The sequence below is a fragment of the Saccopteryx bilineata genome, chromosome 2 (genome assembly GCF_036850765.1).
Source record: "Saccopteryx bilineata isolate mSacBil1 chromosome 2, mSacBil1_pri_phased_curated, whole genome shotgun sequence".
In the NCBI taxonomy this organism is placed as follows: Eukaryota; Metazoa; Chordata; class Mammalia; order Chiroptera; family Emballonuridae; genus Saccopteryx; species Saccopteryx bilineata.
This window is the reverse complement of record NC_089491.1, coordinates 291,963,471-292,229,199: the sequence shown is the minus strand read 5'-3', so window position 1 is coordinate 292,229,199 and position 265,729 is coordinate 291,963,471. Positions and strand designations below refer to the sequence as shown.

General features: G+C 43.5%; 1 protein-coding gene and 1 pseudogene across 1 annotated transcript; one reads left to right on the top strand and one right to left on the bottom strand.

The window, feature by feature from the left end:
- The first annotated feature begins 36,501 nt into the window (after positions 1-36,501).
- LOC136322534 (serine/threonine-protein kinase PLK1 pseudogene) lies at positions 36,502-37,807 on the top strand (annotated as a pseudogene).
- An 11,578-nt stretch (positions 37,808-49,385) lies between these two features.
- Positions 49,386-251,507, bottom strand: C2H1orf21 (chromosome 2 C1orf21 homolog). Its single transcript, XM_066261327.1, has 6 exons — positions 251,196-251,507; positions 180,385-180,604; positions 147,171-147,265; positions 81,227-81,303; positions 74,059-74,119; positions 49,386-51,905 (listed from the first exon to the last, which is right to left on the bottom strand). The coding sequence occupies exons 2-6, from the start codon at positions 180,476-180,478 to the stop codon at positions 51,867-51,869; spliced, it is 366 nt and encodes a 121-aa protein (XP_066117424.1). The 5' UTR covers positions 180,479-180,604; positions 251,196-251,507; the 3' UTR covers positions 49,386-51,866.
- Positions 251,508-265,729: the final 14,222 nt, after the last annotated feature.

Here is a 265,729-nt window from a genome sequence, read left to right as displayed (position 1 = left end):
TCAGGGTACCTATTTTTTTTTTTTCTCTTTTGAAACTATAGTTTCTGGTTTCTCAAGTTGTATCTAAGGAGTGTGTCACTTTTTCTATTGAATCATGGTTTTTAAGTTTGCTTTTTTTTAAACAAATATTTCTTCTGACATGAACTTGAAAAATTAGTCTGGTAACCTGTGTAGAAAACACAGCAGCAACTAACATACAGCCATACAAGCTTTATAATTCCCTTTTTTTTTTTTGTTAGTGGCAGTCTGGTGCTGGCCACATTTAAGTTTTAGATTTTGTTGTTGGTATCTGTAGACAGCTCTGTAGTTGAAATCATGGTTTTATTCATTTTATTTATTTGTTAAAGCCTAACCTGAATCAGTTCTAAAGGAATATTCATGAGACTCGTGTATCTTTCTCTTTCCCGTGACGTCATATGCTCACCCTCCCCTAAGCAGTCGGAGGGCCTGGCACTGCACTGTCTTCAGTGGTGGAAGAACAGCGGTGCTAGGTGTGGCTGTGTATATTCATGTACAGTTTGTCTTAGAGCCAGGCTAACGTCTTCTGTTAGAAGCGGATAAATAGCTGCTTTCAAAAATTCCAGCTAAACTTAATTGGATCAGTCAGTAATAAATCTAATAGAGAATTCACTTTGGGGGGGGGGGATGTAGTATCACAAGACCTTTATTGGCCCTTAATTAAACCTGACACCAAAATGGATATTTTTAGTCACTGCATGTGAAATATGGTGTGAGAAGATAGAGCTGTAATACTTAGAGTACACGAAAGGATAGATGTAGTGCTTTGTCCACCCTAATTGCAAAGCTGCCAAAATAGCTGAGGCGTAATTACTTGACTTGCCTTGATTTATAGGACTGGGGCTTGGAGATGTCCCTCTAAGACTTTGATTACAGAAGCCTTATATTCAGTGATTTGATTGTGTTTGTAACTCAGAGCCATTGTTGTCCAAATCGCACTTTTCTAAGTTATCAAAACAATTTCTTTTCCAGCAAAGATTTTGTGACATTAAAGGAAAAGCCAGTTTACTGCCGCTCTACCTCCCTTTGGCCATTAGGGGGAGTTGTTGCCATTTATTGAGCTCTAGGAGCAAGTTGCTCACTTATTTAGAAAAGTGAATCCTTAAAAAATAAAAAAAAAAGACAGGAAAGAAAAAAACACATTATACTCAGCACCCAGAAGGAATTATACTTGGCTTTTCCCTGGTTAAGAAGAGAAGGTATGACGTTTGGCTTCAATACTCAAACATTGCAATTGATTCTGCATTTTTTATTTGAGATACTGCCATGAAGTTCTGAGTTCATTAAAAAATTCCAACAACATTGTTTTCTTTTTTAATGTTTTTTTTAATACCTTCTATATAGAGTTATTTACTTCCTAAAGATTCAGGGGATTCTATGAGACCCTGAATTTTAGAAACATCTGGTCTACCTCAGTTAAATATTGACTGCATAGAATTAGCGCTGAAGTGATCACCACAGCCACACAGTTGTTTGACTGAGAAGGATTTATACAATGTTTACAAACCTGGAATCAAATAAGGGTTTAACTGAAAGTTAAAAGTTTAGATTTTAGAGCAAGTATTTAATTCAGGTATTTACATGTTTTAAAAATTAACTTGTTTACCAACTAAAAATAGCTCTAGTTTTTCTGCTTATCAAAGTCTATTGAAGTGGTACAGTCTTATTTGCAATACTTTTCCCATAAAGTTTTAGGTGTGAAAGAATTGTCATTTACTAGGTATGTTTAGGGTGGGGTATGTTGTTGGGTAGGTTTTCTTTTCTTTTTAACTTTTAACAGGCTTCCAACAAGAAAACAGTTGTTTCAGAACAAATAATTTTTTTGACATTATACTTTCCACTTTTCTTCAGTATTAAAGAGTAAAATGAAAAATTGAGCACGCTATGATTCTAATTTCTCCAATAAAATTACTCTCTCAACAATTTGTTTTAATTTAAATTACCGTCCCACAGCCCTTTCATAGTAAAACCAGCATTTGTTCTCTCACCAAACCCCATGCCAAATTCATCATAAAGAAAGCTCAGCATAAGTAATTCAAATAGTGCTTATAATATAGTGGTGGTGGTTGGGGGGCGTTAGTAAATATTCCAACCAGTCGTCTTATGCACAAGGCTTCAGTCAGAACATAGAAAAAAAAACATTCTGTGAATGAAATATTGTATGTTCAGATTTTATAAAGACATTTTTAAAAGCCCAATTTACAGCCGTATATTTTCTTATGATGTAATTTATGAAAAAGATGTCTGTACTAATAGGTGCTGTAACACTACTGTTGTTGGATTTTACTGTTTGGTGATAAATGTATACAATATTTCTAAGGGAAACTATGTACTGTGATGTAAAAGTCTGGGCAAAATGTATATAATCCTTGTATATAATTGTGTATTTGATTATAATTACTGATTGTAAAGATTTAATAAAACATGTAAATATTCTGGTCTAGTTTTAATTTGAATTGTTAGCATCACTTTGCGTATGTTTAAACTTTGATATCTTTTAAAAATTTTTCACTACGTCTTCCCTTTAGTGTTCATTTTACCACAGGGGAATAAACTTGGGGCCCAGCTTAGGGCACAGAAACACAAACATACAGTCAACGGGTGTATAGCTCGGCTGGTGAGGGCCCCTCAGAGTAGAGTGGGTGGTTCTCTGGGCCAATACTGGTAGCGTGTTTATGTTTTGAGTTTACCTACATTTAATTAGATGAGTTGTCCTTTCAATATTGCCATAAAACATAACACCTTTTCTGTTGGTTCCAGTGAGGCTTGTCTTAGCAGCCACATTCTGATTCTGGGTCACCATGCTTTTCATTCGTGCTGTTCCCGGGTTTCTGAGCCCAGGTATCTTGAAAGACATAATAATAGTCATTACTATTCCTTGATAATTGCTTTCTTTAAAGATGAGCAAACAGACTCCAACAAGTTATCTTCCGCCCAGTCCCCCCTTTGGTGACCGAGCAACCGGATGGGAGCCCTTGTTCCTCCCACTGAGCCGCCCTTCCTCAGTCCTCGCCCCTCCCACCTTCATTTCAGCCTCTGCTCACCGTTTTTGCTCAGCCACCACCATCCCAGCGGGGACTGACTTTTAGAAAATGTAACATCCACTGTTAGGTTCTCTGGGCATGAATTCTGGGCAGTGTGCCTCCATGCCTCTAGTCTAGACGGAGCACCACTATTGCAGGAAGAGTTGGAGGACCCAGTAGAATCTCTTGGAAGTTTTCAAAGGGAGGTTGCTTTTCTAAGTTAAGGGAAACTTAGGTCTGTCTACTAAGACCAGGTAAGTAATTTAAGGGTTGATTGAGAAGAGCCTGTGTCAGCATGTGCCTGCTAGTAAGGCTTATACTTCTCAAAGCCTTCTAGTAAGCCCGGAGGTCTGTAGTTTTCATCTGCACTCTTCAGTGGCGCAAATGGGAGGCCACTGATAGACCCTTGGGCATTGTCTTAAGCCACAGAAGAATGCCCTGGCCATCCCAGGTGACGGGGAGAAATGCTTAAGTTGAAAGGCTTGTGGTGTGTTAAAGAATACATTTCTACCCTCGGTTCAGTGTTGGTAATACTAAGAAATAGCAGCAGGTAATTAAAAAAATACATGAGAGGGTTCTTAAAAAGAGTGAAAACCTCTCTCACATTGTTGAGAGAACCAGAGTCCCTAAAAAGTCTAGTCAAAGACAGGAACGTGATAATACTAAGGAACTGGCTGCTACCACCCCTGTCAACATCCCAACCATCCCAAGGCTGGAGTTTTGCAACACGAGATGCATATTACATAGGAATCCATACCTTGATCATTTCTGTACCTTTTCAGAAAAGCCATTGGCCTCAGGCCCAAGAGGCAGTCTGACAAACGCTTTCCGCATTCTCCCTCCTTCCATCTGTGGAGAAAAGGGAGGAAGTTCTCAAGTCAGTCCCAGACACAGCTGCCACCTTTAGAGGGGCTGGTCTGTTCATTCAGCCGCCCTCCTGCCTGGTCTGCATCGCTAACATAATATTTTTAAGGTCCTGTGATCTCAGTCTAATCACTACTTCCTATTCTTTCAACTCGTCCATTTGGATAATTCTCGGACCACCATCCAATCCACTGATCCTAGTTTCTCCAAAGCCCCATTTCCCAACTTACCCACCATTAACCTCTCTTCCTCTCTTGAACTAACTTGGCAAAATTTCAAATCTTATTTAAACTGAAGTATCTGTTGGAACTGAATGAAATCAAACCCTTACTGCTGACTGGCCTCACTTTAAATCATGACCACAGAGCTCAAGTGAGATTTAAAACTTCCCCAAGTTCCAACCACATTTCTCTTAATTTATTTTCCCACTCTGAGACAACTTCCCCACCGCCTTTCTTTTCCAATATCCTCCCGTCACTAGTCTGATGACCTCACCCTGTATTTCATTGAAAAAAACCGCAGATGAGAATGACTTCAACTACCAACCTATCAGCCTGCTGAATCCACATGACTTGTCTGCATTTCTCATAGTAGCGATTTCTCTGTACATCCTAAGACAATCCTCCACTTTTTCTATCTCGATATTGGAGAGCTGAACCCTCAATTTCTATCAGATCGACTGGAAAAATGGAAGAATTCAACTGCTAGACTCAAATCTGCCCCTACCTCAATGAACTACTTTCTCCAATGTGCACATGTTAACCCGAGAGAGAGCATCAAATTATCTCTATCCCTGGGAGTTGTGGCAATAAATACTGGGTACCATACATACACAGGCTACCTCATCCACAGTCCGGTAACCTGGGTCTTCACAGTGTAAGACACACTGACTCTTATGTTTTTCCTTTCAGAGAAATTGGGCAATAAAATATCCACCACATTCTGAATAACAAGTTTTTTTCCTCACACTTTTTGTCTTTGTTTCTTGTTTTATTTCTACTGTTAGAGATATAAATTGGTATGATGATATTTCTAGAAATCAATTCAGCAGTATACATCAAAACCTTAAAATGATTTCTTTCCTTTTAACTTGGTCTACTACTAGGAATTTAAGGAAATAGGGGGACAGACACAGATTTCCATCCTAATATTGTGAATAAAAGGAAAAATTTGGACAGAATCTGTGGAGTCATGGTTAGGAAGAGCATGGCACAGTAAAAAAAAAAAACCTGTGCATGCACTAAAAGGGTGTTTGTAAAAGTTTTTTAAAAAAAATAATATCTAAGAGCACGCTGTTTAATCCAGAGGAATTGAGCAAGCAAGACTGACTGCCTTTCCTGTCACCATGTACTCAAGCAAGCTCTGGGCTGCACCATGTTCCACACAGTCCTAGATTTTATTTCATAGGTTTTACAGTCATATCCAGAAGACAGATATTGGAAAAAAATCACATTTATCTTGAAAGACCCAGGTTTTGTAATCACTGAGAAATGTCAAAGAAATGATGGACCAGTTTTAAAAAACATTTGTATGAAGATAATCCTAAAAAGAGCTTTTGTTGTTGTTGAAAGTAGACACCAAAGAGAACACAACTTGTGTCGTAGTAGTGGTTTCAGAGTTTTGGAGCCAAAAGATTTTCTTGATCATCACATTGCTGATTCTTCTCAATGGATAGAAAAGAAAACGGAAACCCAGGTGGGAAGTGACTTGACCAAGGTCACACATCCGGGACTGGTTATGCCTTTAGGAAGCACGACGGTTCTGGTGCCTCTGCTTTCAGTCATCCCCCCACACACACACACACACTTTATATCCTCAGTACAACCATTTCTTTGCAAGTTAACATTCAGCCCGTGGGATTTCTAACCTCACAGCTGCCCCCGAGGTGTCTTTGCAAAACCCCAGGGCTCCACTGAACACGGTTTAAAAACTACTGATTTAGATAATTTATTGTTCCTTATTTAAACTTTTAGTACATTCAAGCAAAAATGTCTTTAATTCTCTGAAAACTGGTTGTTCCCACTGGCAGCATTTATTCTTCCCTTCCTTTCCTGATGAATAACCCCATTAATAGAAGAATACACTGTGTACTTTCTTTGTGCTGTTATTCATCTGAATTAACATGTGTGTGGGCACAGCTCAAGTGGTAAGACCAAGATACAGATCCTTTGCTGGGTGGTCCCTCTTGTGGGTCTCAAACCAAGGGTTTCCAAACCCTCTTAATTATTGTTTTTTCTTTTTTAAAGATTTTATTTATTGATTTCAGAGAGAGGAGAGAGAGAGAGAGCGAGAGAGCAGTGGGAAGCATCAACTCATAGTAGTTGCTTGTATGTGCCTTGACCAGGCAAGCCCAGGGTTTCGAACTGGCGACTTCAGTGTTCCAGGTCAATGCTCTATTCCAGGGGTCGGAAACCTATGGCTTGTGAGCCAGATGTGGCTCTTTTGATGGCTGCATCTGGCTCGCAGACAAATCTTTAATAAAAATAATAATGTTAAAAATATAAAACATTCTCATGTATTACAATCCATTTCTTACCCCTCATGTTCATGGTTGCGGGTGGCTGGAGCCAATCACAGCTGTCCTCTGGGACAACACCAAATTTTTATTGGATAATGCGTAACATACATGGGTCGTTGTATGGCTCTCATGGAATTACATTTTAAAATATGTGGTGTTCATGGCTCTCTCAGCCAAAAAGTTTCCCGACCCCTGCTCTATTCCCTTTGCCTCTGCAAGTTAGGCAGAAATGGCTCTCTTTAAATCTGAATCACTGAACCTGAACTTTCTATATCTAACATTCTATTGATAAGGTAGAGCGCTTCAATGATAAGCAACCTGTTTATCTCTGTATCGGTAAGGGAATAATGGAGAATTCTGGACTAATGAGGCCAGAGACACATTATTTTAAGACATTCTAAACCACTGTTAAATTCTCTCATAGCCTGTTATGATAATGTTTACGTATTGGGTGTTTATCTTATGCTTGGAACTTACAAAATCATTTAAGATAGGTACCATTATCATTCCAGTTTTACCCATGAAAACACTGAGGTTTAGCAGTTGGGGTTCTTAACTCAAACTCTCTAAGTAAAGCGGGGAAGAGGATGATACTAAAGAGACAGAGGTCTCTTGGAAGGTTCTAGTGGTGGCGCCAACGGGTGAGGGAGTATTTTCTCCAATCTTTTTCTTCATCAGTACAGACTCTGGAACCAGGCTGATAAGATTAGAATCCTGGCTCCACTCCTTACTCTACATGACCTTGAACTGGGTCCCTTAGGTTCCTTATCTGTAAAGTGGGAATAATACAGTGTGTCCGTAAAGTCATGGTGCACTTTTGACCGGTCACAGGAAAGCAATAAAAGACAATAGAAATGTGAAATCTGCACCAAATAAAAAGAAAACTCCCAGTTTCATACCTATTCAGTGCATTTCAATGTGGGCTCACACACAGATTTTTTAGGGCTCCTTAGGTAGCTATCCCGTATAGCCTCTACAGACTCATCACTGACTGATGGCCTACCAGAACGGGGTTTCTCCACCAAACTGCCAGTTTCCTTCAACTGCTCATCCCACCGAGTAATGTTATTCCTATGTGGTGGCACTTCATTATAAACGCGCCGATATTCACATTGCACTTTGGTCACGGATTCGAATTTAATGAGCCACAGAACACACTGAACTTTACTCTGCACCATCCACATCTCGACTGGCATGGCTGTGGGCTGCTCTGTTGTATACACGGTGTTACATCATCATCTGCATATGCGCACATGCTGCCACATCATCCTACAGAAACTGGGAGGGTTTTCCTTTTATTTGATGCCGATTTCACATTTCTATCATCTTTTGTTGCTTTCCTGTGACCGGTCAAAAGTGCACCATGACTTTATGGACTCACTGTATTAGGACTTGTCTCAAAAAAACGGCTATAGTCTAAGCAGTGTGCTCAGTGCCGCCACGCTCAGTATGGGAACTCAACGCAATAGCACTCATTAGCTAAAATGCTACCAAATGTACGTCAAGCCTCCTCGTCCTGTGCCCGCTCCCTAACAGACGGCTGTTCTTGAGCTCCATCTGGAAATTGTGTCAATAAGTTCTGATCACCTCTAGTGGCAGCTTTGGCTGAGTGGTCCCTCCTTCAACTTCTTACTGGTCTCTGTGTCTTTCAAACAGCTGGGTAAAATATTTTGTTCATAGTTTATAAGTGTTATCTGCAGGATATTTAATATAAGCTATTCTACCAATATTGGAACTGGCATTCAGTTTTAAGCTTTATAGTCATGGTAAGTATTCCAACCCATGTGCCAATTTCCTCATCTGCAAGTTGAAAGTAATGTGATAACACACACCTTAGAAGATTGTTTTCATGGAGTGCAAATGAGATAATGTACATGAAAACATTTTTTTAAAGAAAAACATGATATACAAATTATATTTATTCTCAATAATGCAACAAAAAGGAATCACTCCAATGGTGTGCATTTGTATTCCCACTAAGATACAATACAAAGTCAGGTAATTTTCCTAGTCTGGCTACTGAGGAGCACAGTCCATTATTCTCTGCCAAAATACTCACACCTTGTGATTTTATGCAGCTTTATATTCAACTGACCTTGATTAAATGCCTAGAGTGTGTATATTAGGCATGTTTATGTGCTCTATCTTATTCAGTTTATTTCTCACATAAACAATTTTTTTACACTTTGATTCCACTCTTAAAACTTCATCCCAAGGAAATCATCAGAGATGGCACCCAGCTATATGTGCAAAATGCGTACTGCAGCCTTATTCAGAATAACAAAAAGTTTGGACCAATCGAAACAAATGTGCATAAAGGATTTGTTAAAATAAACTGTGATACATACATATAATGCAACACTATTCAGCTGTTAAAAAACATTTTTTCAAAGATTATTTTATCACACGGAAATAATATATCAATACAACATATAATATTAAGTGTAAAGACTAAGATTACTGGGAACTCGGATGACATCAGAGAAATGGCAGCGTAGAGAGTCCCTTAATTTCTCTCCTTGGAATTTCAGAAAATTGAACAGCTATCTCAGCAAAGAAGCCCCAACTGGGCGGCAGGAAAGATCTACAGGTGAGAAGGATAAAATGCAGGGGCAGAGGAGAAGAAGCACTATAGTCGGGCTCCTCTGGAAAGGGGAAGGCCCCGACTGTGGAGCTGTCGCCCGCTCTGGCTCAGCAGAGGACATGAACCCAGAATAACACGGTCTCCTTCACTGGGAGGAGGGGAGACATTGGGGGAATTTGGTGTGATACTGAACCTAAGCAGCAGAGTGTGGGTCTCCACCTGTGTTCCCATGGGCAGGCCTGCAGCCCACACTCGGGACAGAGACACAAAAATATAAAGCATGGTTCCCCAGCCTCCCAGATCCTGCTTCTCTCCAGGCCTGGTATAAGTGGCAGAGACTCACCCACAGCTGAAGAATAGAGGTGCTCTGCATCTGGCTCCTGCTCCATTCAGACGCAGGGAGGAGTGCTGGAAGTCTGAGACCCGAGATTGCCATTGCTAAAGCTGTAAAGCCCTCACAAGCCCTACCCATCATCATAGCTGCAGCCCCTCCTCCACCCTTGCACAGCCACTTCTCCACAGAGTTCAGCCTGGGATTCTACCTAGCTAAAACTTGTAATACGGCACCACCTAGTGGAAAAATATAGAAAAACCTCTTGAAATTTTTTTTTCTAATTTCTTATTTCTCTTTAGTAGTTCTTCTGTTGTTTGTTTTTGAGTATTTTTGTTTTTTATAATTTTTTCTTTAATTTTCAATTTTACTTAATTTTAAATTTATTTTTCTTTTTTTTTTTTAACAATATACCACTCTCAAATGGCCTCAAGGCAGGAAAAAAGAAATACCATGACTACCCAAGAATAAGATACAATTCAGAAAGAAAATGAAAAATCTCCAGAAAGCAATCTTAATCACATAGAAACCTTGAAGTTAAACGATAAAGAATTCAAAATTAAAGTTCTGAAAGTTCTCAATGAGATGTGAGAAACACTGATAGACAATTTAATGAGCTCAGAAAACAAAATGAATATTTAGGAGATTGAAACTTTAAAAGCAGATATGAAGGATTCAATACGTGAACTGAAAAATGAGCTGGCAAGTTTAGCTAATAGAACAGTCCAGATAGAGGAGAGAATCAGTGACACTGAGGACAGGCAACTAGAGATGCTAGAGGGAAGAAGAAAGAGACTCAAGAACTTTAAAAAATGAGAGAGCTCTACAAAATTGTCTGATTCCATCAGAAAGAGCAATCAATATAAGACTAATGGGTATACCAAAAGAAGAAGAGAGAGAGAAGGAAATGGAGAGCCTAGTCAAACAAATAATTGATGAGAACTTCCCAAGCCTAGGGAAAGAAAAGGATCCTCGACTCAAACAAAACAGATCCAAGAAGCAAACAAAACATCCAGTTACCTCAACCCAAACAGACCTTCTGCAAGGCACATTATAATAAAAATATCAAAAATCAATGACAAAGAAAGACTCCTCAAGACCAAGTAGGGCAAAGAAGGATATAATACATAAAGGAGAGCCCATAGGTCATCATCAGTTTTCTCAGCATAAACTCTACAAGCCAGATGAGAGTGGCCACAAACATTTAAAGTATTGAAAGAGAATACTATATCCATCAAAGTTGTCCGTCAAATATGAAGGAGAATATAAACTTTCCCAGACATACAGAAGCTGAGGGGATTTATCACCAGAAAATGGCCACTGTAGGAAGTACTCAAAGGGATTATTCTACCAGATACAGAGAACAAAACAACACAAAACTACCAAGTAAAAGCTCTAATAAGGTTACAATACAAATGACCATCTGTGACAACAAAAGCAGACATGGGCCTGACCAGGTGGTGGCGCAGTGGATAGAGCATCGGACTGGAATGCGGAAGGACCCAGGTTCGAGACCCCGAGGTCGCCAGCTTGAGCGCGGGCTCATCTGGCTTGAGCAAAGAGCTCACCAGCTTGGACCCAAGGTCGCTAGCTCCAGCAGGGGGTTACTCGGTCCGCTGAAGGCCCGCGGTCAAGGCACATGTGAGAAAGCAATCAATGAACAACTAAGAAGTCGCAACGCGCAACAAGAAACTGATGATTGATGCTTCTCATCTCTCTCCGTTCCTGTCTGTCTGTCCCTGTCTATTTCTGCCTCTGTAAAAAAAAAAAAATAATAATAAAAAAAAAAAAAAGAAAGAAAAAAAAATAAAAAGCAGACATGGGAAGAGGTTCCAGGTCTGAAATAGCAAAGGAGGATGGAGTACAGAAGCACTCATAAGACAAAGGCCCCTTGTATATATGAAACTTTTTATTTCAACAACCTAATGGTAACCACCCATGAAAAAACCAAAACTGAAATACACAGCTTAAAAAAAGAATAGAGGAAAGAAGCACAGAATACCATCAAACAAAAACAAGTGACAAAACCACAAAGGAAAAGAACCGAAGGAAACACTGATTTACCAGAAAACAAAACATAAAGTGGCTATAGGCAATTCCAATAATTGCCCTATATGGAAGTGGACTGACCTCACCAATAAAGAGGCACAGAGTAGCAGATTGGGTCAAAAAGCAAAACCCAACCAGAAGCTGCCTTCTGGAGACACATCTAAGCCACAGTGACACAGTGACAAAAGTAGACTCAAAGTGAAAGTTTGGAAAATGATTTTCCAAGCAAATAATTCCCAAAGAAAAACAGGTGTAGCTATACTTATATCTGACAATACCGACTTCAAGACAGCAAGAATAACAAGAGACAAAGACGGACATTTCATAATGATAAAGGGGCACTGTATCAAGAAGATATAACAGTTCTTAATATATATGCACCGAATCAGGGAGCACCAAAATATATAAGGTATCTACTAACAAACCTAAAAATAGATTAAAATGCAATCATAGTTAAAGATCTCAACATACCATCGACGGCTTTAGATAGATTATCCAAACATAAAATTAATAAAGAAATATTGGCCTTAAACAACACACTATACCAAATGGACATAATAGACATTATGAAATTATGCTGCAGGTCTAAATTAGAAAACCCTCTTTCATATCCGCCCTCCATTCTCTCTCCTGAAATACAAACATTGGACCAGACACATCCTTTTTATTCTCTGCAATTTGTTTCTAAGACACTATCTTTGCAAATGTCAGAGGACTGACCTGCTTATCCAGTGTTCTCTTTATTCCTGATTGCAGAATTAGGACCTACCAGTTACACTAAGTGGAGTAAGGGCTTCCTTGCACAAACACCTCAATGCTTAAAAAATCACAACCATAAGAATTGAAAAGCCTATTTCAACAGTGGCACTCTGCTTGCCTCTCCTTTCAACATCGAATCCCAGTTTCTGTCACTTTGCAGGAGCCTGGGATGTAATACAGAGCACCAGATGGACATGGGGATGTGTGATTTTGCCCACTGATTCTGAGAAAGGTGGGCAGCCTGTTAAAAAAATGCTGAACAGAAAAACAACCGAGATAAACTCGAGGGCCAAATGCTTCTCAGCCTGGGATTAGGATTCGGGCTGGGGGAGGGGGGGGTGCCCAGAGGCAGAGCTCCCGGGCAGTTTCACAAAGTCAGTGGACCTGCCGTGGGATAGTGGTTTTCCAACCAAGGTCCAGAGAAAGTAGGAGAATCAGAGAGGCAGTCAACATCCCACTTTAATTTAGATACAAATAGAGTGGCTTCAGATTAGTCTAACGTATTTGGTTTCAAAATCAATTTTCTTATTAAAAAAGAAGTTTTAAAAATTTTATTTTAAAGAAAGTAGAAACCACTGATAGTGTTAGATCACAAATTCTCAGGGTAACAGAAGTGTAGTTCTGAAATATCCTTTGGGGCAGTAGAGCTGTGTGGAATGAAGCTAGATGTGGATTCTGTGTTGCTGAAAGCAGGTCTGCATCTTTTCAAAGCTAACCAAGTAGGAAATAAGGCTTGAATCTTTTGGTAAAAATTAAGGAGCCAGCCCTGGACGGCTGGTTCAATGGATAGTGTATGGATGTCCTGGGTTCAATTCCTGGTCAGGGCACACAGAAGAAGCAACCATTTGCTTCTCTCCTCATCCTTCTCTCCCTTCTCTCCTTCTTCTCCTCCTGCAGCCACTGGCTCGGTTGCTTTAATCATTGCCTGGGGCGCTGAGGATAGCTCAGTAGATTCGAGCATCGGGCCCCAGGCAGGGGTTGCCGGATAGATTCCAGTCTGGGTGCATGCAGGAGTCTGTCTTTCTATCTCCCCTCCTCTCACTTAAAAAAAAAAAGAAATTGAGGAATCAAACTCAGGACTCTTAACTCCAATATGAGACATATTAACAAGGAGAAGGAAACAGTGCTAGTTTTGTTCATTCTCATATTCCTGTGCCCAGTGCAGTCCCTGGGACATAATGGCTGTTAAAAATATTTCATAAAGGGCCCTGGCCAGTTGGCTCAGTGGTAGAGCATCAGCCTGGTGTGTGGAAGTCCTGGGTTCAATTCCTGGTCAGGGCACACAGGAGAAGCGCCCATCTGCCTCCCACCCCTCCCCCTCTTGCTTCTCCTTCTCTATCTCTCTGTCTCTTCCCCTTCTGCAGCCATGGCTTGATTGGAGCGAGTTGGCCCCAGGCTTGTTGGGTGGATCCCGGTCGGGGCACATGTCACTGGGTTCAAATTAGTTAGTTGCACTGAACCTTACCTACCTGTCAAAGCACACCCACAAAGAGTCCTTCAGGGAAAATGGTTTGATTAGATGATTAATTTTTGTTTGAGGTTTTAACATATACTGAACTCTATGAGAAGACATGATGCAAATCCAATCAGAGAGGAGCTGTGATCTCTGATGTTTAAGACATTTGTGCTGAGGTCGAAGAGCTAAAAGGAGAAAGGTGTCAGTCTGGATTTGGGCTTCAGTATTCACACACAGCCAGGTCATGCCTGGCTGCTTCTGTCCCCAAATCGTACCTCATTCCTGCTCATAACTGCCAAACTCTGGCCTCCCACGAAGACTTCAGTCTTTTGGATGTAGTAGTTAAGTTTATATAAGATTTGGAGCCAATAAATCCTAAAGTGACCTCTTCCAAATTCTGTTAATCCATGGTCTCAGCAGTTTAGCCAAAGGTTTTGTTATTGTTACTTTTCCTGCGTCAACCAACCAGGAACGTGACGGTGCAACCCGCCGCCACCCATGAAACCCCTCATTCACTCCACCCAGTTAGGGGTCCCTCCTCTGTGCCAGGCACTCTTCTGGGTCCCGAGAAAATAGCAATGAACAAAGTCAAGTCCATCTCCTGTGTGGCCCCTTCCTGGTTTTAGTTAACCGTTCACTGACGCAGATGAGGCTGAGCCAGAACCTCACTTAAGGAGACAGAGATGATGTTTTCCAAGACCTTCATGCAGCAAAAAGTCACCCGGAAGATTAGACATTCTCTTTCTGCATCTTATTCTTTCTAACCACTCTATCCCCTGGTCCAACTGGGGCACAATTAGGCCCTGCGGAGCTATAACAAGGGCAAAGCGGAGGCGGACATTATTTATCCCACCCGAAATCTTCATCCTAAGATAGATAAGTAGAGCTGCACTTATTATAATATGATGCAGATGCCAACTGTAGTGATCAAATGTCCCCCCAGAGAGTCCCCGTTTTCAGATTCTCTTTATGAATAGATTTTTCTTTGGAGAAGGAACTTTTATTTTTTTTCTGTACAAGTTGCAAGTAAGCAAGACATTTCCCAGGGAGAGTTTCAGATTAGAACTTGGCTGAAGATACGCCTTAAGAACACAGGACTTATTGATGGGCAGGTCACGAAAGGCCTGAATCAGAGCGTCAGCCTCCAGAGAAGTAGATGAAAACACAGTAAGAGGTTGTGTTTCAGAGAGATGTTGCCAGCTAGAGTCAGCGGCTAACTGTGCACATGCAATAGAGCGGTCTGATAAGCTAAAGCTTAGAGAGTGTGTTTTGGGCTATGGCCATCCTCATGACATAGGAAAGAATAGCTTCAGCTAAGAGTTGGAGGAAAAGCCGGATGCCACGGGTGGAGGAGGACATTAATGATGGGGTGGCGAGGGCAGGGAGAGGAGGCTTCATGAAGAATGATTGTACTTACCTCCCAACTGGCTCTCTTGCCTCTACTCCATCCTGCACACTGCTTGCTTTTGGAATATACACTCCCAGGCCCATAGTGCCATTGTCACCTGCACAATAAATGCCAACCTTAGTACAAACACCCGATCTTAGACAAAGTCTGTGTCACAGTTATTTGTATCCCTGCCAGTCTTTGCCAATGGATTATTTCCAAACAGAAATAAAATCATTTTAAAAGTGATCAGATTCCCTCTGTTACATCCGTCTAAGACTCACTCTTGATGCTTGTCTCGGTCACGTGATACCTTTATCCGTGATACATATCCCTTAAAGGAATGCACCATTTCTTATTTGGCATCTTATGTCACCCCAGCTCTATCCACTATGGTGCAGCACTCAGCTCATGTGGTGGAATGTATGGAAAATAAGAGATGTAGAGCAGATGAATGAGTGAGTGATACTCTGTGACAATGGATATCTCAGTCCTGATACTGTGAAATGTCAAGTTGAAAGAAAAGCTTTATATAAATCTACTATCCTGTTGTTGCTCAGTCATTGTCAAAGTATTTTATTTTGGTAGTTTGAGTTACCTTGATGTTTCCTGATTCTAACGAGACAAATTCAACTGATGGGAAGATCTCAGATTGGCATTGCGTTCTCCCGGTAATATGACAAGTGTGGCTGGGAGCAGTACCATTTAGAATGACATGAAGATGCAACACATGCTCCATCCTGTCAGACCTGTGCGTCGTGTGTGTGGAATCCACGGAATCACCAGGCTGATCTATAATGGACTCTGTGACTCCTCCGTGGGCACATTTATTGTAGCTGCCCCGGCTGGGCTGGAGACTTGCTCTACTAATTCACAAGGATGCTGTTTTCTAATTAGGTGTCTTGGTGCAGCGGGCATCCTGGGCTGGAACATTTTTTTTGTTTCCTTAATGTGCTAGCAAGCTGTCTCACTTTTAAGAGCCTGAATGTCCAGAAATGTTACAGCATGTAAAATGAGATCAACCATTGAGGCACCTGGCCCAGCCCGTGGTGCCTGGGGGTGTCTTTGGGAGATGTTCATCACACCCCCCACACCCTTCGTCTTTGCCTTCTGACCTCCTGGTGCTCTAGGTCAGTGGTCCCCAACCCCCAGGCCACAGACCGGTACCGGTCCGTGGGCCATTTGGTACTGGTCCGCAGAGAAAGAATAAATAACTTACATTATTTCCGTTTTGTTTATATTTAAGTCTGAATGATGTTTTATTTTTTAAAAATGATCAGATTCCCTCTGTTACATCCGTCTAAGACTCACTCTTGACGCTTGTCTCGGTCACATGATACATTTATCCGTCCCACCCTAAAGGCCGGTCCATAAAAATATTTTCTGACATTAAACCGGTCCGTGACCCAAAAAATGTTGGGGACCACTGCTCTAGGTAACCTCTGAGATGAGATGCTACCTTCATCAGACTTACGGTTTTCCCTATCCCAGAAGCGTGTCCAGTAATTCTACAACAGTCTAATAAGTGTGTTCTGTGAAGAATAATACCTAAAATGTATTGAGTACTTTCTGTGTGCCAAGTGTTTTCGCATTTCATTTCCTTTATCCTTGCAGGAACCCTGAGGTAGATACGTTTGTTCTGTGTTTCAGAGAAAGAATCCCTGAGGAGTCAAGTGGCTGAAGTTAATGGAGTGGTATCTAAGGGAAGTGAGACAAGGACCCACGGTGACTTTTCTCAAAAAAATCGCCATCCCCAACCACGGCACCATACTGCCCACTCCCGACCCCCTCCACAACCCTGCTTTGAGTGGCTGGCTCTGTAAGCAGAATGATGCAGGACACAGACCTGCAGAGGCCCTGCCCTGCCCTGTGGGCTTTCTTCCTGTCTTCTTGACCTCAGGGGTAAGCGCCAGCACTCTCTGGACCTTGGAGATTCTGGTCCTGGATCTGCCCTTCCTAGGGCTGCCCTGAGCCCCATCTGGAATGATGAGGAACTTCCTGCGGCAAGTACACAGCCCTGCCCCTCCCTGCAAGCCCTCCCTCTCCGGCTCCGTCCCCCATTTCAGCCCAGATGGGAGAGAACAGCAGGTGCTCCTGCCCCCTCTGTGTTCTGGGAGCCCATTGTCTAATTTTGTAGGCCTGGCCTGCTTCCCTCAAACCCGGGGCACGTGGGCAGAGTACAAGCTAATTGGCAGGGCTGCTTCCAACACAAAAGAACACCGTGCTGCTGGTTCACCGGTTCACCGGCAGGAGGGCCGCGTTCCCAGCTGCTCTGATGCTCCCTGGGGGACCAGCGGAGGTGAAACTGGGAAAGGGGAGGGGGGGAGAGCCGGACCCTCGCGGCTCAGCAGAGAGAACGCCCAGAGGAAGGGGTGCAGCTGAAATCCAGCTGCTCCAGGTGTGGGGCAGCCAGGGGAGACTCACCTGGGACAGAGATTGTCCTGTCCTCTCTGTACCTGCCCTGCCTTGGAGCCCAATCTATGGGTTCCCGGGAGACACACCTCAGGAGGAGGTTGCCCCCAGCAACCAGCTCCCAATCAAGAGCACCTCATCAAGGAGACAGTAACGTAAACGGGGCTCCGGGACTGCTGGGGGCACTGTGCTGCCACTGAAGACAGAACCCCTCCACCTGGACGGAGAGAGGAGCCCCGGTGGGGGAAGGATGCTTGCAGGTGCAGACAGTGTGGACTCTGTCGCTCACGGTCACCCGTACGTGTTCAAACCGCGGCTCTGCGGCTGGCAGCAGCTAACGTCACTGTGCCTTGTGCTAAGGTCCTCGGAATACTGCGTCACTGAATGTTCACAACAACTCTTTAAGGGAAATTACCCTTCGCTCTTTATTTTATAATTAATGGAAGCTTAGTTCAACTCCTTGCCCACGGAGACGTGCCCAGAGAGCGCCAGCGCCAGGCCTAGAACCTGATTCTGTCCAGCAGAAGTCCATGCCCTTGGCCATTAGGCCTCCCATAAAAGGACGCTTTGTGTGGGGACGGTACCTATCCTCATAGATATATATTTTCTTAGTTTCGTCTTCTCTGATAATGTGCATCTTGCAGGGTTTCTGTGAAAATGAGATAACATGAAAGGCCCAGGGGAGAGGTTCTTGAGGGTTGGGGTACAGGGGCCCCTCATCCCTCATCAGTTAGAAGCCTGCAGGGTCCACACTTATCGCTGCTCTTTCAAATTAAATCTCCTTCAAAAATATTGCCTTACACCAGAACGAAACAACTGTAAAGTCTGAAGGGTGAGGCCATTGGTTTTGCATTCATTTTTATATTTTCCAAGTTAAAATCATATGCATTGTAGTTTTTCTCATTATAGTTGTAATACACATGGAACCACTATTTATGGAAAACACAGAAACTGTAAAACAGAAATTAAGAAAAATCTTTACTTATCCTTGTTCCCAGAAGGCTACTGTTAAACATTTATTCTTATTTCCAGTGTTTCATTAGTATATTTGCTTTCTTTTTTTACAGAATTGGTGACATCGTGCATGCTACTATAGTATAAGCCCATTTATAAAATGAAATGTACCATGAACATTTTACCATGACTTCAAATAGTTCTTAAATCATATAAGAATGAATGGTTGCTTTCCAAAAAAAAATTTTTTTTTGCAAAGTGGCTTATTACTCTTATAATGGACAAAGATTATGCTTAAAAGAACTCCATTGCGTTAAAGACACATTTGTGAGAGGGGTGCACTGCTTTGTCTAACAGGTCCAGTGTTTTAGGTCTTCCTCAGGCCAAGTGCAGCATGATAATCCCAATCAGAGACAGTTGATTTTGTGAGGGTTAAATGAGATCAGGTATGCTATGTTCCAAAGAGAGTGTGGGCCATAGTGAGGGCTCAGTAATGACAAAATTAGGTCAGTCAATGACAATGCAAGGAGAACAAGATGGATGTTGGTTGGGGGTCCCTGGAGAATTGGAGGACAGTCCTGTGTGGTGCTAGGGCCAGCTCCTATGGGCGCTCAAAAGCCAAATGTGAAAATACTAAAAAACTTTGCAAACTGCTTTTTTTTTTTTTAATTGAGAGGCAGGGAGGCAGAGAGACAGGATTCCCGCATGCACCCCAACCAGGATTCACCCAGTAAGCCTCCTACTGGGTGATGCTCTGCCCATCTGGGACCGCTGCTCTGTTGCTCAGCAACAGAGCCATTTTAGGGCCCGAGGCAAGGCCATGGAATCATTCTCAGCACCCAGGGCCAACTTTGCTCAAACCGTTTGAGCCATGGTTGTGGGAGGAGAAGGGGGAGAGGGAGAGAAAAAGAGACAGAAGAGGGAGGGTTGGAGAAACAGATGGGCACTTCTCCTGTGTGCCCTGACCGGGAATTGAACCTAGGACTTCCATACACTGGGCTGATGCTCTACCGCTGAGCCAAATGGCCAGGGCACAAGCTGGTTGTTATACATGAAATTGGTAGCTTGAAATTGATCATAGTGGGTATATTTATATTACAGAAACAGAAAATCAGCAAATGCTACAATCAGGGCTATTTATTTATTTTGATATGTTTGTTTGCATTCTTTACCAATGCCCTACTTGGTAGAGACAATCCAAAGACAGGCTTTGTTGCTTCTCACAGTGGCAGAGCCCTGTGGAAATGCTTCTGAAGGTTTGTGTAGCATTTGCAGATTTTGTAAAGATGGTAGGTGATAAGCATGAGCTGAAATGCCGGTCGGATTGCTCCCACTTTCACTGGAGGAGAACAGGGAAGCATCAGCACTGGGGAGCCTAAAAGGGCCAACCAGAGGAGTTTATGTTCCTAGAACAGTAATAACTGGATTAAAGGATGAGATTGCAAGAAGAGGGGAGACTTGTCACCTGGGCTGTCCAGGACGTATCAGTGTAAATGAATGAGAAGTTTCTTGTCCAAGAAGAGGCTGTGGGAAGGGGCTGAACGGATGCCTACAGAAGGCTCTCTTCTAAGAGCACGAGGAGCCAGGTGCTGCAGATCAAAGATAGAGAGTCTGTGTGCTGGAAGGGCTCAAAGATCCCCTTTAGACCTTCATCTGATAGGTAAGGGACGGCCAAAGCCGGTAAGGAACCTCCCCAAGTCCAGAACCGAGGGCACTGAACTCCCTGCTCAAGGTTCTCTCCTGAGTGGCCCACTGCCTGAATTTTTGTGGATAATATACCTGTGGTCACATAATTATGAGTGAAGTTTAAGGGACTTCAAGCGGAAAAACAAAAACATCAAGACTCTATTTGTCTTTGTTTGGCTTCTTTAACAGAACCACATTGACTGAGTGGCTCATAAACAACAGAAATTCATTTCCAACAGTTCTGGATGCTGGTAGTCCAAGATTAATGCGCCAGCTTATTCGGTCTTTGGTAAAGGGGCCACAGCCAGGTTCATAGATGGCCATGATTTTTGCTATGTCTTTACATAGTGAAAGGGATGGGTGATTTCTCTACAGCCTTCTTTAAAAGGGCACAAATCAGCCCTGGTTGGTTGTCTCAGTGGTAGAGCGTTGGCCCGGCTTGTGAATGTCCCAGGTTTGATTCCTGGACAGGGCACACAGGAGAAGCTCCCATCTGCTTCTCCATCCTTCTCCCTCTCCTTTCTATCTCTCTATCTCTCTCTTCCTTTACACAGCCAAGGCTCCATTGGAGCAAAGTTGGCCCCGGGCACTGAGGATGGGTCCATGACCTCCCCCTCAGGCACTAGAATGGCTCCGGTTGCAATGGAGCAACGCCCCAGATGAGCAGAGCATCGCCCCTGGTGGGCATGCCGGGTAGATCCTAGTTGGGCGCTTGCGGGAGTTTGTCTCTCTGCCTCCCCACTTCTCACTTCAGAAAAATACAAAAAAAAAATTAAAAAGGGCACAAATCTTATTCATGAGGGTTCTACCCTCATGACCCAATCACTTCCCCAAAGCCCCACCTACAAATAGCATCACCCTGGGGGTTAGGGTTACAACATACAAATTTGGGCAAGGGACACATAAGCACTCTCTGTGGTACTGTGGAAATGGAGTACGGGGAGGAACTAGTGACAGGTATACCACGAAAGGAAGGAAGAAACCAGAGAAGGAAAAAGGAGAATTTGATTTTTTTTTTTAGATATTAACAAGAAATCAGTTTGTGACTGGATATGGACACTGGGCCCAGCTTTCCCAAGTAGTATCTTATTTATATTAATACTCAAACTGAGAATACCTTCAGCTCCATCCTGCCTCGCTGCAGGAACTTGCCCCTGTGATTATTTCTAAGAGCCCCTGTACCCAGGAGAGAGGTCCAGGTTGTATTCTTCCTCTCCCATGTGTTTGCCCTCCCAGAACACCACTGTCCATGCAGTCCGGGTTGTCCGGTGGAAGCCAGGACAGAGTTTGGGCTTCAAGATGTTTATCAGAAAGCAACACCTGTGCAAGGAAGGGAGGGCACAGGAATAGGGTAGGGCACGGGAAGAACTTCCACCCACTCCCAGTTAGGGCTCTGCCAACCTGGTGGAAATCTCTGCAGGGAGTTTTGGTGTCTCGGTGTCACCCAGGCCCCAGAGGAGAGTTACCCAGGAAGGGAAAGGCCTGGTTAGAAGGACCATTGCAGCCGAGGGGACCCTGCAGGGACTGCGTCCTGGACACAGAGGCTAATGCACTCCCACAGTGAGGAAACCACAGCTCTCCTGTTTTCTGCAGCATACGTCCCCATGAGAAAGCAACCTCCCTAATTCCCCATTCGTCTTACTGCTCTTAGGAGAGGCTTTCTAAAGGCCCAGGGACACTAAAGGGAAGTAGGACCCAGTGGAGATTATGTCATAACCCATGTGAGACATGACCACCCTCGGAGCACAAGGGTCCAGACTACTTCATGCTGGCTCCTAATGTAGTCACATCATACTTTTCCATGAAGTGTGGAAGGGAAAAGGTGACAGCATACCAATGTCATTTTCCTCCATAGTAACATGCATAGTTAATAGAATTCTAATTAGAATCTCAGTAGAGATTTTACTTAATTGGATATATAATCTTAAAATTCACATAGAAGATTGAATATCCCAAAATAGCCATTAAATAATGAGGAAAGGATAGTGAAGGAAGATTTTCCTACCAAAAAAATAAATGATTCACAAATGCTACTGTAACAAATAAAAAACTGTGGCATGAGAATTAAAAAAAAATCAATAAAATCCCTGGAACAACATAAAGAACCCAGATATAGATCTTAAAATTCTATAGCTGGTCCCACATATCCATTGGGAAGAAAGTCAGGTTGGATCCCTGTCTTACACCATATTCAGAAATCAAGTTTTGATTGTTTAAAGCCCCAAAAGCATAAAAAGAAATTTAGGCATGTCTATGATTACCTGCATGTTGAAGGGAATATTTTTATTAAGACAGGAAAAGCAGAAGCACTGTACTATAAAAGCATTTTTGAATAAACAAGTAAAAATAATGGACTCAACGTCATTTCCAAAGGGATGCTTTGTCACCTTCAGGTGGAACACTTTAAAAACAGGATGTGAAATTGAACGAGGCAAAAGCAGCGCGTGATGAACCAACAGAATGTCTTTGTGGGTTTTTTTTTTTCCTTCAGAGAGTTCATTTCTGAACAGTTTACTGATGGAACTTTTCTATCTTGGAAAAACTTTTTCATGTCTATCCGAACAGGTGCTACTGAAGAAAACCTTGGATATTAGCAAAATGCAGCGAGGTCACGTTTTCTGCCCTCTGCTAAGGTGTCACATTATCCGTAAAATTGAAAGGAAAAGAAAGTTGTGAGTGGAATTTCATCCACCAGGACATGTAAGAAATGCAGAACCCCAGCTTTTGATTTTATGCCATAAATTGAATAAAATGCAGGAAACCATCTTTTCTGACTCATTTAGGACCTGCAGGGCCACTTCATTTAACAATTATAGGCCCTGGCCGGTTGGCTCAGTGGTAGAGCGTCGGCCTGGTGTGCAGGAGTCCCGGGTTCGATTCCTGGCCAGGGCACACAGGAGAAGCACCCATCTGCTCTCCACCCCTCCCCCTCTCCTTCCTTTCTGTCTCTCTCTTCCCCTCTCGCAGCCAAGGCTCCATTGGAGCAAAGTTGGCCCAGGCTCTGAGGATGGCTCTGTGGCCTCTGCCTCAGGTGCTAGAATGGCTCTGGTTGCAACAGAGCAATGCCCCAGATGGGCAGAGCATCGCCCCCTGGTGGGCATGCCAGGTGGATCCTGGTCGGGCGCATGCGGGAGTCTATCTGACTGCCTCCCTGTTTCCAGCTTCAGAAAAATACAAGAATAAAAAATAAAAAAATAAAAAAATATATATATATTTAAATAAAACGTTTTTTTCTGGGGCATCCTAGTCACTGCAGAGAATGAGCCTGGCCAAGAGCATTCTTCAATGTTAAATCAGTGCTTCCATCACAATTTGAAACAGTCTTATAGAAACAATTAGGAGGAAGTCCATCATACCGACTCTACTCCGTATTGGACCTTCAGCTTCATTGTATCATGAAAGATACAATTCTTGAAAAACTAAACACACTCAACAAATATAAAGTATTATTCTGAACCGGCTGGGAGTCACAGTTTGGTCAAAGACCAAGGAGGAACATATATACAGACAGCGTGGAAGAATTTGAGATGTGATTTTCTTTTTCATGGCGTAAGCTTATTTTATTTATTATGTGTGGAAGACCAGAAAGTATTTCTGGGCTGAGATGACTGTCTCACCAGGTCCCAGAGCAAGGTGTGAAAAAGCAATTCTTTGTACCCAGCAAGAATGCTACCCTAAGCGAGCCAGGGCAATTTCTTTCTCCCCCTGAAGGATCCTGTCTTAGCATCTTAGCCTGCCTGCGATCTGCCATTGTGGAATTCGTCTTTGTCCAGTGGACTTCTTCTAAGGGTCTTCTTCTGTGCCTTGCTTTTAATTCACCCCCCAGACTTTGGCATTGAATGAAAAGCCCCAAACCCATTCAACCAGAGGGTGTTTGCAGAGAACAAATTATTTGTTTGTTTTTAAAGTATTCCCCTTCCTGATCCATATACCAAATCGAAACGATACTGTAAGTATCAATCTAAAAAGAAGAAAAATTCAAGGGATTTGCTCCATTTAAAAAAATGTGTCATTACCCTGAAGTATTATGAGCAGGCAGGGCCATGGGAATCCAATGATAAAATTGTTCAGGTTTGACTTCTATTTTATTTTTGTTTCATTTTTACTTTTTAACTGTAATAGCTAATTCAAGGATGCCATGCCGACTTTACAACTTGTTTTAATGCACATTTATTCATTCGATCCTCAGAGCAGCAGCAAAATAAGATACCAGCATTGTCCTCATTTTACAAATGAGAATATTGAGGCTTGACGGATTGATGTTACCCAGTTTTACCAATAACAAGAAGCAGAATTTGGAATGACACTTAGGTATTCTGACTTCGAATTCCTTCTTCCCACTGTTGCCTTTTAAAAGATGATTGGACAGTAGGGAATCCGTGAGCCCAGAGGGCCCTTCGTGAGCTGCTGGGCCAGCACGTGCCTCGTTCTGCATGACGTGAACACGCTTCAACAAGATAAAATTGGGGAAGTGCCAGATTAAAGGACATCAAGTGGATTTCTTGACCACAGAATGTCCCAGAACCCAGGGATCTTGATGCTTTTTCTCATCCTATTTGGCGGTGGATTTATTTTAGGGGTATGCCTAACTAAGAGCACATCCATGGCCCCAGGCTACTGGGGCTCCTTTGTAATGTTTTGTGTGAGTCCCAGAGAAAGAAAGACCAGGGCAACACCATGGTGTCAGATGAAACTGTGCAGGGCAGTGGCTTCCGCTGGCTCTTGAGCTACCTCCTTGTTAATGTTGCTTGTCACCCTAGGCCAGGCATGGCCAACATACAGCCCGGATTCGGCCTCACGTAATGAGTTTATGCGGCCCGCAATTAAATTTTTAATATTCTCCACTACTTTAAAATCTCAGCTACTCAGAAGTGGAAGCGTCTTTGATTATTGGAAATCGAGATATTTAAGAAGATAGTGATATGCGGAAAAGAATTCTGCGTGTAACTAATCTAGGGTTAACTTCCAATAATTGGTCGAATAGATTTGTGATACTTATTTTTTTAAAAAATTCCATTATAAAGATTTACAACTTTTGTACTCGTCTGTACTCGATATGAACTGTTTGATGGTTAGTGGCGATGTGAAACCCACATTCTTTTAGGTGGAGTTTGCCAGTGCGCACCCAAAGTCAAACAATTTGTTATTTTTGTGATCAAGTGTGCTGAATCAAGTGGCATTGTAGCTTAGACAAGAGCTGCAGTTGATAATTGAAAATGTGTCCAGGCTGTTTGTAAAACGAAATAATTGTTTTATTTGTGATATAACCCCTTCAAGCTCATTCTATTAAATATTGTTTCAATTGATTGTGATACAGTTTGGATATTTATACAGTATGTAATATTTTTATTAAAATAATATTGTATATTAAAATTTTTTTCACTCACATTTATTCATAAACAAATTACATAATAAAATTTTGTTTACTTAAACAAATTGTTTTTGTATTTAACATTTTTTACTTTCTTTTTTTTTTTTTTTACAGAGACAGAGAGAGAGTCAGAGAGAGGGATAGACAGGGACAGACAGGAAAGGAGAGAGATGAGAAGCATCAATCATTAGTTTTTCATTGCGACACCTTAGTTCATTGATTGCTTTCTCCTATGTGCCTTGACCGTGGGCCGTCAGCAGACCGAGTAACCCCTTGCTGGAGCCAGTGACCTTGGGTCCAAGCTGGTGAGCTTTGCTCAAACCAGATGAGCCCACGCTCAAGCTGGCAACCTTGCGGTCTCGAACCTGGGTCCTCCACATCCCAGTCCAACGCTCTATCCACTGTGCCACCGCCTGGTCAGGCCTGTATTTAACATTTTTTAATTTTAATATTTCATCCAGCCAGTATAAAAAGTTTTCTTTCTAATCTGGCCCAGGGGCAAAAACTGTTGGCCACGCCTGGTCGAGGCCCTTGTCACTCTAGGCCCTCCCATCAATAGTACATGAGCTGGAGTCCAGAGGCCACCACGAGGCGGTCCCCACTGGAGGGCTGCACCCCTGCCTTCCAGGCTTCCTTACCCACATCTGCTCTCATCTCAGTCCCCAGGACTCCGGGCACCTTGGGGGGCCAGCTCTGGGTTGCCCAGGCTTAGATCCTGGCTCTCCTGTTCACTATCTGTGTCATCCATTGTCCCTGTGTGTTGGTTTTCTCATCTCCAAAATGGAGCTAAGAGTAGGATCTATTTTACACAGGGGCTTGTAAAGATGAACTTAGGTTATATTCGTATCATATAACATTCAGCTTACTGCCTGGTCCCTAGTAAGTAGTCAAAAAACTCATACTATGAGTATCATCAACTTAATTTGGGCACTGGGAAATATCGCCAGGAGGCAGATGCAGGCCGTCTTCCTCTATTTCCTTCAAGCAGTGTCGGCCCTGCAGAGCTGCCATTACCGGTGGTGCTACGGGGCCAGGCTGTTGTGCCTCCATGGATTGCTGAAGGCTTCATAAAGTAGTTCTGAGCCTCCCACAAGGACGGCCTCACAGCCCCACATGCTCGATCGTGACTTCCTCATGACACACTCCATTCAGAATCGAGTCCTGGGAAAAGTGTTTTATCTCCCTGTGATCCTGATCATGACTCTCTGGTCCTTTTAGCTTAGAGCCAAATCTTGCCTCCACTTATTTACATTCTGTGCACCTCAGTTTAAGCCTTTTTCCTCTTCTGATTTGTGCTTTGTGTATTCCTAGATTTGTTTGCTTCTTTTTATGGTTAAAAAAATTTTAATGTCTTTATTTTGTTATTGATATTTTTGTAAGTCTTTGTAGAATTAGGCAGGGAACACACACACACACACACACGCACACGCATGCACCACAAGGACAAGCTGAATATCAAACCAAAACACTATATTGGATAAACATTTATTACCATTTACGTGGAGCATCTTAAATAATCCTTTGTAAGCAGTCTAACCATTTTTCTACTCTACAGTATGCCAATTTATACATCTTCAAAAATTAAGTATTCACAGAAGTGTCTTAGAATAGGTTAGTTACACCTGCCGTTTCTTGCGTACTCACTCATTTCTTGCACACTTACTGGTGCCCAGAGGGGCATTTTCTCCATTTTTCACACCATGTCAGCAAGTTGGGTAATGCTGTCTCCAGTTTAAACAAAGGAAAACTGAAGCCCAGAGAAAATGACTGCCTTTCTCAGAGACTCCAGCTGTTGCGTGATGGGTTTGAGTCCTGGAATCTAATTTTTTTTTGGGGGGGGGGTATTTTTCTGAAGTTGGAAACAGGGAGGCAGTCAGACAGACTCCTGCATGCGCCTGACCGGGATCCACCTGGCATGCCTACTAGGGGGCGATGCTCTGCCCATCTGGGGCATCGCTCTGCTGCAACCAGAGCCATTCTAGCGCCTGAGGCAGAGGCCACAGAGCCATCCTCAGTGCCCAGGCAAACTTTGCTCCAATGGAGCCTCGGCTGCGGAAGGGGAATAGAGAGACAGAGAGGAAGGAGAGGGGGGAGAGGTAGGGAAGCAGATGGGCGCCTCTTCTATGTGCCCTGGCTGAGAATCAAACCCGGGACTCCGGCATGCCAGGCTGACGCTCTACCACTGAGCCAACCGGCCAGGGCTTGGAATCTACTTTTTCAGTCCTTTTCAGTACATTGTGCCGCATTTCACACAATTAAGAACTTCTCTGACTGGTAACGGCTGCTGCACACATTCCTCCTGCAGAGGCTGTTTTCTCCTCACTGGATGGTGTAGTGCCAGTGGTCAGCAAACTCATTAGTCAACAGAGCCAAATATCAACAGTACAACGATTGAAATTTCTTTTAAGAGACAATTTTTTTAAACTTAAACTATAGAGGTGGGTACATTCCTTATAGAGGTAGCACCCGCACATGGTGTTTTGTGGAAGAGCCACACTCAAGGGGCCAAAGAGCCGCATGTGGCTCGTGAGCCGCAGTTTGCCGACCAGGGGTGTAGTGTTTTTAAAATACGTCTACAGATACCTGAATTCTCCTTCCTTTAAGAGATAGAACTTAGTTCCCCCTCACTTGAGTATGGCCTGACCTTATGGACTCACCTCCAACAAATAGAATCAGGTGGAAGCAACCGTCTGTGGCTGAGATCAGACATAAAAGGTACGAGAGCTTCTTCTTTGTTCTCCCTCTTGAATCATTTCCTCTGGGGGCAGCCAGCTACCATGTCATAAAGACCCTCAAGCAGCCCTCTGGAGACACGTGGTGGAAGGGATGAGGCCTCCTGCCAATAGCCGGTGTCAATGGTCATGTGAGTGAGCCACCAGAAGCCTATGGGGTTTCTGCACCAAATTTGGTATCAGTATGGTGAATTCCCAGAGGTGGGGGTCACCAGGTTGTCTGAGGAGGAGTGAATCAGCCTAGTTAAAGCTCCCATGCTAAGGAGGGCAGGGACGCTGCCTGGGAAGAGCCATTGCCGTCCAGCTTGGGAAACACAAGAAGAGAGTGAGACCCTACCTCTAAGTACAGTGTGTTCGTAAAGTCATGGTGCACTTTTGACTGGTCACAGGAAAGCAACAAAAGATGATAGAAATATGAAATCTGCACCAAATAAAAGGAAAACTCTCCTAGTTTCATACCTATTCAGTGCAGTTCGATGTGGGCTCACGCACAGATTTTTTAGGGCTCCTTAGGTAGCTATCCTGTATAGCCTCTACAGAATCATCACTGACTGATGGCCTACCAGAACGGGGTTTCTCCACCAAACTACCGGTTTCCTTCAACTGCTTATCCCACCGAGTAATGTTATTCCTATGTGGTGGCGCTTCATTATAAACGCGCCGATATTCACATTGCACTTTGGTCACGGGTTCGAATTTAATGAGCCACAGAACACACTGAACTTTACTCTGCACCATCCACATCTTGACTGGCATAGCCATGGGCTGCTCTGCTGTATACACAGTGTTATGTCATCATCTGCGCATGCGCACATGCTGCCACATCATATTACAGAAACTGGGAGAGTTTTCCTTTTATTTGGTGCAGATTTCACATTTCTATCATCTTTTGATGCTTTTCTGTGACTGGTCAAAAGTGCACCATGACTTTACGGACACACTGTATATATGAAAGAAAAAAAGACAAGCAACAAACAAGCATGGTAGATGATTAAGGAGGGGTCAGTGGTGCGGGCAGGGGACAGGCCTGGGAGAAGAGGCAGGGATGGCTCTCAGAGTGGAATGCTTGAGCAGGGAGGTGCGTGTTCAGAGCTCTGTGGAGCGTTCTAAGCACAGGGACAAGTCCTGTGGCAGCAGCGAGTGTGGCTTATTTGAAGAAGAGTAAAATAACACTTTAGGATTTCTATGTCAGAATCACAGAACAAATACTCCTTGGGTTGCAGCGTTTCAGGATACGGTTTTCTCTGCCAACCAATCTATGTTTGTTTCAGTGAGGAAACAAAAACCACGTGAACCTATGCAACGTCTCACCTTTTAGCCTCAGCTTCCAGAAAGCTCAGGGCCAGGTTTCTTACCTTCCGATGGTGGGTAATCAGTTCCCACCCCAGGGGTCTGGGGGTGGCTGGCCCACTCTGCTTCTTTATAGAGATACATTCTTGTCGGGGCTGGACTTTCTCAGAGTATGTCACGTTGTCCCCCATGAGCCGCCTCAAGTTGGCTGGGAAGAGGGTAGAAGAATTAGGTTTTTAGTTGTCATTTGACAGCTTTACCATTGCAGATAAAGAAGGCAGTCACAGAGCAGCAGTTCGTTGCCTTGTTGATTTATTCCACACACTTGATTATCAGGTGGGCTTTGGGTTCCAGGCATGGGGTGGGGATCTCTGTGGAAAGGGGAAGGAGATGGTGCCTGTCCTCACTGTGCCCTCTCACATTCTAGGACTCAGTACAAACCAGGAAAACCGAGTGACAGAGTGTCTGAGGACAGCTGGCACCGACTGGAAGCCTAAAGAGGGCAGCAGCAATTCCTGGGAAGACTTTAATGGAGGGCAGGGGGCGGGGACCCTGTGCTGGTCAGCCCCCACCCCCGGTGGCAGAAGGCATGGCCATCTTCCAGCGTCAACCCCAGCCTCAGTGCACTGGGGTCGAGCCACATGGCAAGAGCTTTCCTGACAGAAAGGAAAAATAGATCAAACACGTCTCAGCTCCCTGTGCCCTATGTTTAACTGATTTGCGCACAAACTCTTCAATCATGGTGTTAATATTTAATTGTCTTGTCAGGTCTGATCCTTCCTGGTCAGACAGTTAAAAATGGCTTGAGACGAAGGGGAAATGAGGCGGCCAGAGGGCATGACATGAGGCACAGGGCGTGTGTGCTCAGAGAGAATCAGGGGCTGAGGGCCGAGGGAGCAGACCTGGGCCCTAGTGTCACTTCTCTGCCTCGGTCCCCACGTCATCTACATCTGTAAGCACAGCAGCACTTCTCCAAAGGCCATTTAGGGAGCCACATAAGAGTTTAGACAACACCAAGGCCTGTGAAGAAAAGGGGGGGTTTCTTCAATGGGGAGAAGCCAGGAGGCTGGTCTCAGGGGCAGGTCCGGGAAGTGACACACTCATGCCCCCCGGTATTTCTAAGCCTGTGAGGGGCCTATTGGTAGTGTGACTCCATGCTCCACTCCAGCCCAGGTGACACCTGATTTACGGGCATGTTTCTGTGAGAAGCGGTGTTGGTCTTGGCTGTCCAGCATCCCAGCAGCAAAGAAAAATGGCTCGAGGACTATTTCAGGTTAATGCACTCTCTGAGGCAGTGCATAAATGTCTCCAGGTGACTCATTTGAAGAGGCTATTAATAGGCAGGAGAGGAGAGGGATGGGAGAAGGGAATTTCATTCAATTTCAGACACTCACTTTATTTATACCCCCTTTTCCAAAACAAACACCAACAGATAAATCTTGACCATGGCCAATCCCTTTCCTGAACGAAAAGCCTTACATGTCTGGGTAGTCACAGAAAATCAAGCTGAGGGGATGCTTCATTTTTAGCAAGCTATGAAGCAAAACGTAGAGCCATATTCAGAAAAAACATGGGGGTTGGGGGGGGACAGGACAATTCAGAATAGAAGAGGAAGAAGGAAGGGGACAAGCATCTGAGCTGGTGGGTGGGAGGAATACTCGGAGCATGCGCTCTTAGGGGGGGACATCTTGGAGGACAGAGGGCCATAGACCTTGAATGCGGTCGAGGGAGTTTTGATTCAGGTTACCTGTCCCACCTCCAGGAAATCTCTCCTGACAAATTCCCCCCGGGCCGGCTTGGGGGCTCCTGTTCCCCACTCCTGGCGCCGTGAGCATCCCCCATGTTGTTTTCCCCGTGTGGTTTCGTCTCCCCATCTAGACTGCAATTATGTTCTGCTCCCTGCTGCCTCCTCAGCGGCTTGTGGAGTAATTGGTATACAGTAGGTGCTCCACAAGGACGTGATGAATGGCTGAAAAAAAAATCTATGAACAGTAGAAGATGAACGCGTGTTTCTGAGTCAGTGCAAGGGTGATCGCAGTGCTTTGTTGGGAAGATTCATCTGGTTATTGTGCTCGGAAGGCCAGAGTGAGCAGGGGACGGCAGACCGGGCTGCTTGTGCAGTGCCCCGCTAGAGAGGGCGATGTCCCGCGGGAAGAGGTGGGTTTAGACTGGCTGATGGATTGGGAGGTCTGCCTGGAAAGCGGAGACTAAGAAACTGTGATTCCGAGTGTTCGGTCCAAGACTAGTCCAGTGCTAACAGCTGCAGTACCAGACGCGAGGCCGAGGGAAGGCTGGCAAGGGGGAGACTGCAGGGAGCAACGAACCCTTGAGGGCTGTGTGTGCTACTGCTCTGAATTGAAATAGAAATTCTAAAAGAGGCTGTTTGCATGAATGAGCACTTACAATGGGCTTTGAGACACAGAAAATGAATATTCTAGGAAAGCATGTCAGCCTCATTAATTTGCTAGGAATATAGTAAGAGTCCAATATTTTTAAGAGTGAAAGAATAAATTAAGCATGGAATGCATGGGCGGTTATGGTTTGGACTAGACTTTTTGGAACAGCGACTGGGAGAACTATCAGTTCTTCTTTTGGTTCTATCAGGCCTTGTACTCAAGCCCATTGAAGAAAGCTATGAGCTCTGAGGAAGAAGATTCTTTTTTTTTTCTTTTTTTTCTTTTTTTTTCTTTTTGTCTTTATTCATTTTTAGAGAGAAGAGAGAGAGGGAGAGGGAGAGAGACAGAGAGAGAGAAGGGGGGAGGAGCTGGAAGCATCAACTCCCATATGTGCCTTGACCAGGCAAGCCCAGGGTTTCGAACCGGCGACCTCAGCATTTCCAGGTCGACACATTATCCACTGTGCCACCACAGGTCAGGCCTGGAAGAAGATTCTTATTGGATGTGAATCATCAGGCCATCCCTCACCTGAGCCAGGGATCTAGGAAACAAGTTGGTGGCAGTCCCTGTGGCCCAAGATCAACGCAACTGCCGACCTTGCTGGTTACACCAGCCAGTCTGGGAAGACTTCCATGGCCCAGGGGCTGGAGGGCAGCCCCAGCATCTGCTGTAACATCCTTACAGTTGTGAAAGGGAGACACAGGTCTCCCCTTGTGGGCAGGAGAGTGGCAGTTCTTGCAGGGGGATGGGGGCTCAGAGCTGAGGGGAGGCAGATCCCACAGTCACACAAAGGCTTGGCTGTGGTCAAGGATCTCTCAGGGAGTCAATATGCAGATTATTAGGCTTGGGTCAAGGAAAGGCCTCCTCTGCAAATAGAACAGGTGCCCGGAAGTCTCAGTGCCAACACATGATGCTTGTGGGAGGCAAGATTAACAGGCTCAGCGTGGCTGGTGGTCAGGGTCATAGGGCTACCAAGCAGATCTTGGGAGCTGGGGAGGAAGGAAGGTTGGGCTTGCTTTTAGGTCTTAGAGAAGGAGGTTCTGAATGTGGCTGGAGGTGAAGAGGAGACAGAGGATCAAGCTGAAGGAGAGCTAGATGGCTTTTAAATTCAAGTTTTACCAACTAGCAGTTGACTGAGTATGTCATGTTCCTCCTTTGTGCCCTCTTCTCTGTACCTGTTCTGTGCTGGCCCAGGATTGATGGGGAGGGAGAAGGGCAGGTAGATGTGCTTTGAAGAGGCGTGGAGTTCCCGCTGCTGGGAAGGGCTAATGCATCAGCAACTGTGATTTCTCTGTACTTCATGATCACATCATAGATGCTCACTCAGCAAATATAAAACAGCAACAGTACCCCAACCTGGAACATTCTGTCAAGGTCAAGTGGGCCCCAGATAACCTAAGGATCAATTAGAAATAATAAAAGGTTTGGGCCCAAAAATGAAAAATTGGGATTGATCTAAAATAAAATACTTCACTCCCAAATATCTCATTCTTCCAAAGATGCTGTTCCCAATAATCTAGATTCTGAGCGAGACTGAAAAATGTGCTCTGGGTAGAAGATTAGAATCCTTTGCTGAACAATAGATGAAATGTTTTTGAAATAGCTGAGAACAACAAAGATAAAATATCCAAGCCTACTTACACCTAATGAATTAATCAACCTAGGAAATAGACATTTCTGTTATTCAGACATTAGCAAGACTTTAAATGTAAACATCTCAGAAATGAAACATCAGAATGTCAAATATGGAAGACACTTTTAAAGATAAATTCAGCCCAAGATACTCACTTTATAGATAAAGAAATTGAGGCCCAAAGAAGAGATTACAGTAAGACATGAAAAATGCATGTATTTGAAGTTTTACCTTCTCTTGTGCTGAGTGAGAATCTGACTACAATGTGTCCACACACAGCACTTAGCTGCCTGGGACGCCTGTGAGGCTGACGTGGGGTGATATGTGGTTTGATATTATCTAGTGTCTTTTTCTTCTTTTGGGTTCTCCGTTATGGTGTTGTCTGTCATGGGAGGGTACTTTATACAGGCTGGCCAACAGTCAAAGGGATTATTGGTATATGATCCAAGCAGAACTCATTACAATCTTTTCTTGAGATTGTTATATGGATGATTCCAAAGCTGTTGGGGTCATGTAAGCACGCTTCTTCCCTGACTACAAAGAAGAAGCTATTTGAAGCTAGAATTAGGCTACTCTAGAAGGAAGAAAACCCAAGATTAGGTAGATAGTTATTAGGTGGATACATACATGCATACACACAGAAACAGAAAGAACCAGCTCCCACACTTGCTACTTCTTTTACTTGAGCTAGTTTGAAAAGTATCTGTCACTTGCAAACAGCAACGAAAAAATGGAAACACAAGAGCCGTATAACTTTTTTCATGATCAAAAGCTGGTAAATTGGTCATAAGAGGGGAAAGAAATGAGAAAAACTCAGTTGTCTTCAGTTCCTTTCCTGCAAAATTTTAGTTAAACTCATTTTTGGGTAAAATGTCAGGCTATTTCCAAAAAGTTGCTCTTCTCTGAAAGCTCCACATTTACATTTGCTTTTGCAAATGTCATCCTTTCTGCTCAAGGGTCACTTGCTCCTTTTCTTTCATGTCCCTGTTTGCTCACCCTTGAAAGCCCTGCCCTGCCCCTCCCTCATTCATTTTTTCTTCTTTTAGCAAGAATTGACTGAACCAAGCGCTATACTAGGAGTTGGGGGTATGGCAAGGAACATGACATTCATTCATTCAACCAACAGATACTTCTTGAATGTATTATATATAATGTGCCCGCCACAGCATTAGGTGCAGGGAAGTTAGAGGTGAGTGAGCAAGGCAAGGTCCCTGTTTATAGTCTATTGGGAGAAAAAGATAGAACTCATTTAGGAATGGGATGTGTAGTCCTGTCATTTATCTCCATCCTCTCTGTGAGCAATTTCTTGTGTTCTATCCCTTATTTGGATGAGAAAACTGAGATCCAGAGAGATTACGCAGCCTGACAAAGATCAAACAGCAAGGCAATGGCCAAGCCAGCATCTAGCTCTAAGTTCTGCCTTTGCAGCAAGCTAAGCCCCCTCAGTAGGACATGAGAACCTTGACCAATCCTGTGGCATAGGGAGACAGGTTTTTTTAATTGATTTTAATTTATTGTGTTTACATAGATTCTAGTGTTGCCTCGAATGCATCCCCCTCCCCCATATTCCCCTCAACATCTCCCTTGCCCCCCTCCCCACCGCGCCCTCCCCCCTTCCCTTTAGCTTTATGGAGACAGTTTTCAAGATTAGTATCTGGCTGTCTGTCCATTAATCTATCTGTTTACATCTGTGTGCGTACCATGTGTGTGTCCGAGACCACATTACCTTTCCGTTCGTAGCTTTGTAGTATGTCTTTAAATCAGGTAGTGTTAGTCTTCCAATTTTGTTCTTCTTTTTTTAAACAAAATTTTTTTTGCTATTCTAGGTCCCTTGTATTTCTATGTAAATTTTTAGAACCAGAACATAAACATATCAGGATTTTGTTCCTTTTGACAAATTAGATGAACACCATTCCTAATTGTGGTTAACCTTTGAAGCCAGCTTTGGTTTTTTCAGTGAACTGATTGGTTTTCAGTTAGGTTGAGTGTTTAGAAGCCTAATTTTCTCTTTCTCTCCTGGTCCTAGGATGCAGTGACACAGAGCATCACTCTGGTGACAGAGAGAGCCCGGAGTGTGTCCAAGGCCCCAGAGGCTGCCGTTTTGGCCTGAGAGGAAAGCCAGCTTCCTCCGTCAGGTGAGCTCTGCGGCGGCCATGGTGAGGTCAAACCTCACCACTCAGACACAGATGAAGCTATTTCAGACATTCCCAAGCAGCCACCCTTCCCTCCCTTGTCCAAAGCAAAGCTCATCTGGTTTAGGGACAGTGGTCTCATCACAGCCCAAGACCACCCCAGGCTCCAGGAGCAAAAAGCGTTCTGGGAAGGGGTTGCGGAGAGGCCCAGAAAAGCCAGGGCAGACGCACCGTCTTCTGGAAGCACTGTGGTCAGCGGGGGGTGGGAGGGGTCTTCCCGGTGGACGCCCAGAGCAGTGCCCATGGCTACCGCATGGCCAGCTCCCCAGGGGCTGCCCTCGGAGAGCCGGCATTTCAGCAGCAGAATTATTGCTTGTTCCCCATACTGTGAATTGTTAGCAGGTTCTAAATACACCATTCATTTTCTCTTTGAGCACCTTCCTTTGAGGGACCTTTGAGAAGGGTCCCTCAGCTCCAAATACCACCAGGGGCCTAAGGGTTTCAAGTCAAAACATTCCCCAAACCACAGCCCTCGGGTGAGATGCCAGGCTGGCCAAGAGTTTGGAGGATAAACAACCACCCACTGGCTAGAAACCACCAAGTCCACAGGAGGGGACTGCCTGGCTCACAGAGGCTGGGAACCAGCATTTTTAGCCAAGTTCATTTAATGAAGCCACCTTCCCTTCCATAGATTATGCCAACTTCTCTCTGCCTTAGAAAATAAACCCAGTCCCACGGCTGGGGCTCAGAAGTGCAGGGTGCAGGCATCTGTAGGACCAGAGCTACTCCCCTGTACCCTTCACCCACTCCCCAATTGTACAAAAAAAAAAAAAAAAAAGAGGCTTTTGTAATGTTTCCGAGGTACCTACCTAGATTCTACCAGTTTCGCTGAGCAACTCCAGGAACATGAGTGCAGCTCTCAGGGCCTGGGCAGCCAACTTCACAGATGAAAGAGATCTGGGAGGTCCCAGTGGACCTGTGCAGCCAGCAGCGCTGTGGAGCCGCTTTCTGGGAAAGGGTGGCTTAACTGAGTGCTTCAAGATCTCGAAAGCAAACAGACACCAAGGGGGTATTTGCAAACAAGAGTGCACCTACATAGCAGCTGCTCAAGCTGCAGCTCCTGAAGGAGCAGATTCGATGGAGACAGCCATTCACTGCGGCCTCTCCCACCAGCACGTCGTAGGCTTCCATGGCTTTTCCGAGGACAAGGGCTTTGTGTTTGTGGTGTTGGAGTTCAGCTGGCGGAGATCTCTCCTGGAGCTGCACCAGCCCAGGAAAGCACCGGAGGCTCGCTACGACCTGCGTCAGATAGTCTTTGGCTGCCCGTGCCGGCCTCAAAACTGGGTCATTTACCAGGACCTCAAGCTGGGTAAACTCTTCTTGAGGGAAAGTCTGGAACTGAAAACATGGGGTTTGGACTGGCGACCAAAGCAGACTATGAGCAGAAGAAGACCCTAGGTGCTGAGCAAGAAGGGGCATAGTTTCCAGGTGGGCATGTAACTGAGCCATTGGATGCATCACGTGTACCTTGTTAGTGGGCAAACTACCTTTTGAAACTTCTTGCCTCCTCCCGATCAAGAAGAATGAATACAATGTTCTTAAGCACATCAACCTGGGGCCGCCGCCCTCATCCAGGAGAAGGTGCTTCAGGTGGGTCCCACTGTCCTCCACCCATTCCATTCACGAGCTGCCCCAGGTGAGTGCCCTGATTGTCGCTGTACCCTACCTGTCTCCCTGTCACACACCTGTCTCATCATCACACCCACATTTTCAGTCACTCCCAGCAGCCTGAACCCCAGCAGCTGGAAGCTTCTCACTGTCCTCAATAAAGGCAAGGTGACCCCCATGCCAAAGCATCTCTGGGGAAAAGAGTAGCCCCTGGTCCCAGAGATGAGTGAGACAGTCAGATGCCACCTTGGTGACAGGCTGCAGCAGCTACACAGCATCAGTGCCTCCAAGCACTCAGAGAGGGGGCTCGTGAGGAAAGAAGAGGCTGAGAAGCCCACTGGCCTCCCGATCTTCTGGTCAGCAAGTGGGGGCACTACGCAGGCAAGCATGGCCTCAGGCGTCAGCCATGTGACAGCAGTGCGAGGGTGTGTGCTTCAGTGACTCAACCTGTCTTATCCTCCACGGAGACAGAAGCAGCCTGCAGGTCATGGAGTGTGATGGCGGAGTCCTACTCACCCAGAGTTCCCATCCCCACTCCGAATGACGTGAGAACACTTGCAGAAGGCGATGCCAGTATCACGGCCCAGGACGGCAGTGACCCGGCTTGACTACCTGACTGTGTACCTGGTTTCACACCTGCAGGGCCATCGTCCTACTCCTCAGTAATGGCCGCATGCAGATCACCTTCTTCTGGGACCAGAGTCACCCCATGCCCACTGACGGTAGCTGTTGAGTCGAGAAGAAGTGGGACTCAGCAGGCACAGCCCGCGCGGCCTGGAGCTGACCAGGTGGCTCCCCGCACCCTCACCATGGCGGACAAGCTGCTGAGCGCATGCTCAGCCACAACCGCCTCGGAGCGTCCCCTCGGGCCCCGGGTCCCTTCTCACCCATATGGTTAGCTCCCACAGTGCTGTGTGTTTTGAAATGTGTCCCCGGCTCCGGACGCTGGGGACAGAGCTCCGTCTGCCTTGCAGGCTGGGGCTGCTATGTAATTTTGGGTGTGGGCTGTATGACCCTATGACCTTTTCCCCTTTCCTCTGGACTCAACCCGATGAATTGTACAGAATGCTGATACTGAATGCAGGACTGTCCTTTCCTTGGCCTGGCTTACATTAAAAATACATGAATCTATCTAAAGAAAAAAAAGGTGTCGGGAGTAATGATTGGCTACTGGTTGTCATGGGCTCTCAGTGGCTGCCTGTCTCAGCCAATCAGCAGCATGCAATAAACGCTCCTGAGTCAGAGGACAGAGATGGCTCTCTGGGAACATGGGATGCCACCTTCACTGTCCATTAGTTCAATATGACCTGTAGGACATCTAACCAAATTCAGTGTAGACACATTAACAAGTCCACCGTGAACAAAGTTCTTTGACAAAAGGTGGTGTGTGGAGAGGTGTGGGAGGCCGGGGCTGGTAAGAGCCCGGGGATGCTCCAGTGTCCCCGTCGTGGGAGAGATCTCTCGGTGGGGGGAGGGGAGGGCAGAGCTTATGAGACCTTCTATACATGACGAGTGCAGGCTCCAGGCCATCGAGCTGGTGAGTAGAGAAAGTGGAAAAGCAAACTGGAAGCTTGGGGAGGCAGCGAGGGAGAAAGGAAATAAAAAGGAAGGAAAGCCAGGAACCCCCACAGAGCAGTGCTGGGAGGGACGGCTGCCTGGATGCACTCACATGCCCGCCAGAGGTGTATGTCCACTAGTGAGGGATACTAAGTGGCTCACCATCCAGGAGGGACAGACTTAGGGCAGCTGTTTCAGCTGGAGGAAAGGAAGGCTGGGACATGCTGGAAGACAGCTGGAGCAGGTGGCTCCCTGCTAGGCCAGACACAGCATGGAACCAAACTGAGATGGCCACGGCACACGGGCAAGTATCAATGTAACCGGATGGTTCCGAGCCAGGCCTCTGGGACACATCACCTGGTCCTGGCTCTGCCACTTACCGCTGAGTGGCTTGGGGCAAGTTACTCAATTGCTCTGAGGTTCGGTTTCCCCAACTATAAAATGTGGATTGAGCCTCACTGTAGAGGGGTTATGGGGAGGATTTCGTGAAGGACGTTTAGTCCCGCCCTGCTCGGTAAGTGGCAGCAACTGTGGTAAGGATGGTTCAGCTGGGAACCAAATGATGGCTCTGATGTCACCCCCCCCCCGAGAGATGGGGACTCTGCCAGTGTTTGGCTGACAGACACAGCTTCTGCTGAGAAAGCTCGTCTCACCGGGGACTCAGCAGGACCTCGGGTTCCAATGTGTGAGGAAGCGTCAGTTTGCCCCCGGGTCTTCCTACTTATCCTGATGACCCAGGTTACTTAGATTTTTGGAGGATCCTCAAGCCTTTTCCTTCCAGGGGTCTGTGTGTCTTTGTTGCGGGGGGGGGGGGGTGAAGTGGGAGCAGAGGGGTGTTTGAAGTCACCTCTGGGGCCTGTGTAGGAGCTCAGAGGACCCGGGGCACCAGAATCCCAGAGACACAAACACCGGATTATCTCACGGATAAAAGAGGATTTAGGGTGACTTGATTTAAAGCTTCCCTTCTTCCCTTTTTTTTTAGGCAAAGTCCTGGGAGTAGCTGGTGGGAATGGAAAACAGACAGAGCCTTGTTAGGAACTTGCATTTTCACTTGCAGAATGAAGGCGCTTTGGTAAAAAGGGGTCTCTCCTTCATGTGCCCCTCCCATCATGTGCCATTGAACTCGATCTTTACATTCAAATACATACCCATTTGTATTCCGGTCTAATCATGGGAGACTCATATCTCTGTGGACCCCAGCCTCGGCTTGTAGCTGACATGAAATGTTCAGGGGGGCCTTCAGCTGATACAAAGAAGGACTGTGGGGAAGCCAGCCAGCCAGTGCCCCCCTCCCTCCTAGCACCTTCACCCCACAGCTGGACCCTGGGGCTCGGGGTGCTGGCAGCCCTTCCTCACAATGCATTTTACTGGGTCGTCTCTGTGCTGCTTGTAATCAAGGCTCTCAGTTCCCGATAGGACAGAAAACCATGAGAACCCAGTCAGGTCAATGACCAAGTGCCCAGCATACCAATGACCAGGCCTCTCGGGACAATCAGAGCAAGTGCTTGAAATTCCAGCCGGGAGCCTGGCTGCTCCTGGAGGGGAAACACATGTGCCTGGGGTGACATCCCACCTGGCAATTCCCAAACTGCCCACGAATACCAGCTCCGTAGCCTCAGTTATAAATGGTAACACCGCACCGCCACCGAAGGGGTGTGGGGTGTACAAGCCTGCCTTTGTTTAATTAACAGAGGGATTCCACAGAGAAGAGAAGCGACCCCTGCCCCCAGTCCCTGGAATCCAGGGACACCTCCTACACACCACGGCTTTCGTGGGGCACGGGATCCACCTTCCCGCAGCGGGGCAAGGAGCTCGCTCCCTGCAGCATGGGTTCCAGACTGAATGCACCCCGACACCTCGGGCTGTCCTGAGGGGGAGGTCGCGGGGCTCAGGCAGCACCAGGCTCAGGGGTGTCTCTGAGGGTAACTCCCATCCAGGAGGGGCAGAGCGGCCAACGGAGGTAGCAGGTTTCCTTCCCGCCAGGGTGTCCCACAAAGTTCTCTTTCTTTGGAGAGTCCCGAGGAGAACTGTGCCTGGAAACCAAATGGACCCCTTGAGGCCGTTCCCTCAAGAAGCGGAGTTCTCAGCTTTCTAGAGGTTGATTCATTCCCTTGTCCCACGTCCAGAGTGACGCCGCTTTAAGTGTCACTGCTCCTTCCTCATTTCAGTTCCTGTTCATTCTCGCCATGGGGCACGAGGGCAGAGCTAAGGTTTGCTGTTCTGGGCTCCCTTGTTGTGGGCACTGACCTGCACCCCGCTGTTCAGCGGCTCTGTTCGGCTTTGTGGGCTGGTGTCCACCTCAGTGGCATGCAGGGTAACAAGTGGGTCTGGGACCCCCAACCCCCGGGGCCTGGGGAGAGACTTTAAAAATGCCCAGCCCCCACTCCTGAGATCCTGACTTAACTGGCCTGCACTGGTAGTCTGAACCGGCCCCAGGTGACTCTAACGTGCAGCCACGGTGGAGACTCCGCCCCTCCCCCAGAGCAGGCAGACCCTCAATATCCCTTGTCTCACCTGCACCAGTGAGGTGAGCTTTGCCCAAGTGACACCTCTTTTGTGTTGCGGCTTCTTAAACCCTACATGTTCCAGACCCTTTGCCCACTGCTGATAGTATTTGTCTAAGCCACAAAACTCTTGGGGGGACCAGGTTCTGGCAGGAGAGCCCCTGGCAGGCATGTCTCCTCTGATGTTTGGAACTGACTGAATAACTAAGCCTTAGGAAGTCCCCGTCCCAGGCACACAGGAAAAGGGGTCTTGCCTTGTCCTCCAGGTCCCCTCCACCCCTGACAAACATCTTCCTCCACATCTTCTAGACTGCAGACCAGTTTCTGAGCCCTAGTGGGAAGCAGGCTTGGGCACGTAAAGGACTGTGTGAGGTCCCAGGTGGGCTGAGCAGCCTGGCGGCAGTGTTGTTTTTACTGAGACTAGGATCAGGAAGGTTGAGTAACTTGTCCAAGGGCTCACAGCTAGGATTGTGTGCATGAGTGTGTGTGTGTGTGTGGGGGCATTGGGGGTGCACAAGAGATAGAAAAAGCTCCCACATCATTTTTTTGTCATTGCTCACTCTTGCGATTTCATCAAATCCATGAATTCATGGCTTTGCACAAGCTGATGGATGAAGTGCATTGTCTCTGAAAGTTGGTGAAAACAATGTTGGGGGCTTTCCAAGTGGTGCTGCATGCAGTACACATCTGGTAAAAACAGAGCTCAGGGGAACGGAGAGGAGAAGCCCTTATGTACACAGACTGGAGAGGAAGAGAGAAGACCAGGGGTAAAGACACCAGATCCTTCCCAGACGTTGATCACTGCCCCTCCCTGAGGTCCAGGAAGGAAGAAAGGCACGAAGAAGAACCAAGCCAGGTCAACTGTTAAAAATTATTTAATAGAAAGTCCAATGTCAAAATGTAACAATAAACAAAAATACACGTGTATAAATATGTATATATAATTAGACCTGTACACTTTCTCAGACCCTTTTCAAAATGGAACAGAATCACCATTACATCTTGGTGGTCAAATCAAAAATAATATTCAAGCGATGTAGACCCACAGAGGCTGTGGGCACAGTGCTGCCGATGGACGCACTTTGAGGGTTCAAACAATTCCGCTCCCAAGAGGGCGGGCGATATTGCCAAATGCCTTTTTCCGGAGACCCCTAGGGGGAAAGAGGAGCCACCCCACAGCTCTGCACGCTGTCCCTGATCTTTCCTTAGCACCTGCAGCCACTACTGTCCAGGGACAGCTCTCCTGTTGGGGTGGGGGGCTAGCTTTTTTTAAATTTATGTTGTTCGGGAGTTTGCTTGCTTTGTCTCCCAGATTAGAAGCCCTGGGGGATTCTGTCTGAAGACCTCCCTCTTCTTTGGGCTGAGCGCCAGCTCAGAGTTTGGGGCAGATGCCATCAAAAGGGCTGATCAGCTCTTAACACAGTGGTGTCCACAGTGGGTGTGCCCATCCCAGGGGGCCCGCAAGGTCACTCTCAGGGGTTCAGAGAGGAAGTATCAGAACCTCTGATGATAATATTTTGTATCTTATTCTTTCAAAATTTTTATGTTGTGTACTTTTTAAAAAAATGTGCCTAATATATTCGTACAGAAGTATGTGAATATAGGCTTTAAATAAATTAATGAACACGAAGAAGGGGTACATCTCACCAGCTTTTGCTGATAGGTGTGTGTGGTAGAGACAGATGGCACCCAGTGCTTTACAGGCTACAAGCGCCCATGGCTGGCCAGGGAGGCCACCCTGCAGGGCTCCCGTGCCCGCGGAGGAAGCCTACGCAGGTGCCTCTAAGATGCTACTCAGCCCTTCCGGGAGTGGACGCCTCTGGTCCTGCTCCTGGAGTCCCCTTGAACCAAGGCCTTGTTCCTAATAAAACACAAAGGCCCTTGGGAAGGGCAAACATGCAGCCATCGCCAAGGGGCCAGCTGGCAGTTTTGGTTTTTTCCTGGTTATGGAATGGGAATTGGACCAGGGCAGACAATGGGAGAGGGTACAAACCCGACTGACTGGTCGTATTCTATGACACCCACCCCTGCCACCCCCCCAGGGACTTCCAGGGCCTTAATTTTAAAATAGGTGTGTGTGAGGCCAAATGTTCTCAGTCCAGCGCCCTGATCACCATGGGTCAAATTCTAATCACAACGCCTAGGCTTCAGGGATATTCGAGTGGGAGCCACAAGACACAGAATTAGAAATTCCTCAGCGAGGAGCCAAAAGCGTGCCTGTGAGAAGAGTGGGTGTTGGAGCCAAAATCGTCCCCAGGGCCCGGAGGCTGCCCATTGTCCTTGAGGACGCCAGGCGCACCCAGGAGGGCTAGTGCGGAGCTCTCGCACAGAGGGCAGCTCCCACAGGTACCCAGGGCCCTGGGGGAGCCCACGCAGGTAGGAAAACTGCCTTCAGCTCCCGTCCCTCCAACCTCTCAGGGACACTGTCACTTGTTTGCGCCTTATCTTGAGTTTCTAGAAAGCATGATGTCTCACAGCTAGTGTTTTAATTTAACGCGTCCTTCTCCTTAGAAAGTTTCTAATTATTTGCTTGGGGAGGGGTGTGAGTGAATAGGTCTAGGAAAACCTAAAAGGCACTGCGAGGTGTCCCACAGAGAGATTCCGCCTGTCTCTGAGCCTTCCCTGCCTCGTATCCTAAGAACGCAGAGCTCCAAGCTGCAGTGACCTCCCTGTCCTCACAAGGTCCACAGCAGTTGTCTAGGCTTGTGGGTGTTTCCATGTGCATACAATCCATCTGTGCTTTAATTTTTTTTTTTAATGTCCTCTCTCTTTGGTGGGTGGGACTCAGGTGCACACTCCAGATGTAGCAGAGGCTGGGCCACCAGATGTGACCGACCCCAGGGAAAGGCTGTCCACGTGTCCAAGGGCAGCTGCCCCTGGGTGAAATGAATGAAGGCGTCACACACCAGGTCGGGAAGCCCTCCACTGCTTCCCGTGCGTTCACCCTAGGGTGCACCCTCATCCTGGCGTCCAGGCCAGCTTTTCTTAGCTTTGGTGGCTCTAGAGACTGGTCAGGAGACCCAGAGTTGTCCCTTGTGCCTCTAACTCAGACCCAGTCCAGATGAAAGCCCTTGAATTCGAACAGCTTTTGGAGAGAAGACAAGTAGTTGGGGTGGGGACTATATGGGAGTAGCTCAACTTCAGCAAGAAATGTGTGTTTCTGCAGCGAGGAGGGAAGAAGACCGGGCCCTGATGCTGACCACGCTTACCGCCTGGGGTGACCTCGGCAGCGACCTCTGCTTCAGAGGGCAGAGCATCTCCAGAATCCTTAGCAAAGTGCCCAGGCACCCCCCGGAGCGTGTGGCTGACTGCCCTGGCCTCATCCCCCTCTCTCCCTCAACTCCCAGCTCTACCTGCTTTGACTGCCCGCAGGCCCTGAGGCCCACACTGTCCCTCCTTTGGGTGTGTCCCATCCTGTCCCTCAGCCTGGAAGGCCATTTGCAATACTCTCTGAAAGTCCTCGGACAAACTTGGGCTTTGGTGCCGCCTCCCTTGGGAAGCCGCCTGATTCCCAGAGCTGGGCGGCTGCCACGTAAGCTGCTCCTACACAGCACCTGTAGGGACACTTCCCACACCGTGTTGGGGACTATGACAAGCTGCTCCAGGACAGGAGCTGTGTTGGGGTCAAAACTGTACTGCTGTTGATCAGCGCAGTTCCTGGGGTATACCAGGTCCCCTATGAGCACAGCACTCAATGAGTGAGTCCCCAACACTGGGGAAGGCAACGCTAACCCTGCTACATCTGGGACCACCTGGACGATGGGGCCCTAACTGCACATGGTGTCAGAGCGTCCTGGTGGAACTGGTAAAATGCCACAGCAGAGGCCACACAGGATGAGCGAGAGAGCGTGAGACGCGCTGTGGTCCTATAGAGCCGGACCTGGCATGTACCCTGAAGGATGCATCCTTTATGTGCCTGGGGCGGGGCAAGGATGCCAGCCACAGCATTTGGGCGAGAGGCCCAGGAGAGGCAAACACACCCATGGCGAGGCAGCCTGGTACGGATGGGACATGAGGCAAGATGACCAGCAGACCTCCACCCTCCTATGCTAGTCTGACTCAAACTTTTGCAGGAGTGACCACTAGCATTTCCCATTTTGGTATTATTACAGTTAACCAATATTTTCTAAGACAAAACTTTAAGAGATTAGAAAAAGGCAAAAATACAGCTCTTCCTTGAACTATTTCAACGATAAAGTAGTTACATTTTCTTTCTCCATGTATCTGTGTGTGTGTGTGTGTGTGTGTGTGTGTATGTTAAGGAAATAGATCCAAATTTAGAGTCCTAATAAGACAGCTGCCTGGTTCTGCTCCAGAAAATTAGATAGCAATTTTAAAAGATGAATTTGCATCTTGCTTTGAACAGAAAAGCTGGCATGAAATCTATTGCAAAATTTCCCTTGCTCATTGGCCTGTCAAGAGAGAACAGTCCCCGAAGGCCTGGATTGAAATGGCAGGGAACCAGGGGCTGTTCTGTCACTTCTGGGGCTGGGCCAAGTGGCCCCCAAGGCTCTGCAGCTATTTTTAACCCTAGGGACCCTAAAGCAGTTCTGGCAGAATTTATGGTGTTCTTTTTACTGCCTCTAAGTCTTACTCAATCAAGTTCAAAGCCTTGAGCTAAAAATAAACCCTGGAAAAGGAAGAAGGGAGAATTCAGGTTTAGAGAGGAAAGACAGTATTAGAATGAGGACTTTGGTTTAGGGGTGAGTCTTGCTGAATTAAAGCCATTTCTCTGGCTTCGAAGAGACAAGACCATTTCCTACATTATGTTGAATAAATCTGACAGCTACCAGGTTAGAAGCAGAATCCTGGGGACAGTTTTTATACGAAAACTGGTCATAGGACCCCATCTAACAAGGAAATTCTTTTGATTCCTTTAAGCAAAATAAGTGAGGACGGGGGCGGGTCCCCTCCAGGCAGCACCATTACCAGTTGCTATGGAGATGTGAGTCATCTTCTGGAGAGGATGTGCCTTCAGGAGCAAGGAGTGAAACTCTGGGGAATTCTTGGGCTCTTCTGACCTTGGAGCAAGTTATTTAAATGACATCCAAGTCCCTAGAGGACTATCCCAAACATTTAAGATTCTAGTCTAGTTTTAGTGCTTAAACTAGCCTGGAATATACAGACACCACCCCCTCCACCTCCCTGACACACACACACACACACACACACACACACACACACACACACACCCAAGACCAAAGAGAGACATCAAACCCTAGCCCACAAGAATTTCAAGTCAATGGTCCAGGCCTCTCCTCCATCTTTGGAATCAGATTCTCCCAAACTTATCTACAAGGTTAAGCCTTTTCACCTTAAAAAGATGCAGCCGGTGAGAAAACAAGCCTTGGGCCCAGGGAAAGAAGTCACAGACTCAAATGTCTGTCTTGGCTGCATCTGGTATCTAACCACAGAAGTACCAGGTTCCTTTCCCAGATGCAGAAGAAGTTCCAGGGGAGAGACATGTGCCTAAATTACTTTAAGGCCGGTGGCTGTGGCCGTGCAGATTCGCATTGAATTTGGGCCGATGGTAAAGGAAGTGTGGAACGGGAGGATGGTGGGCCATTCTGTTTATTAGAGTCTCCTACTGGACAGGCAAGCAGGCAGGGCAAACTGCTTCTCTCTCTCTTTCAGGACATCACAAGCTAAACAGGTGTGTGTATGGGGGGGACCCCTTCTCCAGCAAACAATGGCCCTTCCCAATGGTGGCAGGCAATCTGCAATTTACAATCTGCCACCTTGAGGGTATGTACCTATCAGGCAAAATACAATGCTAACAAGCCTAACACACTTGTTTGCCCAACAATTCCCAAAGCCTTTTCCTTCTGGGTACTAATGTCCTACTAGCTAGTGGTCTCTTCTGGTTTGTGTGTAGCTCATCAGACGTGGGAAGGCCGGGTAAAACACTCCACGTGAGGAAACCAAGTTGATGATGAGCTTATGGGAAATTCTAGAAGGTAGATGCCCCAAAAGGTTGTTTTCACAGTGTTGCGAAGGGCATAGTGATATGAAAGAAATTGGGAAAACACTAGAATGACATCTTTCCTTCTTTCAACATGGGCATTTATGTTGGATAGATGTATTCAACACATAAGATACACTACTTAGAACACAGTGGGGATAGATTCACTGCACAGGGTGAATTGTGAAGGTTACACAAGACAGTTATAAAAATGCCTAGCACAGTATCTGGCACAAAGTGAACATAAATACTGAATCTTAGTTCCTTTTCTTCTTTCCCCAAGATTAGATTAGATCCCAGATAAGGTACAAGAGTCTCCTGAAACACACAGTCTGGCTAGCGAGTCCTAAGGTTTGTCACAAAAGGAAACATCCTCGCCTACAACCCTCATTTCCTGCCATAGCCTTCTAGCCCTTTCCCAGAGACATACAAAAAGGTGACTGAAGTCAAGGACATTTTTTTTCCTTGGAAAAACACGTCCATTCATTGGCATGAGGCCGTTCATAGACCTCATTCATAAAGCGGCAAAGGTTTGTTGCAGGAGCAGCAAGAAAGCCAACTGCCTCACTCAACTTTATGGGGGGTGGGGAGCGCCAATCCACCTGTGACACTGAGAAGCCACATTCCTGCTTCAGGTCACATTTTTATTATGCCTTTAAATACATATCTGCCCCCCCCACCCCTATGCCTTATTTTATCCTGGGGTTTAAGTAACTTAACAAAAGGTTTAATTTCTGAGAGGTATAAAGAAATAAAGCTCCGGGAATGCCTTCCAGGGGCAAAAGCATGGAAGGCAGGTCTTATGTAAAACTATACAGTGCAATCTACCTTTTTTTTTTTAAATGAGGGAGTTGGGAGGAAGAAAGAGAGAGCCTTAGAAACCAATTGTTTTTGTCTTTCATAATGAACATGTCCTGGATTTCAAGGCTCAGAGTCAGCCTTTTCCTGGATTAAGAATTTAATAGTTTTTCTTCTTATAAAACTGACATTTTAAACTTAGTTTCTTTTCTAAGACGAGTAGAGATGAAACCGCTCTTTTCAGCCTTTGCCCACAGTCTAAGCAGGACTTGGAATCACCATGCTGACCTGCATCTCAGGCTCCTGAGCTAAAGCTCGTACGAGGTATGCTTTTGCTGCTTTTAGCAGGCTTACGGGGGAGTCTGGTCCTAGCAACGAAAATCGTCTCACCGAAGTTGGAAGGACAAGGTTGTAACACAAAGCGGATGGCATCACATGGGACTGAGAGGTGGGGGCCGGCATTCCCGGGCCTGCTCCTGGGGGCGGTCAGCTGGCAGGCCCGGCCACTCCTGACCCTGGGGAAGCCCCTGACAGTGGGGCCTCCTGGCCTTCCAGGGCGAGGACCCAAATAACTAAGCATAGCTGCCCCTCAGCCAGGTCATCTCGTACTCGACCATCAAAGCCCACGGGTCCCACAGACGGGGAGAGGCCGGCCTCCCCGCAGGCCCGTGGGTGGCCGCTGCTGTTTCTCAGGGCTGTCCCAGTTGTCTCATCTCCGGACTCCATACCTTCTTTGTCCCTAAATAGACCATAACGCTGCTCTGTGCCCCAGCCCGGGCCGAGGAGGCATCCCTGAGGTAAAAGCCTCTTTCAAGGCCCTCTGCCAGCCATAAACACGGATTCAGTTGTGACAGCAGCACTCCGTGATCCTGAACCCCCGCCAACCAAAAGAGGGCCACGCACACACGGCTGAACTTTTACAACTCCACGACTCAGAGCACACAGGGCCTGTGTGATCGGCTGTAACTCCCGCTGACAGTCCGCCCGCCCACTGGCCGCCAGGCACCTGGCACACAGCCCCTCCGTCCACCTCCGCCGAGCGCTCCTCGGCCCACTTCTCCTCCTTTCCCGACCTCCATCCACCAGGCCGTCTCCCTCCCCGTCTCCCTCTCCTTCCAGCTCCCTGAGCCTCGGAGGCCACAGCCAGCACAGGCTTCTGGATTATTCTTTCCACTGCACCCGAGACAGTCTGCTTCATGTTTACATATGCAGGGGAAGAAAAAGGCAAAAATATGTTTGCTTTAGACCCTCTCGGAAGGCATAAAAAAACAACAACAGTAAGAATAACGCACAAGCACAAATCACTTGACAATTTTATGATTAAAAACCAACAAATGGAACACAATTTTTGAGGGTTGCTAACATAATCCGTCCGGCATTTCATGCCAACCCACTCAACCACCCGATTCCTCAGATCTATTTCTAGATGTGCCAATTGTGTCTGTAGATAAAATCACTTTTATGCTTCAAAGAGGTCTCCTAGCTGACAGGACTCCAGGTGAAAAGTCACTGTTTCACGGGAACCAGTGTCCTGTTTTACGAAACACTCAAAAGTCAGGTTCCTGAGAAACACTTGGTGCCGGGCACACGCGTGTCACGTCCAGATGTTAAACATGACGGTCAGAAAAATGATATGAGCAATGTGTCATCTTTGGGCAGAAAGTAGCGGTTTTCTGGGAAGCCACTCCCCGGGACCCCAAGTGGAGTCCACGGAGGACAGGTAGTGTTTGCTTCTGAGACCAAGAAACTCGCACAGCAGTGAACACAGTCCTCGGGGCACAGTCTGAGGTGGGGCCGTGCACTCCGTTTACAGCTGAGGAAAACTATTTTAGTTACTTGGCCAAAACCCTACAAAGGGAGGGAACTTAAAACCCTAGGCGACTTGACTCTCCCAGCGTTTTTCTGCTTGAAGCAGGATAAAAAGCCTTAAATTTTGGCGGCTGCTCTATTATTTATGTAACCACCACAGCTGCTCTCCAAAATAGTGCTGCCCGCTGCGAGAAGGAAGGGCTTTGGTTGCGAGTGTTTGAGCCCATTTTCTACAGCGCCTGGCGGGGTTTCCTTCCCTTCACCTTTGTGCCCTGGGTCTACCAGGAGTTGAGGAATCTCACTGCTAGCCATCAAGTGTGCCCTTGGTGACATGGATGGCATTTAAAGTCAAGGCCCATCATCTCAGCAAGAACAAATTTAGCTTCTTCTTCTATTCTGTGGCAGGTGATCTCTGGGCTACTCAGGGCATGGTAACTACCCACTGTCAGGTGGGCTGTGAGGCCCACAGCGAGGCCCTCCGCATTCACAACTGCCTGAGATAGACACAGACAGCCCTCCCCACCCCCGCACCCCGCGTCTGTGCCCGACTCCAACCCAGCTGCCGGCAGGGCATGGTCCAGGGCGCCCTTCCCCGAAAGTAACAAAGACAACCCTTGGCGAAGCTATCAAATGCGTTAAAAAAATACAAAAGGTATTTTCTCCTTTTGATGGCTATTTACTTGTGACAACATTTGTTAAAAATATTACTTCTGTCTTTGGGAAGAAGAGCATTCTCTTCATATAATATGGAAAAATAAACTCTACCAGACCCACAGTTAAGATCCCCCCCACCAGTGCCCTGGGCCTCCGACTCTCGCATCTCCCAATGTCACCACCACTGTCAACGTGCTGTGCTCCCAGGTAGGCGGGCGCTTCTCACTGTGTTATGCGGGGCTGCGAGGGAGAGGGCGGAAAGGGACGAGGCTCCTGTCTCAACTGCGGGGAGAGAACTGGGACATAGGACGGTGGATTCGCTAACAAAATGAAGGGAACAGGGTGGTTACGGGTGCTCCCACCAAGGCGTGGGATATCCGCTCATCTCTTCTGATCATTTGCTGCCCAGCTAACGCTTGGTAGATTATTAATGGGAAGGTTGGCAGCCATTAAGGTCAATTATCGGTGACATTGCAAAGGAGGGCTCGTCTTCCACACCCAGGATCATTGTAAAACACTGAACTGGATGAATGGGAGAAGACAAGGATACATAAAAACAGTAAAATGTTTATTTTCTTAGAAAAAAAAAAGAGTGAGGAAGAGGGGTTGGAAATGATTGCGATCACACTTCCGTCTGCATCTGAGCAAAGCCAATGTTGCAAGCTTAATCCTTGATTAAGATACCTAGTAAATGAAACAACCTGCTCCTCGCTCCTGGGCCACTTCCAGGAGTCAGGTCACAACATGCTTTTAATCGATAAGAGCTTCTCTACTTCTTTTTAGCAGAGAAACAAGGCTTGCCATAGCAACCACCCCATCTCCAAAGCGCAACATTGCCAGTGAGAAGCCAGGCTCTGGACCGCTCTGGGCGAGACAGGGAGGAAGGAGAGAGAGAGAGAAGGAGACACTTAGAAGCGGACCAGTCTAGAACAGAACTTTGATATCTGAGTTCACCACTACCTCATCTTATAGAAAATAGGTTGGAGAGCCCCTGTAAAACCAACAGTATCTTTAAGATGAAATCGCAAATTTTGCTGCATACCTGGACACAAGAGAAGTGGAAGTTGCAACAAGTGTTAACTAGCAGCAACAAAGAGAGTTCGAGAACGGGTTTTGTTTTTTGTTTTTTTGTTTGTTTTTAGCAATATTCCTTTGCAAGTTCATTAGGAAACACTGTAATTTAATGGGGCATACGATATGGAGCAATCTTCTCTTGCTCGAGCGCTGTTCCTTGAAGAGGACCGATCTTTGCAAAGATTTCAACGGGGGTGTAACCTATTTACACAGTAGTAACTCCAGGTTTGAGTGTTAGATTGGTGCTATGTGACATCCTCCTCTTCCGAACAGTAATCTCGACCCTGGAGGGAAAAAGAAAAGAAAAATGTGTGAGTGAGCCTGAGACAGTTACTCCTATCCATTTTCTCTCAGCATATGTCTCCTTGCACCAAAACCCAGGCTTTATCAGTGGCTACTGGGCACAAGAGAGATATGTCATCAATACGTGTTTTATAAACTGTATATGCCGATTTATAAACTGTACATACCTCAAAGCATGGAAGTTTTACCAAGCCTCAAATGAGCCCTTACTTTATGTTGGTAAGAACTTATACTAGGCACATACAAGACCAAGCCTTCAACCAACAGATTACCAAATGGGCAATCCACACAGGAGACCAACCTCTCATGAACAAGAGAAACGGAAATGAACAATGAATACATCATATCGGCTGGGGCCAGGGCTGCTCACATTTTATAGCTACGGTTCCATGCTTGGAATTTAGTTTGACAGAGGGGAATGGAATAATCCAGGGGTGTCTTAGTTTTAATCTACTCTAAATTAAAACACGATTAAAAAACAAACAAATCAAGCAGACAAGGACTCACTGAAAATACCATGTTTTATGACTATGTTTGGTATGTGTGGGATGCACAGGACAGGCATAGATGCTTCTGATTCATTTGCTAACAAAACAGGTTATAGAAAGCTTAAGGACTCTATAATCATTACTTTTGAACACATTCTATCTTCTCTCCAGTAGGACATATGCTTTATGTAGTCACCAGTCAGGACTGGAATTAGAATTTCATATCTGACCGGCTGGGTTGCCTCAGTCAAAGCACATGGCTTTTCTGGTCTGTAACCCATCACAGACAGCACAGGAACAAAACACTCGCCTGCGTCACACTGGCACAGATAAGGGCTTTTGTAAAAATCATGGGTTAATGCTGTTTGCTAACTTTGACCCTTTTCTTTTAAAATACACACCATATGTTTCAATTTCTTGGGGGGGGGATATTTCTTTGAAAATAGAATTTTCTAAATAACTAGAATTTATTCATAAAACTAGCCAAAATGTAAAGAACAATCATTTTGCATAAAACTATTTATCAGATGTATTACATATTGGAAACATTGCACATTCTCCTAATATGTGTCATCATCGTGACTTCTTGTACCATCTGGCTGAGGAGTAATCCTGGCTCTGTGACTTACTGGCTTTGGGATCTCAATTAAGTTACCACTCTGTATCTGTCACCCCACCTGTAAAATGACAATAATAGTACCCACTTCAAATATTTGTTGAAGACTGAATGAGTTAATAGTAGAAAAGTGATTAGCGCCTGGTATACAATTTATCCATGTTGTACATATGTGTGCATACATATACACACATATTTGATAAATTCAAAAATACCACCACACAATGAAGTTGTCAGGGACCGCCTGTTCCCAAGTTAAACGGACTGATCACTTGTTCTCTGGGAATGCGATTCACTCACCAGCGTGTTGTCATTCCTGTGCTATTAGATTGCCAACTCTGCCCCCTGCTCCTTGCACAGTGTCTGACCCCAGGGTTGTTTCCAGGCCTGTCTTACTTGCTGCCTAAAAACGCCTCCTGGGCAGAGAAACTGGGCAACCAATCTTCCGGAGCAGAGAAGTGTACCCTGAGCAGTCACCCCCTCGACGACAGCCTCCCTGGTGACAACTCTCAAACTAACGGTGACCCATCCCTAGCCTTGGCCCAGACCACTCAGAAGACACTCAATGGGCCACATGCTGAAGAGTTAGAAAGGAGAACCTCCAGGACCCTGACTGTTGGGAGTTTATTCTCCAGTGCGGGAAACAGGGGACATCTGAACACATCAGTACAGTGCCGGAAACCGGCCAGTTGCCGTTCTCCATGTCCTCATCGCAAGTCCCAGGGCCAGCCTTGCCAATGGACGTGGGTGCCCAGCTGCAGGGCAAAGGCTGGCCTCATGGAGTTTTCATTAAGAAAGGACAGAGGGAGTTTCAGTGTATATGGATACACACACTGTTGTGTGGCATCAGGCAAATTCCTGGGCTTTGGTTCCCTGGGGATAAGCATGGTCTCTGCTTCGTAGGATTATGATCAGGAGTAAGTGGAAAAAATCCAGTGTCTGGCAGGTAGTTAATAAATATTAACTGCTGCCATTATTACTGTGACAAGCCTCATGCTTGTTCAGTCCACTGGCAGAGGAATAGGGCTGACAGCTGAGGACTGTGGTCACACACTGTGATCTGACAGGTGTCAGAGAGTCCTTCCTCCCACCTGAGCCTTGCCCCCAAGACATGTTGGGACTTCATGTTCTAGAATAAAGTTTGTATGGCAGACACGTAGGTCCCTTCCCTTCCTATATGCAATGAGGCCTCAAATCAAAGTCAGGGTCCAGCTGGCCAGTATGAGGTTCAGAAGGAGGCCACTTCATCCAGAAGGAAGACTTTGACCCAATGGTGACAGACAGACAGACACACACACATGAACTGGTGACTCATCGATAAAACAGTGTCTCCAACTCTTAAATGAGTTACAGGGTCATGCAGCAGAATGAACATTTCAGACCCTCCAAGTTTATATAAGAAAGTGCCCCCTTTTGAGGAACAAATCTATATAAACCTCTGTGTAAGCTCAAGACAGCAACTTTCATTTCTCAAGCATCTGCCCCTCTGAAATTGCTATAATTACTAGGAGCCAGGGAAGGAAAACTGCGTGTGCTGCTCTGCAGACGTTATTTCATTGGTATTCCCACCCAACCCTGCGAAGAGGGAGTGGTGTCCTGTGACTTGTGGGCAAACCTCAGACAAGCCCCAGAGCCCAGGATCATCCCTGCCTTTTTTGTTAGACTGGAGTAAGTTGGTAACTACATTTAAATTCACATCAGTTTTATTTTGTTGTTATCACCTATCAGCAGCTCTGAGAAGCAATATTGTATAAACAGAAAACGTGGAAATCAAAGACCTTGAGAGCACGAGCTCCCAGATGGCTGGTGTCGTTCTAAGACAGGGGAATCTGAGAGAGCTGTGACTTGAGTTGGCTTCACGTCAACATCACCTGCAGTCCGCCTGCACCCCAGCCCTACCGCCGGGCAGGACAGAGAGCTCGCTTCTATAACATGACTTCACGTCTCATTTACATTTTTAAAGAGGTGTGCTTTAAAGAGGAGCTTAAAACCTTCAGCTGTCAGGAGCCAGGAAGCGGGAGTAGCTGAGTTTGGGAGATGGACAGCAGTCCTGTGAGCTGAAGCATGCCCTTTCCCCTAAAAGGGACTGCAAAATGGAAGTCTTTGTAAAGACGCTTTGGCGCAGTTGGAATTAGGGACTATTGGACACAATTCGAGCCTTGTGCAAAGGCCACACTGAAAGCTACAGAAAGCAAGATCCTTACTAGGGCCCCACGGGCTGGAGGACCGGAAACACACGGTCTTTGCTGACAAGGGAGGGTTGTTGGAAGAACCACGGGGGCATTTTCGTGCAGACACAATAAATCGCAGCTTTTGCTTACTGGAACTCCCTGACTGTGCTCTCATGCTGTATGGGAACAGCCCACATCCCCCTCACTTGTCTGCGTGACTTTCTTGGAAACTTAAAGAAGTTTATGTCAACTCTGAACATACTTTTTCGAGGTTCTAGGGTAAAAGTTTTTGTTTTATTGAAATGTCTAGGCTGAGAATTAGGGATACCAAGGGGTAGCAAAAGAAAGGTCACTATCCTAATTTTAAATTCTGCAAGTTTAAAGAGAAACGCTCAAAGAGTGACTTCAAAAAAAGAAATTATTCTTTTTTTTTAAAAAAAAATTTTTTTTAAATTCATTTTAGAGAGAGAGAGACAGAGACAGAGAGAGAGAGAAGGGGGGAGGAGCAGGAAGTATCAACTCCCATATGTGCCTTGACCAAGCAAACCCAGGGTTTCGAACCAGCGACCTCAGCATTTCCAGGTCAAGAAATTATTCTTGCAAGTAGGCTAGGGCTGGCTCTCCTGTTTCCGGTGTGATTTTATCTTATGAGTCTTCAGTGCATTTTTGTAGATGAGTCTGCATTGGGCCTAATATATACACCTCAGGCTAACAACAATCAACCGTGAACTGCATATTTCCCCAATGGAGTAGATTAAAGCAAGATGAAAATTACTGAGAGAAAATATTGAGCTTCAGTTTCCTCATCTTTAAAATGGGCATGGTAAGACTTAACTTGCAGTGTTGTTGTGGGAATTAGATGTTAAAATACATCAGGTGTTTAGCAAAGCTTGGCACATGGTAGGTAGGTACTTAAATCATGGCTCTAAAAAATGAGATCCATAGATCCAACAGTTAATAGACTATTTAGGTGAGAAATTAGACCCCTAGCTGGATCAAGTAGTTACATTCAGGTCCTTGGTCAAGCCGTGTACCTCAGGGCTTGGGTGCTCGTCCCTCCCTCCTTCTTGGCTGGCTGCCCATGTCCCCAGCCCTCACCTATCCATTACTTCTCATTTTCTAAATCTTTGCTCAAATGCCACCCTATTATCTTCCCTGAACACCCTTTAGCCAATGACATTTCTTATTCTGCTCCATTTTTATTGATATTATTTATCATTACCTGACATTATTAATATATTTATTTCTTTTATTTTTTAATTTATTCATTTTAGAGAGGAGGGAGGGAGGGAGGGAGGGAGGGAGAGAGAGAGAGAGAGAGAGAGAGAGAAAGGGGGGAGGAGCAGGAAGCATCAACTCCCATATATGCCTTGACCAGACATGTGCAGGGTTTTTGTTTTTTGTTTTTTTTTTTCATTTTTCTGAAGCTGGAAACAGGGAGAGACAGTCAGACAGACTCCCGCATGCGCCCGACCGGGATCCACCCAGCACGCCCACCAGGGGCGACGCTCTGCCCACCAGGGGGCGATGCTCTTGCCCATCCTGGGCGTCGCCATGTTGCGACCAGAGCCACTCTAGCGCCTGGGGCAGAGGCCACAGAGCCATCCCCAGCGCCCGGGCCATCTTTGCTCCAATGGAGCCTTGGCTGCGGGAGGGGAAGAGAGAGACAGAGAGGAAAGCGTGGCGGAGGGGTGGAGAAGCAAATGGGCGCTTCTCCTGTGTGCCCTGGCCGGGAATCGAACCCGGGTCCTCCGCACGCTAGGCCGACGCTCTACTGCTGAGCCAACCGGCCAGGGCAATGTGCAGGGTTTTGAACCGGCAACCTCAGTGTTCCCAGGTTGACGCTTTATCCACTGCGCCACCAGAGGTCAGGCTATTCATTTATTTCTTTTTGTATTTTTTTGTATTTTTCTGAAGCTGGAAACGGGGAGAGACAGTCAGACAGACTCCCGCATGCGCCCGACCGGGATCCACCTGGCACGCCCACCAGGGGCTACGCTCTGCCGCGACCAGAGCCACTCTAGCTCCTGGGGCAGAGGCCAAGGAGCCATCCCCAGCGCCCGGGACATCTTTGCTCCAATGGAGCCTTGACTGCGGGAGGGGAAGAGAGAGACAGAGAGGAAGGAGAGGGGGAGGGGTGGAGAAGCAAATGGGCGCTTCTCCTATGTGCCCTGGCCGGGAATCGAACCCGGGTCCCCCGCACGCCAGGCCGACGCTCTACCGCTGAGCCAACCGGCCAGGGCCAATTCATTTATTTCTTAACTGGCTGTCTTCCCACTTGCACAGAAGTAGGGAGTGGGCAGAAACCATTTTACACCCCGTTGCATCCTTAGACTAGTGTCAGCAACATGTTAGATGCTCCATGAGTATTTGCTGAATAAATGAAAGTATGAAAAATATCTAGAGTTCCAGACTGACCTATGCTGGTGCAGTGGATCTAGCGTCAACCTGGAAAGTTGAGGTTGCCGGTTCGAAACCCTGGACTTGCCTGGTCAAGGTACATATGGAAATTGATGCTTCCTGCTCCCCTCCCCCCCGTCTCTCCTCTCTAAAAATGAGTAAATAAATAAAAAAATCTAAAAAAAAAAAATCTGGAGTTCTAAAATCTTGGAGGTGGAAGGGGACCTAGAGGTTCTCCTTTCTAATTTTTCATCTAACGGAGGACGGGCCTCCATGGACCACATTCCAGGCCCGTCACTTTTCCAAGCTGCCTGTGAAACTGTCCAGCAGCGGAGCCCAAACCCTGCCTTTTGCCCGCAGAACAGCACAGTCTGGACCTCCAGACCAGAGGACAGGTCTTCTCAGATCAAGAGCATCCCATAGCCCCTTACTTGAGAATAACGTCGTTTCCATTGAGGTCCGTCTTCTTTGTATGTGGGTCAGTTTTTCCATGTTTTTTTTTTTAAATGGACCCCTCCTCAATTACCAATACAGAATAAAAGATCCCAGAAATACAGCATATAATATGTAAAAATTAAGTATCTGATGAAGGGGGTCACCAGTGTCCATAGGTTCCAAAAGAATCGATGTGCTAAATCTTAGCAGTCACAGAGCAGAATATAAACGGAACTTCTCTGTCAGTGCTCTGGGGAGGGAGGTAATGCTTAGCCTCAAAGAAATGGAAAAAGATCACGAGGGAAAAAAAGAAATGAGCATGTTTGATCACGTAAAAGTGAAACTTTGCATGCCAAAAAATAATACAACAAAATTAAAAGGCTAACCTCATCATGGGAAAAATGCCTATAGCGTACACTGGGTAAATGATAAAAGTTCATGAGAAGCTCAGACCAATAGAAAAAGGAACAGGGAGAAGATCTCAGCCACAGGGAGGGAAACAAGAAAACTCACTCAAAACAAAATAAAAGCAGTAAACACACAAATGAAAAACGGTCTGCTCCTGCCATCAAAGGTACAAATGAAAATAATGAGATGTTACTTAAAAAGAGCCACGCCCCCAATTTTTGAGAGTGCAGTGAAATGTGACACTCCTCCATTGCTGGCCTCGGTGTTAAATGGTATAGCTGCTTGCAAGAGTAATTGGGTAAATCTGTATTGTGAGCATAAAACTGTTCACACCCTTTATTATAGAAATCAATATCAAAGATAAACTCCCAAATGCATCTTTTTAAAACTATCTGCTTTGGTTCCCTGAGGTTGGAGGTGGGAACGGGGACTGATGACCAGCAGGTAGCTAGGATTGTACTCAGGGGATGGGATGCTCTGAGGCCGGAGAAATGGTGATGGTTGTGCAGTTTAATAAATTCACTGAAATTCATTGACTTGTGCATGTCAAATGAGTAAATCTGATGGTATGTAAAGTATACCTCCATAAAGTTGTTTAAAGTATATGTACAAATACCTTCATTGCAGCATTTTTTTGTGTGTGTGTGACAGAGACAGACAGAGAGAGGGACAGATAGGGACAGACCGACAGGACGGGAAAGAGATGAGAAGCATCAATTCTTCGTTGTGGCACCTGAGTTGTTCATTGATTGCTTTCTCATATGTGCCTTGACTGGGGTGCTACAGCAGAGTGAATGACCCCATGCTCAAGCCAGGGACCTTGGGTTCAAGCTGGTGAGCCTTGCTCAAACCAGATGAGCCTGTGCTCAAGCCGGAGACCTCGGGGATTCAAACCTGGGTCATCCATGTGCCAGTCTGATGCGCTATCCACTGTGCCACTGCCTGGTCAGGCTCAGTGCAATATTTTTATTAGGCATAAAAAAATCAATCAAATAATCCACCCCCCCCACCCCACCCCCATCCACCAATATAAAAGATTACTAAGGTATGGGGTCTTGTACTCTCTGCTACCAACAAACAACACCAACAGGACAATCACCCACATGTCCCAACCAGGCAAGTCCTTCTTGTGCACCACGGTGCCTTCACATGTACTGTTCTCTCCTCTCTTACTCCCTCCAGCCTTCTCTGTGTGCCCACTGTATCTGTATAATCTCATCCCAACAGCCTATCTTTAAGCGACACTTCCCTAGGTTGTTTGAGGGTGAACTGGTCTCTTCCTCTCCCAGGGGTTTTTGTACCCCACCACCACGTTTGATAGCAATTTTAGCCACAATGTCTTTTTGATACCTAATGAAATCATGGTGCAGCCCCTATCACAATGGTCATGAACACTCGGGTGTCTGGAGGGAGGCGGTGCTGTGTGTGTGTGTGTGTGTGTGTGTGTGTGTGTAGGGATGGAGGCTGTGGGAAGATGTGATACAGGAGGTGTCCTGAACTTTCATAAGTGAAGTAGATTGTCAACATGTAGCAGATCGCAGATCATGCTGGGAAAAGCAGCCCTCTTAATGCAACTGATATAAAGAATAAGTTTTGAGTAAAAGTATCAGCAGAGACTGGGACACAGACCAGTTACAAGGATGGCCTGGAACTTTGAAGAGGCAGACTCCAAGAAGGGAGCACTAAAGTTGATAATAAAACCTCACTGTCCATTATTCATTTTCTTTTTCTTTTTTTAGAGAGAGGCAGGGAGACAGGAACTTTGAGCTGTCCCGTATGTGCCCTGACCGGGGATCGAACTAGCAACCTCTGTGCTTCAGGATAACACTCCAAACAACCATGCTATTGGGCCAGGGCTTCATTACTCACCTTTTCTATTTATATAAATAACACCTATGTAGACAACATATGGAACCACGTCTAGTTTCCTTTCCACAACATTAAGTCAGGCATCTTAAACTCAGGCTTTTGCTGTTGTCACGAAGTTCTGCCTTAAGGAACCTCAGATGTACTGCAGTGGGGTCAGATAACTAAATACTCCAGGCGAGATTTTCATGGTTGGTGAAAGCAAACAGAAGTTTTTGTAATGAAGGCTCATTTTAGAAGTTTGTTTAAGTGAGCCTTATTTCTATCTGGAAGTGTGAGTTGTTATTCTTGTCACAAAGTTGGCTCTTGTTTGTTGACTGACCGACTGAAGAATTCATCCTCCTCTCCTTTACCTCCCAGGGTGATGCCGGGGACCTCTGTTTGTTTCTGGCCTGTGCATTATTTTGATTCTCCTACCTAGGGTCTGCCTCCTTCCCATGATTCATTTTCCTCCTCTCTCTTCTTAACTGTGGGCTTCCCGAGCCTGTGTGTCTCCACTCAGTTGTGCCTCCTGCACTGACCAGCCTTCCAGGCACCAAACCGTATCTTGAGTAATGAAACATGATTGCTGCATCTGTATTTTGGTGCAGAAATTGAATGGACTGCCTTCCATCTCTACCCCTCTAACACCTCCCCACCAGCCTCTTCCGCCACTCAGCAGCATCTGGAGAAAAACCTCAGGTCCAAGGGTCTACGAGGGTCTGGACAGTTAAGCTCTGTCCCTGCACCTGGCACACAGGGCAGGAGAGCCGCATCCCACCACTGGAGCATCCAGGAACAAAGAGCTAGAATCCAGAACAAACGTGATGAGCAGGAGGCGGGAAGGGTGGCAAAGAGGGATAAAGCCCCCGCCTCCCCTGGGGGGCTGCTGCTCAATCCCCCTCCTGCATGGCTGTGGCCGGAAGCGAGTGCTGTCCCCTTCCCCTCCAGCCAGGGAGTGTGTCAGCAGCAGGTTCACGTACAGTCCAACAACAATTCCAACAAATGCCAAAGAAAAGCAAAGGTAATCAGCCGTGCTGTTCAAGTCTCTTCCCCCGACTCCATTAGAAAAATCAATCGAGCCATTAATGGCTGTCTCTGTTTCTAATAGGCTTTATTCTAATTAGACTCACACGCTATTATTTCAGTTGGGAAAAGGTCTGGTTTGTAATGAGCAGTGGGAGTGTGACAGCCTCCAACTGTTCCTTTGACCAAATATAGGAAGGACCACCAGGGTAACAACAGCAGTGACAACAATTCCAGGATACTGGGCTGTTCATTTCCAAGGGAGAATGAGTATTAACTAAACAGCTTTAAACACCCCACGAAGTGTTTAGTAAACCCAAATCCTCGACGGACAAAAAGGGGGATGTTTTAGAAGCTTTAAGGCACACATTTCTCACGCTTGATCTGACTTTGGCACTCAGATGACTTCCAAGACGCTTTTTCCCCACAAGGAGGTGAATAGGGGTGAAGGTGGGACGGGAGAATGTGGAATGTCCATGTTTCCAGGCTACACTGAATGATGTCTTAGAGCAGGGGTTGACAACTTTCTGTGTCAACTGAAGTTCTAATAAACACTTTAAGCTTTGCTCTCCATAAGGACTATGTTGCAACTCAGCTCTGGCGATGTAAGGGTGAAGGCAGCCACAGATAAAAGCAAACAATATTGGCCCTGGCTGGTTGGCTCAGTGGTAGAGCGTCAGCCTGGTGTGCAGGAGTCCCAGGTTCGATTCCCAGCCAGGGCACACAGAAGAAACGCCCATCTGCTTCTCCACTCCTCCCCCTCTCCTTCCTCTCTGTCTCTCTCGTCCCCTCCTGCAGCCAGGGCTCCATTGGAACAAGGTTGGCCCGGGCGCTGGGGGTGTCTCTATGGCCTCTGCCTCAGGTGCTGGAATGGCTCTGGTTGCAACAGAGCAGCGTCCCAGATGGACAGAGCATCGCCTCCTGGTGGGTGTGCAGGGTGGATCCCGGTCAGACACATGCGGGAGTCTGTCTGACTGCCTCCCCGTTACCAACTTTAGAAAAATACAAAAAAAAAAAAAAAAAAGCAAACAATAAAAATAAAGAACGTGCACTGTGTTCCAATAAAACTTTATTTGTGGACACTGATTTTGGCCCACAGGCCATTGCAGAGACTAGGACCACCAGCAGTGGGGTCAGAGGCTAACACAGTCAAGTTGTTCTGTTTTTGTTTTGCTATTGAATACAGAATGCTTCCGTAAACTTGACTGTATTATTGAAGAGAATTTCAATAATACAGACCAATACGTTTAATTGATGGTTTTTATTGGTTTGTATTAATATATTCTTCATATATTCTGCCTATAGATTTTTTTGATCCTTTCTAAGTGTTGCAAACATATCCCGAACTAGTTTACTGGGAACTCTGCATTTGGGAATCATGAGGCTCAATACTAAGGTGAATACTGACCCACGATCCTCACCTGGCTCCATGTGTCTATTTTCAATATGTTCAGAACCCAGAAGGGAGGCAGGGTGTGATCAAACCTCTAAACCACCACCAACCAATTTTGAGCATTTTGGTTCTCCTCTTTTGAATCTATTTAGCAAAGTGGGATTAAAATAAGGGCAGCCTTAAAGTGTCTACTTCATGAAAGCCTTCTGTAGGGATGGAGCAGAATACGTCCCCACTCAACAGAATTTCAAAGTGAGGAAAAAGCGTCCCACAAATGACAAGATATTACAGAACAGATTTACTTCTAGAAATGTACCAAACATGGTATGCTTCAGAATTCCTCCCCAGCTGATAGAAATGGGCATGTCTCATTCATTGCTACCGAGGGTCAGTTTAGTGGGAGTCTAAAAAGTTGGGGGTAACTTGAATAAGATACTCTTCAAGGTTCCTCCCAACTCAAAATCTCCCTAAAGGCAATAATAACCCAACTTCCTACTTCCTTATTAAATCCTCATTCCTCATTTCTGGGTCCAAAGAACACATTTCAGTTATGCTTGTTAAATGAATCAAAGAAATCAGTCCTATCATTTTATTGATTTTTGGGAGGGGGATGATTCCTAACTTTTTGTGGTTGTGACAAACATTCTGAAATTAATGTTAATGAATATTTCTAAAAGCAGGTTTTAAAAAACCTCCAAGAATTAAAAAAGGAATGAACCTTTTAAACAGAGAAAAAAATATATAGGGACCCAGTTGTACGCAGGGTGCCAGAACTGAGTCACTGACTTGGTTCTGTAACCATAGCTCCAAAGTGAGCACAGGTTCTTTGATGGCTCTGTAAACGTTCACACGAATCTAATTCCTTAACATCTTTACACCACAGAGGAGGAGGTGGGTCAATGCGCTGGAAAGGATTCTAATCTAATCATCCGCCTACAAGGAGACATCTGCACCACAGGAAAGCATTTGCTCAAGTGAGACTCACGCTGTTAAGTTCTGCACTTTTGGTTTCAATCTTAGCACCTCCTCTAAACAATTTCCCCAAATTTTTATAAATGCCCTTGAATATGGATACAGGCCACGTTCACCAAAATAAAACCACCAATTACAGAATACTGCAACACTCAAACGCTCTGCTAGAATGATTTTTCTCTAATTTTTCAGACAGTTAGTATTACTATCCACATTTTATTTATTTACTTACTTACTTATTTAGGTGAGCAAACTGAGGACCAGAAAGGTGAAGCACCTAGCCTGGGTCACACAGCTGAATCTGGTCCTTGGATTTGGGCCCAGATTTGACTGGAGCTGGTTCTTGGATGCAGCGCCAGTTTGAGGCATGGGCTCTCTCTCCTGCGTAGGGCTGCCTCTCTCCCTGACTCTCTCAATTCAGTCTCTTGGCTCTGCACTTGCTCTATGTCTGCTGTGCTGCTCTTCGCCAGGAGTGGCTCGTGTCATACTGAGGGCCCTTTAGTATAGGAGTCTGCCGGCCACGTGCCCTTCCTCTGTGAGCTTTTGCTGCTGCTAAACCCAGTGGTCTTATTTGAATCACACACTCATTCAACAGGTGTATTAAGCAGCTGTTCTATCCCAGACCCTGTGCTAGGTTCTGGGGCAACAAAGACAAATGAGATTTGGTTCTGATCCTTATAGACTTGCCTAATTAATGGTTCCAGTCCTTTTAGAGGTTCTTAAATAATAAAGCAGCCATTAGAGATGGCGGCCCCTTCCTTGTCCCCAAGTCCCCTCTGTAAGGGCTGACACAATGGGCCCATGGCCGCCAAATGCCACAGCTACGGGAGGACAGGAGAAGGAAGGCCCAGGACGGGGTGGGGATGAAGAAGCCGGCCAGGAACCAGCCAGAGGAAGGACACATGTTAGCAGTGCCGTGTCTCTGCTCTGGGGGGGGGTGCCTAGGCTTGCGTGGCAAAAGGACACCGGTGACTGATGTTGCCCACATTGCTATGGCATTCAGAGCACTGCTGGCCACACCTCATTCATAAAAAATGGCATGGTTCTTATTTGCATGCAAGTACTACCTTGTTCCAGAACCTGAGCTCTTCTGGTCTACTGTTCCCTGAAAAGCCAGACTGACAGATGCTCAAGAATTCCCTGAAAGTCAAGGCCTCCAGAAAAGAAAGTGAGCAGAGACTGAGCGTGTTGTGTTTCTTTTAGGCTCGTGGTCTGCTTTATTTTCCCTGGCTTCATTGCCTATTACCATTAATTACATGGGAATGCCAAGATCCTTAAAGCCCAGAGCGTACACACACCTCTCCAGCAGTTCCTGCACCAGGGTGACCATCACGGCTATTAAGAAGTCACCACGTGAAGCTATGCTGTGCAGCAGGGAGGAAAACAAAACACCTCCCTCCCCTTGTCCAGACAGCTTTAATTTGTCTGATGGGTGAGAAAAGGTACACACACGAGAGGAAAAAGGCAAGGCAGGGGGTGACGGGAAAGAAGGCGCAGAGCAGGTCTGGTTGTTAGCAAACGCAATAACCATAGAGCAGGCAAGCATTTCATGGGATGATGCTGGCAGGCAAGCCCACTCCCACATGCATGTCAGGAAGAGCAGCTCTCCGCTGTGTTGAGGGTCTCGGTCTGTTACTGAAAGTGACAAGCTGGGTGGAGGGATATGCTATGCCTTCCTGTACATATGAGGCAGGCCATGTGACATTCTTTAGGACCTGATACAACAGTGACAGGTTTTCTTGTCGCTAGCATGCATTGAGGAGGCCTTTAAACCCACCACCAGAAAGTAAAACATCATCAGCTACGTCTTCTAAACATTATTTATTACACTGGGGAACAGATTTTTTTTTTTCATTTTCTGTTGCATGAGGTTTTAGAACTGTTTCTATATATTTCTGCATAGCTGATTCCAAATCTAAAATCCATTTTTTGGTGCATGCTCTAGTTTTTATGCAATTTTAATTTCTTTTTGTTATAGTTAATGGCATGCATTGGTATTTATTTATTTATTTATTTAGTATTTTTCCGAAGCCGGAAACGGGGAGAGACAGCCAGACAGACTCCCGCATGCGCTCGACCGGGATCCACCCAGCACGCCCACCAGGGGCAACGCTCTGTCCACCAGGGGGCGACGCTCTGCCCCTCCGGGGCGTCGCCCCGCCGCGACCAGAGCCACTCTAGCGCCTGGGGCAGAGGCCAAGGAGCCATCCCCAGCGCCCAGGCCATCTTTGCTCCAATGGAGCCTCGGCTGCGGGAGGGGAAGAGAGAGACAGAGAGGAAGGAGGGGGTGGGGGTGGAGAAGCAAATGGGCGCTTCTCCTATGTGCCCTGGCCGGGAATCGAACCCAGGTCCCCCGCACGCCAGGCCGACGCTCCACCGCTGAGCCAACCGGCCAGGGCCATGCATTGGTTTTTAAATTAGAGTTAAAGGGCAACGACTCTTGGATTGAACATAACCACAAGGCAATTAATGTTTTACAAATATCACTTTTACATAATTGCAGTTGTTTTTAAATGTAAAAAATTATTATCTGATAAAAACACCCTCTTATTTTTTTTAATTTTTTTATTTTTTTGTATTTTTTCGAAGCCAGAAACGGGGAGGCAGTCAGACAGACTCTCGCATACACCTGACCGGGATCCACCCGGCAGGCCCACCAGGGGGCGATGTTCTGCCCATCTGGGGTGTCGCTCTGTTGTGACCAGAGCCACTCTAGCGCCTGAGGCAGAGGCCACAGAGCCATCCCCAGGGCCCAGGCAAACTTTGCTCCAATGGAGCCTTGGTTGCAGGAGGGGAAGAGAGAGACAGAGAGGAAGGAGAGGGGGAGGGGTAGAGAAGTAGATAGGCACTTCTCCTGTGTGCGCTGGCCGGGAATCGAACCCAGGACTCCTGCACGCCAGGTCGACGCTCTACCACTGAGCCAACTGGCCAGGGCCTAACACCTCTTATTTTGTTTTAAGATTGAATCATGGCTTCTTCGAGTAGGCACACATGTAATAGTCCTGATACCTTCTGTTAGATATGTGGCTGTTACACACTTCAATGTCAAAGGTGCAATATTTCATCATTTGTGACACGTCCATATATTGCCTATTTTCAAGTTTCCCTTGGCGATCAAGACAAGAATTAAGCTCCTCATATTGTGTGTCATAATTGTGAGGAAATGCTTTTTGACTGGACAAAAGGAAAACGCAAAGGAATGCCTTTTGGTATTCTCATGGTTTGGCGTGAACCTAAGGACCACAGCAGTGACTGTTATTTCTGTCTGATCCATACAAAGGGCATCGGCAAGAAAAAATAGCATATGATCGTATATCCTAATATTCCTTCAGCAATACGACCCATCCCACACTCTAGACACCCCCGGTTCTAGTTTTCAATGGTTTTGTTTCTTCTAAGGATGAAGAAAGTGAACACAGTGATCAAGTGTATTTTGATAAGATGCATGAGGAAGGGTCTTCTTCTGATGCCAAGCAGTCATTAACCCCTCAGCAGTTTAGCCAACCCCAATTGAAGGACTTAGTAAGAGATTTGGGCCTATCAAAGAAAGCAGCTGAGTTATTAGCCTCCAGGCTTCAAGAAAAGAATGTACTTCACCAGTCAGCTAAAGTATCCCATTTCAGGAAGCGTAAACAAATTTTTATGGGCTTTTTCCCCCCAAAGACAAACACTTTGTTTACTGTCATGATATCAGTAGTCCTCTCAGCCAGCTAGGTGTTACCATTTACAGTTGAACAGAATGGTGGCTATTTCTTGGCAGCTCTAAACGGAGTCTAAAATGCATTCTCCTACACAATGGTGACATTTATGCAGCAGTTCCAATTGATTATTCAACTCATCTGCGAGATTATAATGATATAAAAATTGTCCTCGACTTTCTGAAGTATGAGGAGCATAACTGGATCATTTGTGTGGATCTTAAAATGGTAAATTTCCTGCTAGGACAACAGAAAGGTTTCACAAAGTATCTTTGCTTTCTGTGTTTGTGGGACAGCCGAGCTCGGGAGAAACACTGGACACAGAAGGAGTGGCCGAAACGTGAAGCTCTGGAAGTAGGGATGCAAAAATATTGTGAATAAATCTGTAGTTAATCAAGACAGGATCATTTTTCCCCCACTTCACATCAAACTTGGCTTAATGAAGCAGTTTGTTCAGGCTTTGAATAGAGAAAGTGAATGCTTTCAACATATTATTTCTGCTTTTCCTGCCTTGTATTTTGAGAAGATAAAAGCAGGTGTATTCGATGGACATCAAATTCAAACCCTCATACATGACGAAGAATTTTCCAGGAAGATGAATAAGGAGGAGAAAGCAGCATGGCAGTCTTTTGTGGCAGTTACAAAGAACTTCCTTGGCCACAAAATAGCAGAAAACTATGAACTTCTGGTTCAAAGGATGCTGTTGGCTTTCTGCGACATTGGATGTAACATGAGCGTTAAGATTCACTTCCTAAACAGTCACCTTGATAAGTTTCCCAAAAATCTTGGAGCTGTTAGTGATGAGCAGATTACTGCTGGAGCATCAAACGAGATTGTCCTCAGCAGGTACACAAACGCAAGAGCTATAAACACAAATTTTTGCCTGAATAGAATTTAAATAAGTTTTGCACAAATTTTATAATTAAAATAAGTGTTTTAATGTGTTCTGTTTCGAAATTGTAGACAAATTCTGATGCAATCATATCTTTTAGTGTATTAGTGTATTTACTGCATTATATACACTATTATATTTTCACAAAGATGATACCCAAGAAGACATTCTACTTCATTATGTTAAACTAAATGTTGAAAATTTAGCCTGACCTGTGGTGGCGCAGTGGATAAAGCATTGACCTGGAAATGCTGAGGTCGTAGGTTCGAAACCCTGGGCTTGCCTGGTCAAGGCACATATGGGAGTTGATGCTTCCAGCTCCTCCTTCCTTCTCTCTCTCTCTGTCTCTCTCTCCTCTCTCTCCCTCTCTGTCTCTCTCTCTCCCTCTTTCTGTCCTCTCTAAAAATGAATAAATAAAAAATAAAAATAAAAAAAGAAAATTTTACAATAAGATGAAAACCTAAAATCTTGAATTGCAAAAAAACTGTAGCTTACAGAGAAAAACTAATGTCAGATTTGAGATCAGCACACTCGAATTAGGTAAAAACAAGTGTGGATGCAACAAAAATTTTGTTCCTCAGTGATTCTATAGCAGCACTGAGGTTAAACAGCCTACACAGGAATAGTTTCTATACAGAACCAAACATCATAGTCCATGATTTCATGCAAGTCACTCTCTTCAGATGAAACGCAAACACCTGCTGCTCTCTGACACCCAGATTCAAAAGGTGGTGCGGACCCATCTGATGTAATGCTAAGAGAAGGAGCCTCTGAAATAAGTTCACAAATGCAGGCGTACCATGATCTTTCTCACCAACCAGGTGAATTCTGAAGCCAAGGCAATCAGGCCACGACAGAAACTCAAACATTTTCTAAGTGTAGGCGGTTTTTCAATAGACGTAGAGGTCTACAGATAAACATCTTTCAAAAACCCAGCTGATTTTAAATCCACGCACTGCTCTTTCTCAGTTGTTACCTCAAAATGTCATGTTGAATAAATAGATCCTGTCGACAGTGGCGGAGTCTCAGATCCTACAGGAATAGGGGAGATGAGACATACAGTAGGTAGGTTGGTGGGCCACCCGCTGGGGCGAAGGACCCTGAATTATTTTGAGAGGAAAGGGAAGTAAGAAAGGAAGGAGAATGGGTTTGCAAGGAATCGCTGCCCTTCGTTTCCTCACCTCTTTAAAGTCAGAATTATATATGGATAAGGTTGCTGGGGCTCACAGCTCAGTCGGGCCCTAGATCCGAGGGAAGCTCATGAATGAAATGCATCCTAAAGAAATCCGTAAGTTCTGTGCCCGGGGCCCGCAGACAGGCTCCAGGGGATTATAAAACCCTGGCATTTCACTTAAGAATTGTGTGTATATGGTATCATGTGCACTTTTTCTAGGAAGTCTTTATAACTTGTACAACATTCCAAAACGATGCCCATGGCCCAACAAAGCTTAGGAAGTCTTGCACGAGGAATACTAACCAGATGCAAATGGCACTGTGCTGAGATATTCTTCATTTAGTATTCAGGGTTTTTTCTGAGGCTCCTTGGTCATCAGTAGTTCTCACATCCCCGTGAAGCAAGATATAAATCCCTGGTTTTGCCAGGGGAAGATACTAATAATGCAGGTACTTAATTAAAAAACTCCTCTATGGAGCCAAGTTTTAATAATCCCAATATCTTCTTTCTCCTCTAAATACAGAATTTAAATCATTATCTCATTCTGCAGTAAACTCATTTTGTTTAAGCTGCAAAATTAGTCAAATGTCACCACTTCAGATAAAGTTCAGGAGCCTGTGAACTGGCCGGCACAACTCTAGATCCCAATGAAATAAAGGCGGGATAGTCGAATAAAAAACAATGAGGGAAAAGTAAAGGAGACACTTTCAGTGTTTCATAGGATTTTTACTCTCCAAAAGAAAGAGCGAAAGTAAATCAAACAGAGGTTAGAAAGCTCTTTTGAACTCTCATTGATTTCCTGACAAAATCTCCTCCTTGGTCATTTCCAAGTGCAGCTCAGCGACCTGGCCTTCCACACGCCAGCACCATGAAAATGGTACCGTGTGTCCAAGGAGCTGTCTCGACTGCCCGGTTAATGAACCTCAAGTTTCATACCTGCCCCAACAAACACACGTGTTCAATACAAAAGGACATGACTCAGTGTCAACGGTGGGCTGGGGGAGATGGATAAAGACAATAAAAGAATAAAAGAATGTAAAGAAATCCACTTTTAAAATTGAGCTCCTCAGACAAAGGGCTATTTTCTACTTACTTTGTATCCCATATTTTCTATTTATTTTTCTATTGAGTCAATAGCACACTGTCTCCTACTCAATAAGTGCTAAATAATTTTTTAATGCATTTTAGCAACTTGCTTTATTTTTTGCCTACATTAACGTCTTTCAAACCCACTGATCCACCTGTGATACAAAGGTCAACTGTAGCAAAGCACTGTGATAGTCTCTGAATCAGAATACTATATTCTAAATTAAGGTTCCCTATAAATATGAAACCATCTAATTATGCTGGTTTCTTTTCTTTTTTTTTTTTTTTTTTTTTTTTTGCATTTTTCTGAAGCTGGAAACAGGGAGAGACAGTCAGACAGACTCCCGCATGCGCCCGACCGGGATCCACCCGGCACGCCCACCATGGGGCGATGCTCTGCCCACCAGGGGGCGATGCTCTGCCCATCCTGGGCGTCGCCATGTTGCGACCAGAGCCACTCTAGCGCCTGGGGCAGAGGCCACAGAGCCATCCCCAGCGCCCAGGCCATCTTTGCTCCAATGGAGCCTTGGCTGCGGGAGGGGAAGAGAGAGACAGAGAGGAAGGCGCGGCGGAGGGGTGGAGAAGCAAATGGGCGCTTCTCCTGTGTGCCCTGGCCGGGAATCGAACCCGGGTCCTCCGCACGCTAGGCCGACGCTCTACTGCTGAGCCAACCGGCCAGGGCTTATGCTGGTTTCTTTATACTCCTGGTACTTCTACATCTACTTTTTTTTAAGTGAGAGGAGGGGAGATAGTGAGGCAGACTTCTGCATGCGCCCTAATGGGGATCTAGCCAGCAATCCCATCTGTGGCCAATGCTCGAGTACCGAGCTATTTTTAGTGCCTGAAGCTGACATGCTCAGACCAACTGAGCTATCCTCAGTGCCCAGGGCCACACTCAAACCAATTGAGCCATTGACTGTGGAAAGAAAGGAGGGAGAAAAGGGGGAGAGTGAGTGGGGAGAAGCAGATGGTCGCTTCTCCTGTGTGCTCTGACTGGAAATCAATCCTAAGACGTCCATATGCTGATTGATGCTCTATCCACTAAGTCAGCTGGCCAGGACCACATCTATTTTTTTAAAAATTATTTTATCATATTTATCTTGAGAGAGAACAAGCAGAGATTTCTTTTGGTCTCAAGAGCTGAGAGGTAAACTCAAACCATGCTCTATAGACATTCAATAAATACAAAGGATAAATCAAGAAAGGGCAGGTGTAAATCTCCAGGGGTTCCATCAGTCTTGCTTCTCATCAATTTAAGGAAGAAAAAATGAATTGCTCGGCATTTTGGGGGCAGATTAAATCTCAAAATTTGAGGCCTTTCATAATGACTGTAATTTTTGGCATGCCACTCTAAGTTTAATTATTTCTTAAAATCAACCCTGTAAAACCTGAAGAATGATTTGAGTTACATTTAGAGTCATCCTCTTGCTAGCCTGGACCAAGGAAATATTTAGCAATGGTTAAAAAGTTAGAAAAATAATTTTTAAGAATCCATTTTCCAACTTTGATTTTTATATAAACAGTAGTGAAGATGACATTAAGCCAAACACATATATATATTAAGAAGAAAACTTTTAATTTTTGGAGGCTTAATGTTTAACTCATACATGGGACACATATTCACAATATCCAGAAGGATGACCTTGCAGATTAGAGAGGAGAAACAGAAAAGCTTGGATCAGAGAGACAGACTATCCCTCTAGAAATCTGTAATTGGTTACATCTCACAGATTAAACAACAGCTCTTTGTTGAACAGAAATGTATTCAATAGTGGGAGCATTTGTTTATGTTGAATCCACAAATGCTTCTTTGTCCAGGGAAGTTGCAGTCTAAGAAAACGATCAAGTTATAAACTTCGCTTTTGTTGTGCTAAACACATCGTGCTCTACATCCCCATGCAAAAGGAAAAGAAGAAAGTCGAAATTCAGATGGGAGCGATGAATTTATTTCTGTTTTGAGTAAAAAGAGGCAAAATTTCAATAACGGAAACACATCGGAAAAGAATCAGGTCATCTTAAATGTCTTATCAGATTTGTAGATGTTTAAAACAAATTACAATTTGGGTGTCAGTTTTTGCAGACTACCTCTGAGTACTACGCAAATCTCTACTGCCAGAAAGCTAGCAGAAGAAAAAAAAAATCCAAACAAACTGAGAAAGAAAAGATATTCATCAAAACAGTGGGAACAGACACTTCCTTTTCTGCTTCTCTTTATTGAAACAAAATGTTATCAGCAAGTCGAACAGCTTTTGAACTAGTCTGTGAAACTTGCTAATTAGTCTGGATGAAAATTTTCATCTAAAAACTCATGCATAAGCCAACATTAAACTAAAATTAGAAAGAAAATATTATAATCCTGAATGAGTATTTATGCATAGTCAGGGAGCAATATACACTAAACTACCATTTAAATTCACTCTCCACCCCTATTTTCACATTGGTGATATTTGCTGGCCTTTTAGTAGTGCATTAGAAGATGTACAATTATTCTTAGAGTGGAGTCCGCTGCTGAACTACTGATGAATTTATGACCTTCATTATCTTCCACTGAGTGATACATCTCACAACTTAGGGACTCGTGAAGAAATGCTCAGATAAAAGGACCACACAAAGTAAAAAAGAAATAAAAATTAAAACAAAACTTTTCAAAAGTAAAATTGGCCAGTGGTGCCTTAGCTCTAGTACTGATATGTTCTGAATTTAGAATTTTACTCTTCTTCAGAATATAGCTTTCAAATGATAGTATTCCAATTTAATAGTTAAATTCACCCATTTGCAGTGATGAATTTAAAGTCTATAAGCATGTCAGCCTGTAGTTATTGCCATAGTCCATATTTTATTCAGTTGATTGGCATATGGCACCCTGAGATCGTAAGTGTGGGTTCAATTTCTACACGGATCAACTTCGCATCTTCTTGTCAATGTAAATGAACCACACATTCCTAGAGGAGCAACCTGGAGGTTCTCCCCCGGAGCCACAGGGAAGTGGGATAATAATAATAGTTATTATTATTGTTAGCTTTGCAAACCAGGGTAAGTTCCCTAGGCATTCTGAGCCTCAGTTTCCTTGCCTGTACGATGCAGATAATACGTGTCTCACGGCCATTACCCTGAGGTAGGTATTGATTGCAGCACATGCTCGATGTTTGTAAAGCACTTAGCATGGTGTCGGGCATTAGGTAAGTTTTGGCAGGTACCTTCTTGCTGGCAGTCTGAGGTCAGAGAGGGCTTCAAGTGAAGACAGTAACACAGTGATAGGAACGCTGTCCTTAGACAAAGGTGCTTACAAGTCTCTATCTAGCGTTATGCATGTAAATGAATAACCAAGGGAAGCCCAGGATCCTGGGAAGCTCCATTTTGCATGAAACATCCTCATAGCCACATTTTTTGGTGTAGGGTGGGTACTTTGGTTTTAACTCTCTATCTAGCCCCTTATAAGAATAACTGTGACATGGAAATCAGAATATTGTCACCCTAACTCAAAAGACAATTGGCCTTGAAACATGGACTTAATTTATTTCACTTCTTACCTTTTCGATTTTTTCGTCCAGCATTCTGAAGAATTCTTGTTGGCTCTCAGAGATGTGCATGCTAAAAAATAAAGAGTATTTAAGTACATATTTCCATGTTTTCTTAAACCCGCCTCCCTCGAGAAAAATGTTAAGTCCCTAAACTTTGAGGGAGACATTTCCACTGAGATACTCTGAACTTATAGTGAGAATAAATGTTATTACAGTAATCCTACACAATTCCATACTGGTAATTCCATAACAGTCTATCAGTGCCTATGATTTAAGAAATACAATTTCTTTTCAATATACCTGTTATTTATAGTGATGTTACTGGGAGGTGCAGCCCAAATATTTCCTTCAGATACAAATTTGTGGTTTAAAAAGGACAGGCAGGCTGACCAGGTGGTGGCGCAGTAGGTAGAGCCTCAGACTGGGATGCAGAGGAGCCAGGTTCGAGACCCCGAGGTCGCCAGTTTGAGCGTGGGCTCATCTGGTTTGAGCAAAAGCCCACCAGCTTGAACCCAAGGTCGCTGGCTCGAGCAAGGGGTTACTCGGTCTGCTGAAGGCCCGAGGTCAAGGCACATATGAGAAAGCAATCAATGAACAACTAAGGTGTTGCAACGCGCAATGAAAAACTAATGATTGATGCTTCTCATCTCTCTCTGTTCCTGTCTGTCTGTCCCTGTCTATCCCTCTCTCTGACTCACTCTCTGTCTCTGTAAAAAGAAAATAAAAAAAATAAAAAGGACAGGCAAGCAGCGCATGGTACAGTTCCACGCCATGTGTAACAGTAAAGAGAAAGTATGTCCTAATTACTGTACAGAAATGTGTATTTGACAAAGGTTGCGGCATCAACATGAGATTCAGCTGACCGTGCAGGTGCGGGCCGGCAGCAATGCCACTGGGAACTTGACATTGGCCCCGCCCGCCTTCTGCACTGGCGAAAGCGCATGGACCTCTCTGGGACACCGGAGTTCCACTGGAATAAACGGGCAGGTCGGGAGGCAGGTCTGGGCGCACCTGTCTGTGTGGTTGCTAGTTCTACATGGTTTAACAGCATGCTTAGTGAGGCGCACGTGGTAACACAGGTAAGGAGAGCAGAGAAGAGCACAGAAGGGAAGGGCTGCGGGAGGCAGGGGCCTTTTAATGGCTGTTGTTACTACCTAACAGTTAGTTGTGGGTCCCAAGGAGGTTCAGGATGCTGGGTTGGGAGACACATGACACACTGTTTCTTTCACTTACAGCCAGAGTCTATTGGTTGTTGTGCCTGGGAAGAGAGGAGGGGGCGGGAGGGGGAGGGGCCCTGGAATAGCTTCTTCTCTTGAAGTCTAGGTGAAGTGAGCAGCCCACCTGACACAGCCCTTAGCAACATGCCTTCTCCTTTACGGGCCACAGAGAGTGACACCAGTGACCCCAAACCTTTCAGCTCTCCCATGACAGATAATGGGGCTCCAAGGTGGCTTTCCCTGTGTGTAAAACCAAGATTGAAAAGCCAGGAGCACAATGACATCAGCTCTGATATCAAAGGAAAATGGTGACAATATCTGAGCCATAACCACCTTGCATGGACATAAAGCATGTTCACTTGCGCCCTGCGCAGTGATCCTCCTTTGTAGGATCACTGCAATAAGGTGAGTGCCCCGTTTCAGAAATAGGCCATCTTCCTGCAGGTCAGAGAGAGAGGGCAGAACCTGGGATGGTGAGACCTCAGACAGTCCTCTCTCTCTCTGGCTGCACAGAAAAGCCATCATGCATCCCCGAGTTTTCCCAGACTCCTCCTGGTTTTACTTCCTTCAGTCCCAAACGGTTTTATTGGAGCCACTTGGGATGGAAGTCCCCTAAACGGTACACAGTACACTCTTTCATTGCGGCTCCATCACAAACGTGACTTAACTTTCTGCTCAACGACCAGCCGCCACTCCCTCAACCTTCAATCATAGCACCCTTCCGGGAAACCCTCAGAGCCTTCTTTAAGCAAGACAGCCCTAAACTGCAGGCTTCTGTGCTTCACCTGCTTCTGAGCTTCTTCTCCTGTTCCTTCTTGTCAGAGGGGGTATCAGTCCTCTCTCGGCTGTCTGCCTGGTTGCTGCTTCCACTCCGCTCGTGGAAACAGCACAGCCAGGCTGTCAGAGTTGTGTCTCCAGTTGGGAAAACAGGCCCCAAAGGGGGCCCTGCGGGGTTACTTGTGAGCTGGTCCTTGAATATTCTGGCCCCCATTGTGGCTGCTCAGACACTTTTTGGGCATCCCTCCTGTTCTCGGCCAAGCTCTCTGCAGATAAGGCTGCTGGACGGCTCTGGGTCCCAGATATATTTCTTAATATAGATAACTCTATTATCTATATTAATATTAGTTTCCCTTGGAAATTCCTACATACCACATAAAGACTGCATTTTTAGGATTTGATGCTCATTGCTGAAGCTTTTGTGTTAAACTTTTTAGCCTATATCTCTCTGCATATAACAGGAAGGCAATAAATAAGACATTCATTGACTGTGTGATCTCTATGTAAATGTACGTGATTCAGGTCCTCACCAAGGCTGCACACTTTGTTGGCAGGGTGTGAGGTGCAGACTTCTGATTCCTCAACTACACAACCAGCAGCCTGGTATCAACGACTCCTGCTTAGATAAGTGCGGATGGCCTCTTTTCACGTGGAAACTCCTTCGACATAGTAGCGTTAATACTAGTTTTTACATTCCAAAGTATACACTGCACGGTGAGAAACAGTCCCCAGGTAATGACTCCTGCATGCTTTGTGATGCTCAATGTGATGAGTAGCAGAAAATGTACCCTGGCTTTCTATCTGTCCTCAAGATATGAGAAAGAAATAATTGGATTCTTTACGACTTAGTTCATAAATACTTGTATAAATACTAATTCTATAAATGCTAGAATAAATACTTGATTAGATCTAAACATCTTTCACAGAAGCCTGTATATGTTGGTGCCGATTTCACCAATAAAGCTTAACAATTCCAGGAGTTCCTGTTCCTAATAGCTACAGCTCAGCCCAGGGGAACCTGGCGCTCCAACGAAGGACTTCTTGTGGCCCCAGGTGACAGTGGCAAAGCTATGTCAGTCAACCCTGAGCCATCTAGGGCTCTTCCTGCTGTGACTTCTCAGCTTCTTGAGACTAGGATGACATGGTGGAACCTTCCTGGCGAGTCAGCAAAGGAACAGAGGGTGGGCAAAACGAGCTTTCGAGCTGAGAGATATGTGTCTTTCATGTTCAAGGACTTACAAAATATTTTTTTCAAATGAAAAAGGAAAACAAAACTTAAGCCAGAAAAGTATGAGAAGGCAATGTTCTAATTCCCTAATATGTCACCTGCAAAAATGAAATTCAATTTACTCAGTGGCTTCCCGGCAAATCTTGGCTGGAACATTATTATTTCTTCATGATCATCATTATTACTTTTCAACTGGACCTCGGGGAGGTGGGGTTAATCCTAATCCTCACGTCATGACACACCTTTGCTTGTAGTTCATGCATGGCGTAGGCTCACTTTTTTTTTTTACAGACAGAGAGAAAGAGTCAGAGAGAGGGATAGACAGAAACAGACAGACAGGAACAGAGAGATGAGAAGCATCAATCATCAGTTTTTTGTTGCGACACCTTAGTCTTAGTTGTTAATTGACTGCTTTCTCATATGTGCCTTGACCACAGGCCTTCAGCAGACCAAGTGACCCCTTGCTCGAGCCAGCGACCTTGGGCTCAAGCTGGTGAGCTTTGCTCAAACCAGATGAGCCCGTGCTCAAGCTGATGACCTCGGGGTCTCAAATCTGGGTCCTCTGCATCCTAGTCCGATGCTCTATCCACTGTGCCACCACCTGGTCAGGCCGTAGGCTCACTTTTAATTAATGATTTTGTTTTTTAAAAGTAGTATACAAGGCACCCATGAAACCCAAACAAAAACCAAAAACTAGGACCCTGACAACAACCTAGAGCTAATTTACCTCCCACCTGATTTATTTTAGTTGTTTTAACTTTGCATAGCGTGCCTCACGCTCTATGCAATCTATGCAATCATTCTGTTCATTACTCATTTCTCCTATTGTTACATCTGCTAGGTCCATCCAGACTTGTGCATTGCTATAGTACATCCACTTTAACGAATTTAAATATTAACTTAAAGTGAACTACTTTAATATTAACATGAATATTCCACTGTGTGACTTCAGTGTCACTTATTTTTCTCAATTCCTTGTTAAAGGGTATTAGGATGGTTTCTGATTATTAAAGCAGTCTTTCCAAGTCATTATGATAGTCTGGGGCATACATTATGTCTTTTACTCCCTAATAGTAATCTAACCCTATAAGACCGGACTGCTCACCTCCATTTTTCTCCGAGAACACTTGAGGCTCAGAGACATGAGGTCACTTCCCTGGGATCATAAAGCCCGTAAGAATATGGCTCTGGCCAGTTGGCTCAGTAATAGAGCGTCGGCCTAGCGTGCAGGAGTCCTGGGTTCGATTTCTGGCCAGGGCACACAGGAGAGGCGCCCATCTGCTTCTCCACCCCTCCCCCTCTCCTTCGTCTCTGTCTCTCTCTTCCCCTCCCACAGACAAGGCTCCATTGGAGCAAAGTTGGCCTGGGTGCTGAGGACAGCTCCATGGCCTCTGCCTCAGGCGCTAGAATGGCTCTGGTTGCAGCAGAGCGACTGACCCAGATGGGCAGAGCATCGCCCCTGGTGGGCATGCCAGGTGATCCTGGTCGGGTGCATGCGGGAGTCTGTCTGACTGCCTCCCCTTTTCCAGCTTTGGAAAAATACAAAAAAAAAAAAAAAAAAGAATGTGTCCCACATGTTGTATCCAATGAAGATGTAAGAATTATCTGCCTTTGTTATTAATAAATCTGCCACTGTCTGGTATGAGATGGTCCTCCCATTCATGAGAAAAAACACTCATCACCTTAATTTATACAATTGCATAATAAATAAGTTTCTTTGATTTTGTCAATCAGCAAGTAGGAAAAGTAAAACTTTTCTCTTGGCCCCAGAAGGATTTCTTAGTTGAATTCCAGGAACCCAATGTTCTGACTCACAGTTTACAACATGTGCGCACACGCGGGAACCGCATTGTGCGGAAAACAGCGAATTTTCCTCATAATTCTGATATAAACACATGAGCCAATTTCATCGCATTCTCTGAGAGCTTCCCCCATGCCAGTCTGCAGAGCGCGCTGTCTCAGTGCGTCCAAGTTCAATTAGCACTCGCTCTAAAGGAAAAAGAAATTCTCCTTAATCCAGTCTCCACTTAGAACTCAGAGATAAGGGGAGCATTTAAAAATAGCATATATCAAATGGTTTGGATGAAAAGATAATTAGGTTCTGTCATTGGATATCTGATGTTCCCAAAGGCAGATAAAGTTATTGTGGATAAAAGTGATTACCAGGGAAGCGAACTAGGGCGGTTGTGATTGTAGCATCACAGTCACCTAAAGGTGGCAAAATTCGGTTCTACCATTATAATGACATTGTAAATGATCAGTGGATTTTAACATGTCTAGTTTTCTTGGAAAGTATAAAATGGAATCCCTGACCTTATTCACCACCCTCTGAAGGGTCCTAAATGCTGTATCACAGTGGCCACAGCTGAAGTAATCCTACGGACACTGAGCCGGGTGAATGTGGTCACGAACTAGGTTATTTTTGTCTCAATTTCCTCGGAGGAATCAGGGAGAACACAACTTCTTCTATTTATGATTTTGATTTGCGGGGCTACTATTATGTAATGGTCAAATTTATTCTGGAGTGAGATGACTGTGTCAAATGTACTAATGTGTGACTCAGCGCCCCAGGGCATGTGTTAATATTTAAGGGAAACCACAAAAGAGATCCGTACTCTCTGCGAAGCCAGAGCATCTCTGAAGAAAGGGGAGGGAGCGTGAATGTCACACAAAGTCCATTTTATCCCCAAGGTAGACTCAGTTCTAGAACAACCTAGAGAACTACTCATTTTTCTCTCTAACTTTTTAATCATAAAATACATAATACAGAGTAAAAAGATCCATAATGTTATTGACCCATTTTTAAAGAATAATCAAAGGGCACCCATGTAATCACCACTCAGATTAAGAAATAAAACCCCTGGTCCCACTGTCTTCCCCAGTCAGAGAGAACCACTATTCTTAATTTAATGCCTTTTCATTTCCTCACTTGTCTTTATTGTTTCACCATATATACATATATATTATACTGCTTAGTTTCACCTGTTGCTGAACTCTGTACGAATGAAACTGCATGTGGGTAGTAGGTACTACTACTTACTTTCCTGCTGTAACCTCACATTCATAAGATTCCTTCATCTTGATACGTGTAGCTACAGGTTGTTCATTTCCATTGGTGTGTAGTATTCCCATCATAAGACTATGCCACATTTTTTCTGCCATTGCACTTTAGATGGACATTTGGGTTTTGTCTTCAAGGGCTTTGGGAACTCACAAAAGCAATACGGCCCCAGCTACTTCGGCTGGCACACGTGTACACGAGCTTATGTGCCTGAGAGTGAGGTTGCCGGGGAAGGTGCGTGCTGGTACCATTTTGTTCGATAGTACAAATTGCTCTCTAAAGCAGTTGTATCAGTTTAGATTCCCACCAGCAGGCATTAAGAGTGCCCATGTTCCACATCCTGGTCGACGTATTTTATATTGTCAGACTTAAAAATTTTTTGCTAATTTCCATATTGTTAGCCATTTATGTTTCCTCTTAGGTGAAATGGTTGCTCCTATCTTTAGCCTGTTTTTCTAGGCATTCTCTTTGTAGAAATGCTTTATATACTCTGTAAATCCCACTAATGTATTTTAAACTATTCCATCATTTTGTGGCCTTTTACTTTCTTTCAGTATATTTTGATAAACAGAAGTTCTTAATTTTAATGTGACCATAATAATTTAACATTTTCTTTAGGATCTGCATCCTTTGTGACTTGCTTAACATTTTTTTCCTACCCCACAGTCAGAAAGATAGTCCCCTTTATTTTCTAACTGCTCATTGAAATGTCTGCTCTGTCACAATGTTGGACTGTTTTTGGACACTCTCTTCTGTTCCATTAACCCACACTACACTGGCCATAATTACTAAAGCTTCATAGTAAGTCTTGTTTATCTGGTAGGCAAAGTGGAACTCACTCTGAAAATATTTTCAGCTTTGAAAACAATATAAAAAATAAGAACTACAACTTACTTTGCTCTGGGCTGATGAACTAATCCCGGAATCTCTTTATTTGTTTTAAGTCTTGCATTAGAACTGGCACTTTTTTCCTGAAACACATAAAAGATACACAATAAAAGATAAGGTGAGAATCAGCAAATAGCATGAATTTGCATCACAGAAATGCTAGATATGTGTGGGACCCTCCATGGTCGGTCACTTCACAAGGACAAGAGTCCTTGCACAGATGTTACACAGCCCAGGTAGGACTACCAACCATGTTAACAAGGAATATTGTCATGAAGAGAGAAATTAGCTTTATAACAACTAAGACTCTGTTTAGAAAGTGATGTGCAACTAATATTTGATTTTTTGGTTGAGTTACTGACAATAGTAAGATTCAAAGAACAAAAGATTCTAGTGTCAAAAAGAGCAGAGTACAATCACAGCTATTGTTGACTAACTTTGGTGCATTTTATTTGTATTTGTAGAGACAACAATAGTTGCTGAGACATAAAGTTTGTATAAGGCTCTAGAAGTGACAGACAAGAACATGACTAAAAATAATGGCTATTTTCCACTCATAACAAGCACTGTGATTGATAACTGAATTAATAAAATTCAATACCAGCCTGTGTTCAAGAGGCATTTTTTGGCTGTTAGCTTAATTTGATTTCTTATTCCCAGTAAACCAGCCAGATGGAAAAGAAATGCTCTCAAATCTTAAAAGAATAAACTGATATATCACTAAGCATACTATCTCAATAATACTATTATTTTATATCTTTACAGACATTACTATTTTTTAAATATCCAGGGTACTTTATTCTTTGCTTGCAAAACATACCTCTACAATAAAAAGAATGACTGTTTTAGATCAATTTAAGAGGTGACTATCTACATTCAGGGAACCAGAGGTGTGGCAATAATTAAAGACCCAGGCTAAGGGGAGGAGTAATAATTAAAGACCCAGGCTAAGGGGAAGAGTAAACACAGGTGGGCCAACCCTCCCTTTTCACCACCTGCAAAGCAGTGTGGAAAGGCACATAAAACAGACGGTCCCCAAAATGAACTCTTTTTATTCATATTTCTCCTAGGATCACAAAAGCTGCTTACATCAGTGAAATTTCAATGACATGTGTTTTGGTGATGGTTTGTTATTGACCATCAAACATGAGCTTATCATCTGTATAACACTGGTATTCCAAAGCATAGGGGAACTCTGTGATTTTCCTACTCCAAGGAAGAACCATTACAATTCCTTTGCAGTCTAGCTCACCTTTCTTACCTCACACTAAACTTAAGAATGTTTTTATGAACATTTAACAAGTATAAAATATATATAGTTTCCCCTGTGGATGTAGTCAGGGAACAACAGATGAGCTCCCTAATTTCTTGCAGAGCATCTGGGAGAACAAGTGGAAAGCTCTAATGCACTAACCCCAGGAGGGCAGGGTCCATGTCTTCTCTTTACGTTGAGATCACAGTGCCTGGCTTAGGGGCCGGGCTCTGTCTAGTCATAATTTACTAAATTACACAGTTTAGTAAATTTATAGAGCTGTGCGATTATGACCCCAAGCCTGCTTTAGAAAAGTTCTATCATTCCCCCAAAGTTTCCTCCAATCCATTTGCTGTTATTTCTTGCTCTCAGCTGTAGTTCTGGAGAAACCACAATGTGCCGTCTGTCTCTACAAAATCGCCTTTTCTAGACTCCTGTAAATGGCATCTTATAATAGACAGCCTGGCATTTTTCACTTAGTATAATGTTTTTGAGGTTTTTCTATATAGTAGTATATTTCAGTATTCCACTTATTTTAGTTGCATACTCTAATGTATGGATGTACCAAGTTTGTAGCCATTATGAATAATGCTGCTATGACCATTCGCATACAAGTTTTTGTGAGGACGTATATTTGCATTGTTCTTGGGTAGGTTCCTAGGAGTGGAATAGATAGACTGTATGATAAGTTTATAGTAGACTACTTAAGATGTCACCAACCTATTCTCCAAAGTGGTTGCACCATTTTACATTCCCACCAGCAGTGCGTGATGGTCCCAGCTTCTCCACATCCCTGCCAACACTTGGTATTGTTTTCAATTATTGCCATTCAAGTGGGTGTCTCATTGCGGGCTGTCTTTATTTAAAAATATAAAACTTATTTGGATTGGTTCTTATATTTCCTTGTATCCCTCAGAGCACCTAGCATCTTGCTACATAGAGCATTCATCTGCTTACTCGTTAGCTGTATTTGTATCAATAAGTCGGTTTTGTATTTGCTTACAGACATCATTTAACTTCTACTCTGAGTGTTTACTGGGGGAAGGGGAGGTTTAAAGAGATGTCTTAAAAAACAACAACAAAGAAACAAGCAAACAAACAACACCTAGAAGGGTGATGGGAGCCTCAGGTGGAGCTGACCCGACAGAGAGGTCCGCGCCAGGTCACATCTGGGACGCACCAGGTACGGGAACAGAGATTCAAACTGTGAGGTGACGGAAGGGGTAAGGAAGATAGTGTTTCCCTTGGCAGCAAAACACTCTCTTAATGGTATTTGACACTTGCAAGCTAAATACCTAAAATAAACTAGAACCAAGTAAGACTGAGTTGAAGCCACTGAAAGGGCTCTCGCAGGCAGTTTGTAGAGCAGTGCTTTTTGTTCTTTTCTTGAAATGTCAGCATCTCATTTATTATTTATATATTTATATACGTGTTAATAATATATTATTACATACATTTAAACTTTTATTTTTCAATTTCAGTGGGCATTCAGCATTGGGTTAGTGTCAGGTGCACGGCACAGCGGTTACAGGGAGCAGTGTTTCCAGGATCCGTGCGTACTGGTGTCGGAACCACCAGGACGTGTGTTAAAATGCAGACCCTCAGGCTCCATTCAAACTTCCTGAGTGCGAGTCTCTGGGGTCGAGGCCCAGGAACCTGCATCTCAAACACGAGGCCCAAGCGACCTCAACACAAAAATGTTTGAGGACTTCTACTCAGAGAAAAGATACTCTCACGCTTAGGATCCTCCCAGTGGGTGTTCTATGTGACAGTTTCAAATAAGCCCAGGGGGTTCTGTAGAGCTGCCTTGGGGGTTGATGGAGAGGCCCAGTGGTGCAGAAACTCCTTGAACTGTTTCATATTTAGGGGTTTCAACTGTTGAAAAAGAGCCTGCACTTGTCCAAAGTTTCTGCAAACGAGTGTCAGGTAGTGACAGGTGTATCTAACCTTTAAGTAGTATAAATGTTCATGTACGTCCTCATGCCTCCTGACCACCCAGAGTATGATCATAACAAAAATTTTTATTTAAAATGTGTAAGGCAACATTAAAAAAAAGGCAAATGTGTGTTCTTCCTGTTTCCATAAATTGGTTATCAAAGAAACATGATTTTAAGTTAATAAAACTATAACTGGAACTAATTTCATCTTTTGAAAAAAAACTCACTCCCAGTGGTCAGCGAGCATGAAAAAACACCTCATTACTCAAAGGGTTAAACAGCAAATCAAACAGCTTTTCTCCTTTGCTTGGCATCATTTTCCTCCTTTAGGAACGGAACACACGTGTCAGTGTCTACAGTAAACCTGCCTTTCCCTCCTTCGTCTCTCTGGTGCTGGGGACAGTCACCCCTCTTCATGCTGCTGCTCCCCAAGCCCTGGGGTGTGTGTCCCGAGGGGAAAGTCAGGATACCAAGAGGAACTGGCAGCTGCTTTAAAACTTTCCCTCAAACCCCACCGCCCTGTTGGCGAGAGATGAAACCTCCGTTTCCCTGTCACTTGGTCTGTGCTGTACCACTGAGTCTGAAAGGACTTAGGCGGCAGCTGTCCTGAGCGGTTCCCTGAGTTGGTTCTGGGTTGGCTGTGGGGGAGAAATCTCATTTTCTTTCCCTGGGCCCAGCATTATAAAGAAATCCCAGGGGCCAGATGGATGCAGGAAGCTGGAGGCCTGGAGGAAAGAAGTGGGGGAGTAACAGCCCCCAAGACTGCTAATGAGGGAGCTACACAAAGAGCCACCAAAGCACTAACTATGAACTCTCCAAGCATCCGCCCTGCACACAGACTGTATTTGTGTACATTCGAACGACTGCATTTCAGAAAGTACAAGGAAATGAGAAATGGTTATTTATTAACTAGAATCAGGAGATTTGGGGGGGGCATGCACATACTTAAAAAACAGAACATTCAGTTATAAAAGAAGTGAGTAATCATTGCAACTTTTGGGGAGTAGCCTGTAGAATGCACTCTGTAAGGAAACAATCTCATCTGATGTTTTATGTGTGACTTCTCAAATGGTGTTAACATGAGATAGGACACTGCCTTCAAATATAAAGGAATTTTATCTTCTGTCTTTTGAATGATGCCGAGTAGCTGAGCCTTGTTCACTATGTGAGAATTTTTGAATTCTAACAAATGGCAAGGCCCAAGCTTCCAGATGCAACTGTTGACTTGGACCCACCAGAATCGTTGTAATTACATGAAGTCAACACTCCCATTATAACTACCTGCCCAAAGAGATTGTTAGAATTGGTAGTATTTTGTTATGAAGTTGGTATGAAAAGTCTTTGCTTTATGGAAAATCTTTTTCTAAGATACATCCATGTACTTCATTTTATGTCAAGCAAATGTCAAATGGGGCAAATCAGTTTTAAAGCAGCAAATATTTTTCACATAGTTGCTTCTCAAGGTAGATTAGAAACATTTAAAATAACCTAAAAAAAGTAGAGGGCGTTGTAAGAAATTGCTCAGAACTGATTTAACTGTCTGCCAACCAATCTAGAACAAAGTCATTAAGGACCACGGCATTAATTAAAAGGAGGAAGTTATAATGATGTTATAAATTACACTGTTATAAATTACACTGAGTTAAGGATATTTTCAACAAGATGATGTATCGCTAAGTTTTTCAAAGAAGTAATATATACACACCCAGACAATTAACTAATTTGGGAGAACCATACTAAATTTTTGCCCAAAATATTTGTATCAGTTAGAACAGGGTCGGTTATGTTGCAATAAGAAAAGCAACCCCCAGTATCAGCCATTCAGTAATCTACAAGTGTATCTCTTCTTTCACATGCCCTGTGTCCAGGTTGGCAGGAGGGCTCTGCTCATCCTAATCACAGTGGAAAACCACAAGAGAGAAACCCACCAGCCCACTCACCACTGAATCACTCTTTAGTGGTACTTGGGTGCTGGACTGTGCTAAAAAAGATAAGCTCTAATCTCCATCCACTAAAAAACAAATAGGAAAGTGAACAAATGTTTTCCAAATGATGGAAGTACGTGTGGTGGAAGTGTTTGGGATGACACATCACTCAGAGGAGGAGACCAGAGAGGCTTCCTGGAGGAGGAAAGGGCCGGGGCGGGGCCTCAGGGAGGAATGGTACCCTGGCAGGAAAGAGAGGACACAGCATTTACTGAGAACCAGGAAGAGCCTGGTATAGTCAGAGAGAGCCTCAGGTGCCAGGAGGGCGGCTGTGAGATGCAGGGGTGAGGTGGGCAGGGTCTGGGGCAGCGAGGGCTCATGCGTGGGCATTTGGATTTTCCCTTGAAACAAGGGGAACCACTGAAGGCATTTATGAGGCTTCTGGTAAGATGCCAGCACTGTCTTTCCGAGGTGGAAGCAGACAGGCAGTCAGGGAGCTGTGTCAGTAAATCAGAAGAGTCGATGGAAGGCCGACTAAGACCCAGCAGAACGCGAGGGTCTGGGCTCTGGGCTCAGGCTGCCTCCCTGCCTCCTCGTGGGAGACCCTGAGCGGGTGACACAGCCTTTGTGGGGCAGCTCCCCACCTGGGGAATGGGAAGAAAAGCAGTGCCTCTTTCTCGGGGTGACCTGCTGTGCAGGGAGCATGTAAAAAACGAGAGCTCGTAGTGATAAGACAGCTGTTCAGGGACCAGAGACGAGAACTGAGCATTGAGAAAATTACTGAGGGCCCACTCCGTGCCAGGCACCTTGCGAGACTGTGGGAGGACCACAAGGGAAAAGACAACAAAAGACACAGTTTTGAGAGAAACAAGGAAAAAAAGAGACAATATGAAAAAAATTGCAAATATCAAAGAAAAAACTCAAACGCTAAATGATAATATGAGAATCGATAAGATTTGAGGTCAACTGAACGTATGGGGGAGAGACTAAAGGCATAGGAGAGCAAAACAGCCGGATTTCTGGCTGACCTGCCCATCTTTTTCTTCCTTGCTATGATGCATAATGGGTGGGTTGATGTTCTAAGTACAGGTATCCTTCTGGGCAAGCAAAGCAAAGGAGCCATGGCTATTAAGGCAAAAACAGGGCTGGGCGGAAGTGCATTTTTCTGGAAGAGGGTGAAACGTCAGCTTCAGGGCGGAGAAGCAATGCAGATGGAGAGAACATCTGTGGAAGGCGGGGAGTTGGCTGGCTGACCTCACAGATGTGGCTCTGAGCTCAGGCCAGACTGGATCCCAGGGCTCCAGCAATGGTTCCTCTCTCTCCCAGCTTCTCATCGCAGTCTGTCACCTTGGCTGCATTTTTCATGACCCTGTGGCAACCCTAGATTCAATCCTGCCAACTCTGTGACCCAACAGGCAAGAGGGCCTTCCTTGTTAGCCCCAGTTATACAAACCGCCCGCCTTTTGTTTGAGGCGACCACTGTGGTGGGTAGAGGTGGGGGTCCCTCAGCAGGAGTGAGGAGGTTGCTGGGAGAAAGGAAGCCATAGTGACCACAACATCTTTATTCTTCTGCCTGTGAACTCTCGGTATGGAGTTTTTTGTTTTTTTGTTTTTCTTTTATGTATATAAAAAATATACAAACTGTCACATGGATTATGATTTACAAAAAGTGTTTTTATTTTTTAATCATTTTATGTTTTCGCATATAGGAGTCTTGAGTTTCTGACTGGTGGAAAAGAACTGATTCTTTATTTTATTCTATTTCTTCCATCCCTTCTGTGCTTCGTCCTGGCTAACTCTAAATTTAGCTCCCTGCCTAAGCCCTCTCTTCTGCACCCTCTGCAACCTCTCCCACCAGAAGTCAGAGTAAACAGGGGACTGGATGTTTCAATAGCACCCCCAGGCTTTCTAGCCAACACCAGCTCAATTCTGTCTCCAGGATGATTATTTTAGAATGTGGATGGATGGAGTCGATCACTCGATTTCTAGACCCAGTCTTGACAGGCAGTAATCCAATCTGGCTTTGTTCCATTATTGACGGACTTTTAGCCCAAGGGTAGGAAAAGACTGGTTGGTTGTAGCTAGCATTTGATGAAAAAGCTCTTTAAAATGGAAATAGGGTACTTAGGCGATTAAGAGTAAAAGATCATTCTTGTGGGTTTTTTTTTTCCAATTCTCCTTTCCAGAGAAACTGTGCTGCTAGAAATAGCTTCATTTTAAACTTTGCAAACAGAATTGATCCCGAAATGCTGAAGGGGTGTGTTTAACCTCGGATGTCTCTCTTTGCTTCTCAGTTTTATAGAAGCTTTCTAGAAAAGCTCCCACACTTTGCCATGTTTCTTTCTCCACGGGTCCCCTCAAAGTTGGGCACATTCCCAGGAGACATCTGAGCTGAGCACTTACTGTTGATGTGGGACCATGACGGGACAGGGGTCCCTTGGGCAGCCTGACACCAGGCTGGGGAGAAAAGGAGAGACCCAATCGTCTGTCATTTCTAATCTCTGAGCTTGTTTAGTAGAAGGCTTTCAAACCAGGGGTTTAGGAACGACACACTAAGCCTTCGTTTACTGAGTCTACTGTTCTGTAATGTGGTTTATGGATGTCTGATCTCATGTTCTTGTTGTAGTAATATGATGTTATAGTAATTAAATATAGAGAAATATAAAAAATATGGAAGATATATAAAAGTAATTAAGATATATTAAAATTAATTAATGAAATTAAATAAAGTTATAACATATGGATAGGAATTAATATAGTGTATACAGATGTGATAAATAGACTCTGACTTTTGAGCAGGGCCCCGTTAGTGTGTGTGGGAAGTTATGCAGAGCTAAGAAGTGGCTTGATGTCATAACTCTGTAAATTAACATAAACAAGAAGCTTCCCTAGGAACATCTTAAAAGAGGCTTGATGTAACATTTCAGTAGATTAACATAAAAAGGCTCCCTGCGAGGAACTCCCAAAAAGGTGGTTTGAGGTGATAATCCTGTAGACTGACACCTGTTAGAAGGTAGGTTGAGGTGATAATCCTGTAGATTGACACCTGTTAGAAGGCGTTGTCTAGAAAAGGTACTAAAGCTGAGGGCCCCCTCTGCTGCAGTAGTCGCCCAGACTCCAGCGTGAATGTGGACTGTCTCCATGCTCTGAGCTCTGACCAAAGACAGCCTAGAGAGCAGTGGTCCCCAACCTTTTTTGGGCCACGGACCGGTTTAATGTCAGAAAATATTTTCACTGACCAGCCTTTAGAGTGGGACGGATAAATGTATCATGTGACCGAGACAAGCGACAAGAGTGAGTCTTAGATGGATGTAACAGAGGGAATCTGGTCATTTTTAAAAAATAAAACATCGTTGAGACTTAAATATAAATAAAATGGAAATAATGTAAATTATTTATTCTTTCCCTGCAGACTAGTACCAAATGGCCCATGGACTGGTACTGGTCCGCGGCCTGGGGGTTGGGGACCACTGGCCTAGAGGATAATGCCGACGGGGCCCCCTTAAGCTGTACCCAGGCATGCCAAAAGGATTTGTGAGTAATAAATTGCCTGTGTGATTCTCGCAACTAACTTGAGTGTCAGTTGTGTTTTTCCTCCGGTGGCAGTTGGTGTCGGCACTAATAAGTAGAATCCTCATAGCTGCCTCAAGAGTAGTCTTGAAGAGGCTGCCAGCCCTGCTGATAAGCAAGAGTGTCCCACTGCACGGGGACGAATCAGGGACTTCTGATCGACGTAGAGCTTGGGCTCTACTGGGACAGTTCTCCACCCTTCTCTCTCTGGATCTTACTATGCAATAAGTCTTTAGAAAGAGTTTGCTTTTTCCCTCATTCTTTGCCTCTCAACTTAAGTGAAAAAATTTTTCCTGAGTAAAAGGCAAAAAAAAAAAAAAAAAAAAAGAGAGAGAGAGAGAGAGAGACAAGAAAACAATGTAGAACGGGCAATGAGATAAAGATATACTAAAGTACATGTTTAAGGGCTTGAATGAACTATTCAGGCCTGATCCATGTTCTTCCAAAGACGAGATCCTGAGAAACGTGTCCTGGCAAGCTTAAATATATAATCCTTTAGGGATGTGGTTGAAACCGTTAGGTGACTAGTTATACAGTTCATTAATTCAGCAACACGTATTTAAAGCCACACAGTGTGTGAAAAATCATATTAATTTGGAAATATTACTCTCTCCACACTCGTATTTCATGAAACAATTTCAACTTTCAGGTGCCTCTGCTCTTCGAGACTTCTGGTATTTCCAAGGCATGTTATCGTCACTAATACTTCTGAAATAAAATGCGGTTTGATTTGTTGTATGTTTGCTGTCTTGGAAATTTGATTCCAAATCAGAAATACCTATTTAGTAGTGGTGATCTCCACACCCTTCGCCGTTTACTGTATTATTATTTCAGAGTAACTTTTCAAAGGCTTGTATAATGACTCACAGAAATAATAACAAAATTAGAGGGTTTTTTTTTTTCATTCAGAAACAAAACTGGTTTTGTCAGAAGGTCTCTATAAGTATCTAAACTGGTCACCGAGTATAGTCAGTATTTTAGGATAATATATTCCCCCCAAACTTTGTCTTCAAGTTAACAAGGGCATCCTATACCCTGTGACTCAAGTACAAGGTTGCATCCCCTTTTCTGAAGGATGATTAAACAAAAAAATCCCTGTTCATATTCCAGCATCTATATAATGTCATAGGAATATTTGCCATGTGAAGATGACAGAAAGGGTATCTTTTACCAAAATCCAAGTTTTCTTGATAAAACTTAATAGAACCAGTAAGGACTTTATCCTATCTTTTAAATGGGATACTGAAGTAAACTTTCACAAATGTGAACGCTACATCTGCCGTGCAAATGTCATTTGGTAGAAAACATGCTCAGGGCAAAAAACCAAAACCAAAACCGAAAACAAAACATTTCAAAACAAAAACATGTATTTATGCTGGTACATTTGCCTACATGCATGTACGTACATGTTCTCTCTCTCCCCTCCCCACCTCTTCCTCACAGCTATAGTTACAGAAGATAAACCCCTAGAGTACAGATATAATCATATTTATTTTGTTTCTTATGTGAGAACACCTATGTATTTCACTCTTGTGATAATCTGACACTATAGAAACAGAGCTTTTGATTACTTGTCACTTACAGTCTCTTGTGATTACAAAAACAATTCCAATGATAAAAATAATAGCTGTCATTGACGGTACCCTTCCAGGTGGCAGACCCCACACCTGGGCTGCTGGTCTTGCGCTAGCTCAGACCAAACACTAAGCACAGCCCCTGCCACGTGGGAAGAGCCCAGTAGCTGTTGCCAATTATTACTGCTGTTGTTGATAACTTTGTATCATATCCTTCCAGGACAGCTATATGAGGCAAGCGTTCACAGAGGAGAATGCTAAGGAAAACTGCAAGGACACAGAGGCTCTGAGATCTTTTGCAAGTTGCCTAAGGACAGAGAGCTACTGGCCAAAAGGAAATAGAAACTCGGCATTCGTACCAGCTTCAGTAACTGCTTTGCATTCTTTAAAGGGCCAAGTCTATATGGATTAAAGAAGGTGGAAGTAAGAGCAGTCCAGGCAATTTTAAACTATTCCTTTATGTGTCAATACCTAAAACGAGATAAAGGCCTGGGAAGAACACACAGTTTTAAAGACACAGACGTAACCCTGGAAACTCCCCTCCTCATGGCCAATTGCTAAAAAGCAGTGTCTGTCCCTCCCAGACCGAAGCAAGTCAAGGCCGAACAAGTAACATGAAGGGATAAAGATTCTTGAGTAAACAATAGGGAACAGAGGGACTAGGTATAGTTGGCAAGAACAGTCATCCGTGAAGGCCTCTCCAAAGGCATTCAAACTAAACATTTTTTGGCATATAGCATTACATTAGTTTCAGGTATACAATATAATGATTCAGTGTTTATATACATTGTGAAATAGTCACCACAATAAGTCTAGTTGATATCTGTCACCATACATAGTTATAAAATTATTTTTCTTATGATGTGAACTTACAAGATTTGCTCTCTTAGCAACTTTCAAATGTGCAACATAGCATTATTGACTACTGTCATCATACTGTGCATTACAGCCCCCGGCTGGAGGTTTTAGAAGTGGAAGTTTGTGCCTTTTGACCTCCTCCTGTCATCACTACATCTTGTACAAAGCTCTATCCCACCCTCCTTCCCCAAATCAGGCAGTTGTCTTGCTAGGCATTTTCTTTGAAAGAATCATTATAACCTGGAAATGAATTAGTGTTTCACTGTTTAACCTTCCAAAGAAGAGAAAAGTTCAGCCTTCCACCCCATGTGAGGCAAATAACAGAATTTAGCTGATGTACAAGAGGACTTTCAACCCTGCTCTAGAATATTCCCATACTTCCTTTTTTATTTTTTTAAATAATTTTATTTTTTTAATGGGGTGACATCAATAAATCAGGATACATATATTCAAAGCTAACATGTCCAGGTTATCTTGTTGTTCAATTATGTTGCATACCCATCACCCAAAGTCAGATTGTCCTCTGTCACCTTCTATCTAGTTTTCTTTGTGCCCCTCCCCCTCCACCCTCCCCCCGTAACCACCACACTCTTATCAATGTCTTTTAGTCTCACTTTTATGTCCCACCTACGTATGGAATAATGTAGTTCCTGGTTTTTTCTGATTTACTTATTTCACTTCATATAATGTTATCAAGATCCCACCATTTTGCTGTAAATGATCCGATGTCATCATTTCTTATGGCTGAGTAGTATTCCATAGTGTATATGTGCCACATCTTCTGTGTCTAGTCATCTATTGATGGGCTTTTTGGTTGTTTCCATGTCCTGGCCACTGTGAACAATGCTGCAATGAACATGGGGCTGCATGTGTCTTTACTTATCAATGTTTCTGAGTTTTTGGGGTATATACACCCCATACTTCCTTTTAACGATGGCTGAGGATGGAAATGAGAGAGAAGTGGCAACAATAACTACTGCTTCCTTGTTCAAATCCATGAACCCCCACCCGCTCCACCGCTTCGGGATCATCTGAACAACTCGCTATCCACCGGAGTACGAACCAAGCTGCAGAAGCAAGTCTAGGAAGCAGGGTCCACTTCATCAGCCTAGTGAGAGGCAAGAGAAAAGGCCATGTGACGCCCTCCCCCCTCCCGGGAGAACCACTTCTCCCTCCCGTTCCTGGCGGTCTTGTCATGGTGCCTAGGCTTATCTGTTCACACGTCTTTCTGTCTTTTTTCACTACAGGTTGTCTGAAGTGTTTCAATCTAATAGAATGTAAGCAGGCCCCTTAAAGACACCGAAAGTGTCCAATCCATCTTTGCATGCAGTTGGTGACAATGGCAGGTACTCAATAAAGATTTAAGGAATGAATGAATGGACATCTGTTATCCTTTGCTTGGGTGCTATACTAGTTGACATTAATCTCACCCGGAATACGAGGCTGGGCACTAAATGGGCAGGAGGACTTTAGAAATGAACTTCCGAGCTGGGGAGCAAGGAGCGGGGGGGGGGGCGGGCAAGGGAAGAAGAAATGGTGCGTTTATTGTAGCCTTCACTAACACTTGTCAACTGTTCCTCTCTTAAATGATAGTACTGATCATGACATATCGGACCTTCCACATGACACACAGCAACCTACAGCAGTTGAATTCAGAGAGACGGAGAGTCGAATAGTTGTTGCCAGGAGAGGGGGGAGGGAAGAATGTTCAATGGGTACAGTTTCAGTTTTGCAAGATGAATAAAGTTCTGGAAATGGGCGGTGATGATGGGTGCACCACAATGAGAATGTACTCGATAACACAAAACTGTCCGCTCTAAAAAATGGTTAAAATGGTAAATTTTATGTTATGTGTATTTTACCCAATTGAAAAAGAATGCACCCCTGGCTGGGTGTCTCAGTGGATAAAGTGTCAACCTATTATGCCAGAGGTTGCTGGTACCAGAAGGCATGTACCAGAAGCAATCAGTGAGTACACAACTAAATGGAACAACTAAGTGAAACAATGAGTTGATGCTTTCCTCTCTCTCTCTTTTTCTTTCTCTCTCTCTCCCTTTAGTACCCCCATTGTCCTCCCCCCCCCCTTCAAATCAATGGAAAGAAATTTAAAAAGCATGCATAGCAAGGGCTGGAGAGAGTTCTCACTTCCAGCCTCCCCCCAAGCTTCATTTAAAAGACTTTCTTGTTTGCTTCATCTAATCTATTTTATGTTCTCTCCTTATTTCTATATACTCCCAAATCAACAGAAGACAGGTTTATGTATAAGGATCTGTTAAAATACTTACTTGTAAGGTTATATAGTCTGCAGTCTTAAGGGACAATTGGCATGTCACACAATCCATTGGATAACCATAATCTGCAGTCTGACATGCTGGGAGAAAATACACATCCCATCAAGGTTGAGATACGCAAGAACTGTAACAATATGTCATCTCAGCCATGCAGAACCTTTTAAATGCTGTTGGACTTTGAGAACTCAAGGCAAACTCACTTTGTGAAAGGAACACATGGGTCTTGGTTTGTTTACAACTCCCATGCCAACCCGCTTGATAAGAGGAAAATATAATTTTCCAGTGAGAGGCAAAAAAGCCCAATAAAAAAATCCAGAGTAACCAGGGGAAGTAGAATGAGCGTAATGACCTGACTGGGGAGACATCAGAGTTCCGAGAGGAGGTACGTGGTGAGGGCTAGAGGACTGGGTCTCTGGAGGTGGCCAGACCTTCAGACCCTGCCCTTTCACGTCTGTAAATCTTGCAGTAACTTGAAATCTCAGAGTTTCGGTTACCTTCTCTGCCAAACAGGGACAACAGGATATCTCTCATCAAACATTAATATCCCATTAAATGAGAGTAAATAAAATAATGCAGCATCTGGAAGAAGGAAGACATCCAGTAATTCTTAGATATTATTATTACTTATCTCCATGATGTCTGGAGAGATTACCAGAGTTGATGAAGACCCCAGCGAGCAGCAGAATTAAGAACCTGTTCTTTAATCCAGGCCTCCTCTCTCTGTCCTGTGGGACTTCTGTAAGTGGTCGAGTTCTCAAAGCAACTGAATGTTCAGGCCTCGCCTTCTAATTCTGAACTGTGCACCAGAAGGGGGTGACCTGCCCTGTCCTGTGACGGCTGAATAAATAACCACATCAGCTAACAGTTACCAAGTACTAGTTCTGTGCTAGATACACCTGGAGAAATCCAGGTGTGTTTGTGGAACGTGCTGGGGGGGAAGCAATGAGCGAATCCTAAAACATAAACAAACATAGCTAGGAGGCCTTACAGCATGATCAGATAAAATGCCTCCCTGTACAAACCCCTAGGACAGGGGCCCCCAAACTTTTACACAGGGGGCCAGTTCACTGTCCCTCAGACCGTTGGAGGGCCGGACTATAAAAAAAACTATGAGTAAAGCCCTACGCACACTGCACATATCTTATTTTAAAGTAAAAAAAAATGGGAACAAATACAATATTTAAAATAAAGAACAAGTAAATTTAAATCAAGAAACTGACCAGTATTTCAATGGGAACTATGGGCCTGCTTTTGGCTAATGAGATGGTCAATGTCCGGTTCCATATTTGTCACTGCTAGCCGTAACAGGTGATATGACGCGCTTCCGGAGCATGCATCCCACGTCACCAGAAGTAGTACTGTACGTGAGCCATGCTGCGCTTTGTGGCGCCGCCACATACAGTACTCCCGGAGCACAGGATGAGGATGGATCCTGTGCTCCTCTCACTGACCACCAATGAAAGAGGTGCCCCTATCGGAGGTGCAGCGGGGGCCGGATAAATGGCCTCAGGGGGCCGCATGTGGCCCGCGGGCCGTAGTTTGGGGACCCCTGCCCTAGGATCTGTTCTCGGGAGATCAGATAGTCGGGTCTGGGGCTCCCTGGCTATCTGTCCTAGTGAAGTATGGGACACTCCGACTGGAAGCTCTAGGCACACAGGCCGGGTGTGTTGACGGTGGGCCATAGGGATGTGACAGGGCTTTTTAGTTATGTAGCCTCCAAGGGCAGTGTGCTTGGGTTTATTCTCTTGCACTGGTAGGGATCCCAGGGAAGGTGCATCTCATCTCGTCTTGGAGAGCCTAAACCTCCTTGCCAGCATCCTGGGAGGCTGATGAGGGAAGACAACCAGGATCTTGGCCTTCAGAATGCAGACTTTCCCTTAAAGGCCCTGATTTTGGTGTGGCATCCCTGCCCTTAGTAGCACGTGCCCGAAGGGGTGGACACAAGGCCCCGGGAGTCTGCCCTGTATACTGACTTACAAAACCCTTGTGTGTAGCCCACTTTCACCTCCACTTCCAGAGATATCTGGTGCCAGCAATTTCTGAACCTTGCGTTCATTCTACAGTGTAATTGGCTTTCTTGGGTTTAAGTAAATTCCCTCTCTCTCTGATTTCCATCTTGCAGAATGTTAGGTTGTATTCTGTTCTCTTAGTCTTAGATGATTATTATTATTTGTAGAGACCTTCAACTATTGTTTTCCTGGCATCTCAGAAGGAAGTAGATAGTTACATTTATTATGTTATATCTGTTGTAACTAATCTAATCTAACCTAGGCACTCTGTGCACATTGCCTAATTCTACAACTGCATGCAGTAGTTGTATTATTACCCTCATTTGGCACTGAGGAAACTGAGTTTCAGCAACTTGCCCACAGTCTCCCAGAGGTTTTGAACTCATGTCTTTCTGATATCAGAGCCAAGCTGTGGGTCATGACCACATGCAGGCATCCATGGTGAAATAATGGTAACAATGACTGTTGATAGTCATAGAACATTCACTGTATGGTCTGTGTGTATTCAATGCAATAGCTTTGTGAGACAGTTACTATTACTATTAACCCATTTTGCAGAAGAGAAAATCAAGTCACAGAGTGGTTTAGGAGCTTTCCCAAGATCACAGAGCCCAGAAAGCTTGGTTCTAGAGGCTGTGAATTCTTAACACTCACCAAGGACAGGTCAGTATACATCTACCTTGTAGATTTCCACAATCTACTTGAGGGACCTCCCCCAGCTCTGCTCTATTCTCTTTCCTAGATGACTGCCAACCAAAGCAGAGACAGAACAGAAGAATAGAAGACAGCCAGAGAAGTAATATTTGCACAAGAAATTATTATACTATATCATGCTGTCCTCCGTTTATAGTTACCTTCAGATATTTCAATTCAAGAATAACGTGAAGAATGTGCCAATATAACTCGACATGTTTAAAAAATCCCATACTTCTTTAGAGAGGACATGACAACTAGAATTTGCTTCCAAGTCTGATAGCCTAAAACTATGCAGGCTAGGGGGTGCTATTGAACAATTTTAGGGGTTTTGTTGATTTGATGCTCTATAGATTTACGCGCAGTTGTGCTATGGGGTAGGGTGAGCTGGTAATTTTTCATTAAAACTCATTTAACCTCAGCCTGGTAACTGTTAGTCAACATAATATTTTACTGCGGAAGAGATTATATTTATTATCTATACAGTTAGTTCTTCTTCCTGTAGAGGCATTAATCACCCATTATTTTCCTTTCCACTTGCATGTCCAAGAACTCAATGAACAGATAATGAAATGGAGGTGTTAAACCCCAAGAAGGTGTCACTGTCTTTAAAGCATTATTAATGGTGTAAAGGCTTGTGTTTCAGAGCAGTTCACGGAAGCTGTGAAGCTAAAGGAAGCACAAAACCAAATTAGTGGAACCAAACCATTAGCAATCAGGAAATCTTAGTTCTCACTCCATTGCTCCACAATTAAGCTAAATTAGCTAAGTACATGTTAATAAAGCATGACATAGTAAATACATAGTATTGGAAGGTTAGGAAGTACAGCATTGCTAATGCTGAATTTGGCCACACAAACTCAATCCCAAATAGAAAACAGGATGTCGTTAACACATAAAAGGCCAAATGACATGTAGACCCATCTCCAAAGGCCATATGACTAGGAATTAATATACAGCTTTCTATAAATCTACTAAATATAAATCCCTCTCTGAACTTTCAAGAGTAGTCTAAAAAATTATTTGTTTTACAAACTGATGGGAGGGGGTTGGGCCAGTTGGAAGGGGGTTGGGAGACTGGATGAAAGAAGTCAAGAGATTAAGAAGTACAAGTTAGCAATTATAAGACAGTCTCGGTGGTGTACAGTACAGCACAGGGTAGACAGTCAATAATACTGTAATAATTATGTATGGGGCCAGGTGGGTTCTAGACTTATCTGGCGATCACTTCGTAAGGTATACAGATGTCTCTCCACTATGCTGTGCACCTGAAACTAACAGAATATTGACTGTCAACTGTAATTGAAAAATAAAAAGAATTAAAAAAATTGTTTGTTCTCGAGTTGTGCCTGCTACACAAAATAATTTTCATAGTAGCTGTTCACAATTTTTTTGAATGAAGATTATCTACTGAGTGCAGCACTGCACATGCTTTTAGGACTTTAATACTTGCTTTCTTAAAAGGAAAGGAAGAAGACTTGTCTATGTATGTTGGAAGGCACTGTGTGGAGAATGACAACCGACCCAGGTATCACTGTGTTACCCTGACAATTCCCTCATGGCTCAGACATCGCTTGTCCCTGAGGGTGAGTGACTGGAAGTGGAAGACAATGTGTGATAGGCACTGCTCTGATACTTTCTGCAGCTGCTCCAGCAGTCTGGGCAAGAGAAACTCAGTGAACACCTGTTGATTGATAAACTGGACAGACAGAAAAGCGAGCTAATAAATTAGACCATGATGCTTGTCCGAGTCCAGGGGTGGTTCAGGGAGAGCTAGGATTCTCCTGACTGCGGCTTAAAGGTGGAGGTAAATAGCTGAACACCATTTTGCTAAAAGAACCATTTATCTTCTTGCAAATGACTAAGTCAAACATCACTTTTCCCTCCCAGTGCTCAAGTCCAAGATCATGATTGCTTATGATGAGAAGACCCGACAGCTTTTGGAGGGCTGAGGTGAAGTGCTTTTTCCTGCTATGCACGCCACCACGTGTGTTACTCCACGCACTCGTTTTTAAAAACCACTTCGCTTGTGCTTGGAAGTGGCTTTCAGCGGACACTCAGCACACAAGTCCTTTCCCAGCTGGTCACTTGGAAACTATTCTAGGAGACAGACTAAAAAAAGAAAAACCCTAAAGCCTTTTGGTGGGTGTATATGGGATGATTTCAAAAAAAAAAACAAAAAAAAAAAAACAAAACAAAACCAAACAAACTAGGGGAAAAACTCAAAGTGTTGTATTTAAAGGAATCCTAAAAATATATCCATTCATTCAGTAAGCAATGTCAGACTTTTAAACTAAAAGTTACTTTTCAGGGTCCAATTTCAAGGATTTAGGAGAGAAGACACTTTGAGTGTGGTACTGGGGTTAAGGTAGATGAACTAATTATGCCAGGGGTCCCCAAACTACGGCCCGCGGGCCACATGCGGCCCCCTGAGGCCATTTATCCGGCCCCCACTGCACTTCTGGAAGGGGCACCTCTTTCATTGGTGGTCAGTGAGAGGAGCATAGTTCCCATTGAAATACTGGTCAGTTTGTTGATTTAAATTTACTTGTTCTTTATTTTAAATGTTATATTTGTTCCCGTTTTGTTTTTTTACTTTAAAATAAGATATGTGCAGTGTGCATAGGGATTTGTTCATAGTTTTTTAAATAGTCCGGCCCTCCAATGGTCTGAGGGACAGTGAACTGGCCCCCTGTGTAAAAGGTTTGGGGACCCCTGGATTATGCCCTTTAATTCACATTTGTTGATCCTAAAATGCCAAGTTTGGGCTTCAGCTTGTCACTCAATGTATGCTGTCACCTAGGTGACATTATTTAATTATAGCAGGTGGGGAGCCTGTAGCCCTGCTCACGGTGGTTTGGCAAGGTTAGCAAGTATCCTCTCCTCTCTCCATCCCTGCAGCCCTGGATACTGGGTGGGGGGGGCATGTTTCTGTGTCTTTGAGGGGGCAGACGGTTGAGTGATGGAGTCAGCCCTGAAATATACAAGAATACTGAGAGGCTCACCTTAGGCTAGGCAAAACCTCTGTCATGCCAATTTATTCTAAATAGTATAAATAACCTTGTCAAGATGATCTCCACTAAAACTGGATTATCCCACCAGGGCTGGAAATGATACTTCCTCAGCAAAACATCTCAAACTGAGAACACAAATAGCATCACACATGACGGTGCTTAGGCAATGCTTAACAGATAAACAGTTTTCAAAAGGCCCTTAAGCACATCAGAGAGCGTCGTCTACATATAAACAACTGACAGACTAATTAAAAAAGAATTCCTATGTGTTCATGAAAACAGGCCCAAATTTAAGAGCTGTCAGTCACCAATTCATTCATCTAAGAATCATTCAAGGTGAAGGAAAGAATTAATTGCATAGGAACACCTTTGCCAGGGACCAGTTTCTTTGAGAGATGGTGAGTGAGGGATCATGCCTGTTAAGTTGGAAGGTTCTGGAGAGCTTGCTTCTGGGGAGTGATGGCTTGCTGGTCTGGAGTTGATGGAAAGGAGAAGTTAACCCACCTAGGAGATCCTTTATTTACAGAAATGATACCTACTCTTTCAGGTAATTACAGTGTTTCCAGGAAAGGGGGTACTACTATACTTGAAAGGAACAAGTCTGAATTTCCATGAAAATATTCTGATTTGCCTTTTCTTTTGGCTCATATGAACCAGTAGAGTGTTGCTGTCAATTCAGAGAAGCATTACTAGGAATTCTGACTTTGTACGCATCCGAGAATCTTACACACTCTGGTAGGTTACTGTAAAAGGTTTTTGCAAAAATCTTTCATGTCCTTTCTTTGGTTCTTAGACGTCCCAAACATGAATTACTCTTCAATTTCTTCCCTTACTCTCCTCTGAGTAGAATAACCCACTATCGGCTAAGCACTAATGTTACAGGCACAGTGCTGTATCGTCTCTTAAGGCAAAGTAAATATAACCTTCTTGTTTTGGCCTCTTCAACTGAGCAGAAAGTGTGGCTAATCCTGATTGCTGAATGCATGTCTGCTCTATCGGGCATCTTACATGCATTCTTGCTGACCCTTTAAATCACGCATTTTCCCGCCTGCCTGCCACAGTGAGCGCAATGGGCGACTCCTTATCCATACATCACAGATAAGGAAATTCAACCTTAGATAATATCAGGCAACTTAATTTTCATGTTCACCTGGGTAGATGCTGGCAGAGTTTGAACTTGAACCAGTCAGCCTGACTCACATGGTTTTGCCTGCGAGGCGGCATTACCAACTCGTGGGGTTTGGGCTCCTAGCTCTTGCCAAACATTGTCTAAGGTTTTATACATATTAACTGATTTAATCTCCCAACACTCTACGAGGAAGTACTATTATTATCATCACAGTCACCATTTCAGATGAAGAAACAGAGCTTATAGACTCAACCCCAGTTCACATAAAGCATCTATTTCATCAGCCAGAGGGGGCAGCCTGGTGACGGGGAGTTCCTTACTCTCACCCCTTACTCTCAGGGGTGGCGCTGGCCTCCAAAGGACTCTGTGTCAGGGATGCTGACAGAGGTCCTTGCACCAGGTAGATAGATGGTTGTACATGACCTCCGACCTTCTTCCAGCTAGATGCTTGTGTTCGCAACCAAATGATTTATGTATATTTTGATTTCAAAATTTCTGGCACATAAAATGAGCATTTTCAGAGAGAGAGAGAGAGAAAGAGAGAGAGAGAGAGAGAGAAAACTCCTAGCAACTACCCTAGGAAATAAAAGAATGCACACCTTGTCACTTTGCCATCATCAAATGATCTGAGGGCCCAAGTGGCACCAGCAGTCAACACTCACACATATCTGGGCTACAGAAATCATAAGGGCAAGTCATCGATGGACATTCAAGATTGTATATTCTGGGACACACATGCTGATGAGGAAACAGAAGGCTAAAGTAACAACAGTAAGCTAAGCTTCCACTTTAAGGGTCGCTAATCAATTAGTGAGAAGAAGGAAGGAAGGGGAGACAGGACATTGACTCAGTCTTTTAAGAGCTGGCCATGCCACTGCACTCCACGGCCCTTTGCTCTTATCATTTCAAACACCAAGCAGGTAAAGCAGGACATATGCTACATCAGGGGTCGGGAATCTTTTTGGCTGAGAGAGCCATGAATGCCACGTATTTTAAAATGTAATTCCATGAGAGCCATACAATGACCCGTGTACGCATTATCCAATAAAAATTTGGTGTTGTCCCGGAGGACAGCTGTGATTGGCTCCAGCCACCCACAACCATGAATGGTAGGAAATGAATGGATTGTAATACATGAGAATGTTTTATATTTTTAACATTATTTTTTTTTTTACTAAAGATTTGTCTGCGAGCCAGATGCAGCCATCAAAAGCCACATCTGGCTCGCGAGCAAATAGGTTCCCGACCCCTGTGCTAGATTTTATATCAAGACCTGTACCTGAATTCACATGAAAAAGGGTTTATTCCAATGTCTTTTAAGGACAACTGCATGCTGGTGAGGTCCCTCTGAAATGTTCCACTTTATAGTTGAATAGCTGTGCTCAGATCCCAGGGGTGCCATCTAGAATTCAAGGCCCCATCAGCCACATTCTGTGGTAACATTACAAAGCTATGGGGTGGTGGGTTATTTTTAAAAGTAAAAACAAAATTACTTAAAAAAGAAAACCAAACTACTATATGATTAAAGAGCACCCAAATCAACCTGAATACTTCCTAAGTGGAAAATAAAACTCAAAGGGAAGAAGGTTTGAAATTGAGCCTCTCAGGCTAACTCCACACTGGAAGAACAGTAATAGATCAATTCACTACCCCGACATGGAGATTTGTGAGATTCAAGAGAGGAAGGCATGCTGTGGAGAATGCCAACTGGATTGGCAAACGTGGGGAGTCTAGGGCGGCTCCCAGGCCTGCGAGTAAATCAGCGGACGTTCATGAGTGGATGTGATGTTTGCCAATGAGGAGAAGTTCTTTACCGTTCAAAGCAAGATAAAAACTGATAGAAAAAAAGAAACCACAACGAGCATTTCGGGAACAGAGTGGGAGGGGAAATGACAGAAAGGTTAGTTAGTCTTGTGATGCCCGGGGCCACCTTTATCACAGGGTGACTCAGTTGGACAAAAAATAGAAGTGATTGTCTGAGCCAAGACAATCTTCCATTCATCTATCCTTTTCTAAAATTATAGTCATCGTTCTGAACAGTAAGATCATATTTTTTTTACAAAGAGTGGAGTATAGTGCCTACCCTCGGACTGGTCCTCCTCGGCCCTGTCACGGTGCAGGTATCACCTTTGTAAGGGTGGCTCTACCTTCCTTTCCTTCACTCTTGTTCCAAAATAAGACGTAACAGCTTTTTTTCTGGTTAAAAGTGTGTAAGTACGCAAACCTTAAACAATAGTGAGTCGTGGTCACAAATGGTAGTGATGGTGGAAGGTCCCTTCCTTCCTGTTTTGATTTTAAAGAAATCAGTGCCACTACACTTCCTTCTGTGAGCTGGCCTTGCCCCTGGCGGTGGCCGGGTCCCCCTCGTCGGCCCTGGCCCATGAGAGGCACTGGCCTTCTCTGAACAAAGCCTCCTTTCACCGCAGGGGCTCTAGGTCTCAATGCTCTGGACACAGGACAGGTGTTTGGACAGGTTTTGTAGACATGAAAAGCCCTGTTGTCAACAGGCCCTGCAGGTTCCTTGTCTCAGGTTGGCAGGCTCCGATACTGCCCCGGCTGCGGCCAACTCTCACCAGCCTGGTTTATTTGTCCAAGAAGCCAGATAAAAGTCTGTGAGAGTACAGACTGTGGGTGGACAGTGCGACTGCCTCTCAGTGTAAGAGTGTGAGAGAGAGAGTGTGTGTGTGTGTGTGTGTGTGTGTGTGTGTCTGGGAGTGAGGGACAGGCGTGAGCAATTACTAATTAGGATAATATTTCTTCCATATCTTTCTAGAACGCAGTACAAAACAAAGCAGAGAGGAAGTAGCGAAGCTTTATCTCCCTCCAGCAGCCATCCCAGCCTGGGGCTGGAGCGAGTTCGCCTCAGGGGTCCATTGTGTCCAGATGGCCTGGGGGGCCAGTGGGCTGCTCCAGTGACAATTTGTACCAGGCACACGTTGCCTCTAGGGAAATTGTTTTTCTTGCCAGAGGCTTGTTAGCTAAGTCAGAAGAGAGCCTCCCCCACCCCCAAGGAGGGAGCTGGGAGGAGTTCTCTCTCATTAGGAACTTCTGATTCAGTCCAGCCCCCCACCTGGTCCACAGCAGGCGACCTCTGACCACACCCCTGACCTGGGACTGAAGGACTTGGAAACACAAGGTAGTTCTGGTCCAGAACTCTGGGATAAGAAGGTAACAAGTGTCTTTGCATGTGTGCGCGCATGCGAGTGTTTGCATGTGTGTGCCTGTAACTGTGTATAGGCATATGAGTGTGTGCGTGTATGCGTGTACATGCGTGTGCACACTCTCCCACGTCGGCAGAGAAGACTGGTAATGCAGTTCCACAGAATGATAGACAAGGGGAGGATGCTTCCATGAGGAAAGAAGCAGCACGTGTTCGTGGGCTGCATCGGCGCAGGGATCAGCAGCAGCTCAGAGACTCTTCCGGGCACTGATGGCTTTTTGGGTCTGGGGGTCCCGCAGAAGATCCTGCAGGAAGCTAGACAGAGTGGGTGAGGGTTAGGGAGGATGACGGTGCCATCTGGTAGTGTTGGGACTCTGTTCAAAGTCACCCATCAGATATCTCCTGGAAATCCCAGGAATAGCTCAGGAATCTCAACAAGGAGGGGAGGGGTCTGCTCCAATATGCAGATAGAGCAAGAGAGATTCACTCATTCATCCATTTGTTCATTCCACATAAAGGGACCTGAGGACTAGCTCCCTGCCAGGCACTGTTTTAGGGGTTGAGCAGGGAGGAAGAAGACAAAAGCTCCTACCCTAACAGAGCTCTCATTCTCGTGAAGGCCAAAGGCAATAAAAATGAGCAAACATGGTAATATCAAGTCAAGTAGTGGGAAGTAGTAAGAAAATACAGCAGGATTATATAGCGGGGGTTGGTGGACAGGACTACTGTTTAGTTAAGAAGGTCAAGGTCTCTGGAATTAAGAGAAATGTTTACAGTGTTGTTAGACACACACGGGCACACACTACACTTTTGAACTTTATATAGTGAACAATAAAAAGTTTCAACTTTTTTCCATTTGCAAGAATCTACCAATCATTGAATTCATAGACTCCTATTACAGACTAATTTAAGTTACGAAGGAATTTTATTTTATTTTTTTTTAACTTTTTTAAAAATTATTTTTATTTATTCATTTTAGAGAAGAGAGAGAGAGAGAGAGAGAGAGAGAGGGGGGAGGAGCAGGAAGCATCAACTCCCATATGTGTCTTGACCAGGCAAGCCCAGGGTTTCGAACCGGCGACCTCAGCATTTCCAGGTCGACGCTTTATCCACTGCGCCACCACAGGGGTCAGGCCGTTACAAGGAATTTTAAACGAACTGTTCATAATTTTTATTGTATTTAAATTTTATTTTATAAATGATGAATCAAAGGAAGTGGGCTATAAACTAAAGTTTACAAATCTTTGCTGTATATAGACTTCCTCGCATTGATGTTTGTTTTATTCATTGAATGGATGGACGGATGAATGAATGAATGAGGCGCTGTAACTCAGTTAAGAGATGGGTTCAAAGCCATCACTTTTTAAACTTGACTTTGAGCTTCTATTTGTGCAAAATGGGAGTAAAAACCATAACTATATGATTGTGAAGATATAGTGCAATTAAAGTGTGGAGCACAGAACTGGGCAAACAGTAAGCAGACACTGACATTTTTTTATTTAATAATAAATAGTAGGATGTGATTCATGTGAATTCTAAACCAGTTTTTAAAAATAAAAATTAAAGACAGCCTGTGAAGTAACTTCTGAGCCTAGAATTATTAATAGAAAACCAGCAGTCATTCTCAAGAAAAAAATGGAATTAGTTTGTTTCCCTTGGACTTTATTAATAGAGTTTAAAACTATATTTTTCCTAACAAAACAATAGAATACATACTGGTGTCTGTGAAATGCTGTACTAAGTTGCATTAAGAATTAAGGAGATATACTCAGCAGGCCTTGGGGTTCCCCAGACATGTACAGAGATTGGAGATTTGAATGTACAATGGACATTTACTGAGCACCTATTATGAGTACTGGGCACAGACCAAGACCTGTAGAGATGCATTCTCTAATTTATTTATTTTTAAACTAATATGCCAGGAATATATGGAAACAACTCATCTCCTGGGCAGATATCATTTCTGTAAGTCAAATGATAAAACTGATTTTCCTTTGATATAAATACCAAATACACGTTGCTGTTGTTTTTCTGATAACTTAAATAATAACTTAATAGTATACAATTAACATGGTGCCCTGGCCAGATAGCTCAGTTGGTTAGAGCATTCTTCTGATACGCCAGCATTGCAGGCTTGATCCCTGATTAGGGCACATATAGGAATCAACCAATGAATGCATAAATAAGTGGAACAACAAATTGATACTGTTCCCTCTCTCTCTCTCTCTCTCTCTCTCTCCCTCCCTCCCTCCCTCCTTCTCTCTATAAACTAAATAAATTTAAAAATAAAATAAAATAAATTACTTGTTATCCTACTGAGTGCTATTTTTCACTTGAAATATTTCCTTTATGAATTTTACATCTCTTTGTTTCTTTGTTTTCTTTCTCTCTGCTGTTTATCTACACAATCGGAATTAAACATTCTTTGAATAAATGATTTTAATGACTTACACTATTTCAGGCTACTATTGGGGATTTAAGTTATTTCCAGATTCCCAACATAACAAATAATGCTGCAGTAACAACTACTTTTATACACATCTTTGACTTCATTCATCTTAGAATAATAACTATTTGATCAGTCTGAACAGGAGCTCCTTCATAGCTTGAAATATTTTCATCCAGAAAGGCTGTAACAATTTACACCTCTAGCAGAAACGTATCTGAACGACTCCACCTTTGCCAGAATGACAGCATGACTTTAAAAGCAAACAAAAAAACGGCACAAAAATGTTGTCAATTTCCTAGACAAAAAAAATGTTATCTTAGTGTTTTCTTATATCTTCTTTTCGTTTTTGCTACTAACAAGGTTCATCCCCCCCCCCCCCCCCCCGCACAGTTTATTTTTTGTAAATTGTCTATTTCATACCGTTGGCCTGTTTAAAAAACTAGCTTGTTAGGAATATCCTTATCACCTGACAAAAACATTTTCTATGTTAAAGATGTTAAATCTTTTTTCTCTGTAATAGTTGTTGCAAATACTTTTTTACTGGATGGTATTTACTTTTAAATGTTTACTGTAGTTTTTTGACCTAAGGAGTTTCAGATTTGCACACATTAGGCGTGAGTCACTTCTGTCCAATGCACAGCTTTTTAGAGAATTTGCTCCTGCCCAGAGTCCGCAGTGGGTCTTCTGTCCTGCCCAGACAGACTGGTCCAGGGTGGGACAGCTAACCAGAAGGAAGCAGACACCGGTTGTGTAAGTGAGCTCAGATCTAGAGCTCGGGTTCCTGGTTCTTCCAGAATCGAGGGCCACTTGTTTACGCCAGCCCAGGGAAGGCCCAGTGCGTTCACAGTCCCTGCCCTTGGATTAGTCTGGATCCCTCCCCAGTAAGCCCTCTGTTTACATGTGGTATTTTGACGTGGTTTGTTCTTACACTTATAACCATCTCTGTTGAAACATGATGAAATAAAGTAATTCTTTCCCTTGTGGTTTCTTCCACTGTTTTTATATTTCAAAATCCTCCCAGATCCCAGTATTGGTTAAATATTCACCTATTTTTGCTTCTAGATTAAAAAAAAAAACCATATAATTCTCTAGTTCTTTGGAATTTATTTTGGTATGTGGTATGCTGAAAAAATTCTTTTCTTCCCCCATTGTTTTGTTGTATTCCAGTGATTGTAAATGTGTGTGTTTGTGTGTGTGTGAGTGTGCGTGTGTGTGTATATTTCAGGGTATTTATTCTATTCCATTGATTCCTATGCCTAGACTTTACTTTTTTTTTTTTTAATTTTATTTTTTTAATGGGGTGACATCAATAATTCAGGATACATATATTCAAAGATAACAAGTCCAGGTTATCTTGTCGTTCAATTATGTTGCATACCCACCACCCAAAGTCAGATTGTCCTCTGTCACCTTCTATCTACTTTTCTTTGTGCCCCTCCCCACCCCCTTTCCCTCTCCCATTCCTCCCTCCCCCCCGTAACCACCACACTCTTATCAATGTCTCTTAGTTTCACTATTATGTCCCACCTACGTATGGAATAATACAGTTCCTGTTTTTTTCTGATTTACTTATTTCGCTTCATATCATGTTATCAAGATCCCACCATTTTGCTGTAAATGTTCCGATGTCATCATTTCTTATGGCTGAGTAGTATTCCATAGTGTATATGTGCCACATCTTCTTTATCCAGTCATCTATTGATGGGCTTTTTGGTTGTTTCCATGTCCTGGCCACTGTGAACAATGCTGCAATAAACATGGGGCTGCATGTGTCTTTACGTATCAATGTTTCTGAGTTTTTGGGATATATACCCAGTAGAGGGATTGCTGGGTCATAAGGTAGTTCTATTTTCAGTTTTTTGAGGAACCACCATACTTTCTTCCATAATGGTTGTACTACTTTACATTCCCACCAACAGTGTATGAGGGTTCCTTTTTCTCCACAGCCTCTCCAACATTTGCTATTACCTGACTTGCTAATAACAGCTAATCAAACAGGTGTGAGGTGGTATCTCATTGCCGTTTTGATTTGCATTTCTCTAATAGCTAAAGAAGATGAGCATCTTTTCATATATCTGTTGGCCATTTGTATTTCTTCCTGGGAGAAGTTAGACTTTACTTTTAATGATCATAGTTTTATTATATATTTTAAAATTGAAGATAGCAAGTTCCTTTTCACCGCTCTTTTAAAATTTTTCATAGCTACCCTGTTCCAAATTATTTTGTGATCAGAAGATAGGTTTTGGGGGATGGGGGAGGGATGGAAAAAATGGATGTTGGTTAAGGAGTACAAACTTTCTGTTATAAGGTGAGTCAGTTCTGGGGACCTAATGTACAACATGGTGACTATATTTATAGTACTGTATTGTGTACTTGAAATTCACTAAGAGAAGAGCTCTTAAGTTTTCTCACTATAAATAAAAAAGGTAACCATTTGAGGGAACGGATGTTAACTAACTTGATGTTAAATACATACAATTTTGTCAATTATACCTTAATAAAGTTGGAAAAACTATATAAACATCAATTTTTGTTATCATGTCATGTCACTAACTCGACTCTTTCAAGCTCTTGACAGCCAGTTACGTTTTAGTTAAGTCCAGAAAGTCCACAGTTACAAAACTAGAAGAGACCTAACTACTTCTGAATGCCAGATCTTCTGCCACAACTCCTGATTGGCAGCCTTTTCAGATTAAATTAAGAAGATAGCTAAGAGAAATTTAGTAAATTAAAAAAAATAAAGGCAGCATTATAATTTGCCTTTAAAAAAACTGTATGAAAAAATTGAGTAGTCCACAAAATTAAAACAAATTAATCTACTTTCCTTCCAAAAGGTCTTTAAAATGGACATTAACAGACATTACAATCAGATCTGGAACAATATGCTTTCTTTGCCATTTAATTAAAGTTTAGATTTTTTTTATACTATTTGTTTTTCTATAACAACATATAATAGTTACTGGCGCCTTAAGGAAAGACATCCATTAACCTCTCCAATCAACTACTACATTTTGTCTTTTAACCATAGTTAGGAAGACGCTTTCTATATATGATTAGGTATTTTAGTGATATATAAAATTACATTATATGAGTTCATAAAAATAAATAGGAAATTCAGTTATTTGAGGACTTTACTGATACATTTTTTTCATCGAAAAGAAAGGTGACAGGTTAGGAGAGAAACACCTGGCAGGTACATCCCCAAGCCGCCTGGTGGGCAGTACCTCCTCTGCTGCTCCACACCTGAACTTTCACACGCGTTACAAAAGTAATCAGACACAAGGGGAAAAGCCCACAGAGAGATCTCACAGTCAGAGACTAGGTGGGGAATGCAATGTTATAGACAGAAACTTAAAATTAGAGAAAATATTTAAAATTCAACAACTAAAAAGGTCAAAATGTTAGCGTATATGATACCTTCCCTTACTTTATGTATTTAATACACACAGTTAAATATACATTCTGATGCCCTGCCTAGGCTAACATTTCGGATTGTGATGAATGTCAAACAATCCTTCCCGAGAAGCCTGTCTGACATTCACCCCCGCTATTTTCCTACAGAGCAGTATATTCATTTGGATTGTTGTCATGAATAATAGTATATGTTCTGTTAACCTATGCAAGTTTTTAACTTAATAAGAGCTTAGCTGAAATTTTAAATACCTGAAATTCTGCCAAAGTAAAATAGAAAAACACATTTGGTTTTATTTTTTGGACTTTGCATGTGGGAGGACATTCCTGTGTGTGTGCGTGTGTATGTGCTTGCGTGTGTATATGCGTGCGTGCGTGTGTGCGCTGGTTGTGGGGAAGGGAATAGAGTTCCCTTAGGAATTTCTAGATTTCCCCTTGTGGTTCTCAAAAACCATGTTCCCAACAGCAAGCCCAAGGGCTTCCCCAGAGTATGCATTCCACTTGCAGTTTTTTTTAATTTAGAAATTAAATTTAATGAAGTGACATTGATCAACAAGAGTACACAGGTTTTAGGTGAACATCTCTATAGCATTTGAACTGCTGATTGTGTTGTGTGCCGATCACCCAAAGTCAAATCATTTTCCATCACCGTATATTTGTCCCTCTTTATTTCATTTGCCTTTTTTTTTAAGAAAGAAGAAAAATAAGTTTGTAGGTATCTTAAATTGGAAAGGAAACAGGATCATAAACACAAACTTAAAGATTAATTACTGCCTCCTTTTTTTGTGCATTTGTAGACAAAAAAAGGAGGCAGCCCTGGCAGGTTGGCTCAGTGGTAGAGTGTTGCCCTGGCGTGCAGGAGTCTCAGGTTCGATTCCCAGCCAGGGCACACAGGAGAAGCACCCATCTGCTTCTCCACCCCTCCCCCTCTCCTTCCTCTCTGTCTCTCTCTTCCCCTCCCACAGACAAGGCTCCATTGGAGCAAAGTTGGCCCGGGTGCTGAGGATGGCTCCATGGCTTCTGCCTCAGGCAGTAGAATGGCTCTGGTTGCAACAAAGCAACGCCCCAGATGGGCAGAGCATCGCCTCCTGGTGGGCATGCCAGGTGGATCCCGGTCGGGCGCATGCGGGAGTCTGTCTGACGGCCTCATTTCCAACTTCAGAAAAATAAAAAAAATAATAATAAAAAAAGGAGGCAGAATAATTCAGACCTTGTATAAATAAAAGATTGACATTCTAGTTGAAATTTCTTAGCTTGGCATCTCCTTCTCTAGTGTCAGTTCCTGGAGTATCCTAGGCCCCCTCTTACTTTGGGGACTCCGAGAAGCGGTTTTTCTCTGTCTGGAAGACTCTTGACAGTCTTCCCCATCACCTCTCCTCCATCGTCTAATTAACAAGACCTCATCCTTCAGGTCTCGTCCCAGCCTTCACTGATCCTTCCTATCAGCCAGGCTCCCCGGGCCCTGCATCTGATTGGGCAGACGGTGCTCTCAGTAAGGGCTCCTGGTCCAGGTCAAGGAGGGAAAGGCTGTTCTACTGGCCAAGTCACGAGCCCTGGTACTAGGCTGTATCTGCCTGGAACAAGATTCCTTTGTGCGAACCAGAAACAGGCTCCATCAGCTTGCCAAACGGTGTTCCCACGTGTTTGTACATACCTGGAGGGGCTGCCTTTTAATCTAGATGGGGGTGGCTTTTTTTTTCTAATTTGCAAAAAGGCACTGTATTACTGGCCTTGCAAATTTCCCTGTCTTACATACGCCACTGGGGTTTTCATTCATAGCATTTATTGGGGTTTGCAGTCATTAATCCATTTGCTTAATCGTGTAGTATCAGTCTCTTACACTAGCTAGTAAAATCTACATATTATGAGCAACAGGTTTTTGCTCACGATGCTATTTCCAGTCCCTACCACAGTGTTTGGCATACAGTAGGAACTAAATGCATATGTGTAGAATGAATTAATAAAAAAGAGAGCCATGGAGATGCTGTAATGGAAGAAGTAAGCAGACTTGGGACACAACGCAGGCATCAAGCCCATTGACTTTCCCTTACGGTAGTAAAAAAAAAAAAATGATTCGATAAATAGTAAGAAGAGGAAGCTGGCAGACCCAAAGATACACCTCATAACTTCATAAACCAAAGCAGAATTTCCACTGGAGTATTCCCCCCTAGGGCTAGAAGGAGACACGCTGCTTCTGGAAGAAAGCAGAGTTGGGCCGCAGAGCCTCAAGCACCCGCAGGAGCACAGGAGAAGTTTTAGACAGGCTAGTGAGCTGGGAGGAAACCTCCGGGAGACAAAAACCTCCTGACTCATAAGATTCCAGGTAAGCTGGGCATCTCAGAACTTGCAAAACTTGTTGAAACAAAAATTCTTGCCCAGTTGGCTGAAGATACCGAGGCAGGAAGCCTCCACGTGTCACTCAGCCAGCGCACTGCACAACAGGAAGGCGGCTGCAAGTGAAATGCTGAGACCCGTGTAGGAACAGTCACAGCCCGGTCACAGCCCAGCAACGCCTGCAGCCCCGGGCACTCGGGAAAGAATGACCTGTGCTGTGCAGCTGGGGGGAAGGAGGGGGCGGCAGGGCAGTAGGAGTGTTAGTGAAGGCTTCAGTGCCCTGATTCTAAAATTTAAAAAATTACAGCGCAAGGAATAAAGTCAGTAACATCGTAATAACTATTTAGTATGGGGCCAGGTGGGTGCTGGAAATATCAGGGGGACCGCTCTGTAAGGTACACCATTGACCGCTATGCTGTACCTCTGAAACTGACACAGAATAATATTGACTGTAAACTGTAATTGAAAAAAATTTAAAATGACTCATTAAGGAAATGAAGGAAGGAAAAAAGATGAAAGGTAAGCACTGCTAACAGTTTTTCACTCTAGAAAAATAAATGTATGCAATGCCAGATTACATCTATAGGTATATATATATATTTAAAAATATATATAAAATGTACTATAAGTCCTCTCTACCACAATTCTTTCTTTAATAGTATGTTTTAAAGATATTTTTATGTCTGCAGTATAAGTCTGACTCTTTTTTGGACAGCTGCAACACAGCCCACAGTATGATGTATCAGAATTTATTTAGCATAGAGAAGGCCATGCAGGTTGGTTTTTGTTTGTTTTGAAGTAGCCACATAAGATTGGCAGCTTCCAAGAAGGTCCCCAAGAATCTCTGCCTTCTGGTTTTCACACCCGTGTAGTCCCCTTCACACCATACCAGGGTTGGTCTATGAGAACAGAGTAGGGCAGAAATGATAGTGTGTCACTTTCAAGATTAGTTTATAAATGATTGTGGCATCCCTCTTGGGTGTTCTCTCGTATTCACACTGTCTCTCTTGATTCATACATTCTGGGGGAAGCCAACAACCTTGTTATGAAGATCTTCGGCAGCCAATGGGAAGGCCCATGCGGTGAGGAATGGAGGCCTCCCAAAACCCACAAGAGTGAACTTTGAAATGAACTCTCCGGCCCCAGGTGAGCCTTGAGATGGCTGGAGCCCTTGTTGACAGTTTGACAGGAAACTCATGAGAAACCCTGAGCCAGAACCAACCACGTAAACTGCTCCCAATTTCTGAATTCAGAGCTGTGAGATAGTAAAATATTTATTGGTTTAAGCTGCTGAGTTTGGCACTAATTTGTTATGCAGTAACAGATGACTAATATAGCACTTTATGGTAAAGTCCTAGCAGTGAACTACCCAGATCAAAGAAATATACATTAAATATTTGGGTAGATATTGCCAAATTGTTTACCAAAGAGTAGCAGCAATTTATAATCACACCAACAAAGCATGAGTGTTGGTTTCTCCAAACCCCACCAACATCAGACATCATCAAACTTAAGCAATTTTGCTAAACTAATGGGTGAAAAGTGGCATCTGGTTGCTTTGATTTTTTTTTCTTTTTCACTTAAAGGTGTGTGTGGGGGGGGCAGAGAGACAGACTTCCACATGTGCCCCAACCAGGATCCACCCGGCAGGTCCCCTACAGGGCGATGTTCTGCCCATCTGGGGCCACTGCTCTGTTGCTCAGCAACCAAGCTATTTCAGCACCTGAGGTGAGGCCATGAAGCCATCCTCAGTGCCTGGGGCCAACTTGCTTGAATGGAGCCATGGCTGTGGGAGGAGAAGAAAAAGAGAGAGAGAGAAAGGGAGGGGTGTGTGCCCTGGCCAGGAAGCAAACCTGAGACTTCCACATGCTGAGCAAATGCTCTACCTCTGAGCCAACCAGCCAGGGTGCTTTGATTTGTGTTTCTTTCATTTCAAAGGGTCTTTTGGCCACATCCCATGCATCATCTGAAATGCAGAGGAAAAGATACACTGCAAGGTCCCAAATAATTTATTATAAAATGAGAGACGGGGCCACCTTGTCTCAACCTTTAAAGCTACTATTTTACCTTTTAAAAATTCTACAACATGGTGAATTTTAAAAAAGTAATAACCACTGAAGTTGAGTTTGGATGTAGAAGTAATCATCTCATTTTGATTACTTTCTCAAAAATGCATAGAACTTTTAAGTGATTTTAATAAGAGACATGACCTTGAACCTCAAGCTATGAACCCTAAATCAGAAGTGATATAAATCCAAATTTAATTCCCTTTAATATTGCCAAACCAGAAGTTTAAAAACAGAAACAGAGTAAGTGATTGGGATCAAGTGGGAACTTAAATGTCTGCATTTTCTCGAACTACTTAAATGAAACATTGCTATGGTTTCAAATTGAATAGGAGCTCAACTGAGTGTTTATCTGGTTTCAAATCCTTGTGAGTATACATGGTGCTGGAAAATATCTTTTTAAAAAAGCTATAAAGAAGATTGGGATTCAGTGATATTTGAGAGAAACAAAAATAATACTTCTCACTAGGGAAAAGCATCTGAAATCATTATAGGTCTCCTACCGCCAGCACCCTCAACTTCCATGATAATGAAGACAAATGGATATTCAGTTATTTTTAAAAATAAACATTATTCTTGATGACATTTCACTAAATTATTAAATACATGTTTCTACTACCAGAAGTCATAAAAAAAAGATTTTGAGAGAAACAAATCTACAACACACCAGAGAAGTTGTAGGAAGCCTTACCCTAAACATCCAGGTGTCTAGAGCAAAACACCAAGACCAGCTGTTCGCAGGTGATATGAAACTATCAGGTTAGTCACATAATAGAATGACTCAGGAGGCCCTGCATGGTTATTAAGCTAACTAGCTGACTTCTCACTTAGCATATAATAACATGATTTCATTGTGGCTTCCTCAGGCTACACTGGTCTGAGAAAGAATTCAAGGGTGTAGGAGAAAACATGGCCACTGCTCAGGGGGCTCATTGGGACCCCCATGCCTTCCCCCTGCTCCCCTTCCCGCTTCCTGGCTGGGAACCCAGGGTGCATATTAGGGTACTAAAAGCTTTCTTGCCGTTCTACTATGCTCCAGGGACCTCTGATGGGCAGCCTCCCCCCACCTGGCCCTCACCCAGGTTGGCTTAGCTGTTCCTGCCATTGTTGTGGGCCTTTGTGAGGGGTGGGCTCTAGCCACACCTCCCCTTACACCACCTGTCTCCTTAGCACACAGGGATGTTCTTCTGGGGGTGAGGGCGGGCTCTCACCCCAGCTGTGGTGCATCTGGGCCACTGACCAATGTGACCTTGCTCTTTCAAGGGCCCTCAGCCTTTTTTTTAGGCTCCCACAGTGGATGCCATGCTTTCATTTTCTAAGGTTTGAGTGGAAAGGCATTTGGTCACACGACAGTGTCATCCCCAAAAGGATTCCTCCTTGTTCACAAAGAGAGTTTCAGACCAGGCCATGGAACTGAACATTTTCCTTCCTCCCTCGGGACGAGTGGCCACGGGAGGCAGGCATGTGAGCTCCGGCAAGAGCTGTGGGCCATTCCGGTGAACCTCGCACGCTTTCTCCCCACGGGTCTGCGGGGTCGTCAGGCAAACACGAACACAGTCACTCTTTCTTGTCATTGCTACATGCTCCACACGACTTGCCTCCACAGAGATTCTTTAATGACCTCTCTAGGCCGAAACACTGTCGGTTACTTTATCACAAACTCTGCTAATTCTCCACATGGAGGGGATAATGGATTTTCCCACATGGAGTGCCCCACCCAGTAGCAGCTCCAAACTCTGACCTGTTTGTCAGGAACTCATCTATAACCTTCCCACAATAAAAAATAATAATATGATTTTTTAAAAATACACATTTCCATCCTCTGCATCATATTATTGGTCCTATCTATAATTTCCCATCCTTGAGTGGACACCAGTGTGAACTGTGATTGGGTCACTCCAGTCACTGGAGCCGGACTGCCTGGCTTTGAGTCCAGCTCCATTTTTACTGAGTGCTCACACCTTCCGTATTTGTAAAGTAACCATAGTAAAAACATCTCCATAGGTTGTTCTTAATCAGTATTAAATGAGCGAAAGCCTGTAAAATACTCAGAATGCTGCCGGGCACCCAGAGTTCGCTATTAGTAGTATTACATGAGCCATCCTGTCCTATGCGTCAGTGTCCCCATACCTGGTGAGATAGATCTCCATCCAGGTGAGAAAGATCTCCAGGTGAGAGCTATGAACGGGCTGGGGACTTTGCTCAATTAATTACCCAGCTGTAAGTGGCTAAGCTGCTGAGCCTCCCAACGTGTTGTGACAATAACATGCTGACAAGCTCAAGATGACTGCGCCCTGCATGGAGGAGGAATTTGCCCGAAAGCAAAAACAAAAGCACAGTTCAGGCAATTAATCACCCTCGTCCCTCCTTCCCCAGAACATTCGACTTCAGCAAATTCAGGAATTTCTGCACTTGAGAAATTGTAAAAGGAGAGCTGGCCATGCTGCTGATGTGCCACACCTGCTAGAAGCCACCTGGAATGCTGTCACCTTCCCACTCAAGTTCAGATGGCTCTGAGTGAGCAACTTTGCACACTGTCCTGTGTCAGCCCCTGGCTTCCGGAATATCCGTTGAAGACGCATTCCTGGCCACCCCTTTCTCAGAAAGCCAATTAGGACGGTAGGCCTCCTGTCTGGACTGCCATCCACTCTGCTTATCACGTGGAAGAAGAAAGCCAGGCCACTGCTTTTAGTTTTAACTGGAGAACATAATAAACAATTTAGGCTATCTGGGCCCTCACCATTATCAGGTGACCATGATGTGACTTCTCAGTGACTATGTAAGGATCTGCTATTTTCTTCCTGTCATTTCTGCTGGGGTCTGAAGACAGGATTTATATCCTTATTCTGTCACCTGAAGATATCCAGACAGGCCACCTATGAAAAGTCCTAGCCCAGGACATACGGAAGTGAAGTCATGATTGTGTCTGCTGGGTGGAGAGGAGCCCGCCAGACACACAGCTCTCAATAGGTCAAGGCTGTTTCTTCTAATCACAAGAGGAAGCAAATCCACTTGGGGTGATGTTCCAAGTTAATCTTTTTTGGAATCTGTGCTTTAAAGAAACAAACAAATAAAACTACATTTCCCGGGGTGGGGAAATTATACACTAGTTGTAATCAGAAAATGAGGAAAGAAGTGTAATCTGTATTTCATTGATTTTAAAACCAGAAAGGATCTCAGATGCTGACAGGAGACTACTAGTTGTCCTCAGAACACCAGTCCCTTCCTCCTTCTATACGGTGCAGTGTACATGACATGACACATATGTGACAGGACAGCCATCTCCTACCTCTCTCGTAGCTGGTGTGACCATGTGACTATGTTCTGGCCAAGAGGGTATGAGTGGAAGTTGTATGTCCCTTTTAAATCTCACCTTTGAAGGAATGGGTGTGCCTTCTCCTTGGCCCTTTCTCTCTTCTCATTGGCTGGATGTGGACATGATGGCAGGTGCTGGAGCAGCATTTTTAACCATAAGAGGAAAGTGGTGTGTTGAGTATGGCAGAGCAATAAGACAGAAGGAGTATGAAACTCTGAAGCCTCTAAAATAGCCTCAGAGTGTGGATGGTAGGACTGTACGTAAGAGCAACATATGTTTTAATAACGCGTTAACTAGTCTCATGTCAGCTGGTTAAACGCTCTTGTTTTCAGATGAAGAAACTGAGGCCAGAGAGACTAAAGGATGTGTCCATGGTCACAGAACTCTGCCCTCTGTAGACTGTACATTAAAAAGATGGAAAGTTACTGATCTCTCATGTTAATGTAATAGCTACAAGAATGAAGTTTCTTACCATTTCTTTTTTATTGATTTACTGTCATAATCAGAAGGGGAAACAACAGAATTTAATGCTAAGAACTACAAGATTTCAAGTTTCTTAGGATAATCAACACAGCCTATTCATAGAAATTACTTAATTCAATGCAGATTGCCAGGCAGGGTTCAAAGCTAATGGAAAATTCTGAGGGTTTTTGATTGAGGAAATAGCCAAACTGTTGGGAGATATTTTCGAAATATATTTCCCAAAGCCCACAGGAAGATGATCAGGGCTGTAATGAGTTTGGATGTTTTTCTGAGAAGGATCAGTAAGACTGCAGACGTGATTGGAATTTGGCTCTGATGATGTAAGCACCCAGCTTGAAGTACACGTACAAGATACCACAGGCTTAATGCACGAAAATGAAGTCCACCCATAGAGCCCATTCACTTTTAATTAACTATCATAGAAAAAAAAAAAGAAAGAAAAAAGGTTCACAATCCACCATTTCCTTGGTATCCTCCTTTGCTATTATAAAATGACATTAAACAGGAATTATGCCGTTTGACACGGTTCTTGCATCTGATGCTATGAGGAGTTGCGAAATGACTGGGAAGAGTTTCAGAGAGAAAAAACATCTGACCTTGATGGCTTAAGCTTTGGATACGGTTTATGGAAAACAAGAATTCTTTCTCTCCTTTGGCATAGACCTTGGAAGCATTTGTTTTAGGTTTAATTTGGTATCCTCGTGTTTAGAGTGCTGAAATGAGTCCCAACATCACAGAACCAGGGACAATGACATCATCAGCTAACCAGCTATCAGAATGCAAAGCCATTTGGTTCAGTTTCATCCACCCCGCTCTCCAAGTTCCCACACAACTGTCCTGAGTCACTGTCACTATACTCGCAGAAATGACAGCTAGTATGAATGGGGCTCACTTTCCCACACACACACACAAAAATTGTGTCCTCTTCACTTCACTTCTAGCTTGCATAATCTTCCATTTGAAACTCAAAATTGTTAGAAAAGAACACATTTGTGGCAATTATTTTTAAAATCTGATGTCACAAACCTTCTTGAATAAATATCAAGGACTCCCTGCTGCCTAGAGAATGCCTGAGCTATGTTTAAGCTCAGATGTTAACTGCAGACCTTCAAGCAGGGGTCCCCAAACTACGGCCTGCGGGCCCGCATGCGGCCCCCTGAGGCCATTTATCTGGCCCCCGCCACACTTCTGGAAGGGGCACCTCTTTCATTGGTGGTCAGTGAGAGGAGCATAGTTCCCATTGAAATACTGGTCAGTTTGTTGACTTAAATTTACTTGTTCTTTATTTTAAATATTGTATTTGTTCCTGTTTTATTTTTTTTACTTTAAAATAAGATATGTGCAGTGTGCATAAGGATTTGTTCATAGTTTTTTTTATAGTCCGGCCTCCAACGGTCTGAGGGACAGTGAACTGGCCCCCTGTGTAAAAAGTTTGGGGACCCCTGCCTTCAAGTCTACCCAATCTGCCTATCAAGACCTACCTTCCTCCATTGGTTCCTCTATGACACAACTAACTACCTTGGGCTAGTCTCCATTCCAGAGACTTTCTTACGCCATCCTTCTGTACTCTCTGCCTGGAGTGACCCTCTGCCCCTTCTCTGTTTCTTCTCCAGTGCATGTTCTCGTGGTTTGCTCTCTGTCACCTACTGCCCTATAGAAATGACCAGCCCCCCTAGACCTTCCTACCTCTGTAGTATCATCGGTTTAACTGTGCGGTAGCTATTTGTGTATCCATTCCCCCCTGCTACATTGTGAGTACTTCAAAGAGAGAAACCATATTCTAATTTTATTCCAAACATCTGGGACAGCTCTTGGCACACAGAGGACGTTCAATATATGCTTGCTGAGTCACTAGGGGAATAACAGAAAAAGGATCCTAAATTATACAGTCTAAATCATTAAAATAAAATAAAAACCCAGCTAGATGTGTAAAAAAATAATAATTTATAATTTATAACAGTGTCTTTTTGTTCCATCTTTTGTACTGAGATGGAAAGAGGCAAAAAAAAAAAAAAAAAAAAGAAATAAAAGTGATGGTGCAGAGAAGCTGGTTGACAGGCAACTGATGTCCTCAACTAGCAATCTGAGTCTCTGGTCTGAGCTTCCTGCCTCCTTAACTCTGGGCAATTTACATTTAAAAAATTAAAATCTAAATCCCACCACATTACAAGGTAAATCTCAGGTGACAGTTGGCAAGGACTACCCCCTTGAGATTTTCTTTTCCTTTTTAAGATGAGTTTAAAATGGTCATGACAATAGCTGCCGTTCCTTCCTCACAGAGTGTGAGGTTCCAATGAGCTCGCGGCCATGAAAACACTCTACAAACTACTGAATGACATTTGATGAAAGACATCGTTATCACAGAAGGGAAAGGAAAGGAAACAAGTACCATTCATTCACTCAACAATCCTCTGCAGCGTGATGATGGTGGGCCAGGCAAGGCAGCAGGTGTTGGGGAGTCAGAGAAAACCCAGAAACTCCCTTGCCCTTGTAAGTGCTCCCCTAGACAGAGCCCATGTACTTTCAGGCAGACTCACGCTGCACCCATCTTCAGTCCCCAAGGGTCTGAGTTTCATGACCTGAGGGCAAGTCTGGATACAGCAACAGAATAGGTGCACCTGCAAGGCCAAAACATTCCTGAAATGCAGACGGGCCTTGCCATGCACCACAACGAAGCCCGGCCCCACCCTGATCACACGGGGTACAGCAGAGCGGGTCACGTGACTGCTACGGGGACCGCAATATAACTTAATTTCACTCTTCTCTTACACAAAAGGACCAATAGCTGCAAATATCATGTTAGAACATTTATTTTTGAAGTTGTTCACGAAATGTTCATTACTCTTTAGTATCCAACCTGGCTAAGTCTTGGATCTACAGGACGTATTAAAAATCAAAGACTATGCCTCCGTTAGCACTATGTTGAAGATTACATTAATCCGTTTATTCATTCATTTACCCTACAAATATTTATTTAGCACTATGATATGCTAGGCAGTACGTGAGGTACTGGGAAGATAGCCATTAACAAGCAGAGGCGGCCTAAAGCAAATAGTTACACAAGTAACTTTAATTACAATGGTGATAAGGGTGATAAGGAAGAAATGCAGGGTTCTGGCCAAAATAAAATTTGTGGGGCGCAAGGAGGGACGGTGAAGAGGCGAGAGGAAACCTTCTTGAGGCATTAGGGCTGAGACAAGGGTCGGTGGACTGGCCCCAGGGGAGGAGGATAGAGAAGGCAGCCCTGGGTGGGAACTGGAGGGTGGGGGGTGCGGGCTGTAGGTGGGGAGGAGCTTGGCCAGAGCATGATCAAGGAGGGGGAGGGGCAAGGGGAGCCCAGAGGGGCCATGCGGGGTCATCCAGTGCAGGTTAAAACTCCACAGCAACAGGTAGTCACGACAGGAAGGGCTTTAAACAGGAGTAACAAGATCACACACGCAGGAAAAAGCAAAAACAAAACGGGACTTTAATACCCAGGACAGTGGTAAAACACATAGAGAACTGGACAGGGTTGAGGGTGGGGACCCCTTCATTTTATAGCTGAAGACACTGAGCCTCAGAAATGAAGCCACTTGATCAAGGACACAAAGAGAGATACTGGCAGAACCTCCTTTTTTGGACTCTTGGTCCAGTGTTTTTATTATTATTTTTCCTACAATAGCATTCCGTAGAACTGTGATTTTAGAGTCATAGCTTCCCCACTCTTTGACTTATGGACAATGAACTACACACTCATGGAACTGACTTTGAACTTGATACTAAAAATAACAGCAATCATTTCTCAGGAACCTGCCACATGCCCGGCAACTTCTTAGGTGCTTTCCACACTGAATCTGCTCAACAATCTTGTAGAGTAGGTATTATTTTTACTGTTTCAAAGTTGAAAATATGGAGGCTCAGAAATATTTTTAAATTGCCCAAGGTCACACAAGTATGTGAATGTGATCAGGGTTCACAGCCACTTCCTTCTGGCTCTAGACCGTGTCACCAAATTCTGGCCTTCTGGGAAAAATCAGAATGGAAAGGGAAAGCTTTGTCTTCCTAAACTAAAAAAACAAAAAAAACAAAAAAAACAAAAACACATAAAATTTTCTATAAGTTTACTAAATAACTAAATACATAAATAAGTCAAATATATACAGCCACAAGGAGTAACAAGAATTGAGAAAATCCAGGAGAATTTTTTTTTAGTTTTAATCTATCAAACAAGTGGCACAAAGTTTTAAAACTGTACCACCAACGTTTCAGGAATAGGTATGGGCCGTGCGTGGACCACATGGCTGGGACAAGATGAAGTGTCACCTCAACATGGTCTGCCCTGGAAGCTCTACTGAAGGAACCACACTGCTTATGACTAATGGGTGGAGCAATGGAGAATAAAGGGACTGTCACTGAGAGACTTGTCCCCCCCCCCCAACCAGATGGAAATGAAATGAAGTCAGTTTCTACATAGTAAAGCTCCAAAAATTGGAGAGGTAGTATAAAATAATAGAAAAAATAAACCTGACTCTAAATCTCTATTACATTTGAAGTAATCACAATAATTACAGCAGCTCCTGTACGCAGAGGACCTACCTGTAAGTGCCAGGCACTGCATTAAGTGTTGTACCGACATCAGCTCAGGAAATACTAAAAGCCCTGTAAGATACTATCAAAGCAAACCGTTTACTTTTCCCGTAAAGGTAAAGGTGTTGTAAAGATCATGACGGTATTAAGATTCTCTCCCAAAGTCACCTTGCTAGTAAGTTGCAATTCCATGATTTGAACCAGGGATCCTGAAGCCCAGGTTTCTTCTCCAGCATGCTACATCCCCTATCGCGGCAGGATGTTAACATTCGGAATGGCATTAAAAGGGAAAAGGATATCAGGCCGACCTTATTTTTAAAAAGGCTCAGTGACTACTTCGTCAAGGGCACCAATGATCTCTGAATAGCTCAGTTCAACAGAGGCCCCCCCTGTCAATCATCTGGCTGTGGTCCTCCCCTCATTGAATTCCCTGCTCCCCTGCTGCCCTTTCCTTTTCATTCCCCTTTACTTGGCCACTCTGTCTCCACCCATCTCTTTTCTCATCAGTGCTCCTAGCTTGGATCAAGTGTTCCTCCTGCCCTCCTATGATAACGGTGAGCAAACATTCTACATCTCCTATGATAACGGTGAGCAAACATTCTACATCTCCAGATTTTTGTCCAGGTACCTGCACGCACAGTCGTGTGTATCTGTATCTACCTGCTAAGTATACTCACACACACACACACACACACACACACACACACACACACACACATATATGTATGTGTAGTATCTGTCGCTCTTTCAAAATAGCTCAGCAACCATTTTAGTTGAGAGTTCTGTCTGCTCTTCCCTGTCCTCCACGTGTCTATGCTCTTACTGTGTGTGGATATCTTTTATAGTCCTTATCACATAAAGCTGAAATTATTTAATTGCTCATGTAGCTCACCCACCAACTATAAAATCCCTTATCTTTCACTTCTGTTTCCAAAACAAGGAGTAAAGGTCTGGAACAGACACTCAGAAATGTTTATTAATCGAAAAATAAAGACAAGAGTGGAAAGAAAAGCATAAAAAAGGGTACTGCACTAGGTGACACTCTTTTTTAAAGGATGGATTATATAAATAATCATCAAAACTGCAAAAAATAAAATGGCCTTGGCTACCATTTTTATTCTTAAATTAGCAAGAGTTTAAAAAATTAAAACACTCATTGCTGGAGACCCTGCCTCTTTAGCTTGGGGTTGAAATCGGTGGGCTCCATACACCGCTGGGGGAAGGCACTAGGCAATGCTGGTCAAAACCAATAAAACTATTCATAACTATCAACCTGGTGAACTCGCTCCTAGAAATAAATCAACGGAAGAAAATGGCTGTATTTGAGGATATGCCTACAGAAGCATTCTGTACTATATAATAATCAAAAATAGGAAATAGAACAATACCCAATAGCAGGATAAAAGCTAAGGCAAATCAATTTTAAGTACTTTTACATATCCATTAAAATTTAATGTGACGACTATAAAAGGATAATGGAAAATGATATAATGCTAAGAAAAAAGTGGAACGCAAAATTACAGGCTGGCGAGGACTGCCACTCTATAAAAACTATTACTTGCATCTGAGCAAGGGCAGAAAGCAAATGACAAGAATGAGCAAAAACGGAAAATGTGTTGTGAGGATTGGACTTTGCATATACTTCTAAATCGCATTTTAACATGCAGCTGTCATGATATGGAATGAAACACAGGTTGACTACAGGTGAGCTGTACTGCCTTAGGCAAGAAGCTTAACGTCTCTGAACCTAGCTTATCCATCTATAAAATGAGAATACTATATTCCTATCCCTTAGCAAATTAAGTTAAATCAACTTATATCATAAATACTTAGATGGCACTTACTATGTACCCGCCACCGTTCTAAGCACTTTATAAATATTGCCTTAATAGTCAAAACAACATTTTAAGATGTTGCACAAAGAGGGTCAAGTAATCTCTAGTGATAACAGCAAGATAATAACTTTCAATAGCTTTCCATTGTCCATAGGATCAAATCTAGCGATAAACAGCTACTGCTAACATTTAAGGAATGCCTGCTAATGTGCAAGCATGTGCTAAGGGCTTCCCTTGCATTAATGTATGTAGCCTTGCCAATAATCCGTTAGGTAGGTACAACAATTGTGTCCTTAGGATATTCAGGCTCAGAGAGGTTATGTTAACATGCTAGTGAGTGAGAGAGCCAAGATTTGAATATAGGTCTGATTTCAGAGCCAGGTGCTGCATCACTACGGGATGGTGCATCCAATTTTGTTAGGATGGTATACACAGTCCTTCTGAACCTGAGCCTTGCTTGCCCTCATGCTCCTCTCCCCAGATCTGGGAGAGTCCTGAGTTGACAGTGCAACCTTTTAAGCCCCAGGCCGCTGCTCCTGCTGGTCCATACCTGCTCTTCCTCAAAACCCCTACTCACACTTCAAGGCTCCACCTTCTGAAACCTTGAGAAACAAAACTAATTGTCCCTTCATCTAATACTCTTTTTAAATTTTTTTCTTGATCTCGGAGAAAGGAAGGGAGAAAGAGGAAGAGAGAGAGAGAGAGAGAGACATTGATTTGTTGTTCCACTTATTTATGCATTTATCGGTCGATTCTTGTATGTGCCCGACTAGGAAATTGAACCTGCAACTTTGGCACATGGGGACAATGCTCTGACTAACTGAATTCCCTGTCCAGGGCCGATCTACAGTGCTTTTAAATAGAAATTTGTGCTTCTAAGTCACCATGTACCATATTGTTTCTATGTTTCTTACCAGCCTGTGTCTTCCAAACTATGAGTTTCACAAAGGCAAAGACCGTGTTTTACTCAGTTTTGTGTACTTTTGTTGGCTCTATGCACAGTTCCCAGCATATGATCAGGACCCAACAACTACTTGCCTAATGAACAAACACTTCCAGCCCAGAGGGTGTTTGCAAGAATCACTGGTCAACATCAGAGCATCGTTTGCTACATAGAAAAGATGGTGCCTCAGGAGTCTGTACTTCTCTATACTGTTTTTCACAGATCTTTGATGTTGAAGGTAGTTTAGCTAAACATCCCCTCCACCAAGAAGACTTCCTTGATGTACTAAATTTAGATTAAGTGCATTAGCATCTTAAGTGTTTACTTATTAGGCCTGTTTACATAATGCATAAAAATTGCCTGCTCACTGGCTTGCCTTCCCCTTCTAGAAAGAAGACTGTAGGTATTCCTCATAATCCCCCAAACCAAGGACAGTAACTGGAATGTAACCAGTAATTAAGGAACATTTACTAAATGACTAATTAAATGAAATAAATGAGTGGGGTTGAGACATTTTCTTTCCCTTGGTCATCGATAACTTGCTTCAACTTGTAGTATGCTCTACCATACCAGGGTCAAACTTAAAAAACCTTTCAAATTCCTGATGCTCCTGTAACTGTGTGTAAAACAATTAAATGAACAGCTTCAAAAGATTAAAACTACTGGTCCATCTATGTTGGACCTTTCAGTACACTCTCCAATGACGGGGAAACCACTGGGAGCTCCCCCATCCAGGACTCATTTCTCCTCTAAAAACAGAATAGAACCTTTTGAGAAAGTAAAAACGTTTTCCACTAACACCTTCTTTTAAAACACACAAAAATAAAAAGATTCATTTGGTGGACATGTTCTCTCTCTTTCTACTGAGATCAGTTCAGCGCAGAGGAACCATTATTAGACAGCTCAGTGGAAGAGGACACTTTTCAGAAGGAAGATAAAATGCACGATGCTGTGTTCAAAGCTAATTTTAATTATATAGGCTACTAGGGTTACTGAGATATGCCAAACAGTGAGCTAATTAGTAGGCTCTCGAGACAAGAGGACTGTCTAGAGACAGACACAATTTTTCCTCATTAATGAGCGATGACAAATTCTAGTTAACACGCATCTTCGCTTGTATTGAAAATTCAGTTTTCTTTCTTAAATTCCAATAACATGGACTAACTTACACTTGAAAATTAGACATTAAGACTAAAATGGAGATCTTCTGCTTTAAACGCGATGATCCAACCTCAACCACCATATTGGTAAACTTTTTTAGCAAAGTTAAAAAAAAATCATTACTATTGATTATGATACTATACTTATAAGTTTAAAGACCTGACATTGAAATTAATCAAAAAATTCCATTTAAAGATTCTGTGGACGATGCCCAACAAAAGAGTAAAAAACCTAAGTTAACAAGGACCACCGTGCCTGAAACCCTTTAGTAACTGGTAGGTTTTCAAGGCATATGGTACAGATAGAAATCAGAAAACAGACAAAAGAAGAAACCAGCTATCTTTTCTTAAGTATTTACTAGGTGCTGCAGTATACTAGGTGTTTTACAAGAATGACCATATTTAATCTTCAAAACAAAATAGAAAGGTAGAAACCATGATTCCTATTTTATCGATGAGAGGCCAAGCCTCACGGAGTCTGAGTGAGGTCATCTGTTAGAAAGTAGCTGGGCAAAGTCTGATGCCGAAGACTACTGCTCCTAGGCTTATGACCAACGTCAGCCTACATCTGAGAAGCCTTTCTGGACATAACTGGTTCTGTTTCCCTGGATTAATACATTTAGCCATTTGGGTATCTGGTCCCTTTAAAGGTGTTTTCCTCAAGTATGAGGTAGATTTATTTTTCTGTCACCTTTTCTTTTAAATGGAAATTGGAACCAAGGACATAATCCAGGTTTCTGAAGTGAACCGGATTTCCCACAATGCTTTTCAAATGAAGCAGTCTCTACTCACCTTGACATGTGAACAGGCAGATGGCTCTAGCTGACTGTAGTCCTCAAAGATGGCTGCTACAGTATCTCCCATCTGTGCCCCTTTGCAACGCAGACCTGTCCCCCACCCTATCTCCCCCACACTAAGAAGTAGAGCCTATTTTCCCAGTCCCTTGAATCTGGGTGGTCTCTGAGTCTGCTGTGACAAACAGAACTGGAGGAAGTGTTGCTGCCTCTAGGAAGCTGGTTGTCAGGTCAGAAGCATGACTGCCCTCAGACCATCCTGCTGTGAGAAGCCCAAGCCACATGGGAAAGTCCTCTGTAGGTGCTTGTCCATAGCCCCAGTTGAGGACACGGACATCAATTCCCAGCCCTGTGAAGAAGCCATCCAGAACATCCAGTCCACTGGAACCTTTAGCACGACTACAACTCTAGCCAATATCCAAGTACAGGCGCGTGAGCAGCCCTAAGCAGTAGCTGCCTCGCTGAACTCAGACCATCCACAAAAACATGAGACAATAATTTGTTATTTTAAGGTGCTACACTTTGTAGTGGTTTGTTAGGCAATCACAGATAATTAGCATGGTGGTGTTGCTGGTTTTCTTCTAGAATGAATCAACTATTTCTCTTAAGCAACTAGGAGTAGATTTTGCGGGAAATATATTAAAATATCATACCTAAAGTGGTGGCTGATCAAATTCTCTAATAAAAGGTCATTTTTTTTAAAGAATTGAGAGATGATAAAAAGGTACCTATGTCAGCATTCTTACATTTTGGGCTATTTCTCAATGGATAGGCTCTACAGAGGTGTTCTGTTTCAAAGTTGATGCTTTTTACTTTTACCCTGCAAGCAGACTGGGTTTTCAACAAAATGACTAGATATATTTGCAGTTAGTTTACTATAAGGCTGTCAAACAATTCACTTCTTACAGCAATAACCAAACACAATTTAGTCCTGGAAGAGTTTCAGAATGCCGATAACCTCATTCCTGTTTGTATTACCTGCCACATGCCACCTGAGCTGATGGGAGGATTCAGCACTAATGATCCCAAGTGAAAGAACACAATGCCGGGCATGAGGATGGAAGAATGCGGCAACAACACGCAGAGGTTACAGATAAAAGAAAGGCACGTGTATGCAGACATTGAAGTCATTTCTAGGGGATATCTGAAGGCTAGCACAGATGTAACCAAATCTCCTCAACTTCTGGGTTTATTGTTCAGTTTTTGGTGTTTTTAACAATGACCCTAAGGCCAGACAAGACACTGCATCGTGAAAGAAAAATGTACTAATCCTCAAAATCCTGTACTTGTTAACAAAGAGGAGGCAAATGTATTTGAAAAAAATGTTCAATAACCAGGCAAGAAAGGAGGAACTGGAGTGCTTCATGAGCACACTCCTCTGGGCAGTTTGGTTAACTCAACTTTTCTGTCATTAACTCGAATAATAAAATTGAAAAATGAGTGCCATTTTGCTAAATAAGGGGAACAGTTTTCACAACAGTACTTACAATGGCTCTTTGTAAAGAACAACTAGAAAGCCAAAACAATGAGTCCATATGTGAGTGTATTTACCTTCCGAGTTTCTAAAATCCTGAAAAGTTATATGGCAACATCCGTTTGTTTCCCACGCCACCCAAGGCAGAATGGAGTTTCCTGGTTCTCTGCTGAGATGGAAGTTGGGTGAAAGGCCCTTTCCTCTCTTCTCATGAAGATGTCCATTATGGGGGGGTGGGGGCAACTAACATTTGAAGTGGTGTGAATGCTGCTGGTCTGCTCTGCTGTGGATCCTTCTGTTTGAAATGCTCTTTGTGTAATTTCATTTTCCTGAGGTTTAAAAGTAGTAAACATTCACTAGGGAGGGAAACATTTTAAATGCAGAAAAGAATTTAAAAAAATAATAAAAGGAATGACCTGACCAGGTGGTGGCGCAGTGGACAGAGCGTCAGACTGGGATGCAGAGGACCCAAGTTCAAGACCCCGAGGTCGCTTGAGCACGGCCTCATCTGGTTTGAGCAAGGCTCACCAGCTTGAGTTCAAGGTCACTGGCTTGAGCAAGGGGTCACTCGGTCTGCTGTAACCCCCCAGTCAAGGCACATATGAGAAAGCAATCAATGAACAACTAAGGAGCCACAACTAAGAATTGATGCTTCTCATCTCTCTCCCTTCCTGTTTGTCTGTCCCTATCTATCTCTCTGTTTCTCTCTTTGTCTCTATCACACACAAAAAATAAAATACATAAATAAGAGAAATGTTCCATAACTCTGTTCCCCAGAGATAACTCCCCGATGCTCTTTTGGTCAGTTAACACAAACAAACTTTGTTTGGAGTTTAGTCTCTGGATGCATTTCATAATCCGATCACAAAATCCCTGTGTATATCACAACACTGATATGGCATCTGCTTTCACAATATTCGAGCCCTAAGCCAATATTTCTTAATGCTAATATGATTTCTTGGTTTAAAATAAAAAAATACTAGCGTGCGGAGGACCCGGGTTCGATTCCCGGCCAGGGCACATAGGAGAAGCGCCCATTTGCTTCTCCACCCCTCCGCCGCGCCTTCCTCTCTGTCTCTCTCTTCCCCTCCCGCAGCCAAGGCTCCATTGGAGCAAGGATGGCCCGGGCGCTGGGGATGGCTCTGTGGCCTCTGCCCCAGGTGCTAGAGTGGCTCTGGTCGCAACATGGTGACACCCAGGAGGGTCGCAACATGGCGACGCCCAGGATGGGCAGAGCATCGCCCCCTGGTGGGCAGAGCGTCGCCCCCTGGTGGGCGTGCCGGGTGGATCCCGGTCGGGCGCATGCGGGAGTCTGTCTGACTGTCTCTCCCTGTTTCCAGCTTCAGAAAAATGCAAAAAAAATAAAAAAAATAAAAAAAATAAAATAAAAAATAAAAAATAAAAAAATACTCAAAAACCAAATGATAGAAAAGAAAGGTCATGAAACAAAAAGCTAAAATTAAGGCAGGTAAAAACTAGAAGCTTGTGATCCAATCACACTGAAATATATAGGAAGAGGACACTGTGTCAACTTTATAATTTTATGACAAATGAAGATGCTACCGATGAAAGTAAATATGGTTGTAATTATAAAACAATGATAGGAAAATAATTACAGTAGTTAAAATTTATGTAAAAACAAAAGAGCTTTTAAGAGCTAATATTAAGTTTAAAAGAGAAGCTAATTTTTTTCCATGTACCCCTCCAAGTATGTTTATCTTTGCCTTAAAAAGCAAAATATCACTATTGCAAAAACGGAGAACAGTCTTGTTTAAGGAGTAAAAGAAAAAAAAAATCATCATTACTTCAATTCAGAAAATATTGTCATTGTTAGTGGGTAATCTCAGTGTACTCCCCAAACTGATGGATACTTAAAGCAGTAATTTTTGAGAGTATATTCTACAAAGAACAAGCTCTGTAATATCCAGTTCAAAGAGTTTCAGCTTAGTTCAAGGATCTCATCATTTACATGACTCCGAGGTTGAAGCAGGAGCCTTATAAGCTTCCGTGCTCTCGGTCCACAATATTGAGTCAGGGTGTTCTTCTTCAGGAATCTGGAGTCTGTTGAATGACCCAAATCTTCCAGCAGCCAGTGAAGTGATTGTGTCCAATTGAACTGATATGCTTAATTCAACACTGTTGGAATAACTGATGAATATTTCAAATGTTTAAAAAAATACTATCTCAGTTTTGTATTCTAATTGAATGGATGTACCCTTGAATAAGTGGGTGACTGACGTTCAAAGACTACGTAATCTGGGATAACTTCAGCTAATGTTATGATTCACTAAATATAACAGTTCCTCCCATCTTGTGCAATGTTCTTATGGGGCAATATCTTGGGTCAAATTCAAAGGCAGCATCCTAAAGAATGGGCCAATTTGTATGAATAAAGTTCAAGGAGGCCACTGCTTAGGAATTCCTCATGAAGCTATCCAGTTTTATATTCATGTGTAAGGAAAGAGTTAACCAATTCTTTCGTCTTGCTTTTTTTTCTAGATTCCAATAGAAAAATATCAGATTCCAGCAAAAGTGAAACATAAGAAATACAATTTATTCATTAAATATTTATTAGTACCTGCCTTATGTCAGAGTCAGATCCCAAATAAAACAGACAAGAATCTCACCCAGGTGGACCTTACATTATAAGTTATAAACACATTTTAAGAGGTGAAACTCATTAGTAATCAAAGAAATGCAAATCAAAACAAAAAAGATATAGGTAGCAACAGCTAAAAGTTGCAAAATTCCCCATGTGGTAAAGAAGAGAAATGGGCATTCTCATCCTTTGGTGGTAGAGAGGTAAGTTGGCTTAAGATTTCTTTCTTGAAGAAAGGCTATTAAGCGTATATATTTGTCTCAATATCATATGTATAGGGATTTATTTTAAAGGAATGACTGGAGACAAAAAGTATTATGAAAAATTGTTCACTAAAGTGTTAGTTAAATTATATATGTTCAAATGATATATTCATAGTATATATGGTCCAGGTCCATTTTTTATACTTAAATAAATTTTAAACTTATAAATAATTTTACACTGTCTATAAATAGACAAGTTCCATATAGCACCCTATACCCACTTTCTCTATTATTAGTATCTTTCATTCGGATGATACATTTGTCCCAATTAATGAGCCAACATTGATATGACATTCACACTTCCTTATCTTTTACCTACTGGTGTCCTTTTTCTGTTCCAGGATCCCACAATACATTTAGCTGCCATGACTCCTTAGGCTCCTCTTGGCTGTGACAGTTTCTCAGACTCCCCTTGTTTTTGATGACCCTGACAATTGTCAGGAGTACTGGTATAGTACTCTGCAGAATGTCCCTCGACGGGGATTTGTCTGAAGTTTTTCTGAGGAGTAGGCTGAGCTTATGGGTTTTGAGTAGGAAGACCACAGACATAAAATGCCACTCTCATCGTATCATATTGAGGGGACATGCTATCAACATAGCTCATCACTATTGACATTCATTTTGATCACCTGGCTGGGTTAGTGCTTGCTAGGTTTCTCCACTGGAAAGGGATCCTTTGTCCTCATTTCCATAATGTATCATACTTTCTCTGAGGAAGTCACTATACACGGTCCAAATTTGCAAAGTAGGAAGTTATGCCCCACCTTCTTGAAGGTAAAAAGTAATACATAAATGATTTGAAATTCTTCAGGAGATATTTATCATCTCTGCTTCATTTATGGATATTTATTTTATACTTTGTATTCAGTAAATGCACTGTATACTAAAGTAGATGTTCAGTATGACCTAATGCCAAATTGTCCACTTTGTTGTTAAAATTGTTTTAGCACTTTCTAATTATCTGGCACTGCAAAATGCCCAGGATCATCTTATATATTCCTTACCATTATAATCAGTTATTTATCCAAAGAGTCCTGGTTCCTTCTTTTTAGAGACAAGATCTGGTTCTTTCTTTTGAGAGATAAGATCTGCTGGGCATGTTCGCTGCTACTGGGATGACATTGCTTGTAGGTCCTCTCAGCTAACAGAGCAAGAAAATATGTGTTTGTGTGTGTGTACATGTAGCTGCATACAGGTCTACAAATAGATGCATGCCCATATATCAATATGTGAATGTATATGTTCACACTTGTATGTATATTTATCTATCAGTATTTCTACATGTATCCATCTGTTTCTATATTGGGATGAACATCAATTCACACTGATGCCTCCAACTCTAGTCCATTACCATAGGGTATTTCTAGGCATCTCCCATTGTGTGTCTGTAACCTCGCACTCCAACAGTGGGAACCTGGCTTCACCATCCAGCATCCACTAATTAATTCTAGTCTTTTCAATATTAACTCTAAGCTCTATAGTAAAGGAAAAAGAAAGACTATAGTTCTTATGTAGTTTTTTTTTTTTTTACTTACAGTCTCAATTCATTTCCATAGTGACTTTGGTCAGCACATCCTCCTCCCCCTCTTCAGTGAGGTTATTTCATATATTTGTAATGCTGTCAGATTCTCTGGCAGTCTACATTCTATCCTGGGATCCTCTGATCTCCTAGGTGTTATTTCAATTTGTAAACATTCTATGAGTTTTGACAAATGCATAATGTCATGTTATCTACCATTACAGTATCATATAAAATAGTTTCACTACACTAAAAAAAAATCCTATATTTCAGCTATTCAGCTCTCTTTTTCTCACAAATCCCTGGAAATCACTGATCTATTTACCATTTCTACAGTTTTGATATTTTAAGAATGTCATATAAGTTGAATCATACTGTATTACATCCTTCCACTGGACTCGTTCACTTAGCAATATACACTTAAGATTCATCCATGTTTTTCATGGAAGCTCCTTCTTTGTATGACTGAACAATATTCCATTGTATGGATGGACCACAGTTTGTTCATTCACCCGATCTTGGTTCCCTCCTATTTTCTGGTGACTATGAATAAATCTACTATGAACATTTACATGAAGGTTTATGTGTGACCTCAGTTTCTCAAATCATTTGAGAAAACATCCCAGGAGCATGATTTCTGGATGTAAGGTAGGACTCTGCTTAGCTCTGTAGGAAACTCAAGTCCAATTTATTTTTCAGAAAAAAAATTCTACTCCTATGTATATTAAGAATAAAAACATAGCCTGACCAGGCGGTGGCGCAGTGGATAGAGCATCACACTGGGATGCGGAAGGACCCAGGTTCGAGACCCTGAGGTCTCAGGCTTGAGCGTGGGCTCATCTGGTTTGAGCAAAAAAAAAAAAGCTCGCCAGCTTGGACTCAAGGTCGCTGGCTCGAGCAAGGGGTTGCTCGGTCTACTGAAGGCCCGCGGTCAAGGCACATATGAGAAAGCAATCAACGAACAACTAAGGTGTCGCAGCAAAGAACTGATGATTGATGCTTCTCATCTCTCCGATTCTGTCAGTCTGTCCCTATCTATCCCTCCCTCTGACTCTCTCTCTCTGTCCCTGTAAAATAAATAAATAAATAAATAAATAAAACCCAAAAAAACTAAAAAATAAAATAAAACATAAACAATTTTTATGAGATTTATGACTGATTTTATCTCTTTTTACTCACTTCTCTATTTCCCAAGGATTTTAAAAGTAATTCAAGCAAATAGCAACATGTATAATCAGTGAAAAGTTGACTTAAAAGAAGTGTTACATAGAGAATAACAGGAGTAAACCAAATCCAATAGTTACGGTTGTTTACCACCAGCTCCTGGCCAGCACATTCTCTGATTCTTGTGGGTGCTGAGATATCACATGTACCATTGCACTACAACGAGATTCTCTGTCCTTGCCCTAGCGCTGTCATTCCCCGACATTCTTTGCTAGCTCTGCAAGTCTCAGACTACTCAGGAGAAGTAAAGGGGCCCTAGCGAGCATCTGGGAGACCCAGGTTCATGTCACTGCAGCTGCACCCCACTTCCAATAGTGACCCTTCTGCTTTGTTTCTGAGATCCAACTTCTACCTCATCTTCTAGGTCCAGTCACCCGATTCCTGTCTTGTTTCTGGTCTAAGTGCCCTCGACTGTGCAAATCCATCAAGTATTTTTTTAAAAGGTCAGCCTCCAATTAAGCACGCCCTCAAATGACCTGGTTAGGAGAAGTCTGCCAGAAGACAGAAATCTGCACTGCACCACCATACTCGGAGATGAACAAGACAATGGAGACAGCTCATTAAGTTTGGGAAAATAACATTGTCATTATCAATTGTTTTAATTTTCTAAGAAGGAGGAAATTTGGCATCTAATATTATATGAATGAAGCACCCAGGAAATAAATTAAATTAGACCGAATATGAATGGAGGTCAGTGACAACAGCAGCTTCATACCTTTATTGTGATGTTGACAAGCTAAACAGTACATCCTCCTGCCTTTAAAGAAAATGTATGAATATTTTATGCCTGGTTATTTCTTTCTTTCTTTTGGGAATGACAGGTATAGAATCTGTTGTCAGTGTTGCCAAGAATCTTTTAAAAACAAATAGGGCTGCTGAATACTTATCTCTGTTAATACCGGGGATTATTTGCTCACCAATAAAATCCACGAGAAGAGACATGTCTTACAGCCCAGACTCTTGGAAACATTATGGTTTCTTTTGATATCCTCACCTCCAGGGCATAAATTATTGATTTCGGGTGAAGCTACCTCATGGAGTTTGCCAACTGATGAGTAAAGCTTAGCTGCTTTGGTTTTATTTTTAGCATCATGTAGGAGATAAGAGAGAAATATGAACAACCCGTAGAAAAGGCAATCGCTTCGTTATTGTTTGAGATAACCTAATAATGATGGTTGAGTCTTAGGTGGCCTTCTCAGTTGACACTCATTTCTCCCCACTCTGCTGTTTTTTTACTGGGCCCTTTGGGTATGAAATGCCCATGTCTTAGATAAATAAACCCAATATCTAAAATGACCAACTGGATCAAATCGCATCAAGCTTTCAGGAAGGGCATCTTTCCACTCTCTAATTAAATAGCAGGGCATTGCTCTTGGCGAAGAGTCTAAAAGCTAAGGAATTGTTTGTGCTTGCAGTACTTCCTCTTAAACAGGGAACGTTTCAGAGGACAGATGGGAAGCTAGCCTTTACTGAGCAGGAGAGGGTCGGGAGTAACTATGTACAACAACTTCTAGGCAGCACCTTGCATCCAAGGAAAGCATATTTAAAAGCCATCCTTATTTGCAACAATGCTGGGAAAAGGGAAGTCATTATCAACACCCTCAATCTTTAAATGAGATGAGCAGAGGTCTGTTCTAATTATTCTGTAGTGACAAACACTGCAAACTGGTTAAAGAATGTGTTATCTATACACCAGAAATTAAGGTGCTGACAAACAGATAAACAAAAACAGTGAGAGCACACCAACTGAGCAAATAAACACAACATTCTCCATCGGCCTCCCAATCCACTCATTATTCATGCCACATCTCCACGCTTGGCTTGCACGACTCCTTCGGCTTGAAATCCATTTCCAGACTTTATCTGTCAATGAACACTTGCTTTAGTTCAAGGCCCTGCCGCAACGCCAGCTCTCCGCGACTCTCTCCAGATCTCTCCCAGTCCGGGTTCGCCATTGCATTCTTGTTCTCCCCGAAGACTTCATTAGGGCCACTGTTAGGGACTTACTGCATATGTATCTGCCTCTCCTTCAGTTTCCTGAATTACAGCTGTGCTTTGTCAAGCCTTACATTCCTTCAGTGCCCAGACAATGCCAGCTAACACTGAGAACCGAGCACATTGAAACAGGGATTTATTCAAGAGGTACGTTGTACCAGAACCCTAAGAGTGTGCTTCCTGTCACGCAGTCAGTTCAGTGCACTAGTATGGAACAGGGAAAAGAAAAGCCACTTGAAATGGGATTTCAATCCTGTTCTGCTATGCCTCTCTTTTTGGATTATTATAGTAGTTGCTCCGAAAACCACCTTCAATTCATTGATTTCTGTATCTGTGGAGTCTACACTTTAATCCTGCTCTTTCTTTTTTGGAAGAATGAAGTGTACTATGATGATATATCTTTGTTCAAGGGGACTAGGTTTTAACTCTGACTTAAAACCAAAAGAATGCTGTGCCTTAACCTTGCTTCCACCCTAAAATAGCAACTAATCTCAGAAACAAACCCAGGTGTCCTTTAGCAACAACAGTAATCACCGTAATTTGTGTCGGGCTTTGTGTTTACAAAGCACTTTTGTGGGTATGCTTTTGTTCTCATAACATTCCGTCCCTGAATCAGGAACTTTGCTTCTATTCAACATCTGAAACTTAGAAGGCTGATTCTACAATACCCCATCCTTAGAGAATTAAACTCAACTCCTGTGCGACTCTCAAACAAATTACCACAGCGCCAGAAGAATCAGTAAGACCTTGAATGTGCCTGGCTCATGTAACACAAAAATGCTAGCTGGACAGAGGACGTCTCCCAAGATCAATGAGGTGGTAGCATCCTTCCGTCCCATTCCTTCTGTGCCACAACCAACAGAATAAAAGAGAATGACACCACCAAAACCCCTACTCACATGAGCTGTTATTCCCTTGAGAAACTAAAAGATTCAGGTGGATTGTGTCTGGGATCCTGGTGCTATTCCTCTAACTATCTGGAAGAACCCAAGGCTGCTGTCCACATCATATGCACGAGAGAGTAGGAAGTGAGAACGAGAACACTGAGTTAGATGCAGAAGACCTTTGGGGATGAGTTGTGTGCTAAGTGATGTCTACGAAGATGCTCTGGGAAGAGGCTTCTCTTGTCCATATCAGATATTCTCAGGACCACTCTCTCTTCAGTTTGGTTTGGGAACCCTCCGTCCTCTAGATTTTCCCCAACTGGGAATTATGTCCTGCATATCCAGACCTCCCCCTACAGCCCACTGCAGCCCCAGCCTGGGCTCAAGTCCAACATGCACCTGAAGGGAAGGAGGAGAGGGAAGAGGTGCTTGGCAAAGCTGGTCTCTTTGTAACGTCAGCTTGTATATTTTACCTTACTCTCAACAGAACAAGAAATGTTTAAATGACTTGGGAAATTGGGACAACTCAAAGTCACAGACTTTTGCCTTATTTGGTTTCTAAAAATAATTACCCGACCTTCCATTTGAGGACAAACACTCAAAGATAAACAGTCATTCCTAAGATCACAAGGAACAACCTTTAAACAGAAAAGTCAGTTTGCTGGTATATTAGCTGCTCTAGAGAGTCGGTGAATAGGTAAACATGGTCATGTTTGTTCAAGAGAAGAGTTTCAACTGACTCTTACAGGGTTCTTAATTATGAGAACATCTTTATGGGAATGTATACATCTTGGTATAATGAACTTACAGTGTTCATTCATATGCATTTTATTCCTCACAGACTCTAATAATGAGTGTGATATGGTGATTGTGGTCTTGAGCACTTAAGTTTTCCCTATGACCTACAGTGACGAACGGAATTGCAGACTATTCTCTGGTTTAAGGCTGTCAATCAATCCAGCGCTTTGGAGAACACTAGCCCCCTACCCAGGACTGCTTCAACCATATGTATTCTGTGGCTCAGAGACATGTCCCAGTTTTCACCAGCTGGACACCACTGCTCCAAGGAGAACTCTCATAGTTTCTGCAGCATTTCCTCTTATCAAACATATCTCCTAATCTCCAAGTCTCCATTTCTGCAGCTAGATGTTCTGGCTGGATTTTATTGGAAATGTAACGCACTGGAAATAGGTATGGAAGCTCTTACAAACTCGACAGGCGGGCCCTGGCCGGTTGGCTCAGCGGTAGAGCGTTGGCCTGGCGTGCGGGGGACCTGGGTTCGATTCCCAGCCAGGGCACATAGGAGAAGCGCCCATTTGCTTCTCCACCCCCGCCCCCTCCTTACTCTCTGTCTCTTTCTTCCCCTCCCGCAGCCGAGGCTCCATTGGAGCAAAGATGGCCCGGGCGCTGGGGATGGCTCCTTGGCTCTGCCCCAGGCGCTAGAGTGGCTCTGGTCGCGGCAGAGCGACCCCCCGGAGGGGCAGAGCATTGCCCCCTGGTGGGCAGAGCGTCACCCCTGGTGGGCGTGCCGGGTGGATCCCTGTCGGGCGCATGCGGGAGTCTGTCTGACTGTCTCTCCTAGTTTCCAGCTTCAGAAAAATACAAAAAAAAAAAAAAAAAAAGCAAACTCGACAGGCAAAAGGGGGGTGTAGTCATAACTATAGCTTCATACTACTCTCCTTTCCCACCAAAGCACATTAGACCACTTTTTATTTTGCCATTTGATTGTACTCAGGAGCTGGTGACTGATACCAGGATGTTTCAAATTAGTCTCCACTTCTGTGCATAAGTATAAAATCAAAAGTGCAGCTGCCCATATGTGTCATCTGATAGAAAAGAATCTTCTCACTTATACAAATATGTCTGGAAATAGTGAATCAAAAACCATTGCAGCCTGACCAGGAGGTGGCACAGTGGATAAAGCGTCGGACTGGGATGTGGAAGACCCAGGTTCGAGACCCTGAGCTCACCAGCTTGAGTGAGGGCTCATCTGGTGTGAGAGAAAAAAAAAAAAAAAGCTCACCAGCTTGGATCCAAGGTCGCTGGCTTGAGCAAGGGGTCACTCAGTTTGCTGAAGGCCCATGGTCAGGGCACATATGAGAAAGCAATCAATGAACAACTAAGGTGTTGCAACGAAAAACTGATGATTGATGCTTCTCATCTCTCTCCGTTCCTGTCTGTCCCTGTCTATCCCTCTCTCTGTCTCTCGCTTTGTCTCTGAAAAAACCCCCCCAAAAACAAAAAAACCAAAAACCAAACCATTGCAATACATGTAAATCTAGGAAATACCAACAACAACAACAAAAAACCCAAAACAAATACACAGACAAAAACCCCACCATGAAATGATTTATTAACTCCTGTGGGAGGTCAGCCCAAGAATGACAAACGTTTATCAAAGAAAACAAGATAATGTTTTAAGTGCAGAGGAAGGGAGAATACTTCAAAACTGAAGCCGGAATGTCTTTATTTGTCAAGATACTTACTTTGGAGAAACCAAGGGGGCTGGACACTGCCAAGACTGGAGTAATTTACCTGTAAATTATTCATATGTAGAGGCATTAACCTGCATGAAGTGAAGCTAATGACTCTTCAGCTTCCTCTTAACTGCTTTCTGTTAAGTTTTGAACTGAAGATATTTAAGAAAAAATTGAGGATATTTAAAATAATGAGAAAATGACATCATCCTATTTACATTATTGATTTCCAAATAATCAAAATTGGCGTTTTGTTATTATTATCTTCATTTAAAAAATTTTAAATTATACAAACAACATTTTCTTTATACAGTTAATGACATTAAAATAATTAAAAATTCCCTTTTACCACCACATCCAATTCTGTCTCATCCTTCTTGATGCCAGAAACTGTGCTAAGAGTTTGCAGGCACATCTTATTTAATTTTCACAATTTCCTGCTAAAGTGGGTTCAATTACTATCCCCATTTTGCAAGGAATCAGCCTTGGCATGCTTATATCCCCCATCAACACAGGTACCCACCCTTAGCAGCTCTGGACACGTTCATCCAGGTTTTTGTTTTGAGTCTATGTATAGACTTGGAGCACAATTTAGCAGAATCGCAGAATTTCTCTCTCTCTCTTTCTCTTTCCATATGTTCTGTTTTATTTAAAAAATCCTTAAATGGTATCATACTATACATAGCCATGCTACAACTTGCATTTCTCCATAACAACTCACAGAACTCGAAGTCATTCTATAGAATTGCTGTCTACCATGCTACAGCTAGACCACTTTCCCATTGACGAACACTAAGGTTCTTTTCAGTTTTTCACTGATAGAAACAGCACTGCAGGGAGGCGTCTTGGCCAAGCTTCCTCAAGCACACAGGCAGCTGCTTGGGTGAGTACCAAGATGTGGAAGTGCTGGGTCATGGGTGAACGTGTTTAAATTTTAATAGATTCTGACAAATTGTCCTCCGAGCTGTTTACCACTAGTATGTGAATACATATTTTCCCACAACCATGCCAAAATACGATATTATCAAACTTGAAATTTTTGCCAGTCTAAAGGATCATGTTTTAATTTGCATTTCCCTGACTCCAATAAAAGATGTGTTAGGCAATACCATCCAGATTGGTCACTAAACAGTCAAGTCAGAAGTAAAAGTAGGACAACATAAAGATGTATATGTTATTTTACTTTAAAAACATAGACGTGCATTTCCTCTCCTTTATTTTGACGTAGAAACAATGTGCCCTTAAGTAAGGAAACATTGACTGGAGCTCCGTACACCCCCGGCATTAACCACAACCTTATTAACGCACATCTACGTTCTCAGGTGACTACAGAGACCTTGTGAAATAATCTGAGTGCAAAGTTGAACTTAATGGTGAGCTTTCTGTATGTACTGTGCCTTCATCAAGACTTCCTAAAGCATTAACTTCATTTTTATAGAAACAGTTCCCTTTCTACAATTGTGTTTCATTGGTGTATATATTACTTAACTAAATCGCGTAATTACAATGACATCCAACCAGTATAAACAGGTTTGGGAACCATCACACTGGTGCTTGGAAAACATACAATTAACGGAGGGAGCAAAAGCGCAGAGGTGTTCCAGAGAGGAGCCCACCAGCCACTGAGGAGCACGCCTTTGGCTGCAGTCAGCATCTTTCGGAGAGAAATTTCTGGGTCTTCTAATGCAGCGAGTTGGGTAGGAGAGCATCCTCTGTACTAGGGACGTGGGACATCTTTTCATGTGCTTCTTGCCCAATACCCTCTGCCGTGAACCATCTGTTCATTTCATTTACCTATTTTCCTAATGGATTATCTTTCCTTTGGCATTTTATGTCATAAATATTTTCTCCCAGGCTGTTGCCTATTTATTAACTACTTTTCTTTTTTTTTTGGTACTTATTGTTTTACAGAGGTACTTAATTTTGATCTAATGAAATAAGCCACTTTTGTTACTCCAGAGCTTTGGCTTTCTATGTCTTATTTGAGAAGCCTCTCTTTGCTAAGATTCTAAACATATCCTGTGTTTTCTTCTAACACTTCAATAAGTTCTGTTATTGCCAGGTTCCAAAGGAAGAACTTGAAGTTTGGAAGCTTTAAACATTTAAAATTAGAAGCCTAGAAATGATGAAGCCAGGACTCACATTTCTGTTTGTCCATGTTTATCTCCAACTCACACCATGTTCCTTAAGAAGGAATTCAAGTCTGAAATAAACGCACATCTCTGTATTGAGAGTATGTAAATGGCTGACATAGATGATTCATCGTCAGCCTCAGAAAACCAGCATGAATCTCCTCCACCCACAGAAACTATGGCCAAAGGGCCCAAGTGACAGGAGATCTAAAAATCCCACTCATAAAATAAGTCATGGGGATAAGGAATATATTGATAACATCGTAACAACTATGCATAGTGATGGATGGGTATTAGACCTATCGTGGTGACCACTTTGAAAGGTATGTAAATGTAGAATCACTATGTTGCACAACTGAAACTAATGTAATACCATATGTCAATTATAAATAAAAATAAATTAATAAAAAATCTAACCCCTTTAGTAGTGAGTGTTTTGTTAACCCTTTGAGTGAGGATGTACACAAATGTTCGTACTACTCAAAGGGCTAAAAAAAATACTACCGAGACAACTACTAGGTCTAGCTACTCTTACTCATTCCTGCACCCATCCATTCAAGCACACAAACATATAGTGAACACCTACTATATCCCAGGCAACGCTCCTGAGCTCCACGCCCTCATTCTCGCCCTTTGCTAGACTTCTCCACGTAGAAATTCTGCAAGTTCCTAAAGCTTTGCTGGCTCAAAACCAACCTCTCCATTCACAATGTTCCTTGATTTGTGGTCGTTTAGATCACGCACCTTCTAACTGCTACCAGAAAGTGACCTCCCTAGGGTGGGATTTATGTCTGAAGTCCCTCTGTGTCCTCCTCCACAACACAGACCCCAAGACCCTGGTAGTACTGGTGTCCTGTTACTGCACCTATAACACTGTGTGCACTTGATGGCTTAACTTTCTTTTTTGTGGACTACCACACTGTGATCTTTTTAAGGGTGGGCAAGAGTGAATAAGGAGTAATGAAGGATGGAAGGAAGGAAGGAACACTTTGTATTTTCGGCAAACACAATCTTCCAAGTGATTCCATCATTTCCTTGAAGTTGCTATTTATTCTAACTACCACCAGTCACCTTTCCAGAGGGGTCACAATCTTGGTGTCACCATTATATCCCAATTCTTCTGTTTTTTGTTAATATCTATAATAAGCTTCCTCTATTGCAGCCCAGCCCACAGCTTTACTATCCTCCCTGCTACCACCTCAGTTCAGGCTCATTGTTCCTTGCAGAAACTATTACAAACGCTCTGCTACCTGGGCACCCCACACCAGTTCATATACACCTGCTGCTGCCTCGTAATCCCTGCTGAATCATAATCACATTATGACAAGCTCCTGCTGAGAAACTTCAAAGGCTCCCCTTTAATCCATGGAATTAATTGCAGACCACTCAGCTGGACCCCGAGGCTTTCTATATATTACCTCGTCCACATTTTGATTTAATTTCCCGCTGCCATCCTGCTGACATGTTCTCTTCTTCCCTCTTATTCCCCAATCAAACAGGACTATGGGCTTTTCATTACACCTGTTTCGCGTTTTCCAGTTCCGTTACCTCTGCCTGGGACACTCATCCTCATGCTATCCTTCGGGGCCCACTGGAAATACCAGCTCTTTCCTGAAGTGGGGTCTGACATCACAGCAGACAGATCACTGCCTCCTGTGACATCAGTAGCACTTGGTAAAGCCTCCTTGGTTGGAATCCATCCTATCCTGTTTTATTTACAGTCACTTGGTGCTTACCTCCACAGCCACACAAGTATCTGCAGGTGAGGGTCAGCGGTGTCCCTATTTTCCCAGGCTTCTGCAGTCCAGTACAGAGCCTTGTACACAGAGGCAGTCAATAAAATATCTGTTCGACTGAACTCTTCTCTCAATGTTTCTGTAAGCTCCTCGAGGACAGTGCTTCAAGTACAAGTACCCTATGTCTCCCAACCAATGAGGGCCTTATACAGAAGAGCCACTCGAAACATACTTGTTTAAATAATTTTACAGTTCCAGTGCAAGATTTTTAAAAAAGCCATAACACTGGCACGAACCTAAAGTATTCATTTAGAAATCTCCCACCGATTAAAGGAAAAAGGAAAGAAACACTGACTCTAGCATCCTTTATCCTTCTGTTTTATACAATAAAGCCTATCCCTTATTAGGTGATTATCACATACCAGACATTGCACGCAGAGTCGTACAATGCACATCCCCTGTAATCATCTCACCAGCAACAAGTGAGTGGCAGAGTAGGGACTTGAACCCAGGCAGTTTCTCCCTCCCAACCCCACGGTCATCACCATCACTTCATCCTGCCTTGGTTATGTTTGCTGAGCCCCTTAATTTCAACAGTTTGAGTAAAAAGAAAGAAGAAATTTTATAAATACTTCGACTTACATCTTAAAGTCATTCTTTGAAACCTAAAAACTTCTTGACTCTTAAATTGTTTGAATGCATGTAAAAATCAAGAACTGTAAAATCTATTTCATCCATCTTCCAATGTAAGCTTCCAATTTATGAGGCCAGTAGTTTTCTCAAGCAACATGCATGGTCAATACCTGATTACGCATCCCAAAGGACAGAGTAAGTGACAAGGATGACATACTCCCAGATGGCTGAAAATCACTTAATTTTGGAAAGCAGGCTCGGAGTCTCAGGATCAAAGAGACCCATTGACTCTCCATTCTCCATAGAAGTCTTTACAGACTTGAAAACCCCTACTGGGGGCCGGGACTCTGATTGGTGGACAGAGCAAAGGGCTGTGTGTTTGTCACAGACAATCCACAAATACCTAAGACCAGACACGTCTCTCTCTTTGAATCTTTGAATTCCCAGTCAGGCTGCAGAGTAAAGCACTAAGGAAGACTGGCCACAGCGCTGCAGAAGGACACACTAGTGCCGAGCAGGAGATAGACGATGGAACTAAAAGAAAAGGGGAAATGTTGAATTGGCCTAAATGGATGAGAGCACATTGAGGGAAAATTCACAAGCTGAAAGACAAAGGCCATTCGTTCCCTGAGGTTTCAGAAACACAAGCATGGGAGACAGGGATGGACACGGGTCATCAGATCCAAGAAACACCACTCTCTGACGGGTCACCAGTGGCTTTAGCCTCTAATGGAACTATTATTTTTAAAATATTATTATTAAAGATGAGATTCACAAATCAAGCCGAAATTATAGCAAACAAGGAGAAACTGATTTTCAGTAAAATAAAGTAGAAAAATGACTACCAATACATCAATTACTCATGTCTTCTATTTATCTATTTAGGGTAAAAAAAAAATAATGTGTAAAGTCTGATACTACTAATATCCACTATTAAAGGCAGAGCTACCTTTTTCCAGATTTAAGTGTTAAAGTTAAAATACTCCACAGGCATGATGAATCTCTGTGACTTAAGTGATACTTTAAAATCCAAATCCCATTTTTGAAGCAAAATTTTATTATAAAGTATTTTCACTCCTTTAAAGTGAACTAAAATACTCGGTTGTTGGTACGTCAGTATGTTGAATTGTAGGTTAGGTGTTCTGAAAGGAATAGAGAAAAAAGAAGTAGCCCATTATGCTCATTAGGGTATCGTGAAAAATGACAGCTTTAAATGGTCACGAGCACTGGGGAATGATCTGTCAACTCCCTCTGCTAGAGCAGAAATCCTAAAAACAAAGCACGTAGCAGAACAAAGAGATTAAGTTGCAAATTTAGTATATGTGCCACTGAAGTGAGCACAGGAGTTTAAGTTGAGTGAAAATATTTTATGACATTGCTTCTTAAAATACATTCATTCAAATGTGCAAAAAAGGACATAATTAATCCCAAAATAAAACATAAAATCAATTTTGCTCACAACTGAGTAAATGAATATTCTTAACAATTTGTAAGCTCTTCTAAGAAATCAGCTAACATGACAATTAATTAAACGTTTTTTATAGAGATGGAATATTAAATTGGAACACATATATTGGTTCATATTAAAGAAAATGGTTCCTAACATTTTAAAAATTATATTTATAAAATTAGATTTAATGGGGTGACATTGACCAATATGAGTACATAGGTTTCAGGTAAACATTTCTGTAGCATTTGAACTGTTGATTATGTCGTCTGTTCATCACCTACTACAATTCTCACATTAACCCAAAACCCACAGTCCCTTTAATATTACAAATGTGAAATACCATTTTGATAGAGACCTACATTAAAAGTACATTATTTTCCTTTGAAAGGCCACTTCCCCAATATACTACATGCCCAGAATAATGAAACTTAGCCATTCACCCTGACCCAGGTAAGAGTTAAAGGAGGTGGAGAAAAAGAAAAGAAAAGAATGGTCCTTTCCCATAAATCTCAACCCTACTTCATGCTTTTTCCTTTCAATTTAACCATTTTACAACACTAATAATTTGGCTATTGTTTCCCCTGGAGCATTCTCTATCAAGATTAAAGAAGGGCTTATTCAGGAACAAACAGGATACAGGAATCATGGTGAGACTTCCAGGCAAGCTATAAATAGCGACAGCATTCTCAAGAAACCTTGTGCCCAGTGTTCAAGTTGCCATTTAAACGTGCAGTACAGATCGTATTACAATGGTGTCACCAAAACGCGTTGTTAGATGAGAAAGTCAATTCTTACCAAGTTTTCTTGATTCCTGGCTGCTATTTTCTGCTCCTCTTCTGCCCCATTTTTCATGTATTTGACCTCTTCCACCGGTTTGATCCTATACTCATCTGAGTACCAAAAAAAGAAAAGACATTTTATAACTTTTGTACAGTGGTAGGAAAGTGTCAGTGAGAAATACGGCTGATAGTGTATGGTGTTAGAACCTCTCCCTGCCCCCTTTTGATGGGGTTCATTTGAAACCGTCTGGATTAAGCTTCGCCAGCCTCTTTTTTTTTTTTGCATTTTTCTGAAGCTGGAAACAGGGAGAGACAGTCAGACAGACTCCCGCATGCGCCCGACCGGGATCCACCCGGCACGCCCACCAGGGGCGACGTTCTGTCCACCAGGGGGCGATGCTCTGCCCATCCTGGGCGTCGCCATGTTGCGACCAGAGCCACTCTAGCGCCTGGGGCAGAGGCCACAGAGCCATCCCCAGCGCCCGGGCCATCTTTGCTCCAATGGAGTCTTGGCTGCGGGAGGGGAAGAGAGAGACAGAGAGGAAGGCGCGGCGGAGGGGTGGAGAAGCAAATGGGCGCTTCTCCTATGTGCCCTGGCCAGGAACCGAACCCGGGTCCTCCGCACGCTAGGCCGACGCTCTACCGCTGAGCCAACCGGCCAGGGCGCCAGCCTCTTTTTATGAGGCGCTTTCCTCTGTCTACTGGGGAAAGCTCAGCACCATGAAGACAGCTAAGGCCAGGGGCACTGCCTGGCCCCTTCACAGACAGCAAGTGGTGGCAGAGGACACAGGTTGTCCCATCTCTACAAGTATTTGGAATCCGCACACAGTAGGACATAGCTCACCATGGTCTAAGGAAGATGCTTTCTCCTTAGGAATTAATATTTCCCTTCTAAGAAGATGAATGAGTTCAAACTGCTGATGAGTTTTCAGCAGTTCATTCACACCTTAATTTCTCTCTTTTGGAAAAACAAAGTGCTGTTTACAACTAAAGAGTTTAACTGATCAACAAATAGATATAAACAATGGGAAATGAATTTTTCCTTTAAAATTTTATATTTATTAATTTTAGAGAGAGAGGAAAAGGGAGAGAAAGAGAGAGAGAAAAAATGATTTCTTGTTCCACTTATTTATGTATTCAATGGCTGATTCTTGTATGTGTCCTGACTGAGGATCAAACCCACAACCTTAGTATAATATATATCGGGATGATGCTCTAACCGAGTTACCTAGCCAAGAATATTGTCCTTCCTTCCTTCCTTCCTTCCTTCCTTCCTTCCTTCCTTCCTTCCTTCCTTCCTTCCTTCCTCCCTCCCTCCCTCCCTCCCTCCCTCCCTCCCTCCCTCCCTCCCTCCCTCCCTCCCTCCTTCCCTCCCCCCCTTTCTTTCTTCCTTCCTTCCAGAGCAGAGCAAGAATCAGAGAGAGGGATAGATAGGGACAGACAGGAACGCAGAGAGATGAGAAGCATCAATCATCAGTTTTTCATTGTGGCACTTAGTTGTTCATTGATTGTTTTCTCATATGTACCTTGACCGTGGGGCTACAGCAGACTGAGTAACCCCTTGCTCAAGCCAACGACCTTGGGTTCTAGCTGGTGAGCTTTGCTCAAACCAGATGAACCCACGCTCAAGCTGGCAATCTTGGAGTCTCGAACCTGGGTCCTCCGCATCTGATGCTCTATCCACTGTGCCACCACCTAGTCAGGCATAACCAAGGATATTTTTCTTATTGGTAATCCCCATATTAAATATGTACAGCAATCTGCAATTATTTTATCTCTCTCTCTCTCTCTCTCTCTCACACACACACACACACACACACACACACGAATCTCTAGGTAAAGTCACATGTGTGAAGAGCCAGAGTACCCAATGAGTCTAATAGATGGGTATACCAATCAAAGCTGGAGAACATAGTGGGCCATAGTGAGACCTAGACTTCACAACAGCCAGAGAGAGACTATAATTAATCCCAATATTGATGAGCATCATGAGACAAACTCTGGACAACTTGCAGCTAAAGTTCTTTCCCAAGGTAGAGGTTTGGTGATGACGATGATGACATTTTCATCAGATTCCTGTCAACAGGATAGGACTTGGGCACTTTAGGTCAAAAACAGGTGTGAGTCTGAGTCATCTTTAGTCTGATTTATCAGAAAAGAAAATTGTAGAAATTATGGAATTAAAAAATTTTATCAACCAACAAACCAATGAATACCTATCACATGGCATGAAATAACATCAAAATAGGCTACCTGAAAGATGACAATCACTGAGACAGTTTGTATATCAGTTGAGGAAGTTGTGATATATTTTCTTGTTGCCTATGGTTAAGTTGAGACAATGGCTATAGTCTTATATTTCTTGCCTTATTATTTGCACCATTTTCTTTATAGTTTCAGGCTCCTTATACTATCCCTTAACACACTGCCCCCAAAGACATTTGTTATAGTAACATTTCTCCAATAATTATGCTGTTCAAATGTTTCTCAAAATTATCATCCTCATGAAAGTAATACATTTGCATATATTTGAATAAAGATTCCATGTTCATGGCTAAGCCAGTTGTTTCTTCCATCTGAATTCAGGAGTTATTGTTTCTGCTTCTTTCTAAGGAAATTAGAAAGACTGGTGTGAGGTTACATTAATGAGCCCTTTAGGAATACCAAGTCCTAAATGTGCTAACAAGTTAATCAATGAGTTCTGATCCACAATTACAATACACAAGAATTTCACATTCCATTTTGGTATTCAGAAGAGAAAAATAATGAAAGTGAATTAATAAACTTTGCACATTTAATTAAGGATTATTTACTCAGAATTTGGAAAAGCAGTGTTAATAATAATAAAAACGACACTGACAAACTATGCCTCCGATACAATTACAGAGATAAAAATAAAGGAAGAAATAATAGTTAAAGATGGGCCCCCTTAACTTCAGTTTGGGACATTAATATTTATAAAGCAGGGTTCACTGGGATAATTACGAACATTTAACTGATCTAAATTGTGAGACCTTAATTATGGTGAGCCTCTAATTATTGAAATATAAATTATACACACACACATGCACACACTCACACAGACACATACTTAGTATATATTTTAACACAATTCCAGTGGATCATATGATTTTGTCTGTAGGAGCCAAACACTCACACAACTGCCTGGAAAAAGCACCATCGTTTAGGACCTAAGCAGAACCTTCCGAAAGATGGCCCTTTTGCCGGCTGCACAGCAAGAGGTCCCTTCTAGAGAGGAGCCACTCTCCCTTGCTCTGTCTCCTCCCATCCGCCAAGCCACAGCCCACTGCTCTCTGAGTCCCAAGGATACTCAGTCTCCAGTCTTTTTTTTATCTCTCCAGGGTACACAACTGAATTGAAAGAAGCAGATGCACTATTAATATTTTTTTTCTAATATTTTTCTTCAATGAAATGGGACATCTGCTGGCTACGTGACTCTCAAAGCAGCACCCAGCCCAACTACAGACTTTCTTTTAACATCAAGACCAGAAGCATCACTAATTTAGAAAGAGGATAGGTTTGAGCGTGTCATTAACAACCACGGCTAGCAAGCCAATGCTGTGTCAGAGGAACGCACGATGACTAGATATGAAGACAGGGAAAAGAAACAGCCACAATGACCAAGGCAGACCTATTATTTACTTACACAGCACACTGCAAAAAAGTCACCTTGGAAGAAAACAGAAAAGCCAGCAAGACCCTCGGATGAGCCACCATGTTCACAAAGCAAATACGTAAAAATGGTCTTGTCAAATCTCTCAGAGGTACGAAGAGGCCATCTGGAAATAGACAACTCATCACAAATGTGTCACACGTTTCCACGGCAACGGAGCCATCAGGATGGGTTCTTGCCAATGGGCTGCTGTGCGGACGAATGAAGAAGCACTTAGGGTGGTGACAGTGAAGCCACCGACACAGAAATCAGTTTTCCTTTTGTTTAAGGCACAAGGGGATCAATGTGGGGCTTCAGGCCCCCTTTATCAGATCCCACACTGGAGGCAATTAGCATGGCCACCATCCCCAGCCCGAGGGTCCTGGCAGCAAAACATTGTGCCAACTTGATTAAGAGGAGGGAGGAGCAGGACCCATCTTCCTCTGGCTCTCACATACCTATTCACAATTTTCCTTTTCTTCCTGTTGGGCTTGTCAGGTGGCTTATTCAAATGCACAGCAGAAACTGTCAGCTGACACCCCATTCCAAACCCGCTCCACTCCGTCCTCTCTATGTAAACAGTTGCAAGCTGTGCACGTCACAATAGATCCGGAGTAAAAGCAACCCTGGTGATCTTTCTAGCATTTCATTCCTCAGATTACATCAGAGAGGGGCCAGGCTGTGTGGCAGCTGAAAACATTCTTTCCCACCAAATCCCTGTACCTCACTTTTGGTATAAAGTACATTCTATGTGTGTGCACATATGTATATTATATTAATGCTTTTAGAGCTAGGAGGGGATCCGCCGGCTGGACTGGCTTTAGGTGAATATGGAATTGTTTCTCGGTTTCTGTATCCTATCAATTCTTCCATATGGACCACTTCCTGGCCCTATCCCAGATCTCCCAAGCTTTGCTGATAGATCTGTTACAAGGTTATTTTTATAACCAACAGGATTGACTTCAAAAAGTCAGTCAGATGGAGATGAGTGCTGGATGAGTTTATAATACCAGAACTATAAAAAAAAGGTTAACAGTTTTCCTAAGTGTACATATTAGACCGGGAAGACGGAAGAAAACAAGAATCCTATACACGCTGCTCTGCAGGGTAAGAAGGAATCTTAGTTATTTTCTAAACTGGTGACATCTGCACCTACTTTCATACCTTCTCCCTCAGTCTTTTTTGATCAGTGATACGTCTATAACAATAAATTCCATCTTTTCCAAGACTCTTCCAATTTCAAAAATTCCATGCCAATGTCCTTCTATCAGAATAGCCCAATATCTGGGCATCTTAATGGAATGCTCTGTCTTGCTTCTTCATCCAGAAACTGCGTGAACAGTCTCTGGTAGACTGGTTAGTGTTCTATGCTCAGGAAAATAGGAGGGCTTGGGAAAGGAGGTACGAGAAGCATTTACAAAAATAAACAAACCAATTAAAAGAAACAAACTATTCTGCTTTATAGCATAGAATGATTCTCTTTGGGCTTTTCCCAGTGAACATTCTGTCTCCTGAGCTAACTAAATTTGAGTCCCCAAATCCTGGTACAACTCCCAATTCTTGCTTAGGATTTTTCTTCCCTTACTTGGTAGGATTTTTCAACAGACGAGCATTTAGAGTGGCTAAGAGCTAGTCTCTGAAGCCAGAATACCTAGCATTGTGGCCTTGGAAGTTACTCATCCTTGGAGTTACTGTCCATAATAAGCCTTTAGTTGTTTTTTTTTTTTTTTTTTTTTTTTTTTACACTATATGCCTATATTACTTTAGTGAAAAAAGAAAATCATTTAAAAAGAATAATAAATAATGTTTACGTTCGAGAAAAGTGATCATTATTTAACACCAGGCGTACAACAAAATAATGCCCTCTGTCTCCCTATATATCTTCACAGAATTATTGCCATCGGCTCACAGCCTGCCTTGAGGACACAGGAGTAAACAGGTGAAGCGACAATTTAGAATGGACAGAATGACTGCTTCAGAGCCTAGGGGTGAAGGCTGCTCTAAAGAAAGTAACCATAGAAGGAAAACCCTTTCCCAGAAGGACAAGAGGCAAGACTCCGGCACTACAAAGCAAAAAAGGATATGAGGCCATTGCATTCAGAAAAAGCAGTCTTACTTTAGAGTTCTCCATCTACCTCATCAGCTATTCATATCTGCATTAGTTTATTCATTCAACAAACAAGCATACGACATCTGCTGGATACCGAGCCCTGGTCTTTCTCAGGGGTTCATCAGATGCAGTCCATACGCTTGGTTTCCGTGTGCCTGTGTTTTCACTCAAAGTGTCTGGCACACAGAAGGTGTTAAATAAAGCTTTAAAAATATACAAAAATCAGAAAGCTGACTTTAGTTCACAGATAAATAAATATTTCCTCTAATAAGTGCTTCAGTTCCTTTTTATCTCATGGGTCCATTTTTTTCCCCTGCTGGGTTCTCCAAAAAAAGAAAAAAATATCTCTAAGAAAAAAGAATAGCAATATCATTCTTTGCATTTTCGCATACAAGTACAGAGGCTGTGAAACTGCCCATTCGCAGCCCACATCTGGTTTGTGGATGTCTTCACTGTGGAACTGTTGGCTGAACTACACTCAGGATTAGAACTAAAATTGATATTCTTCCCCTATCTGGAGTTTACTTCCCATCTCTCAGTTGACTCAAAGACTATTCTAGCTGAAGACTCACTTTCTTTATGAAATCTTTTTAATCTTTCTGGGCTACAAGGATCTCTTCTGCGTCCAAATTTCTAAAGTTCTCACTTTTTACACTTGCCAAAAACTCCAAGTTATTTCCTTCACATAGGAGGTGATTTAGACTAATTGTAAACTGTTCCAAGCTTCATATAGAACCAAGCCTTCCAAGAAATGTCTCATATTTTTGGACCCTGATACGGAACACCGTTGGACCATTCTTGAGTTCAGAGATGGCTGAGCCATAGGAAGTATGTCCACATGTTAGCTGAAGACTCCAGTTAAGCAGCATTAGAAAGTTTTTATAACTAGTTAAGAGTTCCTTTAACCATATGCTGGGCTCTAGTGAACGTTCTGCATAACGCAAGTTTCCTAGTAAATATAAAACGAATTACAATCATACTTACGTAATGACTGGGACTAGTATGGATAATATACGACACAAATGTAAAACAGTGTCTGGGGCTCGGTTCAAGATTTAGCCTCTAAATCACGGAATATCACTCTGACTTTGTGAGGCCAGCTGCTTTGTACTTTGAGAAGGAACATCTTCATCTTCAGTGGGGAAAGAGGTTCTGTGACTCCACCACACCTCCTCTCCTTACCTGCCCGTCTCTGGCCCTCCCCCAACCCTCAGCACTTACACACTCAAGAGTCCTTATTGAAGAGATGCTGAGATGGCCCAGAGGGCCAGTCCCTTCATGTCCCGCTAATGACTCTCAATCAGTTGGAATTGGGAGTCTGGAAAAGCCCAAGGTCTGCTTGGGAATTCTAACAATGAGAGCACTTGATGGTTACAAAGCAAAACAGTAAAAACCGAAAAAACCAATAAAACCCAATATTTGAAAGGTTTGCATGTCAAAGTGTATTTCTGCACAGAAACTACATAAGGAGGTATGGTTTCATTTCCAGGTTACTCCATGGAAGCCCATTTAATTTAATGGAGCTGGACCATTCATTAAGAGCATGGATCTTGGTAGTAGGTCTTAGGGGCAGGTGGTTCTGTGGTCCAGGGAGGCAGTGAAGGAGAAAGGAAACACTTCCTTCTCTTTCTCTCACCGAAGGCTTGAACTTGGCTGATATTCTAAATAGGTGAAGTTTGTGTTTGATGTCAAAGAATCTCCACTTTTAAAGTCACCTTAGACTTCTGTGTGAGCTTCTCTCCAAGTCCCCAATGCATTCTGCCACTTTCCCAGCCTCCCCCCACCCCACCCGCACTGTAGCATTCCACTAAGGCGTGTCTCAAGCCCTTTTCCAAACTTACATCTGCTCACCCTCTCTTGGGCGCCCGATCAAAAGACGACTCGTGTTAAACTCGGAATTTCTTCCTTGGCGCCCTTCTAAGCAATGCAACATAAAGGAAAAGAAAATTCAGGTAGGGTGTGTGACTGGCAGTGGAACGAGGGAGTCACAGTTACGTTGTAGGGCAGGAAAGTCACTGTCTGGCATGCCACTGTCACCCAGTTTTTGTCTTTTGGGGGACATCTGAGCTTCCTACATCTGTGGGCTGCGGATGTTGACCAAACCTGAAAACTTTTCAGCTAATGTTCCTCCCTCCCTTCCTCTCGCAGCCCGTAAACGGTGAGACTGTTGGACTTCACAGCCCACAACCACTGTATCATTGTGCTATGATTTTGAACTTGATCACTTCTCCTCCTCTCTTCCTCATCTCCAACACACAGTTTTGTGTTTCTTATTTTTGCAGCAGTAGGTCACTGCCTGGTATCTGCTGGACTGAACAGAGTTCCGTGGCGGGGACATTAAAGTACGCAGAATAGCCAAGGTTTTGATAACTCCATCATCTCTAACCCTGGTTCACTTCTACACTCTTCTCATCTGGAGGACATGTGTTCAGTAGGGGCGGAGAACCTACTATGTGCTGGGCTCTGTGGCAAGCAACGGGACATGGAGGGGAGAGGAGAGGAGGCAGGAAAAGGTACCCGTGGAGGCGAAGGTCTCCTGTCTGAGCACAGGGTCCTGCTCTGAGAACCCTCTGCTGCCTGGGGCTCAGCCCTTGGCGTGCACGGACTGCCCACATTCCCCTCTGCCACGGGTCACCAGGACGGGCTCTAAATCTGGAACAACCTTCTGCACGAAGCAGAGACCAGTAGAAGGACCTCCTACACCAGGAGTTGGGAACCTTTTTGGCTGAGAGAGCCATGAATGCCACATATTTTAAAATGTAATTCTGTGAGAGCCATACAACGACCCGTGTATGTTATGCATTATCCAATAAAAATTTGGTGTTGTCCCGGAGGACAGCTGTGATTGGCTCCAGCCACCCGCAACCATGAACATGAGCGGTAGGAAATGAATGGATTGTAATACATGAGAATGTTTTATATTTTTAACATTATTATTTTTTTAATTAAAGATTTGTCTGCGAGCCAGGTGCAGCCATCAAAAGAGCCGCATCTGGCTCACGAGCCATAGGTTCCCGACCCTTGTCCTACACCATTAACAATTCTCTGAGTCAGACAGTCCCTTCAGGATAACTACTGTAGCCTCACCTGTAGAAAGTGGCTTCGTTCTTTCCAATGTGATAATTATTAAACAATTTCTAGGGTCATCAGCTGCCCATTTTAGATGGTTTGAACATTTCTAAAACAAGGCTTTGGTGTACTTAATATCAAATACTCTCAGTTCTTTTCAGGGTTCATCTCAAAATCAGAACAAAATTCAAAATAAGATCGTTTAATACATGAAGTGCTAATGGTGTAAAAACATAAGTTGTTTAAAAATAAGCAGGAAAACGATGGTTTTAGACTTGGTATTTATGGGGAGTAGACACGGAGGTGTCTAGCCACTGGGTTTGTACTGGGGGAAGGATGGAGATTCTACATATTTGTCGATATCCCCCTTTATGATTTCTCATAATCCAAAAATGTTGCTGTCACCAGACGGCAGTCCTCAGAGGCCTGCTGTATCCTTATTCACGGTTTGTATCTGAACCCCAGGAACAGGCGGGCTTGTGCCGGTGCTGGCCCCACTTCTTGCTTCCCTGGTGTGACACCCATCTCAGCACACCCTCACTAATAAAAGCTATTATGAACTGCGGTGTGAAATGATGTTTGATTTTTATATCGGTGTGCTGTTTCTATATTTACTAGTGAGACTGAATACTCTTTCCATGTGTTGATCATTCATTCATACTTCCTTCTTTGTGAAGTATCTTTTCATATCCTTGGCTCTTTTCTTCTTATTGGAGTTGTAGCATTTTTCTTATTGACTGCTATGTCAATTAGATGTATTGACTGTAAACACACTCTTGGCCCGAAAAACTCTGGGGAAAACAGGTCTTGGTTTTAGTTCAGACGAGAGAAAGAGGAGGGAGCTACTTGTTCTCTGTCCTTGAGTCAAGTGCCTGGCTATACTCTACTGTCCTTTCTGTGTTTCCTTTTTTCCTTCAGCAATATTTATTGAGCACCTACTATGTGCCAGGGAACGTAGTAGTCAGTCCTGGGGTTATGTCTAGAAAAAGGAAGCCGACCCTGTCCTGAGGGAGCTCAACCCCAGAGGGGAAAGAGATAGGAACAGAAGCAAGCAGCGGGTAGAGCGTTTCCAACTGCGAGAAGCACATGCGTAGGGTGCTTGTGGTGAAATGGCAAGGAGGTACCCTGTAAGCAAGGCTGGGGAGAGCCTTGCAGGAGGTGAGGTATCCCGCTGGACTTCGGAGGGACACTCATGTGTGTGGGGAAGGACAGGTTCAGGCAAGGGAACAGCCAGTTCAAAGGTTAGAGAGAGCATGTCAAGCAGCGGGTCCTGCAAGTCGCTCAATGTGGCTGACAGGTGGAATTCCAGGGAGCAGAGAGAGCTGTGAAAAGACGAGGCCAAAGGGCCAGCCCAGGAAGACCTGGCATGCAAGTCCCACTAGGGGGCGGCTGCATTCTGAGGGGATAAGGACTCCCCCACCAATGCCCAGGCATGGAAGCTACCATTACAGGCAAACGTCGGTCCTCTGGGCTGTCCCCAGCCACCATCTCTGGACAGACCCCAACCGTCTTAATCCAAGGCTTTCTGCCTCTCTGAAATGAGGCTCAGCAAAGGTGGAATGCACCTCTGGAGATGGACCAGATGTTTGAGGAAGGTGAGGAAAACCACATGAATAAGACAGGAAAGGGCCAGAGAGAGCACACAGAGAATCTTCAGAGGGTGAAGTCATTACCTTGGAGTCGGCTGGTGGGGATGGGGAGGAGCTAGAGATGCAATATCTGCCCAAACCTATTTCCTGCCTCCCCCCACAGGTGCGCCTTTAGTGGGGGTCTGGTGAGGTGTGGGAGCACTCAGACTAGGGGGTGGCTGAGATGGGGTGGCGTCTAGGTTAGGGGCAGAGGAAATGCCACTGAGTCAGAGCCCAGCGCCTTCCCCTCAGTGGGACAGCAGCGAAGCACTACGGGTGGAATGCTGGCTTTCAAGGGGCTTTCTGTTCCCACCTGGCTTGGTGACTTGTCAGCTGTGTGCCCTGGAGGTAGGGGACAGCGCTCCCGGAGTGAACTCAATGAGTTGAGGTGCCTGTACACAGGTTGCTATGGTCTCTTAGCATTCTGGGGTCTTGTCCCTGTGTCTGGAGAGGATAAGAGAGAGGTGCTCTCAGCTGCAAGGATGAGCGGGTGATAAAGTTCCCCTCACTATGCACTTTTAATAATTAAGACTGGATCCCTGCAGGCCCCATCCTTGAATCATCTAATCATTGCAGAGAACAGAGAACACATTTCCTTCATTCATATGGGGTTCATTATTCAGTGACCAGGGGACTATTATCCAGTCATTAAGGGCCCCCAACATTCATCTCTGACAAGCTCTGACAAAAAGACATACAACCAGATCCAAATCAAGCCTAGAATCCTGTAGGAACACATAAGAAAAACCGGGGCCTTCTTTGGGAGGGGGTTTAACTTCCACGCCGTTCAGTGCTAATTCCCAACCAAGAAACAGAACGGGGGCCGAGGAGGAGGCAGAGCCGCACACAGAGAGCGATGGCCCGCTTGGTTATTCTGATAGCGGTTTGTCACGTGTCTCAGGAGCCCTGCTCTGCCCGTCCGTTCGTCCGGTGCTTGCTCTCTACCAACTGCTGGGACTCCTGAAAAGCTGCAGATGCGCTAAGTCCTCTCTGCTTCTTAGTGGGCTCCTTTCTCCTCGACAGCCACTCAAGGTAAAAGCCCGCCCAGGCGGCTAGCCTCTCCCTGCTTTGACTTAATCCTCATGTTAGCCCAATGCACCTGGTTTTACAAGCTCCCTTCTACAGTTGCAGACATTAGTGCCTCATTGGCTGGTCAGGAGATGGGTTCAGACCCAGGCTGGTCCAAGTCCAGGGAAGAAATGTCTTTGTGAGATGATGTAGGTTTAAAGTATGAATGGGTTCCAAAAGGAGTTGGACTAATCTGTAAATCACAGAGATATGAATAAATGTTTCAAAGACATCCAACCTTCATGGGTAACATCAGAGAAAGTATCAGGCCCTCCATGGCCAGGTCTCTGGAACTTCTTACCAGTGGAAGATCCTGTCTCCGAGCTCCTTAAATTAGGAAATAACGTGACATCCGAGTGAGCGCTGTGAGCCTCTCCTCCCAATGGCGAGCTGACCACCACTGCCTCTAATGAGACAACTGGCTTCTCTCCAGGATGCAGTCAGGTAGTTGCTGCAAAGTCTTTATACAAACTTGTGATTTTGAAAGATAACTTCATCTTAAGGCCTTTGCTATTACTACTACAACTTTGATTTATGATCTTATCATTAAGACCAAGCAATAAATCAAGCATCGCATCCTTCACTGAACTGAGGAGGAGGAGGAAGAGGAGGAGGAAGAGGAGGAGGAGGAAGTACAGGATGAAGATGAGGAGGAAGAGGAGGAGGATGAGGAAGGATAGGTATCACTTATAGAGCCCTCTAATGTCACAGATCCAGTTCTAAGAGCTTGACGTACAGCAACCCATTTAATACAACAACTCTATGACATAGAACCACTTATGTCTCCATCATAGAGAGAGGAAACCGAGGCACAGAGCATTCACTCATGTAGCTGTAGCATCTAGGGACTGGGACTGGGGCCAGGCTTTAGCTCAGGCAGTGTGACTCAGACTTCAGGCTCTTAGTCGAGTGTCCCACACCTGTGTAATAAAGGGAATTTCTGATAAAAAATTATCTTTGTATATAGATTTCCATTGCAGAACTAGTACAACTTGTTAACAAACATGTAGTCTCTCCCTGAATAAATGTCAGCCTTAAGGTAAACCTTTTCAGGGCAAGCATTAAAAAAGATATTATAGCCTGACCAGGCGGTGGCGCAGTGGATAGAGCGTTGGACTGGGATGCGGAAGGACCCAGGTTCAAGACCCCGGAGTTGCCAGCTTGAGTGTGGGCTCATCTGGCTTGAGCAAAAAGCTCACTAGCATGGACCCAAGGTCACTGGCTCGAGCAGGGGGTTGCTCAGTCTGCTGAAGGCCCACGGTCATGGCACATATGAGAAAGCAATCAATGAACAACTACGGTGTCGCAACGAAAAACTGATGATTGATGCTTCTCATCTCTCTCCGTTCCTGTCTGTCTCTCCCTATCTATCCCTCTATCTGACTCTCTCTCTCTGTCCCTGTAAATAAATAAATAAATAAATAGATTAAAAAAAAAAAAAGATATTATAAAATCGAATCTAAAAAGAAACACACACAGTGATAGTCCTTTTTTTTTTTTTTTTTTGTATTTTTCCAAACTTAGAAGTGGGGAGGCAGTCAGATTCCTGCATGTGCCCAACCGGGATCTACCTGGCATGCCCACCAGGGGGCAATGCTCTGCCCATCTGGGGCGTTGCTCCGTTGTGACCGGAGCCATTCTAGCACCTGAGGTGGAGGCCATGGAGCCATCCTCAGTGCCTGGACCAACTTTGCTCCAATGGAGCCTTGGCTGTGGTAGGGGAAGAGAGAGACAGAGAGGAAGGAGAGGGAGAAGGGTGGAGAAGCAGGTGGGAGCTTCTCCTGTGTGCCCTGGTCAGGAATTGAACCCGGGACTTACACACACTGGGCCAATGCTCTACCGCTGAGCCAACCGGCCAGGGCCCACAGTGATATTCTTTTCAGGGTAAACTAGAATGCAGTAACAGCAAATAGGAAAAGAGACTAACAGTATCTCACACACCCTTCTTTGTATATGAAATTAATGAAATTCCACCATCATCAAGAGGGCCTAAAATGTGAGTTCTTTTTCTGGAACTGGCAATAAATTACTGCTGATTCATTTGTAGTTAGTTCTTCACTTCCATCCAAGATCAATAGTCGTGAATTTGCAGGATGGGCAGACAGGAATAGGAAAACATGTGACCATTCCAAGAACTCTTCCCCATTTAACAGGGCTGCCATTGAGTCATCACCGACACCGAACAAAATCTGGCCAATGGTGTGTGTGTGTGTGTGTGTATGTGCGCGCGCGCGCACGCACACACACGCACGCGCCCGCCCACACGCAAAGTATAATACATTTTAATGTCCATCTGATTTAATTCCTTTAATTGGGTTCTGACTTAAGTGGATGCCTGTGAAGGAAAAGATTCTCAAATAACCAGGACAGAGAAAAGCATTAGCACTTGAGCATCCCAGCAACACCCACCCCTCCAAGACACCTCACCCCCAGGCCAAATGGGCTTATATGCTTTTTGGAAAGAGCAGAGCTAATGAGAGAAGAGATATGGCTGAAAGCAGAAAGTCCCAAGGGGGCTAGAGCGGAAGGGAACGTTTTGTAGAAGATTAGAGAAAGGGGGAGATTTCTGAGGTATTCAAAAGACAGACAGAAGGTCACCAGACTGGCGGAGAGCTGGGGATTCATGGGAGTCAATTTCAGTACATTGTGGAGCAGTTTATGAATGAATGGGATGTCTCTTTGGAGTTCTTTGATATTACTCAGTAAAAAATGTAAACTGCTTTTCAATGATCTTAAGTTAGTGTTTCTTATTAACGTGTTTCTGGAGCGGGGCTGGCTTCCAGGTACCTGACTTGATCCAGGATTTATACAACCATTAGAAATTAATCAGTGGCACTAAAACCATCCACAAGGCTAGTAAGAAACTGGATAGAGTCATTTTCAGTTAAAGTAACCCCCAAGTTCATAAGCATCATCACTGAATTTTGAAAAGGAAAAACACAGCTAACATACAATTTGTCATCAACTAAGCACAGCTTCTCTACTTATGAAAAATAATTCATGACTTGATTTTCCCTGCTGATCTCATGAAAGAAACACTCGTGTTCATGAAGGAAGGTTCTGGAATGCTAGGTGCCAGCTCACTCAAGTCAGTACCTCATCTCACAAGAGCTTCATTCACGTAAAACAAAAGACAGTTTCCAGTTGCTATGCAGAGACTCAAGTCCGTCCTGGTGGTGACAAATGATGGTTCTTTAGGAATCAATGTCTGGGGGAGCTTCATGGTGAGCGACACAATAAATAAAAACACACTATCTTCCAAAACCTGGCCAGTAACACATTTTGCTTAGTGCATTTATGAACGACGGTAGTGGTTCTGAATATTTATCTACGGCGGAGAGGGGATGAGAGGCATTCAAAAGGGTATCTGAACAGTTCAATTAAATTTCCACGGCAGCATTTGGAGGTAGGCTTTGTAGTGACAGCCAGAAGACAGAGAGCTGATGGAGAGGTGGTCCTTAGAGACCCTCACCCATCACCTGTATGTAAGCTATGTAAATGTAGATTATGATCTCCAATATTCTTAAAGGTAGCATTCCATTTTGCTCCCTCAAGAGTGATGCAGAGTAGGGGGAAGGAACCCCTGTATCGCTTCACACCTGTTAGAATGTCTATTGCCAAAAAGTAAGAGATAAGAGGTGTTGGCAAGAACGTGTGGAAAAGAGAACCCTTGTGCCCTGTTGGTGGGAATGCAGATTGGTGCAGCACTATGAAAAACAGTATGGAGTTACCTTTAAAAATAGAACTATCATCAGATCCAGCAAGCCTTTTTTATGGGTATATAGCCAAAGGAAATAAAACCACTATCTTGAAGAGATGTCTGCACCCCCATGTTCATTGCAGCATCATTCATAATAGCTAAGATATGGAAACAACCTAATGTAGAAATGCATAAAGAAAAAAACACACACATATATATGTATATATATATATACACACACCAGAATATCATTCAGTCATGAGAAAGAAGGAAAGCCTGCCATTTGTAACAAAATGGATAAATCTTGAAAGCATTGTGTTAAGTAAAATAAGCCAGCCAGAGAAAGACAAATACTGCATTCCATGCTTATAATGTGGAATCTACAAGAAACTGAACTTGCAGACACAGAGTAGAATGGTGGACACCACGGGCCAGGGGATGGCGTAAATGGAGAGATGCTAAATCAAAGGGTACAAACTCGCAGTCGTTAGCTGCATTAAGTTCTGGAGATCTAATGAACACGGCGGTAGCTATAATTATTATACACTTGCAAGTTGCTAAGAAAGTAGATCTTAAAGTTCTTACCGAAAGAAAAGGTAACTATGTGAGGTGGTGGATGTATTAACTAACCTTATTGTGGTAATCATTTTCCAATGTGTGAGTATATTAAATCATCACATTGTACACCTTAAATTTATACTATATGTCAATTACATATATATAAAGCTGGAAAAAAATAACAGAAAAAATAACTTAGACTGAATTGCTAAGTCTTTGGATGATTTAAATCAGATATTTTCAACATGTAGTGAAGTAGGAAAGGACTCCACAATTCTAAGCAAACCAGCCGAAGAAGAATTTGGGAAAACAGCTCATAGGTATAAAACAGCCACAGTGCCTTGGCACATCTTCTGTACAGGTACTGCTTTCCTTCAAGTGGGGATCCGCTTTTCTGAGATGCGGCTTGCACTTGAAGGCTGAGTTAGGTAAAATCTCAGAGTTCAAAGATTTTCAAGTAGAATGCACGATGTGGGCAATGTGTGAAGCTCTCAGTCTAGTGCTGGAGGGAAGGGGAGAGCCAGGTGAAGGGCAGAGAAAGGGCTGGCAGGGAAGGCAGGTGAGACCAGAAATCTTCCTCCTCAGGCACCCTTGCCTTTCAACCAACTTGTTAAAAATGGAAAAGTAAGTCATGTCTGAAGATCCCCTCACACTCAGGTTGGAGGAAGTGAAATGAGCCGGTTGCTATTAGATCAGATAGAATCCGAACAGAAGCTCCTCGTCCCAGGAGGTTCTGGGGTCCGGAGTGGTTCTCCTCACCTGGGCCGTGCCCTGCACCTGCGTACCGCCGGCGCAGTAACCTGCACGAACAGAACCTGCAGAATGCAGCTGCCGCTCTTCGTGTTCCAAGTAGCAGCAAGGGAATTTGCCTCAAGAAGGTGAAAAAGAAAGAAAAAGAAAAGAGAAAAGCCCTTGATGTACTATTTTGACCTTATTAATCTTTACAGTCTCATCTTAAAAGAGTCTCTGCTTTCACAAAACTGTGACTTTTCACCCCAGGTGGCTAAGGCTGTGGACATGGTCATTGCATCAGAACTTACAAACCTTGTATCCTGTGAACCACTAACAAGGAGGAGCTTCTGTTGGGACCAATGCCAACTCCCACTCCTGCTCCCAAACTGAGACAAAGAAGCTCTTATTTAATGGTTCCCCAAATAGATCCCGAACTGGACCATGTCTCATTATCTCCACTGATATCTCCACAGCCCAGACCACTGTCATTTCTTGCCTGGACCAGCCTCTGTCACCACCTTCCATTCTTGCTTCATTTAGTCTATTCCCCATATAGCAGCACCAGAGTAAGCCTTTAAATTAGAAACCAAAGTCTGACTACATCACTCTTCCACTCCACAAACCCTCTCCTGGCTTCTAGTATAGAATCCAGAGTCCACGCCTGAGTTACTCGGCCATGGAGAGCCCAAGCCAGGGTCCCCTGTGAGTTGATCACCCACTACTCTCCTGGCATGAGGATCTCAGGCTTTCTCCTGGCACCTACCAGCTGCCTCCCTCAGGAATGTGGCTCTCTTGTTCCTCTGCCTGAAACACTGGTCTGGGTATTCTCAAGGCTAATTCCCTTCCTTAGGTCTCTGCTCAGGAAGCTCAACTACTCAGATGGCTCTTCTTGAATCTATGAGTCTAAAATAGCCACTCCAGCCTGACCAGGCAGTGGCACAGTGGGTAGAGCATCAGACCGGGATGCAGAGGACCCAGGTTTGAAACCCTGAGGTTGCCGCTCATCCGTCTTGAGAACAGGCTCACCGGCTTGAGCACAGGGTTGCTGGCTTGAGTGTGGGATCATAGACATAACCCCATGGTTGCTGGCTTGAGCCCAGAGGTCGCTGGCTTGAGCCCAAGGTCGCTGGCTTGAGCAAGGGGTCACTGCCTCAGCTGGAGCCCCCTCCCCATCAAGACACATATGAGAAAGCAATCAATGAACAACTGAGGTGCCACAACTATGAGTTGATGCTTCTCATCTCTCTCCCTTCTTGTCTGTCTGTCCCTCTCTCTACTTCGGTCACACACACACACACACACACACACACACACACATACACAAATAAATAAAAAAGCCACCTCATCACTTTCTCTCCCACTTTTTTATTTTTCTGATGGCTTATTCCCACTTGACAGTGGACTGTATGTCTGTTTGCTTCCATGTCTCACTTCCTAGGATGAAACCAAATGAAGACAGTAATTGTCTTATTACATGTCACCTCCCCTACTAAAAGCCAATTTAACAATTGCTCAATAAATATTTCTTGAATAATTGCAATCTTCAGAGTCTATCAGAGCTAAAAGCATATTGTTTTTCACTTCTAATACTTGGCAATTTAATAACTGCAAAAGGGGAAATAAGGCAAGAAACCAAGGAGAGAAGCCACGGTCAAAAATCAAAACCTAAACACTTTTCAATAAAGATACATTTCTTGAATGAAAGAATGCAAAAGGAAGTAAAAGATTAATGAAAAAAAAATGTGTTGAACAGCTTACACAACAAATGCCAAAATGCTGGGTGCAGTAGTACAATAAGTGAAATCCTATTTCATATAGAGTTTGACAGTTTCTTCTTTGGTCATAGATCAGAATCGACAGCAACATTCACTCAGGAACACACAGGTGCCTGCAGCCAGGAGGGAATTCCAGTGCGATTTAGCTTTATCGAGAATGTGGTTTTCAAAATGGAAATGAAGCAAGCTCTAAATCAGGGGTCCCCAAACTACGGCCCGCTGGCCGCATGCGGCCCCCTGAGGCCATTTATCTGGGCTCTGCTGCACTTCCGGAAGGGGCACCTCTTTCATTGGTGGTCAGTGAGAGGAGCATAGTTCCCATTGAAATACTGGTCAGTTTGTTGATTTAAATTTACTTGTTCTTTATTTTAAATATTGTATTTGTTCCCTTTTTTTTTTTTTTTTTTTACTTTAAAATAAGATATGTGCAGTGTGCATAGGGATTTGTTCATAGTTTTTTTTATAGTCCGGCCCTCCAATGGTCTTAGGGACAGTGAACTGGCCCCCTGTGTAAAAAGTTTGGGGACCCCTGCTCTAAATGGAGATTTGTCCCAGTTTGGTTTTGTTTCACAATTTGAAAATATTCACTAATTTCAGCACCATGCTATCTCATGTCTCCCTTAATCTTATACCTCCAATTTTTCATAGCAATGTACATAGCTTTTGAAATAAAAATGTAAATAGCTTTTTACTTTATAACTTGAGCATGGACTTAAATTACCGTTAAGGAAATGGACTGCACGTGTGTCCCCACGGCCTTCCTCCCTGACCACCACTCCTCTTCCCCAGCAACGGCCATTCTCACTAAGACACTTTACTTATGCAACCTTTTAAAAGCCATCAAAGACCATGTTTATTCACAGCTTTAAATGTGTTGGTAATTACACATGTTAGCGGGATTTTACTTAGGTATACATTTCATTTACAACCTAAGACTATTAGTTCTGCTATCCTTTAGAATTTAACTTTCTGTAATTTTTGACTTTCTCTTGCCCTTTCATAGTCTGGCTGGACCAACACAGTATTGCTACACACATTAATAAACAAAATATGTTCTGAAAGTGATGAGGTCACAGCACAGCAGTTTCTGACAAAGTCAGTAACCCAGGAAATTAAATGTTCTTTTTTTTTGTCTATATATGATTTAAAATAATCTCCTAATATACATTTCATTCCCCCTTTCAAATAGCAGAACCAATGTACCCTACCAACTTCTAACAAAACTTTAAAACAGAAAGCCAGCAGCTTGAATCTCATGCTGACTAGCAGCTGCATGACACCAATTTAAGCATCGTTGGATGAAAGAGAAATAAGAATCCAGCCAGACAAGATAGAAGGAGGGACCCTGCCCACACACTTTCAGCTTTCTCACCATCTAGCTCTGGTGATGCTTTGAAGCTACAAGAGATATTTGGCACTACTTTTTTTAAAAAAATCTTTTAGAAGAAAAAATTTATATCACGAAGCAATCAACACCTTAGCTGACTCTGGACCATAAAGCTGTTAATTATTGAACACAACCACCACTGTAATTTTTTTTTTTTAAATCAAAACATATATAACCTTTCCAATGGCCCCATGGCTTCAGAAAAGTGGAGAACTCGGAGTCGTGTGAGCTGCCCACAGTCTGGAGACTACGGTGGAACCTTTGAACGTTGATGCCCAGCACTCCCAGAGTGGTCTCCTACGTTCAACCCACACGCTGGCAAGATGTAGGAGCTGGAGCTCAAAGAGGTCACCTGGTAGCAGTTACTCTGTGGCTGAATCCGGAAGTCCCCAAGATCTCCAGCCACTAAGTTAATGGCTTCCTTAAAATTTGAGAAGAACTGAGAGATTGGGACTCAAGTCACAAAGGATGAGGATGGCTCAGTTTAACATTAGTTACATGACAACTGACAACCCCCACATCACCCTGTTCATTTCTCCTCGTTATGCTTTAAAATGAGGGGCAAGAAGACAAGGCCTACTGTGTAAAAATAAACTTAAAATAGGGAATTTTATCATGGTTATTTCCTACCTTTCAGATTGTTCTCAAATCTTAAGCAATTAATTGAGTACAAGGCTAAAAACAGGCAAAAAAAAAAAACCAAAAAAAAACCCAACTCTGTTTATTTAAGCAGTGTATTACGAGTTGGCAAAGTCATTTCTTCCTTCAGAGCCCTGAGGTTCACTATCAGCAGTGATTCGTGGTAGTGAAGTCAGTGCTGAGAGGTGGGAGATGTAATAAGGACTTTGTTATGAGTAACCATTCCTAGTGGTTACTTCTGAAAACAAAAAACGTACTACACCTGCTAATATTTCCAGTGGCAACAGGTACATGGAAATACAGAACATTCTCTTAATAAACGAGCATCTTGACCACGTTGCTTTTCATATTTCACAACCGATGCAGGCAGGGACTTCAAGTTCAGAAAGGACCTGAAGATAAGGTAGCAAGGCACAGTGGTTCAACGTGCAGATTTAGGGACTGAACCGATAGGTCTCTATTAGAATGTTCCTCATAAGGTATTATGAGGACTGAATGAATTAACAAACAGCAAAACACCTGAAATGATGCCTGACATATAAAAATTACTAAATAAATAAACTCCTTTCAGAAAGTTTTCTAGATTATTCTCTCTTTTAAGAGTGATGTTTATTCTAGTGTGTCCCCCCGCTCCTCCAATTCATTTAATAGTTAAAAATATTCCTTTAGAAAAAGAGATGTTACAGTAGGTGGAAAATGCAGGCCAAGCACAGAGACTCACTGGTCATCAGCGCGGCCAGCATCAGCATCGCTGGTCACCTCGCCTGGTGAACGCCGAGAGGGAGGGGCTTTGTTCTCGGGCCATGTGCAAAATGAATACATTTTGTCCTTTGCTAAATGGAGTCATTCCACATGTTCAAGTTTCATAACCAGATTTTTCCCATTTAATATCAGAGCGCTTGAACACAATGAAGTGAACAAACAGAAATACCCACACAAGGAAATGAAGCCTCACCTTTGTAAACTTGTTGTCTTCCTATCCCAAAAGTCTAGAGAATTTGGGATTAGTTATTTGATACACTTAGGTTTTCATTTGGCCCAAGGAAATGCCGAGACAGAGTCAAACGTGTAGATGAATGTCCAGCCTCTAAAACATAGGCTTGACCTTCCTCTGGTACAGACATAAGTCCCCCAGACCTGAGTCAACAGGAGCTGGTCCAGGATCAGGGTGCAAAACAGGGGGTTCTTTCCTACCACTACGCATGCTGTTTGCCAACAACATTCTAAAGAAGCTCAATGTAAAACATGGCCTATAACATGAGTGTGCTCTTCCTTCGGAGCCCTGGACCCATGATTCATGGCAGTGGAGTCAGCACTGGCGGTGGAGTTGGCACTGATAGGTGTAGGCCAGAGGACTGTCATCAGCGTGCAGGGTTTGGGCCAGGCCAAAGGCCTTGCACACAACAAGGCTCAGTAAATCAGTGCTTGTTGAGTGGATGGCCCGGTTAAGAAAGGAAGAGGTAAGTGATCCAACTCTTTGCTCTTCCATTAGATTAAAAGTTGCTGGACCAGCCTGACCAGGTGGTGGTGCAGTGGATAGAGCATTGGACTGGGATGTGAAGGACCCAGGTTCAAAACTCCGAGGTCGTTGGCTTGAGCATGGCCTCATCCGGCTTGAGCATGGACTCACCAGCTTGAGTGAGGGGTTGCTGGCTTGAGCATGGGATCATAGACATGACCCCATGGTCAATGGCTTGAGCACAAAGGCCGCTGGCTAGAAGCCTAAGGCTGGCTTGAGCAAGGGGTCACTCACTCTGCTGTAGCCCCCTGGTCATGGCACATATGAGAAAGCAATCACATAATAACTAAGGAGCTGCAATGAAAAATTGATGCTTCTCATCTCTCTCCCTTCCTGTCTGTCTATCCCTATCTGTCCCTCTCTCTGACTCTCTCTCTGTCTCTGTAAATAATAATAGTAATAATAACAACAACAACAGAAGTTGTTGGGCCAGAGGAACTGTATCTTTTACATTTGAAAATGCCCTTACTACTTACGCCTAACACAGTGCCACCTCTTTCTAAAGCACACATCTGCTCATTGAAGCTTTGAAATCAGACAGGGACTCGAAGTGAACACATCACCTGGGTTAACTTAGGCAAGCTACTTCTCTTAGCCTCCACTCCCTCACTTGTTAACAGGCACAACAGAACCTGGTTAGTCACTGCTGTCATTATTATTAATATCAGCTCACTGCTAACCAAACAACTTATATATCGAGCACTATGATATGTTAGGCACGGGTGATGTGTGATTAAATCACAAGAATTATCTTCAAGGAGTCGATGATCATAAAATAACAAGGATTTACTGAAGACTAGCTAGACTTTCCTCTAGGAAGGAAATGTCTGAGTTCTCCCATCAGGTTTCACTCCTCTAGCCCTGGAGCGGGCCCGTGTTGATTTTCCCATTGCCAGGTAGGCCTGGGCAGTCTGTGCCCACGCTCAGTGCAGCACTTTGTTTCATGTTTTCAAGTGTCTATTTCTCACCAAATTGTTTCCGTTGCACGAATGGTATTTTTTCTAAAATTGGGTAAACTCTTTGAGAGCAGGTCACCTGGCTCTGTTTCTTTTGTCTCTACCACCCACAAGCATACAGGGCCTGTTTAGGAGCAATTGTTTAGGATCAATTGGAACGGTTCTTGCCCTGTAACTGGCCAATCAGCAACCACTGGCTGAGAGTTATTACCTCAGGAGAACTTAACTGGAGGAAGCAATTTTCCTCATTGTTTAGAATGCTGTTATCAGAAATACAATTACACCATGACACCAATTTATAATCACAAATGACACTGTTGGAATATTTAACAGCTGAGGGGCACTCAGGAAGGCCAGGTGGGTAAATGAGTGGCAGGCCGACTCTTGCTCTGTCTCAGGGGGATGGGTATGCCATTGCCACCTCCCACTGTGTCCCCATCATCCCCCTAAAAATTGAGGCAAAGACTCAGGGTCTACCTGCAGCAACAAGTGGCTATATCCCTCTCACGGCAGTAACTAGCGCCATGGGTTTGGACTCCATATTTCCCCACACATGAAGAATTTACACGTGATGTATGATGCCTACAGAATCTGGTGACAGCTGCCAGTGCACAAAAATAAATAACAGAGTCATGATCTCATTCTGACAGGAGACAAAACACCGCATCATCATACTCTGGCTCGTCTGGTCCTAGGATGCTTTAGTGATACTACATTCTCAACATGCATTGGAGGCCGTGTTCTGCATTAGCATTGCAGGGTCTGTAGGACCTAACCAGAGGTGATGGCTGACCACTGACCTTGAGGAATCAGCAGCAAATCTTCTAGACTTTTTGTTCAGTGTTTTCTAAATGCTCAGCCAGTTTCCAGGTTGCTAACATAATTATGATTCTGCCACTGCCTGTGTGAGCTTTATAGAGTTTTGAAAAAAAGTTAGTGTAAAATTTCCAAATATTTAAGACTTTTGCCCTAATGGGTGAGTTTCTAAAGTTATTTCCCTACTGGTCTGATAAAGCTACCGTGTCTCCCCTCAACATACCTGATGCCCAATGTCCCTCTGAGTCTTCCTACACTGTCTCTTGGCCTGAAACTCATGCTCCACCTTGATTCCTTTGTCTGTTACACATTTTTTAAGACTCAGAGGGCCCTGGCCAGTTGGCTCAGTGGTAGAGTGTCATCCTGGCGTGCAGTGGTCCTGGGTTCGATTCCTGGCCAGGGCACACAGGAGAAGCGCCCATCTGCTTCTCCACCCCTCCCCCTCTCCTTCCTCTCTGTCTCTCTCTTCCCTTCCCGCAGCCAAGGCTCCATTGGAGCAAAGTTTGCCCAGGCGCTGAGGATGGCTCTGTGGCCTCTGCCTCAGGCACTAGAATGGCTCTGGTTGCAGCAGAGCAGTGCCCCAGATGGGAGGAGTGATGCCCCCTTGGTGGGCGTGCTGGGTGGATCCTGGTCAGCCACATGCAGGAGTCTGACTGCCTCCCGTTTCCAACTTCAGAAAAATACAAAAAAAAAAAAAAAAAAAAAGATGATATACATTTCATCTTTTATAAACAAAAAAGACTCAGAGGAGACCTGAATCATCCTCTCTGTAAGTCTTCCCCCAGTCCTGGGATAAGAGACCCTTCTGCATTATCACCATACAATGCTAACATTTTGTTTCTGTTGAGACTCCCCTCTCTTGTATCATCATCAGTTCCTAAAAGGCAGGGAACAGGTTAATCCATCTTTACAGCCCCGGTACCTAGCACCTGTGCGGTAGTCAGTAAGTGCTTAGTAGACTGAACTGAATTGCTAGGTTTTAAAGAGAACCTACAAGAGCCAGTGATCAGCCTTTATCTGTTTACCTGGACGAACAAGTCTATCAATCAAATCCCTGTTGCCAGGGGCTATTTCCAATGATAGACAGGGCTTTCTCTTCGGGAGATAGATTGCACATTGCCTTGAAAGCCCAACTGAAGGCCGTTGAAAAATGGAAACAGAAAATTATACTTATCAAAAGGAATAGTGGTACTCAATGTTACATATTAACTGTGAAAGATTTAAATCACACAGAAAAATACCGAGAATTAAGTTTTCACCTGGAACTCCACAGTAGAGAGCTTGCTATTATTAATGTTTTGGCGAACAGCCTTCCAAACATTTCTTTTATAAACTTGCACAGAATTTTACACGTATTCTAAACAAATCAAATTTACAAACAAGATATGCTGTGTAAAAAGCCTTTAACACTGTTCATTTAATAATACGCTGTAGACATCTTTCCATCTCAATGAATAGAGAGTACCTCAATCTTTAATGGCTGTATTCAATGTACAGGGGTGGGCAAAAGTAGGTTAATAATAATAATCAATGATAGAATAATTAATAAACAATATAAGAATAAACTCAGTTAAAGTTAAGCATGCTCACCACTGTAAACCTACTTTTGCCCACGCCGGATGCTTCATCAGTGAGAAAGACCCTTGAGTGCACAGGTTCGCACGCTGGTCAATCATCTCCTTCTGATAAATCCCTAGGAGTGGCACTGATGGAACAGAGGGCATTCTCATTTAAATTACATATATTACCATTTGGGGGCCCAGAAAAATTGTTCTGTTTTAATAGTCCCAGTGATAGCATGAGACAGATGCCCGTTCCTGCCAATGTGAGTGGTGAAAAATGTTTTGCTTTTGGTGGTTTTTTTTGGGGGGGGGGGGTTATTTAATAACTAAGAAGTTGAATATCTTTCTTTATGCTTATTGTCCTTTTGTATTTTTTTCCTTTTCAGTTGCCTAGTCACAAATGTAGTTGCTTTTTTAAGTGGAATGTTAGTTCTTTCCTTATAGATTTTAAGTCATTTTACATTAGTCATGTTCGCCTTATTCGTGTTGCAAATATGATTCTCAGTTTGACATTTGTCTTTTTACTTAGTGTATCGTGGTTGGTTTGGCTGTTGCCCTGTGGAGATTTTAAATTTTTATGCAAACTTATCAACCTTTCTTTGATGGCATTGGACTCTACGACATTCCAGAGAAGACATTTTGCAACCTGAGATTATAAAAGCACTTCTGTATTTTTCATAGTACTTTTAGGATTTTCCATTTTACAGGTCAGTCTTGAGGTTCATCTGAAGAACTCTGGTATGAGGAGATGAGTTAATAAGGAATTCAAATTTTAATATATTCATGAATACCAAAATATTTTTTAAAGAATGAAATGTGAATTGAAATAGTACCTAAATTGGGACACAAAATTGAGACTCATAGACATAGATAAGAGTGCAGTGGTTACCAGGGGGAGGGGAACGGAAGGGAGGGAGGGGGTGGGAGAGGGGGTGGGGCATAAAAAGGAAAAAAAATAGGGTGATGGAGAAAGATTTGACTGTGGGTGATGGGTACACAACATAATTGACTGTCCAAATGATGTGGAGATGTTTTCCCTAAATCTATATACTCTAGTTGACCAATGTGACCCTGATAATTAATTGTCTGTAAAAAAAATACCTAATTTGTGTATCTTTGAACATCAGTTAGTGATGGGTACATTTATTCCATTCACTCACTGGGGGCATCGTCTGTGTCTGTTGCCTCTTGGCTTCTCCATGGTGCTTCACAAAGAGCTGCCTTGACTTCTAGAAACATCCCTCACGGCACAGGATAAACCCAAGAGCAGAACAATGCTGCATCAACCCCCCACACACACACACACACAGAAAGACAGAGAGAGATTTATGTTTGCTAACTGAAAATATATTTGTTAATTTCTATGGTGGGATTATTTTTTAAAACAGCACATTCATAGAAATAGGGCATAATATTATATTTACCGCTCTGAAATCATACGCTTTAGTGTTTCGATTTAAACACACACCTTTCACAGAACAGTAGCTGGTCTGGGTCAAAACAGAGAAAGAACAAGTTTCTAAATAAAGTGATCAGCATTAGGTGGATAACTAGTAAACTGTTTAAATTTAGAGAACTACATATTTGCAATAAATTGATTATACTCCCCCCACACCTCATCCAGTATAATCAAGGCTGCTGCTATGATGATGACAGCAACAACTGACAGTCACTCTGTGTGTCATGTGGCAAGTGCTATTCTAAGGGAATGGCATGCATTGATACATGTAAGTCTCACAACTGTCCTCGGAAGGGAAGTGAGTACTGGTATTGCCCAAACGATACAGATGGGGAAACTGAGGCAAATAGCAGCTCAGTAATTTGCCAAAACTGCACAGTAATGGGTAGCTGAGTGAAGATTTGAAACCAGTCTGCCAGATTTCAGGCCCATGCATTTACCATGACAATGAATTTCAGGCCCATTAAAAATAGCCCTAATTACCACAACAGAGTCTCCAGACATCCTCATTACAGCCGAGGCTGAGCCAGGGCAGCCAGCTAACAATTACTTCTCAAAAGACTCCTGAGCAGAGGTTGGGTTGGATTTAACGGCAAAGAGAGATATCTTATTCCAGAGAGGGAAATCTCCCTTAGTCAAGAGTCAGCATTGTCCACAGGGAATTAAGTCAATCACATCGTAATAATTATGCATGGTGTTAGGTGGGCACTAGACTTGTTGGGATGGTCACTTCGTAAGTTGTATAAACATCTAATCACTATGTTGTACACCTGAAACGAATATAATTGAATGTCAACTATAACTGAAAAATTAAGAAATTTAAAAAATTCAGCATCCTCAATTCTGGCCATAGTTCTACTTCTTCAGTGAACTAAATAAGCATGATTCTTAGCTTCCGTTTCCTCTTGTATAAAGTGGGAAAAGTAATAATCACCTGGAAAAAGGCCTTATAAACCATAAAAGATGAGTCAAACAGTTGTGTTTTGGATATAACAATTCAGGGGCAAACAAACAGCCACATTTCAGGCTGCAGGTACAGAAGTAGGACGGTGCAGTCTCCGCAGAGGACAGCCGGGACCTAAACCAGGTCCAAGCACCAGACAGGTGCTGCCTGCCAGGCAGGCAGCCCCAGGGGCGTGCTTATGGCAAAACAGGACCTTTCCGCCACCTCAGCCAGGATTCCAGGAACAAGCCGTTGTTTTGAATTTCTAAATTCTGTGATGTCACTGAGCAGAAAATAACTGAGAATTGCTATGGGTAAAGAAACCTTCCCACCTCCTGCTGAGTCACCTTTCTGGAACTCTCTTAGCACAGAGCCCGCCTTGCCTGCACCCCAGTCCTCTGTGCCTTCCGCTGGACGGTGCTGGGAGGCCCAGAGGCACCAGCAGCGTCTTCACTGCCTTCTCCAGTGCCAAGTTCATCCTTATTTTCTGCCTGTGGAACAGCTTAGGCAGAAGGCTTAGGCAGCTACAGAGAAGAAGACCAGGCATCTAGAGGGGCGAGAGCAGTAGAAGAAAACCCTCAAGACATAAAACTGAAGGGACATCACCTGGGACCCTGCCACATGTCCCTGCCAATGGTCTCTGAGAACCCGGAGGGCCCCCTTCTTGCAGGCTGGCTGCCTTGAAGCAATAAGTGACAACAGTCCTCTTTTCCACTTGTCTCTATATCTGACATTATGAGAACAGTTCAGGATACCGGTTGGCAAGGGAAGAAAAAATAGCACTTGGATTTTTCTTTTTCTTCTTCTTTTTTTAACATAGAAAGCATAAAGCATTTCTTGATTTCCTGTCATAGAAGATGTTTTCCAAATAGAAATTTCACTGTGACTCTACCGCAGCCAGACGGCATATGCACCAAGAGACTTTTAGCAAGGCATATATTCTCAGGTGGGCAAAGGGGTGAGTAAAGAGTTTGGGACAATCTACTCAGATTTACAGTTAATGCTTGAGTGCTAATTATGCACCAGGCATTGTTCAACATGCATTCCACTGTTAACACATCTGATCCTCCATACAACTCCAAGTGGTGGCTACCATTATTATCTCCATATTATAGATGAGGAATCTCAGAAATCAATGCAGTTAAGTTACTTGTCAAAGGCAACCCAAGAGGTGTGGGAGCTGAAATAACCCTGGCTAGTAGGAGAAAACCTACAATCACTCCTTTATGTCCCCTCCCTCCCATCAAAGGAGTAAGCATCCATCAGAATGGCCCAGAGACTATCTAAAAGAAGACAATGAAACCAAGATATTTCAAACAGCTTCTCTGAGTCAGACACTGGAATAAGATACTTTCAATTGGAAAGTGCACAATGAAACTCCTGGCCAAGGTGGGCTGTACTCTAGAATTTCGTGAACCCCATGTGCATTTCTAGTCACTAAGACCTTTCTGAGGCTCAGCTCCAGACATCATAGACTCTTCAAAGACTAAACCCAGGGCCAGCTTCCTCAGGTTTGAAGCTTTCTCAAGACTATAAAGCAAACATCCCTGGAAAAATGGTGGTGACCATCATGCAAATAGAAAAGTCAACAGAACTAAAGAGTTTCCCCACCTTGGGGATGAGCTGCAGAAAAGATAATGATCTCAGGTTTGACATATTCATTTTCCTAAAAAGACTTGAATCTGTGCTATGCGCCTACTTTAATACACGAAGTGAATAGCTGTTGAAAGAAATCCAATAAGCACTTGGCTTTCCTTAGAACTTGTTTAACTAGTTCATGATAAATGCGAACCTGCTGGTCACTGATTTTATGCAAGCTGGTCTTGGCAATCCACTCAGCTGTCCTCCGAATGACCTCAGAGGATCTGCTGACCATTCCTCACATCTGCCCTGACCAATGAGGGAAGGAAATTCCAATCTGGAGATGAGCTATCTGGCCGGGATGTTACTTCTGAAAGGGTCATCGGATGTAAGGCACGACTCTAGTTCCGAAGCCTTTTATGCTTCTATATTTAAAGTGACAGAAAGTCTATAGGTAAATGTCAGTGATAAATTTCCTCGTCAATGATCTCCTGAATTCTATGAAATCTAGAAATTAAGATGCCCATTTCTCGCTGACTCCTCGATGGTGGCATAGCCTACATAAACTGTCACACACATTTGGAGTGGTCAGCCTCCTAAATAAACCAAACATCACAGAGATCAAACTGCTTCAAAAAAAAAAGTAATTAGCATTTGTAAAATCACATTGCTTATCAATGCTCCACAGTGTTTCCTGGGAAGCTCTGAAATGAAATTAACACCTTTAAGAAAAGGATCAAATGCTTGTGAATACATGTATCACGAGACATAGACTTCAGAGCCGGCCCCATGTATGCCTCACTTCACAGACTTTGTCAACACTTCAACAACATGTGGTAATAACATTTTCAAACACTTAAAAACATTTAGCTTTTAAAAAGTGAGTGAGGCCACTTGACTCGGTGAAAAATTGATGCGTGATTTAGAAAGCAGGATGTAACTGTCCAGACTGGACTATAATCTATTCATGGGGTTCTCGTTGCTTCTCACAATGGGTGTGGTGATCTGTTTCTAAAGACAGCCCCCAACAATTCCTCCCCTCCCTGTGGCACAGACCCAGGAGACGGAGATCCTTCATGCTCTCCTGACCCTGGGCGGGTCCTGTGACTTGTAGCAAAAGTGACATTCTTAGACTTTCAAGCTCCGGACTTAAGAGGCCTGGCACCTTCTCCTTTATTCCTTGGAAGCCTGCACCCACGTGAAAGGCTGGACTGCCTAGCTGGAGGGAGGGGCCCAGTGGACAGAGAGACCTCAAGCCCTGTTGGTCAGTTGAACCCAGTTAAGCTCCGTTGAGCCCAGCTGAGTTCCCAGCTGAATGCAGCTGTCAAGACTGAGCCCAGGCAAATACAATAGATGAACTCCAGCTTCCCCATAGAATCATGAGAAATAATAAATCAGTGCTGCTTCAAACCACTCAGTTTGGGGTCCTTTGTTACATGTGGTGATAGATCACCGAAACAATGAGTAACAAAAAATATCAAACGGTTAAAAGTGGGTCATATACCATTGGGGATTGTACTCTTCTGCTTGCAAACGAATTTCAATGGAAAAACACAGACAGGACCTGCTCTTGTCAGAGTCAAACACCAGCATTCAGCAATACCTAGGCTACTGGCTCTGCAATGCATAATGGACTCTGACTATTCTCCCCCCAGCCTCTTGTGAGACTAGAAAAACTAGCTCCCTTGACTGGTGTATGAAGCTCTCTCCCTCCTCGTATCACTGCAAATGTTTATTAGAGAGAATAGCAAGATGACGAATGCAGGATCAAGTAACACTTCAATCTGAATAGTGGATGGATGAAGAAAAGTCAGCGGAGACCTCAGCTGCACATGCTCGGGGTGGACTGAATTATCAGTCCCAATTCTCGACCTTTCTCTCCATCCACCCTTGCCATGAATGCACTGAGGTCGGATGTATTTCTCTGCCTCTTGTCTTTGAACCTGTTCAGGTGACTTGACTTGAATGCTGGTACAAGTGATAGTGTGCCAGCTCTATGCCCAATCTGAAGTGGCATTTTGTATATTGCTTGCACTTTTCCCCTTTGCAAAAGGAGGGCATGCCCCCTTGGCTCACTCGTCCCGGGAGGAAGAGGAAGAGCATGGGGCAGAACCTCCCAACTCATGATCAAGAAAGCCGTGCCTGTTGTTGAATGCCATGGAGATCCTGAGACCGCAGTTGTCTAATACAAGGCTCCTTTATTAAATGCTAGCATTTGCAAAGTACAAGTGGTACTTTAGAACAATAGAAAGTGTTCTTGGCTATAAAAGTTGTCACTAAATTAGCAAATGGATGTTTGGGTTCCAATGAGCTGTTTTTCCAGAAACTGTGGTTTCAGTGATCTAGATTCTAGTTTTATGTAAATGCTATATTACTCCTCTCTGCAGCTCTAAATTTTACAGTCTCCACTAGAAGCACGTTCATTCCAGGCAACAAATACTTCTTAAAGCAAAACAAAACCCTCTTCCCCACGTATACTATATCATGTTAAGACAGAGCATTAGCCCTTCTACAGCATTCCCAACTCTTCACCAGGGGACTGAACCAACCATTACAATGGAGCAACCATTAGAGACTAAATGTAGTAGAATTATTTGACAGTGACAGAATAGTGCAGCTTTAGCTATTTACATGTAAACGTTATTTCAACAAGGTTTTTTACTGAACAAGAGAGGAAGAGGCACTTTTATGGATACAAGTACCATGCAAATGTCAAGGAGTAGGAATTATAGTTAAAGTGATTCAACAGTAACTGGTTCATTGGCCTTGGACTAGCTAGAATCTTGTACTAACACACAGACACACTCCACTGGAGCACTAACTGATCTTCCAAGGAACAAACTTAAGATGAGGTGAACTCAAAAGCTGAGGAGTGGCCTGGCAGGTAACATCAATGGTCAGTGAGTGGACGGGGCTTGATGTGCCATCATAGGAAGCCTTAGTGGTTCCCTGGAGGCCATCGCCTGATGAAGGGGACACCGCTACCCACCATACTGACTGTTGCTTCTGGGAATGGGGACCCAGTGTTGCAAGATCTTCTAAAGAAGTTTGGGGTTTTATGTGAAGCATGCTGATTTTTTTTTTTTTGTATTTTTCCAAAGTTAAATGGAGAGAGGCAGTCAGACAGACTCCCGCATGCACCCGATCAGGATCCAATCTGCATGCCCACCAGGGGGGCAATGCTCTGCCCACCTGGGATGCTGCTCTATTGTTGCTGGAGCCATTCTAGTGCCTGAGGCAGAGGCCATGGAGCCGTCCTTGGCACCCGGGCCAACTTTGCTCCAATGGAACCTTGGCTGCAGGAGGGGAAAAAGAGACAGAGAGGAAGGAGAAGGGGAAGGGTGAAGAAGCAGATGGGCACTTCTCCTGTGTGCCCTAGACGAGAATTGAACCCGGGACTTCCACATGCTGAGCTGATGCTATACCACTGAGCCAACCAGCCAGGACCTAAGCATCCTGATTTTTAAAGGCTGTCTTGCTTTTCATGTTAAAATTCCCTGGGGGGGGTCCAAAGAAAATGTATTTGCAGGCCAGATGTGGCCATGAGTTGGCTGTTTGTGACCTTCGTTTTAGAGTCCCCAGGAAACATCATAGAAAGGCTAAAAGATAATGATGAAATTCACTCTATTATTGAATCTGACATTTTATCATTCACATAAAGAGTAACTTTCTATTAACCCTAAACAACACCTCTCTCATTTAGAAATCCTCACTCTCTCCACTTCCGGCCCTTTCTGTTTTCAGTCTTAACAGTTCTCTGCCAGGACACCCTTTGGATGTTGTCCCACGCATCTCTTTAAGTCCTACTGGTTACTGAAAACTTGATTTAACTGCTAGCTTCTGCATAAAACCTCCATGCAGTCCTGTACATAGAAAGATAATGAAAACTGTCCAATGTATGAGACCTGTACTGTGTCCATGGCATCTCATCAGCCCTTTTTCAGCAGCCCTCCCCCCCCACCAAGAAGGACAATACAGTAACGCTATCAGGATCCACTCCCAAAGAAGCAAAAGGCCTAGCCAGCAAGTTAAGAATAAAGTTCAAGGGCACTCACCGCCAAACACATCTCCGTTCTGGTAGTTCTTCCCTTTCTGGGCTTCCTCTTCGTTTTGAACAGTGGCCACATGCTTGGCGGAGGCACAGCCCATAGTCTCATTCGCTCAGCTTCAGCCGGGCTGGACTGCAAATCATCTCTACAGACACGGGGACATTTTTCTTTTCTTTAACCACAAAGAAAATCGGCCTGCCTGCTGAGTCGGTCAAGATGGGCGCACCTGCAAGAAGCAAACGCTAGGTCAGAACACGTAAAACAAAACTCGTGTCTGGGTGTTGTGGCCCTGCCGTGTGGTGGCACTGGCTGGCAATGCTCTCAAACCCTTGCATGGCCTCACTGTGCCGGGGCTGCGACGGGCCCCGCAGAACACAGTGCCACACGGGCCACCCCACCCGATCCCCACTCAGCAAGCAGGAGCAGGAGACGTGGCCCCTGTGCCACATGTGGCAGAACTTTTTGAGGAGATACAAAAAATATATATATTTATTCACATAGCTATCTGAGCCCTACTATATACTTGCCACACACATATGGGAGGAGCAGGTAAGCTTGCTAACGGTCCGCATTATCACAAACCTTCAAATCACTCAGGATGCTGGACAGAGTTCCCCATCTCCCCCATCTGCCCCGCGGGCCTGGTCTGCTCAGCTCCTGAGCCTTTGAGGCAAGGAGGCGGCCTTCCTCCTCAGGCTGGACCATGTATCGGCTACTTTACATATTTCTGGGGGTTCTGTATTTCATTTTACCTGAGATGACACTGTTTTGGAGAACAAGGACTTAACACTTAATGTTTGTCCATTTTCTGCTGAATGTTTCAAGGATTGAGCAAATGCAGGAATGTGAAGGCAAGAAAGGCAGTTGCATAGCTCCTTCAGAGCCTGGTGCCTTAACCTGACCTCCAATAAAGGCTAACAGTATTTATGGATAAACCACAAAGGAGAGAATTCCTTAGTTAAGTGAATTTACCTCCCTTGCCCCAGCCGAGGTCACGGCCCAAATTCTCAGGGTTTGCTCTGCTCAATCTGCTCATTTTGACTATTTTATTCTTTTATTTCCCTTATCCTTCTTCCATTCCTGTGGATGACTTACAGAGGTTGCCTTTGGACCATCGAGCCACTCTCCCCACTCATCCCACTGCAATACGGGCCCTCACCTCCTCACACCCAGGGCAGAGAAAAGAAGCGTCAGCCACTGCTCTTTCTCCACAGCACCCTCCTACCAGGACTCTCCTCTCCCACTTGCAAAGAATTGAAGTTTCCAGTCTCAAGAACAGAGCTACCAAAGCACAGCTGCAGACCTTCCCTCCCAACAAGATTGCTGCCCTCTAGCTCCACCTAACACTGCAAGGCAATTCTCAATCAACCCAATAAATGAACTCAGATGCAAAGGTAATGATGTGCAATTAAGCCAAGCAAAGGCACATTTCAGCATTGACTCTATGGCTACACTTGCCATGTCTTTGCAGAGTTTTCAGACTATGTTCTATCACCGATTACATTAAGTCATTAACAGGAAGTACAAGGGTAGCTGGTGAGGTTTTACAAACATGGAAGATGTTCCCCTCTCCAGATTGGTTAATCTTATCGTTTTTCTACATTATTAGGTAACCTCGTCTTAACACATTTTCATGTTTTTGAAACTATGTGGAACATACCCATAATACCCATCCTCATTCTTATCATTATTTCACAGAAATGTCTTTAAGAAAACAGTATTTTGATTTGATGGGCTACTCCTCTTGGCCTATAAAGCTTAGGGGTATGATGGGGGAGATGTGCTCGCATTTACAAAGAAAAATCCACACACTACAGTGTGTAGTAAGGGCCATGACAGAGGTTTCACAAGAATCTATGACAATTCAAAACAGCAAATTAAATTACGATTTATTAGGCAAAGTCAGGATTAAAAGAAGAAGTGGTATTTTAGGGTCTTAAAAGTTCAGTAGCAATGTGCCAGGCTGAGAGGACAGTGGCACCATCCAGATGTAAGCGACTGCCCAGGCTAAGATAGAAACTAGAATGTAGAAGAGCGCAGCATGTGTGCGTGTGCATGAGTGTCGCATGTGCTCATAAGGGTCAATACGGGGGCAGAGCAGGGAGGAGGAGCACACTGCTGTGCTCTGTGGAGGGCCTGGAGGGGCCTTGCTAACTAACTTTATCCAACCTAAAGACGAACTACAAAATGTCGTAAGATATACAGAGTCTTTCCCATTCCAAATGTTTGTATAATAAAACATGGGATCTCTATTTCTTCCTTTATTTTTAGGATGATACTCTAGCCAACTGAGCCATCTGGCCAGTTCTTCCTTTATTTTTAAATATATCGGGGTGACACTGGTTAATAAAATTATGTAACCTTCAAGTGTACAATTCTATGACATGTCATCTGTGTACTGCATTGTGTGCCCATCACCCCAAAGTCAGATCTCCTTCCGTCACTTTACACTTTCTGATCCAAATTTGAGCATACTTTGAGAGATATTAAGTTAGTGGTGTCAAAATCCATTCTGTCAATCTATCGTAGTTTTCAAAGACACATCACTGAAATCTGAGACAAGACGAATGAAAGGAGGCGGACTCGGTTCTGCTCTCAGCAGGCAAAGGGTGGTCGTGAGTGCTGCTGGAACAGGTCTGCCTTCCCTGCCAGCACTTACCGGGGCAGCATCCCCCGCCCAACTCCGCATCTCTAGCATCACCAGGTACAATCACAGGATCACACATGTGGGCTCCCAGAATGAATGCCTTTCTTTTACAAAAGGAGTGTGGGAAAAGCACCTCATACGTACACAGGGGAAAACCTCATTTGCCTCCCTGTCTGCTGCTACCCCTTCAGAATAAACAAAGTGAAAATAGGAAGGAGGGTGGGAAACCCTAACAGAATTTCCAAACCTAAGGACAAGGGATAACCCAGTGACAATTTACAGTCGTCTCTCTGGGATTCTCTCTTTCCTCCTCCTCACTGCAATTTCCTGTTACAGACTCATGCTGTCCAGGAAGTAAAATCAAGACTCTAAGACATCAATTATCCTTTGCTACCGACCCCTGAAAACAATGGTCTGGTGTTTTAAAGTTGTGTTTGTATCAAAAAATCTTACTTGAATTTAAAAGTTGAAATCACATGTTAATCCAATACACTGCAGTAAGCTAACAAATATAAACCATAGAAGAATTTTAAAGGACTTCCCTATTATTCAGGCATAGAGGTGAGGGACATGTTAACAGGCAGATTAGACATGATTTACAATTCATAAAGCTGACCATGGATCACTGCAGAAAGTTTTTGACTATGTCACCTGCATTCTGCACATAAACAATTGTCCAATCATTCATATATTTCACCAACAGATATTTATTGAAAATTACTAAGTGACAGACATGTGTTTGGTAGGAATTGAGCACACAGGGGTAAACAAGACAAGATAGGGTTTCTGCCTTAGCACCATAGAACACTGAACATTCAGAGAAAGGAACTCATTAGAAAGACCAGTTTCACAGCAATGTGGCACCCCTACTGCAGGTTCAATATAGGATGGCAGGGGAGTTCACACCACAGACACCTGACTCAGTCTTGTAAGACAATAAAGGAGCTAAAAAAGAAATCACTAAAACACCCCTGAACTGCGTCTTCTACAGCCTGATGCATATCAAGGCTGAAAATTCTCTTACTTGAACTCAAGACCTCAGATAGACCAGATCTTCAGAAAGGTACCCCTAATTGCTGCTACAGTAATTTCCCTTTGGTTTGCACTGCCCTTCACATAAACCCTAGCAGCATCTTGTAGCTGCCATTTTTTGCATTAGCTTAGCTTGGCCTTTCTCTCCCAACCCCCACATGGTCTATTCATTTACCTCCTTGAAACCACACCACTTAGAGGTAATTCTGATGGTGCAAATGAGCATACAGAGACAGCCACAGTGAGCAGATCTGAGAATCCTGTTTTCACATATTGTTATTAACAGTATGCTGTTTCTGAAGTCACAGATCACAGCGTGAGAATTAAACCGAGACATCTCTTTGATGTTTGATGGAAGCTTCTAAAACCAACCTCACTGAGGATGATTTTTTTAAGCTAAAGAATCTATACGATAGGATCGTCAGCCCCTCTAAGACCATGGGGTCTAATTAATTGTCCACGACTTTGTGTAAAAGTCTCTCCAAATGGTCGTATGGCTACAGGACCTGTTGCATACAGTGAGAGATTGCGATCCCTATCCACAATGCTCTGAGCTAATTTAATTTAGTGCCAGGCCTTATTCATCTTGTAACTCAGAGTCTGTACCCTATTACAAGCCTCTCTCATTTCCCCCCACCTCCCAACCTCTTGTAGCCACGAGTCTACTCTCTGTTTATCCTGAGTTTTACTACTGTAATACCGTGCAACCACATAGTATTTGCCTTTCTTTGGCTTTTTTATAACTTAACTTTATTCCCTGAAGTTTCCTCCATGTTTTGTAAATGATATTTTTTCTTTTTTTAAGGCTAAATAATATATCTATTTATCACCTTTGCTTGATCCATTCACCTGTTGACAGACATTTAGGTTGCTTCCAGCCCTTGGCTATTGTGAAGGATGCCGCAATGAACACAGGGGTGCAGACAGCTCTTCAGAAAGGATAACCCTACCTTTGGATATATACCCAGCAGTGAAATTGCTGATGGCTTTTTTCTTTAACTTGGTGGTTTAAACTGGAAGCACAGCTTCATCAAAAACAAAACAAAACAAAACAAAAACCCTACTTTTATAAAACTGGGAAGGAAAAAAATAAGCAATATTTGTTTTCAGAAAAAAGTCAAAGAGATAGCTGACCTTTAAAAAAAAGTCTGTGGGAAAATATTTATATTTACATAATGTGATGGATAATTTTCCACCAATTAGTCATGGATTTTTTTTCATTTTGAATAGAAAAGCCAAAAATACTATAAACAGTTTCCTCGTCAAGAAAGATACTTCTAAAACATGAATTAAAAGTGGTAAGCTCCAAAAAGAAACCTTAGACTAGAAAGAATATGAATATCCCACATGCAGCTTAGAGGATTGGAGAGAAATCAAATTCTAATTGCAATGGGCACACTGAGAGCTATGAAGTCAGCAGTTAAGAAAAATACATTGCCACGTTATTAATAGATCAGGAGCAAATTGCCCCCTTTCTTCTTCTGATTAAAAAGGGAAACCAAGATAAGGCAACATCTAAAGCCTTTCTTTTATTGAAGAAAGAGCCAACATCTCAGCTCCGAATAGAAAAAAAAAATTTATGTATAAATAACTAATCAGTCTGTTTGCCCATCTGCTCTGCTTCCCGGTAATGAGTGTTAATACCGCAGCCCACTGCGGGGATGAAGAAAGGCAGGCGGAACTTGATTCCTGGTTGTGAAGCTTCGGTATCCTCGGGCTACTGTTAACGCCGTTTTACATTCCATTGTGAGCGTTAAAAATAATGCATAGAGAGCTGTCACATTTGCCGCGAGAGTAATCGGGGGAAAGTCAAACCTTCCTGTTACAAGCGACTGCTGGCATCAGAGAGGATACTCGTCCCTCGCCTCACACTCATTTGGTGGCATGACAGGTGACAATATGCGATTATCTCCTAAGAAACAGGAAGCTGGGCTTCTGCTGTCTTTCTGGGAAAACTCTCACTTCCACAAATAATGATTGTACGGAGGTGTCTCTCAGAAACAAGAAAACGTCCTGTGCAAGACAATACATTTCTGCTGGAATTTCTGCAGTGAGAGGTGGGGACGAGAAGGCAAGGTGACAAATGGCAGGAGGACTTGAGTGGGAATGGTCTCAGTTCACACTCCTGCCTTGGGACCAAGGCTGCTGGACTTCCTCTCTCTGACCCTTTCTCTCTGATTCTATGATCTACCTGAACATAGGCCCAAGTGATGCTAAGAATGGAACGACCACTTACGAAGAGGCCATTTCTTACCTGGAACCAATTTACTTACAAACTTTGTTTCAACTTTTACCCAATTAGGACATACTTGCAAACAATTTTTCCCCCCAAAAGTTTCAGGAATCCCTGTGATATCTAAAGACTACCACAATGATGTTTCAGCCCAGGAGTGTTCAACAGTGTTAAAAGTGAAAAATAAAATAAAATAAAATAAACAAAACTTATATCTTCCCTTTCTCCTCTTTTCTGTCCACCTTTTTAATGAATGAAAATTAAATGAATTTTTAAAATATTTCATAGCCCTGCTGGTTGGCTCAGTGGTAGAGCATTGATCCGGTGTGTGGAAGTCCCAGGTTCAATGCCTGGTCAGGGCACACAGGAGAAGCAACCATCTGCTTCTCTCCCCCCCCCCCCCCCCCACTTTTCTCTCTCTTTCCCTCCTGCAGCCAGTGGATTGACTAGCACTAGTTCAAACATTGGCTCTGGGCACTGAGAATAGCTTGGCTGATTTGAGCACTGGCCCCAGATAGGGTTTCCTGAGTGGTTCTTGGTTGGGGTGCATGTGGGAGTCTGTCTCTCTACCTCCCCTCCTCTCACTTAGTGTATATATACATTTCTTGGAAGAAACTAGTTAGAAAAAGCTTGTGAAGTAATTGTTCTTCAGCTAAGGATTTAAGAGTTCAGTGCCTCATCTTGCAACCAAAATCTCTACTCTTGTATTACCTGCATATGTGCTGCTCAGTGATCAAGGCCAACGGCAGAGATTCCTGGGCCTTGGGTTCTCTGTCTTCTTTCTACTTCCAAGACTCAGAATAGCAAGGGTATTTTCAGGAAGTTGTCCACCTGTGTTAGCGGGGAGCCTTTTGTATCATGACAATCATGACAGTGATCTCTTGATGGCAGTGTTGCTTGTTTACCACGTCACTTGGGACAAAACCATGTGATTTCTCTGTCAGTACCCTAATAATGACAGCAGTTCCCCTCTTTTTAAAAATTGTTTTGCAAATCCAGGTAGATAATGAAATGCTTTGGAAAGTGCTTACAAATGCAAGGCAATATTCTTCTGTGCATAATCTGCTACACCAGGTGCAGGGCATTGCCTTTCAAAGTCATGGCCTTTCGCAAACATTGGGTGGAATCAGTTTGCCTACAGGGCTCCTACAGGCAGCCCCAGTGAAAATAAGTGAAACAGATGGAAAGGGAAAAACAAAAATCAAGAAATGACAAGAAACTAAAAATAGAAAAAGTATGAATTCCTTTAAAAGCACAATCTGATTTTAATCTAAACAAATAAGTTATGATCCTTCCCGAATGGCCACTGAAGAACAGCCTGGGTGATCTGCGTGTTGAAATCTATTGTGAAGAACAGATATGCCTCCTGCCCTTGAAGGGCTAGCACTCAGGGCTAACAGATCATAAACAATAAAATAAAACAAAATCCCAATGACTAATGCATACTGCAGGGAAAGAAAGGAGCGGAGATGTTCTTGAAAGTCAGACTATTTCCAGTTAATTAAATTAGTGCTTGCCTCACCTTTATTGTATGCAATGAGAGCTGCAGAACACCCAGCATAATGCGCTGGTCTTAGACCCTCAGTAAGCATTTACCGGTGAGGACAGCGAAACAGATGTCATGTCAACGTTGGCTGTTGAGCGCCTTTAACATCGTAAAGTACAACCAAACTGCAGCTGGCTTAACCCCTTGGAAACTGGACTGTCACTTTCACGGTGCCAAGGACAAGAGTCAGATGCCATTGATCTCTGTCTGATGTGCACAGAGGAAAAGCACATATGTTTTCATCACTCAACTTCACACGAGACTGCTGGGCACCACGTTTTTTTGTTCAGTTCTCTCTCTAAACTTAATTCTGGCCTGGTTCATGTTTCAGCCTTAAGCTGATTATTAGGGTAGAAAAAAAGAGAATATAACCAATAGACACAATAGATATGAATTAGCTAAATAATCAATTAGGAGAAAATATGAAAATCATTTGCAAAGAACAAGACAAGTCTGCTTATACTTTATTTGAAGACTTTAGCATTAGTATTTCAGTATGGATATATTTAATGGTCTCAGAATTATCTACTTTAACCAAGTAATATAGTAACACTTGGAAAAGCTCTGAATCCTAGAAATTGAAAAACAGTGTTTCCCTCCCAAATGAACCTTTCCTCCTTTTCCCCCTTTCCACTAAAATGAGTGGAATCACCCATGAGAGACTGGTGCAGACTGGTCTAAGATCTCTTTCTCTCTCTGTGCTCTGCCTCAGGCCACACTGCGCCAGGTCTGCGGGGAAGTCAGCAATGATCCTGTGACTGAGTGACCCCACCATACCCGCTGGACAGAGAGCTGCTGACTCAAATAAGTGTCGCTAAAGGTAAGCCCCAGCTATCTGAAATTCTGTCTTCTAGAACATGCAAGTGCCAACCAGAACAGCTCGTGATCTGGAAGTGCCCTAAAAACTTAGAGGAAGCAAACAGGTAACAACTTTTTGGCGGTGAAGGCCTTAGTGTCTCTCTCACTCTCGTGCACACACACAGACACACACATGCCATACAAGATCAACAGAGGCAAAGGTTACACATGATATGTTGTGGTTTTGTGAGGGAAGGGAGTTCCGTGGCTTTGGGTAAGTTATAAACTTCACAGTACCCTGGGTCCTCATGTATAAGATGGGACAAGACCACATGAATTTTGAGAGGAGAAGATGAGATGATGTATGTAAAGTGCTTACAACGGTACCTGGCAATTAGAAAACAATTAATACACGATAGTTATTGCCATCATCATCACCATCATCATTATTACTTAATGGGATGGGGATGAAGTTTAAGAAGAAAGGGGCATAGGCAAACGGACTAGGAAGAAGAAATGGTAAGAGAGACGAGAGGTTAACTATGGTGCCTCAGTGGTTCTTAGGAACTGGACCAAAATAATCAAGGAGACCGAACTTTCTGTAGCAAAAGTTCATGGTCCATGCATGGCTCCTGCAAAGAGAGCCCTGGGCAGTGCCTGTGTCCCTGTAGTGTTGGGACCAGGGAGGTCAGCCTCTGTGTGGCATATCCCAGGCCTCTGAAGGCAAAATGCACAAGTCAAAGGCCAGTCAACTCTCTCTAGCTTTGTCACAGCCTCAGTGAAAGTGCAGTTCACATCTTCCTGCTCGTATGTGTTCCTGTGTCTGTCTTCTCCACCAGCTCGATTTCCAAGGTCATGACCATGCCCTCATTATGGTTCTCTATATTCCTCCTGGCAAATATCAGGCACACAGTAGGTCTGCAATAGAGGTTGGGTGAATGAATTCTTTTTTTTTTTAATTTTTATTTATTTATTCATTTTGGAGAGGAGAGATAGAAGAAGAGAGAGAAGAGGGGAGGAGCAGGAAGCATCAACTCCCATATATGCCTTGACCAGGCAGGTCCAGGGTTTTGAACTGGCGACCTCAGTGTTTCCAGGTCAATGCTTTTATCTACTGCACCACCACAGGTCAGGCCTGAATGAATTCTTTTAGAAAACTCTTCTCATAAAGAACTATCAGTGGCTTTTAAGGAGGGGTACTTCTCTTTAGCCCTGTGTCCTAGGTCACATGACTTCTTTCATACCTCACCAACAACTACAAAGATGTTCATCTGAACCATCATAGATAATTTAAAATGATGTATATTATATACTCCCTAAAAAGCTAGAGAGGGAATAATATGTAATATTATACTAGTCTAATGCAATTTGGAAAGCTTTTGGCACTTAACACTATTGGCTCTAATCTGCCTCAGAAAATTACACTAATTATTTATTTCAACAATCATTTTTTAGGGAGGGGGGCTTATTTAGTTCTCAACATTCCATTAGGGAACAAGAAATTCCAAAATGGGTAAAGTTAGCCAGACCTTGATGTCCATTTCCTGACTTTCAGTTAGAATCTAGAGATGTTTAGCAGTGCTTCTAAAACTTACCCATCTGAATAATCAAGGTGTTTTTGATTTGGGGTTTTATGTTGGGTTCTTGGGGGGTTAAATTTAAATCTTTGATCAGCTTTTTAAGACAGAAAAAAATTTAAGAATAATGTCCTTAGAAGACCAAACACAATTTAATTATAAATACCATTTTCAGATAGCACAAATCAATGCCCCTGCAGCCTACCGAGTTTACAAAAACAAAAGCCCCAAAAAGGCACCTCTGTGTTCACGCTGCTCTCAAGAAATGCACAAGACTTTCGGAAACTTCATTGATTTGGCAGAGCGAGGCCAAAAACACATTCTGTGAAATCATCTACTTAAAGAAAACAAAAGTAAGGATCTGAGGGAAGAGACCCAGGAGGACGAAGCAAAGTCAGCCTCTCCTTTCTAATGGACCAGGAGATGCTCTCCTGCCCCATAGCTCACTTACAACTCTGCCTTCCCTCCTCACCCTCCCTCATCTCTGGGGTGATGGCTAGTGGGTTCTGAGATAACAAAAACATCAAAGGGAGAACAAGAAGCTCTTCCCTAGCCTTGATGCTCTTCTTCAGCCACTAAAAAGCTATTAAAGAACATTACAGGGTTACAGGTTATGAGCTAGTATGACCTCATATAAATGTTACCCAAAATTTGTAGTCTACTCTGAAATAATTATTTGAAGTCAGCCCAATGCTCCCCATTTGAAAGTAGCACAATTAGTGAACATGGCGTGTTCTTTCCTACTCATCCAGCAAAATGTACTTAGAGAATGAGCCCAGTGTGACAAGCTTGGAGGGGACTGGACCATGCACAGGAGAGACAGGACTGGGTCCCGCCAACAGGAGATCTCAGTTCTGCACCCAGATGTATTAGCCAGGCCCCCTTGGTCACATTTGGTCCTAGTCTGGCACACGGAAGTTGCAAGTCTGAATAGAGAACTAGACCCAGGTCTTAACGATAAACCCTTTGCTTGGAGAAAGGTATGGCACAGAGTATCACATTTAGGATTTGACCACATTCTATTCTGCCCAGCTGTCATCTCTGTGGGATCTCCAGTGGGTGGCCCAGCTTTGGACCTGAATAGAACAAAGGCACACCCACAAGCTGCTCCATATGGCTGCATCTGGGAGAGCATTGGCCCACCGTCTCCCCTATTACATCACGGCCGTTACTACCCTAGGAAGGGAACTGCTCCAATTCAATTTTCTAATTCCAAGATCTCCCTGAAAATCTAAAAGAATTTTTCGACTCCACATCAAACGCTGTATTTGTAGATTATTTTCTGGACCCGGCCTCTACACCTCTCACTTGTCCGTCCATCATTCTTCCCTTGGCCATATTTCTTTTGGGGATTTTGCTTTTTTGGGACAAGAAAATCTCACAGGGCATTGGTCCTGTAGATATCAGGATGATCCTACTGGCAGTTTTAAAAGTATCAGAACATGATGACAATTGTTAGTAAAAAAAACTATACTTCTCATAACTTAGTAATTATCCTATTGATTTTCTACAACAAAGGCAAATTGTAATTCTTTTTGCAGTGATTCTGTCAGGCCCTTCTCAAGGCCCCAAATCCTCCTGGACTCACTATTGTCTCTGGGGTCAAGCCCAAGATATGTGGGCTTTCAAGCTAGACTTGTCCTCAGGGACCACTGTGGTCAATATACTTAACGTTACAGAGGAGAATACGGAAGGCCAGGGTTTAGGTGACTTACTCACAGTCCGCCAAGTCCCAGACCCATGGACCCCTTCACTGTCACCTCTCTCTACTGCTCTAAGGTAACTGGTATTCTCTTCATCACATCAGGTGGTGGCACAGGCACCCTGCTCCCTCAAGATTCCGCTCAGACACCCGCTCTCTATGGCTTTACTCTTCCGGGAAGAAGCCTTCACATCATTCTTTTCCTCCGTTCCCTTTCGCTCTTTCCTAAACTCTTACTTTCAGAGTCGGTTATTTGGTGTTTCTTAGACGGCTCTCTATAAATAGATACTAAGTGCTTTGAGGGAAGACACCATCTCCTGTATTTGTCCCCCCCAACTGTGTTGGGTGCTAGGCAGAGAACAGGAACTCAATAAACCTCTCCAAAATGGTGAGTGGTGGGCTGGCTTGGTCTTCCTACCTCTGTGCCTGTTACCTGCCCTGTTTTCCTTTCTCACCTTCACCTGGCTAACTTCTATTTCATGTGAGATGTCCCTTCCCAAAAGTCCCAGTGTACCCCATAATTCCCCTGCATAGCCCTCATAGAGTATAGGATTCTTAATTCCCAATTGCCTGTCTGTTGCTTCCACAGGTCTGGAATATCAACTCCTTGAGAGACACAGATTATATGTTTCTTGTTCTTTATCATATCCCCAGCTTCTAACAGTGCTTAGTTCAATATATGTGCTCAAAAAAGAAAGATGGAAGAGAGGAAGGGAGGAAGGGAAGAAGAAAGGGAAGGAAAGAGGGAGAGAGGGAGGGAGGGAGGGAAAAAAAAGTCTCCCAAAGAAAGTTTAAATTCCTTCTGATGAGAGTCAGGGCTTTCCCTCCCCCTCTCCAATCTCATCCAGCTATTGACAGGCGCTGCTCCAGCCCATCCAGTCTCCAGCTACTGACCCCGGAACGATGTTCATCTTCTAACCCTAGCCTTAGCTCAGTTTCACCTGATATAGGAAGCCCTGCCAATTCATCTCTGCCTGTTATTCAAATCTACCCATTCTGCAAGGTTCAGAACAGGTCTTATCTCCTCTAAGAAACCTTGACCGCATGTGTGCACATGACCCATTCATCATCTATATAGTTGTTGTGATATTTCTTCAATTATTTTTCCCGGTCTAACCTGGCCTGTGGGAATCCCCCTCTTTCTGAAGTCAGCATTTATTTTTCATCTAGGAAATAATTATATACACAATCTTGGGACATCTCCCATACCATCGCTTTATATTATTGACTTGTGCGCTTTTGTCTTGGTGTCCTAAATCATTTTTATTCCCAAGGCAAGTCATGCTTTTGGTGTCTTTGATCCTGTTCAATTCTTGGCACAAAGTAGGAGATTAATAAATATTTGTTACCCGACATGTTGGCTAAAAAACAAAAGCGTGCTGGTTGGAAGAACTAGGGACATGATGAAAAAGTAACTTTTTCCAGAAGTGCACTTGAAGATTTCAAATTATTATAGGCTGTTTAAGAGGCCAAATGTTGATAGTATAATTACACCATAATTTGGTAAAATTACTCTCTGAATAAGGTTATTTTTATAAAGAAACGTTTGTCCATACAATAAAAAAACAACAACAACTATGAATAGAAGAGAAAATTAAGAAGAAAAGAAATAAGAAAGAGATAGAAAAACATATACCGGAGTGACAGCTCCACCCCTGTACCTGAGGGGCTTTGTGTAGCTGCAACACCCACAACTGCATCAGTTAACTTATTACAAGGTCAAGTTCACGGCTGACGTACCACCATGGCTTAGAAAGGTCTGCCTAACAACTCCCTGCCCGTAAACAAAACAATTCTCCCAGTGTTGCAAGGGGAGGAGGGGAGGGAGCCCATCTCTTTTTCCTGGTTTGCCAAAAACATTTCCTTATAATTATTTTTTTTTGATGTACTGTGTCTAACTATTTCATTTCATTTATTTTATATCTCACCATGCTCCTCCCAAAAATATGTCATACAGCTGCTTTCAATGTAAATACAAGTTTGGAACACAAATGAGTGTTCAGGATTTAAAAATTCAGGGTCCGGCAACCTAGCTACAGAAAGCCAAGACCACTGAATCTGTCCCCTGCACTGCCGCACACCCACATTCCCCCCAGGACATGGGCCTGCAAACTCGCTGCTCAAATCAGGTTTGGCTGATCACAGATCGATACTGGTCAGCAAGGGAACATCACAAAACACAGGAGCCTTCTGGCTGGGCTCCAACAGCCTGAGTGTCAAGGAATATAAATAGGAAGTGTACACATTACTAGGGACCAGAGCCCATAAAGTGGCCAGTTAAAATTCAGCCCTGGAAAACCCAGATTAGCTAGCGTCTATCACCTGCTAACAAGCAACACCTCGTATACATTTGCTATACTCCAAGCTGAACACAGGGTTTCAGTGGGACAAGCAAACGCACCCATTGCTGGGGAGCATTCTGCCAGACGAAGATGACAAGAGGGAAAGAGAGAGACACTTTAATGTTTTATTTTAATGAATTAGTGAAAGCTGAATTCTCATCTCCAAGACAAATGATGTGAACTAAATGAAGACTCCTTTGAGGATAAGACTCATTTCTGCCTCCCTGCTGTGCGGGTGGCTGGCCATCATCTCACCCACCTTGCTTTAATGGACCTAAGTTTCTGGGCCATTTGTAGTGAAAGTTCCTTCATTTCTTAAAAAACATATATATATATATATATATATATATATATATATATATATATGTATATGTATATATATATGTATATATATATTTTATTGGTTGCCCTTCCCTACCCTACAGTGAAGGTCATGATATAGGAAAACAACATAACGATATGGGTGTGTTTTTTTTTAAATCAACCCTTCCAGCAGTGGCAAAAATAAATGAAACGTGGGAGGCTGTTTATTTGTATGTCAAAGAGGAAGTGAAATTCTCTATAGGGTGACATGATCATTTGCTTTCCCCAATGAAGTAAACAAATCAAATACAAATAAAACAGGAGCCTTCCCCTTCATCAGTCATAGTGTAATGGGCTCTTGCTGGATTAACCAGTCTCTTTCCTTGTTAGACTCCTCCCCCAAAATAAAACAGATGTACAATGACATCAGCAAAACAGCCAAGGATCATCAATCTACGAGGCAGGAAGTGCAGCAGCCAGACTTGCATCGTTTTTAAACATTAGCTGACTCCTCGCTGGTGGCTCTGGCTTTGTTGTGCAGGAAACGGGCTCACCAACGAGACCTGTCTTTGGGTAGCAGCAGTGATCAGGTGAATTTATGGGTAGCAGTGCTCTAGGACATGGGGAACCAAACCTGCCAAAGCTCTCCAGATCAGGTGGCTTAAGGAACAAACTGTACACCCAATGAATCCAATGAGAAGTACCCAGGGGTGCTCCTCTCCCCTCCAACCAACCACCAGTTTATTAGAAGCTGGACACCCACAGCATTCTGTCAAGAAGACCAAAGACAGACTGTGTAAGGCATCAGGGAGCCCTGTCCACTGGCACTAGCAGAGTCCAGTAGGAGAACAGAGCTATCCTGCTGCTTACAAGAAATAAGCCCGTTCAAGCTCCGGTTGGCTGAGTGCTCTGAGGTCCTAAGCAAGAAGCCTGGCCACACAATGAATGACATGGGTGCGGGTGCTCTCGGGTCCTGGGAGGGGGACAGGTGCTGGCAATGAAACTGCCACCTCTCCAGTGATGCTCAGAGGATGGCAGGCACGGGAGCGTCAGCATGTTCTGTAGAGAAAGCAGACACATGGTAGACAAGAAAAATAGAGACAAGGAAGGACGCCTGTCCTCAATGTCCAACAGCGATGGAGAGCTAGGAAATTCAGCGCATCCGAGGAACAAAGACAAGGGCTGTTTCCATACCCTTTCCCGTTTGCCAAGCCTCTCACTCACACCACACGGGCTCTGTCATCTGCCAGGGTCTTCACGCATGAGCCAGATGACCAGTGACAGCACAACGCTAGAGGTCGGTCAAGTTAATCAGATGGAGGATGCCCCTGGAGAGATGATAACGGGGAAATGCCACCTTCAGAAACAGGGAGAGTCACCCTGTTCACATTTCTTTTGCCTGAGAGTCATAGGATTTTACTGAACAACAACAACAACAAAACCAGTAAGTGCATCAGAGCATACCTGAGGGTATTCACTACACCTCCAACCTTAGTACCACTTGCTGGCACACCCACAACTCCATTTTCTGTTGACCGTCTACTGCAACTGCCTTCTACCTGGCATGTAGACATCCACCAGGGGACCCCGTGTCTCCTGCCAACGGTGTCGTTGCTGGAAGGAGCCGAGTGGACTCTGGGGCGTGGGGCCTCACTGCGTGACATTCTCCTGCCTCGTGCTGGCTCCCCCACCCCTCAGCCATTCCTAGCACTACCTTCCAATGCGATTTTGAGTTAAATCTGTAGCGAAGATGTCTAGAGAAATGCAGGGCTGGTTTCCAGCCCACCAGAGAGGAAATGTGATTTTCTCCCGGGGCGCTAGTTCGCTGGGCTTTCTTGGCTGTGGGAGGGGGCTGCGTGTGGAGACCCAGCATGGAAAAGCCTAGAAGAACAACAAAAGAGCAGAGAGAAATGGGGTGTAAGGAAAAGACAGGCTGAGCGGCTGGGGGCGGTGGGGGGAGGAACATGGAAGCAGCCGGAGAAAAAATGCAAGAAATAAAAATCCAAGAGGAGGGAAGGGGGGAGCTTTTATGAGTGCTTTCCCTGGCAGGTCACCCCAACCTCTCAGCTGCTCAAAGCCTACAATTTCAGAAAGCCTTTTGTGATCCGCCCCACCGCCCGCACTCTGCCCACACTGCATGCTCGCTGCCGCTTGCTTAGTGTCTGTCTCCAGAACCAGGCCCTGAGTGACAAATACAGGGACTCTCTTGTTCACTTAAAAAATAAAAATCTGCCCCCAATTCCTAGCAAAGTGACGGATGCGTAGAAAGGTGTGCAGCGCATGTTTGCCAAATACCATGGGTCTTGAAAATGAAGAAGGTGTTACTCAATGGATACCGACCCTAACTCTTCCAGGGCAGCTTCGGGATCTTAAACCGACAGCACAACAAACAGCCATAAAATCCTTTAATACAAGAGGCAAGTCATTCAGTCACTGGGACAGAAACAAGGAAAGCTGCGTGCAGGTTCCTTCAATATTTCACGAGGCCAAATCAGGCACTTCAGACCTGGCACCGATCCCGACGGGTCCAGACTTCACAGTTTGTACGCTCTGATCTCCAAGTGTTAAGGCAAACCTTAAAAGAGGCGGACTTACCCTTGCCCGTCTCCAGGAACAACCTGGATGTTGGGAAAATAAAGCCCGTTCTGTTAGAGTGGTGAACTTCTTAAATATCAGGTTATTTACTAAATAAATTACTTCCCAGACCACCTGCTAATCCTCTTTTCCAGGGAAGAGAGTGGAAGCTGACATGAAAAGTGAGGACCCTGGGAAAGTCTCTCCAATAGTAATATTTCTAAGAAAGAAATCAAGATTCAGAAACAAAAGTACTTCATAACAAACAACACAAGGTGACATCCACTGAAGGCAGTGAAGTAATGCTTAAATTAATATAATTTCTACTAAGATATTCTTTTTTTAAAAATATATACTTAGCTTTATTCAAGGAATGGAAAAACATTTGATAGCATTACCTCTAAAACGAAGAAACTTGATAAAAATACAAATACTACGCCGATTCCTATTTATTTAAGTTTGCCACAAACTCATTTAGGTATGAGTTTATTTCTTACTGTCTTTGAAGTTCATTTGTTTCCTGAAGCAAATTTTTTTTTAATTTTTTTAATTTTTATTTATTTATTCATTTATTTTAGAGAGTTAGAATGAAAGAGAGAGAGAGAGAGAGAGAGAGAGAGAGAGAGAGAGAGAGAAAGGGGGGAGGAGCAGGAAGCATCAACTCCCATATATGCCTTGACCGGGCAAGCCCAGGGTTTTGAACCGGTGACCTCAGTGTTCCAGGTCAATGCTTTATCCACTGTGCCACCACAGGTCAGGCCTGAAGCAAATTTTAATGCCCCTTAAACTCCAAAGTTAGTCTAAGTTCGATTCTTTCCATGGCATACATTTAAAAATGAATGAATTTCATTTGTTATGTTATTTCTCACGTTATGTTATTCATATGTTATGTTATTTCTCATAACTTTGTTATGAGAAAATTTTCAACCTCTTGTGATAACTTGCACCAAGCCAGATTGTTGTAAAAGTCAGAGATGGTGTAAATAAATGAGGACGTTGAGCTGAAACACTTTCAGGGTATTACTTCAAGTTATAGCGAAGTCAAAACCATACCCATTTACTACTCAGTACACGCATGCCAAGCATAATATATAGCTTCTTACTGCTGCAAATAGTCTAGCTCGAGCAGTACATATGTTAACTCCTCTAGAGAAGGTTCCTTTTACTTGTTTCCCCAATGGGACCCAGCACAGACTAATGAATGCCTAGGAGGTTGTAAAAAACCTTCCCCTAGTATCAATCTTTAGTTAAACTCCCCAGCAGAAGCAAATATTAGCAGAAGAAGGACAAAAGGACAAACACCAATAGAACAATCTGTGCTCTGCGCCACAAAACAGTAATACTTCCTCTACCGGGATCACTTGTCGGGCCTTCAAATACCTGGCCCCCAAGCAAAGCTTGTGAGGGCAGGACCAGAGCCCCCTGGGCCATGCACAGGACACTCAGCATCACCTACAGAGGCCTAATTGCGTGGTTCAGAGAACCTAAGCCGTGCAGTCAAACAGATCGGGAAGACTCAGGCTCTGCTGCTTACCTACTACCTCGAAGGCCCAGGCAAAGTTCATCTCTTTAACCTCAGTTCCTCTTCCATAAAAGGCTATAATACCATTTACGTTACAGGAAAGTTCTGAGCTTTTGAAGCGAAGTCTACAAAGCAACTTCCATGATCCCAGCACGGAGTAGAAGTTAGCTATCTCATAAATAAATGAATATGTATCAGGAAGTACATATGCCTTTAAAAGATTAAAAAAAAAAGTCTATTATTGCCTAAATGATCTTTACACTAAGCTTCACTACCATACAAAAGCCTCGGGACACTCAAAGTTGATGCAATCATAACTCCCTTTATCTGCCTATGACAAATCAGATTGAGAATGCAGGAAGCAGGCACACTGACAGCTGGCAAGATACACAGCAAGAGGCACAAAGGAGCCGTGAGCGGATGGAGGAGTCTGGAGGGTCTGCGCAGCGCAGTGCAGTGACAGCAGCTTTCAGCTGACTGAGCCCCTAAACCAGTGTTCACCTGACTGATCGCCAAGAGGTCAGAGTGCTTGCGGCAGACTGATTCCACTCCAGAAGACCAGAGATAAAAATCTATGTAAAAAATTTACATATATATATATATATTGTTTTTCCCAAATAACTTAACTTTATTTTTTAATTGACTTTATTGAGGTGACACTGGTCAACGTAAGTATACAGGTTTCAGGTGCCCAATTCTACTGCACATCTCTGTACACTGAAAAAATGTTTCTATCCACCTAGTTAGCCTCTATTCCCTGCAGCTGGAATCCACATGTGTTCTCATTGGGTTCTCATAGCGTCTTGCTTGCTTCTCCTCTCCAGAGCCCCTCACAGTCTAATTGGTGTAAGTCTATGCATGGGTAGAGCATCAGTACCTTGAAAGCAGGTAACCTGCTTTATTCTGCTTTGCTCAATAAGTATTTGTTGACTATACCAATTTCCCTTTCAAGATGACAGATGCAATTCTAGTCACTTCTATGTCCCCCAACAAGTTCTTTCCTATGAGTAAGAATTAAGTTCAGAATACTCTCTAAATGTCTTCACAGTTTACTACTTCTGCAGCGACACCATCTTCCACTGGAGCTTTTATTTACAACTCTAAAGTATGGCGGGCAGTGTTATCATAATTATAAGGCAAGGGATGGCGTCACACCAAATGAAATGGTCACCATCACCTTCTCTGGGAAGCTTCCCCACATAATTTCTGCCTGGTTTTATCTTCTCTCGCTCCCCAAATGCTCATTCATTCACTTTGTTCAGTAAACATTTATTCTGCCGTGGGCCAGCACCAGACTAGGCACACCTGGACATATACAAGTATACAAATAAAAGTATACTGCTCACAAAAGTTAGGGGATATTTCAAAATGAATACGAAGCTATAAAATATCCTCTAATTTTTGTGAGCAGTATATTTCTCCAATGGAGTGATTGTTAGGGTGCAAAAGATGAGCAAGTAAAAAACCGCATAGAGCCAGCACAGGACCAAAGAGAGGAGATGACATCGCAGAGTGTGCCTGGATGGCCTCAAGGACGACTGTGCAGAAGGGAGGGTCTGAGTTGACACTTGGAGAATTTTAACATGAAAAATATAAAATCTGGGACTTGGGCTATCATAATTGTTTCTAAAGAAGAAAAAAGGGAATATCTTTATTGCAAAAGAATGTAAACACTGAAGAGCCTCAAGTTTCTATCTTAGAAGTAAACACTCTGTATTGCCTTTAGCTATGATAAGGAGATTACCTAATTTGATTAATCAAAGAGAAAGTTAAATTTAAGCAGGAGGCAATAAGGAGATCAGGTGTCATTCTGACAACTCACAGCAAGTAAGAACCAGGTTCAAGTATCTATATCTATATCTATATCTATATCTATATCTATATCTATATCTATATCTATATCTATATCATCTTTATCTATCTCTATATATCTGTCATCTATATCTATATATATCATCTATATCTATATATCTATATCTTTATCATCTATTTATATCTCTATCTATCTATCTATACACAGAGAGAATTATGCAGTTTCTTGATGTGTTTTCAAAGACTATTAAAAAGCTAGAAAGTATCTGGCACTCACTGTCCCTTAATCCCTGAAGTTTCACAATGAAAACTAACAGCTATTTCTTGACGAACAAGTCAAACACGGCAATTATAAACAAATAACCTAATGAAAAACCAGTTTGGGTTGAGCTTTCCTCTGAGATTAAAACCCAACATCGGTGACAGAGTCAGGCAAAGTCAAGGAAGGCTTCAGCATGAGAGAGGACGTTAACATCAGTGTGTTCAGCTAACGAAGGAGAAGACAAAACACTGAAACACGGGTCAATGTTTACCCGGGGTTATTTCCTTTAGGAAAATGAAACATGAGTTTTCTGAGAAAGGCAGATCTAGTCAAAATGTGGCACTACACCATTTATTAGTCAACACTTTAAAATTTTATAGAAAGCAAAGAAGGGATCGCAACACCGAAGCAAAACAACATCAGACACACTGGTTTCTGCTCTACTGCACCCGAGGCAATGGTGCATTTACCTGGGGCTTCACAGTCAATACAGAGTTCTTCCTTCTGCTCCTAGCATCTTGGGAGAAGGGACTGGGCTCAGTTCTGCAAGAGAAGCTTGGCTATAACACAACTCTGGCTTCCTATCCCCACAGTGCTGTGGACTGTGGTCCTCGCCACGTAGAGACATTTCCTAGTGTGCTGCTCAGCCCTAAGATTTTTTTTCTAGAAACAGGTTGTGCCTCCTTATCGGTCAGCTTGTTCACCATTTAGGAGGGAAGTGATCCTGGCTGCACGGAGCCCAGTGGCCTCTGAATGCAGCAATCCTCCCAGTAAAGGATGCCTTCCTTTGACACGAAGTGTCCCTCCCGCTCATGAGGCCAGTGAAAGCTTTTACGGCACAAACAGTGAAAGTGACACAAAGCTACCAAACTTTTAAAGGCTTTAAAAACTGCCCATCGTATAGAGCAATTTATAATAACACTATGCTGGGCCATAAGAAAGACAGGAGCTCAGGAGGGGCCAGGCAGAGTGAGATTAAGCAAGCGAGATAACAGATTCTGCTCCTATCCCTATAACCTGAACAATGTCGCTGATGTGGTGTGACACCATCAATAAAGCGATTCACAGAGTTTCTTTGTGTTCTTTAGCTACAGAAAGGTCAACCAGTTTTCTCTGATTCATCAGCCACATGGACACGCCATGAAAAGGTATACAAATCACAGCCTTCCGACGTGCTCACAATGCACGTGGTGGTTACACCCCTCTCTTGCCACTGGGCCACGTTGGGGTCAGCTGATGTTATGTGAGGCAAGTGTGTCCTTATTTTACAAGCAGAAAAACACAGAGCGTACTTTGGGGGCAACCCTTAATTCTTCTCTTTCAGACAAACAACATTGTCTGATGACCCGCGTCCCGTGGCAACCCCACCAGGAAATGAGGAGTGTGGTTTCCTTTCAGGCAGATAAGAGACCTGGTCTCACACCCACACTTGCAAAGAAGGGGAGTTTTGCTTTGTTCTATGCTTTGGGGACTCTAAGCAAATCTTGTACAAAGGAATAAGCTCTTCATAGGAGACGTGGTGGAAATACCGTCACTCCCACCAACCAAGCCTTCTGTCTTGTCAACAAGGAATAAACTCTCCCCAAGAAGCGCTCTAGAAAACTTTCATCAGGAATATATCCACACTGCACATGCGCATGTCTAACAGGAGTTGAAGAAGCACTGCACACACCACCCGGGAAATTTCATTTGCGTAGCTAACTTTGTGACTTCAGATTTCAACGCTCAAGGCAAAGCAAAAGATTACTTGGGGATTGATTAGCACTTTCATTCATCTCCAATAACAAACTAACACTAATATTTATTCCTGAAAACAAAATTATTTATAAAGGATGTAATTACTCAATGGAATATCTGTTTATGAAGTTCATAAACATGGAAAACTTGAGCTTTCAGATGCTTATAATTCACTAATGCCCTTTTTGTGAACTTGTAACAGATGAGGCCACCAGTGTGTAAGATACTCATTTGGGGGGGATTCTGTTGCTTTTAGTCATTTGTTTTTGAGCATGCCTGAGTTTTAGAGAAGTGTGTGTGTGCAAGTGCGTGTGCGTGTGCGTGTGCGTGTGTGTAGAATTCTTTAGAGCCACAAAGCAGAATATTGCAATTGTTGGGCAGATTGAGATTAAAACCAATGTTCCAAAATTTGGTAAAACTATAAAATGTTTAAAAGAACAGGAACAGCAATTGGTTTTTTATGTGGTTCTTTTTTTCCCTTCAAGTCCTAGCTTTAATAAGCAATTTTTATGTTGATGAATTCAGAGGTTCAATATTTTGGCACCAATACTTCCTAGGGGAGGCTGAGTTCTTTCAGGAGACATAAAAGTGGGATTTAAAAAAAAATGGGGCTGACACATCATGCTTATCGGCTATGGGAAAGAAATAAGGTTGAAGAACAGGAGAAAGCACAGCATAAAAGACAGTGGCTAAGGAGAAAAGAAACAGAAGAATATACACAGCAATGGTGTGCTCTACCATTTGTGTGTGTGTGACAGAGACAGAGACAGAGAGACAGAGAAAGGGACAGATAGGGACAGATAGACATAAAGGGAGAAAAATGAGAGCATCAATTCTTCGTTGTGACTCCTTAGTCCCCTTATTTGTTCATTAATTGCTTTTTCATATGTGCCTTGATCAGGGGGCTACAGCAAAGTGAGTGACCCCTTGCTCAAGCCAGCGACCTTGGGCTCAAGCCAGCAACCACGGAGTCATGTCTATGATCCCACGCTCAAGCTGGCGACCCTGCGCTCAAGCTGGTGAGCTATGCTCGAGCCAGATGAGCCTGCGCTCAAGTCGGGGACCTCGGGGTTTTGAACCTGGGTCCTCCACGTCCCAGCCTGATGCTCTATCCATTGGTCACCACCTGGTCAGGCTGGCGTGCCCTACTCTTAAAGCACCAGGCTCTAGGACCACCTCCAGCAGCCCCTGGCGCCTCTCCATAGGCTCAAGGTAATAACGGACACCCGCCACAAGGATCCTAAAGGCATCAAGAAGACTACACATGGCCCTGGCCGGTTGGCTCAGTGGTAGAGCATCGGCCTGGCATGCAGGAGTCCCGGGTTCGATTCCCGGCCAGGGCACACAGGAGAAGTGCCCATCTGCTTCTCCACCCCTCCCCCTCTCCTTCCTCTCTGTCTCTCTCTTCCCCTCCTGCAGCCGAGGCTCCACTGGAGCAAAGATGGCCTGGGCACTGGGGATGGCTCCTCAGCCTCTGCCCCAGGCGCTAGAGTGACTCTGGTCGCAACAGAGCGATGCCCCAGAGGGGCGGAGCGCCCCCTGGTGGGCAGAGCGTCGCCCCCTGGTGGGCATGCCGGGTGGATCCTGGTTGGGCGTATGCGGGAGTCTGTCTGACTGTCTCTCCCCATTTCCGGCTTCAGAAAAATATAGAAAAAAAAAAAAAAAGAAGAAGACTACACATGCCTGACCTGTGGTGACGCAGTGGATAAAGCGTCGACCTGGAAATGCTGAGGTTGCCGGTTCGAAACCCTGGGCTTGCCTGCTCAAGGCACATATGGGAGTTGATGCTCTCAGCTCCTCTCCCCTTCTCTCTCTGTCTCTCCCTCTCCTCTCTAAAATGAATAAATAAAAAATTTTAAAAAAGACTACCCTATTTTGCATTTCCTTTGATAAAAAGTGTGAAGCATTTCCTAAATTTTAAAGTCTATCATTAAATTTTCAGAATTAAAAATTCTGTCTGTGCTTAAAGAGTTAATTTTCCAAGAAAATTCACTAAAAAGGCATCTCTACTACATCACCCATATGGGTAACTGTTTTGTCTATTTATTATTTGTCTATTTACTATTTGTAAACACAGAGCCCATATCCTGCAACGGAAATATTTAGCCAATAATAGAACACTGATGTAATTATGATGGTAAAGCAGCACTAAAGAGAGCCAAGGTTCTGTATACCCTTTTAATTAATCTTCACCATTATCCCCATATGACATTTTTTCCCTAGGGAACAAAACTTCCACCTTATAAAATGCACCTATAAGAAACACCAGGCTCCATTAACTGATGCCTCCTAAGGCACATATTCGTTCTATCAACTGGCCCTCCCAGTAAACCTGTCTCGCTGTCTGTGACTTTTCTCCTGCCCCTGCTTCAAAAAGACGAACTGTATTTCAACATCTATAGCAAGGTCGTTCCGGCTCATCGTGTGCTCCTGTGCACTACAATTACTCTGCCATTAGAAACAAACGCCAGGTCTAAAAATAAAGCATGCTTTAATTCAAAGTGCAGTAGTACCAGATTTTAGAAAATGAGGGCTCAGATAAATTAATAGGTCTTTCATTATAAAAGTTTATATGCAAAAAACTTTCATCTGAAAACCTGTTTTTAATGTATTTATACACACGTTTGGTGAGTTGACTCAATTAGGATGAATGGACAAGTTAAAAATCCAGCAGTGCTTCCCAGAGGCCAGTCCAGAGACCAGGGACAGTCCTGTGGGAAGTGCACAAATTAAGGGCAACCCGTCAGAATTTCCATAAAACTTTATTGAACAATCATGGGCTGGCTCAAACGTTACCTCTGCTAGGAGGTCTTTCTGCACCCATGGAAGTACTAATCCACCATCTCACTACTGTCCCTTATTGGGTCACACATAACATTACAATCCACATCACGCTACACACAAACAAGCACTATATTCACACACAGGCGAGAAGGAATCGTCTTTGCTTGTAAGAGCTCGCGCTTTACCTCTCTAGGCAGGGACGGTGTGTTCTTGGCATGAACTCTACTGGGTGTTTATTGTGTTTGCCACCCGCTTGAATGAAGCACTTCCCTAATCTTCCTCCTAACAACCTTGGGAGGTGATTAAGAAAGATGAATAAGATAAATATTATATACTCTTCTTTTAGCTTGTATATCGTTCCCTTATTTTTACATGAGGAAATGGGTTCAAAGGTAACGTGATTTCCCCAAAGCCCCCCAGCTAGTAGGTAGGCACCTGGACTCCAGTTCGCTTTGAGGGGTGATGAGGGAGAGGACCGACGGACAGAGGAAAAAGGTTCAAAAGCCTCATGTGCAGAGGCTGACGACTGAGCGCTGGGGCATTTTTCCAGGACTGTCCTCCTGGGGAGGCAGCTCCCCCCTCCCCAGTACAGGTTAAACAAACTGGGATGAAAGGCAAAGGCAGTAGGGAGCACTCCCCCCACACCTGCCCAAAGGCAAGAAATTTTTAACTGAAAGAATTTTCAATTACCAGCTCACTGTAAAAGCAGTGGTTTTCTTCGAATCCCGATGGACAATGCTGTCCATACACAGCCTAACCTCTGATTGGCCTCCTCCCCCCGTGCCAGGCAAGACAGAAGGCTCTAGATGCAGTGGAGCCCAGTGTCCTTTAGGCTCTGTTTGACTTCAGGGGCTGATGCCCCCTTTCGGGGTCTCCAGTCCAACGAGAGCCCAGTCTTGCCCCACCGTCCCTTCTGCAGCTCTAGAAAAGGAGCTAGTGAAAGGGACATGATGCTGTCAAGTCATAGGACCTTAAATACTGTCCCTCCGGGGACAAACAGGGGTTTGGGAAGGAGGGGTCTGGAACCCAGGCAAATAAATCACCAACCATGTAAACAGCAAGGATAATAACTTGGGGTGAAGAACTCACCCAATGCCCCTTTAACAAAACCAAGTTGACAAATCGTCTCTTACAGCTACTGATTTTATAAAAGATTTTTTGCTTTGAGGTCTCCAGGAGCCCTCCGCGGGGGACATGTTCACAATGATTGCTACTGAAGATGGAACTGCCTTCCAGAAGAGAAGGGAAGAAAGGTAACAAGGTATTTATCGACTTGCTAGCCGGGGAGTACAAAATCCGGCATCCAGGGGCACACAACATTTTGGATTCCAAAACCAGATAACTATTCACATCAAAATAGCTACTGCACTCCTCGTTCCAAAAACACTTAAAAGCAGGTTAGGTAAGATCTAACATTACTTATAAATAATCTTACCTGGAGCGACTTAACGCGGGGCACACAGGAACAGCCCACAGAAATAAAATAAATTTGCACGTGAGGAGAAAAAAATGCTAGGACGCTGATTAAGGATTTAGCACCTAAATCTCAGGGATGATCTTGCAAGCGGGGGAACTCCGGTCAGGAAAATACACAGTCAGATTCTTTATTTAGCTGCTTTGTTTGTGGTTTACTCCAAATTCGAAGCCCAGCCTATCACTATTGTTATTACAAACCTCAAACTGTAGTACTTCACATACAGTTAGACAGAATGGGAGAACAGAGCAGAGATAAAACAAATTAAGATGTCGCATTTAGCGTTCAATTATTTAATGCGTTGATGATTTCAATGGTCATCTGAAATACTGGCAACTGCCACACAGAGCGCCAACCATCCCCAGCCACACGTTAGTGGAAACTGATAGGCCAGTTGGCATATTCTCTTTTTTTCTTTTTTTTTTTTGTATTTTTCTGAAGTTGGAAATGGGGAGGCAGTCAGACAGACTCCCGCATGCACCTGACTGGGATCCACCCGGCATGCCCACCAGGGGGCGATGCTCTGCCCATCTGGGGCGTTGCTCTGTTGCAACCAGAGCCATTCCAGTGCCCAAGGAGGAGGCCATGGAGCCATCCTCAGCACCCGGGCCAACTTTGCTCCAATGGAGCCTTGGCTGCGGGAGGGGAAGAGAGAGACAGAGAGGAAGGAGAAGGGGAGGAGTGGAGAAGCAGATGGGTGTTTTTCCTGTGTGCCCTGGCCGGGAATCAAACCTGGGACTCCTGCACGCCAGGCCGAAGTTCTACCACTGAGCCAACTGGCCAGGGCCAAGTTGGCATATTCTTTTGATTTAGAACTCCTTCCTCCTCCCTCCCCCCCCATGTACACAGATATGCTTTGTTCAGCACAGAATGTATCCAGGAGGATGGAGATAAAGATCAACCGTAGACAAATAAAATTTTAACCTTAATAATCAAGTAAGTAGGTTAGGGTCCTGACCTTATTTCTAGATCTAATAAAAATTATGACCCAGAGAGCAAAAATAACTTTCCCCATCACTTCAATCACGGGATTAGAGCCAAACTGCTAAATGTCACATAGGGAAACTAACGACCCATTGTAAGTAGAGCTCTAACCATTCCAGCTCCCCAGGGCTGCCTTGTCCTTAGAGGCTGTCAGCCAAAGGGAGGGGTCGCCACCAGTTATGAGGGGTGATTAATGGTAAACATTTTGTAGATATCACAGTCCTGTGTTAAATATTATTTTCCTTGTGCAGATGAGGAAACAGAAACTCAGAGAGACAAACGACTTGGCTGGGGTGGAGGTTAGAAGGGCCAGAGACTGTTCTAAGTGCATCTGACTGTAAGATCCTTCCCAACTCAGAGATTCTGTGATTATAACAGTTGCTATGAACGGCTACTAGTTCCCTGAATATTTATTATGTGTAAGGCTCTCAGCAATTTACATACATTTTCCCGCTGAAGGTAATCACGACCACAGTAATATGAGGTGTTATTATTCCCATTTTACTGATGAATATACTGAGGTCAAATGACTTGTAAGGTCATGCAAAAGTAGGGAAAAAGTCAGGATTTGGGTCAAGTTATATTGGACCTGAAAATCCATAGTACACTCAACTATAGGGCTGTTCAGTCCACTGACCACAACATAACTGAATGGAGTCCAAGAGTCTGGCTGTGACATTCACTGATAGTGACCCATAATATTACTAATGAATTCCAACCCTTATAAACACGGATACTTGCTAGACATGAACACTATAAAATAGGCCTACTTATTTCTTTTATTATTGTCAAATTCTTTGACATGATTTCTAAGCCAAATCAAAAAAACTTAATAGTCTCTTGGGATTATAGGAGCTTTAAATACACTAGTAAATTTTAGCTCAGAACTGTATGTTTACCAGACAGCATAACCAGGCAGTATAAATACAGTGGTTAAGGTTAGTAGCTCTACCTGCTCATCTATAAAATGGGGATGATCCCACCTGTCTCAGGATTGCTGTGTGAGATTCAAATGAAACCACTCACACATAATAATCACATGACATTGCTACTGCCTCTTATTTTCAAATTGGGTCTCACAGCTCAAGTAACAACAAAAGAACTAAGAAACTATCAAATGCATTCAAACTGTGCAACAAGACACAAAAGTACAAACCTTGGAATCAAGCATCTGATTGGGGGGCAGGTCCAAGATCTGATTTCTAGACAAACTAGATGTTTCCCTTCTTTTTTTTTTAAAAGGAGGAACATAAAAACAATAAAATAAAATCTCTCTCAGTGCATGAAAGGTTGAAATCAAGAGCTGTGGGAATGAACTAATGGAGAAGAAGAAGTAAAAGATACAGCATGGTTAAACAGGGAATGAGGAGAAACATGGTAACTCACTAAAAATAACTCAATCACAGAACCAAGAAGAAGCTAGCTGCGTGGAGGTAAAAATGCGGATGCATCCTGGGAATGGAAATTTCCACTAACCAGAAGAGGAAGCTTCCTTCCATCAGCAGACTTGGGATTTTAAGGAGGTGCTTCTCCCCTGCTGCCTCTCCAGAGGTTGAAAATGGAGTTTCAGTGTACCTAGGACACTGGGTCCAACTACAAAACATCAAATAGATAATTCTGTTCAAATTACAGGGAGAACTTGGTGAAATTCTCTCCCCCACCCCCTGTGCCTTTGCAGTATCTCTGGCAACAACACTCAAAAGGAAATGCCACCTTTCTGATACTTATTTTTTTTTCTTTTTTTTTTGGAAAACGTAGAATCCAGCTGGTCTCTCAGTCCAGGTCCCTTTAATAGTAAAAAGTAAACCAGGTCTTCTAAAACAATTTTTTTAAACATAAATGCTTAACGCATAACTTAATACCACATACTTTTAAGTGACATACACTTCACAAACTTTACAAAACACTCTTTCCTCTTTCTATGCTCACCACCACCCGCTGTCTTCATGCCTCCCCCCACCCAACCCAAATAGGTATATGTTTTTATTTTCATATGATGGCCTTTAAAGTGGCAGGGATGTTTTTCCAAACTTACTGTATTGGAATATGTTTGTTCAACTTCTTAGTAATTTCATTCAAAGAAGCTGTTAGAATCATCAAATTTTCTCAAGGAAATATTTAGACAGGTCCCTCTAATACTAAAAAAAAAAAAAAAAAAAAGAAAAGAAAGAAAATAAGGGAAATAAGGGAATTGATGTATTGATGTATTTTCTGATGCTATTCTGGTGCCGTCTTAAGGCAAGTCTCAACCACACTGATTTCTACCCAAACACTCAATGTCTTCTATCATGGTGAAATCAGATATCACTACCTACGGCCCTCTCCCCACAACCATTCTAAAATCCAGCTCAGTGGCCTCTCACTCTCACGAGACTCACTCCAACCAGAACAGGGAAGTAGAAGCAAGAAACACGTCTAATACCACTTCTGGCGGTTTGGTTTCTTTAGAGAAATTTATTTGTTTCCAAGCTGAAGTCTTACTTCAGTTTAATTTCTGCTAACTTAACAACCACAAAACCCTTAAGAAATCTTCAGGCTTCCTTTTTATGCTACTTTTTTATGCATTCTTTATTCTGACTATCCTTGTAATTTCAAAATACAAGATCATGGCCAGTAATGTATGCTGACTGATTGATCTCAAGTACTTTACAAATCTAGTCATTGTTGGCCATTATCTACTTTTAACTAAACCATAAACTTGCCCCCTCCCCCAAAGAAAATTCAATCTTTGACTTCTCCAGTGTTTGTATTGATAAAAGACTTCTGCATAGGAATTTTTATGGAGCAATTTAGAGCAAGGGCTTTGGAGTCAAATAGTTCTGAGATAGGGTCTGGATTCTGTCACATAACTAGAATAGATAATATTCTTATCCTCACTGCAAGATGAGGAAACCCTGGTCTTGACAGATGAAGTAACTGCTCAAGATGAAAACAGTGTCAGAACTAGGACTCAGACCTCACCAGGGTGTCCCCTAGAAGCCCAGTGATGTGTCTTTAGTTGTCAATAAAGCGTAGAAGGAGGTTCCCATAGTTGTTTCTCACTGAAGATATCCTTGCTGCATTTAAGGCAACCATATGTGGCCTGACCTGTGGTGGCGCAGTGGATAAAGCGTTGACCTGGAAATGCTGAGGTCGTCAGTTTGAAACCCTGGGCTTGCCTGGTCAAGGCACATATGGGAGTTGATGCTTCCAGCTCCTCCTCACCTTCTCTCTCTTTCCCTCTCTGTCTCCTCTCTAAAAGAAATCTTTAGGCAACCGTATTTGTGGGCTGTTAGTTGTAAATAAGGTGACCAACTTTTTTACAATGAAAAGGAAGACAAAAAAAATAGAAAACAATATTGTAAATAAAAGAAACATTTTATTCATTGCAACAATAATACACTATAATATGATAAATGCATAATAAAAACATCTGTAATATTTTATATTGTAATTATGCTTACCTGCCTATTAATTCTTAATAATAATTGTAAGAAAAAAGTACTCATTTAGGTACAAATACATCACATCACATGCAATGGATTGACTCTGCATCAATCGAATATGAACATTTACAGATTAGTCTTTGGGCAGATAAAATATATTATGCTCACTTTGTTAAAGATGGTGCTGCCCACGTGGAAGCTGTCGCCCAGGTGATATTAATGTGTGTTGGGGGCAGGCTGTGGGCAGGCAGGATCCTTGTAGCCTGGGGCTTGGTTTTAGGACTAAGCCTTTCCCACCCTTTTTGATGTGGGGTGGTACAATCCCATCATGCCTCAGATAAGTGGCTTTGGATTAGAGACTTCCCTATTTTGTATATTGGATTAAAGGTTTTGATTTCTACACTATAAAATGGGGGCAGAACGGGAGCTTGCTCTCTTGGTTCCTGAGATTAACATTAGAGAGCAGAGAGCAGAGAGCAGAGAAAGGCCACGTGGAGGAGGCCAGGAGAAGCAGCCAAGATGGTAGAGTGTTGAATGAGAAGCCAGTTTGTGCAGAGTTTGTGCAGGGAGAAGGAAGGAGATGGGGAACAGAGGTGAATAAGTCTGGTGAGCTAGAAACCTTTGATTCTAGGAAACTCGGATAAGTCAGTAGCTTTGTGAGCACTGAATGAGTGGGTTTTGGAGCCCAGTGTGTGTTTGTACTTGCCCGCCGGGTGCAAGCTAGGATTAAAGATGATGGCCCATCAGTCTTTGGCTCCATTGTTTCTTTACCGACTGTCCAAATCCAATGCGAACCTGCATGGGCCAGGCAGCTGTGATGGTGGCTGCGGCCACTGGCCATGTAGTCTTCCAATATGAAAAAGGAGGACGTGTAGGAGGACACTTTTAGAGGGAGGACAGAACTTACAAAAGAAGGGTTGTCCTCCCTAAAGGAGGATGATTGGTCATCTTATTGTAAAGAACTTTTCAAGACCTTGAAGTACTCAAGAAACACCAAACACAGCCCCTCCCCTCGGGGGGCACACAATCTAGGAAAGCCGTATAATCTATCAGCAGTACTTCTTAACCAGAGCGTCACCACTGGCTTTTACAAGTGCCACGATAATATCCTCTCTGCTCTGTGCACCCCCCCCCCCAAAGGTCTCCCTGCCAGTCACCACTGGCCTTAAGCAACCTTGTCTACTGATGGCAATGTGCCTGGCTACGATGATCTTTTTCGACTTGTGAGATATAAAAGGTTGGGAAGCACCGCAGCATGGTACGAGAGGGGCTACATGGTAAGATGGGACGTGTCAGCTGTTCTGGCACCAAGGCACCCAGACAGAGCAGTGACAAGGAAGCAGTACCCAGAGACCTCCCTGGGTGGTCTAGACAAGCTCAAGGTCCCTTCTGGCCCTCAGCTTCCAGAAGGGGAAGTATAATTGGCAAATGAAACTGTTTTTTTCTCAGGATAGTACCTGCCCAGGACTCCCAAGGCAATGTGGAGTGGGGAAGTGAACTTGATTACAGTCATCAAGAACGAGGAGGACTCGATTGTTTTGAGAGCGCCTCAGTATGTGACCTCTTTAGCCTTCCTCTTTTTTTTTTTTCCTCTGGGAAAAGTCCCTATTGTGGTGTTCCACTGCACAAGTTCCTCTGGGCCCCACCCAACAAGCACACTGACAACCTGACCCCAGCAGCCCACTGCGCCCACAGCGGTGGCTGTCTGCCCACTCGGGGCGTGGCGCCAGGGGCCAGAGGCTCTCAGGTAAGGCAGGAACCGAACACACACAGTTACGACAGGAGGAAGAACCAGAACCAAGAGAAGGTAGATCAATTTTCTTCTCTATTGTTGTTCGATTGTGTGGCGGAGAGAAGAGCCCTGATTTTGAGTTTCAGGTCCGCTTTCTGAGTTTATTCTGGAGTGGTCCTGATCCGGAGACCAGACTCCGTTGTGTGCTTCCAAGGACAGTTTTTTTTTTTTCTTGAAATGAATTAGTTGTTGAAATGAAGGAGCAGGAAAGAGGGAAGGAGGGACGGAGAGAAGGAGAGGAGGGGGGAAGAAGGTGTGGAGAGAGATTCCTTCCATAAGGAGACTGAAACTCTTAAAATTTTTCCATTGATTTGAGAGAACAAGGGGGGGGGGTTGGAGAGGGAGAGTGGGGGGGGGGAGAGAGAGAGAGAGAGAGAGAGAGAGGAGCATCATCTCATATCACTTAGTTGGTCCATTTAGCTGTGTACTCATGGATTGCTTCTTGAATGTTCCCTGACCAGAGGTTGAACCCACAACCTCTGGTGTGCAGGGTGGATGCTTTATCCACTGAGCCAGCTGGCCAGGGCCAAGATGGAAACATTGTAATTTTCTGAACAAAAATTCCAAGGGGATTGATTGCATCATCCCATACTAAGACCCCACTCCCACAGGAATTCTCTATCCTCTAGTATCCTGTGGGTGAAATAAGTTTGCAAATATGATGTATATGTTTGCTCGCTTATAGTTTGCATTGGGTGTGGGGGATGGGCTGTAAGCAGGCAGGATCCTTATAGCCTAACGCTTAGTTTTAAGACTAAGCCTTTCCCACCCTTTTAATACTAAGATCTTCTCAACACTAAACTTTTCCCCACACCCTTGACTGTTGCATGATGTGGGGTGGTGCACTCTTATGAGGAATCCCACTTATGCCTCAGATAAGTGACTTTGTATCAGAGACTTCCTTATTTGTAGATTGGCTTAAAGGTTTTGATTTCTACACTATAAAGTGGGGCAGACTGGGGGCTCGCCTTCAGTTCCTGAAATTAGCATTGCAAGGAGAGGCAGCCAAGATGGCGAAGTGCTGAAGGAGAAGTCAGTTTGTGCAGAGAGAAGGAGATGGGGAACAGAGGTGAATAAAGCTGTTGAGGTACAAACCTTTGATTCTAGGAATCTCGGATGTGTCAGTGGCTTTGTGAGCCCTGAATGGAAAGGGAAGTGTTTTCCCACTGTGTGTATTTCTTGCCCGCCAGGTGCAAGCTAGGATTAAAGGTAATGGCCCACCAGTTCTTGGTTCCATTGTTTCATTACCGTCTGTCCGAATCAAATGCGAACCTGCATGGGTCAGGCGGCTGTGATGGTGGCCGTGGCTACTGGCCTTACAATCCTCCTCTCCTCAAGGGGCAGAAGGGACTCCCCATGGTCAAAGATTCCCCATGGCTGAGTTCTTCTTACCCTTCAGGACTCAACTCAAAGTTCATGTCCTCAAAGGAACCTTCTAAAGTACCCTCCCAGCCCCCACCAAACGACCTGGTCACTCAATCTCACTGCCTCAGTTCATTGACTTTACAACACTTACCAGTATCTGAAATTGTTGTGTACAATTATTTCTTTACTTGGTATGGCTATTGTCCCGTTAGGGTAGATGCTCATTAGATTGGGGACCTCCTCTGCCTTAGTTACAGCTGTATTCCTGGCCCAGAGGCCAATGCCTCATCCCTAAGTGTTCAATGAATGGATAGAGGAGAGCTACAGGGGTGAGGGATGGGCGAAGTCACAGAAAGGCAAAGGGAAGAAAGGGATTATGTGTGCTAACAACTAGTCAGTTCAGTGGGACACAAAGGAGTACAGCACAGAACAGATTTGACAGTTTGACCTTTGGAGAAGTATGTCGCTCAGTCATAGGCTCCTGGGCGTTGGGCAGAACTGGGTTCCAAGGCCACTCTGCTTCAGACCCACACAAATGATGGCTTCTCTTTATGTGAAATGCTTCTTCTAATGGGCACTCAGGTTTGCCACATGGCACTTCTGCACACCCTTTATGTGCATACTTTCCAATTCTCCATGCTGACCACTTCTGCTTCTTCAACTCTCAGACTTCCCTGCTTACTCTCAGTCGATATCGTAACACACATCATCAAGAAAACAGGTGTCATGAAGTGAGAAGAGTCCTGTCTTCCCAACAACAAAGCCCCACTGTGGCTGCATCTATGTCACATACTCCACGTCCTAACTGGCGACAATGTAAAAAGTGTTCCTTCTGCTCAGGCCAACCTCCCACTGCTTCTCATCCACCGAGGACTTCTCTCCGGCAATTAGCTCCTTTCTCTGCCTCGTCGGCACCTCCCTTTCTATTGGATCATTCTCATTTTAGCATCCGATTTTCCTTTCCTCCCCACCATGCTGCTATCATTAGGTTGTTCTAAATTCTTCATGTAGGTAATGGGAACCATTGGAAGCATCAATGTGGGCAAGTAGTGTGTTCAGATCTGCACTTGACAGAGACAAGCATACGAGTGACTGCACATAGGCAATGCATATTTTAAATCAGCCCTTTCTCATCTACTGCAAAGAAGGCTCTGGGAAAGAAAGCCTTGGCATGCCTACCCTCCTCTCTGACTGCCCAACAGAGCTCTGAACACCACTCCTAGCAACCTGAGCAAGCAGGGAAAAAAATTTTCATGGCTATGGTTTGGGACCAGAGCAGGGGAGACTCCTGGGCATGGGTGACCACCACACACACACACACGCATGCACGCACACACACGTGTGCGCGCACCCATTCCATCAGTGGCACCAGGGGAAGTGCTGTCAGACCTGCTGTGACACCAGAGGCCACAAGGAGATGGCCACGTCCTGCTGTCTCAGCTGCAGCAGACAGCTACCTGCCTAAGCAATGCCCACAGTGGGGATGAGTCCCGGGCCCTGAAAACATTCACCCATCTGTGTCTGGGGACGGCTCAGAAACAGCACTATAAAGGGTTCCCATGCCACAGACTTGAGAGAACAAAAGCATGTATCTCTTGGGTCTGAATTGGATACCACTGAGCCTGAACTTCAGAGCCCAAAATTCCATGACTGAATAGGGGGGTGGGGGGGAGAAGAAAATAAAGATTGAGACCTGTCTTTTGATATCAAATACAATAATGAAAAATGGCAAATTCATTATTCCATATTCCCCTTCGCTTCGCTGAAAGCCAGAAGAGCAAAGAAGAGGACTTCTCAGTCGCCTTCAAGATTTTGCAAAACTTCTCATGTTTGCCTGACCTGTGGTGGCGCAGTGGATAAAGCGTCAACCTGGAAATGCTGATGTTGCCAGTTCAAAGCCCTGGGCTTGCCTGGTCAAGGCACATATGGGAGTTGATGCTTTCTGCTCCTCCCCCCTTCTCTCTCTCTCTCTTTCCTCTCTATAATGAATAAATAGAAATAAAATCTTAAAAAAAAACAAAAACTTCTCATGTTCTCCAATTAGTTCTTCGGCAAATATCTTAACACACCCAAAGCCTATAAATTTTGCAAGGATGTGGGGCTGTATTTTTCCTCCTTCCTCACACAGGCACCAGATCTCAAAAGAAGGAATAATGAATGGGTATAGTTATAAATATTTCAAGGCAAGTGAGAACCAAAGATGAACTGGAGAAAAGCCTGGTATTTGGGGGACAGCTCCTGGCGTGCGCTTGAGTTCACAGGCCCTGGCCCCAAATAAATTCCAGAGCCATTGTATCCAAGAAGAAATACAAGGCCAAAAAGGCCTCGTAAATTTAATTCTAATTTCACCAAATACTTTCTAATCAGAAAAATCTGTTTTTCAAAATGTAAGTAACCGACTGTTAACTAACATAAATTTTATACGTGGATATTTTAAGGATTTTAATAGAATGGTTGTTTGTCACTTCATTAGGAGTGGGGAAGGCAAAACATCAATCAAAGTCCTACAAACAGTAAAGTGTGTTATACTTAAAATAGCAACTCCTTGTAGGGGGCGGAGCTTAGAGTGGAGAGCATTCAGTGGGAGGCGGGGTTGACTGACTCAAGTATTTCTAACTATCTGATAGATACTTTGGGGCAATATTGCCTGTACCACTATGTTCACAAGATCACAAATTAGGTGAATGCCACCTAGAGTTGACAGATTTAGGCAAAAAAATTTTTTAAAAAGAAAGAAAAGAAAAAGAAAGAAATGACCAGTTAAATTGGAATTGCAGATAACAGGTAATTTTTAATATAAGTATGTCCCAAAGTATATCACATAGTATATATTTTTAAAAATTATTCATAGTTTTTAGTAGACTATATTTTATCTGGCAAATCGGCTACCTGCTGGTTCACTGAGCTGCTCGGGCCTCCCTCTAAGTACACTGCTCACAAAAGTCAGGGAATCAGGGAACATGCAGAGATACTCCAGTACTTTCAGCCTTTGGTATAGCGCATTTTCACCAATGAAATAAAAGTTGGTTTTGCATCTCAATTGCATAATCGGACAACTTTCTTTGACTTGTCATTTGCTTTTCTGATGTTCTTGTTTAATAAAAAAAAAAAATCAAATGCTTTTTTTCATCGCTTCATATTCATTTTGAAATATCCTCTAATTTTTGTGAGCAGTGTACTTGAGTTGCCCTCAGACCAAAATCCAGGAATTCTTTTATGCCAGATGGCGCCAAATGTGACTAGCAGACAACGCAACACAACATCCACTGTGTCCATGGAGACACGTTCAAAAGCTGTCTGCCTCCTTCCCTAAATTAATTTAGAATTGCACAGTCACAAAAGTTTAGAATTGGAGATTTGCAAGAGTTCCTTTATTTAAAAATAAAAATTATGTCATTCCCAGGCGCAAAGGACTTTCCTACAACCTGTTCCTAGCATGGGGTAAGGAGAGTGACGTGGGTACCACGTTTAACCACAGGAGAGCCAGGACGAGGCTAGTGCTTCTCCAGGCTGAGGATTTATTTATCAATATTTCCCCAATGTCAGCAACTTGTTAAGGGTCCTTCTGACAAGTGGTGACATAAATAGAGAAGAAATGCACTGCGAGGTCACTGAGGACCGAAGGAGTATTGAATTCATCTGTGTAACCCGTGTTTGGCACTTGGTGGGCACTCGGTGAATGTTTGATGAATGAACGAATAACTGAATAAATGTGTGTAGTCTTGAGCCATGAGACCAAATGTGTGTTGAGCGAGGGAGACCGGGTAAGGAGCACAGGAGAGGAAGCCCAGGGCAGGTGTCGGGAGAAGGCAGGATGACCACAGCCCTCGCCTCTGTTCATCTTCCTCACCTGATCCTTCTGTTGGCCCTGTCCCCAAGAAGGATGCAAAGATGTCACTGTTCTCTGAATCCCAGTCCTCAGGAAAGCAACCTGATCTCAGCCTAGGGCCACCCTTTATCCGCCAGAGGCACAGGCACAGGCACAGAGAGTGGCCCCAGGCTCTCACCGACTTACAGAAACACCTGCGACCCTAGCACAACACAGTTCACTCCAGAATCCAAAAGGAAATCAAAACTATCAAAATTAGTAAATGCTTAAGTGTCTAAAAAATATTACCTTAGGTCAACAATCAAATGCAACTCTATGTTCACATTGCTAAATATAAATCACATTTAACGTGGGATGTGGGTACATGTTATTAATTCTGGCACACCGTGAAGTATGACCCGCCTTGTCCACATTCCATCCTCCCATCGGAAGCTGCTCTCGTGTAAATTACCTGGTAAGCCACCTCTCACAATGTTTAGAAGAAGAATCATTTTGTCTGGTCCTTCCTTGCTGCCTAGCCTCCTTCTCCTCAGAGCTGCTCACTGCAGGAATGCCCTGATTTAAATGCTTCTCCATGCAGCAATTTTGTTTACTGTGAGGTTTTACATACGGTGATGTACCATATGAGACAGGTAAAGAACCCAGCGTAGGTCTGCCGGGAAAGGTTCCAAACGATTGAGGAATGGAAAGAGGCACCAACGTTCAAAATGGCTCTGAACGAGTACTCAACGTGTGTAAATGACAGTGCCCAGTGAGGTTCTGACCCTCACAACATCGTGCTCATTTTACAGACACAAGATACTGAGACTCAGATAGGTTCAGTATCAAGCCAGAGGTCACGGAGCTGAGCCAAAATTTTAACTTGGATGACTAGGTCTTGTTTTAGATAAGGCATCGTTTGCTCCAGCCCTGAAGTCAGGCGGGCAAAAACGATCTTCGCCCAAGAGTTGTTCAAACCTGCAAAAATGTTAGGACTGGCCATGCCTCAAACGAGCTAAGGCTGGGGGAGGGGGTCACAGGCGGGAGGAGAAGAAGGACAACCAGACAGATTTTTCCAAGCTTGGATGATGGGGAAGATGAAAGAGGTAAGATGCACACTCCTCAAACTGACGGCAGAGATGATCAGCCTGTTTTGGAGCTGGAGGGTCACTGCATTAGGAGGTGGAGCTTCCTAATCGCAGGAGCTGGGGGGAGGTTGAGAGTTCATTCATTTTAACCACCTCCTAATACAGATGGGGACCCAAAGCCAAGAAGGGTGAAATCATGCCCCCACGGTCATCGGCTGAAGAACACTCCTGGCCTCCAGTCGCCACTCCCAAGCTGCTACCCCACAACTGCCTCCCGGAGCCTCCAAGTGAGAAGGAAAAAGCAAAATAAATCAAGGGGAAAAAAAGCAATCCAGGACACCTAAGGAGGTCTCGACTTCAAAGCCTCTTTAAGAAATCTTTTGGAATCTACAAAGAGTGAGAGAAGTTTCTGCAAACGAAAGGAGACAGGTCAGAGGGATTCCTTTTGTTCTTTTTTTTTTTTCTTCCCCAAATGGGGTAGGCTCCAGGAAACTTGTAGATTGATTTCTGTCCAAAGCTTAAAAAGGGCTTCAGCCAATTTTTGTAAGTACCAGGCACTAACAAGAATTCAGTAAGAAACCATGTCAAGTTAGCTTTCTATCCTGTTTTTGACAGAGTTCTCGGTGAGCAGGAAAAGTCTGGTTCACTTAGAGTCAAGACGCAGGCAGGGGATGTGGAGTCTGATACCTGGAGATGAAAAGGGCAAAGTAAGAGCTGGATTTGGCTTAAACATGACCATTTTGGGACAAAGGCCAGCCCCCACCACAGACCTGGAAACCCCATCGGCTCCCCTCCCAGAGGACTGCACCCTCGCTCTGCGCGCAAAACCGACATCTCCCTGTGGCTCATTCGCCTGGCTGCCTCCCTGTGCTAAGCACCTATATGCCTCACTTCACCAGACATGGTCCCTGCCCTCAGGGCACCTGGTGTCTGGTGAGAGGGATAGGCATAAATCAAATAATCACACAAAGAATGATCAGTTACAAAGGGAAAGTACCAGGTGCTAGGGGAGGGGACATGCGGGAAGACTCCTCTGAGGACAGCACTCATAAGCCTAGAATCAGGCATTAGATAATGAAAAGACTGAGTCGAGAACAATTCTAAAAGAAAGAACTGGAGTAAAGTGCCTGAGGCAGGAAGACAGAGGGACACAGTCAGAGACCTAGAAGGCACAGCGCAGCCCAGGTGAGAGGGCCAAGCACGAGGGGTGGTACCAGTTAGGAGGCTCCCGCAGGAATCTTGGCGAGTCTGGGGTGAATAGACAAGTGATGAGACACCATTCTGATGGGTCACCCTGACATAACAATAACCCAGGAGTTCATTCAAGCTTAGGTAACAATTTGGAGATCTTCACTGCACATGACCATAACTTCTCTGTGGCTCTGCCCTTGGTCTCTGTCCCTTCCAACATCTTGGTCATGTCAAGGGGTAGAGGAGGGGAAGGAAGGGGCATTTCTGAGAGCAGGGAAAGCCTGAGTTAAGGCAAACGCCAGAGGAGCAGGTCAGCTGGAGCCCAGGGGCAAGGCAGGCCCCAATACACATTTTTCAAATGCCAGGGTTAGCACTAATTTGCCTATTTACAATGCCTTTTCACATACATTGCTTCACTTAATCTCACCCTCACTCTCAGGTCAGTAGGACTAATCTTGAGTGACATACAAGAACACTGAGGCGCCACCCACCCAATCGCATGGGCTCTTAGAGCCAGCAGTCACACGCAAGTGGGCAGGCCCCATTCATGAGCCCGGTTCCACTCTTAACAAACGAGACCAGTCGAAACTAAGAGTGTAACATTAAAAAGAAAAGAAAAAGAAAGACTACTATCTAGGCTTTTTTTTTTTTAAAAAAAAATGTCCCTAAGTACAGGATGACTACAAACTCAACACATGCTCACAAACATATTTCGGCAAATGCAAACTTCAATAAAATCCATACATAATTAGGGAATTATTGTAAATAATGGCCCTCCATGACCTTGAGGTCAGACAGCCCTCACTTTGATTTCCTGTACTTTTACTTGCTAGCTGTATGGCTACAGACTGGAAATTACTTCACTCCTGAGTGAAGCTTCCCCATTAGAAATTGGAGTGTTAAATGCACCCTACAAGGACTGTTGGGAGACTGATGAGAAAATGGAAGTAATGAATGGGGCTGGCGTGAAGCTGGGCACATTCTGTCAACGTTGGCCTTTATTAACTCTCATTTTACAACTCTCTGCCAAGGTCAGAACACATTTGAGATACTACACTAAACTTCTGGTTCCACATTTTATGGTAGTAAAAATTTACCGGTGTTTGGGGAGAGTTATCAAGAGAGAAGGTCAGAGAAAGCTCTAGTCTGGCAAGTCTGGACACCTAAAAGCCTGAGTTCTTGTCCTACTTTTGTCACTCACTAGCTCTGTGATCTTAGGCAAGTCACAACTTATTTGTGACTCAGGTGTTAGCTGTAAAGTGATGAGGGCTGAGATATGAATTCTAAATGACTTCTAAAGTCCCAATCGGCTCCAAAAGTTCTTAAGTTTTATGAATCCTGCCTTATGAGAACTTTTTAAGGGAAATAGATTTCCCAGAAGAAGAGTTGATAAGAGGCTCCATGGTACAGTTTTCAAAATGATGAAAGCAATCACATAAAAAAAGAACATTTGTTCCTGGCCGGTTGGCTCAGTGGTAGAACATTAACCTGGCATGTGGACGTCCCAGGTTCGATTCCTGATCAGAGCACACAGGAGAAGCACCCATCTGCTTCTCCACCCCTCCCCCTCATGCTTTTTTTTCTCTCTCTCTCTCTTACCCTCTTACAGCCATGACTCAATTGGAGCAAGATGGCGCCAGGTGCTGAGGATGGTTCCATGGCCTCCACCTCAAGCAATAAGAAGAGCTCAGTTGCTGAGCAACGGAGCAACATGTCAGATGGGCAGAGTATCACCCCCTAGTGGGTTTGCCAGGTGGATCCCAGTTGGGGCCATGCAGGAGTCTGTCTCTCTGCCTCCTCTCCTCTCACTGAATTAAAAAAAAAAATTGGTTTGCTTTACAAGAAATATTTCCCCATGTATAAGACACATTTTTTTTCTGAAAAATTTGGGGTCTAAACAATGGGTGTGTCTTATACAATGGTTGTAGTTTTTTTACTTGCATTTCCCACTTTTTGGCATGAATGAGGAGTTGTATAAATTTTATGATGAATAAAACTTGAGTTCAATAACTTTATGTATTACTTTTTTTTTTTCAAATTTTGGGCCCCAAAATTAAGATGCGTCTTATACATGGGAGCCTCTTATGCATGGGGAAATACGGTAATTAGAAAAGTAGGGCCAACAGAAGAGGGGCTCAAAAGGAAGAAGCTTTTGACTCAGGCTAAGGAAAAAATAACTTTTCAAGAATAAAAATCATTCAGTAATGAACTTGTGATCATTCAAGACTGTGAGATCCCCAAGGGCAGGACAACCTTGCTCTTAGCACTTAGTCCAGTAAGTGGCACAAAGGAAACTTTCAAGAAATGATGGATAGAAGGATGGGTGGGAGAATGGGTGGATGGGTTGGGTGGATGGGAGAGTGGATGAGTGGGTGGATGGGTGGGTGGGTGGATGGGTGAGTGGATGGGTGGATGGGTGGGTGGATGGGTGGGTGGATGGATGGGCAGATGGATGGGCGGATGGATGGATAAATGGATGGGTGGGTAGATGGCTGGGTGAATCAGTGGATGGGTTGGGTGGATGGGTAGGTAAGTGAGTGTATAGGTAGATGGATGGGTGGGTGGATGAGTGAATGGATGGGTGGGTGGATGAGTGAATGGATGGGTGGGAGGAGAGGAAGGAAGGAGGGAATGAAAGAGGAAGAAAACAGGAGCTGCCTCAGGAGATAGTGAACTCCCCCTTGCTGAGTGTGCTCAGGCAGCAGCTGCAAAGGGTGTTGCAGAATGAATTTCTATCCCATGTAGGAGCTTCCACTAAAGGTCCATGTGTTATTTCCTCACTTCTCTCCCCACTAATATCCTACATGGTTTTGTCGAATTAATCTTCCTAAAGAACAGTTCTGTTGATGTCATCTTCCTACTCAAAAAAATTCAATGGATTCCCCTTGCCTATTCAATTAAGTCCATAATCCTGACAATGAGGGCTTCATTCTGGCTCTGCCTTAAGGACTTTTATTCATTCTGCAATACCCAACTTGACTATATCCTCCATCAAGAAGATGATCACTCTTCACTCCTACCTCCTGCCCCCACAGTTTATCTGAACATTGTCTACTGTTGTACATTATTGCACAGAGTTATAATGCATTTAGTGACAGGCCTTCTCTCCTATAAGACGGTGAAGTCTCTGAATGAGGGAGGAATCTTTATCTCTGTACATCAGCCAAGTAGCTGAGAACCTGACTTTCAGCAGTTACTCAATAATAATAACAGGAAGTATTTATTTTTAAGTTTTTTATTGAATATATTGGGGTGACATTAATAAAATTATATAGGTTTCAGGTGTACAATTCTATAAAACATCATTTATATATTGTGGTGTGTTCACCACTGCAAGTCAAGTCTCCTCTGTCACCATTTATCCCCCCATTACCCTCTTTGCCCCACTCCCTTTCCCTCTGGTGATCATCATACTGTTGTGTCTATGAGGGCTTTTTGTTTTTTTGCCTAAGCCCTTCACCTGTTTCACCAAGCCCCCCACCTTTGTTCCCCTCTGACAGCTCTGTATCTATGAATCTGTTTCTATTTTGCTTATCAGTTCATTTTGTTCATTAGATTCCACATCAAAGTGAAATCATATGGTTTTTGTCTTTCTCTGAGTAGCTTATTTCATTTAGCTTAATACTCTCTAGGTCCATCCATCCTGTCACAAAAGATAAGATTTTCTTCTTTTTACAGCCGAGTAGTATTCCACTGTGTAAATGTACCACAGCTTTTTTATCCACCCATCTACTGATGAACACTTGGCTTCCAAATCTTGGCTATTGTAAATAACGCTGCAATGAACATAGGGGTGCATATATTCTTTCAAATCAGTGTTTCAGGTTTCTTTATAAAGCCCTACAGACAACGATCATCTGTTCAAGTTCAGATATTTCTTATACTGTACCAAAGCTGAACTTAGAAACCATCCCCAAACCGCAGACAGACAGCTCCACTGTGAACAATATTTCCTACTCAACCTAACGCATCTTCAATTTCTCACTAATGGGGGAGGTACACTGTGATTTATTATTTAAAACTGTGACTCCATCTCGAGTTCTCCTTGTTTGCCAGACAAGGAGAACTTGAGACAATAGAAACCTCTACTTTCCCCAAATACGTTTTTACCTGAAACTGTCACATTTGCTCTCTTGGCATCCTTGAAAGCTAGAGTGGAAGAAAGTGAGTAGGAATTTTAGATTAAAAATGATCAGAAACATAGTATTTCCTAATGTCAGCTGATGTCAAATATTGTTTAATTTTAAAGACTGAAATTATTTTCTTTTTCTCATGGCCAATTTTTAATCCAACACCTCAAGAATGCAATTCACACCAAAGGGCCAGGGGGAAAAAAGCAGAGAAAATTATTCCCCCCCCCCCAAAATGATGAAACTACAAAGTTACTAGCTGAAATGGACAGATATGAATGAATCCCGTCTCTTTCCCCTTTTGGCCCCATCATAGAAGGGCAGGCCGATCTGTGGTCACAACACACAGGCAAAGTGACAGCAAAGAAGTAGGAAGCTCAAGATAACCCAACATCAGATAATCATCCATACATACTCCATGTAATTAACTTGGCATCTGAATACTGATGTCTTGATAATAGGTCTCCTTATTATTATTTCTTTTTACAAATCATGAGCTTAAAAATTCTTAGAAAATTAGAATTATAGGTGAATTATTTTGGCTTTCTTTGGCTTTTTTTTTTTAAGGCATTAACTTATTCTTAATGACTAAGCAACAGAAAGGGTAAAAGTACATTTGATACCAAATAAGACATTTTGGGGCTTCTCCACAGTGGAAAGACTGAAGCATTGAGCAACTGACTAGGGTTTAAAATGAGAAGTCCTAATGAGAAGAAGGCAAGCCTATCAAACTAAGTTATTTTTCCTCCTAACTGTCTAAAATTAGATCCCTTAGAAATGCCACCTTTCTTTACGTAAAAATGACATATTATCATACGTCTCCCTTTTATACACCATGGAAGTATTTTGGTTCCATAATTTCTTGACAGCTAACTTCACAGCTAACCAGACCTAAAGAATTTGTCTAACACAGTGGTAGTCAACCTGGTCCCTACCGCCCACTAGTGGGCATTCCAGCTTTCATGGTGGGTGGTAGCGGAGCAACCAAAGTATAAATAAAAAGATAGATTTAACTATAGTAAGTTGTTTTATAAAGATTTATTCTGCCAAACTTAGCGAAAATCCAACATAAAGTACTTGATAACTAATTATTATTATATGCTTTAACTTACTGTAACTCTGCTTTATAAATTGTATAAAGTAAAGTAACTTCCCTACTTTATAAATCACCACTACTGTGGAACCGGTGGACAGTTAGAAAATTTTACTATTAACAGAGGTACAAAAGTCAGCGGTATCCCCCAAAGATACATTGTTGGTAAAATAAATGAAATCAGGTTTTTTCCCCTTCAGGCACGGCTTATTATATCTTGGCTGTCAGAGAGTCACAGGATATTTTCAAGTCTTTCCTGAAAATTTCCTGAACTTTTAGATCTCTGACGCCCCCCACCCCAATAGTACAGCGGTGGACTCAGGATTCAAACCATGATTCCACATTCTATTCTGACATGAAGGGGTTAATAAAGGTGACCTCCAAGAAAAGCTCTTTGCAGGGGTTAAAGGTGACCTCTCTAAGATAAGTTCTTCCCCCCATCATTCTGGGAGCAGCAGCCAGAGCGATCCCGTTAAAACTAAGTCAAACATGCACCACGTGATTTCACTGATACGTGGTGTCTAAACAACAAAATAAACAAAATTGAAACAGACTCACAGACACAGAGAGAACTGGTAGTTGCCAGAGGGGAGGGGGCTTGGGGCACTGGCTGAAAGAGGGGAAGGGACTGAGAAGCACAAATTGTTAGCTACAAAATAGTCACAGGAAGCAAAACATAGGGAATATGGTCAATAATATTATAAGATGGGTAACTAGACTCATTAGGGTGATCATTTTGTAAGTTATACAAAGGTGGAATCACTGTGTAGGTACACCTGAAACAGATGCAATATTATATGTCAACTGTGATTGAAAAATAAAAAATTTAAATAAATAAAATTGATTCGCCTCTTCAGTAGCACCTGGCAATAGATAGACCCCATGAACACGTTCTAGAAAGACTTAATTATACATAGAAAATGGGCCTAAAAGAATAAAATTAATGCAATAAAATGTTCTGCAGGATGCTGTGCTTCTGTAATAAAACATATGGTCATTCTAATAAAATAGTTCTGATACTGTTCTAACCAGGCTGACAATAACAGAACAGGAAGGGAGATGGCCCACTGCATCAGCATGGTCTCCCCAAAGACCTGCCGGGTGACCAGCATGGGTCCTGACCCCCTCACTGACCCGCAGCAAACTGGCGCAGTACCACCCAGCCTTATGTATTGCCTGCAGATTTTAAGGCTAAATGAGAACAATCTATGTGCGAAATTAATAAATTCACAGAAGAAAGACACTCTGTAAATACAATTATCTCTTGACCACAATTTCTGAGGTTGGCTGGAGTAGTTTGAGAGCCATTTCGCAAGTCCAGCAAAACAAACCTAAGTCAACTCAGACAGCTAAGCCCGGCAGTGCCCAGAGCATGGCAGGAAAGGCAAGTCTAGTGGAAGCTCTTTTCTCTAAATCGGCTCAGTGGTGGACCCACGCCTTTATTGTCATCACGCCACAAAGAAGACAGGGAGGGTCCGTGAGCAAAAGTTTCCAGAAAGGCCAGCCTCTCCTGAGGCAGAGGGCGATCACTCCAAACTACCCGCTTTAAGGGCTTAGAATAGGCAGCGTGGTTAGTCCAGACCGGGGGAGGGGGCGTCTCAGAGGCTGCTGTCACCACCTCAAGCAGCTCCTGAGCCACAGACAATGGGAAGTGGAGCCGGGCATGACAATGCTCTCTCCCCAGCCAGCCCTGGCCCCATTCCAAAGCCGTCTGTTAGATCTTCTACCCAAATTTGCTTGGTGGTTTCTCAACCAGACACTGACTAAGAAACCATTTGTTCCCACTTTTCCAAGCTGGGAGGTGACAACCTCAGGGGCGAAGGACGGAGCTAAATGGAGAATCCAGTCTGCTGATTGACGTTGGAAATTGCCTCAATCAGATGAAATATCTGAACCTTCCAAGTGGCACATGGGTAACTGAAATTTTTCTTTTACCTGATAATTTTACATTGTGATCACAAATGTCTAAAGTTGGATCACATATAAACGCCAAGAATGCCTCTTGTGCAAACTGTTAAAAATCCCACATTTAAAATCCCTGCTCCAACAGTTTTAATCAAGATAAATCATCTTGAGGTCTTAATTTCTGAGATCTAGTATTTGTAGAAAATTTTACTTTATTAGCAATGTAAATTAAACCAGTCATCCCTAAGGGGGAAAATATATGTTTAATGGAAAAGTCTTCAAAGAATTCCATAACCACTGCAAGAGCTGTCTCGACACACGGATGTCTCTGGGGGGAGGGGTGTACTTGGGATCTAACTGTACTTGAAAAATAGCATTGTCGCTATGGAAGCAGCTCTAAATTTTGACTGTGTTTTCCTTACGCTTGCAGAGGCCATGTTCCTTATATGCAGCTATTCTTACCCCTGCAAAGAACTCTGACAGTAATCCATCTAGTCTGGAGCAGGCCCTGCCTTGCCTAGACAGTCACCCTTCCTCCTCCTGTTCGACCACCATTCTCAGCTGATCTGCAAGCGTGAAGGTTTGATGGAGTCCCAGTCCCAGCATTCACCGAGAAAAGAAAAAGGTGATGTTCGTTCATTCATTCCATCACTCTTCCCTGGAAAAAATCATAGACCCGACCCATTCAGGTCCCTGTCACTGGTTAAACTGGCCTAATTCCCATCTCTTATCCGGACACTTCACGGGCAACTTGTCTGTCAAAATCGAGGAAGTGTGACCAAGTTTTGTTTTAAAACAATTGCTTACACTTGGGAGAGTATCAGCATCTTGGAGCGCTCACTTGTCCCAGCCACCCCGTGCAGGGGGTGCTCAAACGCGTTGGAGACCCCTCTTTCTGAATTGCCGTCAGTGCCTGTCCCATTGCAGTAGCTCAGGACCGTACACTGTCATTCTATGAAGGTGTACTTGATTCTGGGAAGCACCAAGCAGGCTTCAGAGCCAAGCTTGCCACGTTTGCCAAATAAAGGAGTTAATCATGCTGAGTAATACTGGTTTTCATCAAAGTGAGGTGTGACCATTAAACTGGTTTTCTAATGAGGCTCACAACTAGACTCAGAAGGCAAATTCAAAAATAAATAAATAAATTAGAGTTCAAAAGGTGTTTGGTGATAGACATTCTTATTTTTCATGTGTCTTTCAGCCATGCCAAGATCTTTGGAATTAGTACAAAACCGCCAAAGCCACTTTGAAGACCATGTCCCCCATTTGGGTACACACATATGCACATATATAATAAATTTAGTGAGTGATTTCTGCCAAGTGCCTCCTAAGCTCACCTGCTCATAAATTAAAATCGTTCACTGTGATGGATAAAAACATTACATGATATGATTCCTTCAAAGGAAAAAAACAAAGAATGAATGAAAGAAATGTCTTATTGAGCATCTTAGAACTGAAGTGACTTTAGAGAGCATTCATCCAAAGGGTATTTATTGAACAAATACTAGCAGAGAGAGAGAGAGAGAGAGAGAGAGAGAGGGAGGGAGGGAGGGAGGGAGGGAGGGAGGGAGATTTAGTTTGTCAGGAATCACCATCTAGATCTCTTTTCACTAAATCACCTCTGTCGGAGGAGGACTCTGCTGCTGTAAAGATGTTGTTTGTCCTTGGCGATCACTTTGCCCTGGGACTGTTACTTCTGTGTAATCCAAGTTGTTTCTAGTGAGCAGAAGGGAGCAGGGTTTCCCATCAGATTCTGGAAGATAAGACTCCTTGCTGTATGGAAGAGTCTTCTTACTCTGTGTTATGATACCTAGAGAAAATTTTCCCAGCCATGATGGGACCAACACTTCCGGAGCTAAATGTTCAGGGAGCATCTCTTAGTATTAAAAAGCCTACCTCAGGTAAATTCACCTTCTGGAAACAACCAGAGTCCTGGGAAAAAGGTGAATTCCAGAGCTCCTACTCACACGTTCAAATCAATAGGCAGGCACTGGGGATACCACATTCTAGGTCCCTGGAAGCGGGGTGCCGCTGTAACATGCACCTAAAAGTGTAGACGGCGGCTTGTTAATTGTACTCCTCTTTGCTCCAGGGTGCTCCTGACAGTTTCTCTCCTCCTCGCTTTCAGTTTTGAAAGGCTTTTCAAAGACTACCAAATTGATTCCATGACTCCTTCATGGGTCACCTCCGATGGTTCAGAGAACACTGACCAGGTATTTTTGACAGTGTGGCCTACAGAGCACTTACATTAGAACAGACCAGGCAAACAACACATATTCCTGGGCGCCATCCCAGACCTACCGCAATGGATGATCTGTTGGTCAAGGCCAGGAACAGTAGGTTTCTTCGGTGACTCTAATGTGCACTGGAGTTTGAGAACTTGCGCGGACTGGTATCTGGTCATGAATCATAAGGAAGAGGCTCTACATGATTTTTCAAGGTCACACCACTGATTAGTGTCAAAGCTAACAGTAGGGATCCTTGCCTTCCGTGTTCCTGGATATTGTTCTCTAAACCCATAAGGAATACCACTCATGCCCATTTCAGAGCCAGTATCCCACAACTCCATGGTCATGTTCACTGCTGTATCTCCAATGCTAAGAACAGTGCCATGTCTGGGTGATGGGGAGGGGGTAGGAAGAACCATAGGAATGTATATCTTATTTTGAAAATAACGTTCCAAAAAGTCAGAAGTGCCAAATCACACACATAGCCAATCCAACAACCAGCGCATGGTTTGATAAGTACTAACCTTCAATGAACGTACCTAACAAAACAAATCATCTCCAATGTTGAAAAGTAAAATGGTGGAGGCAAAGGTAAGTACCTGAGCTTTCCTGCCACACAGATAAGAAGAAAACATTATACAAATGATCTAACGGTGACCAGAAGAATCCAGAGACTAGTAATGGGACACATCGGTTTTAGGCCCTAAATCAGAAAACTTACTAATGGTTTTCTCAGATTTTAACAAAGGAACAAACACTGACAAAAGGCAAGTCAATCTAGGATGCTAAATAAAGCTGTATGTAGAAGCGTAAAAATAAACCATGGGATTAGAACACTGACTGCCAGATCCATGGTTTGATTAGGCTTTCTGGTTTTGCCTTTCTAAGATCAGTTTTCCATCTGAAGAGCTCCTCTGGTTAGTTCAGGTGTACATGGTCAAGCCGTAGTGCTCACAGACACAGTCGTTCCCATAGTATGACCAGTGCTCAACCAAGGGTCTGCCGAGTAATGTCTGCCCTCCCTTCCAGAAGCAGCCCGAGAATGGTTCTCCCAGGGTCTAATACCAAGTTAACTCAACACCCATTTACTGAGCAACTATTAACTTCTGGGTCCCACGTGAGGCTGCAGGGAAATGGGAAAGGATACAATTAGAATCTGGAGTTCTGAAGTCACACATTCTATTGGGAAAAATCTCTCAGCGTGTACAAATATACAAGGTTATCATTAATATTCATACAAGCAGGTACACAATGGCTGATGAACCTACCTGGGAGGAAGGAGGAAGCAACTGCGAGGTGTACACCTGGGGACTTTTTCCCAGGGAAATAGGCAAGGGTGAGGCGGAGTGACCTTCCCTTATCCCTCCTCTCTGACTTCGAGACTTCTCCTACCTCCCTCTCCTTGTGACTTCTCTGGCAAAGGGTAGGTGGTGAAAAAGCGCCTTGAAGAGGCCACCACCCCCACGCACACACGTACGCACATCCCAAGTCCAACACACGTGGCCATATTTGGGCAGAGATACTTTTCACAAGGCTCTGGGAGTACGGGCAAAGATGACACACCCTCCCACTCCACTTCCTACATCCCTCTGCAAGATCCTCTGTGGTTTTCTCTATAAACCAGTGATCAGTAAGATGGCCAGCCAGGTCCACAGACTCAGGGCCTCGGGTTACTGGGCGTGTATTCAGGAATACATTCCTCAAGGACCTCAGGTCTCTACCTCCGAGCTCTGTGGCTGGTCAAAACACGAAAGAAACATTCTACAGGTTTCCAACACTCTCACTGACTGAAAGAGTGTATCAACTCTGGCATCACTAAGATGCCCCCATAGGACGTCTGTCCTGACCCAAAGTGGCTTACTCACTCCATTACTTCTGTCCTCATTAATACCGGGAGATGGCATTCAAATAAACTCAACAACTGACTGCAAATCTACTGTATCATTTTTACCAGGAGGTGAGAATGAACTTCACCTCTGGCACCTGATGACAAATATTAGCGTTTTGGTTATACAGTTTCACGCACATCCATCACAACACTCATGAAGCTCTGGTCACACCTTCGCTTAAAGAATTTAAGAAACGGCCCTGACCGGATGGCTCAGTGGTAGAGCGTTGGCCTGGAGTGCAGGAGTCCTGGGTTAGATTCCCGGCCAGGGCATACAGGAGAAGTACCCATCTGCTTCTCCACCCCTCCCCTTCTCCTTCCTCTCTGTCTCTCTCTTCCCATCCCGCAGCCAAGGCTCCATTGGAGCAAAGTTGGCCCGGGCGCTGAGGAGGGCTCTGTGGCCTCTGCCTCAGGCGCTAGAATGGCTCTGGTTGCAACAGAGTGACGCCCCAGATGGGCAGAGCATCGCCCCCTGGTGGGCATGCTGGGTGGATCCCGGTCGGGCGCATGCGGGAGTCTGTCTGACTGCCTCCCCGTTTCCAACTTCAGAAAGAAAAAAAAAAAGAATTTAAGAAACTACTCTGGGAGACAAGGCACGGTCGCCCCAGTAACACAAGTCCAGCAAAGAGATAGAAGGGAGACAAGCAGAGATGATATTTCTTCTGTTTGCTCTCAGGGTTTTAGAACAATTGCAGCCTGAGAGTTAATCCTTCTAGAAGTGTAAAATGCAATGTCTTACATGGTTCCCCGACGGCCGTCATTAACAGAGTTATTTCAGAAAGGCTCAGGAAGAAATCTGGATTTTCCCAAGCACGGTTAGACTGTCATTACTCAGTGTCCCTTCCCAAGGAGGAATTTCTCCCCATGTAAGAGAGACAGTGGAACCTGTGCAAAGCAACGATATATGTATCTATCTTACAACTGAGTTTTGTCAGTGAGAATGCTTATTCCTCTCATCTGGCAACAGGGAATCTCAGGGCTAGATTTGCAGACTGCCTTTAACAGAAGAAGGCAGAGCCTTGAATAGAATGTATCTCTGGACTTTCACACTCTTCTGGTTTCATCTGTGTGATCCCTATGCTACTTTTGTTCTATTTCTATAAGAAACAAATAACTACCTAAGCATCATCTGTCCGGTAGAAGACTTCCCCTAAGTGTCCAACACCAATAAGAACATTTCTGAGCATGGAAACACATTTACATCACCCCGAGTCTATAACTTTTTTCTTTTTTTTTTCTTTATTCATTTTTAGAGAGGAGAGAGAGAGGGAGAGAGAGAGACAGAGAAGGGGGGAGGAGCTGGAAGCATCAACTCCCATATGTGCCTTGACCAGGCAAGCCCGGGTTTCGAACGGGCGACCTCAGCATTTCCAGGTCGAAGCGTTATCCACTGCGCCACCACAGGTCAGGCCCGAGTCTATAACTTATCCCTCCCAGAAAACCCATGGTTGGCCTGCTGACAGTCACAATGGGTGACATTTTCTGGTCTTATCAGGGGGTGGTCATGCTCTCTTCATTTGAGAGGTATCTAAACCTGGCTTCATAGTTTTGCAAGAAAATTCTTGTTTTATCTGATAGGAATACTGAAAAAAAATGGGGATTTGGAAAGTAAAACAACTGAACTAAAAACAGAGAAATAAAACAAGCATCCGACGCTGTCACCTTTGCCATAGAAATCCATCCCATTAAACAGCCATCTGTCCCTCCACAATACAGAAAGGCCTCTTACTCAGTCAGTCTCTTTGAAATTTTATTTGAAGATGAACAGTCATAAAAAAAAAGAGTTTCTAAATATGCAATTACCTCTGCGTAATTCTAGGTGTCTCAACTACATGATTATCACCAGGAGAGCATCAAATATGTTTTGAATCATACAGAATCTGGAGCTCTCTCATAACAAACTCAGGATGAGGCGTTTAAAAAGAACTTCATGTAACCAGTAACTTTTAGTTATGATGACTTTAGGAAAAAGATAGCATTGAACCCTCTACACCATCATCTGAAAGTAGCATTTAAAAGCTGCTCTGGAGCTGCAATCCATTGCAAAGGAAAAAATGGGTAAATATTCGTCATTATGTTTGCAATTGTGAATAAGGGAGTGCTGACTCCTAGGCCGTTTGTGGAAGAGCCCTCTAGAGCCAAAGAGAAGCCAGCAGGCTTCCCAAGCCCGATCAAGGCCAAAACTTGAAAACCAGATGGGACTTCACTGATTCCTGCATTTCATCATAAACTTGCCCATAAGGAACATGTCTTCATGTTTAAGCCTCTATTTATATTTCAACAACAACAATAACTACAAACCATTGGCAATAAAATACAGAGAACAAAGAGGGCATTTCCCCCAAATGGAAAATATTTCATTTATATCATCTCTGTAGAATTTTAGAGTAGCTTGAGAGAAATAAGTCTAGTTGACACGGAGATTTAGGGGGGAATTATTTTTGGCAGATTAACCTTTCACTACATCAGATCAAATCAACCCAAAGTACATATTAGAAGAAAATCAGAAAACTGACAAGTTCTCGGTCAACACTGTCATTTCCCATTAGCCACCTTCATCCACATAAAATTCATTATAATTCAATTCAGTTGACCGAAATATGCCTGTTAGGAAATGAACTGGCTTTTGTTTTTGTTCCGTTTTGCACACCAAATCACAGGTTGGATCTAGTCCTTGTGCTATTATGAACTCAAAATCATACAACATGTTCAAAAGACATGAAGAACATATGAAATCTGTGCTACCCACCGGAAAAACACCCTTGATCTCAGCATAACCCGTCATCCCAAGACAAATTCTATCTTCCTAAAGCATCTTCACCTATCCAGACACAGATATAGTTATCAGGACGTTGTTTCCAAAACCATATTTTCTAGATAAACAAATTATTCATAGATCTTTTATCTCATACAGTTCTTTTTGCTTTTGCTGACCAGAACAATAAAATTCTTAAATCAAAAGAACGTTGCAGCATTTTCATTAGCTATTCTCTTAAAATTTAAGCACATTTTATTTCTAGTTCATTGAAAAAAAGACCATATCCCTTTTGTCCCCACACTTTCTTCTCCATAGTCTATCACTTTTATTTCTCACAAGTTTGCTAACTTTTACTACTTTATCCCTATTCTGCTCTTTGTCTTTCCCTGCCATTATGTAAGTTTATATAAATGTTTTGCTTCTCTTCTGTTGGTAGCTACTCTGCAATGCTGCTTGAGGAACAGCATAAATAAGAACAAATCCAACTGAGAGCATAGCTCAGAACAGTAAGACATTACTCAGTAACCCACAGAGAAGGGAAATGAAACTGACTACCCGGAGCCCGTGTGTCATCATTACATTGAATTTGATTCTGCATGGATGTGTCCAGGTTGCAGTGAACCAGGCAAGGTGCCAGGTGGACAGTAAGCTACAAAGATGGGGCAGGCCATGTGGACCACAGTGCCCACGCTGCAAGCAGTTAGTAACGGGTGGTCTGTAAAGAACTAACTCGTGACTGAGGGAGGTAAGTTAGTTGGCAAAAATCACTTTCGTCTAATTCTTTCTATTTTAATTCACCAAGACCCATTATGAGTCCCTTTATTCCTCCTGCAAGTCACTTCCCGCTGTCTCCCCATCTCCCATCTCCACCCACAGTCCATACCCACATCCATCTCATTACTACCTCATTTCATGTTCTTCTTCTTCCCCACTACTAATGGGAGGTGATTTCCTTCTACGAACGCTGAAGAGCAGAACCAAATCCAACACGAGAGCCTCTTTGCTGAGAAATACAAATAGAACAGATCCCTGGTCCCTCAGTTGTCCCTCACCCGGACCAAGAAGAAGCTACAGAAAATTATTGAGCCAACTGATGGCCTCGAGTCGTCCCAACACTGCAAAATATGCCAAAAAAAAATTTCCTTGAAAATTGAGTAAGAACATATACACATTGGAATACTATGTGGCTGTGAAAAAGAAGGAAATCTTATCTTTTGCGATGGCATGGATGGACCTGGAGACTATTATGCTAAGTGAAATAAGCCAGGCAGAGAAAGACAAACATCATATGATCTCGCTTATATGTAGAATCTAAGGAACAAAATGAATCGAGGAACGAAATAGAGGCAGAGGCGGGGTCACAGGGACCAGAGAGATAGCTGTCAGAGGGAAGGGGGATGAGGGGATGGGATCAGAGAAGGTGAAGGGATTAGTGAAATTATATATACATAACACAGAGATACAGAGCGCAGGATGGAAGGTCCCAGAGGTAAGGGGAGCGGGAATTGGGGGAGGGGGCAAAGGGGTTATAGATAGGGACATGGGGGAGGAGAAGGAGGGTGTTGTATTCAGTGGGATGCTTGAATCCATGTTAACACAGTAAGTTAAAACTAATTTAAAAAGAAAGAAAGAAGAGATGGACAAGGGAAGAGAGAGAATGGCCGCTGCTGCCGTTGCTGCCGCTGCCGCTCAGTGCCGGAGCTCGGTGCGCGGCGGAGAGGATCCCGGCGGGAGCTCGACTCTTGGCGCCACCGCCTCATGCACTGTGTAGGTTTTGAGAGTATTTTAGAAGGGCTTTATGGACCACGGCTACGAAGAGACCTCAGTTTATTTGAAGAGGCCTGATCTGCAGTGGCGCAGTGGATAAAGCATCTACCTGGAACACCGAGGTTGCCGGTTTGAACCCTGGGCTTGCCTGGTCAAGGCACATATGAGAGTTGATGCTTCCTGCTCCTCTTCCTTCTCTCTCTCTCTCTCTCTCTATCTCTCTCTCTCTCTCTTTCTCTCTCTCTCTCTCTATCTCTCTCTCTCTATCTCTCTCTCTCCCCCTCTCTAAAATGAATAAATAATAAAATCTGAAAAAAAATAGAAAGAAAGAAAGAAAGTTGAGTAAGAATGAAAACAAACAAAAACAAAAAGGGTGCTGAATAGAAAACGGAAATGTTGGAAACTACCCATATTTCACCTTCTCAGCTGAAATAACTGTTGGTAGTCTAACGGAGAAAGAATGCGGACATCCAAACCCATGAGGCCACTGTGAGAATAGCCAAGTGTTTAAAGCACAGACTTTGTTCTAGCATTTTCTGATGGAGCATTGTCAGAATTAAATAAAAGCACCCTAATTTGCCATTTTGGGCATGCATGAGACTTCATCAGATTGGGAACGCAAGAGAAAAGGCAGTGAAACCCGACCAGGCTCACAACAGCTTTTTCAAAGGTCAGACTATCCCCAAAGGATGGCAAAGCCTTCAGGGGACATGCCTTCACATTCTATCTGTTCAGTGGCTCTGTGACTATTCCTGTTTCGAAGGGCTTATCAGAGATTCCTCATTTCTTACAAATACCTAGCAGACAAAAATTCTTTCTTGATGACAAACATTTTAACTGCTCAATTTTGCAAAGCTCCAACAACTAGCAAATGACCCTAATAATAACCTTCTGTGAATCTGGATTCAAAACAATCGCTGATAAATGAAAATTAGTCAAGGCAGTAAAAAGTCCAGGAGAGCAGTGTTTTCTCACTGGTAGAACGGGTCCCACTGTCGAGACACAGACGTCTCGGTGCAGATGAGGTCTGCCAACAAGCACAGGGAGGACCCTCCCTGGCCGAGACCCTCCCCAGCCGGGGCTGCTGCTTCCGCAGGAATTCACTCACCTTCTCTGTTCATGAGCTGTCCCTCCAATTCATGAAAAGTATTGTTTTCAGTTCAGGCTTTCTGTTTGACTTGCAAATACTACCACCACCAACAAAAATAAACCCTTCAGCACTGCGATGTTACAATATCAACACACAGTTTCCAGTTTTAATAGAGCAATTTTAATGTATTACCAAGTGCACTGAGTCATGTACCTACTCAGCAAGAAAATACAAAATCACTACAATGCCTATTTAGGATACTTTTCTCATTCTTATCTACCCAATCTCTGAATTACTGTCATTGAGTTATTAATTCTCTAACCGCTGCTACTTGTGTTGATGGTTCTCAGGTAACAAAGTTAGAGTCAGGTGAGTAAAAAGTGGAACTGGGCACTCAGACTCCCAGTGGTCCCACTCACGGTTTCAAAACCCCAAGAGTGGAAGGTCTGGTTCCTTTCCTCACCTGACACCCATGAGCATCTCTGCACTGGAATTCATACACCGAAGCAGTGGCAAAACCCAGACCCTGGGTCCTTGTCATGCCTTCATCATGACCTTATCTTGACCATCAGTGCAACAAAGATATATGGTTTTTTATTTTAGACTTCTTTACACTTGATAAAAAACACAGTCACGTCAAATATAATGTTCATTTGGCATCGTGATAGACATAAATGGTTTGCTGACTACCTGAGTACATTTTCCTGCCCAGGCCCTCCTTTTCCTGCCAACTCCACCCCTAAGAAGGCATCATGCTTCAAAGGCAAGCAGGTAAGAGATTAATTAGAGCTATCAAAATAACCCAGGACCTGACCAGGCAGTGGCATAAGAGATAGAGCATCAGACTGGGATGCAGCTGAAACCCTGAGGTCGCCAGCTTGAGCGCAGGTTCATCTGATCTGAGCAAGGCTCATCAGCTTGAGTGCGGGGTCGCTGGCTTGAGTGCGGGGTCACTCAGTCTGCTGTAGCCCCCGGTCAAGGCACATATAAGAAAGCAATCAATGAACAACTAAGGTGCCGCAACGAAGAATTGATGCTTCTCATCTCTCTTCCTATCTGTCCTTATCTGTCCCTCTCTCTCTCTCTCTCTATCTCTCCCTGTCTTTGTCACTCACACACACACACAAAATAACCCAGGATGATGGATTTTTTTATTTTTTTTTTACTTTGGAGGGAAAACAGTGTTTGTGGATTTCTGAACTACTGTGCAAGCACTGGTTTAAAAGATGCACACACTGTATTAAGTGGATGTGACCCACGGGGAAAGTTTTATTTAGCTTAGAAAGAAAATCTTGCCTGAGAGATTTTCTGAGCTGACCATATTAAATGTACCAAATGTAGAGTATGTTCACTGAATTATGGGAAATACCAATTAGGTACCTTTTGAATATTTTCCCCACTCATTTTAGACATGTGAAATGCTGTAAGCAGTTACTTCCACATCAAAAGACTCAGCTCCGTAGAGAAACGGGGCTCAGGGACAGTGTGCAAAGGAGGACAAGCCCACTTAATCTCACGAACACACCCAAATGTAGGCCTGGGTTTCTACAAATTTCCCTCATTCTTTCATACATATGCAGCTGGCCCATTAGAGCACAATGTAACAGCCAGAGACTCAAGTCCTTCCTGAATGGTCCTTTAAAAGAGCAATCAGGAACTACAGTCTGAATGTGCTCCCATAAATTACAAGGTTGTCTTCAAGCTGTGTGGGAAGACAAGCAATGCTAACTGGAGCCGAATTTGTCCACATTTCCACACTCTATGTATCTTAAATAAGCTGCCCCATGTTATAATCCAAAGTGTATTTTCCAAAGAGCAACTCCTGATCATAAATGAATGTTTCTTTTTCTTCTCTTCCAAGTGCATTACTCCCCACCCTCATTCTAAACTCAAGTTTGTAACTGACAACGTCTAAGATCCCAGGAGCCCCTAAAAACTTATGATTACAGGATCTAACCAAATACTAGGAAAGCCAACACGAACTTAACTGCATTCATTTCTGGATATACTCATTTCACTTCCTTGCCAATCACAGGAGTTTAATTCTATTCGGTTCCTTTCTAATGTGATTAGTCTTAGATATCATGATTTTTATTTTGAAGTGAAAAAAATCAGAATGCTCGCAAGAAATTCTTCACACCAAGCATTGTAAAAATCTCATTTGAGAATGTACAAAAGGAAAGTGTTTTTCTTGACATGAGAACCTAAAGCAAACCTGCCAGAGACTCAAATATAATGAAATGAGAAGGAAGATACAAAGATGGCTTCAGTATATCATTATAAAAACTACCCTTCTGGGGCTTGGACAGACACCATCCATCCACAGATCACAAGACGAGCTGGGCTTCACCATCGTCACCTTTACACTGACCTTCTCATGTTGGTTAGGAAAAACACTGTTTTGCCCCAAACATGCCCCTGAAATTGCAGGTGTAGCAAGCCGCAGGGAAAGAGGCTCTCTCTCCCCGGGAGCTCCACTCAACTCCAGAGCCAAAGGCGCACTCATTGAAAGGAATGTGCTCTCAACAGAGATTCCAAAGAGCTCTACACCGTTTCCATACAACTTTGGGAAGTCACAATTCCTGAGTAAGCTGGGTTCCCTAGCAACCAAAAGCTCATCCGAATGTTCCTTCCCACCCTGTCTCCTTCTTCTATCTCTGCTCTCTCCTGCACAGTAGGGTAATAGGGATGGGGGGACTTTGATCATAAATGTGATGCTACTTTAAAGCATAATAATGTTTAGCCCCTTTAAAGCATAATAATAGTTAGTAGTGATATAATAGTTAATTAGGGTCTGATATAAATGCACCAATGAACGACGCAGATACAAGATAAAGTAAGTTTCCTTTGCTGACATCACGATTTGGGATATAGGTAATCCTTGAGGAACCAAGAATAAACTAATATATATATATATTTTAATTTTTGACCAGTTGGAGAAATAGACACATAGAATCTTAATGCCAGAAGGGAAAAGGGGCTGCGGAGATTTGTCACAGGCCCAGCCAAGAGAGGTTTTGGGGTTCAGGCTAATCTTGAGGATGAAAAATTAGAAAAGGCTTCAAATCTGAAACCAACAGAATCTCTGGCAGTTCTCTCACTGTCCAGTCAATCAAATTCTTTAAGCCCACACCAAATCTAGGATAGGCCAAATCACTCAGAGGGTGGGTACTAAACTGCCTAACACTATTAAAGAGACACAAACACTGGTTTGTTTGTTTTTTAATACTGATGTTAAAATTTCACACAGATGTTACAAAGAACTGCCACAGTAGATCCAAAGATTTCCTTCTCTAAAATTTTAAGTGTAGAAATACTAACTTTTCTGAGATGGTCCTCCATGGAACAAAGGGATAGATTAGCACCTGAAGTTCTTAAGCGACACTCTGGAGTAGAAGTTGCGAACAGGGCATTTGGGGCCAGAAGAACCTTCATGGAAATCCCATCCTATAGTTCCTGAGTTGACCTTTGGACATCAAGTAGTTCCCGTGTGGCTTAACCTTTCTGAGTATCAGTGTCTTCACCAGTACCATAGAAACCATATCTAATTCTCCACAGGATTATTATTTAAATTAAATGAATTTAATTTAATTTAGAGCATATGCTTGATAAATGTTTACTCTTTATGATGTTGTCCCATCAAAAATCTCTCTGAATATTGTTTAAAATTGGTCATGATGCCATTTTGTATACTGCTTTTAAAAAATTACTTAAGTGGCAAGGAACCCATGACCCTACCTGTAGTTGTACATGGTGATGTGTGTACTCATGGGTGTAACACCACAAAATAACGTATTTCTTGTTGCCTGACGAGTCACCAAAAGCAGAGCTCTGTTTTCATTCATTGATATAACCAATTAAAAAGTCAATGTCTCTAAATGAGAAACAAAAAGAGCCAGATATCTCCCATCTAATAGAAACTTTCCTCAAGCATAAATATTATTACTTGAGTTTTGTTAGCCTGTTCCTGAGTCTGGATTTTTGCTGTTGTTGTTGGTTTCTCTTTTGTTACAAAATAATCACATTACCCATGTGCAATGTAACATATAAAAGCAGAACAACCATCTACTTGCAGCCTACCCTACAGCACATTACAAGCTCCTTTGAAGTCCCACATGTGGCCCTTCCTAATCACACCCTATCCTTCAGCCCCGGAAGTAATCACAAACCTCCTGCATTTTATGTTAATAGGTTCCCTTGATTTTCTTTATAGTTTCCCCATATATGAATCAATCCTAAACAATGTGTTGCTTTAGTTTAGCATTTTTTAAATTTCCCATAATTGTAATCATGCTGTATTATTCTTTTTTTGCCTCTCCACTCAATGTTATGCATGTGAGGTTCACCCCTGCTGATATGCCCAGTTGTGGGGCACTTTCATTACTGTTTATTATAAATGATCCATGATTTCTTTACTCAATATACTGTTGAGAGACATATAGGTTGTTTCTGGTGTTTTGCTATTATGAACAGCATTGTTATGAGCATTCTTGCACATGTTAAGAGTTTCTCTTTTTTCTTTTCTTTTAAATTTTTATTTTATTTATTCATTTTAGAGAGGGAGAGAGAAAGACAGAGAGAGAGAGAGAGAGAGAGAGAGAGAGAGAGAGAGAGAAAGAGGAGAGAGAGACGGGGGGAGGAGCTGGAAGCATCAACTCCCATATGTGCCTTGACCAGGCAAGCCCAGGTTTCGAACCGGCGACCTCAGCATTTCCAGGTCGACGCTTTATCCACTGCGCCACCACAGGTCAGGCGTTAAGAGTTTCTCTAAGGCAATGCTTCCCATCCTTTGTCACAACACAACTTATATAGCAAATGATGACATTAGAAGGGCAAACTGATGTTATTAGACAAAACGGTTCCCACTTCAGGTTTGCAATCAGCTCTGCTACCTTGTTTTGCTAGCCTAAAGTCTAAGGCAGGGGTCGGGAACCTTTTTGGCTGAGAGAGCCATGAACGCCACATATTTTAAAATGTAATTCCGTGAGAGTCATACAACGACCCGTGTACTTTACGCATTATCCAATAAAAATTTGGTGTTGTCCTGGAGGACAGCTGTGATTGGCTCCAGCCACCCGGAACCATGAACATGAGCTGTAGGAAATGAATGGATTGTAATACATGAGAATGTTTTATATTTTTAATGTTATTATTTTTTTAATTAAAGATTTGTCTGCGAGCCAGATGCAGCCATCAAAAGAGCCACATCTGGCTTGCGAGTCATAGGTTCCCGACCCCTGGTCTAAGGAATCAGGGACCGTTTTTACAAGGGATTCCAAACTTCTTTCCCAAATCATTAGACTAATTTTTTACTGTAACCACCATCGTGTGCATATTTTCTGCTCTGTACTTTTGCCCAAAGCTTGATGCTAACAGCTATCACCAACTTGGTAGGTATTAAATGGTATCTCACAACAGTTTTAATGTTGTGTATTATATTCCCTCTACGATTAAAATAGTAGGGCCCTGAAACATAAAAGGACAGACCAAAAGAACAGCATAGAAAATTTAGAAAAATAGTTAATGAATTACTTATGGACATTAAGTATTTGAGAGGGCATATCTCAAATCAGTGGGGGAAAGATGGACTTTCTAATACATGGTCTTTGATATGCAAATAGCCATGTGGAAAAGAGAGAAAATTGGACTCATTGCCCTTACCACACATGGAAATGAATTCCAAATGGGTCACAGACTTAAATGGTTTTTTTTGTTGTTGTTTCTTTGTTTGTTTTAATTTTTTAATTTATTTATTCATTTTTAGAGAGGAGAGAGAGAGGTCAAGAGAGAGACAGAGAGAGAGAGAGAGAGAAGGGGGGAGGAGCTGGAAGCATCAACTCCCATATGTGCCTTGACCAGGCAAGCCCAGGGTTTCAAACCGGTGACCTCAGCATTTCCAGGTCGACGCTTTATCCACTGCGCCACCACAGGTCAGGCCTTAAATGTTAATAATGACTGAGGAACTAAATTTGCAGTTTTAAAATGTGGATCAAGTATTTACAGATGACATTTTATTGACTGAAATAAACTAAATGAAATTCTATCAATACAGATGAGTATTTGGTGACCATATTTTGCTATTTATAATAGCAAAGCACTGGAAATGCAAAAATATGAACATAAATATTCACATAGCTGGTCATGGTGGCGCTGCTTATTCGACTGTCCATTTAGTTAAGGAAAAATAATGTTTCAGTTCAGCCTTTATTTTTGATTTGCAAATAAATCCCCACAAACAAAAACAAATCATTCCCCCTATCCTGTAAGAGAAAGACTGGAAACAGCCAAATAGCCAAATGAATACAGTGTGGTGTGTTTATATAATAGTCTCTGCAGTTGTATAAACATAATGAAAACTTTTTAAAAAATGGCTCCAGAGTGATCTCTGAAATATACTGGTAAGGGCAAAAAGTAAGGTACAGAACTATAGTATGCTGCATTTTGTTCTCAGAGGGAAGAAATAAAGATACGTGTTCTTACATTAAATAGAAACAATATATATGTATATATCCATATACACATGCCATGCATACAAATGTATACATAAAATCATACCGATAAACATATATTTCTGTATATATCCATATCTCAGTAGCCAGATGTACATACATATATATTTTCCTAATTCTGTCCATTTGAACAGACCTAGAAACAATAATGAGCCCAGGAACAATGAGAACCCCTAACACTCAGACCATGGTCTCTAAATACCATTAACCATTAAAAAGATCTGGGGCAGGAAAAGTCCTACATAAGGCTGAAATAGCTTTTATGCCAGAAATTACAGATGACATTAAACACCACTAGAGTCATGCCAAAAAGATTCAGAAGCCACTTTAAAGAAGAGTCTCCCACGGGCTAAAGAACATCTGAGCTTCAAAATAACTGCAAAGGACTGAAACACATAAATTATGTTAAAATCCGTGAACCCAAAAATGATACTTAAAACAAAAACTAACAAAAAAGTCCCTCGCTGATCTTCTTTGGAAGATACTGGAAAATCAACTCACTGTTCTGAACATTACTTAATACAGAGGGAATAACACTGAGTTTTAATATTCCCATATAAACTATACCCCAAGAAAATCAAATGTAGTTGATTTCTTCTTCATATAAAATCCCAGCTGAAAAATGAAGAAGGGAGAAGAGAATATAATTTTACAATCCTTATGGAAAAAAATATAGCTAAGCATCTTACCAGTGGTGGCACTTACCAGTGGATAGAGCACTGATGTGGGACACTGAGGTCCCAGGTTTGACACTCCAAGGTCTCCGGCTTGAGTGCAGGCTTACCAGCTTGAGCACAGGGTTGCTGGTTTGAGCATGGGATCATCAACATGATCGCACAGATGCTGGTTTATGCCCGAAGGTCAATTGGCTTGAAGTCTAAGGTCGCTGGCTTGAGGCCAAGGTCGCTGGCTTGGCTGGAGTCCTCCCTCCTCCCCACCCCTTGCAAGGCATTAGATGAAAGCAATAGATGAACAATTAAAGCAACACAACTAAGAGTTGATGCTTCTCACCTCTCTCCCTTCCTCTCTCTCTCACTTTATATATATCATATATATATAAAGGGACTGGGGACTGACAACACCTAAATCCACTGATCAGTCTTTTTTTTTTTTTTTTTTTTTTTTACAGGGACAGAGAGAGAGTCAGAGAGAGGGATAGACAGACAGGAACGGAGAGAGATGAGAAGCATCAATCATCAGTTTTTCATTGCGAGAACTTAGTTGTTCATTGATTGCTCTCTCATATGTGCCTTGACCATGGGCCTTCAGCAGACCGAGTAACCCCTTGCTCGAGCTAGCGACCTTGGGTCCAAGCTGGTGAGCTTTGCTCAAACCAGATGAGGCTGCGCTCAAGCTGGCGACCTCAGGGTCTCAAACCTGGGTTCTCCACATCCCAGTCCGACGCTCTATCCACTGCGCCACCGCCTGGTCAGGCTCCACTGATCAGTCTTAACCTCACAAAAGAAGCAGGGAGGAAAGCTGAAGGCAGGGTGCGGGTGGGTGTTGGGGAGGCCATCAAAGGTAAGAAGATTTCTTTTGGGAGCTGTAGTATCTAGACTGTTGTGGATTATTTTCAGCAAATAGTAAACAAATCAAAAAAGTTCCTGGATTCGCACCTCCTTCCTCAAACTAGCAATAGTTTCTGCCTGAGATATATCATGAAATATGGCTTGCTTATCCCTTTAGAATCTTTTTAATTGTAAGAACTGTTAAAACATTATCTTAGGAAAATAACCTTGGGCAGAACTTTCACGTAGAACTGCATGGAGGTTGCCTCTTGGCGTGTATTAACTATCTATGTCTTTGAAAACTTCTCTGCAAGCCACAACCCCCCAGCCTGGCAGCCTATCACACCACCTCCTTACTTGACACTTGGTCTTTTAATCTTCTGGTAAAAGAAATTGTAGTGTTCATACAGGGACACTACTGAGCTGTAAGCAACCATGGTAGATTTTGTTGTCACATCCAGATACATGGAGATGCTTTTAGAAAGGGTTGTGATACGCACGGCTTCTCTTGAGTTCTTAGGTGTGTCTCACTTAGAGCACTAGCTTCGGTGATGATGGGTATGAAAAACAGCCCATGTTCCGGCTGAGTGTGGAGACTTCCCATCTCCTGCCTCAGGCAGGGAAAACCATAAATCACCAAGGGATGTTTGACAATGAACTGAAACTTCAATATCTGTCACGTTCAAATGAAACATATACTCATCAAAGAAAGGGAATTCTTCCTTAAAAACCATCCCTTCTCCTCTGCTTTACAGTTCCTCTTCCAAAACCCTAGAGCAGTCAGGCTATTGCATAACTAGCATTGGATCTATTTTTGAAGTGCAGTTTTATAAAAAGACCAACCCAAGTTCGTATATAATGAGTCAGTAGGATATGCTTTGCCAGTAGTAATCCTTAATTTAATACTTATTCTCCCACTGACCCTACTGATAGGGCCAACATAGACCATAAATTTATAGGTAAAACCAACAATGATAAGTATAACACTATTTGGCATAAATATGTCCCGTGAGCTAGTAAGATTTCCAATGAGTGCATTAAAACCACAACAAATGAGAAAAACATTGGTTCAGATTACAGCCATATTTATTATTTAACCAGCATTTATTTAACCAAAGGAGAAAAAAAAAAAGGTAATGAAGATGAAATTAAATAAACCATTAATTCTGTGATGATTAGTAAGTAGATTTCCATGGGCAATAAAGCCTTTCAATGATGCTATTATGAAAATCTAGAAAATGTTTTTCAAGATCTGTTGTCCAAATCTTTCAAAATAACAATAATCATTGAGCTATTCCTTTATCTATTATCTGACACAGGCTATAATAGCTATGTGAAGTGAAGAAGCAAAGTCCTTCAGCTATTATTAAATGGCTTAAGACCCTTAAAAAGTATATATATAGCCTGACCTGTGGTGGTGCAGTGGATAAAGCATCGACCTGGAAATGCTGAGGTCGCCGGTCCGAAACCCTGGGCTTGCCTGGTCAAGGCACATATGGGAGTTGATGCTTCCAGCTCCTCCCCCCTTCTCTCTACCTCTCTCTCTCCTCTCTAAAAATGAAAAAAAAAAAAAAAAAAAAAAAGTGTATATATATATATATATATATATATATGAAGCAAAAGTGAAAACAGAAGCAGAAAGATCCCTAAATTTGGGAGTGCTCTAATTTCATTTTCTCTGTAAGGTACAAAGCATGTGGACCTCAACTCATGAATGCCATAAACACACCTGCTGAGACGGCATGAGCATGTGAAACAGGCAGAGGCAGGTACGCTGGAAGATCTAAAGACTGGTTGGAAAGAAGTGGGTGGGAGGAATAAAAAGGGCGTGGGGTAAAGTGGGACAGGGTAGAGGGGCCCAGAGGGCAGAAGTCCCCACTTGACAGGGGGTGGGAGGAGTCAGGGAGAACATGGGCATGGAGAAGATCATTCCAACACATAAAGTCCAAGTCTTGCAGGCAAAAGCTAGGTGAGGGGGTCAGAAGCAAGATCTGTGGGACAGAAAGAACACCATGGAAAAGCATCAGGAAATAGGAAGGTGAAAGGGACATGTAGCTGGAGGAGGTAAGAGGTAAAAGAAGAGAGAAGAGAGTGGGGGGCAGACCCAAGGATGCTGGCAGCCCAAGTACGCTCACTACAGGAGACAAGTCTCAAATGCCTTTGTTTTTAAGTTATTTTAGAGGGAGCAGCAGTGAATACTGAATACCGCCTCCCTTTGGGAGAATCACATAAACCAAAAGGTGGGGCTACATGAGCTTCCCCAGGACCGTCCTCTACTCCCTGCTCCAGGCACATTCTGGGAGAGACCCCCGCAGGGAAAACCCCCTTGCTAGGCTTCAGCACACAGTAGGACTGGCCACGTGAAAGCACTTTGAAAACCATAAAGCACACTTACTAAGCATTGTCATTCACTGAATCCCCAGACACAAAAGATAAAGACCAGAGTGACAATCATGAGTGAAGAAATATTTGTCAAAGATAGATATTATATCTCTTCCAAGACAAGATGGCCTAACCAGAAATTCCAGTAATCAGAGAGGACCTTGCCTGAGTGAGATGTTTATTCTTCTGTCACTAGTTTTCAACATTTAAAAATCCTACCTGAGGCATATACTAATGGAGCTCTTAATAAACTACTACACTGGTTTACTAAAATAGAAGCCTACATCAAATGCATTTCCAAGGAGATTTTTTGGATACCTTCTAGATCTTAACTCAGTTAATTCCATTCAATTCAATCACTCATTGAATGACTTCCAAGTGCAAGGTAGTGTGCTGGCTGCTGAGGGGGGTTGCACAGATGAGTCTTCTCAGTGCCCATTTCAGGTTGGGGAAGCTGCATCTCCTTTTGTGAGTGTGGAGAGAAAGCAATCTTTACATTATATGACTGGCCCACAACCTAATAAGTGCATTTACCAGGAACACGTTTAATTAAAAAAAAAAAAAGTCAAGAAACTTCTTAATACCTGGTGACAGCAGCCACTGTTGTGTGTTCGTTTCTGTGTTCATCCTAGCTGAGTTTACGTCCAATCACTCTTGTCATAATTGCATAACCATAGCATGTCAAGTTGCTTCTTGTTGCAACTGTAACTTGTAAAATTAAACTTCAGAACTGAGACAGTCAAGCTAAATAATTGCCTACTTTAAAACTATGTGTATATATAATTTACATGCCACTTCAGATAAGCTCTTGAATTATGATCTCTAAAAGTCACAACTGTCACCAGTTGTAAAATACAGCCCCAGTGTTGCAATCCTCCCTGCACGCCGGCCCTATCCCGTCTTCTCAGTTTTCTAAGCGGTTGTTTTATACTGATCTACTGCAATCTGCTTTTCATGTTTTAACGAGAACCTAATTAACCACAACATATACTTTTCCCATACTTCTAAAATTCCAAAGAAGTACCATAAAATGGCCCCAAATGCCCTTGTTCGTGCCTCACATAGCTCCAGTTGTACTGATAAGTTCAAGTGAAGCTGGTGATCCTAATCACACTCAGGACCCTCTGTGAATGAGTCACCTGCCCCCTTCTGCCCATAATGAGAGGTACCATAGCTCCCACTGCCAGCCCGAGGTATCCCATTCTCTGACAGACAATACTCAGTAGACAGGGACCCCTAAGAGCTTGGAGCAGGCCATTCAGGATATAACATTCAAAACTTGCCTAGTCAAAAATCCAACATAGCACTGAGTAGCCTGGAAATGGTACTCTGAATGAGATAAGTCACCTTTTTCCTTTGGTAGGGTTTATCTATCAGTCACAGAAAATACTACCAATTAATGAACAAGCTCTTGATTTATGCCTGGGGATTCTTCAAGAAGCTCAAACTACCTCAGACAGTAGACTATTAACTCCCAGGAAGCCATGCTTCATAATCAAGTGAGATGGAGTGGGGGTGACAGGATGGAGGGGTGCAGAGAACCAGGGGTTGAAGGATAAATTACTAGCCAAGAAAACATGATTATCTCTCAACCGGTGGAACCGAGTCAGTGCCAAAGTGGGAAGCTAGAACCTCGGGGTCCTTCTAGAAAAAAACTTTTAACAATGGATATAAGACCTCCCTACCAACCAAGGCCGTTTTTCTTTGTTATCTGCCTGAGTGGAGATTAGGTTGACAAGAGAAGCACCCGACTCTTCCTCGGGCATCCGCTCAGCCAAGTGCTGAGTTTGCTGTCTTGGTTGTTTTTCCTAGTAGCCTTCCAGAGCCCTCTCTGAACCCAGTGTGCACAGCAGGAAGTGTGATGGAAGGTTCGTTTCAATGTCCCATTTATGACTGGTGAGTGCTAGTCCCAGCATTGGTTGAACGCAGATAAATACACTCATCTGGCCTGTCCTTGCCACTACTTCTTATGTAGCAAAACAAAAACAGGTGATCCAATCTAAGTTCATTTCCGTGTCTGATCAGTTGCATTTCCCAAACAGCCAACACAGAACATGTTCTCATGATCCTACCACCCAGCTCTGGAAGTGTGGAAAAGGGGAGAAAACTCCCAGATTGAGCATCTTAGACTTAAACACCCTTCAGAAACATCACGTTCTCCCCGCAAGAGGGCTAATGTAGTCGAGGCCCATGTTACCCACGATTTGTTTTCTACCCTGGTACACCCCAAGTCTATCAAACTGGAAGGTTATTAGACGAGCCAGGAGTAGAGAAGTGTAATGAACAAGTCACTTCCCCAAATAGTCCATACTGTTTCTTAAAAAATAAATAAATAAAGGTACTACATTAAATTTGTGGTGTGTCAGCCCCCCCCCCCCAACATCTGAGTCAGAGCCTGCATGTATTTACTGAGGTTCCAGGTGACCAGGGTGTATCACTTTCAGAGTTGCTCCAATAGCTGAACTTATGGCTGTCTTCCAACCACACACAACATAATCGCTATCTATTTTAAAAACAATTTTCCTAACCCACATGCGATGGAAGATACCTCCTACATAGGTCTTCAACTTCCTACTGGAAACAAAACATTTCTGTCTCACACCGCGCTTGTCATCTGTCAGGACTAATGCGTGTTTCTGTGTCTATATATTTACCTTTGACCATGCAACTCTCGGAGCAAAGAAAGCCACGCCAAATTTTACCACCGAGCCAATTAGGAGCTTTGGAAGAGGAATGAACAGGAGAACCCTTAAGCCCAGAGACTTCTTTACACAGACAGTAAATAATAATAATAATAATAATAAAATCCCTCAGCAGAGGGAGCGGGCAGGGTGGATGGCAGAGGAAGGGCATTAAGCAGCCGACCAAAGGCAGCCTCGGTGGCTGCACTTCTCAAGCTGCCTGCAGAGAGGAGTGAAATCTCCTTGTTCAATAACCAAGCACTCTATGCCAGCCTCGCATGGGCACGAATAATAAACACACCGAGGTGGGCAAACAGATGCACTGAGACCAGCCACCCCCCTCAAAAGGTCAAAACTTCAGAAACCCCAGGGATCACCGCACCCTCAGACACATCCATCAGTCGCAGCGGGAGAAGGGACTTGGAGACTCAGCAAAAGATTCTCATTTTTTTTTTTCTTTCAAGCTCTGGCTTGCAAAGTACAGCGGCTACATGCACAGCTAGAGAGGTGCAGGAAGGCTGAGGGCGGCGGGGGCGCGGGTGGGGAGGGAGGGGTGTCTAACACCAGCCACCCAGGCCTCAATGTGACGAAAGCCGTCAGCAGCCCTAACCGCATCCCGGCCCCTCCGCCCCAGCGGGCAGACGCCCCCGGCAGCGCCGCCCAGCCCGACTTCCGTCCCTGGCAGCCCACCGGCCCCGCACGAGCAGCAGCCCCGGCCCGGGCCGCGCGCCGGTAGCGCCACAACCGCGGCTCCCATCCCTTCCGCGCGGCAGACACCCCGCAGGCCTCCCTCCCAGCCCACCCGGGCGTGCCGGGGAGCCGAGCCGGCGAGCAGCGCCACCAAGTCCCCCGCCCCGGGCTGGCGATGGCTCCCGCTTACCTTGGGCGCCCGCGGGGGGGCTGAAGGTGGCAAGCCTCCCGCCCCCCGCTCCTGGGCTCCGCGCCTCGTTTCTTCCTCCCTCCTCCTCCTCCTCCTCCTTCCCACCGTGCGGCCGGGGCTCCCCCTCCGCCCCGCGGCTGGGAAGACACGCCGAAAGCCCCAAAGCCCGGCCCGCGTGCGTGCCGGCGGGAGGCGGCGGCGCGCGGCCAGCTCGCCAGGAACTGAGCGCGGCGCGCGGCTCCCAACTCAAGTGTTAAAGAAGCGGCGGCCGCGGCGGCCGCGGCAAGGAACGTCCCCCCGGGAGTGGGCAGGGAGCGAGCGAGGGAGGGGACGGAGAGGGAGGGAGGGGACCTCCGCGCCCAGTCACTCACTCGAGGGGCGGGGGCAGCCAGACACTCCCCCACAGCCCGGCCCTCCCCGCGCTGGACTCCCGCGTGTCTCGCTCCCCTCCCCCGGGGAGTGGCCTGCGGAGGCCGCGAGGGCGCCGCGCACCGGAGGAGGGGACCTGGCGAGGGGGAGATCGGGGCTGCGACGGGCTGCAGGGAGGGAAAGAGGGCGAGGACGGGCGTGTGAGTGTTTGTTTGTGTTTGTGTGCGCGCGCGCCGCGGGGCCAGCGGGAGGGGACAGCGCGGCGGGAAAGCTGCGTCCTGGGCCTGTCACCCGGCGGTGGCGGGGAAGCTGCGGGGAGGCCCCGTGGCCGGGAAGGCCCAGCTCTGCGGGAGACCCAGGCCAGCCAGTGTGCCCAGACGGAGGGAAAGCCGGGCATCCTCGGAACGCTGCACAGCCCTGCGGGCCCTGCCCTGCCACCAAGCCGCCTCCACCCTGCCTTGGAGCCTTGGCGCCTGAGAAATGAATGAAGCTCGGCTCTAAGGGCACTGGATGGGAAGAGACTGGCGCATCCTGGGGCAGAGACAGCCCTCCTCGCCTACCCCCGCCAACCCCGGCCTCTTGGGACTAAAGGGTGGCGGCTGCGCCTGTGGGGCACGTCTGGAATGGTTGGAGGGCCCAGATCTCTGGCCATCACTTTATCTGTGCCCTTTTTTTGTGGATCCTCAAGAGGTCAACCAATTTCCCACCCTTTGGGAAAAGGTATTTTTCTCTTCTTCCCGGTCTTTTTGGGTGTTTCGCGTATACACTTAATTGATCTTTCCGCGTTGACAGCTATTGGATGCCTTTGTGCGGCTTCCCCTCACTTAGCTGCTCCTGCATCGCCTTAGACACGCGAGGAATGTCAGACCTCCAGGGTGAGAACATCCAAGACAGCAATAGGGCACAAGAGCCTCCTGGAGTCCCGCGGATTGCACACAAACCCAATCATATCTCACTTTTGGCCAAGATGAAGTTGGAAGATGGAATAGGACACATCAGAGCTGTGACAATGATGAGACACTTAATTTAGTTTAATGAAATGCGTTCATAGCCATCCACAATGGTTAGGAAGTTGGCCTTGAAAAAAAAAAAAAAGATTTTCCAAGGGCCTCCCTTTTTCAGTTTCTAAGGCTGGTATCCCATTGTTTTTGAAACTGACTTGTATTCCATGTTTGAAACTATCCATATTCTAGCTCAGTTTTCTCTTTGTAATCAAGCTTCCGGTCGAGGGGTAATAGGAAAGAAGGGAGGGTAGGCTGATTAAGATTCCAATCAGGGGCTGCCAGGCACCATATCTTACCCCAGGCAACTTGTTTCGTCTCTTTTAGCCTTTCTTTCTCGTCTATAAATGGTATTGATGATAGACTAGCTCCTAACTCATAAATTTGTTGTGAAAGTAAAAGGAAAGCAAAATGAGGTGGCGGTGTGTGTAAAACACTTTTCATAATGCCTGACATGTGGCAAGAACTCAATCAATATGAGCTGTTATTTCAGATATATAGTTTCACCCCAAATTTAGTAGACATTTTTCTCTTCCATTGCATTCTTTCTTGAAGTTAAGGGGGGAACTTGATCTACAGGGTTCATCCCAAATGTAGTCAGCCCTTTTCTGGGGTTTTAGGCCATGCCTGAAACCTTCTCCCATGGTAAAACGAAAGGAGTATAGGTCTAGATACGATCCTATAAAAAAAGATCTTGAAGGATAGGAAATTTTCATGTTTCCCCACCCGTCCCCTTCCATCATCTACATAGACCACCCCAAACAGACCCAGCTCTATATGTGTTGACCTGCGTTGTATTCTATCCTTTCAAGGATAGAATTTGGTGCTGGAATTGCCAGTGATTGGCAATGCAGATTTCTTGCGGGCCCTGTGGGTTTTCTTTTGACTTGGCATCCTGGAAACTAACAGAAGGCCATAGAGCAAGCACTTTATACATGTGTCAATTAAAGAGCATCCATATGATGCCCTTTTAAAGCAAGTTTTCAATTATTCAAAGTAAAACATGTTCATTGTACAATACAGTTGACTCTTGAACAACACAGGTTTGAACTGTGTGGGTCCACTTACACATGGAGTTTTTTTGTTGGTTTGTTTTTTTCAGTAAACACCGGTCCTGTTTTTGATGATCCGCAGTGGGAGTCCACAGAAGCAAAGGGCCAACTGTGTGCATTGATCTATGCTACTTTATAGGGGACTTGAGCATCCACAAATTTTGGTGTCCACATGGGTGCTAGAACCAATCCCTCATAGGTACCTAGGGACACCTAAGTTTCGAGGGGGAGTCAAAAGTTATATGTGGATTTTCTTATGAACAGGGTCAGCATCTCTAAACCCTGTGTTGGTCAAGGGTCAGCTGTATTTAGAAATTTCAGAAACTTAGGCAAGCATGAAGAAAATAAAAACCACCATAGTTCTACCACTCAGAGAGAAGCACTCAATCAGTGCTTCAAGTCCTTTTCCTTCATTTATTTCACTATTATTCTATCACCAAACATATATTACTTACCTACTTAGGAACTAGACAAGTTCCCAGGGCCGACAACTGGTAGTATGTCAGTGTTGTTTGTTTCTCAGTAGAAACTTCTTCGAAGCAATATTGTATATGGTAGTCAGGATTTCGGGACAGTCTACAAAAAGTCCATAAAAGGAATCCTGTAGTTAAAGGACAGTGCTGATCAGAAACAATCCAGGTTATGTCAGGTTTGAAGCACTTACAATGTGGGGAGCCATCTTTAAGATATAGAAGACAAAAGAAGTTCATGACCCCTTAGAATGAAGAGTCATGAACTTAAGTCCCTTTTGCTTCTCAGAATACCTTCTTTGGTGCTGGAATTTCTGTAGAAACTAACTGATTTGATAAAGATTTAATGTGAAAACTCTTTGCTAATTTCACCTGGAACCCGTAGGATGCCTCCCCAAATCTGGAAGAGCAGAGACTTCCATCACACACACACACACACACACACACACACACACACACACACACACACACTTTTGCACACAGCCATAGCAGAGGCAGTGAGATCATGAGGACTTCCAGCAAGGGCTGTGGAAGAGAAGGCAGGCAATGCACAGTGGGTGGGGAGGGGACAGACGGAATAGGGCACTGAGGTGCTGTAAAGACTCAGTGGCTGTGGGTGGACACCACAACCATGCAGCAGCAGCTGCCTGCAAATCTGTTTGGTCAGCATAAGCTAAATCTACTAGACATTTGTCACAGAATAATCTCTCTAGTTATTCATAATTATTAAATGACTATAAACATATTTATATAGAAAGAAGGAAACATGGTTCCTCCTTCACAAGTAATAAAACCATCTCCCCTTTGCCCTTCTACTCTACCAGAATTTCTGAATTCCATAATTTCAAACACTCTACATATAATTTTTAAAAAGTGGCATTTTTTTTAGAGCAGTAAAGTTTAATTTTAATTTTTAAAAGCATTACTATTATAATGAATTTTCTTTTATTTTTATAATTTAACTTATAAACACTTGGACCTACAGAGCCATTTATAACACATAAGTTTTAATCTTCTGTTCTTCATTTTAAGTAGAATAGTATGGTTTGAAGTTGGCATCCCCCCAAAATTTGTATGTTGAAGCCCTAACCCCCAATGTGGATGGCATTAGGAAGTAGGGCCTTTGGGAGATGAAACTATGAAGGTGGGGTCCTCGTTATGAGAGTAGTACCCTTATAAGGAGAGAACAGGAAGCTCTCCCCAACCTCCCAGCCCTGACCTTCACTCTTTCCCTACGCCTTCCCCAGTATACAGCCATCTGCAAGGCAAGGAAAGGGTGCTCACTAGAACCCCACCAGACTGGCACCCTGATCTCAGACTTCCAGCCTCTGGAATGGTAAGAAATAAATATCTATCTGCGGTGTTTTGTTATAGCAGCCCAAGCTGACTGAGACAGACAGGCTTCCTCTACCACTGACTGTACAAAGTTAGAGTCAAGTTAGTTAAAAGTAAAAAACAAGAGAATAGTCAGGTTTTTGGAGGAAAAAAAAAAGAGGTAAAGCTATACAAATAAAAATAGTAGAAGCTATATGCCTCAAATAATGTCTCATATCAACTATATGAATTCATTTTATGTGATTTATTTTAATGGGTTCCAATTAGGTCAATTTTTCTGAGTAATCAAGTTAAAAGTAGCTTTGGGAGGATTATTCAAAAACAGGTACTGAGATAAATACTGTGCTGAAATGTGCTATCTCAGCAACCCAGCACCGAGTTCTTGAATTTTTGGAGTATCCGCAGTCTTCCCTCCTGCTGAAATGACATAGCTTTACACTGTTAGAGACCCGCCACATCTTTTATGTTAGCCCCACCATCAAGATTTGAAATGAGATGTTTGTGTGCGTGTCTGAATCTTCTTCCTTTGGGGGTACCACAAAGCACACACAGGCAAAGCACCCAATAAGGCATCTTGGATTGAGGGTTGTTTATGTATGTTCCTTATAATGGTTATTCTAATGACACCACACAGCTCCTACTGAATGATGGGGGCGGGGGCGGCAAAATCAGAGCAGAAAGATTAAAGTCAGTGTTAACAACTTGCTAATGGTTCTAATTGGTGTCTCCATGATGTGTGAATTACTCTGTGTAACCTGCTTTTCTAGATCTGATAATAGTGGCTCGTATTTACTTCTATTTATTTCTTCCTAAGGGTTTCGCCTTAGGGTGTGTATTTTTCTTTTATCTCACTTTCCAAAATTGGATAGATAGAAGATGAAATCATGCAACATAGTTATTTGAAGCATGGAGTGTTAAGAAACTATAACCAAGGTGTGAGACTCATCAGGAGGTAAGAGAGAAGGATGGAGAGGGAGAGGAACTCCAGACACATAGGTGGAGTTAGCTCACCCCCCAGGCTGTCTCTTCTTCCCTCTCTTTCTGGAGGTCATGCCTTGCCCAATTACCACTCTAGTGTGGGGAGCCCCTTTTCCCAGGTCACACAATAGCTCTGCCACTGTGGGTGTTACAGATGAAGTCACCCGGTGCTTACTGATAACGGCTAGAGTATTGTCCTGCTTCCAGCTTACATGTGCTAACAGTATTGTTATTTCACATGCTGTTCCTGTCTTTCCAATTGGTCATAAGCTCTGTGAGAACTAGAGGCTCTGCTGTTCCTACAAGCTCAGGCCAGACGGCGGGGTCTCCTGCAGCCTTAGAGATGTAGTTAGTAATTAAGTTGCTATGAAGTTGCTATGTGGACTCCTCTTAGTAATAATGAAAAGCAAATATTGATATCCAGAAATTTCAGCAACTGTGGTACAGACAGAGGATGTGGCTGAAAGAAGAAAAAAAAAGCAATCTCGTGTGTGTTTGTGTGTGTATGTACATGCATGTGAAAGAGAGAGATAGAGAAAGAGAACAAAATCACCATTATTTTCACCTCTATCTCAACTTCCACCTCTTTGAACACAGCCTTTTTTCGACTCCCTTTCAGAAAGTGAAACAATATGAGGCGTAAAGTTGCAGCTCCCTTCACCATATTGAAGCAAGAACCTTTAAACAACTAATAAGTCATTGTCATTGCACTACAGTTTACAAAGCCATCCTGGTTTTGATATTATGGACTGATTTCAGATACAGTTATTGAGAATGCAGATTTTTTTTAATCTTGTCATTCCATTCTGTTACATACCCATCACCCAAATAATTTTCTTTGTGCCCCTCCTCCACCCCTCCCTCTTCCCCTCTTCCCTCCCCCCGTACCCCCTAAACCACCACACTCTTGTCCATGTCTCTTAGGCTCGTTTTTATGTCCCACCAATGTATGGAATCCTGCAGTTCTTGTTTTTTTCTGATCTACTTATTTCACTCCGTATAATGTTATCAGGATCCCAACATTTTGTTGTAAGTGATCCTAATGTCATCACTTCTTATGACTGAATAGTATACTATGGTGTATATGTGCCACATCTTCTTAATCCAGTCCCCTATTTTTTTTTATAGTGCTTAAAGCCTTTAAGCAAACTCTTGGCCAATACAGCAAGAATCCATAAAAGAATAGTGTCCTTAACATGTTCACCAAGTCCAAGTTGGCCTCAACACCATGCCAAATCCCTGAAAAATGCAACCCAACCCCAGTTCAGTCTGTTATGAGCTGTCACAAGGAGCAGGAGTCCAGGAAAAGTCCACATCCAGGAAAAGTCCACATGGCACTGGAATTGTTGTCACAATTCTATACTTTGCAGCTCACGTCCAAGTCCCAAAGACCACTGCTTCTAGCTGGTAATGATTCAGGTAGACTGGAAAAGCCATCTGCAGCATGTGTGGAGATGGAGCTTCTGTTCTCCTCTGCCTGGAGAGATGAGACCAGGTTGCTTTTCCCTGGAGCTCTGTGACTGTGGCTTGGTAAAGAGAACCTGGGGATACACTAAGCTGGGTGGCAAAGGTAGATTCATAATAGAAGTTGACAAAAGGGGGAAAGAGAGCTCTAAATTAGGAGTAGGTCCCAGCCTGAAATATAAGTGGGGCATTGAGGTAGGAGGAATAAAGGAAACACTATATATTAAACAAAGCACCAGAAAATAGGACTATCAACACCCACAACAGAGATCTTCGAGGGAAGAATAAAAAACCTGACTATTCAGGCAAGACATAGTTAAGTGGCCCTTGTGCAAATGAGATCAGTTTACCTGCTTCTTGGAAGAAATACCGTAGGCTCGTCCACAGTGTCGTAGTTGGGGCCGACGGCCCTGGGCACCTTCAGCCTTCAGTGGCAAACCCCAGTTTTCTGGGCAAGGTTAGGTCATAGGTGGCTGGAGCAGGGCTGGAAGAGACTGAACCCTCCCTTAGAGGAGCGAGGGAGAAGCCTACCTTCCAGTGTCCCTGTTTCCTCACAGCAGGGGCATGTAAGCCTGGCAGGCTTTAGTTCAATGACCTTTCTTTCCACTATTGAAGCAGGGCCCAGATGGCATCCTATGAGACCCCTTTGGGGCACTGGAGCCTTTAAGGGTGTATCCTAAAAGCTGGTAGTTCCCTGATCTCTATTGGGCTTTTTCTTTTTTTTTTTTTTAAGTATTTATTTTTTTTAATTGTTATTTATTCATTTTAGAGAGGAGGGAGGGGGAAAGAGAGAGAGAGAGAAAGAGAGAGAGAGAGAGAGAGGGAAAGGGGGGGAGGAGCAGGACGCATCAACTCCCATATATGCCTTGACCAGACAAGGGCAGGGTTTTGAACCGGCAACCTCAGTGTTCCCAGGTTGACACTTTAACCACTGCGTCACCAGAGGTCAGTCTATTGGGCTTTTTCTACCTCTTGGTATCTTAAAGGCCATGCTCAGAAGATCTTGCTGAGGGGTTTGAGGACCCCCATCCGCCTATATAAATCTATTCCATAAATCTGGAGCTATTTGGAAAAAGACAAAACAATGTTATTAGCTGGATCAAATAAAGAAGGTAGTAGTTTGCAGGAGAAAAAGATTTGGCGTCTCCTGTTCATCAGCATTTAAAAGAAATTTAAAAAAAATTTTTAAGTAAAAAGCATGATATGATAGACCCATAGGAGTTCCAGGATATGACTCCCTCTTTTTAAATTTTTTTAAATTGACCTTAAAATATTTGCTGGGTACACTTTAATAATACCTTGACTTTAAAGATTGTAAGAATGACAAAATACAGTAAATGCTTTTGCTCCATATGCAGGAGCTTTGTCAGTTTAACCAGTTTAGGAAATCCAATAATAGAACAGTGCATACAGACAATGAGCTATAACTTGCTTAGCAGCCTCTTCTCTTCTGACAGAGGTTACTATAGATCCAGAATATGTATCCACTGTAACGTGGACATAGGACTGTTTACCAAATGAAGGTATATGAGTAACATCCATTTGCCAAAGTTGTCCTGGTATGGGTCCTTGAGGGTTAAGAGAATGCCGATTTTTGAGAGCTAATGGAGAATACAGCTACCACAGGGATATAAGCGACCTGCTGGTTCCAGACCACCTGCTAACGGGAGAAAGGGAGGAATCGAGGAATTCCAAAATAAATGTTTCAAATAGTTTTGGGATGTTAGCCTGTAATCAGAAAGTTTTCTCAACTCCCCTCATGTTTTAACTGATTTAAGCCCCCCTAAAATGCTATGAAAGCATTGTTACAAATATCTCCATTTGCCAGATGCAAAATCTGAGGAACAGTAAGGTTGAGCTATTAGGGAAAAGCCAAGATTACCCAGCTAATAAGTGACAGGCCCGGGACTCATTCTTAGACCTGGTACTTGGACTGCACCATACTGATGGTGACTACTGGGTATAGAAGAGAACAGTTTCATCTCTGGGAATCTTCTGAGTGCTAGGTAGCCTCAGTACACTTTCCACCTTCTCCACTGTGAACTCTGTCACCTGCAAGGGGCCAGGAAGGGATTAGCACTGGCAGACCACGGGACCTGCTGGGCACTCAGAAGCCTCCAGTGGGTTCTCCTAGCCAGACGGCTGTTAACCAAGATCAGAGATTACAGAGCATTTCCAGGCTTCCTCATTTGTTTAAGTAAATCAGTTCTGGGTGCTCAATAATTCTGTTGATGAAGGACAGCTTTACCTTCTGCAAAATGACCAATGCCAATGTAAGGAAACCATTAGCATAAACATTTATAATGCTTTGACCTTGAAATCACAGTTTTGTTTCCTCCGTCCTTCCTTGCTTGGTTCTGCAACCCCATTCCAGGCTCTGGTCCCTCTCTGCTAGACTTTTAACCGGTCACCATGACTCCCAGTTATCTGGTTGCACACTGCTTGTGCCAGAGTTTTTCTCTAAAACACTATTCCTGGTTGCAAGCCTTTAGCTCTTTGATCAGTCCAGAGTGAGGTCTAAACCTGTCCATCACGCACATGAAACCTTACAGAAGTTGGCCCCTGCTTACCTTTTCAGACTGATCCCAGTTCCAGCATCTAACTGGATGGATGGCCCAGCTACCTGATTTGCTGGTTTCCATGTATATTCTACTGTTTTCCACCCCTTGCCTTGCACAAGCTTTTTCCTGTATGTGGACCACTCAACCCCCTACTCATTTCAAGAGCTTGCCTCTCAGCCTGACCCTGCTCATTCTCTACCACTCCGTGGGCAAACCATCTTGACTTCTCTAGTGGGTGTGAAGTGGTAGCTCATTAGAGTTTTGCATTTCATTTCCCTAATGACTGAACTTGCTGAACATCTTTTCATGTGTTCTTCTGTTGAAGTTTGCTTATAATTGTGTATGGTGGCAGTTGCTGTGGCCAGCATTTGGTTAGCCTTCACATTTCCTATAATCTTTTGCTCAAAGCTTTGTAAATTGTGGGGCTCCAACTGTGTTTATTGCATGAATGAGTTACTTATTCCTGATATCACCCACTACTTAGTGAACTGACCATAAGAAAGCAGGGAGAACAAAGGGAGTCCAGAGTAAAAAACAGAGTGAAAAAAAAATAATATGATTTCACTTTTCAGTTTGAAAAGTAAGGCCAACTTTTGTTTTTTTATAGGAGAGAAATAAAACAGGTACAATTTTATATAATCTTGAAATTGGTAAGACTTATGTAAGCAGAAATCTTAAATAAAAATATTGATATTTTTGAATGCATAAAACAATTGTATATCAGAAAAACATCATAAACCAAATTGAAAAGTAAGTGACACAATAAAAAAAGGTCATTGAAAAAAGAATCTACACCTTTAAGGATCTTTCTGCCTCCGACAAGCTCATCCAGCACTTCACTGGGGTACTATTTGCAATGTATTTGATAGATAAATGGTTAGGTCTTTAATATGTAAAGAGTTCTATAAACCAACAAGAAAAAGACATAACTTCAGTAAAAAAAACTAGTCAAGAATATAAGAAATATTTTTAAAAAGGGAAACATAAATTATTAGTAAAATATATTTAAAAGTTTAATTTTACTGATAATTAAATTAAAAATATAATGCCATTTTTCTCCTTATCTAATTGACAAAGATTTTTTTCAAACTACTCTCTCAAGAGTTCACAAAGGTTAAGGGAAACAGGCACTCTCATATGCTATTGATAAAGTAATTTATCCATATATATCAAAAGCATTAGAAGTTTATATGCTCTTTGCCCTAGCAATTACTGGCCTCCTAGAAATTTATTACAGGAAATTACTCACAGATGTACATTAATATATACCATGTTAAGGAGTTTTTAATGATACAGAAAAATGTTTATGACACATTAGACTAGAAAAGAGGATATCAAGTTGTATATATATCATGATCATAAATATGTTAAAATACATACCCATATGCTTTGAAAAATATTAAAATGATAATTAGTGATTTCTATGGTAGGATTTGAAGTAATTGCTTTTTTTTTTTTTAGGTGAGGAGGAGAAATCGTGAAGGAGACTCCTATATGCACCCCAACTGGGATCCACCTGGCAATCGCATCTGGGCTGATGTTTGTGTACCAAGCTCTTTTTAGCACCTGAGGCTAATGCTTGGACCAACTGAGCTATCTTCAGTGCCCAAGGCCATGCTTGAACCAATCAAGCCACTGGCTGCTGGAGAGGAATGAGGAGAGAAGCAGACGGTCACTTCTCCTGTGTGCCCTGACAAGGAAGTGAACCCCAGACATTTATCAGCTAGGCCAATGCTATATCCACTGAGCCACAGGCTGGGGCCAGTAATAGCTTTATAAAATGTATTTTCTTCATTTTCAAAGAACATGTTTTGCTTTTATAGTTAGAAAATAAAAGGTTATTGAAAAAAGAATCAACACCTTTAAGGATCTTCCTGCTTCCGACAAGCTCATCCGGCACTTCACCTCATGCTATAATTAATAGATTTTGGAGTTGCTCTTTTTAAAGTACATATCTAGCTGTTTACATAGAGTTTTCAGAGTACAGTCATACAAATAATTCTAGGATGGGACCACAGTATCTATGTGGACAGGTAAGACTCCAGTATTCTTAGGGCGAGAGATAGGAGTGGCTATTTTAAGTCTTTGCTCTCCTGCAGGGAGTATTCTGCATGCTTCTCCTTAGTGGACTAGCAGCCTGTTAGATATGGGAGCAGGCTTCGTTGGCAGCCATGGGAATGCACTTGAGAGAAACTCCAACTGGAGAGAGCACAGCTGACCTCGGGCCCCAGCGGCTGAGCTCCGGAACCCAATGCTGTGTCTGCGCAGAGCGTATGCCTTTGGGTGGCTGCACCCAGCCGATGACCTAGTGCGGCAGGGATTCTGGCAGACCCATTCCTGAGAGACCAGGACTCCTCAGACTCCTGACTTAGCCTCAGGACTCTCTGCCTTTAGCTGAACCTTCCCCAGACTGCAGGGCTGCCCACTCTCCTTCACTGTCGCTCACACGGCTCTCCTTGCTTTCTCTGGGCCCCTGCCTATTTTTTCTCATACAAGCATTTTCCCTAATAAAACCCTTGCAGTTAATCCCTTTTTGGCAGTTGCTTTCTCAGAGGACCCAAGCAAACACAACTTCCCAGCAGTCTTGGAATCCTAAGCCTTGCTGCCTTCCCTCTCCCTGCTCCTCACAGTTGGTCACCATCATTGTCACCAATGCATGGAACGGAGGCACAAGGGAAGGGGTCAGACCTGGATTAGCAGACAGACACTCATTGCAATTTCAGGCTCCGTGAGGCACTGAACAGATAGTGTTCACATTTGATCTATTCCGATCCATTTCTCTTTCTATTAGTGTGCATATTTCACCTCAACTTCTTGGAGTTTGGGTAAATTTTTGCTGAACACACACATTCATCAATGAGGCCAATGCTATCCAATAGAAATACAGTGTGAATCACATATTTAACTTAAAATTTCCCAATGGTTACATTGGAAACTAAAAAGAAACAGGTGTAATTACTTTTAGATTGTAATTAACCCAATATCAAAACATTATCATTTCAACATGTATCAATATAAAATTTACTAATATGTACTTTACTTTTTCTTGTAGTGTCTTTAAAATCCATTGTGTGTTTATTTTCATGGTACAGCTTGATTCAGACTCACTACATTTGGGCTTACATTGGATGGCGCAGAACTAAACTATAAAGTGAGTTTCTTCCTATTTTTGGATTAGGAGAGCAACCAGGACTGTGATGGGCATTTAGTAGGTGCTTTGTAAATATTTGCTAGTTGGTTATTGTTTCATAAACTGGGTCTCTTATTCAAGTGGCTACAAAGGGCTGGCAGTAACGTGAGTGGGGGGCAGACTGGGTGGGGACTGAGGTACATTGGGGTACCTCTGAACTCCAGGGGTGGACTGACATCGGCACCTGTAGAGGGGAGTCTTTGTGCTTTATCGAGAGACCAGAAATGTGGGTTTTTATGTGAAATCTCCCAATTTTTAATGTCAGCAATGAATTCAAATTTAAAATATGTCTGGGTCAGTGTTACCTCGTGGAAGGCACATTTGTGATCAGCACTCTCCACTGTATGTACCCCCTTTGAAGGTATACAAAATACAGTGCAAGCTAATTAGCTTTCACAAGAGAATTAAACAAAAAGAAATCATAAAAGCTGTCATTGCCTTTGTGTGTGGGGAGGGGAGGAAGAGATGGTGTCACATGTTCTTCAAAACTGGGGTTAGCCTGTTTCAGAAATATTAAAATCCTGTGGTTTCAGACCATAGCTGTCCATCTCTCTCTGTGCGCGTGCCTATAGATAGATCTTTCTTAAACATTTCCCTGTAGAAATGTAGCTAGATGGGCACAACCCCTTTAAATGTTTTATGTCACCATTGCAAAATAAACTCGTGCAGCAAAAAAATGTTTATTTCAACATGATAATGTCAAAGTCCTCCCCGCTCTGAGCTACAAAAGTGTTGTGACCTTTTGTTGGCAGGAAATCACCTTGAAATGCACCGTGACAGCGCCACAATTGTAACCCACATCCCCAGAGTTTGCCTGAGGTTCAGAGTGGCCATCAAGCTGAGGCCTCAACCCTCCATGGTGCATTGTGTCTCCGGTGGGCGTGAGGAGGGAGCACATTGCAGGTGACAGTGACCATGGGCTTTGATACAGAATATGTGCTAGTTCTATTACCCAGTACCATAAGCATCCAGAGAGCCATCCTGTGGTGTCATCCAGGTTGACCACCACAGTCCTGTGGGTCAGGGACTCACTGCTGATTCTGTAGATCTGGGTTCCAAGGGAGTGGAGCTGCCATTTCTACTGGAATGCCTCTGAAGACAGATAAAACACAGACAGGCAAACTTCTGGGAGAACAGTGGAGACCAGTGTTCCCTGTACCTCTGGGACTGACCTGCTGTCACCCCTCTAGTGTCTTAAGCAGAAAAGACCATAAAGTTAGCCAGCAGAAGATTTAGGATTTAATTCCAGGGTTTTCTGGTTCCAGGATTGTGACTCTTTCATGATTCTCAGAGTGAAAAGTCAGAGGTCCCTGTCCTGCATGCACTGGCTTCAGGCTCACTGCTATGTCCCTCTGTTTCCCCATAGCCTCTGAGCTCTTTTAGATCTGCTTGGATTTGGCCATTGGACACTGGAGGTAGAATAGCAATGACAACACAGCTTATTGTGTATGGAGGCTTCCTGAGTCCAGGCACAGTGGTCAGGTTTGACCTACTTCATTTCTATTTAATCTTGGAAGTATCTCCATGAGGAAGGGGCTATTACTATACCCATGGAACAGACACAGAAGCACGTAAAAACTCAAGGCATTTAGGACCTTATTCAAAGTCACCAACCTAGTAAATGGCAAGTTAAATTTCAACCTGGGTTGTTTTTTGTTTTTGTTTTTGTTTTACATTTATTACCCCAGACCATCCCAAAAAGGATTTGAGGTTGGTATTGCCATCAGGGTTAAATAAAACATCGAATATACTTTTACAAGAAGGAAAGATTCTAGTGGAAAGTGAGGGAGGGTGGGAGGACCCAGGGCAGGCTCAACTACACTGTGCTACTGCGGAAGTGGACACATCTGGCTTGGTTCATTTAATTTAGGCTGTTAACTATAAATTAAGGTAATAGTTTACTGGGTTGTCAATGGTTGAGGTCATCAATCACTCCTCCCATTCCCATACTTGTCCAATCAGTTAGAACCTCCCGTATTTTTCGCTCCATAAGATGCACCTGACCATAAGACACACACATAAGGAGGAAAATAAGAAAAAAAAAATCTGAATCAAATGGTGTGTTAAAATATTTAATAAAATACTGTATTTTTTGCTCCATAAGATACACAGGC

Excerpts from the sequence above, each read along its gene's own strand:
- C2H1orf21 (XM_066261327.1), bottom strand. The coding sequence starts at position 180,478 with ATGGGCTGTGCCTCCGCCAAGCATGTGGCCACTGTTCAAAACGAAGAG. Across the intron at positions 147,266-180,384 it reads GAACGGAGATGTGTTTGGCG|ATGAGTATAGGATCAAACCG; the intron begins GTGAGTGCCCTT and ends TTTGGTACTCAG. Across the intron at positions 51,906-74,058 it reads TGGACGAAAAAATCGAAAAG|GGTCGAGATTACTGTTCGGA; the intron begins GTAAGAAGTGAA and ends TTTTCCCTCCAG.